General features: G+C 37.2%; 1 protein-coding gene across 1 annotated transcript; it reads left to right on the plus strand.

The window, feature by feature from the left end:
* Positions 1-23,075: 23,075 nt before the first annotated feature.
* CDH10 (cadherin 10) lies at positions 23,076-158,497 on the plus strand. Its single transcript, XM_059694740.1, has 12 exons — positions 23,076-23,437; positions 85,644-85,998; positions 116,985-117,279; positions 118,490-118,609; positions 119,247-119,414; positions 135,876-136,063; positions 137,614-137,867; positions 143,011-143,147; positions 147,899-148,020; positions 153,189-153,297; positions 154,625-154,876; positions 157,452-158,497. The coding sequence occupies exons 2-12, from the start codon at positions 85,768-85,770 to the stop codon at positions 157,940-157,942; spliced, it is 2,367 nt and encodes a 788-aa protein (XP_059550723.1). The 5' UTR covers positions 23,076-23,437; positions 85,644-85,767; the 3' UTR covers positions 157,943-158,497.
* The last annotated feature ends 129,861 nt before the right edge of the window (positions 158,498-288,358 follow it).

Raw genomic sequence — 288,358 nt, forward strand, 5'->3', positions numbered from 1 at the left:
CTCCAAATTGAGTAGATAGAAGACTTTTTATGTTTAAAGGATGAATTTGCTTAGACTAGGTTCAACCAGTAGGAGATCTATATATATAATGAAGTGATTCCCATGATTATGGTTCAATTCTGTAGTGTGGGCTGGTAGTAGAGTCACATGGTTTCTATCTGAAAACTAGTAAGTACCTGGGGACTCAGGAGAGTCTATGGTACAGATGAAGTCTGAAGGCCGCTTGCTGGAGAGTTCTTCCTTCATCTGGAGGCCTGTCTTATCACTTTATTATTTATTTTAATATATTTTGTTGATTTTTTACAGAGAGGAAGGGAGAGGGATAGAGAGTTAGAAACATCAATGAGAGAGAAACATTGATCAGCTGCCTCCTGCACACCTCCTACTAAGGATGTGCCCACAACCAAGGTACATGCCCTTGACTGGAATCGAACCTGGGACCTTTCAGTCCGCAGGCCGATGCTCTATCCACTGAGCCAAACTGGTTAGGGCATGTCTTATCACTTTATTCAGTCCCTCACCTGATTGGGTGAGGCCTACCCACATTATGGAGGACAACCTGCTTTACTGAGTTCATGAATTTAAATGTTGATTTTATCCAAACACACCCGCCAAGTTGACACATAAAATTAAACACCATAAGTAGTAACCTTTATTTATATCTCTTTCATTTTTTCTGCCATGTTACATTTTGTGATATCTCACTATATTATGGTTCCAGGATTTCGGACAGAAAATTCAAGGGAGGGGGTTGTGGGGGGGGGGGGGTTAGGATTCTCCCAGCACATATTTTAAAGTTCTTGTCTGTTCATTTTAATACCCATCTCATCTCAGTTTGTACTTGCTTTTTCTCTTGATCTTTTAATCACATTTATTTCCTGTCCAGTTATTCTTTACTAGATAGTGAGTATGATGGTGTATAGTAACTCTGAAATCTGTTATCTTCTTCAAAAATGTGTTTGTGTTGTAGTAGGTAACTAAATCACTGTCATTTTGAATTTGTGGAAGTTTGGTATTGGCTTTTTTTTTTTTTAAGAAACACCTTAAATACTGCAATCCAATCTTAATTTTCAGGTATAGCAATTGTAACACTTAAATAATAAATCTATAGTATTTGTTATGTTCCTTATAATGTTTTGAGGCTTATACTCCATGCTCGATTTCTGCTATAGCTTAGCAATTACAGCCTTCCAATGGTTACTTTCTGATGGGCTTCTTGAAGTCACCCTTTTACATTTCTAGGTCAGGGTTTATTTATGGATATATAGGGACCAGAATGCAAATTGTGGAGTTGTCTCTCTTGGGTGGCTTCCTTCTTTACAGTATTTCCTTAATCAATTTCCAGCCAATCTGGCAGCTCAGACCTCTATTTTCTAACAACGTAAATTAATAAAGACTGCATCTTTCTGCTTGAGTTTTAGTTACCTTATGCTTCATGGACCCAGGATTTCAATCAGATTAAAGCATTATAAGAATTTAATTTAGTATACTTCCTTTTTTTTCAAAAGGATTGCATTTAGTTAAATTTCTATTTCATTTTTTTTTCCTTCTAGTGTTTTCCTTTCAGTATTTTTTAAAAAAATTTTGTTCCCTAAATTGTATTTGTTTATTTATATTTAGTTAAATAAATATACTTTTTCCTTAAAAATAAAGACAGAGTTTGTATATTTAGCAATTTCAAATTAAAACATGTCCTAACTCTATCAATTATCCCTTACATGTTTCTCAGCAATTAAAAATTCATTGATCAAAACCCTAATATATCTCAAAGTTTTCACTTAGTTATGTTCTGAATCCTTGTAAATTTCTGGTGTTTAATAATATTTTCACAGAATTAAAGACATGATCATTCAAAAAACATTTCATTATCCCATTATAATAAACACAAATATGAATATAAAAATCTGTTATTGCTCCATAATTTTCAAGATATGGCCAACAAATTTTTTCCATATTTGGCTGCAGTGAGCCTCTGCTAGAGAGCTATGGTAAAATATAGGAGGCTATTAAGACAACATGACTAAATCAATGGATGTTTTAAACTTCTCATCTAAATCATAGGCCAAATGTAATATGATGTTTGGGCCACGTAATTCACAGTTTTCAGATGCTGGGTAACTCAGTGTCTAGAAATAAAAACATATCATATATAAACTTATTATGGTAAGCTAAATTAAGTACCATCCCATTTTTCTCTGTTTTTAATCTAATCATGATAGAGATTTCATAATTTAAAAGGCTTGCCTAATAATTAATTATTTTTAAAATTAAAAATATATATATTGATTTCAGAGAGAGGAAGGGAGAGGAAGAAAGAGATAGAAACATCAATGATGAGAGAAAATCATTGATTGGCTGCTCCTACATGCCCCCTTCTCGGGATCTAGCCTGCAACCTGGGTATATGCCCTAACTGGAAATCAAACTGTGACCTCCTGGTTCATAGGTTGATGCTCAACCACTGAGCCATGCCAGCTGGCTAATTATTTTTTATTTAAAAAAATAGTCTTTTTTTTCTTCCTTCCTCCTGACCCCCAAGGAATATTTCTAAATTTTCCAATGCTAATTACTAAGAGATATGAATTTTATCCAGAGAGCTGAGGCAAAGTAAAAAAATGGATAAAACTGGGATCATTTCAAATCACATTTAAAGTTTCAGAAATTCTGTTTCTCACTATCTTACTTATTTCAGGTTGAAATTTTTCAGCCATGGTGCTGTATCCTATTTGGTGTCCTATGAAAGTCTTAAAATAGCTACATAATCCTTATTGTTGATATCAGAGATATACATTTGGGAATATTATTCAAAAAGTGTTAAATTTGTTTGTTGAAAGTATTTCAATAAATCGAAGCACACAGAACTAATTAGTTTTGGTACTCAGAACACAGAAAAAGACAAGCCCTAACCGGTTTGGCTGAGTGGATAAAGCGTCAGCCTGAGGACTGAAGGGTCCCAAGTTCGATTCCGGTCAAGGGCATGTACCTTGGTTGTGGGCACATCTCCAATAGGGGGCATGCAGGAGGCAGCCAATCGATGTTTCTAACTCTCTATTCCTCTCCCTTCCTCTCTGTAAAAAATTAATAAAAATATATATTTTTTAAAAAGACAATAGAATCATCACTCAATCAGTAAAGATTACTGAAAATTGAGTGTTTCCAACATTAATATGTGGTTCTAGAAAAATAGTAACATAGACTGATATACAATCTACAGAACACAAGTACATTTTTTAGAGGGGAAACTGAGGCCAGGAAATATTTCAAAGTCACTCAGCCAAGTGTGAGGTCAAACTGCAACTCACATTTATTTGAGTATAGATTGTAAACTCTTTCAATTCCACTATGAACCATTTAAAAAATAGCCTTTAACTTTGTACTTGTCTCAAAAGAATTTTGCTCTCAAGTTGAGGTGGCATGAGTAATGTATATGAATGACTAAAAGAGTGAGAAAGCCAAGTCTGTATGCAAAGTAGTGCTAAATCATGTTTTAAATATCAGTGAGTGTTAACAGTCTTTGAAGAATTCTCTATTTGGCAGATAGAAATTGAATTAGATCTTAAAGGAATAAACAATTTGAATAGTTTAAGGATGCATGATTAGGCAAAGACCAGCTGTACTTACTTTGAATAGAGAAGATTAAATGGCATATAATGATTTCAGTACTTCCTCCAAGTGAAGTTATATGAAATTTCATTTCTAAAGATGAGTACGTGTGTGTATATATGAATACATATATAAGTTTGTGTGTATAATTTGCATAAAAATTTAATAATTTAAAATGAATTTCCAAATTTAAGGACCCACTACAATTAAAGAGTCATCATTATTATCATAATCTAAATATTTGTTAGTATTTTAAATATGATGTCAATAGGAGGCTCTAATTCAGTAATAGAACACAACACAGTTTAGTATCAGCTGGTATCAAACAAATCCTCTCACAGTGAGGAATTATAACCTGTGGACAAATATAAAGTTAAGTAAATGGATAAATACTTAGCATGTAGGGGGGTGAGGGCATGTGGTGGGGGGTGGGAGCAGTTGGGAAGAGGGCAATGGGGAAAAAATGAGACATATGTAATACTTTAAACAATAAAGAATTTAAATTAAAAAATACTTAGCATGAGATTTATCCTCTTAACAAATTCTTAAGTGTATAATAGATTGTTGTTGACAGTATATACAATATTGTACAGCATATCCATAGAGCTCATCCATCTTGCATTACTGAAACTTCATGCTTGTTGATTGGAAACTCCCTATTTTCCCTTCCCCTGTCCCTGGCATCCACCAATCTACATGTGAGTCCCTGGATTTGACTAACCGAGGCATCTCACAGAAGTACTTCTTTTTTTCTGACTGGCTTATTTCACTTACCATAATGTCCTCCTGGTTCATCTGTGGTGTTTTATATTTCAAAGTTTTCTGCTTTTTTTTTAAGGCAGAATACTATTCCATTGTGTGTATATCCATTTTTATAATCCATTCATCTGTGATGGCATTTAGGACATCTTGGCTACTGTGTATATTGCTGTAATGAATATGGGAATGCTGATATCACTTCAATATCCTGATTTTAATTCTTTCGAATATATACCCCAAAGTGGAATTGTTGAATCATACGATAGTTCTTATTTTAAGTTTCTGAAAAAACACCAAACTGTTTTCCGTAGCATCTAATGTATTTTTAGAGTATTAACAATAGTAAAAGTAATACATAAAGAGATAGTGCTTTTTTCTATTTTTTTTATTAAATCTTTATTGTTCAGATTATTACATTTGTTCCTCTTCCCCCCCCCCCATAACTCCCCTCCTCCCAGCTCCCGCCCCACCCTCCGCCCTCACTCCCCACCCACTGTCCTCTTCCATAGATGAAGAAACATGTGGAGAGAGAGTTTAAGTCAGTTGCACAGTGTTGCGTGGCCACTGAGTGATCGAACCATAACATAAGCACACATATTCGAATGGAAAGTAATATGATGAAATTTTTCACTTGTTTTCTCATTGACAAGATAAATTCTAACCACCACCATTACATTATTATCACTCATCCCAAGATGAGAGAAGACAAGAAACATGAAAAAATAATATAAAAGTCTCTACATAGCATACTTAGTTCTATGAATACACTGAGATTAATCTCTTACCTCCCAAACAAATGTATCACAGTTTAGACATTATCGATTAAGCACCAAAGAAACATAAATGCTTCATTTAGAATAGATTTTTCTAAATGAAACCATGACTATTCCTCTGGATAGACCTAGTCAATGCCTGCATTAAATAAAAATTAGGTTAACTCAGGACAAAAAATCAGTAGGGTTTTCTAAGTGCTGTCAAAAATATTATTTGACATGTTGAAAAAAATTTGACTACATTTTTAAAAAACTTCAAGTAGTTGTACTGTTTTGTTGATACAGCCACAAGTGCAAAAGCTAATATATTTTAAAGCAGCAGAACATGGCTTCATATCACACAATATTTTATACATACTGTGTTATTTTATATAGTTTCTTCAGTCCCCCAGAAGTGTCATTACATGAGTGAGTGATTGTTTGGCAGTTTTACATTTATAATTGACCAGTAATGAAAATGCATGTGAGGGGAAAAAATATAAGATGTCAGATGGTGATAAATTTATAGCACAATTTTTTCCTGTAATGTTCTATAATTGAAACAATATTTGGAGGAAATTATCTTAGAAGAAATTTTTCCTGAAGGCATGCATATGGAGCACTTTCCAAATTGCCTTTATTAAAATTTTATTGAAAACAAATTATTTAAGTTTTATTAATATTAACCCTTCAGTATAATGGGTAGTACTTTTATTATAATATTGAGTGCACAAGCATCAGAAATAACTCTATTCTTGAAAATGGTTCTGCTATAAGACTATGGTACTGAGTAATAGCTTCATGTAAGTCTTTTTTTTAAAATATATTTTATTGATTTTTTTACAGAGTGGAAGGGAGAGGGATAGAGAGTTAGAAACATTGATGAGAGAGAAACATCGATCAGCTGCCTCTTGCATGCCTCCTACTGGGGATGTGCCCGCAACCAAGGTACATGCCCTTGACCGGAGTCGAACCTGGGACTCTTCAGTCTGCAGGCCAACGCTCTATCCACTGAGCCAAACCGGTTAGGGCTCATGTAAGTCTTTTTAATTCTTAACTCTGTGTGGACTTTTAAAAAACTGAAACATAGGGAAAACAAACAAACAAACAAACAAACAAACAAACATACCCAAACCTCTAAAGCTTGAGCTAATCATCTCCCACAGGTCTTCATTATAGTTCTGACCTCTTTCAGTAACACAAATTAGACATTTTCAGAACCTAGATTTGGATGAGATTTTTTGGGGAAGCCATGAAAGCAAAGGAACTGGAATCTAAAATCCTCAGCTGCTTTTCACTTTAACATGAAAAATATAGGTCGCTAGCCTCTCAAACTCTTCATTTGCTATTGTTGTTTGTGTGTTCATTTTTTTCAGAAATCACCTTAAGCTAAACGCTATAATTATTTCTGTTTCTTTATGGACTTATTATTCTATGCTCTACTGTACTTTTTGTAGACAAGGATATAAAAATTTCTTCGGGGAACTAAAACATACCCTGTACCAAAAATAACATTTTGAAACTCTATTTCAGGAAAGAATTATCATGATAAAATCTTTTTCCTAGTCTATAGCTATATTGACCTATGTGCCTTAATCTTTGTCAAATAAGTTATAGCCTACAAGGCAGCAATAATTCTGCATAGGGAATTAAAAACTACGTTTTCAATAGGTGAGGATGCAGAATATCAAAACAAAACAACTGAGGTCATTGGTTTGTTTTCCACTGCCCTATTAATTCCATCCTTCAGCCGTAGGTTGGTACCCTAACCTTGGGGAGTGACCTTGGAATGTGAATATTTACTTTCTTAAATTTAATACTGTGACAGGATGCACAAGAGTAAATAAATACTTAAGTATCCAGTTATTTGATAGGCCCCAAATTTGCTAAAAATGAGCATTTTAATATCAAGCAAGGATGGATATTTTTCTTTTTTTAATATGTTTTTACTGAATTTTAGAGAGAGAGAGAGAGAGAGAGAAACATCAATTTATGAGAGAGACTCATTGATCGGCTGCCTCCTGCACACCCCCTACAGGGAATAAAGCCATAAACCTCACATGTTCCCTCACCAGGAATTGAACCTCTTGGTTCCTGAGTCGAACTTCAACTGCTGAGCCACACCGGCCAGGCAAGAATTAATATTGTTCTGACTCAGCTTACTCAACTGTCAAGCAATGATTTTGGAGAGGCTTACTCACAAGCTTCCAACCACACCTAAGATTTCATGATTAAGTGAGTTAGTTAACACTCAATATGCTACAAAGGTCACATAATGTAGTCATCAACTAAAAGATAGAAGAAAAGTTAATCATGCAGGAATCAGAGAACACTGTTAAATATCACAATTAGTCCTTTCTCAAATGTTGGCTATGAGACATCAGAAATATAATATTTTGTTGAGTTCAAATGATAAACAAATATGAAGATATGAAAAGTGGTGATTTAACTTATAACTAAAGGCCTTATAACAAAAGCACAGAATAAATTAGGAACTTTGTAATTTAATTTGGTGAGAGGAAAAAAAAGACCTATACTGAACTTCATTAATTAAATATTTGGAAAGCAAAACTGAACATTTTTATTTTGACATTGCCCAACTATTTGTGCAGGGGGAAAAAATGCTGATTCTTGATGATCTTAACAGGAATAAAACTGTGGTCTACACTGCATGGAATTGATCACATTTTACATTAATTTTTTAAAATAATGAGGTTAACAGAAGCTATCCTGCATAAATAAATTTTAGATGATTTTAATTAATTACCAGAATAGTAATTTAGCACTATTATTTTCAAAATTCTGAATTTTTTAGTAGAATATCCATTTTATTGTGAGATATAATGAGGAATTTTGGTATAAATGACATTTTATATTTAGCAATAAATTAGTCAGCATATTTTATTATATTATTAATTCAGTAACCAGGTTATGGCTGAGCTTGTACTAATATTTATTATTAACTATTTATTACTTATTAGAATATCCTTTTTTAAAAAAAAAAAATATCTATGTTGTGCTCTTCACACTGTGTATTTATAAGATTTCACCCAGATGTGTATGCCTGCATGTCAGTATCAAAGGTCAGCATTAACACAATGAATCTTGCAGGAAAATAAAGTAGCCACAGAAAGTTCACATGCTCAGGCAGAGAAGAAGGCTATATATTTTTTAAAATTTAAGAATTTCTAAATTCTTACTATTGTTACCAGAGAAAAATATGCCTTGTCTTCCCCGTTGCTAGTGGGAGTGGGGTCCTGGTGCTATCCTGAGAAAAGGAATTTTCAGAGGCTCACCAGGGAGGATGTGATATGGTAGAAAACTTTCCTTCCGTGGAATTACACCCCTGGGTTTCCGAAGTCCCATTTCCCTTGGTCTAGTCTAGTCATTGAAGAAGTGTAGCTGGGGTTTAAATAGAGCTAAAATCAGAGCCAGTGTCCAGAGTTTCCATTCCTTGTTGGAACTGGGTCAGGTCCAGCATCAGGCTAGCAGGTGCACTCCATTCGTCCATGGTGCGTGGAGGTCCTTATGACCCTGGGCCACGCAGGAGAATGCCAGGAAGCCAAGCCTGAGCCACGAGCCAAGAGGGACCAAGAAACACCTCGAGAGTAAGCTTCTTTGTTCAGGCAATTATATTTCGCGAATCTCCGCACACTTGCCGTTGCCATGCCTACTCTGGTCAACAGCCTCTGTGCCCAGGTGTGATTGGCAGGTACCTTCCTATGTCATCCCAACTTTCCTGCGCATGCATCCATTTTCCCTTTGTTGGATCCCTCCCCCTCAGGGAACATGCCTATAATGTCTGGCCTTTCCTTTGCTCCTTTCCTAATATTAATAACTAGCTAATTACAGTGTTATCAGAATTACTTTAGATTCTAGATGGTCATTCCCAAATATTTAATCAACATAATTGTATAGCCATTATTAAAACACACATTTCAACTAAGTAAATTTGAATATCTAATGGCTTTACTAAACAATTTATGATTGGACAGCACCTCATCTAGCAACTAGAAGGTTAAGGTTTTTATAGAAAGAAGGGTGGGGTAAGGGAGGTATTACCAAAAAAAAGAGAAAGTATTATTCTTGGATCCAGACATGTTTTTTAGGGGTGAAGCATATGAGGAGGGTTTTTACACTGCAGATTGCCTCTTGTTTCTCTGAGGGATGGTGAGGTCCCATGGGACAAATTATTTTATTGGTGCTTGACCAGAAAATTCCCAAACTGATTATGTTTCTGGGAAAAGTTGAAACTGCAATTAGATCAGGCATTAAACCAGGTTTGGTATCAGGTGCTTTTAGTACGAGTGACACTATTTTGGGCCTGAGGGGGTGTGTTTTTTTTAATATATTTTATTGATTTTTTACAGAGAGGAAGGGAGAGAGATAGAGAGTTAGAAACATCGATGAGAGAGAAACATCGATCAGCCGCCTCCTGCACACTCCCTACTGGGGATGTGCCCACAACCCAGGTACATGCCCTTGACCGGAATCGAACCTGGGACCCTTCAGTCCGCAGGCCGACGCTCTATCCACTGAGCCAAACCGGTTTCGGCCTGAGGGTGTTTTTTGTTTTTTGGTTTTTTTTACTTTAACACCATCAAAATTATTTTCTCAGTAATTTTGAGTTTATGTTGATCAGTACATGTTTAAATATACTACTTTGTGCCCTGCTGGGTGGCTCAGTTGATTAGAATGTCATCCTGTACACCTTTGTGAGTTCCTTTCCTGGTCAGAGCATATACCTAGGTTGTGGGTTTGATCCCCAGTCAGGGCACACAGGGGAGGCAACCAATAGATCTTTCTCTCTCATATTGATGCCTCTCTCTCTCTCTTCCTTCCTCTCCCTTCCTCTCTCTCTAAAAATCAATGAAAACATATCCTCATGTATTTTAAAAAATACTATTTTGCTATAGTAAGAGATCTACACATTTAAGTTACATTAAACTAGATATTACTTTATGTACAATTTATAAATTTATATCTATATGTTTATATCTATATATTTCATAGGATTTAGAGAGAACTAATGATTCTGATGTACTTTTAAACAAGATGGCAGGTTTTTTTTCACATGAAAGTTTCTAGTTTATTAATCCACTCATGAAAAGTCTGCACAATCACAACAGATAAGGTTGCTGATGAATCTTTACTCTCTTTTGGACAGCATCAACAATGGCCTTTGCAGTAACCCTGACTTTCTTCATTCTGCTCTTGTATTGGGGTCTTCTTCTCATACTGGCCATGTTCTTGCTAGTCTATGTTTGGGTTCATTTTTCTTTGCACAATCCAAGGAATCATCAATCTTGTCAAAAGCAGTTGTCAGGCCACCACCAAAATGAGTTCTGAATCCAAATACAAAGATGACACCTGATGTGGTCTTACACATTTTGGCTAGTTTTCCCCATATTTCTGTCTTGGGTACTGTTGCTTTCCCAGGGTGAAGGGATTCAATGACCATTTGTTTCTGCTGAAGTAGTCTGTTGATCATAAACTTCCTGGTCTGACTAATCACTGCATTGTCGATGATGGCAGCTGATCTTCAAGCAGCCAGGGAGGAAAAGCAAGATGGCAATTTTTTAAAATGTTTTAATTACATGCAAATTATCTTTTACTTTATTATAACTCACTTTTCAATTTAATAAGTGTGTAAACTTAGGCCTCATTCCTAGTACAGTGTTTTTCACTTATCTAATGCTGACATTTTCTAATTAATGAAAACCACAGTCATTATGTTTAATGTTTGATACCTATCACCTAATAGGCTGGAAGTGCTCCTTCTCACACCTGGGAAGCAATTGCCAGTACTAGGAAAATCCAAGAGCAGAACTTTTATAATACTGAAATCTCATCTCAATAAATTTGCATATCCATTCAAAATATCACTCTTATTTAGATTTTCATATTAGGTTTTATCTAAAAAAGCATTGACTAGAAACTACTCAAGTGAAAAATGTATATTTTACAGGGCGGTTAGGAAGATGGGGAAGCAGAAAAACACTGAAGATACGAACTTCCTGTGAGCAGCACAGAAGCGGTGCATCACGCGCGGATATACCAATAGTCTCTTCTGCAGCAATATTCTTAAAACTCTTAGTTAATGCAAACAATAATAGTAATGTGTGTTGTTGAAGGTAGGCTAAAAGACAGATACATTCAACTCATGTGAGGTGTGAAAATGTAAGAAACGCTTTTAGAATTACAAAATCAGTATTTGTCATTATTTTGGTTGGCCCCAAACCTGTTTTTCTCCTCGTCTCAGTATGGCAACCTCATTTTGCTGATGGAATCATCCGCCTTTCCTTTTTCCTAACACTAATATTTAATCTATCAGCAAACACTATTGTATTTATCTTGAAAATATATCAAAAATATGTTTCTTTCCAATCCCTACATAATATCATCTTTTATTTGAACAAGATTTTTTGTTTGTCTCCCAGCTTGTCCACTCCTACTCTTGACATTCCTACAGTCTGTTCTCCATAGGGTATCAAAGTGACCCATTTAAAATCAAAATCAGATATTTTTCCTCTATCCCTACTGTGCAAGAGCCCCCTATCTCAGTCAGAATGAAATGCTAGGATGTAACCAGTCCCAGTGTGTCTGGCTCATTGAAGCCAATACTCACCACATTACATAATCCTCTGTTCTTGATTTACTGTTTTTCAGCCCTGATGGTTTCCTTGCTTTTCCTCAAACAATTGAGCACGTCTCTGCCTCAGGGCATTTGCTTGCTGTTTCCTCTACCTGGAGCGTATTTTTCCCCCTTGTAGGCAGATGGCTGGTTTTGTAGCTTCATCCAACTCTACTCAAGCATCACATCTTCAAAAAGAGTCTTTCTCCAACAGTGTGTGCAGAAAGGCACATACTGACCAGTGTCTCTTGATCTCCTGTATTAGTTTTCTTTTCACTGCTACAACAAATTACTTCAAATTTGGTGACTTAAACCACACAAATTCATTATCTTACAGTTCTGCAGATCAGAATTCGGACACCCCTGGGGTCTTCCAAGAATAGAATCAAGGTGATGGAAAGGCTGCATTCCTGGGGGGTGGGAGGGAGAATCCGTTCCCTTGTGTTTTCTTACCTTTTATAGACTGATCACACCCTTTGTCTCATCCATGTTCAAAGTCATAACCGTGGGTCGAGTCCTTCTTATGCTGTCATCTCACTGGTGCAGTTTTCACATTTCTTTTTGAGCTGAAATATTTTCTGCTTTTAAAGACTCATGTGATAATAATGAGTCTGCCAGACTGTGCAGGATAAACTCTTCATCTCAAGATCCTTAACTTAATCACATCTGCAAAGTGCTTCTTGCTATGTAAGGTGATATATTCACAGATTTCAAGGATTGAGGTGTGGACATCTTTGGATGCCATTCTTCTGCCCACCACACCTCCTCACTCTGCTTTATTTTTACCGATAGCACTCATCACCATCTGCAGTATCATCTGCTTGCTTATTTACTTCTATCTTTTCCCCCTTCACTGTATGCAAATTTCTTGAGAACAAAGACTTTGTATATTTTTAAGGATTTTTAGAGAGAGGAAGGGAGAGACAGAGAGAGAGGAATTGATGTGAAAGTGAAACATTGATCAGCTGCCTCCTGAATACCACATCGAGACTGTGACCTGGGCATGTGCCCCGCCTGGGAATCGAACCACCAACCTCTCCGTGTATATGGCTAACCAACTGAGCCACACAGGTCAGGGCTGTATATTTTCTTTACTGCTATATCCCTGAGGCCAGAAATAGTCCCTGGAATATAGAAGGCATTAAAGAAATATTTATACAATAAATAAATAAGTCAGGTGTACCTAATAAGTAAATAAATATGAATGACTAGGAATAGTAGATTCAATATTGAAATGAAGAGCTATTACTCAAGAAATTTGAATTCATTTGAATATAAGAATAGAATTTACAGGTGTAGTTAAATAATATATCATATATTTTCCTTATAGCAATTTGTTTGCAAACCATCACATCTCCTTGGCCCAAGCAAGGAATGGTAGGTTAAGTAAAGGAAAATGAGAAAATACTGTATTAAAAAGCTTGTAACTAGATGAAACTTTTATTCTCAAAAAAACAAAACAAAAAAAAACCCCAACAAACCAAAATACACAACAGCATATTGGCTATTAAACTAGATCACCCTCCAAGGATTCTGAAGTACATATGGGTGGGTGGTAGGGGTCACTGGAAAAAATAAAGTCCAAATATTTCACAGCAAGAGCATTGTACATCAAGGTCTTCTAATTGGAAAGCATTAACACTCATTAAAAAATTATCATCTGAATTCATTTCTTTTGCCATTGGTCATAAATTTATCCTGACTATTTTTATTTAACTTGATTATTTTATTCTTGAGGGATTGCATATAAACAACATTATATTTTTGAGGGATTGCATGTAAATAAAAAATTATTTATTTATATTGGCTTCAGTAATGGGCACAATCATACCTGCACTATGGACTGCAAGCTAATAAGAATACAAAGAATAAAAGATAATAATATCATGATAAAGATTTTCAAATTTCTAGTAATTAATATACTTCTCTTTATGATATCCATAGCCATTTATCTATGACTGTATACTGTGCTTAATTTAAATGCATCCACACATTGCATATGGGTTCACATAACTTCATCAATATTGTTAATTTAAAAATTTTATATTTTCTGATCTGTATGTGGTTATCAACTCTATAAATTTTTCAATGACTTCTATTCATGTATAATTTTCTCCATTAAAAAATATATGAAAATTATTGATAGTAGGCTAATCAGAGACAAAGACACCAGAATGAATATAGAACTTCATGAAAAATGTTAAACAGTGAATTATAAACTCATATTTTAACCTAGTCCACTTTATCCTCCATCTCAGTTTTACGGTGGGAAAGAGTTCATTGTTGTGGTGACAACTACCTGTCCCAAACCCGGACCAGAAGTCTCCAGTGATGTGGCCAATCTTGGAGACCTCTCTATCCTGTGACTTTGATTCAAAGTCAGTTTTGTGCCCATTTCTTATAGGCCCCTGCATGTCTTCCTCAATTCAGACCTTCTCTCCTTGATACTAGTTTCTCCAAACCTCAGTGCAAGATATAAGGAGCTGAAAACATCTAGACCAGTGGTTCTCAACCTTCCTAATGCCGCAACCCTTTAATATAGTTCCTCATGTTGTGGTGACCCCCAATTTCATTGTTACAAATTGAACATAATTAAAGCATAGTGATTAATCACAAAAACAATATGTAATTATATATGTGTTTTCCGATGGTCTTAGGCCACCCCGTGAAAGGGTTGTTCGACCCCCAAAGGGGTCGCGACCCACAGGTTGAGAACCACTGAATTCTAGACTGATTCATATTGGAGTGAGAATGAACTTATTAAAAAATGTCAAATAGGTCTGGAAGATTTACAAAGGGATGTGTAAGAGAGAAGGCAAACTCAGGCTTAAGATAGAAAAGGGAATTCTTTCTTAAAAAGTAATAAAAATGTTTAAACATACTTGGATGAATAAGATACTCTAAATATCGTGTCTATATAAACACATTTAAAAGTTTTAGTATTATTATAATGTTATTGGCTATGAGATAACATTGAAAGTCACTGATAATTCTGCATCTTAAATCTTTCCCACTGTTTGGAATTTTACATTTAGTTTATTTATTTTGTTAAATGATGTTTTCTTAAATATTGATCACTTCTTTTGTTAGGGAAATATTATTTTACTATACTAGGTAATGCTAAAAATAAAGTTGATAATGGATACACTTAAAAAATTTCTACTTCTGAAGCCATATTTATAGAAACCAACTCAGAATTCCACAAATGATCATTCTCATGATTTTATTTATTTTGCTTCTTAAATATACATTTAATATATTAAACTAGACAGTAATTGAACTGCTAATTATCTAAACAAATTACTTAAATTTGCTTTTGATTGTGTATTTTTGGCAAATACTTTTAGTTGAGTTAGGATAAGAAATGCAAAAATGTTAAGCAACTATACTTAGCTTGAGATCTTGTATATAGTTGAATAGTTACTATATCAATTAAACAATGAAATTCATGAAGTATAAATCTTTATCTAAAAATAAGACTCTTCTAATCAGAGTGCATTTATTTTGATTCTTGGTTTAAATGACTACTGAATCAAATTATGTTTAAAAATTCTAAGTACTTGATAAATCTTGTTGACTTTTAAACCAAATGGTATTTTGATACAGAGACCTTGGTGTGTGTGTGTGTGTGTGTGTGTGTGTGTGTGTGTGTGTATATATATATATATATATATATATAACAATGGCATAGCTTACTATATTAAGGAATTAATTACTCCAAATTTTCCCCCCAGGATTTTCCTAAAAGTGGTCTGATAACAAAAAATTAACAAGTAATTCAATAATAGTTGCCGTTTTACTAGTGCTGAGAAGTTTAAGAAAAAAACTGGCAAGGAAAAGAATTAAAATAAATTCACAGGAACTAGATAGCTGTAATATTTGATATTTTGTGGTGGTCAAAGTATGTTTTGCTTTATTTCAGTGACCTAGAACATGAGCAATATGTTCTTAGTACAACAAAATACATTTATACATAAATGTACAATATGTCTGATATATTAGGGGTCTATTGTGGTAGTACAGATATCAGAAATAATGGAAATGCTTGGCCAATTAGGTGCTAGGAGGGCATGATTTAAGTCACCAGACAACACACAAAATTATTTCCTGTAAAAGTCACTGGAGTAAAGAGCATTTCATCATTTTTTCCTAATTTCACCTCAAGCCTCACCTCATCTAGGAAATTTCTCGGACGCCCTTCCAAACCCTGTTCCTACTTGCCCCTCTCCTAGTTGTTAGGTCAAGACCCTTATATAACTACAACAGAATCAAGTTCCTTTCTTCAGAGAACTTATCATGGTGAATAATAATACAATCATTTGTGACATTCAATAATTATTCTTTTCTCCTATTAGAGAGTGAGCTCTGGGCAGTTAAGAACTGAATGAGCTATTGATTACCATCACATCCCCAGTGCAAAGCAAAATGTATGGTACATTAGCAGCTCAATAAGTAGCTGGAGAATAAGTAACTGAATATATGAATGAATGAAATTATACCTAATAAGTTCATTGAGGCCTTATGCCAGTGCCTTGAGACTACAGATCAAAAGTTACAGTGTCAAGCCCAGCTTAACGTAAGTCAAGTACACTTTATTGTCCTTGTTTACGAATGACAAATACATTTATTGATGCCTTTGTCTGCTAAATGTCAACATTGATTATTGTCCAAACATTCACCTACGATAGGACCTTTCTAGTCCATGGGTGACATCATACTGAATCAGCATTATCAGCCAGTTACTAAGCAGATCAGCTACCAAGTCATGTGCCCCAATGCAAAATGAAGTGTGGGGCTCCTTGCTCCAAAATCATTTAAAAATTCAAAAGGGCATTAAACTAAGAATGGGCCGTTTCTAAGCACCGGGTCCCGTGTTACTACACAGGATGCACATCCATAAAGCAAGCCTGTCATTAAGGAAAAACAAAACAAAAACATCTTTGTTTTCCTTTAGCTTTGGAATCTGATTCGATAAAACTTCTCCTCTTCCTTTCCCCTCTCCTTTCCTTTCTTCCTGATTCTCTTCTGTAATGTCACCTAAGGAATTACACAGGGAGGTCTAGGGTAAAGGTAGACATTTGTAAGCAAGGTAAAGAACCATCATCATGGAGACTGTAAGAAAGGAGTTCAGAACTCCCTCCTGGTCTGTTCTCTAGTGGAGCTTTGTGTAATCAGCATGCTGCTGGAATGGAGCGTCATGGCCAGGCCTTTCCACTGCCCTTCCCCCAGCAGGGTGACTGCTGAAATGAAAAACCGAAGCTGACATTCATCAGAGTTGTAATTCTCTATTTTGAAACCTCCAGAGTAACTCCTTCTACATTCATCACACACTTGGCAAACTTCCCTTCTTTCTTCCCCTTCATTTACTTTTGTGTATCACTTGTCTTCATTACTCTCTCTCTCTCTCATTAGATGGTTAAATCCTTATTTAGCCAGGACCACGGTTAGAACTCTCTCCCACAATCGTGTAAATAGCAGAATGTTTTGCAGTGATTCTGCTTATAATCTATATGTGCTAAAAATAATAAGTGATTGCATAAACAAATCTCTCATTTGTAAACCATGAGCTTTAAGCTGGGGTTTCTTTCTTTTCTAAATTGCTATAAAGCAACTGTAGGCCAGTGATTCTCAAATTGTAGCTCTCAGAATCACCCTCAGACATTTGAAAACACAGACTGCTGACCACTCCCATAGTTTCTGATTCTGCACGTCTGAAACAGGACCTGGGAATCTGCATTTATAACAAGGCCCTCAGTGATGCTAATGTTGTTTGTTCATAGACTGCAATTTGAGAACTGTTCCAGACATTAAAGAAAAACAAAACAAAACAAAAAACCCTAAATAACATCTGCTAAAGCACTTGGTAAAGAAGACTTTATTCAAAAGGTTCACTCTGCTGGGTGTAGGAACCCTGCAATGGCATTTTATAATGGGGAAGAGAGATTGGCCAAGTGGGACTTTATAGCCAAGGAACAGGGTGGAAATCAGTAGTTGGGAGCTGGGTGAAAAAAGGTGAAGGAATTAAGCAAAACACAAACAAACAAATAAAAAACACAAACAAACAAAACCCGACAACTCATTGACACAGACAACAGTATAGTGATTCCTGGAGGAAAAGGGGCTTGGGGGAGGTAGAAGAGGGTAAAGGGGTTATAAATGGTGATGGAAGAAGATCTGACTTGGGGTGATGAACACACAATATACAGGTGATGTGCTATAGAATTGTATACATGAAAACTGCAATTTTATTAACCAATGTCACCCCTTTTTTAAAAATAAGCAATTAAAAAAAAGAAACATTATTAAGAAGAAGCATCAGGAGTAAGAGGGGATTCTGGTTAAACTGACCTAACACAATTCTGGCTGAAGGTGGGACAGGATGATCAGACATCACCTAGGACATCTCGGGGCACAGAAACCTGGTCAAAAATTGAGGGTGATCAGATACTGAAAGCTGGGATTCTGATTAAACTGATTTAGCAAGGTTCTTGCTAAAATTGGACAATTCGGGGACAAATATGGAAGTCCAAAAGTCAGGCCTAGTTGAAAAACAGTTCAGGTGTTCTAGCTGGTTTGACTCAGTGGATAGAGCGTTGGCCAGTAAACTGAAGGTCCCTGGGTTTGATTCCAGTCAAGAGCATGTACCTTGGTTGCAGGCTCCTCCTCGGCCCAGCCCTGGTCAAGGCGTGTGCAGGAGGCAACCAATCCATGTGTTTCTCTCACATCAATTTTTCTCTCTGTCTTTCTCTCGCTCTTCCACTCTCTCTGAAAATCAATGGAAAACATATCCTTGGGTGAAGATTGAAAAAGAAAGAGTTCAAGGGAGTTTGAATAAAGTTGGATCAATGAGAAAGTCTTTGTCACATGGGTAGAACAGTTAGTCATTTGCAGACTTTTCCTAAGGGTGACCATGTGCTGGGTTTAGATAAGTTTTCCAGCTGACATATTTCATTGGATCAATAAATAATAATCACGGATGACAATTATCCATATGTCTCTCCCATTTCCGCACTAACCTCCCTTTTCCTTAAAGTATCTTTTCAAGGACGTTTGTATAGGGACATCTTTGTATGATGAGTTATTGTCCTCACCAGAGTAGAAGGATGTACGTACTGTACAATAAAATAAAGATAATGTCTCCCTCTGGAGTAGAGTTCAGGCAGTTTTGTTCACAGTTCATCTTATAACAAGCAGGGTTCCCTCAGCTTGGTGTCCCTCAGCTCTGCTGCAAGCCCACTGCAAGTGCAGGAACCACTTGAGCCCGTCTCAGGCATTGCCCAGATGAAATAGAGGGGGAGGGGCATAAATGATGGTCATACCACACTGTGCCCAGTGCCTCTGTCTCTGGCTTAGAAATGGCATATATATTCTGACAGTATTCACAAAGCTAAGAAGCTAATTTGATAGTTTACAAGTAGGATAAAATACCATAAAATTAACAGTTGTTGATAAATAATAGAGGAAGGAAAGTAGGAGGAAGAATGAAATGATATTATAAGAGAGAAGTAGAATAATAATTATGGTTTGTCTAGTTTTTAAAATGTATTTAATTTATTTCAAATTATTGCCTTTTCTTTAACAGATTCTAAGAATTCTTAGAATGGCTTTTGGTGATGATATTAATTAAAATTAGGCTTTTATCACTCAGACCTAATTTCTGCATTAACAACTTAAAAAATAAAAATAAAATATTATATTTTTGTCCACTAAATGCAACTGCAAACACATTAGACTCATGATTTAATGTTTTCCACCATATTTATATTTGAAAAGATTTTTCTTTCTTTCACTTTCTCAGGCATAAACTTAAATAACCACCAGACAATGGAAAATTCATTCCTGATGATTTTCACTTCACCAATGTTTCAAAATTTAAAATAGGCCACTAACCTTACTCAGATATGGATGGAAGCAGTCAGATTGAGTGAGAATTTACTTTTCAATCAACATGAGAATTATTCAATCTATTTTTTTCTGCCTCACTAAGAAGATGGGATTCAATTTACTTGTAAATCTTTTCATATGTGACCAAACTTTTTTTACATTAAAAATTGTAGGGAAAAAAATCAAGCAGTTTGATTCAGATTTGATCAGAAAAAGTTAAGAAAAGCAGCCCTGACCTTTACCCCTTTATGCGTTCATTAACTCTGACTGGGTGAATATCAGCACTTCAGCCCTTTGAATCACACACACATCCAAAGCTGTGGTCCAAACAGCTGCCCACACTGCCCCAGGTAAGGGTGTGTGCAAGCCAGGCTTCCTCAGCTATGGTGGCCAAGCCAGTGTCTTCCACCTACCTTCCTCCTTATTTTATCCAGTTTCTAATTCAAGAATGATGAGAACATCATAAAAATTGGAATATGGCCTGGCTGTGTAGCTCAGTGGTTGAGTGTCGACCCAGAAGGTTCCAGTTCAATTCCTGGTGGGGGCACATACCTGGGTTGCAGGCTCCATCTCCAATGGGGGTGTGCAGGAAGCATCTGATCAATGATTCTCTCTCATCATTGATGTCTCTCTCTCTCTCTCTCTCTCTCTCTCTCTCTCTCTCTCTCTCTCTCTCTTCCTTCCTCTCTGAAATCAATAAAAATATGTATTTTTAAAAAATGGAATATGAATCCCTCCCACCCCCACCCTGAACACTCACTGCCCGGGGAATGTAATTTTTAATTTTCCAGTCTCTACAGTCCAGACTGGAGGAAGATTAGAAAAAATGTTGCATTGAACAAACTGTGTCAAATTATTTTTCTACCAATGTATTTGTGGAGAGTGAAGCATTGTAGATTTCCTCTACTCTCCTTCTATAACAATAGAGCAAGAACTGGGTTTACCTTCTTATTATAGTGGAAATTGATAGGACCTCTAATATTAAAAAACCCAGGAAAGGGTGGCTAGGAAGCTATTGTTTTAAAAAACAAGTATATAGAGATTTAGCAAGTGACACCTTGAGGCTTGATGTGTACTGTTTAGCAACAGCATGCTGTTTTTAGGCATATAATTCCACCTGGAATGGAAGGTTGTTTTATTTAATTGGTTTTCACCAAATTGGGTCTTTTACATTATCAATGAAGGGCATCATCCTTCAGAGGGCCCCATTGTTAATACTGATAGAATGCTCTTTGGTTTCTTGAGGCTTTTATGATTATAGTAAGGCATTTTCTGTGTAATGTCACATTTCCTTTCAAAAGTCTAGAAATTTGTCAAGTTTTCATCCATTTTATTGGCTTATAATGTACACATAGCCTCGCCTCACACTGAGGGACACTTTTGTGAGTCACTCAACCCACTCATCCCAGGCCTACAGAGCATACGGTCCCTTTTTCTGACTTTTCATGGTGATGATTTCCTAACATTGGTGACAATGGGGAAGCTTTATCTAATTCACAAGACTACATGAAATTTCCAGAGAACACCCGAAAGAAACAGAGAACTTTGCAGAATCCCAAGTTTACCCATTTATAGAGTAAAATGAGGAAGAAATTGAAAAATGATATTTTTTAATTAAACAAAACTCATCATGAGGTTTTAATTTTTAGCCAATGTTCTGTTTGTTCTTTATTTTAATTTTTGTTACTAAAGATTATATTCAGTAAGAAAACAGATGAGTCTCTTTTACAAGGAGCACATTAAGGAAAATGGAATGTTTTAAAGCACACATGTACATCCTTTCTCTCTCTCTCCTTATATCTATATGTATAGCTCTTGAACTTTGGAATACATGAAAATATATATATTTTACCATGTAATAATTATATTATGTGATCAAAACAGAAAATGCAATAACTGGCAATACCATTGTTTCATACTTCAAAGTTTTAAAATATTATCAAAATTATTTGCATGGACACCATTCTCTAAAATAATGACAAAATTTTAATTTTAGATAAGAACACGTTTTTGTTTTGTGTGTTTTTTTCTCTAAAAAGACTTAAAATATACTATAGGTATGACAGCACTGCCGCTCTTTGTATCCAATTCTGTCATCTCCTTCTCTAACAGTACCAATGATTTTAGCTTGGCAAATAGATTTCCAGACTAAGTCCTACATTTCCAAGCCTCACTTTCAACAATTTGTGGCCAACTGTCTCATTTCCAGCCAATGAAATCTTAGCAGGTTTCAATGGAAGCGAGTATTATTTCCTTCTGCATTTTACTCCTCTTTCTAGAAAGCAGATGTAAGGGTGATCTCTCTTGGATTATCTAAATGAGTTCTTACTCTCTAAGTATTGAGATTCTTCCCTTTCCCATTATGCTGACTGTCTAAGGGGCCTACTGATGTTAAAATAATCAAATATGTAACTAGGGGGTAGTATGCATCTCAGGAACAGTACTAAACTGTAATTATAAATATATATTATGTCATTATAGTTTTAACTCTGTCACTAGCTCCATTGTTTAAGCAAGTTATTTGATTCTGAGCAGTATTATCTATTTTTTTAAGTTATAGCTGAACAAGATCATCTTCATAATTCATGGCCCAGCTTTAAAATTATATGTTTTTGTGATATGTTTATATAATTTATTTACTTAAAAAGGGTATCTACATGTAGCCAGAAAAATATAAAGGTATGTATTTTTTCGTGGAGCTATACTGACATCCTTTGGTAAGGTTTTGGTTGGTTCCCACTTGATGTAGAGATAGAGAAATAGAGATGGACAGTTAGATGGCTGATAAGTAAATAGAAGCACACACGCATTTGGGCATGACACTCAATTTTTTTAGAAAAAAATTTTAAAAGAAAAAAAAAGAAGGTGATTGTGTCAAGTTGAAAGCCTAAATATGGCAATAGCATTAATTGCATATTCAAATTATGAATAAACTAATTTTATCTATGCAATATAAAAATGCAAAGCAGACAAGACAGGCTCACAGGGCTTCCAGAAACAAGGTAGCATGTTCTCGTATGACAATAAGCGGCAACAAAAATAAGGCATTTGGCGCATCAAGAAAGGAAAGTTCACTGAAAGCAAACATACAAATGTTAAAGCGACACAAAAATCACTTTGGTAACGTCTGAGGGCTGCTTGCAATTTGGCTTGGCGCCCCGTTAGTACTTGTATCTCCGTCGCCTGGCGTAAGGTTGGTGCAGGAATATATATGTCAGAAGAAGAAGAAGAAGCATCTATTTAAAAAAGAATCGCCAGAAGCAGTCGGGTTCCTGAGCCTGCGTGACGGGCGCAGCCGGATTAGATGGGCTGATTACCTTCGCCTGGAACAGAGGGGCTTTCTGCCCCGCGGGGGAGGGGACGCCTTTCACCCGAGCCCTCCTCTCGGATGCGCCCTCCCCTCGCATTCACTTGCAAATCGCCTTGTGCTCGCGAAAGCCAGCACTTCCCGGTCTCCAGCCTCCCTGCGAGCCAGCGAGCGCCGCAGCTCCCGCAGCAGAACCTCTCTCCTCTCCCTCTCCGCGGAGGAAGGGCTTCCCCCACCCCTTCCCATTTTCCCTTCCTTAATCAGGAGCCCTGAATGAAAGCCAATCAGCGCCAGCTCGCCCCCTCCCCACCCCGCTGTCCTCGCTTCCCAGCCGTCCAGAGTTAAAAGTGATGCTGAGAGAAAGCTTGAGTTAGATTGAAGTAGCGTCAGGGATAGGAAATAACGGCCGAAAACAGGCAAAAAGGGGACAGAGGGACAATTTCTCCAGGGTTTATTTTGGCTGGAACCAACTTCCGTTATCCAGAAGCTGATAAAAAAGGTAGGAAGACTTCATCTCTCTTCTATTTTTTTTTTTTTAAACTCCCTTAAGGTCTTTCATTTCCTATCCCTGGGGGCAAATGTTTGTTTTTAAGTTGCATCAGGTAATTATTTTCAAATGATCATCTTTAGCATATACATAAATTAATATGGACAGTATACCTATATTGGATTCTGGAAACAACTGCTCTGAATATCTGTAGAGGTAATGTGAAACTGGACGCATTATATATTCTGCTCAACGGTGGGTCATGATATTAGGGTTTGTGACTTTATTCACTCTGAACCAGTGCTAAAAATATATTCTGGAGTGAAATTTGGCATGCTCATCATACTTGGTCTTTATTTTGAAAATCAGTTGAAGAGCTAACATCGTTGCTGTGAACTCTAGCATCTTCTAACATGACTTTACATTCCATATGAATGGATTCACTCTGCACTTATTCATAATCATAGTTCATTGTACGTTTCATATAAAGAGAAATGACAGGCAGAAGACAGATTCCTTGAAACAGTCAATGGCCACTAAGCATCTACATAAATAAAATAGATTGGCATTTATCAGAAATGGAATAGGCATCATTCGCATATTCACATTTTTATGTCTGAGCCAGAAGTATGAGGGGGGCGAGATGAAGAGGGGAGATTAAAGGCATGTAGTCAGCAGTTGCAGCATTTATTGTCTCTGCTGCAATAAAATCCATATTTTATGTGGTGTTAAATTAATGCAGCACGTTGCAAGTCTAAATGTATGTTCCCAACAAGTAACTATTGATAGCACTGTAAGTATGGGCAAAAGCACTAGTCTGAAAGTGGTTTTATGCCCCTGCAATGAAAACCTATCGTCTCCTTAGCATTAAAACAGGGGGGGTCTACAGGTGCAGTCAAAGACAAGCATCACTTAAACACTGACCTTTCATCTTTTGCTTCCAAAAAAACAGATCTATTTCCTTTAATTGTGGTTCTTCATTCCAGTAAAAGCTTCTGTTATCCCAAACTGCACATCCATTACTCTCAGCTGTTTGGAGCTGCATTATTTTTTGTCCCTTTCTTTTTTTCTTCAAGGGCCTATATTAAAAATAATCTGTCCCTCCGATGCCAATGACTGTTATACTTCCATGCATATGTTAGTAGACTTTTTTCCCCTCTACCCCATCCCCCTCTCTCTTTCCTTAAAATGTAGCTACAAGAGCGTCTCTGTGGTGAATAACACTTGGCAAGAGTGTGTTCATTTTTTAGGTCTGGTATGGTGAGGATTTTTAATTAGTAGAACTTTCGTGAAAACATTATGTCATTGACAACAGCTCCTGGTTCATTTTTAGTTCAAGTGATGAAGGAAAAGGTTGTGTCACAGAGAAAGAGGTAAAGGATAAGTTACACAGATCATCTGCCTTGCTCCCCTTCTCTGCAGTGTAGTATTGAGGCACATATGTATTCAGTGTGTAATGTAGAAGGAAATAGTGGCTTATTGCTGTGGGGAGGGTGAAGGGGTTGGAGCATTGCACAAATATAAGCAGAGTGTCTCTGTGGTTTAGGAACGCATCAAATACAAATCTATCTGGATGATAAAAACATAAAGACATGCTTCTTTCATTTGCTTTTATTTATTTATTTCTGGCTGTGTTTTTTAAAGTATGAGTCAATGTCTGCTTTCATTAAATCAGATAGTTCTTTAATTTCAACTACTTTCTGCTAACAAATTGACTTCCCTGGTGAATGCATATGCTTTCCCTGACTCCAATAAAAGAATCAAATTCCGTATACTTAGATGTGTTGGGGGGGAAAAAAAGGAACCCAGGAAAATAGCAAAGCAGCATATAATCTGTATGACGTTCACATGCATATGTGCATATGTGAGGTCTGTGGTTAAATTCCCTGGCACCCAATCAATGCTTCAGGTGATATCCTTAGATGTTTATAAAAATTAGCTGTGTATTGATAAGGACAATAACATATAGGCATTCAATTTAATATTTCAGTGAAAAAGTCTTTTCCTACATTAAGATTTCTTTAAAAAAAGAAAGAAAAAAGAATAGAACAATGATTTTCTGTCTGCAGAGATATACATTTCTGGCACATTATTAAGAAAGTTAGTGTCATCTGAAGGAGGTATGATTTTTTGTTGTTGTTGAAAAAGAATATTTGCAACTGAAAAGGCTCAATCTAAAATATGTGATCCATGTTCAGAGGCTAGGGGCATTTCTCGATCTTCATTTAAGTTTCCATATAAACAAGTAACTGGGGCAGAGTATATAGTGTCTGTGGGATTTCTGAACATATGACTTATTTCCTCTGTTTCTTAGCCTACTTTGTAGCAAGTGATAACACCGCGTCCTGGAATATGTCATTTTTATGCCAAATCTCTCCGCTAGGCTGCAGCACAGGAGCTGCATTAGCTGCGAGGATGCTGATTCAGCAGCAAAGTGAACCCTTTTTATTAAGTGTTATGATCAGTAATAGTGCTGCATAGTAAGCAATTAGTACAAATCACAATGTGAACCCAACTACCTCTGGTCTAGCCCTTGGGGTTGCAAGAGCATTAGCCACAATATATTCTTATTTTTACTATGCAAATTCCATTCTAATACTGTTGCACATTAGAAGTGCTCGTAAAACAATGAAACAAAGTAACACGGTATAAGCAGAGAAATAAAAAGCATTTATGCCAATCATAAGTAATTTTATGCACACAGTTGTCTTCCAAATATCAAGTCTGTATTTGAAAACTCTGCTTTTGATTAAACTAAAACATTATCTGGATAGGGTTTCAGAAAAGTCACTTTGCTAACCATATTATATTGAACAGTTATGTCTGGAATAGACTAGAGCTAAAAATCAAGTAGCAAGAAAGGTGCTGTCATCCTTGTTAGGTATATACTGAGCTATGGTGACACTGATGAAGCACTGGGCTGTGTATATGGTCCCCGTTATGAATATTTTTAAAAAAGAATCAGGGTCCAATGAATAGCATTATAAACACATATTTGAGAAATGAAAGTTAACATAGGAAAACCTGTGTGTGTGTGTGTGTGTGTGTGTGTGTGTGTTTTGACACTTTATTCAGACCAATGAGTTCATGGAGAAATTTTTATTTTGCCATAATTATAATAACCTGAAATATGCATATAGAAAAAATGTCCTATACATAAACATTTAAAAAGGTGTCTTCTCTTTTTTTTTTTTTTCTTCTAAAGCATTTAGATTAGGTTCACAGAGCACTGATATAACATTTCCTGCTTTTACCTCCAGTAAGTTCAAAACCCAAAATTACAGACTTTTTTTTTTATGCATAAAAACGAGAAAATTTCAGACAGTCGACAAGGAGTGCCTGTTTTCTGAGATAACAATATCAGCTCAGAGTCACCTCTGTCCTTTTCTTCCTGCCTGCCCTACAAACAGCAACCTCACCTCACTTGACATTTTAGTATGAGACCTTGAGCCCTTTTAAGATCTATTTGTGTTGTCTTCTGTAAGGGTATCTAAAGCACATGAGGCCATTTTTGCCTTAGCCATACCTTCTTTGTCACTACTCAATCCAATCCATGCAAGAGGCAAACATTGTCAAAAAAAAAAAAAAAATCACATCAGTCACATTAAAGTTGTAGATTTCTGGGAATGCATCATCCTTAATGTATTGTTAACATTGATCCACTACAATAACCAGATAGTTTTCAAATAAATGTTTTGATATAACTTTTGCTTAACTCTTTATTATCAATGGAACTTCTCACAAAAATGTAACCTGATTTTTTAAAAAATATATTTTATTGATTTTTTACAGAGAGGAAGGGAGAGGGATAGAGAGTTAGAAACATCAATGAGAGAGAAACATCATCGATCAGCTGCCTCCTGCACACTCCCCACTGGGGATGTGCCCGCAACCAAGGTACATGGCCCTGACTGGAATCGAGCCTGGGACCCTTCAGTCCGCAGGCCGACGCTCTATCCAGAGCCAAACCGGTTAGGGCTATAACCTGATTTTTTTAAAAGAATAAATGTGCTTTGTTTTCACCAAAGTCATTATATTTCTATACTCTCTTGAAATGTGTATGATGCTCTCCATATAAAAATTACCATATTGGTGGTGAGCTTAAAGACAGGGAAAGCTGAAAATTAAGAATGAATGAAATAAAATTACATTTCACCTCATTTTAGGAAATAAAGGTAGCATTCTTTGAAAATAAGGACAGCCTGTGGTAGGTTGAAATGCCTTCATATAAGCCAGTGGTTCTCAACCTTCCTAATGCTGCGAGCCATTAATACAGTTCCTCATGCGTGGTGACCCCCAACCATAAAATTATTTTCGTTGCTACTTCATAACTGTAATTTTGCTACTGTTATGAATCGTAATGTAAATATGTGATATGCAGGATGTATTTTCATTGTTATAAATTGAACATGATTAAAGCATAGTGTTTAATCACAAAAACAATATGTAATTATATATGTGTTTTCTGATGGTCTTAGGCGACCCCTGTGAAAGGGTCGTTCGACCCCCAAAGGGGTCACGACCCACAGGTTGAGAACCGCTGAATAAGCAATCCCCTGTAGTAGAGGGATACATGTTCTTAGAGAGTTTGTTAGTAACATTATAAAGCAAGTTACCAAACCATGTGATATCAATTTCAAATCCCCTGCCCCCTTTTGAGAAAGCAGACTTGATTCTAAATATTCTGCATGAGTCAGAAATATAAATTAAAGTAAAATCAGATTTCGAATTTTAGAACAGAATTAAGCATAAGGTATATTACAACATTACTTCACACTAGGACATTCATCATTAAATAACATGTCTAAATACTTCAAGGCCCTGCTGATCTCCTCTCCCCCCCCCCCCCCGCTTCCTCCCTGTCCTCCCCCTCTCTCTTTCCCCCCTCTCTCTTTTTCTACCCATCTCCCATTCTCTACCCCCTCTCATTTATGACAATTACAAAGGTGCTTGAATGAGTTTTTCATGCACTTTTTTGTATTACCCTATGTAAAATAATATTTCTGTAAATCTTGTGATTTTTATGGCCAGTATTTTATCATCTGCTATGCTATATACTAGATACATTACATTATCCTTTGCATTATAGCATAAAGTATATGCTTGTTCAGTTGGCTAGAGCATGTCCTTTAAAATGAAAGCAATTCTTGTAGCTATTATAACACCTAGGCTTCTAAGGATTTGAAATTGGCACCAATGTAATTTATTGCACTACCAAGCAATATTGGGAAATTCAGCATTTGCAATGAAATGACTTCTCCAAAGTATGAGGATGTAGAATGCATAGATATAAGTTATTAACTCAGCACATCAGTTGTTTATTGGGGATCTTTGTTGATTTACTGTAACAGAATATTTAAATAGTTTGACACAGCCTTGATTTTAAAAGTGAATTGATCATAAGTTGTATGTTCCCAAAAATAAGAAGTGATTCTTCTTTGTTGAAAGATATAAATATAACCAGTTTATAATCGAAAAATATAAATTGATATATAATGAGAAAATGTCTATTTTAGATATTGTAGAGTAAAAACACTAGCATTTCTCTCTCATTTCAAGTTGAAAAATTGGGAAAAATATACTGTAACTGTAATCAAGTTAAGCATAATGTGTGGAAAATTAAAATGAACTGAATAACATTAATGTTTTAACTTGGGCTATTCTGGTAATCTCTGCAATATTCACATAGTACTAATAAGTACAAAAATTTGTCATCCTATATCATGAAAGGGTAACATGCAAATTGACGCTAGGTGGAACGACTGGTCGCTATGACATGCACTGACCACCAGGGGGCAGATGCTTGATGCAGGAGCTGCCCCTGATGGTCAGTGTGCTTCTACTGTGGAAGCGCTGCTCAGCCAGAAGCTGGCTCATGGCTGGCCAGTCCAGTGGCAGTGGCAGGAGCTTCTTCCACCTTCGTGGCAGTCAGACATCCTCTGAGGGCTCCTGAACTGCCAGAGGGATGTCTGACTGACAGCTTAGTCCTGATCCCCCAAAGAGTGGGCCTAAGCCATCAGTTGGACATCCCCCAAGGAGTCCCAGGTGCAGGCCGGGCTGAGGGACCCCCTGAGTGCATGAATTTTCATGCACCAGGCCTCTAGTAGTGATATAAAAAAGATCAAAGGCAATCAACATATTTTCCTGATTACTAAGTACATTTTCACATATGCTAATGTCATCCATTTTTTAAATGGGACTGATATTTTTTTTTTATATATGACTCTACTCCCAATAAAATCAAGGTAAACCTACTCCATTTGAAAACTATGATAACTTCTGGGAATTTTAAAAAGCCATGAATATTTCTATAATTCTTGAATCAGACTTAAAATTTAGGTGAAGTTCTATAATGTTCCTGGATTATCTCACCTCTTAAGAACAGCTTTAAATTAATAACATCATATTTAGGTAGATTTGAACATATTTGAACTGAGGGAATTTAATGGTTTACCATGCAAAGCTTCCACATATAAGTATATTCATTAATCATTTTATTTAAAATATTCACTATCTATACACTAAAAATAAAATTTTACTGCCTCTAATTCATTGGTTTAAATATATTAATAATAATATAAAGAATATGAATTGTATATTCTTTTAACAACAATGTGGTGTTTTTTGTCTCCTCCTTCTCCTTCTCCTCCTTCCTCTTCTCCTTCTTCTTTTTCTTCATCTCCTCCTCCTCTTCCTCCTCCTCCTGCTCTTCTTCCTCCTCCTTCTTCTTCTACTTCTTCTTCTTCCTCTCTTCCTCCTCCTCCTCCTCTTCCTTTTCCTCTTCTTTCCTTCTTTCCCCCTTCCTTCCTTTATTTTTATTTTTATTTTTGAGTTCTTGATAAAGAATTATAAGTTAGGGGTCATTCCTGCTCTCTAGTCTTGTCTATATTTTGGCACGAGAATGACTTTTATATATGTAGTCTGTAGACCAACATGAACACCAACATGAACATTTATTCTGTCTGCATCTAGCTTCCTTAACTTGAATAAAAGTCTTTCCTCTTGAATAGGAACCTATGGAAAGTCTTTCTGTATTTCTCTACTCCCTTCACTAAGGTTAAGGTTACTATTTTGGAGATTTATTCAAAATTGAATGCTAAGTACAGACATGTACTTGGAAGCACTTGTCCCTCTTTATGCCCCTCCTCCTCCTCTCCTCCTCCTCCTCCTCCTCCTCCTCCTCCTCCTCCTCCTCCTCCTCCTCCTCCTCCTCCTCCTCCTCCTCCTCCTCCTCCTCCTCCTTCTTCTTCTTCTTCTTCTTCTTCTTCTTCTTCTTCTTCTTCTTCTTCTTCTTCTTCTTCTTCTTCTTCTTCTTCTTCTTCTTCCCTCTTGCTGAAATGAAGAGTGGTGATTGTCCATAGAATTTCTATACTAAATAAATAAGGGTCTTTTTATTTTTTTGTTTGTTTGTTTTTCCTAATGACATAGACTTTTTGGATTCATGCAATAAAAAGAAAATGAGAACTCTACATTTTTCTAAAAATCTCTTTTAGCTACTATATCTTTTAAAAAAATACATGAACTAGTTTTTCAACATTTAAAAACTAGGTTATTCTACGTTTGTTTTTTTTTCTCTTGGGTGTGTAGTAACTCTAACCTTTCTTTTTTTAATTTTATTTCTTAAAGTATTACAAAGAGTGTTACATATGTTTCCTTTTTTTCTCCCCCTTGACATTCCCCCAGCTTCCCCCCCCCAGTGTTATTCTACATATTTTTAATTAATTTATAAAATATCACTATCTAGGAAATAGATATAAGTATTTATTTTCAACAGTAAAAAATACTGGGTAAATTAAATATCCCTAAAATCTAAGTTAAGAGAAATAATTTCTCTACTCAACTTTTTTCTTGGGGTAGGATTCTCCATTACTATGTATTAAATCTGAACAAATTGAGGGAAAAACATGTTTTCTTTTTTAGCCCAAATACATGTCAGTATTAGGTGTACAACTTCTAGTTAGTATCCAGCCTAGTGAAGATTTGAAGTTAAAGAAATGGTAACTATAATCTTGACTTCAGAGTAAAGGCATTAATTTACGTTACTTTATTAGTAGGGGCTGGATCAAATTCACTTCTAAGTAGATCCAAGATGAAAAGTGGTGATGAGAAGAGTCTTAATCTTTCTAGAAGCAAACTAAGATGCTGCATATTAACCACTATCCTCAGAACATCCTTATGGACAATTTCAAGTTTTAATAATGCTAATATGCTAACTACAGTGATTAGCCAAAATTTGCAATTATTAATTTAACTATCTTATGATTTTTTTGCTATCATGTGTAGCTATTTGTTCTTTTGCATGTGTCATATTTTCTTTTGCACTTTTCTTTATAAATTTAAAGGATTTCCTAAAATCTAAATAGTAACTTGTTCATTTTTTTCTCAGCCTCTAATTTCTTTCATTTATTTTGGGAAAAGTTTATATGAACCATTCTCTTAGTGCCACACTCAGAGATATAACATTGAATCCAATACAAATTTTGTATTTGAGAAGAGCTTGTTCTAATGTGAGATAATCACAATAAAATATTATATGATACTAGAGGCCTGGTGCACAGAATTTGTGCACTCGGGGGGGTGGAGAGGAGGGGAGGTTCCTTCAGCCTGGTCTGTACCCTCTCACAGCCCGGGAGACCTGCAATCGACCGCCCCAAAGAGGTAGGCCCTGCTCACCTGTCCGGGGCTCCTTGATGGATTTCCCCCTCAGAGGGAGCAATATTAGGCTTTTACTATATAGGATATTCATTCCCTAATGGTGTGAAAATGTCAGTGGGAAAAGAGAGAATGTAACTTGAAAACTTAAATTATATTCTCAGATTTACACATAGTAATTGCATGAGCTAGGGAATTAGGAGATATGAATTTTGAAAATTATGTGAAGGACCCAAAAAAGAGGTAAAGGACTGAGAAAGTGTTAAAAAGATGGAGACTAACTGTTGTGAGTTCCATGAGCCACATAAACTCATTCAGGTGAAACATGAGCCATCTGAATATACTGCAGTAATGGTTCCTTTCACAGATTCTCCTTCTTGAGGTCAGAGTAATGAGAATTAGAACAAGAATGATGAAGAGAGGCAATGCATTACAGAAATAATCTCATTAAAGTGTGGATACCTATAAATCTCAGGAATAATTCTGCAGTCTATTGCAAGCTAAAAGGTCAGTGGGATACCACTTTCTTAGACTAGTTCCCGGAAACTGTCTGATGAAGACATATTATCTGCTGCAAAATGTGAACATTTTAAAAGGTTTTATTTAGATAGTTCATTCTTTTTATTCTTCACATTCAAGGTGATATGAAGATCAATTTAAAATCACTGTTTCTTTTTTTTTCTCTCTCTCTTTTTTTGGTGCTATTTATATAGTAATTTAAAAAGCATCTGGGGTGAATTCTATAGATTATATAAACAAACAAACCAAAACATTAAGATAATCAAATAGACATTTCTGTGAGTCCATAATACCTTTCTTTTTAAAATTTTATTTTTTAAATTATATCACATTTTTAAGTTTTTAGTTTTATTTATAATTCAGAACTAATTAATATATTTATTTTAGAAGTTCACATATTTAAAGAATATACTTAGTACTTTTTCTTTTCCACTCAAATGTAAAAGTGAGGTAAGTCATAATAGAGACAGATCTAGAGATCACAGGTATAATTATTGAACATAGTAACAATAATTCTCATTTTCTTATTGCTGTATATTTATGTTTATAATCCATTTGTCTGTTATTAATTTAATCAAAGTAACAGCATTCTTCATATCATCTTTATTAAATGCTGCAAGCATTTAAAAACATTTATTTTGTTTTCATGGCTTCACTATAATTTTTGTTAAATGAGTTAACTAGAGTTGGTTGATTAGGATGGCTAACTTAAAAGGTTCTATTAGCCCTAGCCAGTTTGTCCCAGTGGATAGAGTTTTGGCCTATAGACTGAAGGGTCCCTGGTTCACTTCTGGTTAGGCCACATTCCCAGGTTGCAGGCTCCATCTCCAGTAGGAGGCCTGCAGGAGGCAGCAGATCAATGATTCACTCTCATCATTGATGTTTATCTCTGTCTCTCTCCCTCTCCCTTCCTCTCTGAAATGAATAACAATATATTTAAAAAATAAGTAAATAAAATGTTCTATTAATATTACATACCTTAGTTTGGTTGACTTTCTAAAAGTATGTAATTTTAGAATTAGATCTTCCAAGGGTTAAAATTTATTCATGTTTTTTCTTTAGTTTTAAAATTCTTTAATTATGTGAGAAATAATTTTATTAACTTGCAGACATTTTCTTTTCATTAGTCAGAAATCAAGTGAGAATGGTATTGTGCAAAAAGAAGAAATTAATTTTAAAAACCTACAAAAGAAATATTGACTAATTAATTATGTAGACTTCGTAAAATCCATCAAATTCTCAAGACAGTCAAGCATTTGCTATTGTTTTAAATGTTTGAATTTTTAAATAATATAAATTATTCTCAAAGCTTAATCAGATGGTTAAAATACATCTATATATTTTGTAATATGGACCCATTTATAGAGTAAATTGCTGTTAATATTTCTGGTAAAATTCTATTCAGTTATCAAGAGGTAAAATAACATACTTAGGTGTTTGGAGCCACCCTGTGGCCATAACACAGTATATTAGAGAATGTTCTCTGGCTTCAGTTTATTTTCCAACTAAACATTGCACTTGGAAGCATTGAAACCAATGTAAACTTACATCAAGGGTTATAAAATTGCATTAAAATATTAAATTCATATTAATTATATTTTACATGTTTATATGAATTATAAAAATATTTATTTGCAAAAGTATAAGCAAAATAATTAAACAGAATTGAGATAAGATATGTTTTAAGCTAAAATATAATTTTACTGTGCAAGTGCAAATCCACTGTAATTACCCCTTAAATGTTTAACTTTCTGAAGGCATAATTCTTTTCAGCATCCTCTGGGGTGCAGGACAAAGAAACCAGGGGCTTCCTTGTTATTTTTGCATTTTTGAAAACTTCAACATAAAAATGCAGCCTGCATGAAAAACAAAGGACTGATGCCAGCAACCCTGGATAATTGAATGTGGTTTTCAGTGGAAACTCAGAGACAAATTTGGTTGCTCTCATTTTTCCATGAATACTAGAAAATGTATAATTCACATGGTGTCATGCACATATTTACCCAACATCAAACCTCTCTTACTAGGTTTTTTGTGTACTAATGACAAACTTGCATGAATGCAGGACCCGTAGATACTGATTCTCTAATAATTTACAAGGAAGTAAATTTAAACAAGAAATACAATTATTTCTAAGGAACCAGAAATAAGCACTTGCCCATTTTTGAAGCTGAAAACAGTCATTGATTGCTTATATGGTCTTAGCTTTCATTGTTCACTTTATTATCTGAAGGTAATACATTGCCCATAGCAAAAGATGTGCGAGACATATTTTCTCTAATTTATTTCTGTATGTATAGCTATATCAATAACTATCTCTTATCTATTTATGTATCTATCTGTCTAGCAATCTAGACAAATCATGCTAACATCCTAAAGTATTACTATTCTTTGTCTTCATCATCATCATCACCATCATCATCATCATGAAAACCTGAGTAATACTTTCATTCCAAGTTTGGACATGGGATCACTTAGTCACATGTATAGGCCACAATGTGAACAGCTCCTGTACTACCTCTTTTGGGCACTGGGTGATTAACTTTATATTAAAAGAATAGAGGTAACTGGGAACTGTAAATAAATTTATAAAATCACAAATACTCTTATGACATTTATCTCTATGTTTGTTACATATTAAAGCAAGAAGTTGTCCATCTTTATAAAGCAAATAATTTTATCCATCTGTTTTTTTTTGCTTTTTTTTAAATTAATTTTTTCCTTTATTGATTAAGGTATTATATATGTGTCCTTGTCTGTTTTTTACACATCAGGCTGTCTCTTAATATAAAACAAGTGATCAGAGCATGTCATTTCTCATACACAGCCCAGAGTCTGACAAAAACAAAGATTACTTTGCTTCCCATTAAACCATTTTCCCTCTGTCAACAAAAGTGCTCCTATTCTAAGAGATATTACTATTGATTTGCTTTTATGCTCAAAAGACTGCTAAGATTTTTTTCTATAAAATGCTGCACACTGTATATATATATATATATATATATATATATATATATATATATATTATTTAATTCAACTCCAAAAGGGAGACAAATTAAAATGGTATATTTAGACATGTTTAAAATATAGATGAAACCTTTTGATGTTGTCATATTCACATTTAGTACTATTGCTTAGGGCAAAGTTATTTTGCAAATTGAATAGTAAATGGATAATCATAAATATAGAAAGACACATATGAAACCACCACCTTTGGTGAGAAAAACAACAACCCAAGACACTTTTAGCTAGACATTTCTAGTTACTTCTGAATTTTAATCTAAAACATAGCATGCCTGTTTACCCAAGGTAATTTAGCCTCAGATGATAAGGGACATTTCCATCATTAAGTATCATCCGGTAAACATTTTTAAACTTCTTACTATTTTTTAAAGGACCTAGGACTAAAAACACATTGTCTATAAATCTTAACACTTTCCCCCTCACATATGATTATTTGGCAAATCCTTTAAATTCTAACTCAATGAACACTATAAAATTGATTCTTCAGTACAACTCAATACTACAGAAGAGGATGGGGTACTTTGAGGTTAAAAATAAGGACATAAGCCAATGTTAAAGACTAAGACAGATTTCCTTCAGGGATGAGATTAAAGCTAAACCCTTAAAGCTGTGACTCCTGTTCTTTCACTCACTAGCTCAAAGATTTTCCTGCACAATTCCGTTTTGAGAGATACTTCTACATGGTAAATTGTTGTCACTCTGGAGTTGGCATATGTACATAGAACATTATTACCTCTGCCACTCAGGAGATTCCTTGTCCAGAAGATGGGGTAATGTGACTACTTCCTAAGCCTGCTGAAAGGATTAGTGAAGCTGTAAGTGTAAAATCCTTGGATCTGATTAAAAATCTATAGCCCTGACTGGGTTGGCTCAATGGATAGAGCATCGGCCTGTGGACTGAAGGTTCCCAGGTTTGATTCTGGTCAAGGGAATGTACCTTGGTTGCGGGCACATTCCCAGTGGGGAGTGTGCAGGAGGCAGCTGATAGATGTTTCTCTCTCATTGATGTATCTAACTCTCTATCCCTCTCCCTTCCTCTCTGTAAAAAATCAATAAAATATATTTTTTAAAAATTCTATAATTGAAAAATTCCTAGTAAATCTTACCGGCATTATTACTACTTACTAGGTAAAATCCAAAATTTTAAATCTAGCTTTAAAAAAATATCTTTTTATTGACTTCAGAAAGGAAAGGAGAGAGAGATAGAAACATCAATGATAAGGGAGAATCATTGATCAGCTGCCTCCTGCATGCCCCACACTGGGGATTGAGCCTGCAAACTAGGGATATTGAATCATGACCTCCTGGTTCATAGCTGGATGCTCAATCGCTGAGCCACACAGGTTGGGCTAACTTAGCTTTGTTTATATTGGTTACTGCTCTGAAGCTCCAACTGCTAAAACTCATAACCATTTAGACAGGCTTCATGTGTTACTTTTTTCTTAAGATGTTTTTTGAGTTTGCCAGAGGGCTCTCTACCTTTGAAAAGCTCTTAACTTTTTATTTATAACTTTTAAAAAAATATATAGATTTTTATTGATTTTAGAGAGGAAGGGAGAGGGAGAAAAAGATAGAAAAATCAATGGTGTGAGAGAATCATTGATTGGCCGCCTCCTGCATGCCTCCTACTGGGCATCTAGCCCACAACCCTGGCATGTGCCCTTGACCGGAATCAAACCAGGGATCCTTCAGTCTGCAAGCTGACACTCTATCCACTGAGCAAAACGGCTAGGGCTTAAGCTATTTTTTTGTATATGCCTTTTATATATATAATTTTATGTAATTATTTTCTTAAAACCAGGATAATTTTGATTTTTATCTACAACCACAACACTTAAGTCAGTAACCCCTGCATTGTAGCGGATGTATATTAAAGAAATCTATGCATTATATAAATAGAATATATTTTATAGTTTACATTTTACAGATAAATATACTATATGAAAAGATTAAATAACTCATTAAAAAGTGTTTTTCTCCATCAGACATTTTCTATCTGTCCTTAAAGTATTTTTATCTTTTATTTTATTTATTTATTTTTTTAATATATTTTATTGATTTTTTACAGAGAGAGGAAGGGAGATAGATAGAGAGTTAGAAACATCGATGAGAGAGAAACATCAATCAGCTGCCTCCTGCACATCCCCTACTGGGGATGTGTCCTCAACCCAGGTACATGCCCTTGACCAGAATCGAACCCGGGACCCTTCAGTCCGCAGGCCGACGCTCTATCCACTGAGCCAAACCAGTTTTGGCAGTATTTTTATCTTTTAGATGTACAAACTCTAAAGCATTTTTTTTGTTTGTTTTTATTGATAGAGGTGTTTAATTGAAATACCAGAGTTAAATTCCATATCTTCTCCAGCAAAAATTTTACCATTATGTTGAATTTTAAAATAAAATCAGATTTGTGTGCATTTATTTGTGCTTGCTCAAAAAGCACTGCATTTTGTAATTGTAGTTTTTAATTCAATTGAATTTGATTTTGTATTGAAATTATTTGGGTGACACAGATAATAAAATCGTATAGGTTTCTGGTGTACCATTCCATAGGTTTTTATTTCAACCTGTTTGATTGATTATCTTACTTATTTACTATGCATAGCTGGCCCTAACATAGGCCTACTGCAAGTTTTGGAGTTATGGTATAGTTACATGTTTTTTAAAATTCTTGCTGGGAACTTGAATGTGCACACCAGATATATAATTGTAACTAAAAAATATTGTGATGTTTTTATGTCTGAGCCCATAAACTAATTCTAAATCAATTTTAAAAGGGAAATAAATACATTACTAGTGAAAATAACAAGTATTTATTTTTGAAAGTGGGAGCATTTAAGGGGATAGTACTCATTTTGAAATACACAAATTCTTATTTTATTCTTTTTTAATTGACTCTTGCTTTATAGCCATTTATTGTTTTATACACATATTATATACAAATCTTTGTGTTATACACTGAGAAGAATACAATAGAAAAAGTAAGAGACACATTATAATACTGAGAAACAAAATAGCATAGGAAGTCCTTGGCAGTATGTAATTAAGTGCTAACATGTCTCTAAACAGGTATGTGCTGGTGTCCATTAATGTAAGGCAGAAAGCTGAGGTAATGGGGCAGATGAAATTCTTACTTGACTTTGGTTTGGAGGATGTAGAGAACATATGTAAGGGCAGGTATTCCAGAATTTGTATCTCTGAGCAAAGACAGGAATGGACACTGAGTTTTAGTCAATCACTTAGAAACCATGCTGAGGAAACTTTATTTATGAAGAAACTTACATACTGGCTTAGGGGGTTCAGATATGATTAAAAAGTTTTTTTTAAAAAAATGTACTATTTTGAAAACTTATTAAAAACTAGAGGCCCGGTGCATGAAATTCATGCACTGGGGGGTGAGGGGGGGGGATCCCTTAGCCTGGCCTGTGCCCTCTTGCAGTCCAGGAGCTCCCAGGGGATATCTGATATGGGGAGCAGGCTAAGTAGGCAGTCAGACTTCCTTAGTGCTGCCGTGGAGGCAGGAGAGGCTCCTGCCACTGTGTCTGCACTTGCCAGCCATGAGCCCAGCTCAGTGCTTCTGGCTGAGCAGTACTCCCCCTGTGGGAGCACACTGACCACCAGGAGGCAGCTTCTGCATTGAGCGTCTGCCCTCTGGTGTTCAGTGTGCGTCACCTCTGGTGGTCAGTGCATGTCATAGTGACCGGTCATTCTGCAGTTCGGTCGATTTGCATGTTAACCTTTTATTATATAGGATATTGGAATACAGGATGTGAGGGGGGTGTTTTTGCAAATAAAATATACAGGAATGATTCTATGTGGTGGATAAAGTTGAACATAAATCATCTTGTTGCTAAGAAGGTATAAAAATGGTGAAATTAATGAATTTAGTGTGGTAGTAAACATATTTCAACCATATGATTCACTGGTACAGACTAACAAAAATTCACTGGTAATAGGAGGGGACAGAGAGGGATGGGAAAATTCTTCATCAATGATAGGTACTTGTTCTTTATCTCATGTTCCTTTAAAGAAAATGTGAATATGGCTTCCACCTTCTCCTTCTTAAGAACTTTAAGCTAAAATCTAGAAGGATAAATGAGATTTAATATGTGGAGAGTGGCTACAGTGTTTGGACAGGTTCAAACGTTGGGCTAATGAGAGGGCACAGTCCTCTCGTGGCCACGTGCAAGTCCCAGCTTGGAGGGCAGAGCCCTCCCAGAACAATTAAGGCCAGCAGCTATAGTTGTCAGCTTGAACGTATGGTCCAAACACATGGCCCCACGTGTCTGAGCAGTATGGGCTTGATAGAGTTCAGGTGTATGTAACTGAGTAGGAATCGAAACCCATGAGGATGTTGTAAACATCTTGACCACGCCCTTACTTTGCCTCATGGAATCTGGCTATAAAATACACAGCTTGTAGTCTGTGGCACTGTCTCTCTCCATCAGAGAGGGCAGCGTCCCGTCGAGACCCAGCTTTCATTCTCTTGTCTGTCTTTTCTCAATCCTTCACCGCCCCCACTTGGGCTCACCAAACCTGGCTGAGCTGGCACGGCACATAAGGCACCCAATGTGGGGCTTAGTATGCTATAGCTGTGCCAGCCCGTCACATAATAAATGTCTGGAATTCTTTAAAAGAACCAAGCAATGTAAATCAATGGCATTAAAATGAGTATCCTAAGAGTACCTTGTCTTTGGAAATGTCCTCAAAATGCCCTAAAGGTTTTCGAGGGCAGGCAAAATGTCATAGGTAGAGGTAGCCATTATGAAAAGACATTTTGCATGGTCACAGACTATATTCAGTGAAGGCCTGAGGAGGGGCATGGAGTGGGGTAGAGAAGGGCTAAGGGGGGAAGACATTTTGAAAAACATTAAGTAGGAAAAATGTTAATGGGGATAATGGAGAAACTTCAGATTGAGTATATTATTGTGTTAAAGAAATCAGTCAGTTTCAGAGTTCCTACTATCTGTCCAGCCTATTGTTAAATGTTGTACATAAAAAGGAAAATTGGACAGATTCTATTTCTTTCAAATGGGTGACAGATGATTATATAAATAATTATCACACTGTGAAATTGGCATTAGGTTGGGGGCTTGCACAAATTCCCCTGACAGCCCCTATGGAAATGGGACAAAGAAGGGTCAGGTGAGGCATTTAAATTCATGCAAAGTTATTGACGGATTTATATGTCAACAAACCAATAGCAACTGGAGGCAGGGGGCTGGTGGCAGGGAGCTGGAGGGTGGCAGCAATTGCCAGACATGCATCACATTAGAAAGACAAAAATAAGCCAGGAAATTCTCTTCCAAGACATAGTGGGGGAAAATATCCATAACTTCCTTCTGGTACAACGTGCTTGCTAGGAATTTATTTTTTCCCTCGTCATTAAAATCACAAACATTCAAAAACCCTTGTGAGCATATTATATATTCAAGACATCAACTGAGCATGGTATTGCCAAGTGTGTGATTATGAAGAAAGGGTTAAACGGAAGGGGGTGTTTCAGACATGGGAAGGCTGAATAGAAGGTTGAAAAACACCATTTTCCTACTTGTAAAAACTCTGAACTTTTAAGCTCTGCAAAATACACGTGCGTGTGTCTGTGAGCGCAGGCAGATCTATTCCGGTAGGATTCAAAAACAATGTTTTAAAATCATACTCTCTCTGTATTGCTGTGTTGCAAACACGGAGCAGCCCCCTTAGGATCGTGTGGCAAAAGCTGCAGCAGAAGCATCGACTGGCAGCACTGTTTACGCTGCTTTCCAAGCCGCCCTCTCCCCATTCCCCCACTGGGAGCCACCATCTCAGAGCCTGGGTCACCTCTGGGGACCTGGAACTGGGGGTGGGGCCCGGGAACCTGGTTCCTCCAGAAAACTTTGCTGCACGTGGGAGCCAGGGATCTAGTCCTGGTGCATGGGAACACACCACCAGCCAGCGGCCTCTCCTGGTGCTTGGCCGTGGCCCTACCTCTCTGGGCAAGGTGCAAGCTCAGGCCAGCAGTCTGGGGCAGGGCTGAGGGTGGGGGCTCGGCTGGGTATATAAGGCCGGTCGAGCTGGTTTAACTTCTGACTTGGGGTTATTTATTTGGGGAGTGCACAAACCGCACAGGCTGGTGGAGGTGGTGGTGGTGGTGGTGGTGGTGGCCACAGAGGCTGCCACAGACGGTGATTTTTTAAAAAAGGCAGCAGTGAGTGATGGGATCATCATGGCTCCCGAGCGCAGGCTGGAGCTGCAGAGTTTTTGGGGTGCAGCAGGAGTGCTGAGCGGAAGGGGAACATCTAGGACCCACAGCCGCTCTGGAGGCACTGGCTGGGTTTTTGTTCAGCTGTGCTCAGCGCCAGGCAGCCCAAGTGCACAACTCCAGTCACAACAGCAATCCACCTTCCCGGAGCCAAAGGAGACGGGACTGCCGCATCCTTCCTATTGTTTAGAGTAGACACTTGCCAGGAGCTCCAGAGTCAGTGGAGCTACCAAGTCCTCGTTCCTGGTTTCCGTTCCCCGCAGCAGGGCTGACAGGGCTGGACACTCCAGCGGCGGGGCTGATGGGACTGCGCGCCACCATCTTTGCCGCAGAGTGATGGTTAATTTGCATATTACTCTTTTATTAGATAGGGTATATGTTACTTTATCCTAAACATGTTTGAACAAATGAAGTTAACAAAGAATCAAGCATTACTCTTTGCATTTTATATGCCTCAAAGGCATAGAAATCCAAATGCTTCAGTCAACCAAGAACTATTGTTTCCCCAAGGTAATTCAATGTAAGTGTCAGTGGAATTATGCTAATAAGTAATTTGTCTAATTCTGCCCATTCTCCATCTCTGGGAATTTTCTTTTTATAATCTTTACCAGAAGATATGTTTCTTGATTTTAGATAGAGATAAATGAGGAGACAGAGAAAGGGAAAGACCGATGTGAGAGAGAAACATTGATTGGTTGCCTCCTGTAAGCAACCCACTGAGCATTGAACTCGCATCCTGGATATGTGCCCTGACTGGGATTTGAACTGCACCTGCAACCTTTTGCTGTACAGAATGACACTCCAACCAACTGAGCCACCTGGCCAGAGACCTAGCAATTTTCTCATGTGCTCTGAGTTTTCATTTGATGTCTGATTTTCCTCCTTTCTATGTGTTTCATCATGATTTGTTTGTTGTCCAGCATCTTCTTCCACTGATGGAAGTGTAATTTTATCTAGTCTATGTTTGTTGATGGGTTCTGGTGTTCAAAACTATTAAAGCTAATGGTGGTCACACTAATGAGTAGCATGTTTGATGTGTCAGATAATTATATTTAAATTTTACTTCAGTTTCAGCTAATTTGTATAACCAGGGGTTAGTTATTTGAAACTCTTGTATTATTTTTCCCGAGAAAACAATTTGTCCTTTGTCTCATAACCAGTTATTGGCAAAATACAAGGTAGAACTTGTCTTAACATCCCCATTCCTGTGTTATTACTACTATGCTATAGAGTAGTCAAATATTGTTCACTGTAAAATGAAAACTCAATTATCAACTTCATGAGTTCATTTATTTTTATAATTAACTAGAGGCCCGGTGCATGAAATTTGTGCAGGGGGATGGTGTGTCCCTCAGCCCAGCCTGCACCCTCTCCAATCTGGGATCCCTCTCACAATCCAGGACTGCTGGCTCCCAACTGCTTGCCTGTCTGCCTGTCTGATTGCCCCTGACCACTCCCTTGCCAGCCTGATCATCCCCTAACCACTCCCCTGCCAGCCTAATTGATGCCTAACTGCTCCCCTGCAGGCCTGGTCTCCCCTAACTGCCCTCCCCTGCTGGCCTGGTCGCCCCCAACTGCCCTCCCTTTCAGGCCTGGTCCCTCCCAACTGCTCTCCCCTGCTGGCCTGATTGCCCACAACTGCCCTCCTCTGCCGGCCATCTTTTGTCCACATGGGGGTGGCCATCTTTGACCACATGGGTGCGGCCATCTTGTGTGTTGGAGTGATGGTCAATTTGCATATTACTCTTTTATTAGATAGGATAATACATATAATATACTAATATTATCTGGTGTATAGTACATACTCTAATATTATAGCTGAAGTTATCATTGTGCTCTCACTAATAATGATTATTTATATGTGTAAATCTTGTTATTAAAACACTTTAAAGCCAATTATTAAATGTTGATAATACCTATAATAAAGATAACTCATTTATGGAGAATTTCCTAAGTACTACATTTGTACGGAGTGATTTACATCTGGTATTTCTTTTAATCATCATGTTAAAGGAAATGGGTGATATTATTATCTTCCTTTTACAAATGAGAGAACTGAGGCACAGAAAGGTTCGATGATTTGCACACATCATAAAGCTAGAAAATGAGAGAGCCAGAATGCAAATTCATAATATGGTATCTGCTTTCTATTCTGCACCGCATAGCAAGTACTCAATAACTGTTGAGTTGATGAATTTTCTGTAGTCAAGGTAAAATAATGATATATATGCATTGCTGATAGAAAAAAAATGTACAATTTATTTTTTTCTATTCTTATTTTCTGTTTTATTTGATTTCTGTTTATCATTGTCTGATTTTTATTTTTTTAATTTTTTTTCAATGAGAGAAAATTGTCCTAAAAATAAGTAGGGTATATCATGTAAAAGTACAACAGTGCCATATTTTAAGCACTGCTTTAATAATATTTACAGTTGAGTTATCAAAATATCTACATGATTTGGGAAGATTTGCATTGTGGGTTGGAAAAAAAATCACTAAAACAGCTAACATAAAAAGTTGCCATAAATTCTTCAGTAGACTATGTCATTCTTTCAGCATTATTTACTAACATTATTTTTAATGATTCTATTTGGGGAAATAAGGCATATATGATTTTTTTGAAAGTATGTAGAATATTTTTAAAGTACACATAGGAAAATAGTCACAATAGTTGCCTCTGGTTACAGGGCTAAGGAGTTCATGTGTCTACAGTTAGAGAACCATTTTCATTGTATATACATAATTTTGTTAGAAAATGTTATAAATATGGATTAGCTTAAAAAATGAAATAAAAGGCTTCATAATTATTATAAAGCCTATTGACCATATGCCACACAGAAGATTCTAAAATCTTATACTCATCTGTATAACGTAAGTTAACCCACTCATATGTCAAGTGCATGAACACACAAATACACTACTAGTTATGACCCGGAAAACATTCAATAACATTTCTTCCTATGTGGCTCTAACCATCATGGGATTTTATATTTCCCTAAAAATTCACTATTAGAAAGCCTTATTGAGGTTATGCCATAAACTTGGGTTTCTGAAACCTGATTCAGGTTATATTAATTTTGAAATATATGAGCTTTCATATGATAATATTAATATATTTAATATATTTAAGGTGAATAAATATATCCTGAAACAATTAATCTCAGTATTTTAGGACCCACTTTTTCATTGTGATCATTGTCACTTTCATGCTTCCACAAGGTTTTGGAAAAAGAGCAGAAGGTGGAATTATATCACTTATGGGTGTTTGCTAAGTGAGCTTCAAATAATGTCACAATGAAGTATGTGAATTATTTGAAAGTTTTGACACATAGAGAAGAGAGTTTGCTTTGCTTCGGATGTATTAATCTCAAGCATTTCCATTTTAATTAATTCTCGGGCCATGTTCACATTCATCCACTACTTGGTTTTTGTGACCCCAAAAAATCTGTATATAAAATTAGTATTAATTTGAGTGCTATTAGTTATGTGATTTTTGTTTGCAATTATTACTTTTTGTCTTTAATTGTAAGCACAAATGTTTATTATTTTAGAAAAAAAATGTGTATAAGCCCATATGCTTATTTCATATGTTTTTAGTACTATTATTATGCAAATGATTCACATCAATGTAGCAGAAGGTATCATGATATGAGAGCATAATTCAACATAAACACCCATGATGTATCTGAAGTGACCTCAATATTTAGTAAAAAATGTTGCAAACCATAATTATTGGGTGTGAATAATAGATAGTGATATTTTCCAGCTAAGGTTAACATTTTAAAATGTGATGGACCTTATGATATGAGAAAACTCTATAGATTCCTAACATCAAGAGAGTGGGGCCTTCAAAAATAAAGCTCTCCATGTACCAAAACCTAGAGTACATATGTAGTAGAAAAATAGCCTTAGCCTTAGCCTTTGGTATTTTTTAATTTTTGTGAATTTGCATATATATATATATATATATATATATATATATATATATATATATATATATATATATATAATGTGTGTGTGTGTGTAATCTTCCAGAATCTTATAGATATTACAGTTAAATGCAAAGATTTCATGAAAACACTCGAAAAGAATGCACCCTCAGAGAGAGTTAAGTAAATTGAATCACACTTTCATAAATGGAAGACTTATCTTGGTTACAGGAAATTCATTCATTCAGCAGTTATTGAGTACTTGCTGTGTTCGAGTACTGCACCACATCAGCTCTTGCTATTGAGCCGATGTTACTAAGACACCTGGTTCTTTAATTTTAGTGTGAAAATGTTCAAGCTTGATCATTTCAAATATAACTAAAGAGTAAAGGGAGTCCTGTACTTTCAAAAAGATAAAAGCAGTATTAATGGTATATTGAGCCACTTTTTTTAATAGTCTAGAATTGATTTATTTTATGTTTTTTTTTAATCTAAATCTTTTATGAACCTATTATATTTCCCACTGGTGTTACTTCTATGAGCACTCTACCTAATAAATCAAGTAGTATGGCATTTACCATTATTTATCCTAAATTTATCTCTTTTAAACTTCAAAGGATGCCCTTAAACCTTGTATAATTGAAGTCTGTGGATAGCTTGGCTTTCACACTATCCACCTTCTTCATGATTTAATAGGTGTCAGAGTTTCCAGATTGAAGATTCTAATCTTTAAGGTCTTCCTATACAAAGCTCTTCTGTTTCTTTAATGAGAGTTTAGTTGTCTTTCTGTGAACAGTGTCTAGCTGTATTGTATTTCTTTGAGGTAATGCAGTCTGCATTGTGTGAGAACATTGAGCGCATGCTTCATAGACTTTCATAATAGAAAGACTGAGCATTTCGGAATATGGGTCCAACCAAGGGATCTTAATACATGCCTAATGCATCTTGAGTTTATTATTTTTTTCATAAAAAATTAGACATTTAAGAGGGTTGAATTTCAAGTTCCTTTCTGAATCTAGGATCTCAGGAATGAAATTACAAAATTATTATTTAAAAAAAGAATACTTTTTGGTGTGGTTAATGAGATAAGAAATATAATGAAACGATTTAGAAAAATAAAAACTTTGTATGGTGATTAATATGGAAATAACCACGCAGTTTATATACTAACATAGAAACTTTCTCATACCTTATTGACCACCAAACCCTGTCGGTGTCACCTCATTATAGCTTTCTTTAAATGCCTCAGAGAGAGTTAAGTTTTCCTTCCTCTTTGTTTATGTTGTTTACTCACAATTTGATTAAACAATTTTCAGCGGTATTTGGTAATTGTTTTATTGATGCATTTAAGTATTGATTGAGGTAGTGGGGAAAATCCACATATAAAATAGACTGACATGTACGACCTCGTGGATTTACATTCCAGAGTGGGGATCAGACAACACAAATATAAATAACAACAATATTGACTATGGCTGATTGTAATACTGCTGTAGAGGAAACAATGCAGAGGAGAGAGTGTTTTTAGTCTAAAAGTGGTTCCTTTCTCAAAACAGGAGACTCCTTCCTGATGGCCAGGCTTTTGTCCCCTACTATACCTTGGAGCACCTAGTGAGTTCTCAAAAAATTGGGTGCCTTCTGTGTATCTGGTTGTGCCTGGTTTTTCCCTTCAACTTGCTGTTTGTTACACTTTGATAGTGGAGAGACGTTACAGAAATGTATTTCTTAGGGAAAAAAGAGAGAGAGAACTTTCATTTCTCACTAGATAAGGTGCAGTTCAGAAAGTGAAAAAAAAAAAACTAGCTTTGAGTGATACATTTTTCATTTTCTTCACTGATATAGTTGACAGTTATGTAAAAAAAAAGAAAAAAAGACACATGCGGTGAGACAAATCCCTAAAAACACATATGCATCTATTTCAAAGCACAGCTCATCCTGCAATTGCATTTGAAATTCAGCATTGCTCTCGCTTGCTTTGTTTCTGATAGCTTTCCTTTTCTGCAACATAAGAGACACTCTGACCAGAGGATCGTTTCATTTCATAAATATTTTTGTTCAGATAATCCTTAGATGCTATTGAAAAGCTCCCGCCCCATCTGAAAATCAGTGTTTGAAGTTTTCCTAGTCTCTATGGCGAACTTTGTATCGTTTTTCCTTCATGGAGCTTTGAGATGATTGAAAGGAGATCATTTTTCTTATTGTTTAAATTATTCGTGATTTGAAAGAAATACTCTACAAGAATGCACATGACAATGACAGTTCTCCTTTAAAATCTGTTATGGAACTTACACGTTGGGGTCTGTCACTGCACATGTGTTCTGTTGTATATTGTTATCACCTTTATCCTCGTTGGGTGTCGTATTTTATCTGCAATCATCAGACACTTTCATGCTCAAGTGGTCGTTAGCTGTGTGCTCTGCAGCTGTTCAGGACTGTTAAATAAAACCAGTATGCCCATTGGGAGTGCGCCTGCCTGGTTGCCTGCATCTTCAGGAACCGCTGGCTTAGAATTGCCTGCAAATGAGCACCATGAGGCTGCCTGATCCAGTAGCTCTGTTTACGTGGCCTGTATCTTTTTCCTGAATGGCGCACAGGACAGGTGAGAGAATACACGCTTCTGGTGGAGGCATACCTTTCTTGCTACTTCTTTCCATACACTTAGCATGATAAGCACAGCACTCTTTGAAGCTGTCTTACATTTTTATGTCTTAGAAAGTGCCAGCACTAAGGTCGAATTTGCAAGTTACATAACTTTATTTTATTATTATTAATTTTTTAACCCTCACCCAAGGATATTTTTTCATTGATTTTTAGAGAGAGTGGAAGAGAGAGGGAAAGACAGACAGAAATATCGATGTGAGAGAAACACACCGATTGCCTCCTGCACTACCTCTGACCAGGACCCGGGCCAGGGAGAAGCCTGAAACTGAGGTATGTGCCCTTGACCAGAATCCAACCCTGGACCCTTCAGTCTGCAGTCTGACTATCTACTGAGCCAAACTGGCTAGTACAAGTCACATAACTTTATTTTGTCTCAGAATCCTCTCTATGAAATGAAGAATTGAGCTGGAGGATTCCTATCATTTCTGAGTTTTACAAAATAGAATGATTCTAAAGAATAGGTTTTATTTAATTTGAATTTAATTTAATTTTGGTTTTATTTTAAATATGTGGGTACAATATAAATCTGACATCAGAGCATTGTTTTTTTCCCTAATGAACTGTATGTATATCTTTGCGATTAAAATATATGAAGCAATGTCTGGTGTTTCATGAATTCTGAGAGCTGCCATACTACCACCACCAATAAATGCTTCTTCCTGTCCTGTTAGAATTTTAAGTGCTGGGTACCTGGAAAGGAGTCATCTAGAGTCTGTATCCGAAGTTTATATTAGCAGATTCAATATCAAATAATGTCAAAACTAAAAGTGGTTTAGAACAGTGTCCCGTTCTCTACTCAGAAGCTGGAGTGCTTTGGCTAAAGCACATCTCTGATCCTGCACATGCTCATCCATCCTGATGCTTTTAAAATTCTGCAGCCTTCTACTACAGAGTCTTTAGCATCAACAGAGCTCTAGCACCTTACATGGCTAGGTATGAGAATGCCCCTTCTTCCCTCATGCCCATGTCTTCTCCCTCCTGGCACGGTCTTGGATATAATTTTGATCAGCCACGTGCACTCAGAAGCTAAGAAGTTTTGGTTATCAATCATTCACCACATCAAATGCATATCTTTTGGCAAAGGTCAGCTGAAACTCATGAGATTGAGTGTGTACTGACATTTTCCAGAGTCTTCATGCTGGCTGAAGCTTCAAATGGGTCTCCTTGTTTTCCTGCCTGCCCTACCTCAACCTATTCTCACCAAGTAAGTGAGATTAAGTCTCTCTGCTGTGCACACATCTCACTTGGTGTAAAAGCCAAAGTCTTTGCAAGAACTGACAAGACCTCTTTATTGTCTGTTCCCCATTCCCTCTGTAAACTCATCTCTTTCCCAGGACTCACAACCCTTCAGCCATTCTGATTTCTAACTGATCATATAACATCCTGCCATACCCCTGCTTTGGGTGAGGCCTTTGCATTTCAATGTCCCTTCTGCATGGATAGATTTATTTTCATATGTATATATAGATATAGATATAGATATAGATATAGATATAGATATAGATATAGATATAGATATATAGATATATAGATATATAGATATATAGATATATAGATATATAGATATATAGATATATAGATATATAGATATATAGATATATAGATATAGATATAGATATAGATATATATAGATATATAGATATATAGATATATAGATATTGTACATATATATCTGCAAGGGCAGGATCACCCTCGTTTTCTTCAGGTTTTTACTCAAACATGACCCCTTCTGGAAGACTTTTCCTGACATCCCTCTTTAAAATGAAAATTCTTTAACATTCCCTTTGCCATTTTCCAGTTTTGGTGTTTCCTAAACACTTCTCTAGATATTTTGCTTATTCCATCTGTTTATTATTGGTATCCTCCCAAGGAAATCAAGCTTCTTGAATACTGAATTTTCTTGTTTTGTTTCTGCTGTGTTACTTTTTTATTGGGTTTACTAGAGTCCCAGTGCACAAAATTGTGCACAGGTAGGGTCCCCAGCAGCTGCTGGCAGCTGGCCAGGGCCTCCTTCCCCAGCTGCCAGCTGCCGGCTGCTAATCAAGGCCTTCCTTCATTCCACGCCAACCCCTGGTGGTCAGCGCACATCATAAAAAGGCGATCAAACTCCGGGTCGAACGCCTGGGGGGAAATTTTGCATATTAGGTTTTTATATATATATAGATAGATAGATTGTTTGAACCATCCAATGTAAGCTCTGTGCCGGTGAGAACACTGATTTGTTTAGCTTTTTGTCCTCTCAATTCATATGTATTGGTTGAATACTTGAATAAATGTGGGGATTCTGTTAGTTTCTAGATGGTGACCAGTCCTGGAGATTTCAAGGTGACTTGATCACTTTTTTGGTTTTCTTTCCCCCTCGGTATTGTGGGCCAGGGATGAGGGGCAAGAGCACTTACAGACACACTCTAGGGAGCAGCTCCCCTGAATTGCAGTTCTGCCTGTCCTTGAGTAGACAGCTGATGAAGGAGGCTCCTTCCTGAATTAAACTACTTTGCTGCATGCTGGCAGACATATCCACTTTCAGCCTCAAAATATTAAGTCAAATGCTGATAGTTCCAAATGTCTTGTATATTTGCTGGCAGCTAGACCTTGATGATAAGATGAACCTAAAAAGAGTTTTCCATAAACCTTCAAAAGTTGAAACAAACTGTCCAGAGCTAGTCACTTAGCTAAATTGATTGCTGCTTTATAGGATTTGTATATTTGCCTGGGCCTTTTCTGTCAACATTCTTTATGTCTGATATGAATACTGACTGGCACAGGCCCCACTTACAAAATTGGCAATGAAAGGAGAAAAAAACACACAAAAAAACCTGCTTTTCCTCATAAATGTGGTAATTTATAACTGGCATATTCAGAGTTGGTTGCTTCAAGAAACCCTAAACAATAAATAAAGGTCAGAAAAGTACAACTTTGACAAGAATATGTCCTGTTCTTACCATGCACCTAGAGTAATAGTTGGATTTATATGACCATTAAATCAAACGCAGTGTTAACGTGCTTTTTCATTGTTAGAAAACTTCCTTTATTCAAAGGGCAGATTTTGAGAAGAAACAGCTTATGATCACATTTTATGTCTTATGCAAAGTTTTTTTTTCTTATTTTAATTGATTCATAAATAAGGCTTGTTCATTTTAGACAAAAATGAAAATTTTGATTTTTAATGCTGTATTGAAGTTGCCATCAAGATATGTGAAAACTGTCCCAAGTTGCAACATGCTGCAATATGTTTGTTTTCTTTTCTTTTTTGAAGAAAGTATTTTCTAATGTTCAGTGAGGAGTCAATCAATCCCTAATCATTTACTGAGTTTATATTTTGTCTTAGATGTGGGGTGGGATGTAGAGGTGGATAAAAACATAGAATTACAATGATTATAGTACTTTATGCACAAATGATCAGTGAGCAAGCATGAAACCTTTTTCTTTGTTAAACTTTATATTTTTATTAAAGTTATAAATTTATACTAGCTGTATCTTTTAAATTCTGGCCTTGATTTTATTCTGATTATATTGATTTATAGTGATTGCAAGGAAGTACTAGGTCTATCTTACTGACAGAGGACTTTGAAGTTTGCAATTAATTCAAAATTAAGTAACCAAGTAATTATTCTTTTAAAAAACATATTGAGGATAATTAAGAAAAAAAGGACATTTGTTACTGACACTATGAAATGCCTCTATATACTTAATATGTTATTTAATTTTAGTATAAAATAACCTCTACAAAGGAAAGTCCAGTTAAAGGAAATGAAGTGTTTCTGCAGATATTGAGTTTTGTGATTATGAATAAACATTTGATTAAACCAGGGGTGGGCAAACTTTTTGACTCGAGGGCCACAATGGGTTCTTAAACTGGACTGGAGGGCCAGAACAAAAGCATGGATGGAGTGTTTGTGTGAACTAATATAAATTCAAAGTAAACATCATTACATCATTACGGTCTTTTTTTTTTTTTAGTTTTATTCATTGCAAACGGGCCGGTTCCGGCCCACGGGCCGTAGTTTGCCCATGGCTGGATTAAACTGTTGTAGTGTTCAGTCATTACTTAGATAATTATCCTATATAAAAAAGGCTACTATGCAAATTGACCAAATGGCAGAACAACCGGTTCCTATGATGAGCACTGACCACCAGGGGGCAGATGCTCAATGCAGGAGCTGCCCCCTGGTGGTCCATGTGCTCCCACAGTGGGAGTGCTGCTCAGCCAGAAGCCCTGAGCCAGGCTCATGGCTGGCAAGTGCAGTGATGGTGGCGGGATCCTCTCCTGCCTCCACAGTAGCGCTAAGGATGTTCGACTGCCAGCTTAGGCCCACTCCCTGCAGGGAATGGGCCTAAGCCATCAGTTGGACATCTCACTGATGGCTTCTGGACTGCTAGAGGGTGCAGGGCGGGCTGAGGGACTCCCCCCATCCTCCCAAGTGCATGAATGTCATGCACCGGGCCTCTCTAGTATAGTATAACCTTTTTATCTCCTCTATGATTCAATAAAATGGCCAGTACTAGTTAATGGACCATTTGTTTAATAAGTTAGATGATAGTCAGTTATTGTTTTAGTGTGTTCTATAGGATTGTTCAATAATATATTAAAACAGTCAAATTTAAAAATAACTCAAAATATGAAAATTGGTAAGATTATCTATATATATAAAAGTCTAAGTGACTGGCCAACCATGTGACCATCCAACCAGTAGCTATGACATGCACTGATAACCAGGGACAGACGCTCAATACAGGAGTGGAAACCACAGGCATGGAAACATGGAACAGACTGATGAATCTCAGAGGAAAGGGAGGAGGGCAGGAAGAGATTAACCAAAAATCTTATATGCATACTAGAGGCCCCTCGGTTTGGCCTGTGCACTCTTGCAATCTGGGACCCATTGGGGGATGTCAGAGAGCCCATTTCAACCTGATCCCTGCAGGCCAGGCTGGGGACCCCACTGCTGCACCAATCCATGCACTGGGCCTCTAGTATACAATAATGATATGAATTTCCTAATATTTAAATATTTATACATGTTATTATTTTTAATTTGAAAAGGCAGAAGCACAGAAAGGGTAACTCTAAGCACCTTCTTGCACACTTTAGCAAGATGTAAATTAGACCTCTTCTCTGAAAGAATATAAATTATCTGTGAGCATCCTAAATTTTGGAAAAAAATGTAATCATAAATTATTTAACTTAAAATATCTAGCATTATATACCAGATACATGAACTATATTAATGAAGTTACAGATTTTAAACTATTCACTGGATTAAATTAGTGGTTTAGACTTAAGATTCAAATAGTCAAAGGTTTAAATCCTTATTTATGCCTATTAAAATGATTTTTAAAATCTTCAAGTAACAGATAAAAACTATGACATTAATATTATTACATAAGCCCATTAGTAAATTTAAAAACCCTCGCAAATGTCCTAGTGGTTCCAATGTGCAAGATCTGACTTGTACGAAAACACACCTTTAGGGATTCAAATGGCAAATTTCTAGAAAGTATAAATTATATTGAAGTGACCATTAAAAGTCTTCATAACTGGCCTGGTTGTTGTGGTTCAGTGGTTGAGTGTTGACCCATGAAACATGACATCACGGGTTCAATTCCTGGTCAGGGCACATGCCTGGGTTGTGTGTGTGTCTCTCTCTCTCCCTCTCCCTTCCTCTCTCTAAAATCAATTTAAACATTTAAGAAAAAAAAAGATGGGTTTTTGAGGTCTGGGAAAAGTCCCCATCTTGTCAATATGCTGGCATCTGAATAAATGTCTGTTTTTTTCATCATCACCTGTCTCACAAGTTTGGCTTTTGTTGTAGCAGGTAGCCAAACCTGGGTTCAGTTACAAAATTAGATTAGGCACCTATTTTAATATTCATTAATCACCATCTAGTCAGTGAATCAGAAAATATTTTGGGTCTTCCTAGGTATTTTCCTTAGCTTGAAATTTATCCAAGTTCTCAAAATATGTAGTTATTTCTGTCCTCCTAGTTAACAGTTACCCCAGAAAATATCCAAACTCTTATTCAGAAATACTAGAGAGAAGATATTTATCCCATTATCATGGTTATCACTCAGATGTACCCAAATATTTAATTATGAACTGGACTACTGAGTCTTTGAAGTAACTGAGATCTGAGTAATTCAACTAACTTTGGCTGAAGAGCCAGATCTCTTTGTTGTTGGAGCATCATTTTTTTCTTCCAGACCAACCAAAAGGTTTTTCATTTACATAATTATTGTAGACCTTAGGGTGCTGTACATCTATGTAAGTCCTAGATACTCTATGATCAAGTAGGGACTGAAAAACACTCTCTTGCACCACCACTATTAATTACAGAAATTGCATCTTGCATCTGATGGTTCATTAATATTATTTGGTCTTACCACCCAAGGATCTCATTGTGCCCATGGAAATAAGAGACCCTATTTTAACTGCAAAATCTCTTAGTAGCAAAATTCCTAGGTAACAGAGAACAATTTCTACAATATTTTTGAAAGATACTGCTGTGCCATTATCCATGTATTTCACAATACCCAGATTAGAAAGCATTTTTTTTCCCATCTCTTAGCCATATTAGGGATAGTTTGAATGAATTACTGATAAAACCACTTTAATTTCCTTAATTAAATGAATATTTTTATAGACAAAATATTAAAGAGTTTTAGGCATCTCAGAATCTTCATTAAGTCCAGATTTTAATTAAGTAACCAAGCAACAAAGCAAACCCATTATCATGCACAGAGGTTCATACAGCAATTCTAAACTTTATGAGAAGGATGATCATGTTAATACATGTTGTATTATAAAATTATGTTCTGCTATCCTTAGTTTCGTACTTTCAAAATTTATTTCCACGTATATTTTCTGATTTTGCTGATAGAAATCCCAAAATCGTTGCACTCTTTTCCTGCTTAATCATCTCTTCTAGAATTTGAGTTTGTAATTGTCTCCCTGGGGCATGTTGAGCTCTGCTTCTAATTTAGATCAGGAGATAATTAGAAGTGGTGGAGGATGGGCATAATAAGAATAGTTTTCCCTTATAAGGTAAGCCTCAGATGAATTTGTTATTGGATTTTAAACAAAAGCAAAAAGGGCCTTCTTGGACTTGGAAGGAAGGGGGGCTTTTGCAAACAATAGAGATGTTTGGGAGTTGGTGGGGCACTCATCCATCTGGATCCTCTCTCATTTCCCAGCACCAATGTTCAGAATCTTACTTGTTCTCAATCAGTTCACTAGCTTTCATACTGTGGTAGTAATGAGCCCGGGTATACAACCAACTTTTACATTTTATAATTGTCAGGATCAAACTTTTAAGTTTAGTCCTCTGCCTCAGGTCTACCGTTGTAGATGATACAAAATTATTTCATCAGTCATAAAACCCTCGTGGTTTCCTCTCTGGGCCTTGAGCCAGAATTTAAGGCTTTGAGCTTGTTACTCATTTTCTTCAAGCTGTCAGTACAGTTTGATACAACCAATTTACCTTCACAGTTCACACATTCGTCATGCCATTTAGATTGTTCTCTCAGAACAACCACCTGATCCCACAACGCTTTGTGCTCAGTGGGCATTTTACTCTAGGTTACCATACGTCATAATTTAATGAGCTGTTTTGCTACTACAAACCATGTTATGATAAAATTTTATTTTTAATTTCAGTTGGATTTTTGTGAGCCATCAGCTCTACCAGGACTGATAATGAAGTCAACATTTCTTCTATTGTCCTAAGGATTCCAGTGCTTGCCTACAACCACTTCTACCAATTTCTATCATTTCAGATTTTGATGCATCAGGTGTGTGAGGCCAAATTCACTAGTGGGTTTCCTAACTGCAAAGAAGGCTAAGAAATCTGTACTTTGGAATTATTCCTTGGGATTCAGGAATTATAAAGTAGGTCATTCAATAAATTGGAAAGATATTTAAAACAAAACATGTTAGCAAAAATAATGACAAATATGCAATTCAGTGATTCTTATCTTTCTTTTGGGCATTCATTTTTTTTTTTATTCTTTTGGTTCTCATTGCATGGTTTTTTTCTTATTAATTTGTGAAAGTACTCTGTCCCTTAGAGGTTTTAAATCCTTTATTATATATTTTGCATATATTTTTTTCGAATATCTATAGTAACCTTTAAAAGTCTTTATAGACTTTTGAAAACGTCATTATCTATCATTGTGGTATGAGATTTTTATAATTACTTTTAGATTTATTTTGATTTATATTTCATTAGAATCCTAAGTTGCTGTATTTTGTTTTATCCAAATGTAGCTCTAATAGTACCAAAATCATCTTTTTCTGGTATGAAATTAATGTATATTTGGAAATGAAGTTGAAGCTTATACTTATTAACTATTTTTTAATGTTTTTGTGTAAACAAAACAAAATCTTAGTAATTCTCTTGCTCCAGAGTCTCCCAGTCTGTGGCCTAAACAAGTTATGTGACCAAGATGAATGTTAATGGGTGATGATGTGGGGGTGTCATTACTTCCACCAGGAGGATTTTCTCCTTAGAGGTACCTGGTAGGGTACTGACATGTGATTCTAACAGAAAAAGCAAATGATGACTTAAAAATGGTTATTTAATTGTTTGAAATCTCTTCCATCAATTTATGATTAGCTATTTTTTATTCTTTTGTCTGTTTTCATTTTACATTTTAGGATCTGAAAATCTCTCTCTATATATAAAAGGCTAATTAATATGCTAAGTGTCCCTCCTACCAGTCACTATGATGCACACTGACGGGGGGGGGGGGGGGGCGGGGGGCAGACGTTCAATGTAGGAGCTGCTATGACATGCAGTGGCCATCTGAACCTATGACCTGGCGTCAACAAAGCAACACTTGGCTTCCCCCAAGTGGGACATAGGCCCCACCACCACCCTAGAGTGACACCCTACCATATCGCAGCCAATGCTGCCAAGACCTCATGGCGCCAAATGCGAACTACAGCCCAGCCCACAAAAGGTAGCTGTGAGCACTGGGTAATGACATCACATAGCAACACCTGGCTTCCTCACCCTAAGGACTAGCCTCCTTGGAGTTTCTTCAGCCCAGGGACACAATTTTCTTTATAGCCAGGTGCAAACATTTTACACTTTAACCAAATGTCTGTGAAGCATTTTCCTGTGTCTCATCTCATTTGATCCTCACAGAAGTTCTGGAGTAGGTAGATAGGAGACTCAGTAGAATCCTATTTTCTTTTCATTAGCTGGAAAATGGAAATTTAGAAAGCTTAGAAACTTGACCCCACTGAAAAGAAGTAAGCAATGGTGGACCTTGAAAATGACTTCAGGTTTTCTCACTGTGCAGAATATAGTCAAATACTGCTGCAGTTAAATATTTTCTCCTTTGTTCTCCCTGCGTGATCTATAATAATAATCTGCTTCGTATTGATTTTTATTGCTGTGTTGCTGAAAATTACCTGAAAGAGAAGTTGGGGTACTTCACTGGGCTGGAAAAAGTTTAGCTAAATCAGAAAGCAGGTCTAATTAAGCAATTTTATTCTATATATATATAAAAGGCTAAGTTGACTCACGCATGTGCGATATATAGAAAGCTCTCACTGGTGCCAATCACACATGTGTGTTTTGATCTGTCATTATTGATCATGACTTTGGTTAACACTTGTATTATAAAGGGCAAATAGTGATATTAAAATATTTATTCTAATTAATTTCCTTTTAATATGCACAAATCTGTGCACCCACTAGTTAAACAATAATTTCTCTTTTACATTGACTCTATTAGTCATTTGGAATTTATATTGACATCCCTAGACTATGAGGATCTAATTTTATCTCAAATACTCAACTCATTCCATAAGCAAATTTGGCTGAATATATTCATTTTTCCATGTTTTAAATTATGTTGACTGTTTTTTTAATTTGGGGAAGAGCTATAAGTATTGAGAAAAAGATCACATAAGCCAAGATCACTAAAGCATCAAAAATACCAGAAATAATAATTTATTTTCATTATTGTCTTCAAACCAAATGAAGACATTTTTTCAAAAAATACTTTGAGTTAGTGCATTCCATTGAAACCCAAGGTGAAAATAACAATAGATGCTTAGGGAGACTCAGGATAAATACTATAAAAATTATATATGACATTACTGTTTTTTATAAAAGGTGATTCTTTTTAAAATATTTTTATTGATTTGAGAGAAAGGGGAAGGGAGAAGGATAGAGAGATAGAAACATCGATAAGAGAGGACCGTTGGTTGGCTTCCTCCTGCACACTGCCTACTGGGGATTGAGCCCTGGCCCTGGTTCATGGCTCGACACTATTGGTTCGTAGATTGACACAACCACTGAACAACACCAGCCAAGCAGTGGAACATTATATTCACCAGAAGAAGCACCATCCATGATAAATATAAAAGGTTTTAAGGAAGCTCCCTAGTCTTAGAAAGTTTTGTTTCATTTGATTTGTTGCTAACAGAACATTGTTCTCCAATGTGCTAAACATTTTTCTGTTATCGTGACCGCAACAAAGAGCAATAAACATTTGTATCTTGGATATGTATAGAATATTCAGGGATAGATGGTGAACAGTTAAACAATAGATAAAAATAACAAAATCTGTGTGAAATAAATGAATGATGTGAAATGAGTGAGAATGTCTTTGAGGGCTAGTTTTAGGTAAGACAGTCAGAAATATCTGAGTTGAGAGTTGACAATGTGAAATGTGAAATATGTGAAATGTGAGCAGAGATTTCTATGCAGGAAGTACTTTTGTGCCCCCCACCCCCCATACACACACAAAAGCAAGGGGAAGGCAGAAATCTTTTGGACATGATGTATATGTTATCATCTTTTTTGTTGTGATCATATCATGAGTATTTGCATATGTCCAAACTCATCAAAACGTATACTTTAAACATGTGCATTTTCAAAAATATATTTAGTATATATCAATCAAGTCAATTAAAAATGAAAGAAAGCATCATTGTAAGTGAATGTTAATGGATTGGGAATGTGGCCACCCTCATCAGGACATATGAATGCCTCCTCTAGACTTCTGCAGTTGAAATGGCATGATGTTTGAAGCCAAAGCCTGCACATCTTCAACAGCTACTGCTCTAGGCATTAGAAAAGCAGAGGGGGACTACATTAAAAAAAATCCCTATTCTCACCCCTAACTGGTTTGGATCTGTACAGTGTTGGGCCATGGACTGAGGGTCCCTAGTTCGATTCCAGTTAGGGGCATGTATTGGTTGTGGGCTCAGTTCCTAGTAGTGGGCTTGCAGCTGATAGATGTTTCTCTCTCATTTATGTTTTTAACTCTCATCCCTCTCCTTTTCTCCCTGATATATATATCACATTTTAGACTAGTTAGGAGAGAAAATTATTGTAGAGACTACTAGCCTAATAGTTGTGTCTAGTTCTCTGTTTACCTTATCTGGAAAATAAAATGAATGGTGTCCCTGATAATGAGAAGATTCTGAAAGACAGTGGCAAAGAAAGTATGGTGGGATTGACCCTTGTCCCATTTAATAGTTTCTAACATGTCATATTGGTTTTTTTGCCAAATACTTGTCAATCATTTATTATTTTAAATTTAAAATCTGGATATACACATCTTCAACTAAAATCAGACCAGGAAATACAGTTTGATGATTCTTACTTTTCTGTTCCAAATTAATATTGTCTACATTTTGTTACCATATGACCAGAAGGAAGTGTGGTTACCATTTAAAGGGTTCAAGCTCTAATTTTTATTTGACAACTAGTGGCCCGGTGAAATGGATTCATGCACATTGAAAGGAAATTAATTAGAAGAAATATTTTAATATCACTATTTGCCTTTTCTCTATAATAGAAGTGTCAACCAAATTCACGATCAACAATGACAGATTGACACACATGCGTGTAATTGGCACCAGCGAGAGCTTTCTATGTATTGCATATGCACAAGTCAACTTAACCTTTTATATACATAGAATAAACTTGCTTAATTAGACCTGCTTTCTGATTTAGCTAAACTTTTTCCAGCCCAGTGAAGTACCCCAACTTCTCTTTCAGGTAATTGTCAGTAACACAGCAGAAAATAAAAACATGAAGCAGATTATTATTGTAAATCATGCAGGGAGAACAAAGGGTAAAATATTTAATTGCAGCAATATTTGACTATATTCTGCACAGTGAGAAAACCTGAAGTCATTTTTAAGTCCCCCATTTCTTGCTTATTTTCAGTCAGGTCAAGTTTCTAAACTTTCTAAATCTCTGTTTTCTGGCTAATGAAAAGAAAATAGGATTCCACTGAGTCTCCTATCTACCTACTCCAGGACTTCTGTGACGATCAAATGAGATGAGGCACAAGAAAACACTTCACAGACATTTGGTTAAAGTGTAAAATGTTTGCACCTGGCTATACAGAAAATTGTGTTCCTGGGCTGTAGAAACTCCAAGGAGGCTAGTCCTTAGGGTGAGGAAGCTGGGCGTTGCTATGTGATGTCATTACCCAGTGCCCACAGCCACCTTCTCTGGGCTGGGCTGGGCTGTGGGCCGCATTTTGCATCATGGGGTCTTGGCAGTGTTGGCTGTGATTTGGTGGGGTGTCGCTCTGGGGTGGTGGTGGGGCTTGTGTCCCACTTGGGGGAAGCTGAGTGTTGCTTTGTGGGTGCCAGGTCCAGAGTGCCCTTTCTCTGTAAATGACCAGTGTACATCATGGCAGCTCCTGCTTTGAGCATCTTCTCCCTGGTGGTCAGAGCACATCATAGTGACTGGTCGGATGGACTCTTAGCATATTAGCTATATATATATATATATATATATATATATATATATATATATATATATATATGCAGTATTTTTCTATTTCTCTGTGGTTTTAGAAGGGGAATATATTGCATGTTGTGTTATGCAAGGTACAATTATTTAAACATGCATTTCATCTATAGTTACTTACATTTTCCTATTCCATCTTGCATTTTTATTGCAGTGATGTGCTCTATCCCTAGTACTCACAGAATTTGTTCTATCAATAGCAAGAAATTATTTTTTAACACTTTCGGATCCACCATATTTGTGTTGTAGATGTATAGCAACACTGACCTTACAATAGAAGCAGAAAACACCCTTTTTAAAAGTATTATAAGACTATCTTTCTTAGCTGTCTGATCTGACTTTAGTCATATCTTCTTGATTCCGTATTTTTACTTACAATACAGTGTTAGCTTTGCTATTTATGTATCTCTCCAAACAGATAATTCCTCAGATTCAAAGTTATATTTGCCATTTTTCTATTACACAAATGCTTTACTCAACAAACATCCGTTTACTGAATACTTTAGTCCAGGTGTTTTCAGTAGAGGTGGGAGAACAACAGAAAACCAGTTCAACAAGTCTTTCTTCTAGAAGTCTTTCTACTCAAAACACAGTGAAAATATGTCAAGTCTACTGTGTACTGTGTCATCTTCATAAGAAACTAGTTCTTTAATGGTCCAATAAGTTATTGGACTATTAATAGTTTATCTAAAGCTTAAGATAATACACAGGATGTTCTATGTAGCCACACTGTTTCAGTCAAAGTGAGAATGTCTTCACCAGCTGCCAAGGACATTCTTTTATTTTTATTGTAAGTAAAAAAATATAATTTTTTTAATTTCTGGGTTTTTTTGTCGTCAGTAAAGAGAATGCTTGCAAGCCAAACAATGGAGAAAAGAACAAAATGAAAATGATGAACAAAATTTTGGAAGCTACTATACAGAAAAGAAAGAGAACGCATAGAAAATAAAGATGATTTAATCTTTTTTTGCCAGGAAGCCTATAAAAAGTGAATCATACTGCTGTGAAAATGAGTCTTATTTGACCACCCAGTTATTTATACTTGCTTACAGACATATTACCAGCAGAAAGTACAAACACATTTTCTCCTGAGTTTGTTTTTTAAGGTATTTTACGAACTCCAGCTGTAGTCAAACAAAACATGAAATAATAACAGTTCAATGATGATATCGCTCATCTCTATTGTCTCCTGCTGATTTGCATTTCAATTACCTTTCAGTTTTAAGAAACAAATTTCTCCAGTAAGGGTAGAATAGAAACCATTACACTGCACTGTTTTAACATTTTGTTCTGTATGGAAGTGCTCTAGGAGTATCCTAGATGATGACTGTGATACCCACAACCAGTTATTTGCAGTTTGTCTCAGGAACAGAAGATGTGAGTTACATCTCTTGAAGGGGCATGTCCTCATGCTTTGCAAATAGGGTACTGCACACTCCTGATAAAGAAATCCAATTATCCTTTAAAAAGGATTCAAAAGCATAATAGCAACATTCCATCAAAGGCTGTCATTATCACATACATTGCTTGATGGATTAAAAAACAACCCTACATTCCCAGAGTTCAATTTGTGTCATATCAATTTCACTATATTGATTACCTAGGGCCACACCAATAAATTTGAACAAGTGAAAAAATAACTTTTTAAATTGCTGTAAGAAATATGTGTGTAAATTTACGAGCTATATATTTTCTTTGTTGACTTCAGAATTCCTAAGTACCACTATGTTCAGAAACCTGTTTTTTATTCCAATATCATAGAACAAAAAACATAACAAAATGTATATCATTAACACAATTATAAATTATTTTGGTTCATAAGTTGTATGAGCACTACTTTGTGTTAATAAAATAACAAGCTTTATTTTATTCAACTGTCATTAATTGAAAAACATTTTCTACATTAAAAGATGGCAAAATGTAAAAAAAAATGCATTTTTGAATTGATGAGATAAGATTAAAGAAAAGGGGTTTATAACAAAAAAAGTTAAAACTTTTTAAAAGTTTTCCTTTTGGAAAACCTTATTGCAATTGGAACCACATTAATTATGGCATTTATTATAATTCAAGGAGCTATTCTTCCAGTGGACCTCTAAGACACTTTGTTCCTTTTCTATATACACTCATATGCTCATAAGAAACTGATAGTTTTTTTCCTAGACTATCCTTTTTATAAAATTAACTTGTTTGCATATTATTGTATTAGTTATATATTAACGTTTAAAGTTATTACAAAATTTAGCTGCTTAAAACGTGTAGCCCTAGCTGGTTTGTCTCAGTAGATAGAGTGTTGCCCTGCGGACTGAAGGGTCCTAGGTTCAATTCTGGTCAAGGGCATATGCCTGGGTTGCAGGCTCAATTCCCAATGCAGGAGGCAGCCAATCAATGATTTTCTCTCATCATTGATGTTTCTATCTCTCTCTCCCTCTCCCTTCTTCTCTCTGAAATCAGTAAAAACAAACAAAAACATATGTATTTACTGTCATACAGTGGCTGTGGGTTATGAATCCAGACATGACTTATCTGGGCCCCACTACTTTAGAATCTTTCACAGGTTACACTCAAGATATCACAAGTGGAACTGAACAAATGTTTGTTGGCAGAATTCAGTTTCTTGTGGATTATTGGACTGAGAGCCTCAATTTCTTGATTGCTCTTGGCCATGGGCCAGGGTCAGTCCCTTTCCACGTGACCCTTTTCAGCATGGCAACTTGTTCAGGTAATTCTTCAAACAGAGAAGACAAGCATCTCTAGTAAGATGTCATTCACAATCTTTCCAGTCCTCCTATCTAATAAAGAGGAAATATGCTAATTGACCCTCATGCTGTCACAAAATGGCGGCACCCACAGCCAATAAGGAGGGAATATGCTAACTGACTGCCCCATCCTCAAATATGGTGGTGCCCACAGCCACAAGATGGCAGAACCTAGTCCCCTCAGCCCCTCCAGGGTGGCAGGTGCGGCAAGGCCGGGCCCGACCCCAGGCGGGCCCAGCTGCTCTGCGCGCCTGCCTCCAGAGTCCCTCAGTCCCCTCAGACCCCCAGCCACCCAGAGCCGGCCCGAGGCGCAGGTAACCAGGTCCAGCCGAGGCTTGCGCTGCCAGCAGTGGCAGGAGCAGAGGTGTGATGGGGCATCGCCTTCCCTTGATCGCTGGGTCGCCCCCCGCCCCTGAGGGCTCCCAGACTGTGAGGGGGGGCAGGTTGGGCTGAGGGACCCCCACTCCAGTGCATGAGCACTGGGCCTCTAGTTAATGAATAAATCTTACCCTTAACCTTTTCTGTATTCTGTTGGTTAGAAACGAGTCACTAGTCCAGCCCACAGTCAAGAGGAATGATTAATGTGGGAGTAAATGCCGGAAAAAGGGATCATTGGGACCATTTAGATGTATACCTACCACAATTATTAATAAAAGTCTACTCTGAAAAATAGGGGACAGGAATTTAAAAAAAATAATTTCTAGTGATCTTGTTTTATTTTCTCCCCTATAACTATGTGTTTTTGCTGTTTTATTAAGTTATGAAGAGTCTATTGTTAGAAGAGCATATGCTAAAGAGGAAAGAGAAAGACCTAGAATTCTAGTTTAATCGCTTACTAGAGCTATATTGCATTGAAAATATTACTTAACTCCTCAGCCTTTAATGGTTTATCAAATAAATGGGATTAATACTTAATATCATCTACTTGTGGGTATCTAGTGAGGGAAAAATGTGTTACTTTCCAAGAATTTATTGAATGACAACACATACCAGAATCCATTCTAGTTCCTAGGGATAAAAAAACTAAGCAATAAATAATCCTTTCCCAGAACAGTAACTAATCTAAGATGAGAAACAGTATTTAAGCTATATAGAAATATATCTGGCTTATAGGTACTCAGCTAATGTTGGCCCTACCTCTAGAGGTCTTTTTGTTTCTATTTTCTTTTACTATATATTGATTGTTCATCCTTCAGTGACAACAAAGGAACAATTGTTATACTCTTAGAAGATCAATTAAAGGGCATCATCCCTTTTATTTTTAGCACTCTCACCTGTTAGTTTGCATTTCTTTACCTCATCATCATTTCCCATCACCACCCTCCCTCTCCAAAAGTGAAGAAGAACAAGGCACTTAAAATATTCTTGAGGATTTGAACTGAGGAAAATAAAATGCTAAGGATGAGAATATTGCAGGAAATATTTATTAATGTTAGTATGAAAATTTCACCAGAAATAAATTAAATCACTATATAATCTCCATATTCAGGGATCATAATTCCATTTGGTAGAGCTACTTAACATTGCCATTCAGAGGAAATGTAATGTTTTATTCATAGGTGTTTTTTTGAAATAGAGGCCAAACATTCATATTTATAATATGAAAAACACATTAATATTTAAACATCTATCTCTAAATTTAATCAAATACAATTAGCATAATGGAAGTAAAAATACAGATGACCCTACTCAATACAAATTTTAAATGGGCTATAAAACTACTGTTTATTGAAATTAAGATTAAAGAATTTAATTTATATTTAAGAACCAATTTAACATGATATCACATTCTATAGCTAATGCATGCATCTTAAGGATTCTCTGCCTGATTTTTCCATTTATATAATTAGAAATCTAATTCACAGTATTTGAAGAATTAGCATTTATGAAAGTACCTTGCTCAGTGTTTGGCATATTATAATTAGTCATATATGAAAGTTAATTTTTCAGAACTGTCTCAAGATAAAATTAGGCTCTGCAGGCAAGGATTAACTAGCTAAAAATGTCAAGTGTGTGTGTGTTAATCTGGCATATTTCTAGATCCAGAACCCCATAAAGTATGCTGAAAACGTTTTCTGTGTCCCCCTCCATACTCCTCTGCTCTGCACTCCTGTGTTGCATTATAATCATTACCAGATGTTATTGTTTGAATTCTGGGACTTATATAGTAAGAAGTGAACAGATATCTGAGAGGCAGGGAATAGCTTGATCTGATGGGCACCTGACCATGGAGGCAAAGCAGACTGACCTGAGAAATTAGTAGATAGTCAGCAGTAGTGAGGATGACTCAAGCCAAGTTGGAGAATGTGTTTACAGGGAGAGATCCAGTAGGGAAAAGGAGAGACCAAAACATTGCAGGGAAGCTCACATGTCTTAGTGGTGGTGGCACCTGGTCTCTTAGATTCCTGCTGGTCTCTGTTGCAAGTCTCTAGTACCTAAAAACCTACATCATGTGCTTTTGAAGGGTGATCATTTCGGTAGATACCCTCAAAGTTGTGCTAGCCTCTGATGTTGTGCTTAAGACTTTCAGAACTGGACTAAAGAGGTCTGTTTGCCTGAACACATTGAAGTCCAATCAAAAGGGAACAGGAGTTGGAAGCCAAGGAAATAAGGTTTATAATTTAAGGAAATAGCACCAAGCCTAGAGTTCCCAGGTAAGCTAGTGTCCAAGACCTGGCTTCCCAGTGGCTTCCAGGGGATGGGTTATATAGGGGAGAAATCATTAATCATGTAATTAAAGGAGTTGGGGTTGTGGGCTGATTGGTTGGGGTGAGGGTAGGGTGTAGTTAATCATTGTATCAGGTCCTGATAACAGCCATGTCTTTGTTCTGTCTGGTTTCTTGAGGGTGTGGTGTATAGAGTCCTTCAGCTTTCATAGGCCTGGTGCTGAAACACAGCTGTAGTCAAGATTTTATCTTTGGTTTGACCAAAACTCTGTTTCCGTGGTCAACAGATCTGAGGCTTTGTTCTTAAGACATTTTTATACTGACCAGAATCTGATGTCCTAAGGGCTTGATGGTTAAGGTAGGGACTGGATGAACAGTAAGAAGGACGGTTCATGGTAAAGAATTGGAGTTTCTGTGTGTTTATGTTATAGGATAGGTGAGGGGTTCATCTCCCCTGTTTGCTAGTGGGAGTAGGATTCTTGTGGTACTGCTGCAATAAGAATTTCCAGAGGCCTTCATAGGAGGATGAGATATAGTAGAAATATTTATTTATGTGGAATTACACCCCTAGGTTTCTGAAGAAGGCCCCTTTCTTTAGTCTAGTCATAGAAGAAATGTTGCTATAGGTTCAGCAGAGCTAAAATCAGAGCCAATGTCTAGAGTTTTATTTCCATGTTGGAGCTGGGTCTGGTCCAGCATCAGGCTACCTTAGCTTGTGTTTCCCTGCTGCAGTCCATCAGTCCACTGCCTATGGGGTCTGCCTGGCCATGGGTCATATGGACAGACTCAAGAGAGCCGAGAGCCAAGAACCAAGAGCCACTTGAGCAACAAGAGAAAAAATTCCTTTGTTTAGGAAATTATGTATTTCCAAATCTTTGATCCTTTGCAGTGGCCACACTCGTTCTGGTTAATGACCTCTGTCCCCAGGTATGATTGGCAGGAACCTTCCCTAGTCACCTCAGCTTTACTGGGCATGTGTCTATCTTCCCTTGTTGGATCCCTGAGGTATGCAAAGTTGCAGCTTCCTGGTGAAGCTGACAAAATGACATGCCTATAATGGCTGGCCTTCCCTTTTTGCTCCTTTCCTATTATTAATAACTAGCTGTTTACAGTGACATCAGTTACATTTTCTAGAAGTGGCCTGTGGTAATCTGCTGCTGCAGTCTGTGTCCCTCTTTCTTGTCTTTTCTCTCCTTCTTCTAATGTTTGTTCTGGTTCATGAGTGGCTTTCTCAGACATGCTCAAATGGATGGGACCATGTGAGGCTATCCTCAACAACTCACTCACCGAGACACATTCATCAGCCATTTCTGTCCACCATTCCGTTTGTGCCTCTAACTTTTCCTCCCCACCCTTCAGCCAAGCCTCAAGGATGTTGACTAGAGACATAGAAGGGAAAAAAAGTGCCAGAAGCCATTTTCATTCTATTTTTTTTCCTCTGAGAGCCCTTTTTCAGAACTCACAGCAGTTTCTACCTTTCCAGTGGGGTTGGAGTTCCACATTTTATTCTTAGTTCTCTTCATTCTGAAATTCTTCTTAAAACTTTACAAATTCAACAGTCACTGATGCTTAAGGCAGTTATTCTACAAATATGTATAATAATAAAAGTGTAATATACTAATTAGGCCACGCATCCTTCTGGATGTCCTTCCAGATGTCCTTCTGGACGACCTTCTGGACGAAGCTAGGGCTGTGAGGGAAGCCTGGGTCCCGGGTGCTTGCTGGCGGCCAGAGGGAAGCCCAGGTCCCAGGTGCCAGAGGGAAACTGGTGCTGGCAGCTGGGGGAAGGAAGGCCTACTCGTGTACAAATTTCATGCATAGGGCCTCTAGTATTAAATAAAATACAATTGGAAACTCAGTGCCAAGTAATCACAGCTTTATTCTATCTACACTCTTGGATCCTAACACCCAAATCTTCCAACCCAAACAATGATGTAAAATCAATCGAGGTATAACAATGAGCAAAATGTATTAAGGAAAGTTTTTTTAAATACACAGATTTTAATACCTTTAAAATTCTACTTCTTCAGTTTATAATGTTAACTAGGGGCCCAGTGCACGAAATTCGTGCACTGGGTGTGGGGCGGGGAGGAGTGTCCCTCAGCCCAGCCTGCCCCATCTCACATACTGGGAGCCCTCAGGCATTCACTCCCATCACCCTCCAATCGCAGGATCGGCCCCTTGCCCAGGCCTGACGCCTCTGTCAGAGGCATCAGGCCTGGGCAGGGGACCCTCTTTTCCCCCCTCACTGGTTCTGCCCCCAGCCCAGGCCTGATGCCTCTGGCCCAGGCGTCAGGCCTGGGCAGGGGACCCCCAGACCCCTCCGATTGCTGGCTCTCCCCCTTGCCCAGGCCTGATGCCTCGGCCAGAGGCGTAGACCCCCCATCACCCTCCGATCGCCTCATCGGCCCCTTGCCCAGGCCTGACCCATCTGCCAGAGGAGTCAGGCTTGGACAGGGGACCCCCATCTCCCCCCAATCACTGGCTCTGACCCCCGCCCAGGCCTGAGGCCTCTGGCCCAGGAATCATGCCTGGGCAGGGGACCCCCATCTCCCTCTGATCGCTTGCTCCACCCCCCACCCAGGCCTGATGCCTCTGGCCCAGGCATCAGGCCTGGGCAGGGGACCCCCAACCCCCCGCCCAGGCCTGATGCCTCAGCCAGAGGAGTTGACCCTCATCACCCTCCAATCACCAATCACCGGATTGGTCCCTTGACCAGGCCTGAGGCCTCTGGCAGAGGTGTCAGGCCTGGGCAGGGGACTCCCAGCTCCCCGCAATCTCCTGCTCTGCACCTGCCCAGGCCTAACACCTCTGGCCGAAGCATTAGGCCTGGGCAGGGGACCCCCAGCTCCCCGTGGTTTCAGGCTCTGCCCCTGCCCAGGCCTAACACCTCTGGCCGAAGCATTAGGCCTGGGCAGGGGACTCCCAGCTCCCCGTGGTTTCAGGCTCTGCCCCTGCCCAGGCCTAACGCCTCTGGCCTAGGCGTCCGGCCCGGGCAGCGGGGACCCGCAGCGGCAGCAGCACCATGATCTCCCGCTCTGCCCCTGCCCAGGCCTAACACCTCTGGCCGAAGCATTAGGCCTGGGCAGGGGACCCCCAGCTCCCCGTGGTTTCAGGCTCCGCCCCTACCCAGGCCTAACGCCTCTGGCCTAGGCATCCGGCCCGGGCAGCGGGGACCCGCAGTGGCAGCGGGGGACGCCGCGATCGCACGGGCTCTGCCCCTGTCCCTGCAGGACGCCTCTGGTTGAGGCATCCGGCTCGGGCAGCGGGGACCCACAGCTGCAGCGGCCCCGCGATCGTGGGCTCTGCTTTAGGCCCAGGCAAGGGACCCCTAGCTTCCGGGACTGCCAGCTTCGACCGTGCCCAGCTCCCATCGCTGGCTCCACCCCTACTTCCTGTTATCACTGGCCAGGGCGGCAAAGGCACCTGATTCTCCGATCATGGCTGGGGGGCAGGGCAAAGGCGGCCCCAGGACTGCCTTTGCCCTCCCCTCCAGCTCTTAGCTCCCCCCTGGGTTTCCGATCACTGTCAGTGGCAGGGGGCTTCTTCCTGCTTTCCCTTTTGCCTCCATGCATTGTGCCTACATATGCAAATTAGCCGCCATCTTTGTTGGCAGTTAACTGCCATCTCAATTGGCAGTTAATTTGCATATAGCCCTGATTAGCCAATGAAAAGGGTAGCGCCGTATGCCAATTACCATTTTTCTCTTTTATTAGTGTGGATATTTCTCCCTGTTGAATTTTTAAGCTTATTTAGAAGTGTTGTTGTACCTTTATGTTTCAAATTATATACTGTAGAAGCTGCTTTTTGCTAAGTATTAAATAGTTGTTCATTGAATGGATTAAGTGATGAGATAGTAAACTTTTAATTTTATTTTTATTTATTTTTTTAAATATATTTTATTGATTTTTTACAGAGAGGAAGAGAGAGGGATAGAGAGTTAGAAACATCGATGAGAGAGAAACATCGATCAGCTGCCTCCTGCACACCCCCTACTGGGGATCTGCCCACAACCAACGTACATGCCCTTGACAGGAATTGAACCTGGGACCCTTCAGTCTGGAGGCCTATGCTCTATCCACTGAGCCAAATCAGTTAGAGCTATGTTATTTTTTAAAATAGATTTTTATTGCTCTCAGAGAGGATGGGAGAGGGAGAGTGAAATAGAAACATCAATGATGAAAGAATTATTGATTGGCTGCCTCCTGCATACCCCACACTGGGGATCGAGCTCACAATCCAGGCATGTGACATGACTGGGAACTGAACTGGGAACTCCTGGTTCATAGGTTGATGCTCAACCACTGAGCAACTCCAGCCAGGTGAGATGATAAACATTTTAATGATTTATTTTCACTGAAATATTGTGACAATGCAATTTGCATCATTATGTTCTATTATGAAATATTTTGCTAAATATTCAAAACTTAAGTGCAGTCATGCTCCTCTTAACCACAGGGATACATCTGAGAAATGTGTCCTTAGGTGATTCCCTGTATAACCTACCACACACGTGTGCTGTAGGGGTTATAGCCTGTTGTTCTTAAACTACAAGCCTGTGCAGCATTTGCTATGCAGAACAACTTGAGATTAAAATCAAGCTTACGAGAAAATGGTACATTCAAAAGATGCAGTAACACCAGATGTATGAACTTGCTGCTGGTATAACAAGGCTTACTGTGTACAGTAAACATATTTTAATAGTTAGAAAGAGTTCATTCTAAAATAATAAATTAAAAAATTAAAAATAAATAAGCTAACAAAAAATATAGTGTAGTAAATACATAAACCAGTAACATAGTCACTTATTATCGAGTATTATGTTCTGAACATACTTCTATGTGCTCTATTTTTATACAACTACTTGCACAATAGGTTTGTTTACACCACCATCACCATAAACATGTGAGTAATACATTGCTCTATGACATCATAATGGCTCTGACATCACCAAATGATAGGAATTTTTCAGCTTCATTCTAATCTTATGGGACATTGTCATATATAAGGTCTATCATTGTCCGAAATGTTGTTGTGGAGCACGTAATTGTAAATCAAGCAATTAAAGAGTAACACTTATTGTGTTGACATGTAGAGGAAGAAATTCAAGAAGATGACTCAGTTTTGACAGAATGTATTACTGCTCCATACCTTTTATCATTACCAATGGTTTAAAATGTGACTGTTCTGTTTTCAGCCTGTTTAATTTTGTAGGAGTATAACTATGTTATTTTTCAAAAATACAAAACCTTGTCTCAGATACACTGTTTAGTGTCCTTTCTCTTTTTAATTTTTTTAAAAATTTTATTGATTGATTAAGGTATTACATATGTGTTCTTTTCAAGGATGTTTCAGTAGCAAACTAAGGATTCAAACCATTGTCAGGTAGCTAAAATGTCTGGGTTGATTTTACACTGCCCCCCCTCCAAAAAAAATAATAATAATAACAGTAAAAACGAAAAGCTTGCTTTAGAATATAAAATTCCTTTAGGACAATATCCCGTTAATATATTATCACCAGATAATCTTTAATATTTAAGTCAGGCAAGGTGATAAAATATTTAAAGTTTTAATAAAACACTTCAGTGAAAATCACAGAATATTTGCTTTCACTTAAATATGAACAAAACTTTCATTTTGTATGATCTCATGAAAAATTCTTCATAGCTCTGTGAATGATACATAATTCAACTCCTTTTGCGAAATCATTCACTTGACTTTTTAGATATCATTTTAAAAAGTGTAACTAATGGAATTCCTAGACACTAAAATGTAAAATACAATATTTGGAATTAACTCATAGCTCTAATTTCTCAGTAATTCTACAAAGGACTATCAGAGACCTTAGCAGATAAGTCAGAAAAATATTATTTCTTCTTTTTACATTTTCTGTTCAAAATCTGTGTTAACAGAGTGGGAACAAGCGAAGCCTGCTGGTGTCTTTCATAGCTCTTGTTCTTAGAAACAATAGAACTCTGTTGAGTTTGTTTCCCTAGTTGGCTTTCCCTAAAGTGCGCCCTTCCCTATTTTTGTTCTCTTCCATCAGATACTTATATGTCTAAACCCCTTTGAGAATATCTTTCACACCTTTGTGTCTCTCTAAGGGAAAATGTAATCTTACTTCCGTCATCTAATTAGCAGAGTCTCTGCGCTTCAGGCTTCCACATCAACAGGAGTGTGATGAGCCAGCGTGCTGACATCAATGAACACTTGATTAAATTGCACACTCCCCCAAGCAGGCACGGGCGTTCTGGGCCCAAACATTTCTGGGCCCCATTCCACTGAGGCCCTGTTTTCTGCACTGCAAGTGTCCAGGCCAAGCTGAGGATATAAAGTTCTGATGAGAGTTTGTATTTGTTTTTTCGAATAAGGTATTTGGCACACTGTTAGGTGTTAGGTTTAGTCTGTTGTTTTGACAACTAGAAGGAGCTAAAATAACAGAATAACAGGAAACAATACTGGGCATATAACTTAGGGCATGTTTTCCTTTGGAACACCATTGTCTCAGAGTAGAATAAAGGATCCATTGGTGTGCATAAAATTTCAAAATGATAAACCTTTTCTGGATATGGTATATTTAGATTTATGAATAGTATGTGGTAGATTTATTCCTCAATAATTTATAGAAATACACATTTTTAGTCTTTAGTTACTCAATAATTTATAAAAGCACACTTTAAAATGCTTTTAATTATTCAAATATTTAATATTTGATAAAGGAAAGTGCAAGGAAGGTAAATATCCTTTTTTAAAAATGGCATTCATCCTTCTTTAATAGGTAGCCTGACAGGTGTGAGGGGATATCTCATTGTGGTTTTGTTTTGCATTTCTTTGATGATTAGTGATAAGTTTATTTTCATGTACCTGTTGGCCATTTGTATGACGGTATAATTTACATAGAGTAAGTTCGTCTTTTCTAGTGTAAAATTCTATGAATTTTGACAAGTGTATAGTCTCCTAACCACAATAACATATAAAGTAGAAAACATTTCCCTCTCCCCCAAGGGTTCCCTCACATCATTTTGTGGTGAATAAGCCCTGGTAACCACTAATCTGTTATGTTTTGTATCCCTAGATTTTTACCTTTTAAAGAATGTCATATAAATGGATACATACACTATTTATGATTGTTGAGTAGGGTTCCTTCTACTGAACATAATGCACTTGCGATTCATCCATGTTGTTGCATATATCAATAGAATAGTTCTTAGTTTTTATAGATAAAGGGCATGCCACTGTATGAATGTATCAAAGCTTCTTGGTCCATGTACTCAGTTGAGGACATTTGGGTCATTTCCAATTTTTGATGATAATGAATAATGTGGGTATAACCATGTACAAATGGTTTTATGTGAATAAATATTTTTATTTCTCCTGGACAAATATCCAAGATGGGAATGTAATATCAAATAAGGGCATGCTTAACATTTTAAGTAATTTCAGTTTGATTTCTAAAGTGGCAATACTGTTTTGCATTCGCACCAGCAAGGTGTAGAAGATTCATTAGCTCTCATCCTTCCCAAAACTTGGTAATGTGAAAGCTGTATTTGAATTCCAGGAGGCGTAGTGAGGGATTGACAATGGTAGGGAGAGGATCGGGTATGAAGTTAGTGAAGCTAGGGGGCAGAAACCAGTAAATGTAGTCACATCTTCTAAGGGGATTGTTCAAATCCATTTTTATTAACTAATTTACAACCTTAAACACTTCAGACTTTGCCTCCAATGACACAATTCTTAAAACGGAAAAATTAGCTACAAGATCTTTGTTCTCAATAGGATCTGAATAACAAATTTATACTTAAAATTCAGTATGTTTCAAGTCCAAAGCTATCTGTGGCATTTACATGTCTAAACACATTTTCATTAATGTTTTATATAGAAACATTTTTGTTTGAATATATATATTCAAAACCTTACTATAGGTGTCCAAACACGCTTGGCCTCCAGTCCGGACACTTCCTGCATGTGAGAAATCTCCTAATTCCAGTGGTTCATCTCTGTGCTCAGAAAGCTGGAAGTTAGCCAGAAAGCCTTCTAGATAAGAGCATTAACGTGTAAGTTTTAACCATTATAACATTGATTCATTATTAAATTATGCAAGACATTTCAGAACAGTGACCTGAGTTATATTTCTGGTTATGACACAGTTTGAGACTAAGCACATCACCTAAATTACTCTTGACACTGTTTTCTTAACTGTTGGATTAAGTTATAGGATAAAATGTTTATTTCTGAAGCTCAGTTCAAAAGTACTTGAACATGTGTTTGCTGCTAAGGTCAGGGCTAATTTCTCCATTAGGCAGAGTAGGCCCCAAGCTTAGGGCCCTCGATGCTTTAAGGGAGGGGCCCATGAAAATGTTTTATTTTCTTTAAAAATCAGAGGAAATAAATGAGCTTTGAGGTAAAAGACAGTGCTTTAATATATAATATTAATATGTGTCGTTATATAAATGCAGTTACAAGGTACATTTTCTGTTGTGTTTATCAAGGGGAAAAGTCACAAAGACAAACTGCCCAGGGCCCGTGAAAGTCATAACACAGCGCTGGCTAAGACAGAAGATTGTGGCCGAAGGGTTAGATGATTTGGCTTCTGCACTGTAACAAGCCTGGGCCTAAATTTGGGTTTGAGCTTAGTTATCTTAGACTGTGTCATACGATCAAAGAGAAATTATTTCCATTTGTGAAAACATATGCTCCTTGTAGTCCCCTTGAGCTTTGCACATTTCCCCCCTGTTTATGGCCCGTTACATACTCATGATCTAGTATTCCAATTCATGGACCACAATCCCATTCTACTGCCATACCTCACTTTACCTCCTTCATGCATTTGCAGCCTGCTTTCTCTCACCTGCATGTTATCTAGGGCATGGTTTCCTCCAAAAAGATTTTGCAGGCCACCCATGTTTTCATCCACACTGTTTAATTGCTAGATATCAATAATAATTTCAGTTTTGTTCACATTTGAAAAATTCTGTCGGGCAAAATGTGTGGCATGAGACTGTTCCGCACTCATTGCTGAGAGAACAATGGTGAGCCCCAGTGACCCCGTCTATAGAATGGAAACTCTAAATTCACTCCACTGAGAAAATCTCACACAATGTACAAGTAGTTCATATTATAATATAGCCTATCCTCCTAGTATTTACAATAAAAGTACGTTTAGAGTCTAGAGTCTATACTTAGCTATTGATAACCTTTAAGAATTTTAAAAAAATAAATATTAGAGAAATAAAGAAATAAACCTGTATTGTGTTTTTAGTGCTGGTGAAAACTGATGAAGGTGCTATTTAGCATTGAGCCAAGCATTATGGGAAAATAAGTTAAGTCTAGTCCCTTTCTGCCCTTTAAAAAAATGAAATTTAACTAACACAATGCTATTCCAATTTTCTATCTCAGCTGCAGATACATAGTTTAGGAGTTAATCCTTTTTTAGGTGATGGGTTTCACATAGAGATAATACAGGCTATCTAAAAATGAGCTTCTTAGAATTGTGCGAATATTGGAGCATAATTAGAATAAAAGTTACTGCTGATAAATATTTTTTTATTTAAGTCTGACCATCTCATAAATGCATGTGACAAAGATGTTTAATGATTACTGTGCTTATACTCATGTAATAAGTATATTTATACTTTTAAGTAGGTTTTTAATGGTCAATAATATATCCATGTTTGTACCTTTGGTATTTTTCACAATTGAATGTTGTGTATATTTTTGCCCTTTCAGGTATAATAGCAACAATACATTTTGCAATGCAATTAATTCCAGTTTAGTCCATTTTCTACACATTCACATGGTGGACACTCTAGAGCAGTGGTTCTCAACCTGTGGGTCGCGACCCCTTTTGCAGTCAAATGACCCTTTCATAGGGGTTGCCTAAGACTATCCTGCATATCAGATATTTACATTACGATTCATAACAGTAGCAACATTACAGTTATGAAGTAGCAACGAAAATAATTTTATGGTTGGGTCACAACATGAGGAACTGTATTTAAAGGGCCATAAGGTTGAGAAACACTGCTCTAGAGTGTATTGTTAACATAGCATTTATTACTATATACCCAGAATTTCTTTCTAGAAGTAACTCTGAATATACTAATAATACATTAAATGAGAACTGACACCCCAGCCTTGGTAGGAATAAGTAATAAACTCCCAAGCACTCTCTCCCCATCTTTTCATTCACTGATTTTTCAGAAGTAGTTCAATTCCTGGATGAAAGGAAATAGGGTACTAGATGGCTTTCATTCTAGCATCTTTAAGTTAGGAGAGCATTCTTGTTGAGAGTATTTTTTCTACCAATTTCCACGTAATGAAATAAATCTGAGCTAGAGTAGAATGAGACTTCCAGGAACAGCAGGTATAATGTCACAGCTATATTAGCACTGCTAACTTGATCGTGGATCAAGTTACATCTGGGACTGTCACACTCACTGCTGATGTTGAAAAAGGCTGCTGAGAGAGTCAGAAGAACACTCGGGTGCCATTCCTGAGCCCATTAGCAGAATCTTACAGAAAATGGTAACACCAAGCTATGTGTCTCTCTCACTAATGCTTTGCTTTCACGCTGCCATATGCTTTATCCACCCACCACCCCACATTTATATGGGTTATATTTGGTTTTTGCAAATTATCTCGTTAAGATGTTAGCACATGGTATATCTGCAGAATACATTACTGCTTGTTGTACAGGTCACAGTCCTGGAGAATAAAATTAATTTCAAATGATTTTGCTTGAAGGGAAATTTTAATCTGAGACGAACAGCCAGGATCACATTCTTCTTGCAGTTCTCTCTACATTTGTAATGACCTTAGCAATAATATGTAATAACTTATATCTGTAACTAGCAAACCTCTATTTTTTTTTGTATTTTAGTCAACAATGCTTTATAGATTGCCAGTTTGACTAATGCCTTGTGTGAGTTCTGTGATGTTATATATAAATAGGATATAAGCATCTAATGGGGTAAATGTTCCTTGGCATGTTTGTTGTGCTTTCCTAGGGAAAGGAATCAAACATCCTTCCAAGTGAAATATTTAGAAGAAATAACAATATTCAATCCAGTTCAAAATATATTCACTGAATTCAATGAGCAAATCCCAATCCCAATATTAGTAACTTTGGATGCAATATGTAAGACCCTTATTCAAGTTTAGAGTCTAAATACTAATTCATATGCAAATGCATACTTAACATAGAGTGATAAATATTAAGTGTGGAATTATATATTTTCTATGAGATTAGAGCACAGTAGGTAGTGTGTAATGAACTCTTGGAAAATATAATCAAGCATATGGACTCACATTATCTGAGTCCTTAGTGGAATGCTTTGATTCAATTATGTCACATAGTGCTTTATACAAGATGCATAAAATGCTATCAGCGCATAAAAGAAAGTATTTAGTATGCACTGGCTCATTTTAATTGTATAAACACACCTGAAAAATGTACCTTTATTTCTCACTGTTGAAATTTCATTAGACTGTATTGGTGCTATGAAACTCTAAAAGGATTAAAATTGTTCATCCATTGAGGCTTGGATTGGGTTGCAATAATCATTAGTATTTTCTATTATGATTATAAATGATAAAATTAAAGAAAAAAAGCAGGTACATTAAGATCTTAATCAACATAATCAACTGACTAAAGAATGACTAATTCCTTTTATTAGCCAAGGATGGATTGTAGCTTAATTGATCACCTGTGATGTGTGGAGACTTAATTAATAATTGAGATATGTCAACATGCCTATTATATTATATTCTGTGATTTACTCTCTTTAGCTTCCTATATAATAAAATTAGTATGTTATGGAAAAAAGCAATTGTGATAAGTATTTCAGAAGAATAATGAAATCTCTATGACTGCAAAAATAAAATAAGATTAAATGAGATAAATGCTTTAAATTGTGCATATAAAGGAAAATACAGTTTATAGTATAAGCAGTAGAATAATTGTGGGCTGACTTGACTTAGAAATATTCTTCTGGTTAAAAACAAAATCCTGGAAAAAGCCTGATTATTCAAAAATTAAATGTTTTGTTTTTCCACAGTAGTCAACTTATATCATATTTTCCCATCAGTGTAATAAGCTACATACCTGAGCTGTGAGGCACTAAACAGGAAAATGGTGTAAACATATTCTGAAGATGTTTTAGGATTAGAGAGGTTTACAGCTTTGCTATTCAAAGTTTATGGTTCCAGCCTCATGGGAATTTACAGGAGAACTAGTTAGAAATGCAGAATTTGGACCCCACCCCAGGCTTAGGGAATGAGAACATAGATATTTAACAAGAGCCCCAGGAGATGTGAATATATAATAAAGTTCAAAAGCACTGGTTTAAAGAGAATACAGGAATGTAGAATGTTGAGGTATGATGTAATAATTCTTAAACTTTATGTAGTTTTCATGCTAAATTACTTTTAAGCCTAAAATAAGAAAATGTGGCTTTGAAAGGATTTCTTGAAAATGAAATTTATTAACTGGAAATAACATTGTAGAATATTATTAACTTTTTGTATTTTTATTCCAGGAATGTTTTAATTGTAATCTCAACTCACTTGATTCTTTCTCATTATAACTCTGTTTACAATTTCAAAGAACTAATCTCCCTTAAATAATATTTGTCATACTCTACCAGTAAAATTTAGGTTTGATTTTTCACTCTAAGTAAGCAAACCTATTCATAAGGATTTTTTTGTAAATATACTAATTACTTAAAGAAATGTTTACTCGCAGCTATATATATGTACATAACAATGTGCTATCCACTAGTGAGGGAAATTCAATGAAGTATAATCACCTAGACATGATTTGGAGATATTAATGAGAAAGTAGTTTATACACATAAGAAATGGTATGCCACGCGTGAAATTAAATTAAAAATTGGAAATAATATAGAATAATTCAAATAATATCTGGTTTTAGATGCTGGAATAAAATAAAAGTTCCGATGTTATCTTCCCAGTAGTAGACATGTTTAAAATTTTTAATTGATTTGGGTTTTAATGAAGTGGGTTTTAGAAAATTAATTTAGCCAATACCCTGTAGAATATATTTTAAATAAGAAAGATTAAGGTTACAAAAACCAGTTGGTAGATACTTTACACCCTTTTGCATGAAACGATGATGATTTAAAAGATTGTGGTGACACATGTACTAAGAAAAAAAGAGCTGAGAGCCAAGAAGGAAAAAAAAAATAAGCAAGGGAATATATTGACTGACAATGTAAGAGGTACTTGGTTAAATGGAAGTATCAAAGATGATTTGTATTTCGAGTCAGGTTACTGGAAGAGTTATTATTTGTGGTATTTATAATATAGGAACCATGTTTAGAAAAGGCTAATTAATAGTCTAGCTACAAACCATTACCAGAGAGAAGCAGTCACATAGGAAAAATTAATTATTGGTTTGTTTAACATAATTTCTTATTTTTATTTCTTCATTTTGTGTGTGTTGATCAACTGTTCCTTATGTAGAGCACTTTTAGGTTTCTAAGAAAATGAGAAAGTACAGAGCTCTCCTGTACACCCACTGCCTACACATGCATAGTCTCTTTATCAACATTACTTATCAGAATGATACTGAAAAAAAATACAAACAAACAAAAAAACACAAGATGAACCTACATCGACACATCATAACCACCCAAAGTCCATAGTTGTTAACCTGAGGGTTCAGTCTCCAAGTTGTACATTCTATGGGTTTGGACTCATGTATGAGGATGAATGTATAGGCTTTATAGGGTTCTACTGATATATCCTCTCACCCAGAGATTCCTTCCTCAGCCATGTCCACTCACTTGCTAATGAGCCTATCACAGGCATTTCTCACTTCCTCTATATTGTTTTCTCACTGGCATTTCTTTTTAGTTCGGCATTTCCATTTCTCTGCTTACAGTGCCCATCTGTTCTTGCATGCTGTCTACTTTATTCATTAGAATCCTTAGCATATTGGTTTCTTTAAATTCCCAGTGTGATAATTCCCACATCCCTATTATGTCTGGTTCTGATGCTTACTCCGCCTCCTCAGTTGTGCATTTTGCCTTTTGGTATGCCTTATAATTTATTTTTTTAATCTCCAGACACGATCTACCGGGAAATGGAACTGCTGTTATAGTCCTTAGTAATGTGAGAGTTAGGTGTGGGGCAGGGGAAGCGTTACAACCTATGGTTAATACAGCTGTCTTTTAACAATCCTTTGTCTCTGGACTGTGAAACTAACAAGTGTTTCTCAGTCTTTCCCCTCCTTACTAGGGACTGGCTGGCCACAGGGGGCTGGCTGAAGTGGATATCTCCTTTGGCCCAGGTCAGTTGGGCTATGGTAATACTCCAGCATGTTAGGCTCTGGTTAACTGGTTTCTTTTGAGGCGGGTCGGTTAAGATCAGAGTGATCTGAAGTGTTAAAAATGTTTTCTTTTCCTCTCCCCTTGTTGAAAGAAGCACAAGGGGATTTTTCTCAGATACTTGCTGTGGAAACTAGGTCAAGCTCCTGCAGGTAAATCACATAATATTGAGCCGACCCTGATCTTGGGAGCAGTAGTTTGTCCTGAGTCTTCCCATCTCTTCTGGATCCAAAATAGTTCAACAAGATCTGTATACTAAAATCTATACACCATTACGGTGAACTCAATAATACATACATTCCCAATCAAAATCCCCACAGGCCTTTATATATAAATTGCAAGGTGATTATAAAAATTAAATTGAAAATTCAAAAGAACTACAATAAACAACATTAGTCAACAGAGCCAAATATCAACAGTACAACGATTGAAATTCCTTTTGAGAGCCAAATTTTTAAAACTTAAACTATATAGGTAGGTACATTGTTATTAACTTAACTAGGGTACTCCTAAACTGGCCTTTGCTAAAAACGTACCTCAATCAGATTGAGTTGCTGAGGCCGACCCCTTCCAACTCTCCCATCCACACTCATCTTGTATACTTGTTTCAGATAGACAGTGTGGATGGGAGAGTTGGAAGGGGTCGACCTCAGAGAACATACCTCAAAACAATGTACCTCCCCCACGCTACATATCCCGTGGCCCGCCTGCGCCATGTCTCCCGTTGCCCAACCGACCGACACCCCCCACTTCTTCTAACGCCACTTCTTCAAAATAGACTCGCCCAGGCCAAAAACCGACTTCTGCGCATGGACCACGAAGTTTCAATCACACTGTACGTGCGCGCCCACACGTGGTATTTTGTGGAAGAGCCACACTCAAGGGGTCAAAGAGCAGCATGTGGCTCGCGAGCCGCGGTTTGCCGACCACTGGAATGGACAAATAGATGGATATAAGAAAGTCCGAAAATAGACCCATGCATATGTAGACAACTGGTTTTTAACAAAGGCACAAAGACAATTCAGTGAAGAAAGGATAGGCTTTCAACGAATGGTGCTGGAGCAATTGGTTATTCATAAGTAAGACAAGAGCTTTCTGTTCATACATAGTAACATATGCTGAACTTGATTCACAAAGGACCATAAACCTAAATGTAGATCTCACTCATATGTGGATTCTAATGAACAAAATAAACTAACAAAATAGAACCAGAGGCATGGATACATGGAACAGACTGACACATGGCACAGGAGAAGGGTTGTGGGAGCTGAATGAAAGAAGGTGAGATTAGCCAAAGGACATACATGCATAGCCCACAGACATAGACAACAGTGTGGTGAAGCTAGAGTGGAGAGGGGTGGGGACAGGGTAGAGGTGGGCAAAGGGGTAGAAAATGGGGGACATCTGTAATAGCGTCAACAATTTAAAAAATAACTTATCAAAAACATTTCTAAACGGAAACCTATGAGAAAATCTTATTGACCTTGTTAGGCCCAATATATATATATATATATATATATATATATATATATATATATATATATATATATATATAAAAACTTCATAAATCAATTTAATCAAAATTAAAAACAGTTTACTTTTTTCACATTTATTTAATCTTGCCATTGTTTGAAATTATGTTATCAAATAATATTTATTTCAAATATATTTTAAGGATATTTTGATTATCGTAAGTATTAAGAATGTATTTCACTATAGACCCTTCAGGAACTTAATTATAAATAATAGAAACAAGAACAATAATGGAGAAGAGATTCCATGCATATGTGGAGTGCCAATTATTTACTAACAACTTTTATTAATACAATTCCCAACTACTAATTCCCCAAATATCGGGCTTAAGCTTCTAAAATAATAGGAAATGTTATAATTGTACTGGAAATGATCACAGGTATAATAGTTTCTAGCAAATATTTTAAAATACAAAATAAAAGGTGAAATAAAGGTGACTTTTGCTTCAACAACTTTTAAAGTTTACAAAGGAGAAGTTACCATAAATTATGCAAACTCTCCTCTAACTCTTAGGGAACAGTATATGTTTATAGAAAATAAGATCTAACATGTCCTGAAAAGGCATGTTAAAAGACAAACATCATTTTGATAAATGTTCCTATTATTTAGAATCCAATCAATTTGAATTTCTGTAGAGTCAGTGCTTTGTGATATAAAACCGTTTTATGCAGCAGAAAATTTCTATGCCCCGAGTAGGGCATTACAGGATGTGTTTTAATACAGTTTACATCTGTCATGTTGTAATCTCCACATGCTGTGGAGAGCTTCACTGCCTTTTAATGCACTCAAGAGAAATACTGCTTTACCATGAATCTTATTTCTAAGCATGTTTGCATTAACCTCTAAATCTTCTTAATAATAAAACAATAGAAGTAAACAGATTGCTTACAAATTATTGTGGATCAAAGCGTAAATGTCAATGCTGGACCACTGAGAACACATTGTTATATTAGAGAAGTAGAATGCAATCCTTTTGGTCCCCAAACCACTTTATATAGCATATTTTATTCTATCCTGAAATAGAATTCATGACAAACATAAAACAAAACAACAAATTGAAAATTTTAAAATAAAAAGTAATATTCAAATAATAATATAAATAAAGAATAAAATTAAATAATTAGAATTTTAAAATATGTATTTCAAGTCATAAATGTTGAGACATAACTACATAGAGGAAGTATAGTACTTGGATGTTTGAATCAACTTATAATTCATTCATTCATTCATTCATTCATTCAATTTATTGATAATGTACTAGGCACAATATTCTGTTCTAGGCACAGTGAAAAGAGTAGCAAAGAAAAGAGTCAATTCCCTTCCTTCCTTTGGTTATAGCAGAAAGACAGTATCTATACTAATAAAAGACAAAGATGCTAATTGACCATACTTTCGCTATGCTCATCAGCCAATCAGAAAATGTGTGCAAATTAATGCAACAAAGATGGCCGTTAAATTTGCATACTGCAGGCAGATCCTGCTGCGCTGCCCTGCCCAGGGCTGGTGGCAGCGTTATCCCGAGCTGCCGCCCGCCCCAGCTCGGGATCCTGGCCTGTGGTATGCAGCCCAGGGCGGGGGGGTGGGGTGGAGCGGGCTACAGCGCGATCCCCAGCCGCCGCTCCCCCCAGCACGGGATCTGGGCCTGCTGTGTGTGGGGCGGATGGCAGCATGATCCAAGCTGCTGCCCAACCTAGCGCGAGATCCAGGCCTGCCATCTGCAACCAGGGGAGATGGGGCAGGCACTGCGGGACCAGGCGTGCCATCTGCCACCAGGGGAGTGGGCCTAAGCCAGCAGGTGGTTATCTCCTGAGGGGTCCCAGACTGTGAGAGAGCACAGGTTGGGCTGAGGGACCCCACCCTCCTGCTAGTGCACAAATTTTTGTGCACTGGGCTTCTAGTATATACATAATAAGTAAATAAAGCACATGTATTATATTGGTATATATGACATGTTAGTGGTGGTTTGAGAAATTTCTTCACAAAACAATTTTTCTACAGAAAAAAAGCATTCTAGGAAGAGGGAACAAGAGGAAAGGTCCTGGTTAAGGAGAGCAGCATATGATATGAGTTGCAAGGTGAAGTGAAAAGAACATTGTGGCTGGAAAGGCCAAATTTGGGGAACTAGTGCAGGGGATTAGAGTAGAACATGAGGTCAGAGAAGTGACCAGATGTCATGAAATAAGGTACAGAATTGTAGGTCCTTGTCAGATGTTGGGTTTTAATCAAAGTGAGATGAAAAGCCATTGGAGTATTTTGTGCAGAGATGTGACATGGCTGGACTGACATTGTAACAGGAGTACTGGGATTTTTAGTTGAGAAAATAAATGCAGGAAGGGAGGTGGAGAGCAGTCAGGGGCATCATGGAGTTGGAGACCTGCAGAGTGGCAGTGGGTGTGGTTCGAAGTGGACAAGCTTTCCAAACATAGCAACATGATTGAATTCTTCCAGACAATAGTGTTCATTATGTTACAAACTGATTTGCTGTAGTAGTGATTTCTTTTTCTATTTTAGTTAACGCTAGGTGTTCCACAGACCAATCTATGCGGAGCAGAGGAGAGGTCTTCAGCCAAAGGCACTCCTACTTTGTTTTTGTTTTGGTTTTTAACCTTACTTTAACATTTGAGCAGGATTAAATTAGAAGAAAGGGTGACGCTGTTTAAAAACCATTTACATACCATTGCATTACAGAACAGTTGCATGTTTTCTGTAGTTTATTTATATCACCATTTTGTTTTTAATGTTTTAATTTATGTTAAATTACTCTGGAAATATTGACATGCAAAATTAACTACATCTCTACTCTCTATAGAGATTATAATCCCTGAAAACAGTTAAAGTGCCAAAACAGAAAAAGCCATAAAAGCTTAATGTGTCCCATCTTTAGAATGTGTTTGAAAGAAATCACTTACTATTTTATTTTCTTAAATCGTAGACATGTTACTAGACAAGCAATATTTCTCAAATTAATCATTCTTTTATGCAAAAAAGGGAAATAAATATTTTGGTTGCTATTATCCATTAATCTTTGTCATATTAAGTTTAAACTGACAGGTAACATTCATAATATTGTCAGCTGACTTTTTTGTTTGTTTGTTTATTTGAAGCTTTTGGAAACATGTACAAAACATTGATGAAATGTTGGAAGCGAGTTGAAACACAGTAAAATTCAACCCAATAAAGTAAGACTGCTTTTCTTCATCCACGCTGGGAATTTTCGAGAAGTGAACTATGACAATAGATCGATTTTTGCTACTGTTTCTCCTCTGGGTATGCTTGCCACACTTCTGCTCTCCGGAGATAATGTTCAGAAGGACTCCTGTGCCTCAGCAACGAATTTTAGGTACACGCATACCCAGAAGTGATGGCAAAATTCTGCATCGTCAAAAACGTGGTTGGATGTGGAATCAGTTTTTCTTACTGGAAGAATATACAGGATCTGATTATCAATATGTGGGAAAGGTAAGTTTCTATTGAAATCTCAAATATTGACATTCTTTCCTTATGTGTCTTATTAAAGAAAATTTGAAGGTCATCAAGAGCATCATTCTTATAAATTTAATTCTCTAAATATTTGTAAAGCAAAATTCGTTTATAGGATATAAATTGTAATTTAAACTACTATGGAAAGAATGAATATAACATGATAAAGGAATTCATTTCCTAGAAATCTGTCCACTAACTTATGGATTAAAGCAGTACTAAAAATTGCAATTTTAGAATTCGTAGCTAGAAATCAATAATAGTGACAAAACTGTGTCAGTATAGTCATTGAAGTGACAGTGCATATAAATAATATAAAACATATATAGCTTGTATTCCTGTTGAATTCAATAAGGAAGAAAGGACACGTTTAAAAGTTGATTAACATTCTACAGAATGAGAAAGCAACTGTCATTAAAAATATAACCTAAGGCCAGAAAATTTCATATTTATAAGAAAACTTATTTCAGATATGTGCTATTTATTTTTCTTAAGTCTCAAAATAGATACAATTCTATAAATGAAAATAAATAAGGGGCAATACTAGTTTAGTTATTGCAATATATTGTAGACAAAAATGATTGTCATTCTGTTTAATTAAAAAAGTTAGCAAGGAAAATTAGATGTGGTTGGGAATGGAATGAGAAATGTGTCATACAAGCACTGCAATAATAACTGCTTTTATACACTAGATTGTATTAATTTACCATCTTTTTCTTGGAACTATCTAAATCTAATCAAAGTTAGATAATGTCTTCAGACAGAATTCACTTTAATAGTTAGGGTTATTATTTTTATGGAGAGTCTATGAAAATATGTCTAAGAAAAATAAGCAGTTAAACACACCAACAAAAGGAAAACAGATATAATCACATGTTAATACATCACAAGTGAACACTATAAAATTATGATAGATACATGTGTTGGTGACTTTTGCATTAACCCAAACATTAATAGCTTCATTCAAATAATTAAAAGTGTGTTAAAAGTTTTTATAGGAAGAAAAACTATTTTTAGAGAATACATGTTCATTGATTTTACAACATTTTGATACATTTATTTCATGTTTCAATTATTTTAGTCTTTTTTTAAGTGTCTGGCAATATGGGAATGATGATATTAAAGGTTAAATGTCAAACTGAGTATTAGGAGGAATAAAAGAAACAGCAACCTAAGCAATATTGCCAGAAATCATATAGAAGTGACTTGTCACAGTCTTCATCTGGTTGAATGCCCAAGATCAGAGGGCTAAGGTAAAGTTTAGGATTGCTACAATAGGCAAGTTTTAGTTTATGAAACTAACCACATTAAAATATAATAGAAACCTGAACCATATAAACTATAAATAGTTTTCTTTGATTCTTTGTAGGCATAGCAGGTATTTGCTTATTCACATCTATTTTTCTTCATCTAGTCCTTAATGAGGATTTAATAAATGTTGATAAATTGAATTATCCTTATCTTATGTACTCTCATGATATTCAAGCTACTTCATATGTAGTTTTATTTATTCTCTCCCCCAAGAATATGAATACAATGAAATCAAGAACTTTCTATTGCTCTTTGTTTCCTGCTGTTATAGTAGAGCTTATTATTAATTGATTGAATTGACCTGATTTCTATTGAATTAAATTCCCAGAGTCATCTGATACCACTTGGCTCTTGGTAGGGAAAACTAATCTAGAATTTTACATCACTATGTGCAATTAAAGCTGGTGTATACTTCAGATTTTTCCATTTTGATATCTTCTGTACTCTGCTTTATAAAAGCAAATCAGAAAACTCTTTAATGACAATAGAACTAAGGAATTCATAAAATGTGTGTTTGCCACTTCTTTTCTATACAGTATATGCAGAACTACTAGATTAACAGAAATATTAGATGTTGTAGCTCTGAGTTTGCCTCTAATGTACATAGTGTCATTTTTAATCCCTTTTGTCTTTTATGTCATGACCTTTGAAATAGCTATTTAAAAATTTTCTTATCTATACTGTAATATATACGTATATTAACTACTTATTAATTATTTATATAGCATTAATAACTTACATAATTAAAATTTTATTTTAGATGTAAACATAAATTAATATAAGCCAAAAAGGCAATATGCAATGTAGATTATTTCAATAAACATATGTCATAATGATTATAAGTTGAGGCTAAGACATATTTTCTTCATGAAGTATAAAAAATTAAAAGTTGCCCAGATATTCTTTCCAACATCACTTCTAATGAACTTATTACATTCATCCTCCTTTCAGATTAGTTTAGACATAGGAGTAATATGTGTCCCAATTACTAGACATAGGAAGATGGTGATAGACACACATTGTAGTGAGATATGTATATTGAGTTCAGAATAGGGACAGTGGAGAGAATTACACTGGTGGAGTAAGAACAATACTAAAAAGCATATGCATGAAGAGAGGAAAAAATAAGAATTAGCCAATAAATTAGTCAATCTAATCCTATAAAGCAGGGGTTCTCAACCTGTGGGTTGCAACCCCTTTGGCGGTCGAACGGCCATTTCACAAGGGTCACCTAAGACCATCCTGCATATCAGATATTTACATTATGATTCATAACAGTAGCAACATTACAGTTATGAAGTAGCAACAAAAATAATTTTATGGTTGGGTCACAACATGAGGAACTGTATTTAAAGCACCAGAAGGTTGAGAACCGCTACTATAAAGAATGAATGGCATATAATCTAATCTAATAAAAAGAGAAACATGCATATTGACCATACCTTCGCTATGCCCCAAGCCACGCCCTCCAGCCAATCAGAGCGATTATATGCAAATTAACCCAACCAGGATGGTGGCTGGCAGCCATGGAGCTGGAGCAAGCAGGAGGCTTGGTTGCCCCGGAGATGGAGGAAGCCAAGCTTACCGCCTGCCCTGGCCAGCTGTAGCCTCCGCTCAAGGCAACAAAGTTTCAATTATAGAAGCTAAATAAATCCCAGATACCTGCTTCCAGCCAGCCTCCACTGGGAGCTTGAGTGGCTGAGGGCCAGCCTGCAAACAGCCATCAGGCCCTCACCCAGGATGGCCACATGCTCATGGGGTGAGGGTCCCTGCTGGGGGGCTTGGCCAGTCAGCAAACAGCCATCAGCCACTCACCCAGACTGGCCAGGAACCCCAGCAGGACCCTCCACCCTGAAAGGGGTGGCAAGCCTGCAAACAGCCATCAGCCCCTTACCCAGGCTGGCCAGGCACCCCAGTGGGACTCCCCCACTCCAAGGGGGCTGTGGGCAGCCTGAAAACAGCCCTCAGCCCCTCACCCAGGCTGGCCACACCCCCATGGGGTGAGGGTCCCTGCTGGGGGGCTTGGCCAAACTGAAAACAGCCATCAGCCCCTCACCCAGGCTGGCCAGGCATCCTAGCAGGACCCCCACCCTGATCCAGGACACCCTTCAGGACAAACCAGCCAGACCCCACCCATGCACCAGGCCTCTATTCTATATAATAAAAGGGTAATATGCAAATTGACCCTAATAGTAGAACGACTGGGAATGACTGGTCACTATGACACACACTGACCACCGTGGGGCAGATGCTCAATGCAGGAGCTTCCCCCTCATGGTCAGTGAGCTCCCACAAGGGGAGCTCTGCTCAGCCACAAGCCAGTCTGACGGCTGCCAGCACAGTGGTGGTGGCGGGAGCCTCTCCCGCCTCCTCAGCAGGGCTAAGGATGTCCGACTGCAGCTTAGGCCTGCTCCCCACTGGCAATTGGACACCTCCTGAGGGCTTCCAGGCTGCCAGAGAGATGTCTGATTGCCAACTTAGGTCCAATCCCCTGGGGATTGTGCCTAAGCCAGCATGTGGACATGTGCCAAGTGGTCCCAGTCTGTGAGAGGACACAGGCCTGGCTGAGTGACCCCCCTGAGTGCACAAATTTTTGTGCACCAGGCCTCTAGTTTATCAGATAAAAACCAATTTCTGCTTAAGATGTTAAAGCAAAGGAAAATTAAAACACCTTACTTCTCATTCGGTTAAAGCAGAGGGAAAGTTAGAAGAATAATATAACTACTAATCAGAAGACCTTATTTCTGCCAATAATTTTCTGTCAGTGGTTAAATCAAGTATCTTCTTGCCTTCATTTCTCACCTATTAAATCAAAGTGTTTTCATATATATTTTTAATGTGAATATGTTGAGTGTATGATTGCACCTATTTATCCGCTCATTGAATACAAGTTTTGTCTGAGTCCAGTTTTGTCCCGTCCAGGCAATACGTAAAGGAGAGAGAAGAGTGGAAGACAAGAACCCACTCTATGTGTGAATGTGTTGTGATCTAGATGTGAATATTGTATGAATACAGGCAAGAGCTTTGATTTTAATTCTTTGTGGCTGACTCAAATTAGAAGCTCTAGGACAGTTCAAAATGTAGATTTCTCATCTCTTGTAGTCTCATGCCAACATAGCTTCCTGCAAATACGACTCTTCTGTGTGACTCATTTTACCCTGCCATGTGTGTACTAAAACCGGTGCTCTTTACTTCTGCCACCAGCCCATATAACCATTTCCTTTTTTCTAAATAAGATGGTGTTGATTTTTTCTTTCTATGTAATGCCAAGTATTTTGTCACATTGAACTCGGCCAACTTTTTTTTTTAGATCCTCAACTCCAGATATCCTCTCTTAGTGTATTTTCCTCCTGCTCTTTTTAAATTCACTGCATATAGGTAGCCTTAAGTCATCACTTGTTTTTTTTTTTCTTCTAAAACTGGGCTGTTGTTTTTCTTTCTTAATCTCCTAAAATCCTTTGTTTTAAAAAAGAGGAAGAAGGATATCTTCTCTATAGGTCTGTTGTTATTTTTAAACTGAGAGTTGAAAGACAAGTTTCAAAGTTGTAAGGCTCTTTTCTGGATGTCCGTAGTATGGTGGCCTTCATTCCTCTAGCTCTGCTATTGGGTTTCTTAGATCCTTTTAAGCTCCAAATAAATGTTGTCAGCTGGCCAGAGCTCTAGGATAACATTTGCAATAGCCATGCAGACAACTTTTTGTGTTGTTTTGTTTTCAGAACTGGCTTCGTAAAAGTCTGAGTTTTTGAAAAACATAAATTTGAGTCTACCCTTTCCTGTATTTAGGATTTTTATTAGTCTTTATTTTATTTTATTTTAATATATTTTATTGATTTTTTACAGAGAGGAAGGGAGAGAGATAGAGAGTTAGAAACATCGATCAGCTGCCTCCTGCACATCTCCTGGGGATGTGCCCGCAACCCAGGTACATGCCCTTGATCGGAATCAAACCTGGGACCTTTCAGTCCACAGGCCGACACTCTATCCACTGAGCCAAACCGGTTTCGGCAAGTCTTTATTTTTAAACTAGATATGGCAGTATTGGTATACTGTAGCCTGCTGGGCTTATAAATTTCATTGTTAGTTTTTCATGATGTTTTCATTCCAGTTGATTCCATGGTGACAGTTTTAAAATTGAGTATGGTGTAATAGTTACACCACAGGAATTGGCAGACACACAAATTAGGAAACCTGCCTCTGGACAGCTAGTTGTTAATAACTTGCCAACTTACCACTGTAAATTAGCATTTCTTTGATGAATATATTGCTGAAATTTAATATAATATTTTATGGATACACTAGGGGCCCGGTGCACAAAATTCGTGCACTGGGTGTGTGTTTGTGGGGGGGGAGGAGTGTCCCTCAGCCTAGCCTGCCCCCTCTCACATACTGGGAAGCCCTCAGGCGTTGACCCCCATCACCCTCCAATCGCAGGATCAGCCCCTTGCCCAGGCCTGACGCCTCTGGCCTAGGCGTCTGGCCCGGGCAGCGGGGACCTGCAGTGGCAGCAGGGGGTGCCGCGATCGCGCGGGCTCCGCCCCTGCCCCTGCAGGAAGCCTCTGGTTGAGGCGTCCGGCCCGGGCAGCGGGGACCCACAGCTGCAGCGGCCCCGCGATCGTGGGCTTCGCTTTAGGCCCAGGCAAGGGACCCCTAGCTCCCGGGACTGCCAGCTTCGACCGTGCCCAGCTCCCATCGCTGGCTCCACCCCTACTTCCTGCTATCACTGGCCAGGGCGGCAAAGGCACCTGATTCTCCGATCATGGCTGGGGGGCAGGGCAAAGGCGGCCCCAGGGCCGCCTTTGCCCTGCCCCCCAGCTCTTAGCTCCCCCCTGGGTTTCTGATCACTGTCAGTGGCAGGGGGCTTCTTCCTGCTTTCCCTTTCGCCTCCCTGCATTGTGCCTACATATGCAAATTAGCCGCCATCTTGTTGGCAGTTAACTGTCAATCTTAGTTGGCAGTTAACTGCCAATCTTAGTTGGCAGTTAACTGCCAATCATAGTTGGCAGTTAATTTGCATATAGCCCTGATTAGCCAATGAAAAGGGTATCGTCGTATGCCAATTACCATTTTTCTCTTTTATTAGTATAGATAAGTATATTTTCTGGCATATTGTATGTAAATACTCAATAAAATTTTGTAATCTATCCCCCTTCTATCTTAACTACAGTTCTCATGGAATTTTTTAACTATTTTATTATTCTTATACTGACTCAGTACTGAATAATAATGTTTTTTGACCTGAGACTTAAATTAATTTATTTTCCTGTCACAGTTTTCTCATTTATATTTTTCCTTTGAGGCATTTTATGATGGCTGATCTCTGTGGCTTTTTAATATTAATCAATCTCTTCTTAATTTAATTGAAGCTCTTTCTTTTTCATCTTACCTCCTATTAAGAAGCTAGCTTAAAACCTTTCCCATTGTCTATACCAGTGGTCGGCAAACTGCGGCTCGCAAACCACGTGTGGCTCTTTGGCCCCTTGAGTGTGGTTCTTCCACAAAATACTGACTTCTGCACGTGGGCCAGGAAGTTTCAATCGCACTGCACGTGAGCGCCTGCATGTGGTATTTTGTGGAAGAGCCACACTCAACGGGCCAAAGAGCCGCATGTGGCTCGCGAGCCGCGTTTGCCGACCACTGGGCTAAACCCTTACACCTTTAACTCCATCAGATTTCTGATATGGGTTTCCCTCAGAATTGCTGACCTGGTGTGAGGCATCTCCGGAAGTTGAGGCAATCCATGGAGGGGATTTCCACTGGAGCAACATTCCGGGCCAAACTGGAGCTGGTAATTCTATACACAAACCACAGATAATTATGTTAACCTGATTGTTTTCATTTCAGACAAGATTGAATAGAAATATTTTATCACTTTTAAAGTCATCTGAAAAAGTTCTTACAAAAATAATATCTCTAAGAAAATAATAATTACCAATTGAATAGAAAAATTATAACATTTTTGGAAAAAATAAATCTCAAGGAAAACACACTTGCTCAAACAGACACACACATAGACAATAGTATCTCACCAGAAAAATGTAACAATTCAAAAAAATAGATATATATTTGAAATAAATTTACCAAGTCTACTAAAAGTTTGTAAAAATTGAACTATTTAAATTAAGAAAACATATGAAAATATTTGAAATAACATAAATTTGCACAAATTATTTTAGAAATTACATTAATGGTTCTGAGGGAAATCTGTTGACAATAGAAATTATTTTTAAAATATCTCATTGGGTCTCTAGAGGCATGCATTTATTGCATTTATTTTAGCATATGTAAAAAAGGCTTTCACATCATATATGTGTAAATTAGTATTCTAATGAAGTTCCTAAAATTATTTTTTCATTATTGTAATTATATATATAAAACATAAAATTTACCAATTTAACTATTTTTTAGTACATACTCAATGGCATTAAGTACATGGATTTTATGGTGCAACCAGTAACACCATCTCTAGAGCATTTTCATCCCAAACTGAAACTGTACCCACAGAGCAAAAACTTCCTTTTACTCCCTCCCCTGAGCTCCTAGAAATTACCATTCTATTTTCTGCTTCTAAGAATTTGCCCATTCTAGGTATTTTATATTGGTGAAAACACATAATACTTGTTTCTTTTTGCTCTGGCTTATTTAACTTAACATAATCTTTTAAAAGTTCATTCATGTTGCAGTATATATCAGAAATCTATTCCCATTTTTGGCTGAATAATACTGTATGGTACATGGATGCTATTACTAGTATTTTGTTTATGCATTCATCTGTCAATGGACATTTGTTTTATGATTACTTTTTGGCTATTGTAAATAATGGTGCTGTGGCTATTGTTGTACAAATGTATGTTCAAGTCCTAGCTTTCAGTTCTCTTGTGTGTATATCCATATATGGAATTTCTGTGTTATAATAATTCCATATTTATTCTTTTGAGGAACCACCATACTGTTTTTCAGAGTGGCTGAACCATTTTACATTTCACCGGCAATACAAAAGGGTTCTGAGTTCTCCACATCCTTGCCAACACTTTTTTTTTTTTGGTTTTGTTTTGTTGATACTAGACATCCTAATGGTGATGGAGCCCGCAACCAGGGCATATGCTCTGACTGGAATCGAACTGTGACCTCCTGGTTTATAGGTCAACGCTCAATCGCAGAGCCACATTTTTTAAATTAGAATGTTTGTTTTAAATTATTTTATTTTGAATGATTTTGAAATGCAAATTAAGATTACATTTTCTATGTCCAATATTGCTTTATGGAGGTAACACATTCAATACATGAATGTTTTTCTGTATGATTTCTATTTTACATATTTTTATTTTATAACAAGCCTAATTTTAAAAGAAGTATTTTAAAGTTGCTTATAATAAAAACTAAAACTAGAAATGCACCATGAAGGCAAACATAGCACAAAACTACTCATCTGTAATTATTGAATTTATTTAAAACATCAGGTTAAGGAAAGACTGTTATAACCACAAAGATACTCAAATGAACTAATACCTAAATGCAACATATGATTTGTCTGGGTACTTTTACTATATAGGCTATTATTGGAAAAATTGGTGAAATTTAAATGGAACCTAAGAATTATATTGTAATATCAATAATAAATAATACATTAATAATTTTGATAGATGATTTGAGATTATGTAAAACAATCCACTTGTTGGTAGGAAATACAGGCTAATGAACTCAGGAATGGTAGTTCATCAAGGTGACAACTTACTCTCAAATGGTTAAGTTGTTTCAATTTTTTATGTTTGTGTTTACATTGTTTAAAAGAGCTTATTTTGCCCTTTAAATTAGTATACCTGTTATTGTATTTTCATTTAATAATTGCAACAATTAGAATCTTCAGTATTATTTTAAATGGAAATAATGAGAATGGGAACTTTTGTTTTGACCTTACAGAGAAATCATTATGTCTTTTTACACCATATATGATATTAACCACAAATTATCTATCTATCTATATATATATATGGCTAATATGCAAAGTCCCCCCGTGGGAGTTCCACCACCAGCAGAGGAAGGGAGGCCCCAACCGACAGCCATCAGTCAGGGAAGGGAGGCCCCGGCCAGCAGCCAGAAGGCCCCTATCGTCCCTGATCGCCGGCCAGGCCTAGGGACCCTATCTGTGCACGAATTTCATGCACTGGGCCTCTAGTGTAGACGAAGTGACAAATAATGTTTGCAGTAGTTTATAATAAAAATAAAAATTAATGCTAAGACTCTTGTAGATTTTTTCACTGAACAGTATGTTACGAGATGTGTTGAATCCCATGATCTGCCATAATCATCATTATGATTATGGGCAAATCACTTAATCTCTTGGGTTTCTGGTTTCAACACACCTATAAACAGAGCAGCAGGTGAGATTAAATTTGCAACACCTTTACATTCTTTACATTTAATACTTCTATACTGACATAGCTAATAAAATAAAAAGATAAACAAAAAAAGCACTATACAGAAAAAAAGGAAGATTTCACTTGACTTATTTAACCTTTCTCTATAAATCTCTTCAAGAAAAGTATTTTTAAATTATTGAGGTATTATTTACATAAAGTGTGTTTTCTTATAAAATTTTGAATATAGTTATGTAATTACTACAGGCCCGGTGCATGAAAATTCATGCACTGGAAGGGGGCTCCTCAGCCCGACCTGCCCCCTCTCACAGTCTAGGAGCCCCCAGGGGCAGAAGGCGACCTAGTGATCAGGGGAAGGCGATGCCCCATCACACCTCTGCTGCTGCCACTGCCAGCAGCACAAGCCTTGCCCGGCCCTGTTTACCTGCGCCTCGGGTGGCTCTGGGCGGCTGGGTGGCTGAGGGGACTGGGGGTCTCTGGAGGCAGGCATGCAGAGCCTTGCCGCATGCCTGCCGCCCCAGTGGGGCTGGGGGGATTGGGCGCCACCATCTTGTGGCTGTGGGCGCCGCCATCTTTGAGGGCATGGCAGTCAATTAGCATATCCCTTCCTTATTGGCTGTGGGTGCACCATCTTTGAGGGTGTATCAGACAATTAGCATATTCCCTCCTTATTGGCTGTGGGTGCTGCCATCTTTGCTATAGCGTGAGTGTTAATTAGCATATTCCCTCTTTATTAGATAGTATATATACTTAAACTCATGAATGGTGTTTTGCTAAAGTAATTCCATTTATCTTTTTTTCTTATTAATACCATGTTCAGTTTGAAGATTTATAATATTATTTCTACACTATAGTGTTGAATTTAACTGTTACACAGTATTTCATTATATGCATCTACCAAATTAGAAACAAAAATAACAACCATTTAGCTACCCTACTCAAAAAGACTTTGATTCTATTGGTCAACAATAAGAGCCAACATTTTGCTTGTTTATTTTGGTTGTTGCATTTTAAATTCCTATACATGGTGCACAGTAGGATCCGATTTATGACCCTGGCCTTCCCTAAAGTTCTGAATCCTGGTTTTTAATTAATTACTATAGTCATTGTCCCTTGGCTTCTTTATAATATAAATTACCCCGAGTGAGATAAAGGAAAAGAAGAGTGCAATAAGGTTAGTACTGATGGATTGTTTGAATGTGGTCACCAATTAACCTTAAATTAAGTTCAGAGTAAACTCTCTGTAACACTGCTAGAAGTATATATAGTATTGTCTTTTTTATCTCTTCCCACTGAACTTTATCTTAATTTTCTCATGGAATTATTTATTGCTTATTTATTTACTTATTTGATTTAAGACTTTATTTTTTTAAAATATATTTTATTGATTTTTTTACAGAGAGGAAGGGAGAGAGATAGAGAGCTAGAAACATCGATGAGAGAGAAACATCGATCAGCTGCCTCCTGCACATCTCCTACTGGGGATGTGCCCGCAACCCAGGTACATGCCCTTGACCGGAATCGAACCTGGGACCTTTCAGTCCGCAGGCCGACGCTCTATCCACTGAGCCAAACCGGTTTCGGCAAGACTTTATTTTTTAAAGCAGTTTTAGTTTCACAGTAATATTGAAGGAAAGGTAAAGGTATTTTCTGCATACTCCCTACTCTGGGGCATGTATATTATCAACATCACTGAATAACATGGTAAAATTGTTAGAACTCATGAACCTACATTGACACATTATAATCACCCAGAGTCCATGCTTACATTAGGGTTAACATTGGTATTATATAGTCTATAGTTTCAAACAAAGGTATACTGATAGGTACCCATCATTATGTTATCTACAGAGTGTTTTCACTGCCCTGAAATCCTCTGTGGTCCATCTATTAATCTCTTCCCTCCAACCCCCAATCCCTGCCAATCACAGTCTTTTTACTTTTACCAATAGCTTTGCCTTTTCCAAAGTGTTACATAGTTAGAATTGAATATTTTGTAGCCTTTTTCAGATTGGCTTCTTTCACTTGGTGATATGTATTTAAGACTATTTCATGGCTTCCTGGTTCATTTTTCTTAGCAAAAAATAGTATTTTATTGTCCGAGTGCACCATTTATTTATACATTCACCTATGGAAGGACATCTTAGTTGCTTCCAAGCTTTAGCAATTATACAGGGTGGGCAAAAATAGCTTTATAATTGTAATACAAATAAATAATACAATAATTAATAAACAATAATACAAGAACAAACTGTTTCACATACACACACCTGTAAAACTCATTTGCCCACCTCTGTAATACAGCTGCTATAAACACCCAAGTGTAGGTTACTGAGTGGACACAAGTGCTTTCAACTCCTTTGGGTAAATTCCAAGGAGCAGTATTGGTAAAAGTATGTTTAGTTTTGTAAGAAATCTCCAAATTGTCTTTCAAGTGACTGCACTATTTGCATTCCCACTAGCAGTGAATGAGAGTTCTTATTGTTCCACATTTTTGCCAGCAGGAGTGTTGTCCATGTTCTGGATTTGGGGAATTTAAATAGGTGTGTGGTGGTAACTCATAGTTATTTTAATTTGAATTTTCCTGATGCCGATTGATGTAGAGCGGCGGTTCTCAACCTGTGGGTCGCGACCCCTTTAGGGGTCGAACAACCCTTTCACAGGGGTCACCTAAGACCATTGGAAAACACATATATAATTACATATTGTTTTTGTGTTTTTAATGAAGTCTAGTTTATCAATTCTTTCTTTCATGGATTATGCCTGTGATTTTGTACCTAAAATGCAATTTGCATACCCAAGGTTTACTCTAGGTTATTTCCTATGCTATCTTCCATTAGGTTTTAGTTTTGTATTTTATATTTAGGTCTGTGATCCATTTTGATCAAATGCAAATCTGTACCAAGCACATATTTCTGAAGTAACTAATGTGTAGTAAGAAATGTATGTTAACCCCCTGAAATGCCTATTTTCAAATTCCATAAGTCTTATGTCATTTATATTATTTTTACTACTAATATATGTAAGCATAATATTAGCACTAAATAAAAGTGGAATATACATAATCCTTTTACATGTTAAGTAATAAAAGTAAATTAGTTGAGGGTATAGTGTATGCCAGTTATTGCTAGGCAATATAGATGCTGTAATTTACACAACAATATTGCAATACAAAGATTGCTATTCCTACTTTACCAAAAGGAAACTGAAGCTTAGAGAAGCTAGCTATTATATCGAGTTGCATAGCTCTTAAATTATTATACAGCTAGGATTCAAACTCAGTACTATATTATCAGAAAACTTGAATTATTTCACTATAGTATTCTAGCATATTAGTAAATAGATGTAAAACATCACAGAGAAGGCACAACTTTTCTTTATTACATTTTATTTTTGTCGGTAGTACTCTTATTGAATGCATAAATCTACCAGCAGTACATTTCAACCTGAAATTCCTTTACTCTTAAGATGCTGACAATCGTTTATAAAGAACCCTGAAGTTTCAACTTAGCAGCCAAATTCTTTGAAACTATGACCTAATCCAGTGGTTGGCAAGCTCATTAGTCAACAGAGCCAAATATCAACAGTACAACTATTGAAATTTCTTTTGAGAGCCAAATTTTTTAAACCTAAACTATATAGGTAGGTACATTATTATTAGCTTAATTAGGGTACTCCTAAGCTGGCCTTTGCTAAAAATATCCTCAATCTGATTGTGGTACGTTCGCTGAGTTTGACCCCTTCCAACTCTCCCATCCACGCTTGTCTTGTATACTTATTTTGTCTATCTCCTTTCAGGAAACCACCTTCTGTGCATGGGCCACGAAGTTTCAATCGCACTGTACGTGTGCGCCCGCACATGGTATTTTGTGGAAGAGCCACACTCAAGGGGCCAAAGAGCCGCATGTGGCTTGCGAGCCGTGGTTTGCTGACCACTGACCTAATCTATCAGTCTTAGTTTCCATATTTTTAAAGAAAATAATGGCATCTATTCGTGAAAGTTGTAATTTCGGAAATCAAAAGTAGATGATGAATGGGCAAAATTTTAAAACTCTTATCAAGCCCCATCTAAATGCACAGCATTGTTACAATTTAGGGTGCATATCAATTGAAAAACACAATAGCTTCTGCAAAAAGCTCATTTATTTCAATGCAGTTTTAACTATATAAATGCAAAGAGGAATCTAAAGGAAACACTCAGAAATGGAAGTGGACATATAGATAAGAATTACATGTTGATTATATGCTTATGTTGGTGGTTGGATTTCTTTCTCAACCTATTTTCCTACTGGCCTGTTTCTTATGCCAAAACGTGTAAGCCAATGGAAATTCATAGAATATTGAAACACACACACACACTTACACTCACATAACACACATAGAATTTTAAATATTTCCAAATGAAACACCATATCCTTATTTTTAATTTAATCAACAGAAAGTAAGAACATCTGCCTTTTAAAAGGGTAAACAGCTGGGATCATGTATTACCTAAGTAAAATCATCCAAAAAATGTTAAGTTAAAGGCAAAAGGTAAATAGCAGATGTTCACAAATTTAAAGATAAAAATAAATCAACAATGACATGAAAATACCAAAATATTAAGAAGTCACACTTTAAAACATGGGAAGTATGCTATACATTTAATTCATCTCTGGCCCAAAGCTGTATACTAACTGAAATCTGGCCTATAAAATGTAGATTATTTAATCCCTTTCGGGATTCGATAGAGTTTTCCATATAAACTCAAGATTTTAAATATGAAAAATCTTGTGGTCACCTAAAATAAAAATATAGTTTTCCAGACTAATTATGGTTTTAAACACTTCCATTCCAATAGATTATTACTTTACTTAACTTCTTATAATCATTTTGTCATAGTGTCATTGCTTGCTAACTATAAATAATAGTTTATAAGAATATTTGAAATTCTAAATGTTCTATAAAATTCAGAATCCAAATAATAACTTATAATAATGAACAGCTAAACAAATTTAGTGATGTAATTTATATATGTAATTTCTGTATAGCCAAATATTCTGAAATGATAAAATGTAAGAGCTTTGTATTAAACATCTTCAGTTACAGAAATTTGCCTCAAATCTTAAGTAATTTTCAACATTACTTTCTGATAGTCTTACAGATTTTCAACACTTAAGTGATATTTGGTTTATAACATAACTATTTAAAAAAAAACATTATCTTTTTTTCCCCTATGCTTATTTTGCTTAATATCACATAAAATTATAATAGGCTTAAAGTAATTTACTTTTATATGTTGTGCCTTTTTAAAAAAAACTTGAATTTGGGGAATAGTTAGAAGTTTTAAGCAAATATATACAATTTCTGTAATGATTTCTCAAAGGAGTTAACAATTGCATTCAATTTTTGCCTGAGAAAACTGATATGTATCATTAGTCGTATCTTCCGTCCATTTTATTCATCTCATTTTGTTTAGGGATTATAACACATTTTAAGTAATCGTTAAATTCAGCAGGGAGGGTTTAGTTGGACTATCATCAGTGGCTGCAGAAGCTGAAGTAGTTATTTATTCTTATAGGCAGAGAAAGTTATTGACGACCTCACTTTTTTTCTTGTTTTAACTGAATGAAAATTCATCTCATTTTCTTCTCCCTTGACTAATGACTAAAGAATGCAAGAAACAACTTAGCTGCAAAATGAAATTAAGCTATTGAATTTTAATGGTGTGTTGTCTTTATTTTTATGTTAAGAGGATCATGAATGAAATTAAGTGTGAAATTATATGGAAATATATTGAACTATTTTTTTTCAACTAGCAATTGGTTTTATTTTATTAAAAACAGAATGAATATAATTTGAAAATGAGAAAAAAGGACAATGAGAATAATTTTAAGGGGATTAAAAGAGAATAATTATATCAAGCCTTTTGTACTTAGCAATAAAGTCAAAGTACAAACAATGCAGAAAACTCCAGAAAATTACAATTTAGGAATTTGTCAAGATGATAACAGTGGTACATAGGAAGTATCTAAATTGAAGTGTAAAAAGTAAATACAAAATTAATATAGGAATTGATTTTAATAACCCCACTTTTATATGTTTTCAAATTGTAGAATATAGTACTAACAACACTGAAAACCATCTATCCCCCTTGTCATATGACCACCAGTTATCCACATCAATATTTTTTCATAGAATTTAGACAAAGGAAATGAGGTGGCCTAGGCATACCAGAAAACAGTAACTTTAAATATAGTTTAGAGTTATGATATTTAAAAGGAAATATGACAAATCTTGAGATTAAAATTAAATTTTAAATCATTTCCAATATTTCAGAGTATATGTAAAATATTTTTGTGAACAAGCTGATGAGAATTCAGATAAACAAAAATTATGAAGACTTTATGGGCAACCTAAAGTGGAATGGGTCACTGTGATAGGTACACCAACTACCAGAACTGCAGTAGACCAGTAGACGATGAGCGTAGTATAGGAGAAAGCTGAGATGGAAGTTAGTGTTGATTTCAACTTCATTTTCCACTCATTGGATATTTTGTTCGATTTCTCCTCCACAATCAGCTGTGTAGATTGGCTTCTCTTACCTACCTCCCCACTTACATCTCTATTAATAGCACAAGCTATTCAATCACATATCTTCCTGGAAAAGATTATGGCTCTCAAATTGAGTATTAGTAATACCAGTATCTGTGCATTATTGTGGACATGGGACCACATTACCTTCCCATTTCCCACATGTGTGCAACTTATTTTGAAGTTCTCGATTCCAATAGACATATTCTATTCTTGCTGGAAGACAACTTTTCATAAACTTCTCACTTTTTTTTTTCACTTCTAGGTATTAACACACCCAATTTGCTTAGATTAATTTACATTCCAGGATAGTACAAATAGAAACTAGCCAGCTACCCAGGGGCATTCCAGGATGGTAGAATCCCCATGCAGGTTTCCTTAGATTCCAGAGAATAAAGGTAAAGCTAGGAATTCCCATGTGGTTTCCTGAGCTCAGTGCCTCTCAGCTGCGACACCAACTCACATGCACAGTTGATCTGTGAGGCTACATCACTCCCCTTGGGACTTGGGAACAAGGGAAACTGATACAAACCTGAAGCTTTAGACGTCTTCTCTGCTTCACCTAGTAAACCGTCTCAATCTATTTGTGTTCATTGTGTCTTTAGTGGCCAAATCTATGAAATGTGGCAAGCCCACCTAGCAGCTGCCATAACACACTACTTTGGGTCTGTTTGACAATCCTCTTTGAAAAGCATGCAGTCCTCATGCTCACTTATTGGTCAGGCTTGTAAGGAAGGAGAAAAGTCATGTAAGCCTCTAATGAACCTTTTACGCAAATGTAAAAGAATTGCAAAATGTCACTAACACTTTAGAAAATCCCACAGCACTAAAAAAGAAGAACCTCATTTAATAAATAGAGCATCCCTCTCTGGGGTACCAAGAAATAAGTCACAGAGAGTAAAGAACTTTAGAATAATTAAATTAAAATTTCTAAGGAAGTGGAAAAATGTAGGACATTTTTATAAAAAGAATCATTTGAAACATGCATTTTATTTCACATGATAAATAGTCAAAGTCAATGTTAAAAGGGGATGATATGAATGAAACAGTGAAGGATAAATCCAGAAGGCCTAATACACTTCTAATAGAAAACCTATTGGCAAAATTGCAGGTGAGCTCTTTTCCCCCCACCCTTTGCCTACCTCCACCCACCTCCATTTCTTCTTATGCCACAACCATCTTCTTCTTGGACAATCACAGATCATTAGCTCCAAGTCCAGGCCCAGAAAGGCAAATTCCCCTGAGGAAAAAAACAGCTGGCAATCCACAGTTCTCCATTGTACAATTCCCTCCTCTCAGGTTTTAGTCCATGCAATTCTCCTGGTTTGCATACTGATTTGTCCTTGGCAATATGTGTAATTTTTTGTTTGTTTGTTTGTTTGTTGGGTAATCTATTTGGCTGCTCTATATTTTGTCAGTGGGAATGTTGTCCTGTTTATTATTAACTACTAGGGGCCCGGTGCACGAAATTCGTGCACTGGGTGTGTGTGGGGAGGGGAGTGTCCCTCAGCCCAGCCTGTCCCCTCTCACATACTGGGAGCCCTCAGGCGTTGACCCCCATCACCCTCCAATCGCAGGATCGGCCCCTTGCCCAGGCCTGACGCCTCCGCCAGAGGAGTAGACCCCCATCACCCTCCGATCGCCTGATCGGCCCCTTACCCAGGCCTGACGCCTCTGCCAGAGGTGTCAGGCTTGGACAGGGGACCCCCATCTCCCCCCGATCACTGGCTCTGGCCCCCGCCCAGGCCTGAGGCCTCTGGCCCAGGAATCATGCCTGGGCAGGGGACCCCCATCTCCCTCTGATCACTTGCTCCACCCCCCTCCCAAGCCTGACGCCTCTGACCCAGGCTTCAGGCCTGGGCAAGGGGACCATCATATCCCCCCAATCCCCGGCTCCGCCCCCCACCCAGGCCTGATGCCTCGGCCAGAGGAGTTGACCCTCATCACCCTCCGATCACCAATCACCGGATCGGCCCCTTGACCAGGCCTGAGGCCTCTGGCAGAGGTGTCAGGCCTGGGCAGGGGACCCCCAGCTCCCCGCGGTTGCAGGCTCCGCCCCTGCCCAGGCCTAATGCCTCTGGCTGAGGCGTCCGGCCCGGGCAGCGGGGACCCGCAGCTGCAGCGGCCCCGCGATCATGGGCTCCGCTTTAGGCCCAGGCAAGGGACCCCTAGCTCCCGGAACTGCCAGCTTCGACCGTGCCCAGCTCCCATTGCTGGCTCCACCCCTACTTCCTGCTATCACTGGCCAGGGAGGCAAAGGCGCCTGATTCTCCGATCATGGCTGGGGGGCAGGGCAAAGGCAGCCCCAGGGCCGCCTTTGCCCTGCCCCCCAGCTCTTAGCTCCCCCCTGGGTTTCCAATCACTGTCAGTGGCAGGGGGCTTCTTCCTGCTTTCCCTTTCACCTCCCTGCATTGTGCCTACATATGCAAATTAACCGCCATCTTGTTGGCAGTTAACTGCCAATCTTAGTTGGCAGTTAACTGCCAATCATAGTTGGCAGTTAATTTGCATATAGCTCTGATTAGCCAATGAAAAGGGTAGCGTCGTACGCCAATTACCATTTTTCTCTTTTATTAGATAGGACTAGGGGCCCGGTGCACGAAATTCGTGCACTGGGTGTGTGTGTGGAGGGGGACTGTCCCTCAGCCCAGCCTGCCCCCTCTCACATACTGGGAGCCCTCAGGCATTGACCCCCATCACCCTCCAATCGCAGGATCGGCCCCTTACCAAGGCCTGACAGAGGTGTCAGGCCTGGGCAGGGGACCCTCATTTCCCCCCATCACTGGTTCTGCCCCCAGCCCAGGCCTGATGCCTCGGCCAGAGGCGTAGACCCCCATCACCCTCCGATCGCCTGATCGGCCCCTTGCCCAGGCCTGACGCCTCTGCCAGAGGTGTCAGGCTTGGACAGGGGACCCCCATCTCCCCCCAATCACTGGCTCTGGCCCCCGCCCAGGCCTGAGGCCTCTGGCCCAGGAATCATGCCTGGGCAGGGGACCCCCATCTCCCTCTGATCGCTTGCTCCACCCCCCGCCCAATCCTGACGCCTCTGACCCAGCCTTCAGGCCTGGGCAAGGGGACCATCATATCCCCCCAATTCCCGGCTCTGCCCCCCACCCAGGCCTGATGCCTCGGCCAGAGGAGTTGACCTTCATCACCCTCCGATCACAATCACCGGATCGGCCCCTTGACCAGGCCTGAGGCCTCTGGCAGAGGTGTCAGGCCTGGGCAGGGGACCCCCAGCTCCCCGCGGTTGCAGGCTCCGCCCCTGCCCAGGCCTAACGCCTCTGGCTGAGGCGTCCGGCTCGGGCAGCGGGGACCCGCAGCTGCAGTGGCCCCGCGATCGTGGGCTCCGCTTTAGGCCCAAGCAAGGGAGCCCTAGCTCCCGGAACTGCCAGCTTCGACCGTGCCCAGCTCCCATTGCTGGCTCCACACCTACTTCCTGCTATCACTGGCCAGGGAGGCAAAGGCACCTGATTCTCCGATCATGGCTGGGGGGCAGGGCAAAGGCGGCCCCAGGGCCGCCTTTGCCCTGCCCCCCAGCTCTTAGCTCCCCCCTGGGTTTCCGATCACTGTCAGTGGCAGGGGACTTCTTCCTGCTTTCCCTTTCACCTCCCTGCATTGTGCCTACATATGCAAATTAACCACCATCTTGTTGGCAGTTAACCGCCAATCTTAGTTGGCAGTTAATTTGCATATAGCCCTGATTAGCCAATGAAAAGTGTATCGTCGTATGCCAATTACCATTTTTCTCTTTTATTAGATAGGATGATAAAATGCAGATGTCTATAATGACTTATCATATAGTTTCAGAGACAAATTTAGATTCACATTTCTATCCCTAGCTATTACTAAAAAAAAATTAAATTTGTATCCCAGTAATTCATGTAGATGTCATATTTCACTGATTCAATCTCAAAGTTTACTGAAATTCCTATCTAACTTGCAGCACAGTCTTTTTCAATATGAAGAATGATTTTATGTACATTTATACTTATAATATAGGGTGATCAATCCCCACTTTTTATTATGGGCTTCTAATTCAATTTTACTCCATCCAGAATGTTCAGCCTTTTCAAATCAGTAGCACAAAATGAACTCGTTAGTTCTCATGTCTGTGGCATTTGACTTTTTTATGTCCATCCCTCCTACAAATAAATAATTCTGTGTGTGTGTACAGTGAAATGTTCGGAGTCCAAAAGAATAGAATATTTATTATCCTCAAAATAAATATATTTGTAGCTCCATAAAGACATAAAAATAATAGTTTAAAATTTGTCTAGGTGTTATAAAATTAGGTGCATATATGCATATGCATACAAACACACAAGTTAGAATTCTGTTTTTAAACACAAATTAGGAAGGGAAGAGAGGTCAAGTTAGCCTTTCAAAAGAGCTTGAAAATGGGCTTCATGTAGGATATAAGGCATAAATGGGAACTTGATAGAAGAGTAAGAATTTATAGGGTGGGTACATCAACTTAATGTGGAAGGATACAAGTTATAGAGGCATGCTATTTTCTGGTAAGTTTGTGGAATAGGTTTTATAATTTGATGAAGATATGAATGTCTCAGCCAAAAGAACAATGTCCTTTTTTGTTAATACATTTTTATTGATTTCAGAGAAGAAAGGAGAGAGAGAGAGAGAGAGAGAGAGAGAGAGAGAGAGAGAGAGAGAGAGAGAGAGAGAGAACATCAATGATGAGAGAGAATCGTTGATTGGCTGCCTCCTGCACGCCCCTACTGGGGATTGAGCCCACAACCTGAGCATGTGCCCTTGACCAGAATTGAACAGGGGACCCTGCTGTCTTCAGGCTGACATTCTATACACCAAGCCCAACCAGCTAAGGCAGCAACCTCAACAATCTCCTCTCTTGACTAGGACATTTACTTGATTTATTTAGTTATTTATTTCTGACCAAACTGTAAAACATAGAAAGTCGAACTAGACTAAGCATTCTTTTTTAAATTTAGTGGTCTATGGCTATATTTTAGAGGATAATTGAGCCCCCTGATATCACATAAACATTGTATTTTACACACAGACACACAAACGTGCAATTTTTTTCCTAGGGTAGGGGCTCCTATCCCTTTTTAGATTATCATTTCATTCAGTGCCTTAAAAATAACAATAAATGTAAAGTTCCAAACTTGTTTTAATTTTTCTCCTCCTTGACCATAACCCCTAGAAAGAACATGCAGCTGCCTGGTCCTTCTCTTTTGAACATCCAATTAGGTACTTGTTACTCTATAGATTTCAAGATAAAAGCACCTTTACAAGCCTTAGAAACCCAAGAGATTTTGCCTCTAGCAAAAGTCTTTAAAACCTCTAACTCCTAAAATAGCACAATTTAGTTTATCTTCAATTTAGTTTATCTTAGTTCAATCTAGTTCAAGAAATACTTATTTAAGTAAACTCCTTCAATAAATACCTATCCCTAGCCTTCTCCCCTCTTACATTATTTATCATTGAGCCTTTATGGGCACAAAGGAAGGAGGAAATATTCTCAGCTGCCACTGTAGCCCAGAGGAAAGGGGTGATCATTTGTTATTTTTTATCTAATTTCTTTTATCTTATTAATCAAAATAAATATCATGGTTTTAATATTTTGCATTTACTTACATTTTTAGACATGTAATGATAGATACATTCCTATATTTTAAATCCAAAATGCTTAAGAAGACTCCTTGAAGTTGTGAGGGGAAAATAGGTATACAATGTTCAATGTCATTTGCACACCTCAAGATTTTTTTTTAATTCATTGATTTTCAAAACTGTAAGAAGGAAGATGCCATGCTTCTAGAAGAATATAAACCTTATCTAAAATATTTTCCAATAACTCTCTCTAAAAAGGATAAATTAATTATTAGAAAGAATATTTTTACGGTATATTATACATGACATTTAAGGTCTTGAGGCAGATGATGTCCTGTAAAATATATGTCTATGCAAAACTTAAATAAATGTCTTCAATTTAATCTCGATATCTTTACAATACTAGCAAAGAAATATATCCTTCTTAAGACACTTTAAGGTGTAAGTCAGCAGTAGTTTAGCAGGAGATGTCTTGGATTTTATAGACAAAGAAAAGAAATCTGACCTGTTGTAGGGTCCTGAGTAATCCCTCATTTCTTTAAGGAGAGCCCCCAGTACTTTAGGACCAGCCCAGATTAGACTCACCAGTCAGGGTGGCCCATGAAACAAGGCCAATTTTCAGTTGGTTGCACTCTTGGGAGACCAGATGGGAAGAGGAATCTCCAGTTATTGAACCCAGACCTCACTAAGGTTCTTTTTTTCTCTTGGAGGAGATCTTTAGAGAACCCTCTCAAATGTGGAAAATAACTCACTTATTTTTTATGCCAGACACCAAGCCATATAGACATCATTGTCCATCGATTGTTTCATCCTCTGTGCTTTTCTCTGGCCCCAGAAAGAAAGTGTTCAGGAAAGTATTTATCAATCTAAATGATATATTTGTTGATGGCCAGAGGGAAGGAGGATAGGGACTGGGTGGAGGTGGGAAAAGGAGGGGAAAACGGGGACATCTATAATAGTGTCAAAAATAAAAATAAAGTTAAAAATAAAAATAATAAATTATATATGTGGGTTATTTTTAAATGACCATAAATATTTTTACAATCCATTCCATTGTTAAGCTTTATTTCTCATTTCTATTTTTGATGGAAAGTAATGGTTTCATTTGGATTCATAACACTTCATTTACATTTTTCTATATAATCAATCCTATATAATAAAAGGCTAATATGCACATTGACCGAACTGTGGAAGCAGTGGTGCAATGATGGGTTACTATGATGTGCACTGACCACCAGGGGGCAGACGCTCAACAGAGGAGCTGCCCCCGCCCACAGGCCCCAGGCCAGCCAAGGCGGATGACAGTGGGGGCCCCCCAATCGCCCCTCCGGTCACCCCACAGATTGGTGATGATCGCGCACCAGGTGTAGGGACCCTACCTGTGCATGAATTTTATGCACCGGGCCTCTAGGATTAAAATAATGTTCAGTCTTCTCTGTAACTTCCGTATACTCCATTTCAAGAGTTCCCACCTTTTTTCCCTTTTCCCTCCAGGCTCAACAAAATGAGTAACCACTTATTTATTTCTGACCAGACTGTGTTTACATGCTTTAACATGTCTTCAGCTGCTTCCTGATGCTGGGTTGTCTTCTCTAAAATGTCTTATTGGTTGTAAATTTAAAGCTATTTCATTGAATTCCTTCTTTTACATCTGATATTATCTTACTCACTAGAGCAGAAAGAGCAAAATGCTAATGAGGATGCTACCAGAATAGCATAGCATATTTGCCACAATCTGGATTTTTTTAAAAAAACAAATATAGAATTTATTGGCTATTTGGAAGAACACCAGGCATAAAATTATAACTGTGCATTAGCAAATCTATTTAACAATTTCTCGATTTTTTTAAAGTTAATGAACACACACAAAAATAGAAGTTGTTAAATTGGAGAATGAATGTTACAGTCATTGTGATGCATTTCATCAAAATTTATCCTTCAAAGAGCTAGCCCAACCATGTAATCGCAATGTAATCTTACTAATATAATTCTAATTTTTCAGAATTTTCCCAGTTTTTCTCATTTTGTTGTTACTGTTGACACTATTTCAGATGTCCCCGTTTTCCTGTTCTTTGCCCACCTCCACCCAGCACCATGCCCCTCTTCCCTCTGGCCACCATCGCACTGTTGTCTGTGCCCAAGGACTTTGCATATGTATTCTTTGACCAATCATGTCAGCTTCTTTTATCCAGTCCTCCGCTATCCCCTCCCCTCTGACAGCTGTCACCTGTTTCATGTATCAATGCCTGTCTCTATTTTGTTTGTCAGTTTATTTTGTTCATTAGCTTCCACATATAAGGCAGATCATATGATATTTGTTTTTCTCTGACTGGCTTATCACTCAGCATAGTAATATCCAGGTCCATCCATTTTTGAAATCTAACCAAATACCAACAATTACCAATATCCAAAAGGCATCAGTATTTCTGAGTGAAAAAGAATCTCGCACAATATAAGTTTTTCTGAACTAGTGATCAAACTTTTACAGACAGAATTGATAGATATTTATTCACTTTTTAAGACTTGCCCTTTTTTCTTTAAATGAAGAGTGAAAATATCACATTTTTTATAGATTATGCTTTTGGTAACAAATTACATATTTTTCCTGTACTTCGTAAGTATATCATCGTAATTTCTCATTTAATGTGAGGAACTGAAAAATAAAAGTGAACTGATATTAAGTGGTAAAGTTTCCATCAACATAGTACCTATCCTGAAGTGTAATCTTACTTTAATTCTGTGAGATAAAAAATCAATTGGATCTCAGTTTCTTCTTTTAGTCTAAAAATCTATATATATAAAAGGCTAATATACAAAGTGTCCCCTCGTGAGTTCGACTGGGAGAATGGGAGTTCGCTCACTCGCTATGATGTGTGCTGACCACCAGGGGTTGGCGTGGAACATGGCGGGTGACCAGCAGTGGCAGCAGGGTGCTGAGGGAGCTAGGGAAGGAGGAGGCGGGGAGGCAGGTAGGTGGGGAGGTGGGGAACCTGATCGGCCCTGATCATGGGCCAGACCTAGGGACCATACCCTTGCATGAATTTTGTGCACCAGGCCTCTAGTAGAAAATAAAATAAAGACAGCCTTAAACTATTGCTGGGGTCCAACCCCAGCAGGTCCAGGGGTCCCCAAAGGTGTGGACGGAGTCGACGAAGAAGGAATGACATGGAGGCAGCATTCAGTTGATGAGCAGCCTAGTCAGGTTCTCCAGCCAGGTTCTCTAGCCAAGTTCTGGTCTGGATCTCCAGCGAAGTTCTGGTCTGGATCTCCAGTGAAGTTCTGGTTAGGATCTCCAGCCACGTTCTGTCCAGGTTCTCCAGCCAAGTTCAGTCACCAGGTTCTAGTCAGGTTCTCTTGCCATGTTCTATAGTCAGGTTCAGTCCAGGATCTTTTGCCATGTTCTCTCGCTAGGTTCTGTCTCTAGGTTCTGTTGCCAGTTTCTGTCCAGGATCTTTTGCCATGTTCTCTCCAGCGAAGTTCTTCTGTCTGTAGGTTCTGTGTAGGTTCTGTCTTCTAAGTTCTGTCTTGTTACATCTGTATTTATACCAGTTGATCCCAATACTATCAATCTCTATTCCAAAGGTTAGGGCGTTTCTTATCTCCATTCCAGGGAGTAAAGATTATGTAGCTTAAGCATGATTGTTCGTAGTTAAAGTGATTAATTACCCACCTGGCACTTAGTTAAGAGGTTTTATTCCCTCCCTAACTTCAGGGGAAAATCCCTATCTGGGGAAACAACCTTTCTCAGAGAGGAGACCTTGGTTAAAACACATAGTGCCAAGAAGGTGAGCAAACATATTAAGAACAGTATGCCATATATGCCAGGTCCCTTGAAACAGCAAGCATGGACTGGCTCCCTGCAAATTCCCCCTTTTTTATTTTTTAAAAGCAGGCATTAAAAAGAAAAACCCCAAATCCTCTCTTGTATCCATTTTAAGGGTAGGATTGGCGCTTTCTGCTATTACCTGAGTCCTGATCTATCACCCCAGGGAGAACTTGCCAATCCTGCACTTTCCCAGGGTGGAAAGGCTGCAGTGGGGTTAAGGATAAGGCTCCTTGGGCCTACCTTCTCCCATGCCTCTACATTTACCTTTCCAGCACCTTTCCTTCCTCAGAAAAGCATGGACGTATTTCTTGTATAAAATGTTCCATCTGACTGGGAGTAACCTTAACTCCTCTGCTAGCAAGCATATGTGTTAAAAGATCAATACAGAGCCTTTTTTCTTTAGACTCAGTATGGCACATCTTCTTAATCTAAAGATCAATACAGAGTCTTCTTTCTTTGGACTCAGTATGGCACATCTTCTCAATCTAAGTTCTGTACTATCTACCTTCTTACCCTACTTATCCTCTATAGAGGGGTCTGCAGTACCCTGGTGGAGTCCTATCCGTCCCGAGTGTGGGGTTCTCAATGGGGGGGGGGGGCTTACCTAAGGGAATCCTGTTCCAGGGGTTCCCAAAGGTGTGGACGGAGTCAGCGAAGACTATCCACCCTCTTCCTATGGTGGAGTCCTATCCATCCCGAGTGCGGGCGCTTACCTAGGGGTCCCTGTTTGGGCGCCAGATGCTGGGGTCCAACCCCAGCAGGTCCAGGGGTCCCCAAAGGTGTGGACGGAGTTGGCGAAGAAGGAATGACACGGAGATAGCGTTCAGTTGATCAGCAGCCTAGCCAGGATCTCTAGCCAGGATTTCCAGCCAAGTTCTGGTTAAAACACATAGTGCCAAGAAGGTGAGCAAACATATTAAGAACAGTATGCCATATATGCCAGGTCCCTTGAAACAGCAAGCATGGACTGGCTCCGGGCAAACTCTATATTGCCACAAGACCACTTTTACCTTATAAAATTGTAGACAAATTAGCTTAAGATGAATGTTATGCATGAAATGTAAAATTATCAGAAACACGCCACATTTTAAATGATCAGATTTCATTAAATGATCTGCACTTAAAATATGACTTTAAATTCAATGGATTGTTCAGCTTTAATTATGAAACTGCTCAGTATAAGCAGTGAGTTATAATTAACCACATCTAAATAAAAAAGTTAAATCAGGAAAATGACTTTTAAATGTGCAGCACAGCACCAGTTGTTCTATTTTCATTAATTGTCATGTATCTTGCCATGTCCTTTATCTGCTTGTGAATTTACAAGGAACATAGCAGGTTGTGAATTTTTAATAGGTTTTCCTCAAGGAAAGAAAAGGTCAGCATTAACATAAAATTCTTCTTAAAGATTTGTGGCACAAATGTTTCACACTGAAGAACAGGTGTTACTGAGGAACTAAAGCCTCAATAATCTGACATTTTTTCTCCATTTAAAGAAAACTTAATGTCTCACATAATAAAATAGCACAAGGTCAAATCAATATAAAAGTTATTTCAAAGTAGATGCTGTAAGGTATTTGACACATAATTCATAATCCCACCTCTCAGTAATAGAAACAACTGATTTTATTCAGTTAAATGTTTAATAAATTCAAGTATTGATAACTAACATCCTATATAATAAAAGGCTAGTATGCAAATAAACTGAACGGCGGAATGACCGGTTGCTATGATGCACACTGACCACCAGGGAGAAGACGCTCAATGAAAGAGATGCCCCCTGGTGGTCAGTGCGCTTTCACAGGGGGAGCACCGCTCAGCCAAAAGCCAGGCTCACAGCTGGCGAGTGCAATGGTGGTGGCAGGAGCCTCTCCCGCCTCTGCTGCACGTGGGCGGTAAGGAGCGAGGGGTCCCAGACTGCAAGAGCCCTGGACTGCAAGAGGGATGTATGACTGCACGCTTAAGTTGGCAGGTGGACATCCCCAAGGGTTCCTGGACTGCAAGAGGGTGCAGGCCGGGCTGAGGGACCCCACTTCCCAGTACACGAATCTCATGCACCAGGCCTCTAGTTCAAATATAAAAGTGAAGAGCAACAAGAAAGCTACAGTTTTTAGTATTAACATTCATCTGATATTACTTAGTACAGTGGTTGGCAAACTCATTAGTCAACAGAGCCAAATATCAACAGTACAATGATTGAAATTTCTTTTGAGAGCCAAATTTTTTAAACATAAACTATATAGGTAGGTACATTGTTATTAACTTAATTAGGGTACTCCTAAGGCTTAGGAAGAGCCACACTCAAGGGGCCAAAGAGCCGCATGTGGCTCACGAGCCGCAGTTTGCCAACCATGGACTTAGTAAATGAGTTGTAATGTGAAATAAACACACATGAGGGAGAGAGACAATACCAGGGAAGAAGTAATTAAAGTAATAAAAAGCAACTTAGAAAGAAGAGGGGAGCTTAGGCAGGGGACTGTGATTAAAGAACTTTCTGCATTGCTTTTTTTCTTTAACTGTTAGGAAATCATCAATATCAACATCAATGTTACTGTTAGTTCTTGTCTCCCTACTGTTCACCTAAAGGAGGGAGCAACTCCCCAAATCTCAGGTCTAGAAATGCATCTCTTGGCATTATAATAGTATCTGTTGCTTCTTTACTGTCCAGTTCCCAAACATGTTTATTTAAAGAAGATTCTGATAAACATATGTTAATAGCAAGCCCCCAAACATGGTTACTTTGGCCCTTTAATCTAGTGTTAGTGATCAGCTGTTTCCCTTTTTAAGAAAATTTACTTTTTAGCCGGCTGGCGTGGTTCAGTGGTTAAGCAGTAACCTATGAACCAGGAGGTCATGGTTAGATACCTGGTTAGGCCATATGCCCTTGATTGAGGGCTAGATCCCCAGTGTGGGGTGTGCATGAGGCAGCCAATCAATGATTCTCTCTCATCATTGATGTTTCTATCTCTCCTTCTCCCTTCCTTTCTGAAATCAATAAAAATATATTTACAAAAAAGAAAATTTACTTTTCTTTTATGTACGCTCTAATGGTTCAAGAAAATTTTACTCTAAGTCTAGCTCTTTAGGCCAAAAGGTATAAATTCACAGGTTTAATTTATTTCTCTTAATTATGAGGAGGTTGAAATCCTCTTATTTCTCAAAACCACAGTCCAACTTCCAATCCTCATCTTTTTGATTCCCTAATACCATGTTCAATTTTCTAATCCAAAAGGAACTCCCAGGATGTGAAATTTAATTTCCACTCTCTGTAGTATATAAGTGAAAGCAAAAATCCTGCTGTGATTCATAGTCCAAAATGGAGCATTATTAAAATTAAAATCTCACCAATACTAGCAACTTTTTTTCATGACTAACTGAATAAAATAGAACTGGTATTAATGATTCCCATCTTGCCTTATACCCTCTCTACTCCAAATCTATGTTCTATATCCATCCGGTATTTCCCCAGGAGGTGTAAAATGCAAGAAAATTTCCAAGTTTAAACCTCTTCTCATGCTTTATCAAGTAACTTATGTCTTATATACTTAAGGAAACACTCCCTCATTTCTGTGGGCTAGTTTATGGGTTGTTCAGTGAATTTCCATTACATACAGTGTTTGAATCTTCCATAGAACTAATATGGAATTGCTGTTTTACATTTAGAAATACCTGATTCTTCTGAGAGTAAATAAACATTTCTCAATTAAAAATGTTGAAAGATTAAAAATGTTGAAAGATTAGACAGTAAACATTATAACTGTCTTCTACAAACCACAAATTTATCTGATCAAATCATCGATAATATCAACAATCTTTTCTTGAATTATGGTGATTCTCAGACCGAGTAAGAAATATGCAATGCTTATGCCTGCCATTTGGAAAATTACCCAGTGTTTCACATCCATATAATTGGAAAGTTGCCCGGCAACTACGTGCAATTTCAGTTACTAAAAAGCATCAATCTTTTGACTTTTTGAGAGTGTTTCTCTGGACAACACAGTCATTAGTTACTTCTAAGAGCTTTTTATTTAAAAGCAGGTGTTTGTTTCTTGAGTTTTCTCAACCTTGCTTTGTTGTTTATGAATAGTAAAATATGCCATGAAAATTGTCACCTGACGTCTTTTCCTCCAAAGTATATATCAATTTGGGGTTTACTTTATCCATTAGGCCTGTAATAATGACTGATTTTCCAGAAATAAAAAAATGGAGTCTGATCCAAATATGATGGCTAAGTGCTAATTACTGCAAACTATTAGGCAAAAAGCAGACTGCTTTTGTAGACCCAACAATACTAGTAATACAATATATTCGGCATATTTGTGCCTCAAAATATTTATGTAAGGTAAACAGTTTTGATATTCATATAAAATGTTTTCACAGTTGCGTTCATTTACAAGCTCCCATTAATGAAACTTTCAAATAAAGAAACAAAATTCTATTTTAAAGAGAAAATAATCAGTTTATATTTTCACATGTAATTAGATCAAAATGTGTGTTGATATGTCATCTAAAGAGCAAAAATCAAACCTATTTAGGTAAATTTGTCTCAATAATTTTTTTGCATAATTGAAAAATATAGTCTCCAATTTTTAATTCTCTAAGCTACATGTCAGTGTGCCTATACTGAATTATTACTACATTTTATATGAATATTAAAAAACACTTTCACAATATCTAAATTATTACAAATGCTTTATAGTTTTTATCTGATAAAAAATAAAAATAAATTTTAAAAGCATACTCGTTTATTGCAAATAATCAAACTGTGATCTTAGCATAGAAAATGTTTATTGATTGGATGGTACAATTAAAGAGATATTTATAATTCTCGTGTTTTACAAAGACATGCTCTGTTCCTTCCACGGCGAACCCATCCCCTCGGGGTAAGAATTCCATGGGAGCAAATGGATATTTACAACTGGAACCTGTATGTCCTTTTTTAGACTGTACTTGAGATTCTTGGGACCCATTTTCCCTACTCAAACATCCCTGCACTTGCTTCTTGGTGCAAGGAGGGTCTCTTTTCCAGGTCTGCCACCTTAAGGCCAGATTCACCCACTGTTATATTCACCTCTAACCCAGGCATGTGCCCTGACCAGGAAACAACCAGTGACCTCTTGGTTCTTAGGTTGACGCTCAACGAAGGAGCCACACTAGCTGGGCTCAACTCTCATTAAAAAAACTAAAATAACTGACCCCATTATTCTGTGATGGGATATAAGAAACTCTTTGAATTCTTTCAACATTACGTGCCTTTAGACAGTATACTCTTTTTTTATTCTTCCTAGCTTCATTCAGACCAAGATAAAGGAGATGGATCACTCAAATATATTTTATCTGGAGATGGAGCTGGCACACTTTTTATTATTGACGAAAAAACAGGTGACATTCATGCCACAAGAAGAATTGATCGAGAAGAAAAGGCCTTTTATACTCTACGTGCACAAGCTATTAACAGAAGAACTCTGAGGCCAGTAGAACCGGAGTCTGAGTTTGTGATCAAAATCCATGATATCAATGACAATGAGCCAACATTCCCAGAGGAAATTTATACAGCTAGTGTTCCTGAAATGTCTGTCGTAGGTAAGTTTATTTAAAACATTTATGGTGTTTTTCAAAAAGTATTAAAAAATCAAGAAATTCTCAAAATATTATGACCACTTAATTGAAATCACCATTGACTCCTACAAAAATCATACATAATATCCTCACTTAGGACAGGAGTTTTTGTATTTTTAAGTCTTACAATAAAAATAAGTGGACACTTTCCTCAAAAATCCAAGAAAATACCATTTAACTTAGTAGAAAACTATGAAAATATAAATTTTTGTCACATGAATTTGGGTAATAGCTGTGTAATATTTTGACACCAAATATAAGCACATTTAGAACATAGGTATAAAAAGAGTGTCTGCATATATAGTCTAGTCATTTGCCTTGAGTGTGTCTGGATTATCTTGACAATGTAAATGATGGTGTTAATGAGATCATCCAATTATTTTACATAGACCACATTCATTTTTTATGAATAGAGGATTATAAAAAATTCAACATATGAAAACAGTTTTAGAGATATATGTTTGGATTTAGTAAAATAGATTCATTTCTCAAATGTAGGACAAGTTATATAAACTGATAACACAATTGGAAAAAAATTTGTAAAAGTTGTTATAGCAAAGTTTGAACTCTTCATTTCTCAAAAGCATTGTTCTGGGATTACTATTTAATATTTACTTCACTAAATCCCAAGGACTTGTGCCCATTGCCTTATTATAAAGCCCTTTTAAATGCCTTGAACTTTATGAGATAGCTTTTCATAATTCGTGGAACTTGGGATCATCTTGGATTGCTTCTAAATTTAAATTTTAATCTATTCATAAAATTGTATTCTAGAGCAGATGTTAATTATTTTTATAGTTAATTAGTGGAGAGGGGGAAAGGAGCATACTTACTCCTTTGTGATTAGATGTGCCCTTTACATCAAACAAATCTATTATGAGAAAATTAATTTAAGTATCAAACCTGAGCATTTGTAAAGTGACTGCATTTTTAAAAAATCTGATACACTCTATCAGTATCTATATGCATGCATAAAAATAAACTTGTTGGCTACATAAATATGTACTTGAACTCAGAGTTAACTCTCGGTATGATTTTCATCTAAATTATCAATACATGTTTTTTTAAGAGGTCATGATTAAAGCCAAAAATCATTCAAGTCTTCCATGAAAACCAGTGCTTTTGCTCCTCCTTCTGGTACTGTGCAGAACTAAGCTGAATTTGGATACTTCAGGTACTTCTGTGGTGCAAGTCACAGCTACCGATGCCGATGACCCTTCCTATGGAAACAGCGCCAGAGTCATTTACAGCATTCTCCAAGGGCAGCCGTACTTCTCTGTGGAGCCTGAAACAGGTCAGGAACCATGAATTGGTTTGTTAATTTAATATTCTTTACGATCTTTACAAGTAGAAAAAAGGTGTGAAAATAAGAACAAACATTACTATTGATACTCCCAGCAGAGTGGTGACGCCACATGTAGAGATTTACAAACTCCAAGTTGAATGATTGAGCAAGCTAAAGGCCAGGTAGAGTTGGGGTGGGGGTGGAGGGTAAGAGATCAACCGAAGGACTTGTATGCATGCATATAAGCATTACCAATGGTCACAAGACACTGGGGTGTAGGGGAGGCCAGAGGAATGTCAAGGGGGGGGGGGAAAGAGACATATGTAATACTCTTTGTAATACTTTAGGCAATACAACAAAATTTTTTAAAAAAGAAAAGATGCCCGTTTTTATGTATGGGTTTGCATCACATGAGTTTAGGTAATTATCCAGTACCCATGGTATTCTTTAAGAATTAGGAAAATGGCCCAAATTGTAAAATATCTGCATTGGATCACTTTTACAATTTTTAGACAATAAACATTAATAGCAAAAAACATATCTTGTCTTTTAAAAGTCTCTAGTTTGGACATATACTTTGTGAGCTTAATCAACAGATAATTGAGATTTCAGTGAAGATAACAAATGTTTTTATATTTTCTTCAAGGTATCATCAGGACTGCTTTGCCAAACATGAACAGAGAAAACAGGGAGCAATATCAAGTGGTTATCCAGGCCAAGGACATGGGCGGCCAGATGGGAGGCTTATCGGGGACTACCACCGTCAACATCACGCTGACAGATGTCAATGACAATCCACCTCGCTTCCCCCAGAGTAAGCTGCCTTTAATGGTCTTTCTGCAGGGTAGAAGCTTTAGAGTAAAAAAATATCAGAAAAAAAAATTCTACATATATATATACACACATATACACACACATACACACACACACCACACTCTTCATCTATAATTGTAATCTAAAACTATTTCTTCCAGTTAGCAGAAGAAAATAATGTTTTACTGGACAACAAAGTAAGAGCTAATTCTACAACAAGTCTGTTTATTTCCACTTAGAATTTAATAAGGAGGATACTAACTTGAGGGTACACTTTTTTCAATAAAAAAATCTAATTGGACAGATTAGAAAGGGCTACCGTAGGGAGCACTAATCAGATTTGCATCTGGATATCAGTGTCAGATTTGCATTTAATCTCTCTGCCTTTGGAATGGCAATCATAAATAAAACATTTTGTATTCTTATCTATTTATAGGTCTATTTTGTGTTATAGAATTAACCTTCAAATTCTCAAACTAGGTCATGAATGGCTTAAGAATCATTAGCTTCTGACATTAAAACACAGGTTTTATTCTCTTTTCTTATACAAATTTAGTAGACCTGCAAGTAGAGAGGATGTTTATTAGGCTTCAGTGGACACTCCAAGACTTAGCCAATTTCCTGCCAGTCTAAAAGATCCTATGCTCAAGATGAGATTCTACATTGTTACGAATGTGGCATAAAAATGGAGGCTTTAGTGAGGTCTGTGTACTTAATTTTTAGCATTTACTGTGTATTAACTTCTGAATTGATCCCCTAATTTTAAGTGAACCTTTGTGATAAAGTTTTAAAGTACAGCTTCTTGTGATATTTATATTTTTACAGTAAAGTCCATTGCACAGAAAGAATTATAGTCTAAGGATTCACTGTATTATTTTGGCTCTTTAAAAGCATTTTTCCTCTTTTCTGTGTTATTTTTGTCTAATGTTGATAATTGAAAGTGCATGACTGGAATTGAGTTTTTTTAAATCATGTTTGTGGAAATATGAAATTCAAGTAGAATTGTGTTGAGTAGACTAATCATATGCTTATGTATTTGTGACGATTCTTTTGTTAGATATTTCAGGGACATGACAGTCATGTCTGCTATTGTGGTGTCTGGCCCAAAATACAGGGAGGAGGGTGTTTACTTATACTGTTTTTAAATAATCAGGTTTCAGCTCCAAGTTACATTTAACATTGGCAGGGAATAGGAAACCAATTATAATCCTGTATAGTTCTTTCAGAACAGGTCTAAAGAGGTGCCTCTTTACATAAAACTTAAATTTCACATTCTATATTTATTTCTGATTGTCCTTTAGTGCAAGCCTGTCACCAGGATAATGAATGGCCAGACAAGTTCAGGAGGAAAAAAAAATTGTCAAATTGTGTATTCTGCAATGATCAAAAATATTTCTGAAAAATATTTTCTTAATAATAACTGAACAGCCTGGCCAGTGTTCCTCAGTGGTTTAGTATAAACCCATGAACCAAGAGTTCACCAGTTCAATTCCAGGTCAGGGAATATGCCAGGGTTGCGAGCTCGATCCCCAGTAGGGGGCGTGCAAGAGGCAGTTGTCTCTCATCGATATTTTTATCTCTCTCCTTTCCTTTTTCTCTCTAAAATCAATTGAAAAATATTTAAAAATAATAATAACTAACCATTAAAAGGAGTACTATATTTTAAGTGAAAAAGAACATGTATACACATGTGTCTTTATGGCAGTCCATTAAAAAATGGTGCATTCGATAAGCAAATTAAGATTCTAATTAAATAAAAATGGACATTTGAAAGTTAATAATGCCTGAAGAAAATATTTTTATCTGTTATAATATCTTTATTAATTCAATAATTGTTTTCTTTTAAGTCAGAATTTGTAATTGGTATCTGGTAGGCATATCATACAAGCCCTGAAATAATAATAATAATGTTAATAATAATAAAGCATAACACATTTTATCAATACCATTTTTATTAGATCCCATACCAAGTTACTTACTGGCCTACTTTATGTAATCACCCAAGTGAGTATTATGACCTCCATTTTACAAATGAGACAATAAGAGCCACATTGCAGCTAATGGCAGAGGTGGGTAGACATCCATGTGCAACTCCAGATGTACAAACCAATTCATTTACAGAAATTTTAGAGTATACTGTATCTTGTCTCATTATTTTGTAATCATAGATGGAAAAATAATTTTTGAACTTTTATTTTCTCAATTGTCTTTTCTTCAATGAATATCTTACTATTGGGAACACTGAGTAATGGCAATCAAAATGTTACTTGATAATTTAAGTCATCTAACACCCAAAACATTAGTTTTTAACTTCTTTTTTAAAAAATATTTTTATTGAATTCAGAGAAGAAGGGAGAGGGAGAGAGAGAGAGAAATATCAATGATGAGAAAGAATCATTGATTGGCTGCCTCTTGCACACCTCCTACTGGGGATCGAGCCCATAACCAGGGCATGTGCCTTTGACTGGAACTAAACTGGGGACCCTTCAGTCTGTAGGCTGACACTCAATTCACTGAGCCAAACCAGCTAGGGCTAGTTTTTAACTTCTAACGTCATTACATTAAATAGCCAAAGTTTGGAGAGGCTTCTACAGTTTATGAAGCCTTTCAAATGGGACATCACTAAAATCTCACAACTAACTTGTATAGACCCATTGATATTTTTCTTAGACCCAATGTACAAAAGAAGTAAAGGAGGTTCCTGGTGGAGATGATAAAGAAAACAAATCGGTATTGCTTCATAGAAATATATTGCAAACCAATTATGTGTGCTACATATGTCATTTTACATTTTCTGTCAGCCATATTTTAAAAATGAAAGGAGAGGACATTTATTTAATCACTAGAGGCCTGGTGCACAAAAATTCGTGCACTTGGGGAGGGGAGGGGGGTCCCTAGCCTGTCCTGTACCTTCTCGCAGTCCGGGACCCCTTGGGGGATGTCTACTTGCTGGCTTAGGCCCACTCCCTGGGGGATTGGGCTTAAGCTGGCAATCAGATATCCCTCTGGCAGCCCGGGAGCCCTTGGGGATGTCCACCTGCCGGCTTAGTTCTGCTCCCTGGGAGAGCGGGCCTAAGCCACAGTCGGACATCTTTAGCGCTGCTGAGGAGGTGGGAGAGGCTCCTGCCACTGCCGCTGCGCTCGCAGCCATCTGCCTGGCTTGTGGATGAGAGGAGCTCCCTCTGTGGGAGTGCACTGACCACCAGGGGGCAGCTCCTGCATTGAGCATCTGCCCCCTGGTGGTCAATGCGCATCATAACAACTGGTCATTCCCGGTCATTCCACCATTAGGGCCAATTTGCATTTTACCCTTTTATTATATAGGATATATTTTATTAACCCAATGTTATCCTTTAAACATATCATCGATGTACCAGGTAAAACCTATTTGGATATTTTACATTATTTTCTCCCATGTGTCTTTGAAACCCTTACATCTAGTATTTTCTAGTTACATCAAGTCTCATTTCAGACTTAGCATATTTCCAGCCAATTGCTGCCTGAGGGCTGGTGGCTTCGCTAGTGGCTGTGAACTGGGACAGCTTAGGAGCAGACTGTGGAGTCATCCTATATGAGTCCCAATGCTGTCTTCTCCACCCAGTACCTTTTTCACCTTGGTCAGTTAAGGAAAATGAAATAGCAATGCATATTCCACGAAGTGGTATAAAATGAAATAATTGAGTGTCTCTGAAGCCCTGGACTCAGTGACTGCCACTAGTGTATTCACGTGCTCAATAATGTTGATTTGTGCAAGTACTGATCTATTACTATTATTATCCAATGTTATAAGAGTGGTGTCAGAACTTAAACTTCCACGTACATTGTTTGATCCAAATTCAACATTTCCCAATATGCCACATCTGTGGAGGATAAAAATCTGTCATTTGGAAGGCAAAGGGGCAGAAGAAAACTCAGAAAATCTACTGCTTACCTTCCAGGAGCAAACACTGTGTTTCCTCCTTCATTGTTTAGCTAATTTTATTGCATGGATCTATAACAATCCTTCTCTTGTTTGCTTCCAGAGAACATTTCACCATGTCTTGAGACATTTTTGCTTCTCTGAATTGGTGGGTACTGCTGGCATCTAGTGGGTGTAAGCCAGAAATACTATGGATGTCCTTAGGATTCACAAAACAAAGAATTACTGGGCCTCAAATGTCAACAGTGCCAAGAGGGAGAAACTTTGATATGTTATATGAGGAGCTGTTCAAGTGAAATCAACTTTTACCTAAAAATACTTATTGAGAATGCTATTTTAGAAGTTAGATGTATGCATTTTGCTTAAAAAACCACGGTTGTTTTTTTTTTTTTTTTTTTGTCCCTATGATATGTTTCATTAAAGCATGGGAGGCAGGTCATACATAAATAGAGACATTGTATACATACAAGGTATTGGCTCAGTTCTGGATAAAGGAAGAATATGTGTGTGATAGTAGGAGGGTAAGATAAGGAAATGTCTTATTTAAGAGGTACTATTTCATCAAAATACTTTAAGATAAAATAGATCTAGCCATACAAAGAGATGGGAACTTTCTCCAAGCAGAGGGACTAGTATGGGAGAAACTCACAGGAACATTGACAATAGTAAAATTTCATTAGTGTTAACAAACATAACTGTGTGCCCGAGCTAATTTATCATTAGGATTTTGTGGTTTTAGAGGTGAACTTTAATATGACACGTGCACCATAGTATGGTTCTAAAATAAAGGCAATGGAACTGAAAACTGAGTTCCAAAAGTGTTTTCTGCCTTTTCGCTAGGTATAAATTTTTCACTCTCAAAAAAAGATCTCTCTGTTGAAATTATTTCAGAATCATGAGTTATTTCAAGTGCTATAATTTAATTTTAAAAACAATAAGTAAAGAAAAAAAATCTATTGCTTACCTTCCAGGAGCAGGCACTTTATTTCCAATTAATCATCTGAAGATAAATAAGTCTTGATTTCTGATTACGGGTGGGTCACTGTCTAGCACAGCGGTTCCCAACCTGTGGGTCGCGACCCCTTTGGCGGTCGAACAACCCTTTCACAGGGGTCGCCTTAGACCATTCTGCATATCAGATATTTACATTACGATTCATAACAGTAGCAACATTACAGTTATGAAGTAGCAACGAAAATAATTTTATGGTTGGGTCACAACATGAGGAACTATATTTAAAGGGCCAGAAGGTTGAGAACCACTGGTCTGGCATGATGTTTTAATATGAAATGACAAGCATGAGGAAGGAACAATGCACAGTGTAATGGGCGTACAGAGGAGCGGCACTGGTCCAAATATCGGGGATGGGGGTTGGGGGACTCAGTGCCTTTTATAGTGGAAGCTATTTTTGTAGAACCTATTACCTGACCTAAATCCTTTCTTAAAACTATACTTATACCTACTATAAGCCATAAGAATAGGACGAGAAGGAGAGGTCATCAAGTTGGAAATTAGCAAAGTTGCCTATTTATGAGTGGGTATATTCTGCACAGGAAAAAGAGGAACATGCTTCAAAGTAACCATAATGATCACCTTTGGTGATGAAATAGTAAATGACTTTAATGATTTCTTTTCTGTAGTTTCTATTTTTATATATTTTCGTAATTTGATAATTCTAACAAAAAGAGAGTAACGGAATGGAAAGGACAAAAGAGACAATAAAATGAGCACTGGAAAGCAGCCATTGGAATTGACATAATGCAGGCAATTGTGGATGATCTTTCCCCGTTAATTTTAATTGAAATCATTTTGGAAGAAGCTGGAGGATAACAAGTTGAGGAATAAAATAAAGTCACAAAGAGGACTGAACAAATAATCTCTACCCGTTAAGTACACGAAAATAAAATAGAAAAGGAGTAGAGGAAGTTCTGAATTAGAGATGGGTCACTAGATAATTGTTTTAAATTTAAATTCTTTATCACTTAAAGTATTACATGAGTCTCCTTTTTCCCCCCTTAACCTCTCCCCAGCCACTCCCACCCCCCAGCACATGCCCTCACCCCCCTACTGTCTGTGTCCATTGGTAATGCTCATATGCATGCATACAAGTCCTTTGGTTGATCTCTTACCCCTTCACCCACCGCCTTCCCTCATAGGTTGGTTGGACAGTCTGTTTGATGCTTCTATGTCTCTAGTTCTATTTTTATTCATCAGTTTATGTTGTTCATTATATTCCACAAATGAGTGAGATCATGTGATATTTATCTTTCTCTGACTGGCTTATTTCGCTTAGCATAATGCTCTCTAGTTCCATCCATGCAGTTGAAAATGGTAAGAATTCCTTCTTTTTTAGAGCAGCATAATATTCCATTGTGTATATGTACCACAGTTTTCTAATCCACTCATCTGGATAATTTTGAGAGTCTCCTATATCCCAGGCTTTAAGCAGGAATTAGGCTACAGTGGCCAGCAAGGACCTGAGCTACCCATTGAAGGCGTAGACAAAAAGTGATAACCACGTTGTATTTATGAGATCTAGCAGGGTGGTAGGTGCTGTGAAGAACATAAAGCAGGGAACATGACTAGAGAATTTCAGGGGTGTTATTTTAAAAAGAATTAATAGAGGAGAATACTCTAAGGAAGCCTGAATAATTACAGAAACTGAAAATGTGTAAAACTAGGCAATTTATCTTCTCTAGACCTCAGTTGCTACATATGCAGTTCTTATCTCATAGGGTTACAAATAAGAGACATGATTTCATCTATAAAATGTATTCAGCTCATCCAGCATGGCTCAGTGGTTGAGTGTCGACCTATGAACCTGGAGGTCACAGATTCTATTTCTGGTCAGGCCACATGCCTGGGTTGTGGGTTCAATCCCCAGTAGGGAGCATGCAGAAGGCAGCAGATCAATTATTCTCTCTCATCATTGGAGTTTCTCTCTCTCTCTCTCTCTCTCTCTCTCTCTCTCTCTCTCTCCCTCCCTCCCTCCCTCTTACTTTCTCTCTGTAATCAATAAAAATATATTATATTTAAACATAATAATAAAATGTATTCATTAGCAATTATAATATATCATAGGTTCTCCATACATGGATTTCCTCCCCTTCCCCTTTCCTTTTGAAGGAATGTGTGTCATGTTTCCAAGGTTATTCTTTCCCTTGCTATGATACCATGCTGTTATTCTTGTATGGCCAACCAAAGATTAAATAAAAGTGCCATAAGTCTGGAGAGACCTATAAACTTGGAAGCCAAAAAAATGAATGCACTTACCATGTTTAAACAAATGAGTGCTTCTATGCATGAGGAGTCCAAGGCAAATTTCCCTGCTCTCCAACCAGTCGAACATCCAATGGTCCTTGAATTTTGATGTATTTCATTGTCCTAAAATAGAAAAACTTTCTAGTCCCTTACCTTAAATCTAACCACATGGTACTCCTTCTTGGATATTTGTCTCATTCACCTCATTTTCATTTCATTCCTTCTTTCTCTAAAATAAGAGAAACAAAAATAATCTCCATGACAGAAGTCTATAAAATGTTAAATTACTGGAACCTAATCATTGTAGGGTTTGGCAAAATCAATTGGATAACAGGATTTGTGCCCAAATGGCTTTTATTAAGCGTTTCTGGAAAAAAGTAAGGTACTGATTTTCATCCAGATCAGATGCAGTGATTAAGGTCATTTGGTCTGCAGAAGCCAGGCTAGCAGGCTGGTCCCAGCATCTTTGCCTTAATAGACCAGATAATGCTGTGATAAGACTCGCAAATCTATTAAACAAACAAACCCACATACAAACAAACAATAGATGTCAGAAAGGAAGTCCAGGTCTAGAGATAAAGAGTTTACAAAAGTACTTGAGCAGATGGTCAGGGTCCCAGCCAGCCAGCTGGTGCCTAGGATTTGGCTCTAGTTCTTGGATAGGGCAATATTTTACTAGGACTCAAGAAGAAGGAAGAAGAGTTAGCAGCTTACACCCAGGCCAAAAGTCCCAACCCACAAATGAGACAATTCTAGAACATTGTTCAAGGAGATCACAGCTCTTTATTCACATTTAGCTGCTTTCCAACATATTCTATCACAGAGACAAATGACAAAGAGACTCGATTGATTTTCTCATTCTTTTTAACAGATGGTATGGGCTCCTGAGAAACAGCTCTCAGAATCATGTCCCTGATCTATTAACATCATCACAGACATGTTCAGATCCAGCTTAGGTGGACAAGTGGTAGTCAGGATCAAGTAACAAGTACACTTACATAATGTCAGCTGAGCTGAGCCTTTATGAGGGGGGGAATATATGAATTGCAGACAAAATATATGATTGATTGACAATCATATTTGTATTTATTTATCTTTGGCCATCTCAAAATATGTTTTAGGATATATTTTGTTAGGTAATATCAAATTTATAAGAATTTATATCCTATATAATAAAAGCCTCATATGCTAAGTGTCTGGTTGACTAGTCAGCCATTCAACCAATCAAAGTGTAATATGCTAATGAATGCTAAGGCTGCTCAACCACTGTCTATGACGTGCACCGACCACCAGGGGGCAGACAGTTGACTGTTTGACCAGTCGCCATGACATACACTGACCACCAGGGTGCAGACGTTCTGACTGGTAGGTTAGCTTGCTGCTGGGGTCCAGCGCATCAGGACTGAGTGAGATGGGCCGGACACGCCCCAGGGCCCTCCCGTGGTCCCTCCCTGGCTGACCAACCTCCCACATCCCTCCCTGGCCCTGATTGTGCACCAGTGGGGTCCCTTGGCCTGGCCTGTGCCCTCTCAGAATCCGGGACCCCTCATGGGATGCACGCTGGCCAGGGCTGTCTGTGCATTTTGATACTAACACAGGAAAATCATACCTTGGCTGGTTGGTGCTTTTACCAAACACAACTACCTTCTTTGCTGGGATCATTTAAGTAAACCAGTTTGGGCAGATAAATAAACAAGTTTGCATGAGAAAAGGTTTTTCAAGAAAAAATCTATATGATATACATAGGGATTTAAGACACGTTCATTCAGTGGGTTGTGAGACTACCTTAATCCCTACCTGGTACAAGAGAGATTTGATTTAATAAGTCCCGATTTTCACTCTGTAAATAGAGTCAACCTCTCTTCACCTGGGGATTCCGAGGTAATGTGAGCCCCAGGCTTATCTGCATGTTTCAAAATCATCAAGCACATTTCAGCTAGGGCAACAGTCAGGTATTTCCCAAGGAAGATGCTTTAGCATGAGAAAGCAGGAACTTAAATTAAAAATGTCTCCTTTTCCCTTTTTTATTATCTAGGAAAAAAATCAGTGTATTCAAAAGTACTGTTCTATAATTCATATTGTTTCATATAACTATGATTTTTACTGTAGCCATCAAAATACCCTCAAATATCAGGAGGATTTCTTTGCCATGGTTTCAATGCCTATAATTTGTTAAAGTGAGAAATAAGATACAGGATACATCAATAAATGGTTTGGATTTTGAAAGGTTATGCAGACACAACCTCTCTCTTCCCCCCTCTCTCTCTCTCTCTCTCTCTCCTCTCTCTCTCTCTCTCTCTCTCTCTCTCTCTCTCTCTCTCTCTCTCTCTCCCAAACACACACATACACCTTTAATTTGTTACATTGTAGCTGTTAGTTTCTCTCACATACATTGTCTCTCATTTTATTTGTGTGTGTTTTTTTATATTTAGATATAGGTTGTATGTATAGTATGCATAAATATAAGTATATGTGTGCATATTTGTGGTTATCTATACTAATAAAAGGGTAATATTCTAATTAAACTGAGAGACCTTCCGGGAGACCTTCCAGACAAAGCCATGGTGGTGGGGCCGAGGCAGAGGCAGTTAGGGGTGATCAGGCCAGGAGGGGAGGGCAGTCGGGAGTGATCAGGCCGGCAGGGCAGGGAGTAGTTGGGGGTGAGCAAGCTGGCAGTGGTGCCAGTTAGGGATGAGAAGGCCAGGAGTGGGGGACAGTTGGGGGCAATCAGGCCGTCAGGAGGGGCATTTGGGGGTGAACAGGCTGGTGGGGAGCAGTTGGGGTTGATCAGGTTGGCAGGGGAGGAAGTTGGGGGCGAGCAGGCTGCAGGGTGGGAGCAGTTGGGAGCGATCAGGCCAGCGGGGGGGTGGAGGGGGTGGGAAATTGGGGGCAATCTGGCCAGCAGGGAAGGCAGTTGGGGGCAAGCAGGCCAGCAAGGGGGGGGGCAGTTGGGGGTGAGAAGGCTGGCAGGCAGAGTGGTTAGGTGCAATCAGGCAGGCAGACAGGTGAGTGGCAGTTAGGAGCCAGCAGTCCCAGATTGCAAGAGCGATGTCCGACTGCTGGTTTAGGCCCATTCCCTATGGGATCGCTCAAGGGGTCACAGATTGGAGAGGGTGCAGGTCGGGCTGAGGGATACCCCCCCCCCCCACACCCTGTGCACGAATTTCATGCACCGGGCCACTAGTATGTATATAAACGTATGTACACACATATAAATGGAGACTGATGCAATAACATTATGTGCTAAAATTATCAATTAAAACCCAAACCATAAAATGATAAGCTTTTCAGGTCAGGGAAATCAGGACAAAAAGAAAATTATTTGAGAGTTTTCCAGGGAGGACAGCAAGGGGCATGGAGGGAGAGCATTCTTGTTGGGAGGAGAGGATGAACAAAGGTGGCATTCGGGGAAATGTGTGCAACTTGGTATGGCTGGTCCCCAGGGTTAGAAGCAGGGGCTGGGAGTGATGAGGATGGAAATGTAGGCAGTGCTGGCATCATGAAGTGCGTGGGATACAAACATAAAGTGCCACATATATTATCTAAGGAACCATTTTTAAGAGAGACAAGGCACGGTTCTTTGTTTTGACCGAGTATTCTGGCAGCAGCTAATTATTCTGACCCGCACACTGCTTGGATCGGGAGAGCAGGAGTTGAGAGTCTGCACTAATGCTGAGGAGAGCAGAGATTTGAGAAATATTTAAGTGGGTGATACACAAGGCATTGTAATCAGGTCAACAAAAGGTTTGAGGGAGAGAGGAGAGCAAAAGATACTTTCTAGCTTTCTACCAGGAATGCTTGTATGGAGAGAGAGACAGGATTTCAGTTTGACTTGAACATTTTGAATGGAGACACCTGCGGAAAGGTAGTGGGGCTTAGATGTCTAGTCGATCGTGAAATGAGGTGCACACATGACATGTAAGTGAAAACAGACGTGTACGATATCATGCTAAATGCTTAGAGTGATGCAACTGGGGAAATATAGGATCTCACCAGGGTGATGAAATATACAGGGTGGGGCAAAGTAGGTTTACAGCTGTTTGTATGGAGAATAATCCAACAATCAATAAACTAAAATAAAATGATAAGCTCTGTTTGGAATACTCACAACTGTTGACCTACTTTATTCCCCACCTTGTAAAATTCCCTAAGAGAAATAGAGTTGCATGGAAATTATACAAAAATCCACTTGGGACTGTCCAGTTACTCTAGCGGGAAGCTGCCTTAGACTGGACTACTGGGCATTTTCCATAATGGGATTCAAAGTTTCTATGTATATGGTTTCCTCTGGAACAAACTTTGGAAATAAACAAACCCTGGGTAGATAGAGATATATAGATATAAAAGCTAGCTGTGCAAATATGTTTAGACTCAATTAGACTGCTTTTACAGTCTTCACTATGCCTGCTTGGAGACACATTGCAAACAGATTGAGCACCTGATACATCGTAATATGTTTATGAAGAACTAATTTAAGGTTATGTTAACCTCCCCCAAGTCTATGCGCTTGTTATGTTTCTACACATTGCAATTGTGTGCATCTATCGATGCCAATCAACGTGGAGACAATTTCAAAGAAATATACTGGGATGGATCCCCTAGGCTCTGGGGATCAATGGTAGCTTCTCTCAAAGCTTTGGTGTGTCACTTTCCTCAGTGGCACGAACAGGAAACTGAGACATCTCAGTTTGCTCTAATTTAAATTAAACGCCCAAAGCTAAGTTGGTGATCACGTCTCTAGCGCTCACAAATTGAGGTTTCTGTCTTCTCCGGTGAGAGCCTTCAGTTCCAGAGCCTCCTCCGCTGTCAGTCTCCGGCGTGACTTTGAGCTCTCCTCTCCTTTCTCCTAAATGCCCATTTAGTGTTGCATAATTTCCTTAACTACCCGCAGTTCCCTCCAAGGAGCTTTATCTTGTTTTTAATGTCTTCCTGTTAAGCTCATTAAAAAACATATTTTAAACATTATACAATGGAATGGTTTATAAACGTGCATAATTGTGTCATTTTTCTTAAAGCAAGTGTTGTTTGAGATTATTATGCAACATAGCGATGTTACAATAAGATTACACATAAAACAAATTAAAAAATTAAACTAATGTTAAATTATTGTGTTGATTCATATATGTGTGGGTTTTTTTGTTTGGTTATTTTTTTTTTTAACTCAACTCTGGAAAAGCAGACTTCTTATGCAAATGTGGGTAGAAACAAGGGCCGGAACGAAGGAAAAAGACAAATGATCTCCCTTTGAACCTCATTGTTGTTGTTTTTTATCAGTAAAACAAAACAGCAGTTATCTGTAGCCAACCTCAAAACCTGGCTTTGCCCTGTTTGCCCTCTCTGATGTTTCCTGGCATCTCTGTTGTCTTTCCTGAGGAACTCACCCTCTCCCATCTCTCTCTAAGCCTGTCATGTTTTTCCTCCGAAGCCTCTTACATTGAGCAATCCATTACTTCTAGTTCTGGTACTAAATCTGCAGTGCTTTTAACATTCATGTGCAAAGGCCCTATGGATAAAATTTTGGCTAGAACAGGTGATCTGGAATACTTAGTCTTGACTACCAAAAGGCCTAAAAGATAGCAACATTGTTTGAAATTTTTTATTCAAAAAAAAAATTTAATAATGGAAAGCCCAATGCGTGAGGTCGTCAGCAGCGGTCTCCAAGTGCACTTATCTAAAGAGCCATGCATTTTGTCCAGGCCCTAGAAGCTGTTGTAATATTACTTTTTTTTTTAGACATTTACTTCTAAATATAACTTTCACCACATTTCACAGAAACGTCAGTTACCTCTCTCCTCCTCATATTTATGCCTTTGTACTTATGTTGATAACCAAACTAAAGACATAGTCATCAGGAAGAAATATTTATCTGCCCTCAGCATTACAAGAGAAGCAGATGATTCATTCTGACACCTGGGAATGAATTTAAAATAACTGTAAATTGGAGTGGATAGGAAAACGGAAAGCACACCACATAATTAAAGCTCCATCAACTGTAAGATAAAAACTAAGGTGGGTGACAGGCACTACTTTCCCTTTGTCAGTGTGTGCATAGCAATCCGTCTCCTTTCTGGATACCCCCCTGCTGCTTGCCCTACATGGTAAACACCCTTGCAGGCTCTTAATTAAAGTAATTGCATTTTGCTTGACAAACTAGGATGGTTGTCTTCAACAGACTAGTCTTGGAAATAAATAAAAGTAGCTCTTTCATCCATTTAAAATATAGAAATGTACTTTTTAACTTTCAAATAGATAGACCCAATAAATCTTGTCACCAAATTGGTCTATGAGCATAAACATAATTCCAGAGAAAGCATTCTTGAATTATTTATCTTGGGCACTGAGTAAATATGTGTAGAATAGATTAATTACTAAAGTTACCATACAATCAAAATAATCATGAATGTGTGTATTGTATGTGTGTATGCGACATATATATTTATAATACAGCTTTTTGAAATACTTAACAAAAGAACTAAATCTATACTATTTTGATGAATGGATCAATCATGGCTTTTCTGGAAATTATGGATACTTTGAAAACACATTTTATAATGTTTCTGGGGAAATTAAATATATGAATGTACATATATTAATACACACAGCTCAACTGCTGTGTGTGTGTGTGTGTGTGTGTGTGTGTGTGTCCCTTCCAACAAATTACTGAGGAAGGGAACTGTTGTACACTTTAGGCTTATAAAGTACATATGAACCAATGCAGCATAATCACTTCCCTGGTAAAGTCTCAGAAGGTACTGAAAATTAACATGGATAAAACTTACTCCAAGGAAAATGAAATAAACCTGGGATGAAGGAAGTCTGAAGTGATAAATAAGTTTGGATCCTTGACCAAAACTATAATAAGCAGGCAGATTTTAGAATTTAAGCATGTGCCTGAAAATACAAGCGGTTTCCAAAAAAAGTCCAAGCTAAAAATAAAAAGTGGGAGAACAAATTCTCAGAGACAATAGAGTGAAATCTAAGTGACAATAAAGTTAATTAAACGATGAAATGTTTCCTTTTTTCTTTTGTTCTCTCTCTTCTGTCTGTGTCTCTGGGTTCTCCTTCCTTTTTAATTTGGAGTTTGTACTTATTTTTAATACCTTGTATTTCTGTCTCTATCTATGATCCAAAAACTGTTTTTAAGCTACAAAGTTGAACTGAATTATCTAGCTTGCACCGCCAGAAACCAAGTCTAACTTAATGTATTCTAATCAACTAAATGACCTTATAAATGATCAGATTTCAAACTGCTGACCAGTAGAGGCAAGAAAATTGGTTTCTTTGTACTTTTCTATGATCCAATTAATCCCTGGTAGAGCACCTAATTTCTCTCTCAAAAAATCCTGATCTCAATTTCCTTTTCATTCCTCAAATTTAGAAAGAACAAATCTCTAAGAAGACTTGGTTTATGTTATAGAAAAACACTGTAATAATTACAAGTGCTTGGGCGTCAGGGTTTTGATTCATGCTATTGAAGTGGGATTCTAAGCCTTTCTGAGTGACAACAATTAAAACAAAATGTGCAGCTGATTTACAAGAACAGGTTGTAATCGGTTCTAGTATCATAGTCTTCCTACTGAAATACTTTTATTCTATTACAGTATAAGATTTTCTCTTATGCTGAAAAGTTTTAAATGCTATTATTGTAAATCATAGCACTCTAAATTCCTTTTGAATGATACCGATATTTTAATTCTAAACCAAAGATCAATTAACATATTAATAGAAAATAACTTACTGTTATTTAGTTTTTTATATCAAAGACATAATTAGATTTCTTATTTCTAATACAAATAGTTACCTTCCTTCTTGGCTTTTTGACATATTTGCATATATGAAACAAGATTTACTCCCTTTACTACAATTTTTTCATATAATCACTGTTCAAAAATTCTTTGATTTTGTAAGACAACAAATTGAGACCTGACCAGAAATTTTGCCATCAGTATCTAGTAAAATCTGGTTTCTGTTAAAATCTGCAGTACCATGATTCTCTAGTCTCAAATCTAGAGTATATGTGAAATACAGCCACACCAATGTTTTATTTTCTAAGAAATGATCAACCACAAACCACACCAAATGCATCATAAATAAATGGAAAGTGTAGCAAAATAAATAAACATAATACAGAAGGTGTGAATGATGTGTATAAAAACCCTGCATGCACAATCTAGGGAATAAAGGTTCAATATATAAATTTTGAGGGGCACAGCCCCCCAAACACTCAGCCAATAACGGTGCCATTTTATCAGGTTTGTTTAATTGCATTATGCAGGCAATGGGGGGAGGGTGATTTTACATGAAGGAAGTAAATGTAAAAAAAATGTAAAGGGGGATGTAGGAAATCAAGTTTTGACAAGAACACTTAGAAAAGTCCAGTTTGAAGAAAAGCTTTCATGGACGTGATTGAAGGAAAAATTCATTAGGAAAGATATACTCAGGCAAGTGTTTCAGCATTCTGGACTTCATTATGTATATTAAGGAGAATTGCTTAAGGCTTATGAGCAAGAAGCTGCTATAATCAGAGGTGCTTCAGGTCTATTAATCTGTCAGTAGCATAGTTCAAGATCAAAAGCTAAAACATAAATCTCATTAGCAGTAGAGGTTGTTCAAGCTGGAAACAGATCTATATGCAAGAGGGGATTGGATAAATTCTTGTTTTGCTCTGGAATGTAGGGGAGTTTGTCACAATTTAGTGTTTTGATATTGATACTGTGAAGGGCACTTTGCATTTCTCCCAAAGACTAACCTTTTGTTTCTTCTGTCACAAATAGAAATAATAAAGAACCAGGATCCTTCCTGATTATGGCTTATTTCTTGGCATTTTGTAATGTTCTGCGGCCAGCAAGCTAAGTAGTATGTAACTAAATACAACATAGGAACAGCAATTAACAAACATTCACTGCTTATTCTGTAGTTCGTTATAACTACATAAACACACATATGTATATATCTTCACTCAAAGCTGATGTCTAGTTATTTGTGCAAATGCAAAAAAAGACAAATTGCTAATATGATTTGAGGTTGGTACTCGCTATTCATAATATGAACAAATACACCAAAGTTCTACTTTTCTCTCCTTAGACTTTAATTTAATATGATTTTATTATGTGTATTCAACTTATTAATCAGTTATCATCATGCTGTGTTTAAGATTTATAATGTTTTCTCATAACACATTTACCTTTGAATATTCTATTGAGAAATCTCTCTCTCTCTCTCTCTCTCTCTCTCTCTCTCTCTCTCTCTCTCTCTCTCTCTCATTTTATTCATTCTTTGCAGACACCATCCATCTTCGAGTACTTGAATCCTCCCCAGTTGGCACAGCTGTTGGAAGTGTAAAAGCAACTGATGCTGACACTGGGAAAAATGCTGAAGTTGAATATCGAATTATTGATGGTGATGGGACTGACATGTTTGACATCATAACTGAGAAGGACACACAGGAAGGCATCATAACTGTGAAAAAGGTGCACACCATCAGCATATGTAAACACCCGACTGTAGAAAAGAGACATTTCAATATGTAGTCTCCACTCATGCATTATCCATTCAGAAATCTCACCATCGTGTTCAAATGTAATTTATACTGTGCATACTCTGAGAAACATAAAGCCAAAGATCTTGGACATTTTGACCAAATGTTTTCTTTAATGAAACAAGAAACCTGAGATTTCACAAAATTTGCAAGGCAAGTTAATATACAAGGTGGGGCAAAAGTAGGTTTACAGTTATTCATATGGGGAAATAACACAATAATTAATACATAATAATACAAGAATAAACTCTGAGTTTCACATACTCACAACTGTAATCTTATTTCTGCTCCATCCTGTATATGTGATTATATTTCTGAGCCACATTAATAAAAACCTTCCATAATAATATTTTCTTAAATAAACAGTCAATAGCTAGTAATGTCAATATATTATCACAGTTGGAGGCACAACAAGTAGCATACCTTCTATCCAGATGTATGAAATAATAATTAAGCTGCTGATAAAAATAAATAGCATGGATTGGGGGATAATTTAGTTGTTCACCTTTTCCCTTCTGCTACATAAATTAAACTTTTCTGCCAAGATATGTTTATTAATATGGTTTAAAGGTAACTATTTGTTCTTTTATTACAGAGTCAGTGCCATCATTATAAGAAAAAATAAGACACAATAAAATTTAGATCCAATGAAATATCCTAAGCTCTCTATGCGTGAAGTGACCACTTAGCACTGGTTAATCACCAACTACCCTGACATTCTATTGCACAGACCAAGGTACACAAGCACTTTTAAATGGACAGTAACAGCAAAGGGGAAAGCAGCTTTCTCGTTACTTTTCATGACTGGGAAGTAATAGTCATGCAGGTGGAATCTCATATAGCTGTTGAAAGTTTTATATTAGCCTTCACAATTTCTTAAAGTACGAGGAGCCCATTAAACTGAATAGAAATATCACAACATAAATTTAAAAAGATAACTGAATTTTTTCTTAGAAAAAATTAGCAATGGCCAACACCTCACCTCCCCCCCTACACATACACACAATCTATCAGCCTAATTTTGTCACCACCTTAGGTTTTAATCCTTTCTAATTTTTCCAAGATTTAAAACTTCATTTTCCTATGCGGTCGCGACCCCTTTGGCGTCAAACGACCCTTTCACAGGGGTCGCCAAAGACCATCCTGCATATCAGATATTTACATTATGATTCATAACAGTAGCAACATTACACTTATGAAGTAGCAACGAAAATAATTTTATAGTTGGGTCACAACATGAGGAACTGTATTTAAAGGGCCAGAAGGTTGAGAACCACTGCTAAAGTATCACACATTGAATATATTAAAAAGTAAATTTGAATCCTATTGATATGTTAACATACTTTAAATTACTTTTATTTATTTACAGTTAATGGACAACTTAGAACTCAATCATGCTTTAAAAATCATACTGTAACTTGGAAGAAGCATCTACTCCATTTTCCCTCACTCGAATTTCATGGTATATTTTTTATTAAACAGCCACTTGACTATGAGAGCCGAAGACTTTACACTCTGAAGGTGGAAGCAGAAAATACCCACGTGGATCCACGATTTTATTACCTAGGACCATTTAAAGATACAACAATTGTCAAAATCTCTATAGAAGATGTGGACGAGCCTCCCGTGTTTAGCAGATCCTCCTATCTGTTTGAGGTTCATGAAGATATTGAAGTGGGAACAATCATTGGGACTGTAATGGCAAGGGACCCCGATGCGACTTCTAGCACCATTAGGTAATTATGCATAGGTTTAAGATGAACAGAAACAGAATTGAAGTAAATATAGATGTCATGAAATTCTATTGAAAGCATTTAATGCACTGAAAGATAAGAGGGCCTCTCAATAAGTTGTACATACGTTGTCTCTGTTTTGGGGCAGGTCGTGCACAAGTTTCATAGTTCCCTGCAGTTCTAATCATGCTCCTGAGACCAAAATGTATCTTGTATTGTCTGCTTGTCTCTGTAAGGCATTTGTTGCTCTGATCCTTGGTATAGATAAAGGGCACAATTTTACTATTACATCTGTACATTTACAATGCAACTAAATCACGTTATTTGTGCTTTCAAGTTCTTAAAGAATATGTGAAATTTAGAGGAGCGGTAACAGTTAAAATATAATTATAGCAGTGTTTCAATACAGTTACATTGTGGTGTTAGAAATTCCCCCATACTCCTGCCATCAAAGCAGAAGTGTTTTTTGGTTGTTGTTTGGCTTGATCGACAAATATTAGAACATTCCAGGAAGACAAGAGTAAATGGCACAGTTTTCTAATCCACTCATCTGCTGATGGGCATTTAGGCTGTTTCCAAATCTTAGCTATGGTAAATTGTGCTTCTATGAACATAGGGGTGCATATGTCCTTTCTGATTGGAGTTTCTGTTTTTTGGGGATATATTCCTAGAAGTGGTATTACTGGGTCAAATGGCAGTTCCAGTTTTAGTTTTTTTAGGAAACGCTATACTTTTTTCCACAGTGGCTGCACCAATCTGCATTCCCACCAGCAGTGAAGGAGAGTTCCTTTTTCTCCGCATCCTCTCCAGCACTTGTCGTTTGTTGATGATAGCCATTCTTACAGGTGTGAGGTGGTATCTCATTGTTGGTACTGGGGAAAAAGGAGACATATGTACTACTATTTGTAATACTTTAAATAATAAAGAATAAAAATAAATAAATAATAAAAGAGTAAATGGCAGCCGGAAAACATATGAGATGTGATAAATGCAGAAAAATATGAAAGACTCCAACTTTTCACTATGTCTTGTATCATTTTTAAAAAGTATAGATGTCTATATATAACACTCAGCATCAAAATGACTGCTCACTGTAAACTGTTAATCTGTAATGTGTTTTGAACTTCCTGTGCTTCCCTAATTCCCAGCAGGCAGATTTTGCTTGCCCCTTGTTCCATGTGGACCCATCACGCAGGAGTTCACATGGCTGGTGGTTTCCACATGCCCTGTCCTCTGCCTTCTATGTTTGCAGCAGTGGAATCGAGAGAGCCTCTGATTTTATGTGCCCTCTGACTCTGCAAATCTTAAGTGAAGTCATACTTTATATATTAACATTACTATTTGATTTATATAATTTACCCTAATATTTTCTTCTATTCACATACAGCATCACAGGTTACATATTGTCAGAAGAAATGTGTACATAGTAATCACGTAGAACTCCCATCTGCCAGCATCACCTTCCCATAAATGCCTCTTCTCCAATCCATTTATCTTCATTGAAATTGCTGCATTTTTAAATTTTTTTTCCCTTTGAAGCTTTTAAATAACCAATATACACATTTAATCTTCCTCTTTAAATACTTACCCAGCATTTTCTTGGCATAGCTCCCAACTGACTTTAACAGGCTGTGCTTTATGTTCCTGATTTTAAAATGACCTTTAAAAAGAGAAGAAATATAATATTTTAAAAGAGTTCAATTTAAATCTAGTTGCATTAACTGGCAAACATAAAGATATTTCTCCACACAATGAAATGGATTTATCATCCTCTTGTTGACTGATAATTATTTTATGTCAAAATATGGCTGTGGATTTTTGAAACAAAAAATAAAATATTTAACCTGGATGCAAGTATTAGGACCAGGAGAAAAGAATCCATTTATGTATCCTATGTGCAATAGAATTAATAACTGCATGGATTATTGACAGAGTCTATACCATGAAGGTTGTTGTGTACTTGAATTTATGCCACCATGATTTAGAAAATGGAAGTAAACATTCTTGAAAGATCATTGAGGTTAAAATTATTTTTAAAGAAATAAAGTAGCTTTATGAATGCAATGTAATTACAGGATGGATAATATGGATACACTAGAGGCCCAGTGCACAAAAATTTGTGCACTCAGGGGTAAGGGGTCCCTCAGCCTGGCCTGTGCCCTCTCGCAGTCTGGGACACCTCGGGGGTGACCACTTGCTAGCTTAGGCCTGCTCCCCAGGGGATTGGGCCTAAGATGGCAATCAGACATCCCTCTGGCAGCCTGGCAGCCCTCGGGGGATGTCCATTTGCCAGTGGGGAGCAGACCTAAGCTGCAGTCACACATCCTTAGCGGTGCTGAGGAGACGGGAGAGGCTCCCACCACCACCGCTGTACTGGCAGCCATCAGCCTGGCTTGTGGCTGAGCAGAGCTCCCCGATGTGGGAGCACACTGACCACCAGAGGGCAGCTCCTGCATTGAGTGTCTGCCCCCTGGTGGTCAGTATGCGTCATAGTGACCAGTCATTCCCAGTCTTTCTGCTGTTAGGGTCAGTTTGCATATTAACCTTTTACTATATAGGATAGAGGCCTGGTGCACGGGTAGGGGCCAACTGGTTTGCCCTGAAGGGTGATCCGGATCAGGGTGGGGGTCCTGCTTGGGTGCCTGGCCATCCTGGTGAGGGGCTGATGGCTGTTTGCAGCTGGTCACACCCCCTTCAGGGTGGGGGTCCCCACTGGGGTGCCTGGCCAGTCTGGGTGAGGGGCTGAGGGCCATTTTCAGGCTGGCGGGTGACTGACGCTCCCAGCCTCTTTTATTTTCTTTTTTTTTTATTCTGGGATTTGTTTACCTTCTATAGCTGTCATTGGAGCTGAGAACTGGCTCCAGCTCTGAGGCCGAGGCTGGCTGAAAGCAGGTATCTGGGTTTGTTTAGCTCCTATAATTGAAACATTGTTGCTTCAGGAGCTCAGAGCCAGGCCGCGGCAAGCGGGGAACCTTGGCTTCCTCCATCACTGGAGCAAGCAAACCTCCTGCTCGCTTCAGCTGCGTGGCTGCCAGCTGCCATCTTTGTTGGCAGTTAATTTACATATCGCCCTGATTAACCAATGGGAAGCGTAGTGAAGGTATGGTCAATTACCATGTTTGTCTATTATTAGATATGATTATAAATTGTCATATATTATGGATCTTGAAGTAATAATCAAAGGGATTTAGTTAAAATGTGTTTTGAAAATGATTTTAAAGAGGAAAAGGAAAATTAACACACAATTTGCCAATAGATAATTGAAAAATTTAATTATATCAAGTTTGAACATGAACCAGGGTCTCTGTATCTTCAAGATAATTTTACATAGCCCTCTAAATTTTGTCATTATTCCTTTAAACTAAACTACAACAAATAATTAAAACAAAATATGCATTCATAGATTTGGTGAACAGAATGGTGTTTTATATTGATTTACATATTGCAACTTCATGTCATATTTCTATAGAAATAAGGAACCCTATAATTTGCCATTTATGCCAAAGAATGCAATGAATATTTGTGGATCACCATATCATATATTAATGTCTTTCTCAAGGAGTTCTTAGTCTGTTAAGGAAGATGATTCAGTATGAGAAATAATATTCACTGAGTGCCTACTAGACACCAAGTAAGATGCTTGGTGTTTTCATGTTTGATTTCCTGTATGAGATGTGAGATGAAGTGAATTCCTACTGCAGTGTGTTAAATGACAGAGATGAGTGGTGAAGGGTACTTTATGATAGGTGGGGGCAAATAGATTCTACTTCAGGTAATAATGGAACACTCCAAGGAGGAAGTAATGTATGTTGTCTTTCAGAAGTAAAAGAATTTTGTCAACTTGGGATAGAATTTGTGAATTATTCCAGATAAAATGATACAGTGTTTTGCTTTATTTGTAAGTGGTAAGATGTTTAGTTTGAATATGAAACTGAATTCATATTATGTTAATAGAAAAAATGCTAGAATTTACTAAGGAGATTTATAAATTACTGGTATGTTCGATTTAGAACTGATTTAAATAAATTTTCATTGATTTTGGTAAATATTATACAATTTTGAGACACTACAAGGGAAGAGTTTTATGGCACCATTTATTTATTTGTATTATTACTTACGGAACACACTTTAAAACAATATTTCATTAATTTTTCCTTAAAATAAATGAGTTATGGCTTAGGAAAAGATATACCATAACTCAATATTACTCCTCATCTTGTCGTATTTGTTTTGTTTTGCCTTTTTAAAATATACAGTAATAAATATAACTGGGGGATCATGCTTGTTAATTTAAGAACTTTGAAACATTTGTAAGCCCCTACATTTGTGAAGTGGCAGCAACCGATGAGGGGTAAAGCTGTTTTCAACCTTGACCTACAAACCAAAAAAAAAATAATGCAATTATCCAAAGTACATCAACCTGATTGATAAACCTGCTGTTTGGCTCCAGAATGATATCCAACACAACACCTTTAATCAATTTGCAGAATACATATACTAAGGCTTCATTTGATATAAATGTATAAAAACTTCTATCCCAAACTTTTCTGTTTTTAAAACATCTCTGGTTAATATGTATACATCTTTCAATGATACGTTCGGTAAAGAAACTGAAGCTACATAGGTAATCAGTCCATGAACTAGAAGGAAAAAAGCATAAATTGTTGAACTACTACTGTGAGGAAACTAATATTGTCTCCAATTTTCTGACTAAGAAAATGATTTTGCTTCTGGGAAAGGTCTGTTGCATTGGCTCCTTATGATAATTCATCAATAGAATTCTCAATAACTAGGTAAAGTCAGTTGTTAATGTTACCATATGCAACACCAGCAGCTGTTTTGTCAGGAAATACATCAAGGTCAGTTGAATATGGAAATAGATAATGATAATAACAAAATTTAGAAGAATAGAATTAGTATGCAGAACAATTTGCCAATGCATGCATTGGGAAGAGGTGTGTGTGTGTGTGTGTGTGTGTGTGTGTGTGTGTGTGTGTGTGAAATTGATAAAATAATCTGTGTTCTAGATCAATACTATTCCTGAAATTATTATATATCCCTACATGTGTGTCTTTGCATTTTACCATTTTACCCTACAAACCATCAGTGACACTGCAACCTATTTTTCTTGGCCCTCTATGTTCAGATTTTCCTTGGATCGTCATACTGACCTTGACAGGATCTTCAATATACATTCTGGAAATGGATCCCTTTATATATCAAAGCCACTTGACCGTGAACTATCTCAATGGCACAATCTTACCGTTATAGCTGCTGAAATCAGTAAGATAAATTTTATGAGTACAATATTTAATATATATTTTTAGTTTTAATTTCATATTGAACATAGTTTATTTTGTTACAAACATGATTTACACTTTAATCTAAGTTTTTAAAAAGTTTCTGAATGCCTATAATTTCATCAGTCGTTTTTATATGTACTAAGTAATAGCTGTGGGTCTAGATAAATTGGCATTTCATATTAATTAAATAAAAATCTATGATTGGGAATTAAAGATAGTCTCTGTTGGGGGAATAATATGTATTAGATGTGTTTCATGGACACTATGAATTAGAATCTGTGCTAGCTATTGGATGTATATCATTTAATTTTAACAACAAACATGCAGGTAGATACTTTCTTTTTACAAATAAGGACACCAAAGTAATTGCAATAATACTAACAAACACTCTGTGCCAGGTATTAGTCTAAGAATTTTAAATTAATTCTCTCTTAATATTTTTATTTACCTTATTCAACAGAGAAGGAAATATGTTTCCAAGGGTTTTAGGGACTTGCCTAATGCCAGAAGTGTGCGGGGGCCTCCACAGTGTTAACTAGACATGGAAACAGCAAAGCATTAAAATAAGTTTGTGGCCCTCTGAGTGGGAGACACTGAACAATTGTGCGTGCCCATGAAACCAGCTCTGTCCACACATGTAAACCTGCTCATGGTTTCTGATTCCTGTACTATGATGTACATGAAGTAGAGCAACACCTTAACTTCTTTAAAAGCCACACTAATGAGGGTCCTAATCATTGTAAAAAAATGAGCCTATAAATTCCATGTCTGAAATACCATGCTGAATCCACAAACATATACCAAGGTCAAGGTATTTTAAATATCCATTCCAGGATTTGGAAGGCAGAACCTTGGGGCTGAATACCAAGTGTCTCAGAAATGTGGAACTAGGCCAGATAGATCATCAGCAATGAGTGCAAAGCATCAAGATAATAGATTCAGCTCCCTCCTTGAATCTGGCTCAGATATATAGGTTAACATAATGATCCATTGTTTCCATATAGTGAGTTATAAATGGCTGTTCCTTTTAAGGGTAACAGAAGGTTTTTTTTTTTTTTTTTTTTTTTTAGTATTTCTTTAAAGAAAGCTTTTATTCCTATATTTGTCTCCATGTCACCATGGTTAGAAGCACCTGATAGGATCCAATCTGGTCATTCCAGATCCATGTTTGTTTGTCTCTCTGTTGCTTCAAGATCCTTCTTCAAGCCAGTGAGCTAGAAATTGCATTTTCCATTTCAGATACTGTGAGAAATATAACTTCCAAAGCTAGTTGAAGTAATTATGATTCTGTAAAAGGCTAAGCCAATTACATTCTTCTTTTTAAAAACTAAACTTATTTCTTTCCCTTAAATGAATCAATCTATGGAGAAACTGCTGGGAATGTCTACCTGCCAAACCACAAGTAGTCAAAGGCCCATTATGCTGTTCCGGTTATTAATGGGAATGAGGGTAAGAGGGAAACAGCACACAGGAAATTGTTTTCACTAGATTTTAAACACTGGGTTTATGATAACCATGTCATACACCAAGCCCTAAGCAGGGCAGAATGACATATAAATGTACTTCTTACCAATGTGTTTCCAGGCCCTTCCTCTAACCATTTAATTCTACAGTCCACAGCAGTATATCCCATCATATGGCAAGTGCTACTTCAGGTAATTATTTAGTGCAGTATACCATGAATAACTTATCTGCTTCTTCTTTAGAAACTCATTTTAGATACCATGTGAAGAATAAAAATCCTAAAATTAAGGTCACAATCAGGGATCGTAGGACACACCACTGTAGAGACCCATGAGTTCCTCCACCACATCTGAAATTTTAACTATAATCATTGCAATTCATTCTGAGGACAGTGGAGTAAAGTTTATGCTGAAGGACTGACTTCTTACCTATACCTAGTTCCTTATTAGTGTAAAGTCTTGCCCTAAGCAGATAGAAAAGATGCATCTCTCTAAAGCCTGAGATTTCTCGATAATAATAATGATTTGATTTCCTCTTCTGAGAGATGTGGAAAAGCCTGTGGATACATAGGCACAGATTCCTCTTTGGACAGTATTTTAAGATTCTTGACTGCTGATACATTCTTTCTACAACAGACTGCCTTGATGACTGAGAGAGACTCAGGTGGTAAATGCATGCCTCTCCTCTTCAGTGGGCTGCTTCCTCGGAATGCTTAATACTTTTACTTATAGAGAGGCTGCAGCATACCATTCGCCAGTAAAAAGGATCAGTGCAAGCACTTTTTAGAATAGGCGACTCCAGGCTTGATGCTTTACAAAGCACATTTCCCCTGTGGATTTAGCTTTTCATTGGAAGAGCCTTGAGTTATTTGTAAAGAGCCCAGAGAGTCTCTACCTACAGGGGGTGGGAAAAGTCGGCTCACAGCTGTGAGCACGGAGTTTACCAAGTTTATTCTTGTATTTTTTTATGAATTAATTATTGTGTGACTTGTTTGTATTGCAACTGTAAAGGTACCTTTGTCCACACCTGCATTGTTAGAGAGGAAGCTGACATAATAGTGCAGTTTTTTAGATATGAGACTGTCTCTTTCTCTTGACTCTGTGGCATAGTTAGAAAGTGAATTGCTACTCACAAAAGATTTATTTTTAGGTCAAGACTTTGAAAGAAAAATATTGCTATGTCCACTAACTATGTAAGTAGTTTAATGAGCATGTTCTAGAAAACATGGAAGAATCACCCCTTCCTGCTCTTCTCCAAGTAACTTTAGAGAGTTGAGGGTTCATATGCAGGTGACCACTGTGCCTCTGGGTGTTAACAAATGGTGTAGAAGCAGGAGAGGTGGAGAGTAGTTGAAAAACATTTTTCTCCTCTCTTCACTTTTCCCCACAGGTGCCCTCTTCAGACCCACATGAATTGTAGGAAAGCTAGTTAACAGGTTTTATTGTGTGGATGCTTTGTATGGAGAAAGAACATAAGCTCTTAAGTAATGTAAGGAAATGAAGAAGATGGGACTGTGATAACAGGGACAATCTTAATACTAATAGTCAATACCAACAAACTGAAACTCTGCTCAGAAGTTTTGTGCATTAACACATCTAATTTTTCAAAAAGCTCTACAAGAAGTTCTATTTTGATTCCTGTTGACTAAACTGAGGCATTAGAGACATGGAATAAATTGACCAGAGTCACACAGGACATGGTGGTGGACATGGGAATCAAAGCAACCCTCTGTTGGGCCCCAGGATCTGAACTCTTTAATCACCAGACACAGTGAGAAGTAAAATATATACCAGTAGATTAGATGAAACTAGATTCTGAGAACTGAACACATGTGGGTTAAGAAGACTGAGGTAAGACTGAGTGTTAAAGAAGGCAGGCCTTTGAAAAGTTCTCTTGAAATAAGAAGGAAAGGTAAATAAACTTCAACATGGATTTAGCATTCAGCCTGCCTGCCTTCATACTATTTCAGCCTTGTAAATGTCCCTGCTGAGTAATCAGTTCTTACCCAATATTTTTAAAAAGTGCTAATCTCTTTATTTTAGCAACATTATAATTACATGGAGAGAAGGGAGAAGAAATACATTCTTTTGAATAGTGACACACTCCCTATTTGCCCATGACAATATATTTACCCTTGTATCTAAAAAAATATTTAGATAAAATTAGAAAGTCAGATAATCTAATTTCACTCATAACGCATGTTGATAGAGTCCATTAAATAAGATTGCTGTTGTCCCTCAGCTCATCTGCTCTTTGTATGTTTGTTTTGCTTTGTTTTTAGCTAATTATCTCTTTCTCCTTTTATATTGATCTTCAGCTTGAGTTCACCAAAGTTCACACAGAATTTGAACCATATCCAAAGACTGAGATTTTGATATCACAAAGGTTGATGAATATAACCTGAATTTAAAATGTCAAAACGCTCTCAGATATCAGTACCTAGAATAAATCTATAGTGAAGATAATGTAATTATGATTGATATTAGGTTATTAACCAAGGCTAAGCTTAATAAACATTTTTATTGTAAAATTCCATTTTTTGGAACAATTTTCAAATGCATGTTTTTTATATGAAAATGTTGATGGTCTTGATTTTAGCATTTGTAGCAAAATAATAATAATTACAATACTGTATGTTACTACTGAGCTAATTTTGTTACACAGAATTGTGCCTAGATTGTTGAAACAGTTCTAGTAATAATTGTACTGATAAAATAAATTTCATTTTAACTTTCTATCTAATTTGTAAAATTAGTAGCTATATATCAAAATTTCCAAAAAGAGAGTTGAGAGTAGCTATTGGAATACATCTTAGTAATAAAAGTAGACAGGTAAGTTGTAATATAATAGCTACCACTTAGGAGCTAATAACTTTGAGGGCATTACTAATTTATTAAAAAACTACTTCAACTAAAAAAATCAGGAAAGATTAAGTAATATAATGATGTCTAATAAAGCTTTATTAAATATTTGTTTTATATATCTATATTTGGATGGCAAACCATATATATATATGAACTCAATTACACTGCATTGTGCTTTTAAAAAATATTTTCCAAAATAATAGTACACTTGAGCCCAATAATAACTGAATACATGACTATATAATTAGGCTCTTAGTAATTGTCTTTATTGCATTTGCTCATTATGTTAGTAGAATTGCCCCGATGCTTATTTGTGTGTGAGCACTTAATCCACAGATGCTTATATAAATAAATATAGTGCAAACTGTGTCTTTCTAAACAAATGTTTCTTTCCCTTTTCTAGATAATCCCAAAGAGATGACCCGTGTGGCTGTTTTTGTGAGAATCTTGGATGTTAATGACAATGCCCCACAATTTGCTGTCTTCTATGACACTTTTGTGTGTGAAAATGCCAGACCAGGACAGGTGAGTACTCCTAGGGTTTAAGCATAGGAAGATTTTTAACGGCATGATTAAATGTTTTCTTTTCCCAATCTTGAGAGGAATGAGAAAGTGGAGATAAAAAAAACACACACACACACTCATTTAAAGTGCCAGTAATATAATTAAAAACAAACAAATGCTGATGTTTTTAAGGTTGAAGATGTTATAAGTAAGAGTAAATTTCTAATGTATACAGGATGTTATCATTGCCACAAAAGTTAAATTGTAAGAGTAAATAACTTTAGATTCTTAAAAGTTCAATAACAAAAACAGATTAAAAAGCAAACAAAGGAAAACCTCTGATATTCCATTAGATAAATATTGGAAACTGATAGAGAGATGGGAAATAAAAGTTGGGAAAAACACAGACAAATGCATGGGATTGGCAAAACATTTCATCAACTTTTCAATGTCTGCAAACACGGTTTTGAAGTGGGGCTGCGGAATTTTCTCCTTACCTTTGCACTTGCATTTCATCATGATAACAACACATAAACTGCTTAATGACTTAGTGTTCACCCTTTAAAACATTCTTCCTGCATCAGCTTTGTTTATAACTCTTTATGCCTTGTCCTCAGTGGACTCATTTTGTTCTCTGAAAAGCTCCAGCATATATGGCTGGAAGAAATGCTCTTAATTGGTTTAAGTGCTATCTTCACAGAAGGAAGCTGCATGTTATAAATAATAATTGGGCATCAAATTTGTTTCACTAAAGAAAGAGGAACCATCATAGAACTATATGGTGTTTTGACATCATTTGATGCTTTTTATAGACATCAATGCCATGGTTATATTTTTATGTAAATTATTTTGTGGAATAACTGAGATACTTCCTTCTGAAGATTGTAATAGGGATGGATTCAATAGCCTGTGCATTGTTTGAAATGGTAAATTGTTCAGTATGATTTCTTTTTTTAATTTGAAAGTATTATGGAAATGTGTAATTTGAAATATTTAAGTGACTTAGCTACTTCCGACCTACTTCTTAATGAAACAGTGTGTGCCCTAAAAATACCATTCCAAAGAGTCCTCTGCTTGCGAGGCTCAGCATGATATAAGTTGAAGCTTTTTCTATAATAGATAAAATACCCACTTAGCAATTGCTGCAGACATTGCTTCCTCTATGGTTATTTTATTTGATTTGCAAGAGATATCTTTTCAGAATATTTGAGTCATTATAAATACTTATTTACAAATGTATTCAAAGTATACCAATCAACTGTATACCAATTGCTTTCTTTCTTTTTTAAAAAATATATTGTATTGATTTTTTACAGAGAGGAAGGGAGAGGGATAGAAAGATAGAAACATTGATCAGCTGCCTCCTGCACACTCCCTACTGGGGATGTCCCTGCAACCAAGGTACATGCCCTTGACCAGAATTGAATGTGGAACCCTTGAGTCCGCAGGCTGATGCTCTATCCACTGAGCCAAACCAGTTAGGGCTCAATTGCTTTCTTTTTCCATTTTTTGACTTTATCTAGCTCAGTGACCTTATATTTTTGGACTTTAAATAGCAATTGGTATACAGAAGGAAAATATAATCAAATCAAAAATGATTTTAATAAAAAGTAAGTTAGCCAATTTTTATGAACATGATAGGAACAACATGATTGATAAATTTTGTCTAATTGGCTGCATGTGTAATAATCTCTCATGGCAGTTATTTATATTTTTTTATTTTTAAGATTTTTTACAATTGATCTTTAGAGAGAGAGATAGAAAGGGACACAGAGAGAGAAACATCGATGTGAGAGTGAAACATCAGTCAACTGCCTCCTACACACGCCCTACTGGGGATCGAACCCACAACCCTGATATGTGCCCCAACCAGAAATTGAACTGGTAGCCTGTTGGTGCATGGAATGACACCCAACCAACTGAGCCACACCGACCAGGGCTCATGGCATTTATTTTTAATAAGACCAGTTTAGTAGATGTCATTTTGGTCTCATAGACTTAAACACTGTTGCTTAAACTAAACTGTTAGATATTCTATGATGGAATTCTAGGTTATGACATCCCAGCAGGAAAAAAATCAAAAGGTTATTTGGTCAAGTCCTTCTTCACTGATCCTTCCTTGAAATTCATTTGTTAACTTTGTCTTTTATCTTCCAAAGAAGTAAGAGCTATGTTAGGACTTCTGTATTTATGGAGTATTTCAATCCACTCAATACTCCTCTGAAGTAAGTGTTCTTTAAGAGGAGCATTTAGAACAACAACATGGGAAATAATTTCATTCATTTGGTGTTTGGACAAAATGAGGAGACAAAAATAAAGCTAATTGCCACCTGCAACCACTTTCTTGCCTATTCCTTGCTGTAAGGGTAGAAACCTATCCGGCGACCTCCAGCCTGGGAAATGAGATAGCTTAGAATTGACGTAGCATTAATATTTAATATTCCCTTCTTTTTTCTGAGCGAGGCCACTTGATTTTCCCTTTTTTTTTCCATCTCCAAAACAGGGTAGGAACCTTAGGAGAGAGGAGAAGAGAGGACACGCTGTTTTTCTTTTTATATATTTTTTCCTCACACTTTCAGTCAATTAACATATTTTAACAATTTTTAATCTCTATGGGAAGGAAATAGCATTTCAATCTCATAGGAGAATTCCCAGGGAGTCTCCCCAGGGAGGAGTGCTGCTTACATTACCCATCAGTAGTATCTAAACTCCAGGCCCTCTCAAACCCAAAATATCGTGCATGTGTAGTTTAAACAATGTTTAGTTCCTTCCCTAACAACTGAAAAGGTATCCGTATACTAGAACAAAGGAGTTTTTTCATCAACAGAAATTGATACCGTTATAATTATCTTGTTATTAACAATAACAAAGGGGCAAAAGGAGGCCAGTCATTATAAGTGTGGCCATTTGGGCAGCTTCACCAGGAAGCTGCAGTTTCACTCCTCGGGGAATCACCTGCCCATTCTTTGCAGATCACTGTGGGAAGGGACTGGACAGAGGGGAAGATAGATGCATGTACAGTAAAGTTGGGATGCAGCGAAGATGATGCCTGTCAGAGATCATTGGCTAGAGGGGGCAGGGCCAATGAAAGCCCCCCAAATAATCCCCTAGTCTCTGTGTGGCTCTTGGCCATTGGTGCTCTTATGGCTCTCTTGCACTTGCCCATGACCCACGGCCATGCAGACCCCCAGAAGCAATGGGCTGATGGACTGCAGTGGGGAACACAAACTAACCTAGTCTGATGCTGGACTAGACCTGTGCTCCAACATGGAGTGGAAACTCAAGGCACTGGTTTTGATCTAGTTCTGTGGAAGCCACAGCTATACTTCTATGGTGAACTGAGGGAAATGAAACTTTGGAAACTCAGGGTGTAATTCCTCAGAAATAAAGCTTTCTCCATGGGGGTGTCAAGAGCTTCTCATTCCAGTGGCACCCCAAGAACCGCAGTTCCACAGACAACAAAACTATCAGTCTTTCCAAATGAAAATGTAGTCACCAGTTTTCTAACTTTAAACATCTTAAAATCCATTCATCATCCTACACTCCATTACAGTTTGATCACTACAATACCTTGCAAGTTGATTTAAGGTTATTTTAGAACAGTGAAAATGTAAACAAGTTATATAACTGGTAAGGAGATAAAATATAAGTGACATATCTGTGTCTGTTTTTCAAGTGCTTAAAATGAATACTAGACATCATTAGAATATTTCCCCTAATTGTGGCAACCTCCTTTTTCGAAAGTGGGTCAAAATGAATTTATCATCAGTAGAAATAAAATAGTGAGTGTTAGATAGAGAAAGAGAAAATAGTTTTATCTGCTTCTTGTTGCCAATTTCTGATTTCTATCAAAAATACTTTATGGTAATATACCAAAACAAAATATTGTGATTTTTTTAATGTATGACTGGAAAAGTAAAGGAAGACTAGATTTAAAAGTAAATGCTGGATAAGGAGAAGTTGGACACTAGAAGCCAAGTTGTGTTTCAAAGAAAAAAAAATGTGAAAAGGAAGTACGTGCTTCCATCTGCAATAGAGTATTGGGGTCATAAAGATATATTGTAATTTGATATAGATTTCTGACATGTGATTCTATCTTATTTGTGTTGTTAATATGAGCTTCACTTATTTCCTTCATAGCATTTAATGAAGATGTACCAGTAAACCACTGATTTTAAAATCTACAATGCTACTATGTTTTATTACAATAATACATTTTAATTTAGAATTCTTAAGTAAATGTTTGTAATTTCTTACAGATACATGTAAAAAATGTGGCTGTTTTTTTTTTCTCTGAAATATATTATTTTGGTCCATAAATGTGAGACATCATAGTTTTTATTTTAAAAGATCATTAGCTCTACTTTCACATTCTCTGTGTGTTAACCTATTAATCTTAGTGACTTTTTATTAGTCTATATTTCTTGATATGTTATTTCATTTATGTCAATTTTTCCTAACCTAATTTTTAGTATAAATCATGTTCAAAGCAATGACATGATTATAATTTAAGGTGGAAATTTTTCTACTTTGTTAGCAGGTAGATTCTTCTGTTGTCTCTTATTGCAGAAAAACCAGAGTTGGCCCTTATAATATAACCATTCCCCATAGTATGTATATGTTGAATTTTAAAAACATACAATTTTATAGACAGTACAAATGTAGTGAACTGTTACTATTAAAGTAGCTAATAAAATATTTGTGCTTCTTTTTTAAAAAAGTATGTATCATTTTGTCTATAAAATCTCTACATTTTTAATAGCTTTTGATTTATTTTGATGAGGAGGAAAGTCATAATCAAAATAAATTAAAAAATATTTTCCTACATTAGATAGATCTCTCCAGATCAATGTTTAAATATATATATGAAATAACCTACTTACATCAAATCCTATGTCTAAATGATAACATTGCCAAGAGTGTAATATTACCATGTGTTATTTTTAAGAAATGGATAATATTTAAGAAAATTTGAGAGGGAGAGAGAAAAAAAGATAGAGACTTTGTTAAAAATAAAAGTAATAATAAAAATGATGAAATAATTCAAATAAAGATAAATGCATGAGAAAGAAAGTCAATTGTCTTTAAAATATTTTAGACAAAACTGGATGTCAAAAAATTACGTAGTATAAGGCGTATAATACCCATGGAAGTTTGAGAAATATGCATTTTTCTCTCTTTTTTTGCAGCTCATACAGACTATTAGTGCAGTAGACAAAGATGACCCTTTAGGTGGACAAAAATTTTTCTTCAGTTTAGCTGCTGTCAATCCAAACTTCACAGTACAGGACAATGAAGGTAAATTGTAGAATCTATTCATTGTGATTTTGGGTGACATTAACAAAGAATTTCACCCAAAGTACCAGTAACCATATACATGATGTATTAGCTTATTTGATCTGGATTACAAAATTTTGTTTTTTATCAAATATTTAATGAAATGCTATGGTAATTTCTTTACTCTCTTAAATTTTATAATAATTAAATATGTGAAAAAGTTTCTATATGAGTCTTAATTAAAAAATTGAATCTTGAAAACAATAGCAAGACTGGAAATAATCAGTTCCCCTAATAAAAAGGACAGGACACAACAAAAGGAGTGAGAAGAAAGAGAAATAACCTTAACTTGTCATTGATCAGCTTCCTCCTGCAAACATCATATGGGAATAGAGCCCTAAACAAGAATTGAACCATAACCTGGTTTATAGGACAATGCTCAACCACTGAGCCACACCAGCCTGGCGTTGTGAAGGGATTGAATGCAAAAGTGTAATTGCAAGAGCAAGATACACTGTTCTCCTGCATAACACATGAATTTTATAATGTCTCTGTGGTCAAAAATACTGTGGTACTATTTTTACAAAAAAGGTATACAGCTTTTTTTGAGAATATGTATGGTAATTAGTCTAGTCTAAACACAAGTATGTAGTTAGAACTTTTCTTTCCTTCATAAATCTGTTAAACTAATTATAGGAAGAGGGAGGGGTTTAAGAAAGGCCAGCATCCCACTACCTGCTTTTTCCTGTATGTCTATTAGACACTAGACATTGTCTTTGAGCTACACCAATACTTGAGTTATGCAGTATATTCATTTTAATGGGTGGAAATCAAAATTCAAAAATATTGATTGGGACTCATAAACTTATTGACTACATTGTTGATTTTAAAAGTGCAACTGTTCTGAAATTTTATCCAATCTTATTTCTGCATGAATATTGAATTAATGTATTGTGTGTGTGTGTGCGTAGACACACATGCTCATTTGTAAATAAGAAATCTTTACTAAGATTTTTGTTTGCTTGGTATGCATATTTGTTTCTGAAAACTATGCTTTCATCTATGTAGTCTTGACAAATGATTCACTTACAAAAATTCACCGTTTTGAAAACATCTAAGAATTAGTTGAAAATCTAATATATAAACAATCGTAGTATTGGATCCTCAAACTATCTATTTTATCTTATATTTTTATTTTAATTTCATTGCATACAATTTATAGGAAAATTGATGTTAAATTTTATATTTCCCATAAACATTGGTCTATTTATATGTTAAAACCATGCTGATAAGGATGATCTGCCTTTACTGTTCCAAGTCTTTTGTAATATTTTAACATTTACTTTAGATAATACTGCCAGAATTCTAACCAGAAAAAATGGATTCAATAGACATGAAATAAGCACCTATCTCTTGCCGGTGGTGATATCAGACAATGATTACCCAATCCAGAGCAGCACGGGCACGCTGACCATCCGCGTGTGCGCATGCGACGGCCAGGGCAACATGCAGTCCTGCAGCGCTGAGGCCCTGCTGCTCCCCGCCGGCCTCAGCACTGGCGCCCTGATCGCCATCCTCCTCTGCATCATCATCTTGCTGGGTAAGAGGCTGCGGAGAAATTCGATGGCTTACTTTAATATACTTGCAAGCAAGAAATGTTGCTATTAAAATACATTCCCCAAACCAACCCCAATGTTTTAGATATGAATTATCCAGGGAATATTGCTTATATTAATATATTTTATCTGATCAGAGTTATTACCGTCCTTTGTTTTTGTTTTAGTAATGAAACTGAAAATCAGAGATGTTCAAAACGTTTTCTAAGGTTACACCGTTTCTGAGTGGCTGAACCAAGGCAAGGCTATGGGTTAGTCACTGTATGTATAATTTTTCAGTACGTCTAAAGTTTATTTCCACCCTTTTTATGGCTGGATGGAGGTCTCACTATCTTACCTCTTCACTGAAATAATGTTGAAATAGTTCTTTTTACCTGGTTCACTTGTTCATAAAAATATAAATAAATACTGGATTTTATAACCTAGAGCAAATTGATTTTTAACTGCTTTTGAATTAAGAATCAGGTTTAAATTACTCTGTAATTGCATTATCTTAAAACTATGTGAGTATTTCTGTGTCCCTAATCAAAAACACTGTGCCTGATATTTTAAGAAGCAGTGAAATGAAGTTGGATTTTTGGAGCCAATCTTAGTAAGTTTCATTATCCTCATTATTAGAAACCCCCCCCCTTTTTTTTTTTGCTGGGTAAGATTATTTGGTTGATAAACAACCTGAAGTTTAAATTTTTTAAGTCAAAATTCATATGTGTGTATGAATACATAAATTTGGGCAAAACTGATGTCATATTTTCTCCCAAACTTGAAGAATAAATATATTTGTTCTCTAGGAAGTGTCCTAATTTTTTAATCACTTTGAAGGTCAAAAATGTTTATCAATGGATTAAGTTTTTCTTTTTTGTTGCATTAAAAAAAGTCTCCTGTTTGCCCTCTTACATAAGCTTAAAGGCAAGTAGTCTGACATACTATGTCAATAAGAGAAAACATAACTTAATACTATAATTGTCTTTGTCAGTTTGGACTGCTATAACAAAACACCGTGACTGATAGCTTAAATCACAGAAATTTAATCCTCATAGTTCTGAAGGCTGAAATCCAAGTTCAAGGCACTGGCAGGTTCTGTGTTTGGTTGAGGGCATACTTCCTACTTTGCAGATGACTATCTTTTGTGTCTTCACGTGGCAGAAAGCAATGATCTCACCTGTGTCTAATCCCACTCATGGGCGCTTCACTCCTGTGACTCAGTTACCTCCCAAACACCCGACCTCCAAATCCCATCACATTGGGGATTTAGGCTTTAAAATGCATTCGGAGAGGACACATTCAGTTCATAACTAATAAATTCCATATTCTTTAAATCTTTGTTATAAGAAGCTAAATACAAAGATATTTCTTCATACATATGCCTGACAACATATTTATCCTCCCTTTCCTTATCTAATTGAATTTACCTCTGTTTCTTCAAATCTTCATTTTAAAGGATCATGACCAAATTGAGGATGGGAAACTTATACAACCAGACAGAATTTGATATTATCTATATTCTACTTTTATGCCATTATTACTTGTATGATTTAAATTATTATTATTCATACCTTGTTCTGGAACTAGGGATACACATTGAGTGATACACATTTCTACTTATGGACTACACTTAAGATGCATCTAGCCAAGGTTTTTGTAGTTAATTCAATGTATTAATTCTTTCTTTGCCATCATGTGATCCAACAATTATTTTTGATCTCATGTGTGATATATATTTCCATGGAAAACTTCATAATTTCTAAACTAATGATGTCTAAGTAATGTGGCCATTTTTCTCCCCATAGCATTTAAGGTCTTTTTTTACAATGTAAGAAAAAAAAAAATCTGTGCAAATCCACCAGTAAAGCTATTTAACAGAAACCGGTTATCCATATCTTGTGAAAAATGCTGCCTTAAAAAAAAATGCTTTTATTGGTTTCAGAGAGAGGAAAGGAGAGGGAGAGAGAGAAACATCAATGATGAGGGAGAATCATCAATTGGCTGCCTCCTGCATGCCCCCTACTGGGGATCAAGCCCACAAGCCCCTCACATGTGCCCTGACTGGGATTCAAACTTCTGGTTCATGGATTGATGCTCAACTACTGAGCCACACTGGCCGGGCAATGCTGCCTTTTTAAAATAATGTATAAGTATGTGAAAAACGTAGACATATTTTTGCCCTTCTTAATTGTTTCAATTTAAGCTGAATTTAATGTGTCAATTTTAAAAATATAACACCTATGTCACTTTTTAATGCAAAGTATAAATAATGTCTCTACATTCAACAACTCTCTTTAAACACTTTTTAGCAAGATAAAATAAGCCACTGGATTTGGGAAATTGTTTTAAAAATAAGTTAGACACTTAAACTCTACCCATCCTAGCTAAATCCGTTAATACCCTCCCCCCACCCCCCACCCCCGCAAAAAAAAAAAATGATCAAAAAGTACAAAATTAATCCTAAATTCTAACCTGTCCTGGAAAACCCATCACTTAAACTCCTTTGTATTCCTACCACTCGGTCTGTATATGGTGTTGTAGCTGGATCTTTAATGTATCTTTTTTTTTCTCTCCAAGTGATAGTAGTACTGTTTGCAGCTCTGAAAAGACAGCGGAAAAAAGAACCTCTGATCTTGTCTAAAGAAGACATCAGAGACAACATCGTGAGCTACAACGACGAGGGGGGCGGAGAGGAGGACACCCAGGCCTTTGATATCGGCACCCTGAGGAACCCCGCAGCCATCGAGGAGAAGAAGCTGCGGCGAGATATTATTCCGGAGACTTTATTCATACCCCGAAGGACTCCCACGGTGCCAGACAACACGGATGTGCGGGATTTCATCAATGAACGGCTGAAGGAGCATGATCTCGACCCCACCGCGCCTCCCTACGACTCGCTGGCAACCTACGCCTACGAAGGGAATGACTCCGTGGCGGAATCTCTGAGTTCCTTGGAATCAGGTACCACTGATGGAGACCAGAACTATGATTTCCTCCGGGAATGGGGCCCTCGGTTCAACAAGCTGGCGGAGATGTATGGTGGCGGGGAAAGCGACAAAGACTCCTAACCTAGGGTATATATTCTGTTCAAACAAGAGGAAGGCACTTGGCCAACACCGTCTCCACTTCACAGTATTCGACATCCAGGAGAATTTTCCTGCCACTCAGCACAATTTTTTCCCCATTTGCTTTTTAAATTTGTTCGTTAATCACATTAATTCTTTCCTGTAGGATGTCTCATGGAATATATACGGCATTTTATTTAATCACTTCCAAGAGCCAAAGCTATGGAAATTCAGTGGTGTCCATTTTAGAAATAAAAGATAATTTCAGAACCGTGAACAGGAATAGTTCTCCCTTAAGCAACCTCACAAACAAGCCGCTTCTGTTAGATACATGCCCTGCCCTTGCAAATGAAGCTTTTAAAAAAAGGTGAAGACAAATTTTAAGGTATATCCTGTTCTGTACATTAAATTAAATGTACATGTGGTGTTAGTAGGTGTGATATGCAACCTGGTATACAAAACGTTTGTGCAATTTCATTTCATCAAATTCTATCTGCTAATGTTTTATATTTATATTTTTGTATTTATTTTTAAAAAATAAACCAGTTTTTACAACTACATTGTCTCCAGCTTCTTTTTTTCCCTAGGAAGAAAAGGTTTCCCATGGGCTAAATATCTTGGTACAAAATTACAGGAACACAGGTAAGAACACAAAGTCATTACCATTGCTGTTTAGAGCTCTGACCAAATTAATATGATGTAGGGAAGGATCCTTTTTCCATTGAGTTTTGTTATGCTGAGATATGTGAATGAAAAGTAATAATCATTTTTAGACCATTTGAAAAATTCCCATGTAAGCAAATTTAGAACATGGACATCCTTATGCTGAATATTCCAAAATGCCAGCAATGCACTTACTTCGTTTTGTACATATCCACTAAAATAATGTCTGAAAGATTAAAACATTTATTTTTGTAAGACATTTTTGCTATTGAGGATCATAGGCAATAGAGTTCAGATAGATTTCAGGCTGAAATAATCCTTTAATGGAAAATATATTCACCTCCCATGGTGACTTGGAAATGCCTAGTGATGAGAGTAGTAATGCTGAATATTCTAGTAAGAGAGGGCATTGTAATTATATCAAATTTTCAAAAATACATTGCATATTTATTTATTTGAAAAAAGTCCATTTTTTGGTCAATGAACGATTTAATACAAAGCAAACAATAACAACAACAAAAGTCAAACTGGCAGTTAATTATTCAGAGATCCTGAGATCTTAAGGCCAACTGATTCTAACTTATCCCTTCTTTCACAAGCTCCAATCGTGTTCATTTATACATCATTTGGGAACACTTTGCTGGACCTACACTAAGAAGTTGCATTAAGAAGTCTCATTCCCTGATAAGTTTATCGTAAACAATACCAAGGAATCGTGTTCTCTCTAATTAGTGAGACTGCTATGCTTCTGGAGTGAGTCAGAGTGCAATATTGACATATCCTTAATGCAGAATTAATTATTTCCATCTCCTTGAATGATTTTCTTTCTCCTAACTTCCAGGCTGAAAAGATACACATCCCTCTGACTACAGACATGTGAGTTTGCATAGTAATCTAATTATGAAAGAAAACCTATGTGGTCTTAGTTAAAATTACAGTCACATTTTAAGTCTAAGCGGCACTTTAGATCATAGTAAAGCCTAAGTTGGTTTATTTCCTCTATTCCAAGAACCTGTTTATGTACCCAGAAGGCTAGCTATAAAAAGTTCAGAGTTTAAGGAAAAATAAAGGTTTGATCATATATACTGAACTGAAGGAAGATAAACCCTCATTCTCCTAGTAGGATTATCCATTGAAATAAAGTCAGAAAAAAAAAAAGAAAAAGATAAACGAGGGTATATATTATGAGCATTTCACATTAGTTATAATTCAAAATATCATACTCATTTGATTGAAAATTAGTTTATAAGTTTCCAGCATTAGCTATTTTTATTGATATTAGATGTCAGTAAGTAAAGTTCTTATTTGAATATTTTAATTATCATCATATAATTCACACTGACATTAGCTTACTCTGTTATTTATTTCATTTGTCATCCATTTTTAGAAATTTCAAGAATTATAGCAGTTATCTCTGTCATCGTCCAAACCATGTTTCCAAAAATTCTCTTTAAGAAGATTGATTAGCAGACTTATTTCATAGTATAACAATTATATTGTATAGAAATCATTAAAACTTTCCTTGGTAACAAATACCTAATATATTTTTAATGAAGGTGATATTAATTTTGTAGAGATACTGAAATTAAAAAAATGTATGCCTATAATGCATGACCTGCTCTAACTTCCCCAATAGTCTTTCTTGAATGATGCTCTCCCAAAGAAATGTCCAATATATAGATTATTCTATGTCCAAATTTCTTTCATATGGGAAGTGGGGAAAATATCTCTCAGTGTCATGTTATTGATTTATTAGACCACTATGGACCTTTTTATTTATTCATCCATTTATTCCTTTCATCAGATATTTTGAACATCTATCATAAAAATCAAAGGGCTTTCTAAGCCCTATAGATAAATAATAAATTATATGTAAGTATGTAATTCCTCTATTAGTAAAAATGAAAAAAGGCAAAATTGTTATCAAAACACTCAGAATTTATAACAATTCATCTAACTTTTATTATTATTACTTTTTAAACAGAAAAATTATTCTCATCCTTTTGTATGTTTTAAATATTCAGATAAGTGAATAAAATGTTTATAAACCGTTGGTCAGTAGAAATGGTGATTAAGTTACTCAATCTTCAATGGTTCTAGTTTCAACATAATATTAAGGAAATTTTATGTAATTATAAATTTGTCCTTTTAGGCTGAGATTTCTCTAAATATGTCAAGTGGATACTGTCACACAAATGCAAGAGTTCCAGACATTTTTTGTTAGACTTCAACATATACACTATGAGTAATTAGATATATAGAATAGTCTAAAATAAACTTACTATTTAGGATTGAGAATTAGGTATATCTACCATCTGGGTTCACTTACCAATACATTTACCTAAGTGTCTATATGTAATGCCTTCACCAACTACAACACACCCTGATGCCCGTCTGTTTGTTGCCTGGCACTGCTTCACCTACTGGCTTGCATGTGGACTTGCAAGGGCACCACTGGGCGGCGCTGCAGGACGGCTTGGGCAATCTGCAGCTATTGGTGGCCATAAAGAGAACCTCCCTGACTCACATCTCCAGATCAGCTAGAATTGCAGCCTGTCCCTAAGCTTGAAATAAAGTAGACCCTTGATCTCCTTTTACCCCCTGGCCAGCCTGCTGGACCGGTCAGTGCTTTGAAAGAGTGCAGTATTGGCCCACAGAGAGGGCTCAGGCTTACACTTTAGTCACCAGGTCAGCCTGCAGCTTGTCAATAGTATAGAATAGTAGCATCTAGTCGTTTATTCTGATCAAAGCATACTAGAGAGCCCAGTATTTCCCCTTTTCAAGTCCAAGACTTTGTGGTTGTTCTGGATCCTCATCTTCAAGCAAATCCTACATCCAAGAAGTTAGATTTATTTCATTTAAAAATTATACACAGAATCTCAGTACTTCTCACCATTTTCATTCCCTGGCCCAAGACACTGATACAGTACTTCATTTCTCCGTAATTAGGAGCAATTGACTTCCTTAACTGGTCTCTCTCCTGTCGCCTTGCCCCACTTACCCTCCACTATCAACATTGAGGTCAAATAAATATTTTCAAAATGAATTTCCCATTTGGTTGTCCCCTGTTTTTAAATGCTATTCCTTCCTCATTTTCCTCAAGATAGAAGACAAAATCCTTAGAATGTCCTTAAAGTCTTTCCATACTCATTCGACCTCTTCTGTGAGTTATTTACTGGGCTCCAGGCCAGCTCATTATTGTTCCTTTCTGCCCTCATTTGTTTACACTGACCATCCCTTTCTCCAACTTGTGTCCTTACTTCCTTCAAGTTCTTTATCAAATGCTATTTTTAATAGAAGTCTACCCTGTCCACCCTACTTATAGTATTTCCCTAGACTTCCCCATTCTCTTAGACTGCATTTTGCTCCCTAATAGTACCACTTTTTCAACATGTTTTTGACTTACAATTATTACTTTCCGTCTCCATCAAATAGGCTGTAAATTTCATGAGAGCATATATTTTGTCAATTTTGTTCACTGAATGCCCAATAAACAGAATTAAGTCTATCTGTTTAGGTACTCAATAGACATTTGTTAGAAACTTCAATTAATATTATATCTTTGGATTTATCATATAGTATGCTTAATTTTAAATATATATGTATATATACATATTATATGCATATGGTATTTCTACTTCCTTTTGATGGTAAACTACTCAAAATTATAGGATATATCCTAGTGATTTTCTTATTGTTGTTCAATTTCTGGGAAACCTTTTTCTTCAGGGCTGGTACAGGATAAATGAAAATTTATCTAGTTGTTATTTAGCTAACAGTTATTTTGGTCCATTGTTTTAGAAGAGTAGAGATAAATCTTTAAAAACACACAAATCTGAGAAAGTCAAAATATTATTTTAAATGAAGTTATATTGAAAATGTGTTTGAGTTATTTGCAATGTGCCAGAGATTATGACAGTTGAAAATGACATAAAATAAAATAAATGCTGTAGGCAGAGAATGACTACCTTTTTGAGTTCTGTTCTGGTGTGGTTGAGTTCTGGGTCATGATTTTGGGACCTCAATAATGCTATAAAAGTGTCAGATAAAGGGAAAGTTTTGAGGAAGATTATGATTAAAGGGTATATTGAAGTGGAAGAGAAGAACAGAGAGCCCCAAGGAAAACTCTGGTGTTCAGTTTTTCAATTTATTTATTGATTATATTATTTTTGCTTGTTTTCTACATGCCATAATTACTGTGTATAAAGAGTTAGATTTTTATTTTACTGATTACCTTAAAGGAATCTGATTTGTTGAGATCATTATTAACTAGAGGCCCAGTGCACAAATTTATGCATGGGTGGACTCCAGCTTGCCCAGGCTGGGCCAGCTGGGGGGAGGAGCCACTGGCTGTTGGCAAACCAGCCTCACCCCCAATGAAGGGTGGCAACCAGGGGTGGGGCCAGCCAGGGGGAGGGGCTGTGGGTAGGTGGCTGGCCTGCCCTGCCCCCTGGTCAAACTCCCAGTCAAACTCCTGGTTGAGGGGACAATTTGCATTTTAGCCTTTTATTATACAGGATTTGCAAAGAGGACAGCCTTCAAATTTACCTAAGGATGGACTGTAGACAAATTTTGAACCAAGCCCTAGCTGGTTTGGCTTGGTGGATAGAGTGTTGGCCTGTGGACTGAAGGGTCCCAGGTTCAATTCCATTTCAGGACCCATGCTCAGGTTGTGGGCTCGATCCCCATGGGAGGCATCCAGGAGGCAGCCGGTCAATGATTCTCTCTCATCATTCTCTCTCATGATGTTTATATCTCTCTCTCCATCTTCCTTCCTCTCTGAAATCAATAAAAATATATTTTTTAAAAAAAAATCTTGAAGCAAGATCCCACATCAAAACCAATAAAAGGAGCTGAGAGAATTGATGTGAATGAGCTAAGGTACGTACTAGAGCCAAAGGTAAATTTTTATGGTTAAAAAATTAAAAATTACATATATATATACCAAAGCACTTTCATTATTTCTTTAAGGCGACAAATATAGTATTTTTGTCAAAAAAAAAGCCAGCAAAACTACATATATTATTTAGTTCACTGAAACATTTATTATACATATTACAATTTGCATTCAATTTTCCTGATGTTCTCATTATTTCTTTAAGGTTTTAAGAACAGTATTTACCTCCATGCTTAACTCTTTATTTCAATTTTAGATGTGGAAATTAACTAAGCACAAGAAGAGGGGAGAAGGGTCTTTTCACAATTTTAATTAGTAAGAGCAAAAACAAAACAAAAAAGCAAAATAAAGATACCCTTGTACAACCTTATTACCTACTATTACTATAAATGGGATATTGGTAGCATATGTATAAAGTAGCACAATGGACATTCTTTATTAAAGGATGTCTATAGGGAAGGATTAATGATCAACAAGAGCATAATAGAAAACTAGTAGTCAGCATGTGAAAAGTCTTTTCCAGCTGTGAAATTTTCCTGAATTTGGAACATGGCATTTACAACGCCACAGGAAGGACAGCACAGCTTCATTCCCAGATTCATCTGAGCAAACCTCCAACACAGTGTGAAATATTTAGCAGCATTTCTAAGACTCTTGCCATGATCTTTCCCTCTCTTCTTTTACATTCAAAAGGATTTTAAATGAATTTCTTTTTATCAATGTATAAAATCCATGCCACTGTTCTACAGTTTATGTTTATTTCCATTATCTCCACTAAGAATATAGCTTAAAATAAATTTTTCCTAAATGATTTTACTCATGTCAAGGTATCTTTGTTAAACAGCCGAACAGTGATGGACTCTGGCATACTCTGTTTTTCTTTTTTTTAAGAGATGATGCTAACATTAGAAAGTTATTATTTGTTTGAAAATATATTTATATATTTTTATAATTTTATTAAGATATCTGACCTAAAACATTTCACAAGCTTAAAATATACAACATAATGATTTGATATATGTATATGTCTTAATTATATAACTAGTAAGTTTCTGTTTTCTTTAAAGAGTTAAATTTTATTATAAGCAGAATATGAGTCTACATTTGTAATAACTGAGTCTAGGTAATATTCATTCAAAAGGGCATATGTACTTTAGTAGTTCCAGCATGTGGAACATTCTCTTGGCAGATTTGTGCAATTTATATTAAAGCAACTCTTTGAATTTTAGGTTACATTTTGTTAAACACTTAGACCTAATAAAATTCTAGTTCTAAACAACATATTGGACACCTAAGTAGGTATTACATAAATACTTGTTGAGTGATTGATTAATCTTGGCATTCTAATACTTTGTTTTCTAATTTTGGCACTGTGGAAAATGTCAGAATTTTCCCTACCCTCAACCAAAAAGGCAACATGTTTCATTCATATTTGAAAAAGCATATTCTAGAAATGTCACACTAACCTTTTAAGATGACGGTGTCTGCCTAGGAATTCTTGACAGCAGCTATGCGCAATTATGCCAGCTATATATTGAAACTTTCTTACATCATCTTCCCAAAAGTGATAGCCTGAGCAGACAGCATTGAGGTGACAAAAGGAAATGCACATTGATGCACTCTTTTATAAATCTTATTTTTGAGCCAAAAATAGAAAAAGTAAAATCCAGTTTCTGGTTTATTTATTGTCAAAGTGAATACTTTAAGTTACTTAAAGATAGCCATATTATCTCAATTTTTCTATCTGTGAAGCTAAAATCTCAGTGCATTTCAAATGTAGAATATTGCACACAATTAATGTTGTGCTTGATAATTCATTGGTATAAATATTTCAATGATATTGAAAAGTAAGAATAAAACAGACACAAAGGTTATTCTCCAAGTTATTCAGAAAAGAATAATGCATCTTTTAAATGGTAAACATAAGGACAGAAAATGTCATAATTAACAATATCTTTAATATGAGTTCTTGGAAAACTTACACATGGAATTGTAAGGTTGTAGCTAATTTATGATAGTAGTAATGATTAATATGATAGAGATGATGATGATGATAGTAATTAAAATGTATGTGCCCACCCTAGCCGACCTGGCTCAATGGATAGAGTGTCAGCCTGTGGACTGAGGGATCCCGGGTTTGATTCTGGCCAAGGGCACATGCCTGGGTTGCGGACTTGATCCCCAGTGGGAGGCATGCAGGAGGCAGCCGATCAGTGATTCGCTCTCAACATTGATGTTTCCATCTCTCTCCTTCTCCCTTTTATTGATTTTATTGAAATCAATAAAAAAATATATTTTAAAAAATAAAATAAAATGAAATGTACGTGCCCATTTTATGCCAGGGATTGCTCAGTGTCTTACATATACTAACACATTTAATTGTCACAAAAACTCTGTGAGGTGAGTACTTTTATTATCTCCATATTAAATATTAATAAAATACCACTAAGAATTACATACAATTGCCCAAGTTTCTCTTCTTTTGACATAAATGACACAGCTCTAAGGTTAGTGCTCTTAAAGCCAAACCTACTATTGATAAAGATAAAATAAGAAATCTTGATATCTTTGGGAGTAATGACAGTGAGGAGATTTCTACTAACAGAGTTACTATGTAGAATGAACCTTTTAATTTGTCCTTAGCTTTACAACTGGTCTGGGCCAATACAATCTGTTTAATTCTTATCTCTAAGCAATTTGGTAGCGTCTTGTCTCCTTGAACTCTCTAACGTACGTGGGTCACATTGCATAATCCACCCTCTATCTGGTTGTGAGTGTGGAAGATGGCAAGATGATTTAAAAACTATCAAAATGGTAAAGGAAGCATTTACTGGGGAGAGGATGTGAATTCTGTTCTCTCTAATGTCAAAGGAGTGTGGGATCCCTTTTGGGTGCATTTGGGTATCCTAGCAAGGGTGTCCTTGGAGGAGACTGGTAGTTGGTGTGGGGGATTTGAAGACCCAAGGACCAGCAATTAAGCAATATTAAAGCTTGGGGTAAAATATCTATCCATTTGTGGTGACAACTTATTGTTTAAAAGTTTGAGGACAATATCTTTGAGTAGACCATTGTGTCTGGCTGCTTGGAGCTGATCATAAGGAGTAAATTCCACAAGGTTCCATGTTCTGGAGCCCATGAATGAAAAGTTTGGGAGGTGAAATGGGTAGCTTGATTTAAATATTTAAATCTGGTCGGAGCACACACTTGGTTAAGAAGGCAGCTACAAGGTAGCATCCAGCCTTTCTGGAGGGAGCAGTCAACAGGACTCCAGAGAAAGTATCACTAATGGTGGTTGTGTACCTACCAGCTCCAGCAGAGGGCAGCAGCGGTCCAATAAAACCAATTTGCCTTCTGAATAGGGTCTGTCATCCAGGGCACTTGTTCCTACCTGGGGGCCTTCCAGGGACCTTGTTTGGAAGCAAAGAGGGCAACTATTTGCCACCACTCTGACTAGAGCTGTGGTGTCCCCATGCCTGTATTCCCAATCAGTGAGCGCTGTCGCTCCCCTAAGGTATGATGTAATATGGGCCCATTCTGCTAGTAGGTTTGGCATCTCTAGGAGGTAGAGTTCCCACCTGGGAGAGAATGAGTAAGCAATTTCCAGCTTAAGGCCATTCCCTTGTGGTCCACTACAAGCAAGACTCAACCCATTCTGGTCCACGGTGGACAATTTCAATAGATTTATTTAAGGTTTTAAAAATAATTTCTAAAATATTTTTTTTGCATTATAGCTTTATATATATATATATCAACTCTAATAAAAGAGAAAAATGGTAATTGGCGTACGAGCTACCCTTTTCATTGGCTGATCAGGGCTATATGCAAATTACCTGCCAACTAAGATTGGCAGTTAACTGCCAACAAGATGGTGGTTAATTTGCATATGTAGACACAATGCAGGGAGGCGAAAGGGAAAGCAGGAAGAAGCCCCCTGCCACTGACAGTGATCGGAAACCCAGGGGGCCGCCTTTGCCCTGCCCCCCAGCCATGTTCAGAGAATCAGGGGCCTTTTCCGCCCTGGCCAGTGATAGCAGGAAGTAGGGGTGGAGCCAGCGATGGGAGCTGGGCACGGTCGAAGCTGGTAGTCCCAGGAGCTAGGGGTCCCTTGCCTGGGCCTAAAGCAGAGCCCACGATCGCGGGGCCGCTGCAGCTGCGGGTCCCCGCTGCCCGGGCCGGACGCCTCAGCCAGAGGCGTCAGGCCTGGGCAAGGGGCCTATCCTGCGATTGAAGGGTGATGGGGGTCAACGCCTGAGGGCTCCCAGTATGTGAGAGGGGGCAGGCTGGGCTGAGGGACACTCCCCCCCCCCCCCCCCACACACACACCCAGTGCACGAATTTCGTGCACCAGGCCCCTAGTATATATATATTCATTCTGTTTGTTTTGTTTTCTTTAAGAACTACAACTATATCTCTAATTACAGGTAATAACATTTTTGTAGCATCCTGTTTCTTAGAACACTAGAAGGAATGGATATGTGTGTGTGTGTGTGTGTGTGTTTCATTACTCATTGCTCTTATACTTTTGGGGGGAGAATTTGGGGAGAGAATCAGATGCAAGCAAACACTATTTCCTTCAGAGCCAAAGTTCTCTTGTGTATCATTCTTTACCACTAAAAGGCTAACATTTTCCTATTGCTCCATAATGCACAGTGCTAGGAAAGATGGATTTTAGCAGGGACTTTAATGTGATAAAACCTACTGTACTGTCACTTTAAAAGTTTTTTTAATATATTTTATTGATTTTTTTATAGAGAGGAAGGGAGAGGGATAGAGAGTTAGAAACATCGATGAAAGAGAAACATGGATCAGCTGCCTCCTGCACACTCCCCACTGGGGATGTGCCCGTAATCAAGATACATGCCCTTGACCGGAATCAAACCTGGGACCCTTGAGTCCATAGGCTGATGCTCTATGCACTGAGCCAAACTGGCTAGGGCTATCTAAGTTTTTTATTGCTTTTTTAGAGAGAAAGGAAGGGAGAGGGATAGAGAGATAGAAAGATCGATGAGAGAGAAACACCATCAATAGGCTGCCTCCTACACACCTCCTAGTGGGAACTGAGCCCACAACCCAGTCATGTGGCATATGCCCTAACCAGGAATCAAACTGGTGGCCTCCTGGTTTCTGGGTTGATGCTTAACCAGTGAGCTATACTGGCTGGGTTTCTGTCACCTTTTATTTAATTAACTTCTAAGTACTTGTTGAGACTGGCTAAAGTAAAACTAAAATGATTTAGGAGAGCAAATATGTTTCTTTAGAACTAAATAGAGTTGCTATCGTTAAAATATATCAGAAGTAGCAAAAGGCAAAACAAAATGCCATATGCAAATTCCTATTGTCATATGTTAATCAAAAGATCAGGCCACAATTATTTCCTCTCTCAGTTCCAGTCGCAATTTCCTCTTTGAATAAGAAGGCTTTGAACTAGATGATCACTCAACAACTGTACTTTCAGGCTTAATACCTTTAATTGCTTTTTATTTCTAAATTGCTTCTTGTTTCATGTTTTGAATATTCTCTTTTTACTTTTTCTAATATTATACACACAAAGACACGCACACACCCGCACACATAGACATGCACACATCCGCACACATAGATAAGCACACACGTTACTTTGTGTTTGTTTGTTTTTATTGGTGGCTTACTTTCTTCAGCATCTTTCACTGTGACTGTCTTTCCTATTCATTTCTAATGTTCATGGATTTTTCTTTAGCCAATAATAGCTAATGAGCTAGAAGAGGGATATAAGTGTAAGCCCTGTCTTCTGTTCTTTTAATTAAAATTACAGCACTCTTTTGAAACTCTTGTTTTATTGCAATACCCTATGGAAAACATATTTTCATAAAATATGTTAATAAAGTAGCAATACTTGTATTTACTAAAAAAAAAAAATGTTTATTGAGTGCCTATAAAATACCAGGTATTGATGCAATCTGACTTTCTAGGTCTCAAGATTGGGCAAAACAGACCAACATCTGTGGTCTTATGGGGTAAGCATTTTACACAAGTCAAATTAGCATACACACACACACATTTGAAAAGTAAAACATAGGTATTTCATGAAAAAAATACTCATGGTCACTCATGTGATACACTTGCTGCTTCAATTCACTTTTATTTTACTTAAGCACACTCATTGTGGCCCACTAAATGGTTTTGTGAACTACAAATAAGATGTCTAACAGACTGCAAAACACCCTTTCAGTGAGGAATGATAATGTATCACCACTGCTCTTTCAGGTACTACACAACCCATAGACTGCAATTGTCTGTTGTAATTGACAAGCTGTGTGAAAATGGTGCATGCTGGGAGGCAAATTGGGAATAACTGGAGGGAGCACAGACATACTTACTTTACTCATTGCTGGTACCTACTTATCCAAACGGGCTCCAGAGATGTCCTATTCTTTGTTATATGGCATTGGCTATGCTTTCTTGTGTTCAGTGAGCCAACAAATAGGCTAAGTTTACTCTTGGTCAATTTGCAAAGGAACAAAGACACAAATAATATAATTTCCCAGAGCCTGTCCTCTATCGTGATTGGGTGGCTTCTTGTCCACTCCCATATTTTGGGTTTTACCAAATATGTGTGTAAGCAGATTTAAAAAATCATGATCTGGGAGAGGTCAGGAGAGGCAGCTGGGGCCTGGAGGAAGTGAGTGTGAGACACGACAAACTGAAAATAGACAATGGAGGTGGAAGGCCCCTAGGTGAGCAGGACAGAGTCAGAGCCCTCCAGGACGTGGTCCACCCCATGGCATAAGATCTAGATGAAGGAGCCTTATAACAAAGATATATATTTTTTTGAGACATGAAGAGGGGATTGACTTGCTCCTTGCCTAGAGGCGCTTCAGCCCGGGGGTATACATCCTCTCCGCTCCCAAATATTGAGGCACTCGGTTTGGTCTCAGCCATCTGAGCTGCCAGCTCAGGGCACTCGGTTCGGTTTTGCCGGGCCTGCTCAGGTCCTCTCTGCGTGTATCTCTTTCCTACAAATAAATCCTTGCCTGCTTTTGCTGCCATTTGTAGTCTCTTGTTTGAATTCATTCACTCTGCATGGGGGCGCAGAGTGCTGTCTCTGGCCAGAGGTTCTCTCCACAGAGACCACCCTCACCATTGCCGACATATGGAAGTATAACCCCCACACTGATTAACCCATAGTGCATTTTCAGTGCTGCCGTGTTCCTCAGTTTCGTTGCATCCACTAAGTATTATGTGGGCTAGTGGTTTTTCATGGATATCATTTATCATACTAAAGTGTTACCTTGTAGACCTAGGTCACTGAAGGTGTTTATCGTGACTAGGTTTTGAATTTGGCAAATGCTTTTCCCACCTTCATTAAGATGATAATATTGATTTTATTCTTTGTTCTGTTAATGCAGTAAATTACACCATTGATTTTGAATTTTGAACACATTATCTAAATCATTTATATATGTGAACTCATTTAATTCCCATAACATCTCAGTGAGGGAAGTACCCAAGGCCAGACAGATAATTGTACCATAAGATTTGACACTGTAGATTTAACACCCAAATCTATGCTCTTAACCACTCCTGTACTTAACAATAATTTTTCTTTGTCAGTCATAAGCACACAACATCTATATTACAAATTAAGTTATGTAAGTGCTTTGAAATTTTCAAATATACAACAACATAGCAAAGGCCAAACTCTTTCTAAAATCGCCTCTAAGTCTGAGTATTTGGGGAATTGAGGCATCCAATCTCCATGGGGGTGGGGGGGGTGCAGGAGGCAGCCAATTTATGTCCTCTCTCAATAGATAATGTTCTCCCTTCCTCTCTCTTTAAAATAAATCAATGCAGAAATCTTAAAAAAGAAAGAAACTAAGATAAAGACAACTAGTTTATAAAGGAACATATACATTTTCTCCTTTAAAAGCAGACCATTATTTTAACTGGTACAATATGCTACATATAATGGATATTTAGATTATTTTGAAAATAAAATTTCAATCTCCATAATGTTGTTGGTTGATTCTTTTTATACATGCAATTCTAGAGACATCTTTCTGAAGATTTTTAAATTATATTTATTCTAAAATCTTCTATCTTCGTTTTGTTTGATTCTCCTGGTTTAGTTTGTTGCTTTTGTCTCGACGTAAAAGTGTTTTCCAATATTTGGGTGAGTTGTTTAAACTATTATTATCATCATCATCATTACTATTAAATCCTATTCCAGTTCTAATTTCCTGTGGCCTGTTCCCCGATGTGGTATAAAATGGACAGAATGTGCCGCCGGTACTGAGAGGTACATAACAGGGTCGTTTCTTGGGGATATGAGCTGTTTCCTCGCTCCTGGTTATAATTAGCTCCCAAGAACATTTCTCTGTCTTCATTCTCAGGCTGACACTCCCTGCTCCAGCTCAAGAATAAGTGCCACTAGTGCTGATTCTGAGCAGAAATTGGAGGAACTCAAGTGGTCTAACTGTTTCAAATCTATGCTCCCCATTAGTCTCCTTGACAACAAATGTTTCCAAGTCCAATGCTGCCTCTTGCGTGCATGGACTCGACCTGGCAGGCTCAATCTCCTGCCCACTTTTGCAGCAATTACCTGTTGTCTGTGTTCCAGAAGTGGTTTCTTCACATTTGATATCGGCACAACCCAAGCATGTTTCCTGACCTGGAATCAAACCGCAACCTCCTGATTCATAGGAGGATGCTCAACCATTTACCCACATCAGCCAGGCACCTTTTAGTTTCTTGAGGCGTCTTTTCAGTTAGGAGCATGCCTAAATATTGTCAAAATAATACTGATTGAATAACAGAAAGAAATGAACTTTCTTTGCAATACAATATTAACTCACTCAACAAAATTTTCTTGAATCTGAGCTTTCATTTTAAGACCACATATGCTTAATTAAAATTAATAAAATCTTGTTCATGCCATTGATTTTTATGTGAAAATTAACACAAAGTACAATAGAGTATTAAGTTTTATACTGTCACCTAAATTCTGTCTGTGCCTATTGAGTATGTGGAATTCATATCCCAACTTGCATTTCTGAATATGATTTTGATATTAATTTACCTCTTGCTAAGTATAGATTCCTTGAAGATAGGCACAATTTTCATTTGTGTTTTCTTCACAGAAATTGTGCATGAGATCCACCATGTAGTATATATTTCAACAATGTTTTATGAATAAATGAATAAAAAATATTATTTACAAACTTCTTTAAAATAGTTTATTGTGTGGGAACAATGCAACTTTGAAAAATGAATCTTTAAAGAGAGCAATTACCTTACTGTGCTAATTTGTTTCTCAAACTATTAGGGAAAAAAGTGTTAAAATAAAATCAATTATAAAATCTGCTTCAATTGGGAAGTGTTCAGGAAGTAGACTATTTCAACATGATTTTCAAAGAGCAAAGAGAAAATTACTTCTTTTTTTGTCCCTGTGTTCTTTCTTGCCTCAGTTCTTCCACATACATGACATTACCAGGGAAGAATGTTCTTTTGAAATTATTAGGAGATTGTCTGACATCTAGTGGGCACTCACTAAATGCTTGTTGAATGATGTTATGCAAATACAAGAGAGAAAGAAGGCAATGTCAACAAAGTATGTAAAGCATGTTAAAATGCCCAAGACTGGAGCTGAGATAGGGAGAAGGGGCTGGATCTGGGACACTCCTGGGAAACACTTTTTGAGATAATTCTCCTAGATGCTAATACTAATCTCCTGATGTTTTAAAACTAACAGGGGATTCAGAATATGTCATGTTAATCCAAATACCCACATGCATATTAAAAAATAAGATAAATTAATAAAAGAAACATATTTAGGATTAAGTGGGTAAAATAAATTTTAAATTGTAATTTATCCAGGCAACTTGATATAATAGAGAAAATGTGAGTTGTGATCTGAATAGATTATAATTGGTATTTCACAGACTGTTATTGGATTAGCAATTCTGTGCTTACTTAAAGGCTTAAAATCAATAATACTCATGCTACACAATGGATCAATGAAGGAATAGGAGAATAACGAAACATTTTACCTAGAACAACAGATTAGGTCAAATGTAACTAGTTTAAGAAATGCATGTCTGTGCATTGTTATTATTTACAATTCAATTTTTTATGAAAGTTAGTGAGCTTCTATTACTCTTTCTTAGATTTTATTTATTTTATTTTTAAAGCATGTTTTTATTAATTTCAGAGAGAATAAGGGAGATGGAGAGAGAGATAGAAACATCAATGATGAGAGAGAATCATTGATCCACTGCCTCCTGCACACCCCCTACCGGGGATAGAGCCCACAACCTGGGCATGTTCCCGGATGGGGAATCAAACCATTGACTCTTTGTTCTTGGGTCAAAGCTCAACTGCTGAGCCACACCTGGTTGGGCTCTCTTTTGCATTTTTATATGCCAACATTATTCAAATTTAAGGCCTTTATAGGAGATAATCCTATGCATAGGATAATCCTATCCAATGTGTCTTCATTGCTCAAAAGCACTGCTTATCCATTCATTTTTGGCCTGAAACCATATTCTATATAATAAAGAGCTAATATGCAAATAGCCGTCATGCCCTCATGCCATCATGCTGTAATGGCTCAGACACCCAACACTGGGGAGAGAGAAATGGGGACCAGCCAGGCACAAATGAGCTCACTAGAGAGGAATGGGGACCAGTCAGGCTGCAGCCCAGAAGAGAGACAAGCCACACACCCCACGGTCCCAGGCGCCAGTGGTTGCGGCCCGGGCGAAGCCGCACCAGGTCCTGGGTGCCTGCAGCGGGCCAGAGGGAATGAAGCCCGGGTCCCTGCCACTGGCCAGAGGAGGGAATCCTGGGTCCTGGGTGTGGGGCGAGGCAGAGGCAGTTAGGGGCAATCAGGCCAGCATGGGAGCAGTTAGGGGCATCAGGCAGGCAGGCAGAGTGGTTAGGGGTGATGATTCAGGTAGGCGACTGGTTAGGGGTGATCAGGAAAGCAGGCAGGTGAGCAGTTAGGAGCCAGCAGTCCAGGATTAGGAGAGGGATGTCCAACTGCTGGTTTATCCAGGACCCAAGGGATCCTGGATTGTGAGAGGGTGCAGCCTGGGCTGAGAGACACGTCCCTCCCCCCCGCCCCCCCGTGCACAAATTTCATGTACCGAGCCTGTAGTTTGATCATAAAATTTTGAATTATAAAGCAATATTAGATAACTACATGAAAATATTAGAGAGTCACCTGATTTTTCAATTAAATAAGTCAAATGAAAAAAACACATGGGTTAGATGTCCCCCAAATACCAAAGGCTAATTTGTTTTTCTATTTCAGTATAAGGTAATTTAGTAATGTAATACATACTGAGTCTTTCCCCCCTTTAATTATTTTTAGACTTAATTCAAATTACATAATAATCAACATTGGCATGTATTAATAGCATTTTTCTAGCCTATCTAACCATATGAATATATAGGCTTAAGAATGCTATGTAATTTGGAGTCAATGAGTAAAGGGACAACATTTTACAAAGTCAGCTCTGTTTTACAAAGTAGTCCACCTATCGTTCCATACTTACGCTGGCTAGTTAAAAAGATCCATAAATCTTTCATAATAATTTATACTCCTGACCACCCATGTGTATATTTACATTAATAAAATGAGGAAGACTGATCTTCATTTACTCAGCAAAAATATACTGCCCAGTGCTGGGAACCAGGCACGTGGTTAGCTATGCCCTCATCTCAAGGAGGTCATTGTGGAGTGTGACAGCTTTAAAAAAGTGTGTCCTGGAAACTCACAGAGGCTTCAAAAGTAAGACACTATACCATCTCAACTTGAGGGAGAAGTTGAGTGTTACGAGTGGATAAATGTGGACAGACTTTTCACACTGCAGGGGTGACATTTGAAAAGGAAGGAGGCAGGAAACAATGATTATTATTTCATCAAAGATTTTCACTCAGGGGGTAGGTAGCATGTTGATCTTTGCTTAATGTCTTGCAGGATTAAATTTATCTGATCCAAAATATACCATTTATTCATCCTCCACAATCATTCTTTTTTAGAATTTCTCTACCAGCCACTCATTCATTCAAAATAGACTATAGGGAACACGTTCACTTACACTCTTCTTTCTCATTCACCACCAATAGACATAGCTCTCACAGGGGCCCTCTCTTCTCCATATCTACTTCTATTAGGAGATGGTGTGGCATATCAGTGAGTATGGAGTCAGATATCCAGGGGCTAGAATGCCAACCTCACCTTCCACTGGCTCTAGGACATTTCACAGATTATCATTGATCCAAACTAAATCTAGATTGCATGAGCCCTATTGTGATGGTAATTATAGTGTCAACTTGTCTAGGCTATGGCACCTAGCTGCTTGCTCAAATACCAGTCTAGATGTTGCTGCAAAGTCCTTTTGTTCTAAATGTGATTAACATTTACAATCAGTAAAGTTTGAGTAAAGCAGACTATCCTCTTTCATGTGAAGGCCAATCAGTTAAAGGCTTTAAGAGGAGAAACTGAGCCTGGGTGGTTCAGTGATTGAGCTTTGACCTATGAACCAGGAGGTCAAGGTTTGATTCCCTGTCAGGGCACATGCCCAGGTTGCAGGCTCCATCCCCCAGTGTGGGAGCATGCAAGAGGCAGCCAATCAATGATTCTTTCTTATCATTGATGTTTCTCTCTCTTTCTCTTCCTTTCCCTTCCTCTCTGAAATTATATATATATCTCCTATATAATAAGAGCTTAATATGCAAATTGACTAAATGGCAGAACAACTGGTTGGCAGGGGACAGGGCTGGCGAGCAGGCGGCACCAGGCCAGCCAAGGCGGGTGCCAGCAAGCAGAGGGAGGGGACGGAGATCAGAAGGGGCAGTGGTAACTGGCAGTGGTGGCGGTGGGGCAATGGAGGGTGGGGCTGGTCACTCCCTGGTGGAACTGGCCTTCAATCGGCCTGCCAGTCACCTCCCATACACAGAGGCCAGACTGTGGCTTAAGCCCGCTCCCTGCCTAAGCTATCAGTCGGACATCCCCCGAAGTCTCCCTGACTGCGAGAGGGCACAGGCCGAGCTGAGAGACCCCCGCCAACCCAAGTGCACGAATTTTCATGCATCGGGCCTCTAGTGTGTGTGTGTGTGTGTGTGTGTGTGTGTGTGTGTGTGTGTATGCCAGGGTCATAAGGACCAAAATCTCGACCAGACCGGAAGTCAGTGCTGGGTTACCATGGAGACCCAGCACTGACTGGGGCCACTGCAGAGCCCCAACCCAGCACTGCCTGCCTGCCTAGGGGGCTGCTGATCAGGCCTGGAGAGAGGCCTGCAGAGAGAGAGGCAGGGCCTGATCTGTAGCCTCTGTGGCAGCCATTGATCAGAACTTGCCTCTCTTTCTCTCCCAGCCTGCCCAACAGCCACGCCTCCATTTCTCTCCAGGCCTCCACTGGTGCTGCTGATCAGCCTCACCTTTCTGATCAGGCCCCGCTGATAGGCATGGAAACTGACCAATCAGAACCAAATCTGGGTCAATTGTGAGGAGCCAATGGCTGCCTAGGAGGCGGAGCTTTTGATGCTGACTGGCATAGATACTGACCAATCAGAACCAAATTGGCGGGCAGAGGAGGGAAGTTGGGGACGAGATCAGGCCTGCAGGGGAGGGCAGTTAGGGGCAATCAGGCAGGCAGGCAGAGGCAGTTAAGGGTGATCAATCAGGCCAGCAGGGGAGGGCAGTTAGGGGCGATCAGGCAGGCAGGCCGAGGGGTTAGGGCAGCCGTGTGCAAACTACTGCCCGCGGGCCGGATCTGGCCTGTTCGGCTGTTCTATCCGGCCGCGGAGCCGAAAGAGCGGAGGGTTCTCTTGCTCTCCCCTCTGCTCCTTCACCTGCAGCAGTGTTAACATGTATTAGTTCACACAAACACTCCATCCATGCTTTTGTTCCGGCCCTCGGTCCAGTTTAAGAACCCATTGTGGCCTTCAAGTCAAAAAGTTTGCCCACCCCTGGGTTAGGGGCAATCAGGCAGTCAGGCAGGTGAGTGGTTAGGAGCCAGAGGTCCCAGATTGTGAGAGGGGTTCCGACCGCCAGTTTAGGCCCAATCCCTATAGGATCGGGCCTAAACAGGCAGTCAGATATCCCCTGAGGGGTCCCCGATTGGAGTGTTGGAGTGGGTGCAGGCTGGGCTGAGGGAACCTCCCACTCCGTGCATGAATTTCGTGTGCTGGGCCTCTAGTGTGTGTATATATATATATATATATATATATATATATATATATATATATATAAAATTTCCTGAGGGAAAAGGAATTCTTCCAGAAGACTAATGTAGAAATTCTGCCTGTGTTTCTTGCCTGCCAGCTACCCTACAGATTTCAGACATCCTAGCCCCCACAATCATGGGAGCCAATTCCTTAAAATCTCTTTCTCTCTCTTTCTGAGGCACTAAATAAATTTAGATAATGTTCTTGTTTTTATGTTCTATACACTGGATAGATGTAATATGCTAGGGAAAGGTTCCCCAGCCAGCAGTGTCTTCCTCTTCCAATGAGTCCTCTACCCAGATTTTGGAATGATCTTCCAATGGAATAAAGCCATAATAATAATAATAATAATAATAATAATAATAATAACAGCAAAAACATTGATAACTGAAATTTGATTAGAATTAGGCACTATGTTTACTACCTAATTTTTATTATTTTACTTAAACTTGACAAACCCATCAAAGATATATTTATGTATCCCCATATTTCAAATATGAAAATCAAGCCTTATAGAGGTCAAGTAATTTGTCCAAGGTGAAACAGTCATTACTGTAGAAGCTGGATACAAGCCAAGTTCTTCCGTCACAAGGTTAACATTTAAAAGTTTTTCTCCAGCTAAGGCATCTGGCTCACATCTTTCACCTTCCTTTTCCTCAGTAACACTTTGTTCATTCTGCCTGAAAAATCCGTGCACTTTAAGATTGTTTGTATCTTTCCCCTATTTCCTACCTGGTACATCTGGCAAACTCTTTCAAACACTGTAGGATCCTGTAAAAGCAGCTTTCTCTGGGAAAGCTCCCCTGCCAACCAATCGACCTGGAGACAGCGTGTGTCCTGCTCCTGTGTCAGGGAAGCAACACGCGCACACACACACACACTCACCTCTATTATAGCAGTTGTTATATTCTGCCTTGGCTCTTTTGCCTGCTTCTTAGGAATCTATAATATATAAAGTCAAAAGAAGGGCATGCCCTATTTTCTATTTAGTTATCTAGCTGACACATGGAATGAATATTTGAGAAATGAATGCATGAATGAAGTGAGTTTGGGTACAAAATCTTTTTTAAAAAAGTTTTTGTTTTTAAAATGCCAGCAATATAGTGATTAATAAATTATTAATTGATTTTTAGCATATTGGCTAAGAATGTTGATAATAAGAACTAGGTTAAAGTGAGATAAAATATATGCTCTTGATTAAATTACATATTTCTTGAATTTACAGATTTTGAAAAAAAAAGAGAAAGAAGCTAGCTAACTCATGACTTAAATTGATTAGACATTCTAGAACTTTTGAAATCCACAAGATAATTATACAAATTTCTACATAGCTTTATATCTCTGACCCAAGGGTCAAAAAGAAAGAAAAATAAAACTTTCTAACTTCAGGCAAAACTAAGCATCCCACTAATTGCTAGGAGTCATTTATATTATATAAGCATAAAATTCTGCTACTAATGAACTACTTTATGTATGCCTAATTATTGTAAAAAATGTAAATGGCTTTATGCAAATGCAAGGACTTGTGAGAAGTTATAAAAGAAAGTATGAAACACAGGTTATCAAATAGAACATCAGACTATAAAGTATGATGATTTTGCTTATTTCTTCATGTGATACAAATTAAAACAATCTTGCATGTGAAAAACAGGATTTTTTTTATTATGAACGTGCATAGTAATTTGAGATTCTGCAGACAAATAAATTTAAATTTCCTTTTAACTCCAATCCATTAGTCAAAGCACAAGTCCATAGAACAGCTAACAATAAAAGAAAGTCCTATGGGGCATTATCAATAATATGCTTTTTTAAAAAGTTTTAATTTTAAAAATCCCAGGGTTAGTCTCTGACCTTTTTTTAGTATTTCTGGGCTTAAAGACACACTACGTCCTTAATATACCCCTGTTTTAAAATAGGTAATATGAGGATGAGAATAATTTATTTTTTTCAAATCTCACAAGGCTGACAGAAATGTCAAATATAATTATCCTTATGAGTTTTAAAAATAATAAAACATTACATTTATATTGCTAATATAATATTATTAATTCTGTGATTTTTTTGACAAAAATGGAAGATTACTTCAGAACACAAAGTGAAGAATAAGAATGGAAAAATCATGAAGAAAGAACATTTAATGAATGTTTGAATGTTTCTGGGAAATGTGGGTTGCTTTTTTTTAAACTCTGGTTTAGAAGTTCATACTATGCTAGATTTTTAGAACAGTAGTGTGAAATACATGCTTCGAGGAAAGACATTTTTGGAAGGAGACAAGTTATACATTCCTCAGATTGGCTGCTTCAATCCAAATATCGATGACTTGGCAGAAGGCTGAGGCTGAAGCAGTACATTTTAAAGGAGTCCTGATCAAGTAACAAGACTCAGAGTGTGCAAACCATTTGTGTTGGAGAAAGACAAGGTCTCAACGGAGTCTTTCTGTCAACTTCAGAGACAAGAGGTGGCATTGAGTTAAGTTGTCTCAGATGATTCTTGAATAGAGCTGAAGAGGGAATCTTTTCATTCTGGCTCTTAAAGCAGAGACTTGATTATTTAAAAAAAAAATGTATATATATATATATATATATATATATATATATATATATATATATATATATATATATATATATAAAGCATAATATGTTAATTAGATCAGACAGCTAAACGACCTTCCAGACATCAGTTTGGATGTTCTTCTGGACTAAGCTGTGGTGGTGGGGGTGAGACAGAGGTGGTTAGGGGTGATCAGGCAGGCAGGCGAGTGGTTAGGGGCAATGAAACAGGCAGGTGAGTGGTTAGGGTAGATCGGGCAGGCAGGCAGAGTGGTTAGGGGCAATTAGGCCAGCAGGAAAGCAGTTAGGAACCAGCAGTCCTGGATTGCAAGAGGGATGTCCAGTGCCTGTTTAGGCCCGATCCCCCTGGCAGTTGGACATCTGCTGAGGGGTCCCAGATTGTAAGAGGGTGCAGGCCGGGCTGAGGGACCCCCATCCCTGTGCATGAATTTCATGCACTGGGCCTCCAGTGTGAATATATATATATACAATTTTTTTTGTTAATCCTCACTCAATAATATTTTTCTATTGATTTTTTTTTTAAAAGAGAGAGTGAAAGAGAAAGGGAGAGATAGAGATAAACATTGATGTGAGAGAGACACATTGATTGGTTGCCTCCTACACACACCTTGACCGGGGCCGGGAAACCTGCAACCAAGGTATGTGTCCTTGACTGGAATCTAATCTGGGGCCCTTCAGTCCATATGCCGACACTCTATCCACTGAGCCAAACTGGCTAGGGCTAGAATATCCTATCTAATAAAGATGTAATAAGCAAATTGACCGTTACTTTGCAACAAAGATGGCAGTCCCCATAGCCACAAGATGCGGCGCCCAGTCCCCTCAGCACCACCAAAGTCCCCCAGTCTTTTAAGCCCTCACTGCAGGGGCAAGGGGCAAGCAGCAACCCAGTCCCCTGAGGCAAGCACATAGAAGGGTGCTGCTTGCCCCTTTTCATGGTGCTGAGGGGCAGGCAGGACCCTGCATAGATCAGACAGCAGGGCCCTGCTTGCCCCTGGCCACAGCAGTGAGGGACAAGCAGGCCCCTGCAGAAAGCAGATACCAGGGCCTGTGGTGGCATCAAACAGGCAGGTCCACAGAGAGCAGAGGACCATGAGGAGCGGGCCTAAGCCATCAGTAGGACACCCCTGAGGGCTCCCAGACTGGAGAGGGTGCAGGTCTGGCCGAGGGACCCGTGCCCCTGTGCACTGGTCCTCTAGTATTTTAATTAATTTCAGAGAAGAAGGGAGAGGGAGAAGGAGAGAGAGAGAGAGAGAGAGAGAGAGAGAGAGAGAGAGAGAGAGAGAGAGACATCAATGATGAGAGAATCATTGATCGGCTGCCTCCTGCATGTCCCACATAGGGGATTGGTCCCGCAACCTGAGCATATGCCCTTGACAGGAAACAAATCCAGGACCCTTCAGTCCACAGGCTAACCCTCTATCACTAAGCCAGACCAACTAGGGCAAACTCCCTCTGATTTCAATATCTTTGCAATAAGCACTAGCACTTGCCTAATAAAAAAGGTATTTTTATAATTGAATTTATGTGGAGAGAGGCACTATATGACAATGAGGTATTATCAAAAGGAAAGCCAGTTTCTCTCGATGTTTATGGCAAAGAATTTCTCCATTACATAAATTGTGAAACACTATACATTGCTCGTATGGTTATATGTATTTAGTATATGCATTTAAATGAAATTATGTTGTAGTATTCTTAACAAATGTCCCTATAGTAAAAATTAAGTTATTTTTATTACTAATTTTAAAACAAATCACATTTAAGAATTTTATAGTAGTGTGGTGTTTGAGGGGATAGAGAGGTTGGGTGATATGAAGGAAGGTATAGGGAGATAAATGGTGATAAATGGAGACTTACTTGGGGTGGTGAATACATTATAAGGTGTACTGATAATGTGTCGTAAAATTGTGCACTGTATAATTTTGTTAACCAGTGTCACCCTAATAAATTCAATGAAAAATTATTTTAATAATTTTATAATATATATTTTGCCAAAAATCTCAGGAGTTTAATGATTATAAAGTGATACATGAACAGATATAGGATTTAAATATAATTCAAAATAAGACTAAGCTCTGAACTGTATTATAGAGGCTCAGATGTACACATTATGTTAATAGTAATAAATATTAAGAAGAGAAGATTATCTACACTAATAAAAGAGAAACATGCAAATTGGTGTCACTTCACTATGCCCATCAGCCAATCAGAGCAACTATGCAAATTAACCCAACAAAGATGGAGGTTAATTTGCATACACAGGCATAGAGTGAAGGCTCAAGGCTCTGACAGGAGTGAAGATTAAAAATTGAAGAGGCTTGGCTTCTCCGCTGTGGCTGGACCAAAAGCCTGGGTCCCGGGAGCCAGAGGAAAACCGGTGCCAGCAGCCAAGGGAAGGAAGGCCTATTGCACGAATCTTCGTGCAACGGGCTTCTAGTATGATGATAAAGAAGAAAAAGGGGATGAGGATGAAAGTGAACTCCAGTCTTCAGGACTCAGCCTAGACTTCTCTTCCCTGATCTTTTACACATTTGGTACATGCTACTATCTACCCACTAGCACATGTTTCACTGCACTGTATTTATTTATTTCATTGCCTATTTTCCCCATTGCAGTTTTAGCTGGAAGAAGCAAATGCTCCTTCTTGATGGCCCAGGTTGCATGCTCATGATGCAACACGTGGTTTGAAACACTGGAAGTAATTAATCAAGATTTTAAAATTAATTACTGAGGAAGAATGAGCAATCAAGCAAAAGTGGAGTGGGATAGGCTGGGGGATAAGAGAAAAAGAAAAAAATCAAGATGGTTGATATTATCCTAAATAATAAAGAGGCAATATGCAAATTGACTGTCACACCCTCGCACAAGATGGCCACCTCCATGTGATCACAAGATGACCACCACAAAATGGCTGGCAGGGGAGGACAGTTGGGGGCAACCAGACCTGCCGGTGAGGGCAGTTGGGGGCAACCAGGCTGGCGTGTTGGGGGGGTGGTAATTGGGCCTATACTGGCTGTCGGACATCCCCTGAGGGGTCCCAGGTTGGAGAGGGTGCAGGCTGGGCTGAGAGACACCCTCCACCCCCTCAGTGCGCAAATTTCATGCACCGGGCCTCTAGTCAATAATAAGAGAGAATCACTGATGGGCTGCCTCCTATACAACCCACACTAGGGATTGAGCCCACAGCACAGGCATGTGCCTGAAATAGAATGGAACCATGACTTCCTGTTTCATAGATTGACATTCAACCACTGAGCCACACCATTTAGGCATTATTCAGCTCTCCAAATAAGAAACAAGAGGATCTGCCAAAACTGGTTTGGCTCAGTGGATAGAGCGTCGGTCTGTGGACTGAAAGGTCCCAGGTTCGATTCCAGTCAAGGGCATGTACCTGGGTTGCAGGCACATCCCCAGTGGGAGATGTGCAGGAGGCAGCTGATCGATGTTTCTCTCTCATCGATGTTTCTGACTCTCTATCTCTCTCCCTTCCTCTCTGTAAAAAATCAATAAAATATATTTAAAAAAAAAGAAACAAGAGGATCAATGAACTACTAATAGAAAAATACACACCAAGTGAGCACACTTGGAGTAATGAGTGGTGAGTGGAAGTCAGTGAATGTGATAGATTGTTATGTAAGGGCAAAAATAGTTGTGCCAAATGTTAAAATAAATGAAGTGCCATAAATTTTCCCTGAGAACCTATTAAGAAATGCAAAACAAATATTTTATTTTTTCTGATTGTATAGTCAGAAAAAGTTTGTTGATTATGGTGGGGAGAAACATTGAAGCAAGAGAAACTTTCAATTAGTCATGAGTTGCCTGAGAGGTTTTGCTTGATTGGGACAATGGATTTGTTTCACTTTAGGTCTGTACTGGTAGGAATGGGAAATTACTGTTTGAGATATGTACTCTGTGCCAATTCCAATTCACCAAGAGCAGAGCGGCTGTAAATTTCAGAAAAAAATCTATTCTGGGGCACCATGGGAAAAGTTACAATAAGGCTGATGAAGGTTAAACAGACCATATCTTTTAGATGATGCTACAAATCTATAGCAAGTTCAAGCCAATAAAAACAAGCTATGTCTCTGATTGAAAGGGAATGAAAAAAAAGCCTGTTTAGGATTATTGCAAATGATAAAATCTTTTTAAAAAGTGATTAAGTCTGTGACTTAATGAGAACTTACTTTCTGTGGCATTTATTGTATCTGAATGTGTTTTATTCTGTGTGTGTTTTTATGCTTATGTTTAACTACCTGTAACTGTATGTGTTTTTTTTTAATAAAGTTCTTAAAAAGTGATTGAGCTTAGTATTCCCTTGGCTTACAACATCTATATCATAACCTTCCATGTAGGAGTCACAAAATATTTCAATTGTAATAGTGTCTGTTAAAAAATATTATTAATAAAGTAAACAGAAGGTCAACTGGGCAGAAGAAACTTCCCCAGATATTCCAGCAATAGAGAAAAAGCAAGAGCACATTTTTTAAAAGGCATGTAATAGGAAGAAATCTAACTCAGGGAAGATATTGGTTACCATTATGTGTTAATTGGATCACGTAATGCTAAAGTGGGATTCGTTTTCCTATTTCATTTGATTCCGTGTTTTTCTTTGAAATGTACCGTTACTTCTGCTTTCTTTCTCCTACCTGACTCTCAAATAGTTTTTATAATGTTTTTTTAAAGTAACCCTCTACAGTGTTTTTACATGTCTTGTGATAACTTTTGTTCCCAATTCTATTTTCAAGGATGTTTGTGTAGCAAAGAGCCTTAGAGGATAGAAATAGTGTTCCCCTTTGGGGACAGAGGACAGATGATGAGTCTGAGAAGGATAATGTCTCCATCTGGGGCAACGTTGATCAGGTTTGTTAGTAACCAACTCATAAAATGTTGTTTTTTATAGACTTAGAGCTCCTCACCTGTTGCACAGATCCCCTGTCAGTGCACTCTGTAGTCGAGCTTACTTCCAAAGCCAATGCAAATATAAATTCATGCTGCCGGTGTAGCTCAGTGGTTGAGTGTCGACCCTGGAACCAAGAGATCACAGGTTCAATTCCTGCTCAGGACACATGTCCAGGTTGCGGGCTCGATCCCAGTTGGAGGCAGTCAATTGATGATGTTTCTCATCTCAACGATATTTCTATCTCTCTATCCCTCTCCCTTCCTCTATCTTTAAAAGTCAATAATAACATTAAAAAAAAAACAAACACTACCTGAGTATTGGTCATTGTCATCTCTTGTGTCCCCAGCCACAGTCATCATCAAGGTGAATGTTCAGATTGTGAGGATTGTGAGAGTTTCCTGAGAAGCTGTTGACCAATTAGTTGGTTGTCACCTGTAATTCCTTCCTCAGTCACTGAACATATTCATGTGCCCCAAAATGGGGGTTGATGAGAGTCCTCAGGATTATTCAATGGCCAACTAAAACATTTCACCAATATTTCTGATTTCTTCTGTCTCGTCAACCTATGTTTTCTGATTTACCTCTGAAAATACATTGGGGACATTTTATACTGAAAGGGCCATACCATAATTAAAAAATATAAATTCTTTTGAAAATATAAATTCACAGTGATTTATGATGAAAAGCAGCTTATATTTTGTTGTTTAATATAGTCAGTGGGCTTCTGTGACTATTTTATGGATCACAGCATTCTGTCTGCTCTGTGTGTGATATAATTCATTGAATGAACCTAGAATATTACATATATTTTTAATGATCCTGGTCTTTTTTCTTGATTTTCTCTTATAATTAAACAATCAAATGATTGCCCTCTAATTTGTCATCACACATTAATCTTATTTCAGTACATAATCAAAGAAGTCTTCTATTTATGTAAATACAAATATATGAGGTAGTCATCAACTAATTTTTCTGCAGTGAATCTAAGTGAAGATTCTATTACAGAATTTCCAACTCTCTTTAACTCATCCTGAGCATTTAAATTTGTTTCTCAACTTTAAATATATTCCTTTCCTCTCCAACCAAAATGAGGTAAATGTCAGACTTTGGATTCGATTTAAATTTACACCAAGCTCTTTCATCTCAAATGCACACATCTCATCGGTGGCTGCTTATCATTGAGATGACTGAAAGCAATTGCTTTAAGTGCCTAACTCAATATATCTACATCCATCTGTAGAACTTTGGTGCCACACTCATATATATCACCTTGCTCCCTGCCTCTGCGATTTTCTCTATGGAGAATATAAGTCTCATAAGACATACTCTTGGCATTTGTCTTGAATTACTGTATTAACCTAACCCTGCTGCCTTTCCCTCACAAGATTGAATAAAGAAATTACAGTCAAGTGTCAAAAATTGAAGAGTTGGGAAAAGAATAATGACATACTGAGTATTTGTTATACAAATGAAAGCTAATACATACTTCTGAAGAAAAGATGCTTGAGTAGACTTTATTCCCTTAAGTACAAAAATGTTTTTCTTGTCCACTAATCAACTTTCCTGGTCAAGTGCAGATGACCCAAGATAATTTATATGGTTAATTTTTATCTATGAGAATATAAGACAGAGAATGAACAAAATAAGTAATGATCAAAATTCTCCTAGAATAATGAATCAATGTATATATATGAAGTGTAAATATGAATGTCAAAAATAGTTTTCACCTTAACAATATTATGGGTTGATATTGTCACAGTAGTCTGGCCATGTTCTTGACAAGGTAATCATAGCAAATTTAAATATGTCAAATTCCTCCCTAGACACAGGCTCTTTCACCATGTAACACTCTCTCAGTGGTCTGTGAAAGAATCATAGATTCTGGTTCAAAATAGATAGAAGTGAAACAAATTACTTTTCAAATTGTCTAATTTTTTTCAATACATTCCAGTACTCTGCTATGAAAAGGTTTCCCAAAAGTCTGTAAAATTATCCAAAATGTTGTTGTGCTTATAGAATATCATTATTTGTTGTTTTTAATAAAAATTGGATTAGCTTAATATTTTTATGGCAAACCAAATACTAATTAATTTCTCATAAGTTTCATCCTTGAAAATTATTTTTATGAGTGACTTAGGTATAAACAGATGTCACTAAGTCTTCCTGTAAATCAGTTCCAAATAAGGTGGCATTTACTGTGATGTTACATGTTGAACTATTTCCAAACATCATCTATTAACACACTACCATTAAGCCATATCCTGGCATGTTAGGTAATATAACATTGCTTACCCTCAAGGTAAGGAGATCAAGACCCACCTGCAGTGGGACCAGGGCAGGCCTCTGTGGGCTTAGGAGCTATTCTGCCTTGTGCTCCTAGGAAAGGTCAAGAAACCTCACTTTCTGAGGGAGCACCTTGTCTTCTGTCCTGCACCCAGCTCCTTGAGTTTGGGAAAGGCCCATCATGTACAAGTCTTTAGCTGCATTTGAGGTTATGGTGGAGCTGCAAGCACCCCTCAGAGTTGTATGGTGCAGCTTCATTCATAGCAGTGAACTTGCTTCTCTGCTTCTTTCTTCCAACTATACAGTGTTTTCATCAGCAAAATGCAGAGAAGTTATTCTGTCAGTTGTTGTGTGAAGACTCTGCTTCTTCCACATGATGTTGTGCTCAGTGGTTGAGCAGACACTTATGAACCAGGAAGTCACACTTCAGTTCCCAGTCAGGGGAACATCCAATGTGGGGCCTGCAGGAGTCAGCAATCAATGATTCTCTCTCATCATTGATGTTTCTCTCTCTCTCTCCCTCTCTATTCCTCTCAGAAATCAATAAAAACATTGGCAGGGGGCGGGGAGGATACTCTGCTTCTTCACCTTCAGTTACCGTACTTGCAACAGCCCTAAAGAAATGAAGATTCTTGAGACAATATGTTTAGAATCCAGTGGAGCCTCCCGGTAGCTCTTTGTCCTGCTGTAATCAGGAAGGGACTTGTGCAGCAACCCTGGCCTGACGAGGGTATGATTGCTGAAGGTTCATGTCCATCAGGAGTGGAAACTTGGGTTATTCCATCAGGTAAGCCATCAAAACCAGAGGGGGTGTTAGCTGCAGACGTGGGGGTTTGAATGAATAGTAGAAGAGGTAAGGGTAAGAATTGGTTACAGTACTGAGGCCAACTATAGGAAGTTCCCTAGTATTCCAAACACCCCTCCCTGAAGAAAGGCCCACCGGAACTATGAAGGAGCTGCTCCCTGAACCTGTAGAGAAAAGAATGCAATATGGACAAGAGAGGACATGGAGATGCACTGCTCAGCTCTCCTGCTGTGGGATCCTAAATGACTGCTGACTTCCTGTCTCCACAACTATGTTTGTGCAATTGCCACACCCTGTTAACTGCCATGGCCATGAATGGCAAGGGTGCTGGGATCAGTCTATTACCAAGAGAAGCAGGATACCTCTCATGGCAACCTTGGTTGGGGAATTAGAAGTCTGTCTGCATTTGCCAATTGGTCTTACCCAAAGACAGTAAACTTTCTTCTATCTCCATGACAGCAGGGAGTTTTACAACTTGGGGCAAGGTGCCCATGGGAGTGAGGTCCTATCCTCCCCCAGAGCCTGAGAGAATAGGGGCATTACCTTCCTTTGTGACTACATTTCAAAGGGGGGCCTGCTCAGCCCTTAAGAAAGACAGTCCTGGCTTGTCAAATTGGCAAAAAAAAAAACTTATTTAAAAGATTGACACCTCATAAAAGCAAAGACATCACAATGCCATGTTTTCTAAAGTGAATGCTCTAAGAAACAGGAAGGGAGGGGCCTCTAATGCTAGGCCATTTGGATTCTGTAAAGGCCAGGATTCATCAGAGGTAAAGGCAGGAAGTGAACTGTCTAATGTTTAGGCTACCCTGGTCACCTCCCAGGACCCTTCTCCCCTTCATTGCTCCACGCCTTACCTTCTCCCCATCAGCAAATATCTTGCATGTACGTCTCTCTTCCTCTTCATCGTCTCTTCTTCTCAGAGGACAAAAACTAACACAACACAATATTATAGGCATCTATTTTACGAATAAACCACATAGTTCACTTAAGATGTGGTTTGCCATGCAGTGCCTGAAAATATAGGCGAGCTTGTTGGCACATAAATACCTTGCTCAAATAAAAACTCGATCCTGATTGATGCAGTTACTGTTCTGAGCAAGTTATGAGCTTGGTGAACACAGGGTACTGGATTCAGTTCCCACGGGCCACCCATCCTGGATCCCAACTTGAACAAAAGTCAGTTTTGGCTATTGTTATCCTTATTACCACTGTTCCATACTTCTATCTTTCTTTGTCAATTATAGTGGTCTTCTTGTCTTCCAGCTTTATTCTTCTTATCTTCTGAATGGAAACGTGCATGTGCATGCACACACACACACCACACAAATACACTCACACACACACAAACACATACACAAATGGACTCAGACATCCTCATTTAAGAATCACAGTGTGAATTCCCTTAACATTTTTGTGGTATTTAAATGAAGGTGATTCTAAAGATAAATGTTATTTACCATAAAAAAGCAGATGTAAGGAAAGATTGGATATGTACTTTATTGATTATATGTTACCATGTGAGTAATATAGGCATGACAAATGATAACTTCTCTCACCATTTGTATCATTTTGCAGACTTTATTTTTAGGAACTTCATTTAACCCACCATGATATTAATGATGACTTATAATAATTGCTAAAATTTTTAGTCAATCATTGGCACGCTTTCAATTATTTGAATATATGGGGCATAAAAAATTAATTTTCAGTTCTCATTTTAATATTTTTCATTATTAAGCCTGCAGAAGTTCTCCATCTCCACCCGCGACACACACACACACACACACACACACACACACACACACACATTCAGAAGCAGAGCCATTTCTATGCTACTTTCTTTTTCCTCTTATTGTATTATGTAGAGTTAAGGGAATCTTGAAAGAAACTCGTATTATTTGGGGCTATAATATGCTTGTAACTGGGCTAGAAATCACATATATCATTTAATATTCTCAACACACTGTGTGATTGCCATTACCATCCATGTTTGTAAAGAGATTACAAATTTAATCTGAGAAAAAAAAACTCCTTCAGGTTCCTAATGAGAAAATTGTTGAGCCAAGAATGAAACTCAGGCCTATCTGACTCCAAAGGCCATGCCTTCCCACTCTAGGACTTATCTCCTTTTCCATTATACTATTAAAGTCAACAACCAATGAATGAGTATGAACTTAGCAGTATGTATTACAGTGACATGTTTACATATGTTATTAGCATTAAAATAAACTAATGGTTATTGCTATATTACTAAGATATATGTTGTATAGTCTTAATGGTTATTTCAATATTAATAAGACATGAAGAGAATTATGTTGTGGTGATTGCCACTTTAAGAAGATGTATGAAGAGGTTTATTGGCTCCAAAAAAATACGCTGAAGGAAAACACTGTCATAATGCATATTCTAAGAGTAGCACTGCTTGGATGGTTATGGATTACAAAAGTAATTTCACTGGAAAGTTTTAATTTTTGTTAAATGTAAAGTTAAAATGATATGCTTAAAGAGATGATATGCTTAAATGGTGTCCTTGTCTTCAGACTCTCCCTGCTCTAGTCCATATACTAGAATCCTCTGTTTTCTCAAATACATCTTTGATTGTATTAAATTAGCTTTCCCAGTTTCATTAGTTCCATTTCCTTCAGCACTGACAGGAGAATAAAGAGCAAGTCCTGTAATCTGATACAATAAGCCATTCATGATCTGACTCTCATCTAAATTTCCACTTTCCAACCCTGTATTTTTTCCTTTTTTGAATAAATTTGATTTACTCTCTCTACACAAACCCTAGTTACATATTATCTCTTCTACTAAATTGCCCTTGTCTGCCTTATACATAAAAAAGTCCTACCTGCTTTTAATCAGATTATACAACTTGTTAACACCTAGTTCCCAGGTTATCTCATGAATATGCATATGTTAGAACTATTTCTATATAGTATGTGAAGCAGTATTTTTTCAACACACATTGTAAGTGTGTATTGCTTAGATACAGGAATACAAATAACTTTCTTATAATCAATGTATGATGGGGCTCTTTGGTTAGGGAACTGATTGTCTAGGCGTTTGGTAGATTCATCCCTTTGGATGGGGAAGTTACTAAGCATGATAGCAGGGTTGGGGGCAGAGAAGAAGGCTGTTTCATGGGAAGTTTCTAATTGTTTTCCTAGATCATTCTCAAAATATGTCTGTTTCACAGACGTCAAATTAAATCTTATAAATATTATATTTCTGCATCATTCTATTTACATAAAATCTGAATTTCTTAGGGCTAATTGTGTTGAAAAATCATCACCGTCATTATCATAATTATATACTTGGAGTTCTTAATAAAAATACTTCTACTCTAACCTATTCATTGGTCCTCCTCTACTCCAATGTTCTTTTTTTGTAAATAAAGTTTTATTGGAACACCTTCTCCATTCATTATTTGTTTTCTACAATTACTTTTCCACTATAACAGTAGATTCAAGAAAACAAAGGCTTTATAGCTGGCAAACCTAAAATATTTACTACATAGTCATTTAAGAAAAAGGTTGCCAACCATACTCTAGAACATCTCTTCACTTCCCATGATCCTACTTTCCTCAAACTGCCTCTCTCTGTTCCTAATATATCACTAGCACTTTATTTTTTAAATGATTTTTATATTTCAATTACAGTTTTAATACAATATTAGATTAGTTTCAGGTGTACACCCCAGTGATTAGACCTTATATATAACTTATTAGGTGATCATCCCGATAAATCTTGAAACCATCTGACACCATAAATAGTTATTAGAATATTATTATTGACTATATCCCCTAGGAAGTACTTTACTTCCCCATGATTATTCTGTAACTACTATTTTTTTTACTTCTTAATCTCTTTACCTTTTCCACCCATCACCCCAATACTCCTCCCATCTGGCACCTGTCAAAATATTCTCTGTAACTATGAGTCTGTTTCTGTTCTGCTTGTTTGTGTTATTTATGGCACAATTATATTAATATACATGTTTATAAGTACATATATAAACACTTGAGGACATAAATATGCATATGTACACATATGTGAGATACATTACATATATATATATATATATATATACTAGAGGCCTGATGCAGAAAGTTTGTGCAAGGGGCTCGGCCCTTGTAGCCCCAGCTGCCTCGGCCCTCACAGCCCCGGCTTCATCTGGAAGGTCGTCCGGATGGTCATTCTGCTGTCCGGTCTAATTAGCATATTAGCTCTTTATTATACAGGATAATTAATACAAACCTATGTTTCTTAATCTGTTTTGGCAACTAATGTTAATTCTCAAGTAAGATGACAGGTCAATTATGAAACAGTCTCTAACATAATACCAAAATTCACCAAATTGATTGCTGCTCAATTAAAAGAGCCAGACTTTGAGCACTTTATTTCACTAAATTGTCTAATTTGTTTATTCAATGTGCTCACTTGAATAGCCAGATGAATGTTTTCTAAAATACAGAAAAATTAGAAGCCAAGGTTGAATTACCATTATGATAACTATAAGACAGTGATGGTGAACCTTTTGAGCTCGGCGTGTCAGCATTTTGAAAAACCCTAACTTAACTCTGGTGCCGTGTCACATATATAAATTTTTTGATATTTGAAACCATAGTAAAACAAATATTTACATTTTTGATATTTATTTTATATATTTAAATGCCATTTAACAAAGAAAAATCAACCAAAATAATGAGTTCGCATGTCACCTCTGACACGCGTGTCATAGGTTCGCCATCACTACTATAAGACATTAGTTTTGTAACTAGACAAATATTTTTTGCACTATCCTAAAATAAGGCACTATATTATAAATTCTGAATTATGCCATTTGTAAATTATTATTTTAAAAATATGTTTATTGATTTCTGAGAGGAAGGGAGAGAAAGATAGAAACATCAATGATGAGAGAGGATCATTGATTGGCTGCCTCCTGCAAGCCCCCTATTAGGGATAGAGCCCTCAACCCAAGCATGTACCCTTGACCATAATTGAACCTGGGACCCTTCAGTCTGCAGGCTTACACTCTATCCATTGAGCCAAACTGGCCAGGGCTGGAAATTATTAAAAAATAACACAACACTAAGAATCAAATTACAAGAATGCTAAATCATATCAACAAGTGAAAACTGTATCTGTATCAGTGAAATGGTTTAGAGTGATGTCAATATATTTAATTTTAAATATTTCTGGTTCATGTATAAAATAATGAAAGTAAAATTATATAGAGTATATAAGTATAGAGCATATCTTTGATAATTTATAGAAAATGTTTTCCATATTTTTCTTTCAAAATAATAACACAAACTAAAGAGAGCATCATTCAGAATTAAATGAGGATAAACAACATTTTTCTTCTCTTTTACACAGCATCTGTTTATCCTACATTTGTCTCAAATAAAAGATTCAGGAATCCAAGAACTGTCCCCTGATTTTGGCTCAGAAACATAGACTGTCAGGATGAAAGAGGATTCGGGTTTTAGCAAAACTGGCACTGTGTTTGAAGATTAGCCATTAGTTTCAACTGCATGCCAACAGCAGCAGCTGGCCTTTAAAAGTCTCACATGTTCATATCATTTCTGCTCATTGACTTATCGAAAATGAGTGAGGAAGAGTAAATAATAAGAAAAAGAGGACACAAGTATCTTTATGTTGTTTTCACAGTAGTGGAGTCAACAAATTTAATTGTTTTTGTCATTGAAGGATCTCTTAAACATGATAGTGAACATTTTGAACCATATCTCAGAAATGTTCTCAGAAAACAGACTACATGTAAAGATGATAGCATCATCTTTAGTTTGGAAATGTAAGTAAATATATATATATATATATATATATATATATATATATATATATATATATATATATATATATATATATATATGTGTGTGTGTGTGTGTGTGTGTGTGTGTGTGTGTGTATAATTAGTGTGGAAAGTAGAGATATAGTATTAAATGCATAACTTACAACCCCTTTTGAATATATATGAAGAGCATATAGTTTAACTAAATGCTCAGATGCTGATATATAACTATGATAGCTGGCTGTCAATGTGGTTTTAATACCCTATGTGTTTTTTTTTGAAAGGCCCTGAAGAATTAAATGCTTCCATTAGGGTTATTTCTCCATACCCTGTATGCCTTATTCATTATAAGATTCTTCATTCACTCAGATGGTCAGCAGAAATGGCTTGTAGTGGGTAAAGATCTATTGATTTCATACAGTGTGACAATTATTCAACATATTATTAAAATAAAAGGTAACAATCACCAGAATGTTAAAGAGTTTAAAACTTTCTTGTCATGTCCTAGCCAGTTTGGCTCAGTGGATAGAGCATCTGCCTACGGATTGAAGGCTCCCAGGTTCAATTCTGGTCAAGGGCACATGCCAGGGTTGCGGGCTTGATTCCCAGTTGATGTTTCTATCTCTCTCTTTCTCTCTGAAATCAATCAAATATATATATATATATATATATATATATATATATATATATATATATATATATATATATATCCAACAAGACTTTCTTGTCATATCAGGAGTTGTGAAGAGTTAGAGATGTTTAGATTAGGAAATGGACTTGTGTTCACAGAGTTGAGGTACTGTGAGGTGAAGGAGGGCTTGCTTTGGGATGTGTCCCTCAAGAGTTTATCATTTCAAAATAGAGAATGGGAGTTGGGTAAGACCTCTTGATTCACTATCAAGTCAGATCATTCTAGCAAAGATAACTTATCAAAAACAGATTGGAGGTCTTGGGACATAGGCTCTAGAGATATTCACGGGCAGGGCTGGTGGTTGTGTTGTGGCTTTAAGCAGCAGCTAAGTGGCTGAAAGTGTTTAGATGACAATCTATTAAAAACAAGTTAGTATGTTGTTCCTAAAGAGGAGAAGATTTTATGAGTGAGAGTTCACACTTAATTTTCTTTTAATAACCTAACCACTTTATTTCCATCTCCCTTTTACTTAGTGATGTTTGACAATATACTTCCAAATGATACAGCTTAATTTGCCCTAAAACTTAATCCAAATGGCAATGTGTTGTCTTTAAGAATTAGAAAATATGGAAATCAAGAAGATATCTGCAGTGTGTTTAACAAATCTGTGAGTTGAATAAATTTTGAAATCATTAAAAATAAAGTGAGAAGTGTTCCTCCTCTCATAGGATTTATCATTGTGGGACCATCTGGCATTTGGAATGCAGATATTAGAATAAAATTCATGCAATTTTACATTACTATTCAGAATGTATGATTGATCTTTTTAGCAGTTTTTTTTCAAATTAGCCATTCTTGTTTTCCCTTTAATACACATATTTTATATGACCAAACCTTTTTATATTGTATTAAAAACATACTAACAAGATAGTTACTATATTATGTGCTTATAAAGAAAATGAAAAGTAACTTCATGGTATATGGAAATTATTTGATGAAAATTAAAAGAAAAAGTATTATATGTCCAGGAAGAAAATATAAAGATAATTAGAAAATTTTTTTCCTTTTTTTTTGGAAAAGCAACTGTGTGGTTGTCATGTAACTGTCCCTTTTGAAAATCAAATGCATAATTAATGGTCATTAAGACAGGAAGGTTATTCCATGCACAGGCCAGTCCTCTCCAGACCACCATGCAAGGGAATGATTTTGAGAGCCATAAAAATAAAACACTAAAAACTGTGTCCAATCATAATTTAGATTGAATTTTCTTCAAAATTCTTAATTGTAGGTCACTTCAGTGGTGTGACAGATGGTAGAATGGTAAAGTGGATAACAAGACATGAAGGCAGGTGGCAGAGAGGCAGAGGGAATTTTTTTCTAAAATAATGTCAGTCTTAGCACTTTGATGACATTGGCACCCCCTGGGGCAAGTTCCTGGGTGGGGTAAGTGCTGAGCTTCTTAAGTCATTTAGGAATTAATAATTGCCTTAAGTGAAATATCAATCCTGTTAATTATCACCTTGAAACAACATGCTAAAAATACATTGAGTTGTCTTTTGTAAACAAAAGAATATTCCTCATGGCCTTTAAAAGTTGTTTTATTTTGTTTTTGAACAAACAACTTAAGTGATTGGTCTGATGAATCAAAAAACAAAAAAACAAACAAACCAAAAAAAAAAAAAACCCCACAAAATATTTAGAGGAATCAATTTGTATTAGCCAGGAAGTTTTTAAACACATTAACATATGCCAACATATTTTTATAAAATCATATAGAAACATATCTCATGCTCTCTTGTAAATCTATCTCTATTGTCATGACTTTCTCAGAGATAAAGGAAGGAAGATAGGAGCTAGGATGTCCTACTAACCTTGAGCAGAAAGACCCAAGCACCCCCTGTGACCTGGCTACAGCTCATTTTAAAGGGCCTGAATTGGGAGTAAAAGCAGTACCAGCAGCACCCAGAGCAGAAACATGGCCAAACACTCCCATAGGGATTATTCAATAACTCTTTATCCTATAAATATTTACATAAATCGCATTTGTCTTCCCTGCTGCAGTGGATTAAAGTAGAAATACATGTACTGACCATGTCTAAACGTTGAGGACACACCACTGTGTGGCATGGTTTAGGAATTTTGTAATGTTCCCAGTTCCTCTAGAATAGAACTAAACACTTCAGCACAGCAGTGGTGTATAAATACAAACCTAGAAAATACATGGGAGCCACTGTTTACCTCATGTTTACAAGAAGAAATGAGTAAAAGTTGTCTATTTTGAAGTTTAGAATGAGAAAGCAGTACTTTCTTCCAGTTGAACCTCCAAAGAAAAGTCCTAGCACTAATAGAGCTCACCTGTGTTTTTTGTTTGTTTGTTGTGTGTGCGTGTGTGTGTGTGTGTGTGTGTGTTTCCAAACTGTAGCTTATGCATACCTTAAAACTTGGGATAACTTTTGATTGAGATACCACAATTGCAAATCATTGCCCATGGCAACATGTTTTAATTTACAAAATATTCAAAGCATTCATCTCTCTGCCCTTATAACATTTCAGTAATATCCATGGGTGGCAGAGATGCTCAGTCGATTCCCCAGCAAAAAAAAAAAAAAGTATGCAGGCAAATGCATCCAAATTTCCTTGATAAACTGAGTTGGGTTATGTCGGCTTTGGAAATAATAAAAATATCAGGTGTTATGGGTTGGACTTTATTTCCTCAAAAAGGAAATATTGAAGTCCTAAACTCAAGTACTTCTTAGAACATGGTCTTATTTTGAAATGTTGTAGTTACTAATGTACTTGGTTAAGATGAGGTCATACTAGAGTCGAATGGTCTCTTAATAAATATGCCCAGCGTCTTATAAAATGTTGGCCATGTGAAGACAGACAGACGCTGGGAGGATGCCTTGTGATGATAAACACAGAGGCAGGAGTTACAAAGCATCAAGCCAAGGATCACCAGATATTAGTACTAACAAACCACAAGGAGCCCAGAGAGGCAAAGAAGGAGCTGAAAGATTTCAGAAGCAGCATGGCCCTGCCCACTCTTCATTTCAGGCTTCCAGCCTCCAAAAATGTGAGGCAATAAATTTGCTTGTTTTAAGCCACTAAGTTTGAGGTGCTTCGTTATGGAATCCTTAGGAAACTAATATACGTGGCTAAGCAAAGTTTCACTTCATTGAAATCAATATTAAACTATATTATTTTATGAGTTACATTCCTAGAAAAAATGTTTTTGTTATTGGCTTCTGTTTAATAATAAACTCACATATGTAGAATATAGGATGCCTGTCTCCCTTTTTCTATGATGTTTTATGTTTAAACAGTATTTTAAATGCCCGAATTCATGGTCTTACATGAAATTACAAAAACAAAAACAAAACACAACCCTCTTTAAAATATTTTAGATTGTTACTTACTTTGTCAAAAAGCTGTTTCTCCTACCTTAATCTTAGACCGATACAAAGAGCAGATGAATTTGTCATATCTGAAATGGTCTGTCTACCTATAAATTATCTCTGTTATCAATGACCAGTATTAGTTCAATGTAGTTTATTTCTTGATTTTTTTAAAATAAAATTGTGTTAGCAATTAGGCCTTTGTTAAATTTGTGTTTAGTATAAGATTTAATTAAAATATGAATAGGGGTAAAACAAAGAATAACAATAATAAGTCATAATGAAATTCTGCTCAATAGGTTTGCTTTTATAAAGTACAGAAGGGAAAGATTCAGATAAAGGCATTATCTGTTTTTTGGTGAAAGATTATTGATCAGAATGTATAGATAATTTTGGCTTGCCTCTGATTTTGCCATGTATTTATACAAACAAATATGCTAGGAGAGACAAACAGTGCTTATCATTAAATCATTCTAGTGTTTTCATGTCAAGAATGCCTACAGGCTGGGACACACCAAATGTTAAGTCAATGATAGCATCATCTTTAGTTTGGAAATGTAAGGAAATTTATCTCTAAGTTTGATCTATAAGTATGATCATAAATAGTTTTCCAAGAAGTATTAAAGTAGTGCCCATAGTGGCATGATCATGTTAATTTGGGTTATATATGAATGGAGCTCTGGAAAAGCCAGGTACATCTAAGGTTCTGTTGCTAATCTGTCAGTGGTTGGGTATATAGGTCCTACAGATACTGACAGATTTCCAATGTCACGTCAGGCAACTGAAATGATTCAACACATTTTGAGGGAACTATGAATGTTAGAACATGTTGATCTCTATTTCATTAGAAAATGTATCCAAAATTTTGAGAATATAAGCTTACATTAGTTTATGAACAACCTCAGTGATTTGTGATGTTTTGTAGAACAATATTAAATGTAAGTTACAGATAAATCTTTTACTCCTACAACACATTATTAAAAGCTTTTATTAAAAAAAAATTGTCCCACCCAAGAAGTTGGTTAAAATTGTATGACATTTTACATAGAATAGGTATCCCTGAATTATGGAGCCAGGAGGCTTGATTTTAGGTACAATTAAGATCTAACATTGCTTTAGTCTAAAGCAATTATAATTTAATAGGCTGGCTGGCTGAAAAATAACCCACATGAAATCATCTTTATTTCCTTTTATAGTGCAAAAATTACTGTTCTTGTTCAGAGCCTATTTTAATAAGGTAGAGGGGGAAGCTAACAGTTACTGTTTTATTTTGTAAATATATATGTATTATATATTCTACATATTATTATTTTAAAAGGTAAATATATAAAGTATTTACAATATTTTTAATCCAACATATTTTTTCAGTTAGCTCAGTTAACCTATAATTATGTAACAAAAATGCCTGAGATGAGATAAATTACTATCAAATGCAAATTAACCGACATTGCAAGCTAACATTTTACTTTACAAATTATGTGTTTGTTTGTTTTTTATTTTTTTACAGAGAGGAAGGGAGAGGGATAGAGAGCTAGAAACATCGATGGGAGAGAAACATCGATCAGCGGCTTCCTGCACACCCCCCACTGGGGATGTGCCTGCAACTAAGGTACATGCCCTTGACCAGAATCAAACCCAAGACCCTTCAGGCCACAGGCCGACACTCTATCCACTGAGCCAAACCAGCCAAGGCTATGTGGGTTTTTTGATGTGCAAGTTTGTATTAAAATTACTTCACCACATGTTCAATTTTTATCTTCATTATTTTAACAGGAAGACGTATGTTATCATGCCTTTAGAAAGTTAGGTATTTCAAAATTTAATTAAGCATTTCCCCTATTTACCCTCCTATTATGGTCAAATTAAGTTTGTTTATAAAATCTATACTCATTCAATAAATGCCAATGGTTTTAAATATATTTTTATTGATTTCAGAAAGGAAGGGAGATGGAAAGAGAGATAGAAGCATCAATGATGACAGAAAATCATTGATAGGCTGCCTCCTGTAAGCCCCACACTGGGGAGCCCACAAACCCGACAGGCATCGAACCTTGACTTTCTGGTTCAAAGTTCCATGCTCAACCACTGAGCAGCACTGGCCAGGCTAAATGCCAATGACTTTAGTTTATCCTTTGCATAGGTAGGTTAATTAAAGAAATGGTTCTTTTTCTTTTTGTTTTCTTTCTACCAATCTGAAAAATGTATTCTGATACAAGGTACATAATTAGAATAAAATAGATTTCAGGCTGAAATGGATTGTAAATCAACTTCTGTAACTTCTGTACTGTGAATATTTTATAGCAGGCATTTACAGACTAAAAATCTGACATTTATGTGGAAACGCATGAATAATTTTCCTCTATGTCATTTCTCTGAGATGAAGGTAATTTTAAAATGCAAGGTCAAAGAAATGATTACCTCAAACAAATAATAAGAGAAGTTAGGGACAGGTATGAGAAAGCAATTTGGCATGTTCCTATTCTGTAGAGCATTTAATGTCTAATGTACACGTTTAGAAAAGAGCAGAAAAGGTAAGGTAGGGAATCCTGGCTGTAATATGAAGATAACTGAAAGGTAGATAAATCGTTCCATTGATTTAATGACTGTTACTATTCCCTGGCCAAAACACAGTTGGAGCTGTTCATGTGGGATCGTAGTATCTCCCATATCTGATAAATGGTATGACCAGGGCAACCTCAGTCTCAGCAGGAAAGACACTGAACAAATTGTCAGCATGATTTACATACAAGTTGTCAACAGCATCTGGGTTGCTCTGTGAAAGAATGATGGGTAACAGATGTTCTGGGAAATGCTACCATCTGCCCTTTCTCAAAATACATCCCCTGTGAAACAATGAATTTGAATGGATGCCGCAGAGATACCTTTCTTTTGAAGAACTTAACCAACCCCAATATCTCAATGTTTCTTGTGGTCATCACAAAAGCAAACCATCTTAAGTATAAAAACAGTCAGGGTCAGCAAGCAGACAGGTCCTTGAAAAACTTTTTAAGTTTAGTCACATATTTTGGAAAGATGACTCGCCAGTGGGTATGCTGGGAGAAAGTCCATCAGGAGGTCAGGGATTCCACTTGTACAATCTAGAGGGGATGTAATGCTAGTGCATTATCTGGGTGGTGATTTGTTTAAATTTTGCAGTGTTTTCAGAAACAGGTAAAATTACTTATCCTGCACCTATCATTTTGCAAGAATATAAATATAACAAGAAAATATGATTCAATAAACTAACACCTGCATTCACCTGTTGTATAGATATCAGCACTCTCAGTGACAAAGTGTCAATGTGTTGAAGGTCAAGTGTGCAATGGGTGATCAGAATTAGTAATAGTAACAAGTCAAGTCTCTCAGCAGAGAGCGAATTTAGCCACTCTCTTAATCCTTTTCTCCCCAGTATAAATTATTTATTTAAGCAAAGCATTTTTTTCATATGTAGAGATGGTTATAGATTTGAGCTTGCTGGATCTGGAACCCTATATAAAATGAAAAATTACTCAGCATTTAAACATATTTTAAAACCTACCAAATATTTTTATGTACTGAATTATTAATAAGAATATTATTCTTAAACATACAATTAGTACAAAGAGATATTTTTGGTTTTTTCTCCCTTTGTGAATGTCATATTTCAAATCTTAATGTGATAATAATATTTTTATTAAAAATAGGATAATAGTGGTTCATCTTGACAGGCATTTAACAACACATATGACAGTAGGAATATAGACTTGCTTAGTTTATTATGCCTTATTAACATAGAATTTTTATGATGGATCTTAAGGAATTTTAACATCTGAATATTTTTTTAATATATTTTATTGATTTTTTACAGAGAGGAAGGGAGAAGGATAGAGAGTTAGAAACATCGATGAGAGAGAAACATCGGTCAGCTGCCTCCTGCACACTCCCCACTGGGGACGCGCCCACAACCCAAGGTACATGCCCCTGACTGGAATCGAACCTGGGACCCTTCAGTCCGCAGGCCGACTCTCTATCCACTGAGCCAAACCGGCCAGGGCACATCTGAATATCTTTCAAATGACAAATACCTTATTAATGTTGCACATTTTGTCATATTATCTATTTAAAATTTATCCTACATGTTTTTTACAGATGACAATATTATGGTAAATAGAATATTAAATTCATAAAATAATATAATTTCAATAGTCATTCTGAATAAGAGGAAATATATCTTTGGGGTTGAATATACCTGGTATATTTAAGAGAAGGCTAGACTAGCCTGAGAGTAGAATTGCCTACCCTCAGATTTACACAGAACCCTCAGATGGCAGTCAAAATTCTGATTTTAAAAAATTGTACACACCCACATGAGCAATAGCCAGCCTGCCTGTAGGATCGTGCACTTGAACCCCTGAAACCTAGACCTAGTCAATTATCTTTCTCATTGGAAGCCAAAAAGAAATTATCATCTTAATTTTGTCTCTTAATCTTATTTTATCTTCACTATCATCTTTGATAAAATCTGGGAAGAAATTTGCCAAATTGAATCATAGCAGAATAAATGAAAAGGATTAGGCATGCTGTCCTCTCCTCTCAGCTAATGCTTTAGAAAAATATAAAGCACCAGAAAATTACTGACTGACTATGTTGTCATAATTTCACCCAATTCAGTTCAGCAAACACATTGAAAAACTAATGGATTCTGCTCTGTGTTAAGGAGCATAGAAGTATAAAAATGCAATTCTTGTTCACAGAAGGTAAGGCAGTGAGACATCTTATCTAGAAATCCATTGTGGGTGCCCTAAAAATTAATATTAGATGGTCAAACTACCTTCACAATTTTTGATTGTTTGTTTTCTGGTTTACTTTTATCAGCAGCAGAGCTAGGTATTCATAATCATTCATCTATGAAAAAGAAACAAATTTGGCTAATTTTCCTGTTTTCCCCCAGCCCTAAGATGAAATGAGACTTATTTTTAAGGATAAAATGCCTCATGTGAACTCTATGTACTAATGCCAAAGATTTAAAAAATTAGGAACATGAATCATTATATATAGAATATGGTTCATAAGTAAAGGGAACAGACTCCAGTGTAACTCATGTCTTTACAATCTTTATAATTTGATCAGCAACAGCTTATGTGGTAGTAGTAGCCTTTCAAGTGGCCTTGACTACACAGCACTGATCACAGATAGAAATGATTATTCAATGTATGAAATTATAGTCTGCAATAGAGGCCAGGGATGGACGCCCTTTATTATTAGCAATATCATGCAAGGTAAAGGAGATGTATTGGGATCAGGGCCTTCTCATATCCATGTTTCCTGCCACATGACTTTGCAGTTTATCTCATGAAGAGGCTGAGTCTATTTCCTTAGTCTTGAATTCTGAGTTCAGTCATGTAACTCACTTAGGCCAATGGGATGGATATGAGATACATGCAGAGAATCAAAAAAAAAAAAAAAAGTGCTCATGTGCTTTCATCTTCTCTCTTGTTTCTCTTTACATGACATAAAGATACACACTTGCCTCTTAGAGCAAGCCATCTAATCCATAAACATGTGAGTTACCCTACTCAAATCAGCATGCCAAAGATACATGTGTTAGTCCAATTGAATTAATGAGATCCCCCAGATTTGTGAGTTAAATACATATTTAAAGATACGTCACTGAGATTCTTGAGGTCATTTCTACAAAGATTGATTGTAGTAGTAGATAACAAATATAGAGGTTTACAATAATTTTGTTTATTGTTTTTTGAGCAGCATAACTTTTTCAAAGATGTCATTTGAGTGAATGTCCTTAGAAAAGCATGCATCTTTCAATTAAGTGAAGAATCAGTCATATATTATTGTGCACCTGACCCAAATCACACATTGATGTTATTTGCTTGAATATTGTAAGCTTTTCCTTTTACATCTTTGATATTTAAGGACTTTTATAAAGTACTAGAGGCCCGATGCACGAAATTCTTGCACGGGGCAGGGGGTGTGTCTCTCTGCCCAGCCTGCACCCTCTCCAATCTGGGACCCCTCAAGGGATGTCCGATTGCCCGTTTAGGCCTGATCTCACTGGGCAGTCGGACAGCCCTCTCACAATCCAGGACTGCTGGCTCCCAACCGCTTGCCTGCCTGCCTGATTGTCCCTAACCACTTCCCTGCCAGCCTAATTGACACCTAACTGCTCCCCTGCTGGCCTGATTGCCCTTAACTGCACTCCCCTGTAGGACTTGTCCACCCCAACTGCCTTCCCCTGCCAGCTTGGTCTCCCCGAACTGCCCACCCCTGCCAGCCTGGTCACCCCAAACTCCCCTCCCCTGCAGGCCTGGTCGCCCCCAACTGCCCTCCCCTGCTTGCCATCTTGTGGCGGCTGTCTTGTGCTCGCATGGGGGTGGCCATCTTGTGTGTTGGAGTGATGGTCAATTTGCATATTACTCTTTTATTAGATAGGATTTATTCTTAGAAAATAGTAAACCATTTTTCACAGACTTTAATTTATAAATCTAGTTGTCTATAAAGTCTCTGGATTAGCTGCCAAACAAAATATTCCAAGAATAGTAACTCAAATACAATTCATGATGTTAACCTTTATTATCAGATTTGCTAATTGTCAAGAATAATGTCACAGCCCTTAGTGGTTTGGCTCACTGGGTAGAGCATTTGCCTGTGGACTAAAGGATCCTGGGTTGATTCTGGTCAAAGGCACATGCCTGGGTTGTGGGCTTGATCCCCAATAGGGGGATGAAGGAGGCAGCTGACTATGATTCTCTGTAATCATTGATGTTTCTATCTCTCTCTCTCCCTCTTCCTTCCTCTAAAAAATCAATAAAAAAAATTAAAAAAAGAATAATGTCACAGAGAAAACCCAGAGAATGAACAATGTAACACTCTGAACAGTAGAAACTGGTCTGTGCAACATCTATGGCAGGGCTCTCAATCACTAGGGTATGCTAATTCCATTCATAGTATCTTAGTGATCGCAATAAATAGTTCTTAAAATGTATATATATATATATATATATATATATATATATATATATATATATATACAGTAACTTGTAATCATTTATTAGAAACAGCAAAATTCTGGCTCTAGTTTTGCCTCAGAATCATATAAACCAATGTTATATTGTTACAACATGTTTTGTGATCTAAAAGAAATACAATATCTTTTTAACTCTACACTATTTGAATGTTTTTTTCTGTGTTAGAACTAAAGGGAAGAACAATATTATTTTCACTGACATGGATAGAACCACATATCAATTTTTCATATTCGCAGAATACAGAAAACAAAAGATAATGCATTTTATTTATTATGTAAGCAATCAAAGAGACACAGAATTGATATTTGGCCTTCTGTGTATGCATATCAAGTATGTCAAATAGAACTACTGTTTAAAACTTTCTGAAGAATTTGTAGACAAAGGAAACAATTCTGGGTAGTCTTAAAAATCCTGAAGAGATAAAGCTCACTTTATAGGGGCTGTGGAGTAAGTCAACATTGAGTAGCCTTTAGACATATGCTCTGGGATACCATAAAAGCTTGCCTTTGTAAAAATAGTTAACAAATGCATGGTGACGTCTTTGCTCTTCTGCTGCATTCTACTTTCTACCTAGTAAGGGAACCAGTGATTAAAAAGAAAAATCCATAAAGAAAGTGAAAAGAATTAGAAAAAAAATGTAGTCACACAATAAGTATGTCAGTAAATACATATGTAGGCACCATCACACTCCACTCTGTTCTAACAGACACTTTCCTTTCTGTTGAGTCTGAATATGACATCAGAATAGTCCCTGTACTATTTTACACAGCCCTCTTAATTAATCAAGATTAGATCAATTCTACTTATCACTGTGAGTTTCAAGGTTCCCCCCACCTCTTTTAAAGAATGAATGTCTTGTTAAGTGACTCCCTTTCTCTGTCAAAGCTAAAGCAACATTTGAAATATTTGGGGAGAGGCTCTTTATATGTTTTTTTCTTTGCTTTGTTATATAGATACTAGAGCAGCCGTGGGCAAACTACGGCCCGCGGGCCGGATCTGGCCCATTTGAAACGAATAAAACTTAAAAAAAAAAGACCGTACCCTTTTATGTAATGATGTTTACTTTGAATTTATATTAGTTCACACAAACACTCCATCCATGCTTTTGTTCCGGCCCTCTGTCCAGTTTAAGAACCCATTGTGGCACTCGAGTCAAAAAGTTTGCCCACCCCTGTACTAGAGGCTGGGCGCACAAAGATTGTGCATGGTTAGTGTCCCTAGGCCTGGCTGGAGATCAGGGCGGATTGGGGCCTTCCAGCTGCCAGCCAGGGCCTTCCTTCCCTGGCTGCCGGCTGCTGGCTGGGGCCTTCCTTTGTTCTGCACCACCCCCTGGTGGTCAGTGCACGTCATTGGAAGCGATCAACTCCTAGTCTCCAGGTTGAACTCCCCAGGGACACTTTGCATATTAGCCTTTTATATATAGAGATAATAATATTCTTCTACTACCCCTGATAATTTATAGATATATATTTTCTAAATCACCTCCAGTAAGGCTAGCTTTCAAATGAAGAGGGTTTGACAGTTATTAAAGGAGTTTATGGGATGGCCCAACACAGTCAACAAGATGATATTCTTAGGCAAGACTACTTTCCTCTTGGTGTCTCTTCATTCAAAGGTAACATTTTAAAATTAATTTTATGTAGCTCTAAGAAAGTCCTTGGAGATCACTACTTTTTGAATGCTTGTTTTTGTTTTTGTTTGTTTAATTTCTTTTTCTAATTACTTCACTAGCCCATTTTAAGAATTCCTTAACAATCCCTTGTGCAAAATCTTGGGGCCACAAATGTATCAGAACACAGATTGCTTTTGGATTTTAACATATTAATAAGTATCTTATACACCATAAGCATGTTAAGATCCAGGAATGGCTGCACTCGGAAATCAAATTTATTTTATTGCTGATAACATATAAATAATTATACCATGTGGGCTAAATAATAACTAGAAGGAGTTTCCTGTTCATGTAGGAATAGTTTTGCTTCCAAATGAACTTGAACAAAATGTTCAACAATAGTCATAGCAACTACTTGGCCAGTTTGGCTCAGTGGTTGAGCATTGAACTATGAACCAGGAGGTCATGGTTTGATTCCTGGTCAGGGAACATGCCTGGGTTGCAGGCTCATCCCCAGTGGGGGTTGTGTAGGAGGTAACAGATTTTTTTCTCATCATTGATGTTTCTATATCTCTCCCTCTCCCTTATTCTCTGAAATCAATTAAAATATGTTAAAAAAAATAGTAACAGCAACAACATCAATAAAAACCTCTTGGTTTTTAAAGCTTTTAGGGTTTTGGAATTGCTATTATGATTTTGAGAAATGTATTATTAAAAAGAAGATATAAGCTTTATTAAATTCCCTCTTTTCTTATTATTTAAAATGGTATTTGATTAATCAAACAAGCATTCTTCGTAATCCAAATATATAGCAAATTTAAATTCCTTTATACTTTTGTTTTATACATTAAAAAATTAGAATCTAGACAAAGGTGTCAGGTTATTTTACTCATCCTCACTGATTGTAATAAATCAAATTTTACTATTGTTTATTGTTTTCTTTTACAGTATAGTGTATCTGAAATAAATTTTTACTTAAATTTTGTGTAAAGTAATGCAGTTTAACAAGACCTGAGTATTTTGTCTTATGCCAAATTATATCCTGTTTTTTTTAAACATAAGTTGAAAAAAAAATAAATGTATTGCCAAGAATAAAGGTGATATTGAAATGAAGAACCAATATTTTGGCAAAGCATCATTACCCATAGGAGTCTCATTAATGCTTTGGCACAAAAATTAGGTAAACAACATGTGGTTTAGCAAATCTATTTAGCCCCCAGGGGAGGACTTGAGCATAGGGAGAACAATATGGAACATCAGCTTTTACTGTGTTTCCCAAATGCTCATTGCTATTTTATGGAGATGAGGGCACAGGTAGTATTACAAAGTTTCCCAAGTAATATAATCTCAAGTGTACAGGCATTTGATGCTATCAGACACTTTAATATCATCACCGTAGCATTACCTACTCCACACACTTACACACAAATAATTTTTCACATTTTAAAATCTTTTTTAATATTTTATTTTTATAAGTTTGCTCTTAAAACACTAGTTTCTGATTAACTTCTAATTTTTCTTCTGGTGGCAATGCAGTCTTGTGGGGGCACTTGCAGTATATACTTTTTCTTGTTAGAAATAGATAAAGGCAGCCTTTGGCTAACTGAATTAGAAGGCTTCACATTAGAGGACAGGGATATTTCCCTCAGTCACTTGCCTGCTTGGCTGAAAACTGCTGTGGGAGCTGTGCAAAAGTGATCGTTCTAAATATAATCTCTACTTATGCTTATACAAGTGATGTTCTAAGTCTAATCTTTATGCTTGAGCAGTGTGTACAAATAATAGGCGAGTCAATCGAACCATATCATTCATGATCAATTTTTCAAACCAAGTTAAAATAAGTTGAAAACGGCCTAACTACAATGTTCTGTTATATTTCCCTTAATATATAATATTTTTGTTTTTTTTATTCTACTCCAGTACACCTTCGTGTTGAAAGAAATGAAGTCCACCTCAGTGAGAGCAGAGCTACTGACAGAGCTTGCTAGAGCCGCGTTTGAGTTTGGGAGAGATTCAAAGGCAGGCAGGGGCATGGGAAAACTTTACAGGGAAAAAGGGGAAGAGTTCTACCATGTACTGAGTGAAAGGTGTTGTCACAAGGATTAACTAGAAGCAGGGCATCCTTCATAACAAGTTTGAATTTCTCTTATTGATCATGACTTGAGAATGAATCAAGCATGAGAAAGTGGGGGGAGGAGCTGGCAGTCTGAATGTGTACTGATGATTCTGGATGGACTGAGTGCTTCAGAGGTGTGGTTTGGCTTCCTGGGCTGTTCAGGGCAGAGATTGTGGGTCAAAGTTCTATTGTCACATATGGTCTGGCCATGGCCCACTTGTTTATATTGTCTCGTATTAGGTATTTACTACACACACATGGCTGCCTGTAGCAAAATTCTCAAAGGTGTATAGAGTTTTAGGAGTACACCTTCATCCTAATCTGTTTTGAGAATCGCTGTTTCAGTTATTTTCAGTTTTAAATTCTAATAAATAATAAATTAGAAAAAAATTACTTGTTTTAAATTTAGCTTCTGGTATTCTAGATTAAGTTTTGTTTCGCCAAGAATCCAAGAATGTTAATAGAAGGCTTATTCTTTAACTATCAATGTTTTCTGAAAAGGGATGGCTTAATTATCTAGGCAGAGAGACTACAATGGCTTAACCTGAGGTGCCCTGAAAATTCCACTCATCAGAAAAATGTGCCTCCATTTTAATGATCACTTTATAAACCAAGAATCTGAGAAACAGAGAATGTAAGTAGTTTGTCTAGAGACATTTAAAAAACAAACACAAAACTTCTCATATTGTTATGCCCAGATTTCAAGATCCCCAAAAGACCACCAGGGAGCCAGCCAAGTCTGATGCAAAAGCAAAGAGTCTTTATTCAAGCTAGCTCGGCTCCCCGACCACACTCACCGAAACAGCGGCAGGAGGCAGAGAGAGGCTGAGCTCGGTGGGGAGAGGGGTTTTATAGGGGGGTTGGAGTAAGGGGAGGAGAAAGGACTGTGGGTCCTGCCAATTCGGCCAGGCGCAAGTCGGTGTCTTGTTACACAGGATGTGGTCATATCTATGGCGTGCACTTCCCTTGATTGTCATTGGTTAATCTAAAGAAATCCTGGGTGTGGTTAGCAGAGGCTTGGGCTTCCGGGAAGAAGTTCCTTGCTGAGCACATGGCTGCCCAAAAATGGAGGATCCAGGGTAAGATGGAGGGCATAGCCCTTACCCTGGGGCAAGATGGAGGGCGTAGCCCTAGCCCTTTCAATGTACCCACAGAATTCCAAGTTTTCTCACAGGTTTTGGAGCAAATTTTATCCTGAAAATGTGTGGGTATTTTATTTACTATTTTATTTTTGCCTATTTATTAACAATGAAAACTTGAAGAAACAAAAATAATTTCAACAATTACAATCATCACTTGCCATCAGAAAAATTGGGTTACAAAGGTTTCAGTCACAGAAATATATTTCAAGGTGAAGAGTACAAGATGCCAATAAAAATTCCCCTAAAATATTCCACCAAAAACATTTCTTAATTACAGTGGTGGTTTTAACATATTTTCAAAAATTCTTTGCTACTCTTTCCTCCAGGAAGTAGGCTTAAGTGTCCCCCCTTTGAGTGAAAATTGGATTTAGTAAATCCCTTCTAATGAACAGAGTAGGGAAACCCTTTTAAATGTAATTTTACAGTAGATAAATCTGGCAGACACCACTGTAACCAAGTGACCAAGTTAATAACACCAGTGATAAAAATGTGAATATCATCTGCCTCCTGACAGGATGCAATGAGAAGTGAACTGCACCAAAATGCCATGGTCTCTGAAATTCATAGCATCAGTCTCATCATGAGAAAATATAAGACACACCCTAATTGAAAGACATTCTAGGAAATACCTGATGATACTTTAAAAAGTTTCAAGAGGATGAAAGAGAAAAAAAAGGGGAATGATAGAGGAATGCTACAGATATAAGGTTTCTAAGGATATATGTACCATGATATTCTGGACCTCATCCTGGAAGAGAAGAAAAGGACATTCGTGTAAAACTGGTGAAATATGAATAAACTTTCTAGTTTAGTAAATCCTACCCTATCAAAGTTAATTCCTTAGTTTTGACAAGTGTGCCATGGAGCAGCAAAAAGCTAAGTATAGGGGAAACAGAATGAAGCATGCATGTGAAATCTGCCAATTCTTAATAACTCTTCTGTGAACTCACATTTATTTCAAACATAAGAGTTTTAGAAATAATAGAGTCTGTATCACTTTATTGAACACTGAAAAATTCCCCATAGATAATTTTTTTTTTTAAATCAACCACTCTTCAACTTGCCTCTTTTCTCCAAAGCTGAGGCCAAATTTTACTTTTAAGTTATCTGATTTCTGTTTTGGTAAAACAACAATATTGGAAAACATAAGGATCACTCTAACATCTTACAAAAGCAAGTTCTCTGGCATTTGTGATAGGCTGATATTTTTGATTTTGTCTTTCTATGGATGAAAGAGCAGTTATCGGGGTATCTGAAGACTGGCAATCTGTACGCAGCTGAACTAACACCAAACATGTGATACTGTTTGAACCTTTTTAGAATTCAAATTCCTTATCTGAATGTGCAGTTACGCTTATTTAATTGTAAGGGGTAGAAATTCTGCCAAAAGCATTTTAACAAGACCTACAACAACCATGATAATATATCGTATAGGGACAAATGAATATGTGAAACAATTATAAAAATCAAGGAAAGGGTAAAAAATAAGAATAGTGACTACATTAGGTGAGAAATAGAATGTTTTATATTCAAATTTATGTTATTAGGTCAGGATATTTACTTTTTACACATAATTCTAACATAACTTACATTTAGATTTCACACTTTCTCTTGTATGGATGAAAAGTTTTATAAGAAAAATAAGAAATAGGCATAATGTGAACAATATTAATTTCTTGAGAAATATACTTTCTTTCATTAGAAGAAATATACAAGGAAGGTACTTAGGCCACATTAAGGCATGAAATGACTCTTCAGTGAAAACCTATAAATTTCTCCTGTGTTATAAATGTTTAATACCTTTTTTCTTGACTGAGTCTCTCCCTTCTTCTCCTGAGTTATTAAACATATTAAATAGCACAAAATTAAACTTTATGTTACCCCTAAGTAATGGCAAATCCGTTCTAAGATTGATTCTGATAATCCACAAAAGTTGAAATTTGAAATATTTTATTCATGCCTTAAAAATTAGCTGGACTGAGGCTACATACATAAAAGTGTCCAGAAACTCAAAGCTGCAGCCAAATCTGGCCTTTGGGAGAATCCGGAGAAAATTGCATTCTCAGAGGTTTCCCCATCTGAACCTCATTGCCGTGCCCCAGAGCACAAACCCGGCCTCATGACTTATCAATAACTTCCTTCTAAGCCATTCACTCCTTATCCTATAAACTATTTACAGATAATACACTGGTGTAGTCGATACCTGGTGACCTGCTCCTCAGGGAAGACAAGGGTTAGTTCGCAGTGCTACACTAAAGTCATATTTTGCCCAGCCAATATAATCTTTTCGACTTTTTCTGAGGCTTTGAAACTCACTGGAACCTGACTTGCATAATAACTAGCCTGCAAAATGGAGTGACAGGAAGGTACTTCATATTAGAACTCTTGTCAGAACATAAAGCATAAAATATGAATGGAGAGCAGGCTTCCACGCGAGCTTTTTCCTGCCAGCAGAGTTTTCTCATCTCTGCCACTCACCCCATGGTCCCGAGTGACACCATCTGTGCGAGGAGGGAAGACACCCAGTTCAGGGGAAGCAGAGAGGAGCCTCTGAGAGGATTTTATTCTCTGTCTTGTGGAATTGAGGGATCTTCAATGGGTTTTTTGAATGGGTTAGTGCAAGTTCCTTTCTGGTATCTGATAAACCATTGAAACACTTTTATAACAACAAAAGAGAAATAATTAATTTGGGGTAATCTTTCAATAAGGTGAAAAAAACACTGAAGTAATTTTAGGAAAGGCATAATGATCAAAAAATTGCTTCTAACACTGTGCCTCTAATTAAAGTAAGTAAACCTGCATTATCTATTTCTGTAAAAACAGGCACATCTCATGGATGCAGCTCTTTCTGGCATTTCAAAACATATGATCATTGAAGATATTGGTGAAAATATAATTATTTTAAAATTCATAAAATATATAAATAAAATATTAAACATTCTCTTTTTTTAATGATTATGGAAGATGTAACCGTGTTACACTAAAAAAATAATCACTTCCTTACAATTAATAAAAAACTGGTTTTGAGCAAGGCACGTTTTTCTTGGAGTATTGCATATAACACTCCAATATGCAATTGTTTACTGTTGGTGCAACTTGCATATTTGTTTACTGTTGGTGCAACTTGAATATTTTAAAAGCTCACTGGTTACTGGGCTATTAATCTACATTTCTTTAATGGAACATGTACTTTAAAAATTATCAGTCAATTTGTGTATAAAAGAAGAATCAATGTCAGAAGAGAAGAAGCAACTCGGGCTAAAAATTGAATGCTCCTATTAGATTTTTTAGTTTCTTGTTATTATATTTTTCTTCAATAATAGGAAAAAAGTTCTACCTAGTTTCTATATTAGAACATAAAAAGGGAAAATTTTAATTTTAAGGTTATATAACTATAATTTTTCTTGTATATGAATAAGAATTACAAGAAATAATTTCACTAGCTATAAAAAATAGTTTATATTTTTGACAAACCAAACCCATATTCATTATTTCTAATAAACAATCAATTTAGTTATCCACAGAATACCATAAATATTAAGACTAACTATGTTAATTCTAGATATATGTTTATATATGCTCAAGGAAAAATTTAATAAGAAGCTGGGAGTATATATATCTAACTTCTGTACCAGCAATACTTTTATTTATGACTTGAAATTTCAGTCAATAAAACTAATCTCAAATGCTTTAATGCCAGGTTGTAGGTCAGTCTGCCATAGTTGAGTAAACTAGAACATTTTAAAGAAAAATTAAAGAGTGCTAATATTGGCTTGGCTTTGTTCTAACACTGTGCTTGGCTTTGTTCTCCATCATCAGCTCTCACACACACATCAGCCCTACAAACACATAATTCTAAATTGTACTTTCTACAGCAATTACTGAACAGGAACCTTGGTACCTTCTGATCATGTGACAAATGCCTATGGGAAGACACTGATTGCTACTAATTATAAATTTAATTATTGATTTGGGCCTCTGGAAGTTTTTTTTGTTTGTTTGTTTGTTTTTGGTCAAAATTAGTAAACTTTATTTAAATTTCAAAAAATAATACACAGAAAGGCAGCTTTAGCTTTGTTCTTGAGGATCAGATGTAACGACCCAGAGCAGGCACTACCCCTAAGAAGTCAAAATACCCTTTGCCCCCAATCAAGCCACAGGCAAGGAGGGATCCTCAATTTGGGGACAGACTTGGGTGGGAGGGGTAGGAAGAGCACCAGTCAGGCGAGTGGGTTCGGAGACAGCACAAGTGGAGAACAAGACCAAAGCCCCACTGGAAACAGGACCAAAACTTCAATGGGGAACACAAGGAGCTATGTACAAAGGAGCCAGGCTGGCGGCTTGCACCCCACGAGGGAGGTGAGAGGACGCCCTTCGCCCTAGCCAGCCGCTGCGCCCTGCTCAGCCTCAGTTCTCCTCATCACTGTCATCTGGGCTGATGGCTGGGCTGGTGAGACTATAGGTGGGGCTGGTGGGCGAGTAGCCAGGGGAAGTGGGTGAGTAGGTAGAGCCTTTCGGGGAGGTGGGCGAATAGGTGGGGCTGGTAGGCGAGTACTTGGGGGAGGTGGGGGAGTAGGTGGGGCTAGTAGGTGAGTACTTGGGGGAGGTTGGGGTGTAGACTGGAGAGGTTGGTGAGTAAGTAGGAGACGTTGGTGAGTATTTTGGGGTGGTGGGCGAATAGGTGGGGCTGGTAGGAGAATACTTGGGAGAGGTGGGCGAATACTTCGGGCTGGTAGGCGAGTACTTGGGAGAGGTTGGGGTGTACTCTGATGAGCTGGGACTGTAGGAAGGGCTGGTTGGGGTATACTTCGGTGAGGTAGGGCTGTAGCTGGGAGAACTGGGACTGTAGCTGGGCGAGCTTGGGGTATAGGTTGGAGACTGTGGTGTGTACCGTGGACTTGAAGGGGAGTAACTTGGTGAGGTCGGGGAGTAGCTGGGTGAAGTTGGAGAGTAGCTCGGAGAGGTTGGGCTGTAGTTAGGGCTTGTTGGTGTGTAGTTGGGACTAGTAGGTGAGTAGCTGGGTGATGTTGGGCTATAGCTGGGTGATGTCGGGGTGTAATTGGGACTGGTTGGAGAATAGTTAGGGCTGGTGGGTGAATAACTTGGGGAAGTGGGTGAGTAACTTGGTGATGTTGGAGAATAACTCGGAGAAGTCGGCGAGTAGCTAGGAGAGGTGGGAGAATAGCTGGGTGATGTTGGCGAGTAACTGGGAGAAGTTGGCGAGTAGCTGGGAGAGGTTGGCGAGTAGCTGGGAGAGGTTGGCGAGTAGCTGGGAGAGGTTGGCGAGTAGCTAGGTGATGTAGGCGAGTAGCTTGGGGAAGTTGGAGAATAGCTGGGAGAGGTGGGAGAATAACTGGGAGAGGTTGGGGAGTAGCTGGGAGAAGTCGGGGAGTAGCTGGGAGAGGTCGGAGAGTAGCTGGGTGATGTGGGACTGTAGTTGGGACTGGTTGGAGAATAGGATGGAGAGGTAGGAGAGTAGGAGGCTGAAGTGGGAGAGTAAGAGGGACTCTGGGGTGTGTAGCCCCCAGGGAAGCGGGGCTCGTAGGCAGGCGACGTTGGTGAGTAGCTGGGAGACATGGCACCACCTGGTGACGGGATGTACGGGCTTGAAGGGCCTGGGGAGCCTGGGGAGCCGGGGGTGGGAGACCAGGCAGGGGAGTAACCCGGGCTGAAGCCACTGGTATCTGAAGCAGCGCTGGGAGAGAAGCCGGCTGCCCCTGGAGTCATTCCACTCCCAACACTGGGGGACCAGGCGCCGTAGGCTGGTCCTGTTTCTGAAAGGCACTGGATTTTTTAATTCCAATTTATAACTATTGCTCATGAATTCTATCATTAGAGTCCACACTCGCTATCAATTGTAGAATTTATTTTTTCTTTAAATCACAATTAACTTGTCTATAATTTTATTAATGCCAAACTACCTATCATTTCAGTCTTTCGATTTTGGTAAATATGCGATATTGAACTAAACTATAGGGTGCTCCATTCAACGTTGTTGTTTTGTGTGTTTTTTTTCTTGTGGATAAGAATCAAATCCGCTGAAACCAGTTTGGCTCAGTGGATAGAGCGTCAGCCTGCCGACTGAGAGGTCCCAGGTTCGATTCCAGTCAAGGGCATGTACCTGAGTTGCGGGCACATCCCCAGTGGAAGATGTGCAGGAGGCGGCTGATCGATGTTTCTAACTCTCTGTCTCTCTCTCCCTTCCTCTCTGTGGAAAATCAATAAAAATATATTTTTAAAAAAATCAAATCCTACAAGTCTGGTGCCACATTGAAAACTGCTGCTATAAACTATACAGAGCTACTGAATAGTCTTTCTAATTTTGTTTGAAATGATTAATGTGCCATGTTTACCAGGATGACTTTTAAATTACCAGACATTCTAGAATAAATATATCATAGTACTTATTTTTGGAAATGCATGTATTTGTATATTGTTCTCCAACAGAATATATATTATTCTAAAAAATACCCAAAATGCTAACTAATACTTTGTTAGTTTGGGGAAAGAAATATTTTATGAGATCCATTAGAAATTAGTACATATATAAATAATATATATCAGAAAATATACATATATTATCAACAGATATTTTCATAAGGAGTGCCTGTGAAGAATTTTATGAAAGGATTATGTTTGAAGATAAAAGGTGACTTTTACTCTTATATACTACAGGTAATATAAGAATCTCAAATATTTTGGTCACTATATTATTTTGAAAACTTTCAATAGTTTTTTGTTTTTTTTTTGGTAGATTAATTCCCAGTGAAGAGTAATTGAGGGGCAAGTTGAATATCTACTTAAAAGAACCCTTATGTTTTTTGTGTTTTACAATTTTTTTTACAGGTATTGCATTTTAAAATAGTAGGTAAAATTTTAAAAGAAATTTTAGTTAAGATATTGGTTTTGTTTTGGGAAGGAAGCAAAATGTACTCAGCAACTGAGTTTGTATTTGCTGCCGATTTATTTAGCACAGATTCCCTGTGGGAATTATACTTATTTCACAGGCCAATAGCATTTAGCGTAATAATATCTTAATAAACTAAGTAAAGAAATCACTCTAAACAAGTGACAGATTAATCACATTATTGTTCCAGGCAAGGGGAGATAGAGGAATCAAGCCCAAATTTGAGGAATGATTCCCAGCTGTCAGCAAAACATCCCTGGTTGCTAGAACACCGTTGCTAGGGAATGAAGATGCTGGTGTTGGTGGGCAGGGCGATCTCTTCACAGGGCACTCCGCAGCTTTTTGCCAATGCCAACCACAGTCACCTTGGCCTCACAGGAGCTAAATGTCCCAAAAGTCTTTCATAGAGCTTTTAGTTAGCGAAGGATCTTCTTTCCCAAACTGAATCTCTCAAATACTCCACGAACTGTCAGTATTTATAGTCTCAATGTCCTCCTTGTCCTAGTTGCTTCTCCACATGTCTGGATAAGCCCCCAGCAGGGCCCCTCAGCAGCTGGGCCGCTGACTTCTTGTCAAGGACAATAGATGTGGACTGATGACATCCAGGCACACTTGACTTCATTCTTATATCAAAGCACATTGTTTTTGTCTTTGTTGTAAACAACGGGATTAAAACAATTTACTTAAGACATAAGCAAATGGATTTCAATCATATTAAACCAATACGTAACACATATATTACATATATTAAGTAGATTTCTGAATGACCTTTGGAAGGCAAAGAAATGCAGTCTATCTCAGAGAGAAGGCAAACTTAAAATTGCTTATCTAAACTCTAATTTAGGAGAAAATGTTAAATATTTTATTTTTCATGACTGAAAACGCACTTCAGTCTTTTTGCTGTTTTCTAAATCCAGTTGAGTCTGATAGAAAAATCAAATGTCATATCTTTAAAACAACAAAATAGAAACAGAGGCATGGATACTTGGAACAAACAGACAGTTGTCAGTGGGGAGGGGCTTGGGGAACATGATGAAAGAAGGTGAAGAGATTAGCCATCTATACCTATCACACTGACACAAACAGAGTGGCGTCAGAGAGAAAGGGAAGGGTAGGTGAAGGTGGGAAAAGTGGGGGAGGGTTGTTAAAATTTGGAGAGATGGGGATGGAAAGACTTTGCTTGGGGCAATGAGTACACAATGCCACGGGCAGTTGATGTTGCATTGCATTGTGCACTTGAAACCTGTATGGTTTTGTGAACCAATGCCACCCCAATAAATACAAAATAAATAAATAAATAAAATAAACTAAAATCAATAGTATTTATCTGAAATTTTTACAAATTAGTACGCTTCTACTGCAAAGAATAACGACATATTTTCTTAAATTTTAAGGTTGTGTGTACAATCCGTTAACATTTAAAAATGTAAACTAGTAGAAGATATTTGCATTTCCTTAACATTAAAATTGACTGCTGTAATAGCTTCCAGGTTACTATCTAACTCTTGTGATGTAAACAACTTCATGGATAGTATTGAGGCTAAACAGTTTCAATTTTCTCCCAGCTGGACAACAACTTGCCTAAACAGCTGCTCCAGCCTCCGTCTTTGCCTCGGGCCCAAGACCTGGATTTCAAACGAGAAAAAGTAGCTAAGGGCAATGGATTGATGATTATGTTAGTTTGGATAGTTATTTACTTAATTTAAACAAACAGATTTTAACTCATGCTTTATCATGAAAAGTTTACTTATTTATATTTTTGCTTTAAAAGCATGAATCGCATAGAAAAATAAGACTGTGATTTAATATGGGGTAGCTAGGAATCTATGTACTGGAAATTTTTACATATGAATTACGAGCTAGCTTGGCTTTTTAGAAGATCAAAAATGCACACAAGCACTAGAGATATTTTTAAGATGCTTCACTCTCTTTCTGGAATGTACCTTTCCAAACATCCCAATATTAACAGGATATGGTATCAAACTTTTAGAGCTTTGGCCTGGACAAAGGTAAGGGTTAGGGCCAATGAGATTTGGAGAATTACAGTGAGATTAGGGCAGCCCAATTGGCAGGATAGATAAAAGGTCTTTGTGAAACCTGAAAACAATGCAAGGATCTTTGTATCTGAGTCTAGCGCCCTCCCAATTTAGCTATTTCACAATAATATGATGAAATAAAATATATATATATCTTTCTGCCCCCTGCCTATTTCCTCCTGATGATGTCACAGGCCTAAGACAATAACTATTCATTTAGTCTTGCTATACTGTAAAAAGAGATGAGATTCCACCCAGACATGGAGATGTGGTCAGAAGAGCTAGTTTTGCAATGCCTATATTTGTAAAATGGGGATATTCTAAGTGAATCTATGGTTAAAAGTCAGAAAATTGGTTACCCTTATGGAAGGGAAGGTCAGATTCTGTTTCTTAGCCTGGGTCTTATTACAAGTTTGTGACACTTTTGTAATTACAAGTCAATATCAATAAAGGAAAAAAAAAACATATATTGAACATATATTACCAATCAAGTAATGCTATATAGATAAAGGTTCTCTTCATTCAAGGCAGATGAAAGAAGGAAGAAAGAAAATAAGTAAATGAGTGAAAACATTTATTTTTAATTGGACTTAAATTCACTTATGAAAAATTTAGATTTTTTATTGTAATTAAATTAAAAATTTAAATAAACTTGAAAAGCCCATTATAACACTATTTACCAGACACAACCTTATTTTTCAGCATGTGACCCCTTTGTTTTGGTATACATATACATGGGCATCTAGATAGAACTGGAAAAGAGATAATAGAAGCGAAATAAGAGTTAGGGACACAGGTTTTGTTTGAAAGGAAAACTTTGGATGGAGCAGGAGCCTTTGCGAATTGTGAGTGTGAGTCACAAGTTTGTGACCATCAGTGGAACCTCAGGACACCTGATAAACTGGACTGCTCCAGTGGAATTTGTAGTTATGATGGCTGCCTGAGAAAAATCACTCTTCAACATAGAAAAGGCTAACAGGGAGATTATCGAGCAATGGAGCAAAGGAGTTTGGTCCATGGTAGAGGCCATGAAGACAGGCTAGATGAGGGTTTTTTAATGGAAATCACATAGAATGAACTAGCTTTTGCCTGGGGGCCATACAAAAGTGGCAACTCTTATTGCAGCATCTGTGGCTGTTGCTTAGTGCTGATGTAAGCAGTGCCGAGCTCCTAAACACTTCTTTTCAAAATGCTGGCATCCGAGTCCTTCCTCCTGTTCTCCATGATACCAGAAACATAGATTAATTGTCATGGAAACCACGATGAAACCACATATTTAGATAGATAAATATTTAATTTGATAGTTAAACAGACTGGTAATGGATATTTGCATTTAGATATTTGGGGATGGATCCAAAAGTTTTGTGAACAACATCTCTGGCCCTGTATCTCCCGACCCTTTAATTTTAAAGGAGTTTTAGATTTTCCCTAACTCATTAGTTATTTTTTTTTATTTGGGGGGAAGGAGGAGGGGCAATACATTTGAGAAACTTCTGCTAAGTCAAAGAAGAACTTGTTAGTGCATCTGATTTGTACTCAGCACTTCAGAGGAAACTAGATAGAATAGGACGGTAGGAGTTCCCAGCGGCTGGTTGAACTACTTACATTTAAAGCCAGACAACTGTGGAGAGAACCAAAGTTCTTTTAGAAGAGCTATGGTGGTAGCTGAGAAGCAGAAGCATGCATGATGTGTTAGGACATGGCTCACAGCACTCACACACAGGAAGTGAGTTTAGAAGGTGGCATGTATCAGAAAGATCAGGAGTCATCACAAGGATGTCAGGCAAGGCCAGGTATAAAGATTATGATTGTGCTGGGGTTTCAATTGCATGTGTCACCAGGATGCTCAGCGTTTTAGCTCAAAGAAATCATTTCGGGCTCTGTAATATAGCATTAAAAATTGCTTTCAAAGGTAAGATTTATATAAAAGATCAAATTTCAAGGTTTGCCCTGGCCAGTGTGGCTCAGTTGGTTGGGTGTCATCCCATCCAGCAAATGGTTGCCGGTTCGATTCCCAGTCAGGGCATATGCCCAGGTTGCAGGCTCAATTCTAGGCAGGGGGCATGCAGGAGGTAGCTGATATTGATGTTTCTCTTTCTCTGTAAAAATAAACTAAAATATGTATATTTTTTAAGTTGCAAGGTTGGGTCCTGATCTTCTGTAAGGGAAGGCTTCCCTCAATGCATAGAGAGTAAATTCCTGAAATGAAAAGTCTTTCTATGACAGTTGGCACCTTGAGTTAAGCTAGGTGTGGTAGCAAAAGGAGTTGGAGAGGAGAATAATTGTGTGCATTCCATGGAGTGGTGGAAAAGGGAGGACACAAGAGGAATTCAACTTACTTTTGCCCTTGAATTCATGAGAGTATTAAATAAGATGACCAACTCCTTTAAACTAGTTATTTTGGGAGTGAAGAGAGATGCTATTAATATTTGGACAGTGGGTGTAAATTGGGATGTGTGGGCACACTATTATTAGGGAAATTTTTGCATGTATCAGCTGGAAAGTTCTGTGACATGGGAGGGCACAGGTAATCTTTTCAATTAAGACCAGAGTTGTGAGTCATTTGGACCTTGAGCACTGTCAAAGCTGTGGGTGATAGCTGCTTCTCCAGTATTCAATCATACTAAATTGTCTTCCTACTTTCATCTCCATAGGTCTTCACTTTAAGAAGATTATGAATTTCTTGTGAAAAGAGATTGTGCTTAGTGCTGTATATATGACATAGAAATCCATATATTAAAGGTAAAATCAGAACGAGGGGAAACAAAGATTACTCAATTTTGAAGTTGAAGTTAAATCTTAAATCTTTCTTTTACTTTTCCATCTTGTGGTCATAAAAAAGGAAGCATGGTGTAAGAGTAAAATGTCAAAACTACAGAAAAAAAATACCAGCTTAAATCACATGGTTTGCTAATTATTTGTAAAAATCTCTGATTTGCCTGTTTACAAAATTTCTTTATTGATATTTGAGTATTGGTTACAATAATTCAATAATTTAATTTTACCTGTATTTTTGTCAATGTAAAAAGAAAAATGAGAATTAGTAAATTATAAAAAGAGTTAAAATAAAATGTGCAAATAAAAATTTCTCACAAATATTTCAATCACATTTTGCAAGCACTTATTTTTTTTCTCAAACATAGCAAAGAAATATATGCCAAAATACAGGAGTGAAACTTACCAGATGCCCAACAGCCTCAAGCCACATAGATATTGGTCAAAACATGAAAATTCACAGATGTAAGACAGTCTGTTATTCTGCTTTAGGCACTATTTTCAGTCCCCAGTAAAGTCACTGAAGTGTATGACATCAGATAAATCTATTTATATTTTAATTTTGTAATTTTGATTAAATGAAGACTTTCAACTTATTATATATATATATATATATATATATATATATATATATAATATATATATATATATATATAAAAGCATCACTTCTCTAATTCTATTCATACCATATTTTTCATAGTCATATGAATAGAATAAAATATGTGATAAGCTAAGTCACATAAATATAAATATTCTCAGCTAAATAAAGTTGATTAATTCATTTCTTAGATCAGCTTTGTTTTAAATAATGTTTTACATAAAAAAAATACAACAAAAACCAGGCTAGTATGGCTTGGTGGTTGAGTGTCCACCTATGGACTAGGAGTCATAGTTCGATTCCCAGTCAGGGCACATGCCCAGGTTGTGGACTTGATCCACAGTAGGGGGCACGTAGGAGGCAGCTAATCAATGATTCTCTCTCATCAGTGATGTTTCTGTCTTTCTCTCCCTCTCTTCCTATCTGAAATCAATAAAAATATATTTAAAATATAATAATAAATAAAACCCCGTATTCTAAAAGAAAAAAACAAAACAAAACACATTGGTTTTGTCCCCAGTGCCATTGTTGCCAAGGTAACCAATAATTTTCACATTTCTAAATTAAATGATCAAGTTTTAGTTCTCATCTAGCTCATCAATATTTGGCACAGTTAATTACTACAGTATCTTTCAAAGTGTTCATTCACTAATGTTAAAGTAAAAACAGTCAAACCTGTAAAGAATTTTTGTGAGTTTATTTGAGCCAAACTATGGACATTTGCCAGAAAGCAGAATCTCAAAGGATTGAGATAATGCTTTGGAGAATGGGGGTTTTTCACCTTGTTTTATACATTACAATCAAAAGAGGAGACGTAAGTGGGTCACATGAAATCCATTGGTGATAGATTAGGGAAGTGGGAGAAAGCAAAGCTGGGAAACCTCTGGGATTGGTTAAAAAGCAAAATGATAGACACATACTTCTTTTACTTAAGTGAGTACAGGATAGTTAACAGTCAACAACTAAAAAGGATAACAATGAAGGAATTTTTGGTCTCTGTCCTGGTGCATTTGGTTGTGACCCAGGGGGCCAGAAAAAGGGAAATTACATGTTACCCAGACATTTCATAGGTATGTTATCTTAGATGCAAAAAAGACCATAGGCTCAGTTAAGGTATAGATGGACCTTGTCAGGGAAGATACTGGCTTAGAACATGACTACCCACCATAACTGCTTGTAGTTAAAGTTTTAATTTCAGACCATCCTTTTTGGTTACTTTAGGTCTTTGAGTTTGGAAGACTGCCATGAAAGCCTTCCCTGGGCTTGTCAGGTTAGTATGTGGCCCCTTTAGTCCACACTAAGTATATCCCCGGCTTCACCATCTACTTATTCTCAAACTCTCTTTCCATTTCTTCTTCATATTCCCAGGCTAACAACCTTGGCATGCCCAAGAAACCTCTTTCCTGCCTGTCATACTGCAATTGCTCCCTGGGTGATCATAGCTTCAAATCCTACCTGTATCCTTCTGACCCCCAGGTTTGCATGTTCGTCCTCTAAAATCTAACCACTTAGAAAACATTTTCATGTGGGTGTCTGCTCAACATTTTAGACTTACAATTCGCGTAACTGAACTCAGGACTTTTCCCTCTAAATATTCTCTTCTTTTAATGCCATCAAACCTGATAATTCTCTTATTACAATAGATAAAGCCAAAAACAAAAACTCAGATTGATGTTTGATTTTTCACAATTTAAACCAGAAAATTTCACACACTTGACCTTGAGCACTCATGCAGGGACATATGAATTATGGGGGCCTTGAAACAATTAGGCACTATGTTTTGAAAACTAGGCAATCACATGGTGAAACTTGATACAACTTTCAGAATAGCTTTTATTTTATTGCTTCCCAGTGAGGAAAGAAAAAAAGAAAAAGATGCGGAGATGAAAATATATCTGTTAACCTCCAATTCCTGTTACTACATGGAATTACCATAACCATAGTACAGGCTGACAGCTGTACAAATGAAATGTCTTAGGTTCTGGAGAGTAAGAAGCTCAAATGGATCTCAAGTGGCTAAAGTCAGTGTGTCAATTGGTATTTGACCCTCCAGGTTTCTTCTGGAAGTTTAAAGGAAGGATCCGTCCTCTTGAATTTTTAAGTTTCTAGAAGTTGTTCATAATCTTTGACCAGTGGCTCCATCTTATCTTGGAAGCCAACAACCACTTCATTCTGAACTCTCCTTTCATTGTCCCATATTTCTCTTTGATCATCCAGCTTCCCCCTTTCTCTTATAAGAACCCTTGTGCTTCTATTGGTTCCATCTGGATAATTCAGGATATATCCCATCTCAAGATCCTTAAGTTAATCCACCCAGCCTGCTGCAGGGGTCAGTGGTTGAGCATTGACCTATGCACCAGGAGGTCATGGTTCAATTCCAAATCAAGGCACATGCCTGGATTGTAGGCTTGATCCCCAGTTTGGGACTTGCAGGAAGCAGCCAATTGATAATTATCTTTCATGATTAATGTTTCAATCTCTTTCCCTCTCCATTCCTCTCTGAAATCAATATATTTTATAAGTATATATTGATCCTTAAGCTAGTCACATCTGCAAAATCTCTTTTGACCTATAAGGTAGCCTGTTCAGAAATTCCTGGGTTTAAGACATGGGCATCCTTGGGATTCTAACAAATGTTTATGCCTGCCACAATATAGAGAGCCATTGCATGTTTAGGACATAGACACTAGGTAGATTTTCATATCTAAATCACTGGCTACAAACACCAATGGAAGCCCTGATGATGCATGCATGCATACAAATATTAACTCATTTCAGAGAACATTTTTATATAGTGATGAAATAGTATAAATTTTTCAAACAAAATAAAGTTAGGTATTTCAATTACTTCCTATAAGAAGAATAAAATAAGTAATGACATAAGTAGAACTAAAATAGATATATATTTATATAATTGATATTCTCCATTGTAATGGATGAAACTCAAGGATTCAGAAGAATAAGTTGCCTGCCCTGGGTCACATAAGTGATCAATGACATAGCTGAGACAAGAACCAGAGCTCATTTCTACCTTTTACTTCTGAGACAGTGTCCTTAAATCTAACTAAACTCAGTAGCCTCCAAAGAATAAATGGAAAATATGTCCATACTCTCTGCTCCTGTTTTCTTTCATTTGTCTTGATGTTATTATAAATTTTCCTATAAGAATATCTTATATCTATATTTTCTTAAATAGGAGATAACTTTCAAGAAACTTGTGTGATCTTTATTACTTAATTTAATGTGATATCAATAATAATTATATTTAAAACAATCATTTCTCCCTCTTTGAAGGATTACATGGTTACTTGATGTCAGATGTTTTCCACTTAAGAAGTATTAACCTAAAAGAAAAAAGACAAAGTAAGAGGTAAGGATTTATAAGAACTTTAATGTTACAACTTGTGGCTCAATGTTTGAATTTGTGCAGCTTGAGTTCTGAAACATTTGCAGAGCAGAACTTTGCCTTTTTGGGTTCTGGATCTACTTGCGGAGCAAGCAGCCATCTCTGTGTTGATTGTACTGTTTGATAAATTGTGCTCCTCACATCGTTGTTAAGTAATACTACCTGTGCTTTAATAGTGGGATCAAAGACAGCCTTTGTTCTATAGGCCTAGGCTAAAACTCATATTTGACAAATGCTTAATCATATATTACCTATTGTTCTCACCTCACAACTCTACCTGCTCTACCACTGAATCCATAACCATTGAAAGTCCAGTTGCCCCCACTAAAAAAATGATGTAAGTTTATGTTCTTGTTACCCCTAGCAATCCACCTTTTTAATGATCAGCTCCTTGCAATTTTTGCCTTTCTAAACACTGCCCTATCCTCTTCATCTTGGAACTCATTCTCTGCTCATCTTGAGGGCTAAACTCCCAGATTACAAATCATTATCTTAATAAACTCGTTTGTAAATTTCTTTAAAAATGGTATCTCCAGACTTTTGTTTTCAGAGACGATGTGCATTTATTTGAAATGAAAAGAATTGCAATCCACAAGCACAGATTCAGGCAGAAACCCAAATGAAGTCCTGATTATGGGGTAAAGGCAAGGAGTGATTATGGGGAAATGAAGGGAAATAATTACATGAATAGAAGAAAGGAATTCTGATGCTAGCAATCTAGGTCATTCTTTGGCTAAACATGGCAGATTACTGATTCAAAGAATGCCCATTATCATAAGTCCTTATGATCAGGATGTCTGCTCTCCTGTTAGCCTTATAAGCAGTCATAAGGCAGTGTTGATTTGGCCCAGTCCAAAGGTAATTTTGCCCATTTCAAACTTTCCAAAGTTTCAGGAAGTAAAATGTATAAGGCAGTTGCTCAGAAATTGCTGCTTCAGCTCTATTTTAAAATGGCTCCACTTATGTCAACTTTTCACAGAAACTAATTTCAATTAATTATTTGGAAAGAGACAACTAAAGGGTTTATTCTTGAATTGCTATTGTGAAATGGTTATAATTTAAGTGGAATCTGGCCTGTTATTTTTAAATGAGGCAGAGCCCAAAGATAAACCATTTGGGGTATACAAAATTGACTTGTGACATTTTAGATGGCAAGATACTTTTAAGTCCTATTTTCATTCATGTTTATGATCTGTGAATGTGTTTGAAGTTCTGCTTTTATCGACAAAGACAAACTAATTATATAATTTAGGCAGTTGTGGTTATTGGATTAGTTCCTCCTCTGTGTGAAAGCATGACTGAAAGAACTCTGATGGCAAACACTTAGCAGAGAAAGTCAACCAGTTATTCTGTCACTTCATAATGGCAGCTTTTTATCCTCCGACCCAAGGTCAATTGCATTGTCTTTGGTGAAAGAGAACTATCACTAAGAAAGATTTTACTGGGCGGCAATTCTGAATCCATTTCCTCTGATGAAATGTCAATAGCATTCTAGGACAAAATGTAGTTTTTCTAGAAACAAAGGTGAAATTGGTTTGAAAATGTACTCTACAAATCAATCCCCTTCAATATAAAACATTTGAGAAAGAAAAATTAACCAGTAATCCAATATGCTGTTATGTTTCTATCTTTTATATTTTAATTCATCAAACATATTACATTTTCTCCAAAAAACCAATTTAGGGAAGCATTGATGTTCTTCTAATGGTTTTAGAGTCATAAAACTTGTAGTAAAAAATCAGCTGCTGTGAACCTGAAAATCCTTGAAAATCAACAAGGGATAAAATTCTCTGAAAGGACAGACTCATAGAATAATATATTTTATGTGGAACTATAGAAAAGAAATCAGAATATTAATAAAACATATTGTTATATATACTGAAAATAATATTTCACTAGATAGGATTTTGAGTTTATGGTAAAAGCATAGTTATAATTTATAGGAATATCAGATTCTGTCTTCTAAAATTTTTATCAACATTATTAAGCTTTACAAAAACATCTTTCTTTTTTTTTTAAATGGGAAGGAAGTGAGAAGTAGTAGAGGGTAAAGGGGCCCAAATATATGGTGATGGAAGATGACTTGACTTTGAGTAGTGGGTACACAATGCAATATACAGATCGTGTATCATAGTAATGCACACTTGAAACCTTTATGACACTGTGAGCCAATGTCACCCCAATAAATTTAATAATAATAAAAAATGCAATTCTTTTTTTCCAAACCAATAAAGGTATAACTTAACCTAACCAGAAAATATCAATCATAATTTTTCTTATAAAAAATGTTAAACTCCTTATAAACCTTTTCAGAATTAACATTAGTAGCTAGCCAATTTCCTTAAAGCTTTGCAGTGCTGATAGTCACATACTATAAAGAATTTGGGTATAAAATAGTAGGTTCCTAAATGCATAGTTTTACTCACACACATAAGTGAAAAGGGACTTGAAATGGAAATAGAGTTGGGAACAGAAGGAAGGGAGGCAAGTATAGGAAAAGGCATAAAAAAAAAAGCTACTAATTAGTGTAGATTATCCCTGTGCGGGAAGGCAGGTGTCAGGCACCAGAAATAGCTAAGAGGATCTCAATCCCTTGATCAGCACATGGTAAGGCTACTTTGGAGATGGCAACTGAAGCGTGAGCTGCACTTCCGCAGGACACAGCGTGCCACCAAGATGATCCTCCTGAAATAGCAAGAGGTTTTTGGAGGATTATTTCAAATTTCAAAAGCTGGTTAGGGCGATTCTGTGCTTCCTGAACTTCTGGACCTCCACGTGACAGGAGCCTTTTGAGGGCTCAGCTGCATCATACACTACCCTGCACAAGCTGTCCTGTGAAGACATTCAGATGTGACAAAGCTGTGGAGCATAGGACTGATATGAGCTAAAGGACTGCATCCATGGGAGCAATCCTTGGACTGGGGCAGGAAGAAGCTGAGTGTCTGTACAGCTTAAGTGCCACTTGGATTTTCAGTAATGTCAATACAGTTACGGAGCACATGGATGATGCTCTGCTCGGTACGTTGGCTAGAAGAAAAGGAACTGAATCCATACACAAAATACATCCTACCCTTGCTAGAAGGAAGAACAATCATTGAGGTTAACACCAAAGAGAATAACAATGTCATCAAGTGCTTAATAAGGTGGGAGGGCCAATGAAGATTGATTATTTCTGCTTCCTCATAACTCAGCTACTTCAGGCTTACAGAACAGACTCCAGTGAATGTGCAGCCCAATGATCCTTCAACCATATCTGTCTTAGAAAGTCTAATTTTATTGTTCCATTCTTTCTGCCGGGGCCAGCTGTGTTCTACTGTACAACGCATTGCTATGACTTCTTATTACCTTTAAGAAGCGCTGTTTCTAAATATCTGTTGAAATGAGAACCACACAACCTCTGGCAAAAGCCACAACCACCATAAATCTCATGTGGCTGATTCCTGTAACTCTAATTGCCTGAAATCTTTCCTGACCATGGTATAGCAAATATCTGGTTCCTGTTCTTCTGAACCAGGTAGCTGAAGAACTATGTTCAATCCCACCCATGTAGTGTGTACGTATGGCTCAAGTCTTGGACTGTGGAGTAACCACCAGGCTATATTTCAGCTGCAGAAGCTGAAGTGATATAGTATGTCCTCAAAAAGATTGCTGGCACCATCAAAGTTAACGTCTAAAACTGACAAGTTAGAGGTTAGCTGTCTAATTCTCAAACCTATTGTTGGGTGTGAGTTCCTGCCATAGCCTGTAAGGACTGCTTTTTGTTATCCTAAGAAAATATTTTCAACCACTATATTTATCCAAACTATACAGGTTGAGGAATAGATGTGCTCCTTAGTGAGTAACAAGAAAGATAAGAAAAGCTCAGCAACTATAATCATTCAAATGGCAAAATGTGTTATTTTTGTCTTTCGGAGAGACTGTCTGTTTTCCCTCTGGCAGGGTCCATATGTCTCAATTCATTTGATCCAAGGGAACAGGAAATAGTGATGTGAAAATGTATGCCCATGTAATATAATGGAAAACTTACTTACAGAAGTAGGAAAACACTACCCAGCTATTCTTGGGTACTGAAGTGGCTTTTCTCACTGTTATTCCTAGTGATTTACTTAATAAAATTTTTGCTTTTGCCCCCATTGTGTTAGGCTTGACTAGAAGTCTTTGTTCCAGGGAACAGAGAATGATTCCCTCGAGCTAGAAGTTAAAATTGCTATCTGGCTTCTTTGGGATTCTTATGCCATTGAATTAAAAGGCAAAGAAGGGGTCATGGTACTTGCTGGGGAGAGTGATCCTATTAAAGAGAAATTGGTTTGCTATTACACAATGGAAGTAAAAAGTACTATATCTGAAAAGTAGGAGATCCTCTAGGGTATTGCTTATATACTAAAATTATCCTCTAATTTAAAGTTTATTAAAAAAATCAATATAACCTATCAGGAACCTTTGAACTTGGTGATATCATAAGCAATATTTTGTTAATACTTGGTTAATGTTATATAGTAGATTTGCATCCCCACAGTGTAAAAAATATAAATTTCAATATTATATTTATTATTTGGTAAATGTTATTCTAATTTGTCACCTGAAATTTCTTTCAAGACATTTGGGATTTTGATAGTTTACACAAGACTTTATGAGATAAAAACATTCTATAGGATAACTGAAATTTATCATTGATAATGTTTACATGGTAGGGTAACACCAAAATTCTTGATTTTTGAATATTAAAGTGAGGACCATACAATTTATATCATATAAAGAAAGAATCCTAAAAGGACCGATTAAACACTCTAATGTCTATACTTTCTTATATGGGTCATTAAAGACTACACATTTGTGATTTATGAAATAAAATGTAAAGAATTGTCTGAAAAAGACCAGAGGTTATTGGTAATGGTTTCACATACATCTAAAAATAAAGTAAAAGAAGCAGAGACTAGCTACCATTTTTGTACTCAAGGATATAATCACTGAAGTAGCTTTTCTTTTCATCATGGTGAAATGTCTGTACATAGGCTGATGAGTAATGATGACAAGTGTTGCATCCTTTCTGAGGACCCTGCTAACTCAGTTTATTAAATGTATTCAACTAATGAAGCAGAAGTCACAAGATCAATTCCCCTGTGGTCTTTATATTTTCCTAACTGCCACCACACAAAATCATTTAGAGAATTTAGACTGGAAATATATAGGCATTCAGTCTAGTTAGGAATCTTAATTAGGTCAGTCCCCTGCCATCAGAACGAAGCATCTCTCTGAAAGCATTTTTTAGAGAAGCTTTTTAAAAACAGTTTGTTTCAATATACACCATTTAAGCAAATATTTTCTCCAAATTTATGTTTTCATATGCTAATCTAAATACCAAATGCTTTATTAATAGGAATGATAGGGTCACATAAACTTGTAATTGAAGGAACAAATGTATCACTTTTTTTTTTGTCTTTTGATTAGTTTTTCATTTGTCCTTCAGATAATAAAAATTAAGCAATAAAAATGATACTTAGAGTCCTAGATGGTTTGGCTCAGTGGGTTGAGCATTGGCCTGTCAACTGAAAGGTCCTGGGTTTGATTCCAGTCAAGGGCCCAGGTTTGCTGGCTCCAACCCCAGTAGGGGGAATGCAGAAGGCAGCTGATCAGTGGTTCTCTGTCATCATTGATGTTCATATCTCTCTCTCTCTCCCTCTCCCTTCCTCTCTAAAATCAATTTTTAAAAAAGTTAAAAAAAGCTTTAAAAATGTTACTTTAAAGATGAATTATGAAGACTTATTTCTCAGTTATTGATATCTGTACTTGTATTGATACAAGTTGATTTAGAATTGACATATGCTTAAAGACTGTAGATAATAGATAGGTGATAGATGTTGGATAGATAGAAATAAAGATAGATAAAAATGTAGTGAAAGTGTATTTTAAAAATCATGGATTTATGATAATGAGTAATCAACTAATGGAACAGATGCATAGTTTATTACTTATACTCAGAAAGTCCAATCCAAGCTTATCTGAAATAAAATTTTTCACTTAAAAATTACTTTTGATAATTAAAAACATGAATTAAATTAGTTTCACTAAAGTAATTAAACATAAGGTTGAAGTATGTAAGCATCCATTGATCAACAAATGGCACCCATTTCTATGGAAAATAATTACAAGTTTACTGTGAAAGTTAAAGTGATATTTGCATCATCCTACTTAATAAAAGCCTAATATGCCATGTGTCCGGTCATCTGGTCGGCTGTTCAACCAATCAAAGTGTAATATGCTAATGTATGCTCAACAACTTGCTATGATGTGCACTGACCACTAGGGGGTAGATGCTCCGACTGGTAGGTTAGCTTGCTGCTGGGGTCTGGCCAATCAGGACTGAGCGAGATAGACCGGACACATTCTGGAGCCCACCCACAGTCTCTCCCTGGCTGGCCAACCTCCTGAATCCCTTCCCGGCCCCGATTGTGCACCAGTGGGGTCCCTTGGCCTGGCCTGTGCCCTCTCACAATCCGGGATTCCTCGGGGTTGTCAGAGAGCTGGTTTTGGCCCTGTCTGGCAGGCCGGGCCAAGAGGCCCACTGGTGCACGAATTCATGCACCAGGACTCTAGTCCTATATACTAGTCCTATATGTCCTATATCCTATCTAATAAAAGAGAAACATGGTAATTGGCTACCCTTCCCATTGGCTAATCAGGGCGATATGCAAATTAACTGCCAGCCAAGATGGCGGCCGGCAGCCAGGCAGCTTGAAACTAACATGAGGCTTGCTTGCTTCAGTGACGGAGGACTCCAACGTTCCCCAACTGCCGCTACAGGCCTCTGAGCTGGTAGTTTGAAACATAGTTACAAAACTAGAAGCTAAACAAACCCCCAGAAACCAGCTTTCAGCTAGCCGGGATCTCAGACCTGGAGTTGATACAGAGTTTTGATTGTAGAACCGAAACAAACCAGATACCTGCTTTTAGGAGCTGAGGCCTAAGAGCTGGAGCCTCAGAGCTAAAGCTGGCTCAGAATAAAAAAAAAAAAAAAAGAAAAGAAAAAAAGGAGAAGTTGGGAGCTTCAGTCCCAGCCTGAAAACAGCCCTCAGCCCCTCACCCAGACTGGCCAGGCACCCCAGTGGGGACCCCAACCCTGAAGGGTGTGTGACCAGCTGCAAACAGCCATCATCCCCTCATCCAGGTTGGCCATGCCCCCCAGAGGAGACCCCCACCCTGATTCGGGACACCCTTCAGGGCAAAGTAGCCAGCCCCCACCCATGCACCAGGCCTCTATTCTATATAGTAAAAGGGTAATATGCCTCCCAGCACCGGGATCAGCGGAGCCGCGAGGTCTCCCGGCACTGGGATCAGCATGACAGGGGGCAGCGCCCAAACCCCCTGATCGCCCTGTGGCTCTGTGTGTGACAAGGGGTGGGTCCACAACCTCCCTATTGGCTCTGCTCTGTTCTTGACAGGGGAAGGTGCCCCAACGCCCTGATCGCCCTGCTCTGTGCCTGATACGGGGGAGCTCCCCAACCTCCTGATTGCCCTGTGGCTCTGTGTGTGATAGGGTGTGGCGCCCCAACCCCCCCACCCTACGGGCCCTGCTCTGTGTGTGACAGGGTAGAGCCATAACCTCCTCATCGGCCCTGCCCTGAGTGTGAGAGTGGCAGTGCCCCAACCCCCTGATCGGCCCTGCTCTGTGGGTGATAGAGGGCGACGCCCCAACTCCCTGATCTGCCCTGCTCTGTGCATGACAGGGGGGAGCTCCCCAACCCCCTGATGGGCCCTGCTCTGTGCGTGACAGAGGGGAGCTCCCCAACCTCCTGATGGGCCCTGCTCTGTGCATGACAGGGGGGAGTGCCCCAACCCCCTGATTTGCCCTGCTCTGTGTGTGACAGAGGGTGGCGCCACAACCTCCCCATCGACCCTGCCTTTAGTGTGACAGGGGACGGTGCCCCAACCCCCCAATCGGTCCTACCCTGAACATGACTGAGGGTGGCATCGCAACCTCCCGATCCGCCCTGCTCTGTGCATGACAGGGGGCGGTGCCCCAACTCTCCAATCGGCCCTGCTCTGAGCCCGACCAGGGGCTGCACCTAGGAATTGGGCCTGCCCTCTGCCACCCAGTAGTAGGCCTAAGCCAGCAGGTCGTTATCTCCCGAGGGGTCCCAGACTGCGAGAGGGCACAGGCTGGGCTGAGGGGCCGCCCCTCCCCTCCGAGTGCACAAATTTTTGTGCACCGGGCCTCTAGTACTAGTAATAAAAGGTTAATATGCAAATCGACTGAATGCTGGAACGATCGGTCGCTGTGACATGCACTGGCTACCAGGGGACAGATGCTCAATGCTGGAGCTGCTCCACAGGTGGAGCACCACTCAGCCAGAAGCCAGGCTCACGATTGGCGAGCACAGTGGCAGTGGTGGGAGCCTCTCCTGCCTCTGCGGCAGCACTAAGGGCCCCTCGGGGAATGTCCGCGTTCCTGCTTAGGCCCATTCCCTGTAGGAATCTGGAGAAGTCATCCCGCCCAGGGGAACACCATGTGTTCCAGTCCAAAAATTTCTGTATCAAATATATTGTCATTTCCTCAATATGGACAGAAATATATAGAAAATACTTATAAATTTACATTTTTATCCACTACTTCATGATATACTAAAGTGAACTTGTTTATAGTTATTTCACCCTTGTCTTAGAGACAAAACGCATAGACACATACTTGTATATTTATGTCCCGCTAAATTTTAGTAATAAAAATTCAAACTTAAAATATCTAAAATTTTGTTAGACATGGCATGTTAATTTATAAATAAAACATTGCTAGATGACTTAACATTTTTTCTTATTGCATGACAATGCATATGGAGGGACAGTATAGTATAGGAATTAATATCATGTAGTAATATATGGGATGTCCAAAAAATGTATCCACACTTAACAGCTGGTAGATCAAAAGAATCTTTCTTCTCAGATTTAACCCATTGGATTCAATAATTATTCAAACTGTGTATACATTTTTTGGGACACCCCGTATAATGAAGTGCAGAATAAATAGGGTTTAAGATCATGAGCAATGATGTAGGACTCCCTGGGCTTCAGTCCTGGTTCTGTCACTTACCAGCCATGTTTTATGTTTCAAGTATTTCAGTTTATGAGCAGTGTCTGGCACATGGTAGCATTAAGTGTATCTGTATTCACTTGCTATCATCATCATCATCATCATCATCATCATCATCATCATCATATTGATAACACCCTGCACATAAAAAACCCCCACACAAACACATATGTGCATATTTAACATTTTAACCCCATATATACTTACATGCATTCCAATGTAGCTTAATCCTCTGACCTCAATAAACCTTGTCTGCCTTTAATGAAACCCTCTGAATCCTCTTCCACTTGGTGGCCACCTGCCTTTTTTGGAGCTTAAGAGATAGAGAGAATAATTTGGTTACAATAAACTGTTTAAGCCCTTCAATCCTAATTAATGCTAATTTAATTTACAAGTTCCGGGATTGAAAGGATTTTCTATTTCTCAGAAGAGAGAGAGAGTTCACATAGCTTGCTGATAGAAGAGGTGGCAAAGAAACTGAACTATTTTAACAATATATTAATACCGACCTGAAAGAGCACAAGGTCTGAAGTACCATTAAATGTTTTAAAACATGCATTTTTGCAAAACACAATAGTTTCTATATTTTGTTTCCTCTGCTGAATTACAATAATTCCCTAGTGAGAATTTGCAACCCAGAACAATTCTACAAAACTGTTCCTTTCTGTGCTCAAATAAGGTTCTTAAATTCATCTTTTCTCATTACATTTCTATTCTATTATAAAGAATCTATAGGTGTAACTTAGCAACAGGGAATTCTTTCCTGGATGATAAGTTCTAAAACTACCTGATTTCCTTCTCAGTGTGGTACAACCATCTTAAGTTTCTCTGATGCAAATTTTGCAAAGAATCAGGCAATTACTTTCCATTACCTCTTATGTACATCAGTTAATGTGAAACTGACCCATCTGTTTGTTTATTGTTTTCCCTGCCCTTTGAAGTTGGTTCCATGTTAATTGTCATTTGTTTAGCATTATAGATAATTATGTAAATATTTTTAAAATATCATTAGAACTTGAGCAGATTAGTATGTTTTATACTCAATTTTACTCCTAAAATAATCTACAGACATTTTCTGAATAGATTTTAGCTCTACCACATGTGGTTACATTTCTAAGTGCTACTTACTTCATTTGCAAATAGCTTTTCTCTTTATATCGTCAATTCATGGGGTGCAAACCCATTATCAGGGCAAATGGAAGTAATATCTGCACAGTGTAGCCTTTTATAGAACTTCAAGTCTACTTGTTCAAATGCAAATTCTTCCTCCTTGGGATTTTTCTGACTTCTATGCATGTTGTGTAATTTATTAATTTTGTATAAACATTTGAATACATATATATTCTAGTATTTTACCAATATATTATCATCAGAATTCCCCACTGATTGATCCTGCTTACTTATCAAGCTTTGGACTAGGATATGAAAGATAAGTTTAAGTATCATTTTTAATGAGCCTTGGGTCAGCCCCAGTAACAACAAAAATTCAGGAAGAGATGTTGAACAAAAGAAAATTGATCCAGTCAGTAGGAAAAAAAAAGGACAATATGGTAATTTGAAACAAGCAACAAGGTGGTAGAAACAATTCCTAATTTATCAGTAATTGCAATATATGCAAAAGTATACAATAACTGGTTATAGGTAGAAAAACTATACTTTGATTTAAAAGTAATTCATTATTATGTTATTTTCATATATACATCCTATCTAATAATAGACAAAGATGCAAATTGACCGTACCTTCGCTATGCCCACCATTGGCTAACCAGAGCAATATGCAAAGTAACAAATATGGCAGCTAATTTGCATATACCGGCTGAGAGCAAAGACTGAAGACACCGTAGAAGCAAGCCAAGCAATGGAGCAGAGGTAGCAGAGACGGGCGGAGAGAAGCGACAGAGAAGGGTGGGGTAGGAGCAGCAGAGACTGGCGATGGGCGGGGTAGGAAAGGCAGAGATGTGAGCGAAGCCTTATTCTTGCAGGAATCTTCCTGCAAACAGGGTGTCTAGTTTAAAAATAAAAGACATGAAAAGATTAACAAACTGAAAAAATGTTTTCATGTGAACATTGTCCAAGTATAACATCTCTATAGAAAAAGTATAGATCAAAAGAATATGGCTTGATATAGCTCCATAAAAAAGAAGAAACAAACCCACAATTTCCCTTGTCAGAACTTCCAAGCACTCTTTTATCCCAGGAATATCCATTATTAGGTTTATAAAAGTTTTGAACTGTTTACAAATGGAGTTACATACTATGTACCATTTTGTGCCTGATTTTATTATTCCATTTTTTTTTCAAAATTTACACATTTTTTATGTAATTGTAGTTTGTTCATTCTCATAGCTCTTACTTGAATTTGTTTCTATTGCTTCAATATATATTACCCCTAAACACTAAGGCTTAAAGAAACAAACGTTTATTAGCTTCAAACTTTCTGTTGGCCAAGTATCTGGGCAGAAGGTAATTGAGTACCTGTGGCTCATAGTCTGCCCTAAGGCTGCAGTCAACATATAAGCCAGGGTGACAGTCATCTCAAACCTTTACAACAGGAAAAACTGCCTGGCCTCTGTGGCTTAGTCAACCCATGAACCAGGATATCACCATTTGATTTCCAGGCAGGGCACATGCCTGGGTTGTTGGATTGATCCCCAGTAGGGTGCATGCATGCATGCAGGAGGCAGTTGATGGATGATTCTCTCTCATCGTTGATATTTCTCTTTCCCTCTCCCTTCCTCTCTCTGAAAATCAATAAAAACATATTCAATACACACACACACACACTCCCAGCCGGTATTGCTCAGTGGTTGAGCATCAACCTATGAACCAGGAGGAGAGGGTGAGATTCTGGGACAGGGCACATGCTTGGGTTGCAGGCTCAGGATAATGCTGGAGGAAGCCAATCAATGATTCTCTTTCATCATTGATGTTGCTATCCCTCTCTCTCCCTTCCTCTCTGAAATCAATACACACACACTAGAGGCCTGGTGCACTCGGGAGGGTCCCTCAGCCCATCCTGTGCCATTTCGCAGTCTGGGACCCCTCAGGGCATGACCACCTGCTGGCTTAAGCCTGCTCCTCGAGGGATTGGGCCTAAGCTGGCAGTCAGACATCCATCTGACAGCCCAGGAGCCCTCTGGGGATGTCCATTTGCCAGCAGGAGGTGGCCTAAGCTGCAGTAGGACATCCTTAGAGTTGCTGAGGAGACAGGAGAGGCTCCCAACACCACCACTGCAGTGGCAGCCGGCAGCCTGGCTTGTGGCTGAGAATAGCTCCCCCTGTGGGAGTGCACTGACCACCAGGGGGCAGCTCCTGCATTGAGCGTCTGCCCCCTGGTGGTCAGTGTGCATCATAGTGACCAGTCATTCCCAGTCATTCTGCTCTTAGGGTCAATTTTCATATTACCCTTTTATTATATAGGGTAGAGGCCTGGTGCATGGCTGGGGCCCAGCTGGTTTGCCCTGAAGGGTGTCCTGGATCAGGGTGGGTGTCTTGCTGGGGTGCCTGGCCAGCCTAGGTGAGGGGCTGATGGCTGTTTTCAGTCTGGCCACAGCCCCTTCATGGTGGGGTTCCCCACTGGGGTGCCTGGCCAGCCTGGGTGAGTGGCTGATGGCTGTTTGCAGACTGCCCACAGCCCCCAGCCACCGAAGCTCCCAGTGGAGGCTGGCTGAAAGCAGGTGTCTGGGATTTATTTATCTTCTATAATTGAAACTTTGTTGCCTTGAGCGGAGGCCACAGCCAGCCAGGGAAGGCAGGAAACTTGTCTTCCTCCATCACCAGGCAACCAAGCCTCCTGTTTGCTCCAGCTCTGTGGCTGCCAGCCACCATCTTGGTTGGGTTAATTTGCATATTGTCACCAGATTGGCTGATGGGCGTGGCTTGGAGGCATAGTGGAGGTGCAGTCAATTTGCATGTTTCTCTTTTATTAGATTAGATACATATTAAAAACTACAACAAGAGGAAAAACTGATTTCAAATTAATTTGCATGTCCACACTGAATGTTGTGAAGAAGCATTGGTTCCTTGTCTTGTGAGCCTCTTTATATGTCAACTCAGGACATGGCAGCTGACTACTCTCAGTATGAGTGGAAAAGGGAGAGAGAACATCCAAGAAAAAAGCTCCAGTCCCTTTGTTACTGAATTTCAAAAGTGAAATCCTGTTACTTTCTTTGTACACTAATGCTTAGAAGTAAGTCAATAGTGCTAGTCCACACTCAAAGGGAAGTGATTGCACAGAATGTAAATACCAAGAATCAGGAAACATTGGGAACCCTAACAGAGACTGTCGACTAAATCCGCTGTATGAATACACCTAAGTGTACCTATCCATTCTAAAGTAAAGGCATGACTGGGTTGTTTGATTTTAGCTTTTGCAGAGGAGGATCCTGAGAATAGTCCTATACATTGTTTTGAAAAGATATGTAAAATGTATTTTCCAGTTTATACCTAAAAGTGGAATTACAGATGTACATGATGCATATACCCAGCTTCTTAGATACTTACAGTTATGTATTGTCATTGCAAAAATTCAAATTCCAAACAGCAGTGTATTAAAAAGTTAATAACTTTATTATATTTAAAGATCTCCATTATTTCCTTTATTTAGTGCCTTGTGTATCATCAAAAAGTATATAATCAAGATCCTAAAGATATTTTCCTATGTCATCTTCTATAATTTTTATTATTTAAATTGTATGCTTCGATCTAGATTATATTTGAAAGTTATGTTTGTACATATTGTGAGTTAGAAGTCAAGATACATATTTTCCATTGCCTTTCCAAGCGGTCTAGTAAACTTAGGAAATAGCCCTCCACACTGTATGACAGTGCAGCGTGTACATGGTGGGACTACTCCTGTAATCTATTCTGTTCTATTCTCGATTTTTTTCTGTCCTTGTTCCAGTATTACATCGTTTTAGTTATTGTAGCTTTATAATGATTATAATATCTACAAATATATGTTCTCTGGATTTTTTTTCAAGATTGATTTGTTTATTCCTGTTTCTTTGCATTTCCAAAGATATTAAACAGAACTTGTCAATTTACTTCAAATGCCACTCTGTCATTAATTTTCCTGATCATTATCTCAGTGTCTCTGATGTTGCCCTTCTTTTATTGTCATTCTCTGTGCTGTAGGTTTTCATTCCAGTGACTTCTAGTCTTTCTGTTTCTCAATCATCATTAGCACAGGTGATTCTTCACATTTTCTCACTCCGTATGCAACTTTTGCTGTCGATCATGATTGCTCTGGTCTTGACCATTTTAGTTAATATACATAGACTATAAATTTCTATACAAATAACTGTTAATCAGGTATACAGAAGAGAGGAACTGGTTCGTAAGCAGTATATTTCCTATTGGTATCAAAAGAGAGAAAAGCTGGCCTGGTAGTTTTAGCTAGGCATTGGCATTGCTACAAGCTGGTCTTTTACTCACAGTGGCTTTGTTGCTCTCCTGTTGAACATAAGCAATTTCACAGAACATCAACATCAGGAAAGGCAACTCTGACCATGATGGATGGAGACAAATATGGCACAGCTACCTAATCATGTCTGAATACAGACCAAACATGTCCATTGTTCAAGTTGAAAACACCATGTCCTCCTCTCCCATTTAATATGAGTGATTGTTGCTTCTTTACCATTTATAGTTGTGCCTGGGTCTTGTCTTCTTTCCTTCTAAATAAGACTCAGTAGAATATTCAGAGACTCACCCCCACTTTCTGACATCAGTCCAGTGTTCTCTGTTGATGCAACAAAAAGTAACTCAATTTTCTCAACTGCAGTTGTATTCCTTGATGTCTTTAGCTGGAAGGCATTGACATTAAGCAATATATAAAGTATTTATTGAAAATTACTTCATCTTGGATTTTTTCACAGATGTGAGACAAATTACAGAGAAAGTAATTTGCTTTATTATTGAGAATTTGTTTGCAGTTTTTTAGATTAATTCAACTAGGTGGACTGTTTATATTTTACACATTTAAAATAATACATCAAAATTTTATTGTTTCCAAATATTTAAATAAATCAATGCTTAATGAGAAGAATTCTGAACACTAGTGTTGGTGAAAATATCAACATACTAAATAAAGGAATAAACAATTCATCAGGGTTACTTTGTTTAATAAATCTTCTTGTTAAAATTTATAATCAGATGTAAATATTCCCCTTTGAATATCTGCTAGTTCATGACTCTGGAAAAGTTATTTTATAAGAAACTAGGAAAATTAAAACATTAAATGGAAAATAAAATACAATACTTTATAAAGCTGCCTTTATAGGCATTATCTAATATATGCATGTTCTCATGTTAATGTATTTTATTTTCTCAATACAAACAGTTTTCATGGGGTTTATGTGCATTATGCTATTTATGAGATATAATGTGATTCAGCATAATAAAGGCATTTGCATTTCAACTGGGTCCTTCTGTAGATTTTGTGCCAAGAAGCTTACATTGTTATGCAATTCATTTGTTTCTTAATAATTTCTGGACAGGACATTTCATGACCTGGTCTTACTGCTCAGTGGCACTTAACTCTCTCAAGATCCTACACACTTAAAGATTATAAAGCTAATTGTCTTTAAAATAGAAAGTATGTTTACATTACTCACTCTCTTCTGAATTAGCACAGTTTTTTGCAGTGTTTTATTATACAACTAGACCCCCAGTGCTTGAACTTCATGCACTTGGGGCGGGGGGGGAGTCCCTCAACCCAGCCTGTGTCCTCTCGCAGTCTGGGAGCCTTCGCGGGATGTCCAACTGATAGCTTCCAGGGGGAGTGGGCCTAAGTCATCAGTCGGACATCCTTAGTGCTGCCATGGAGGCAGGAGAGGCTCCTACTACCACCGCTGCGCTCACCAGCCGTGAGCCCGGCTTCTGCCTGAGTGGCGCTCTCCCTGTAGGAGCACACTGCCCACTAGGGGGAAGCTCCTGCATTGAGCATCTGCCCCCTAGTGGTCAAGCATGTCACAGCAACCAGTCATTCTGTCATTTGGTCAATTTGCATATTAGTCTTTTATTATATAGGATGAACACAAAATGCAGTCCTCCCCTTGTCCTTAGTATTCTCTCAAGTTGTGCTAAATACCCATAATTTTGTTTCATTGACAAAAATCTTAGAAATTGTTTTAAAACATATTTACTTTAATTGCTTATTTACTTTTTCATAAGCTATAAACTATGTATGTTGAAACTTTATATTTCAAGGTCACTAAGGGCATCATTATTCTTTTATCATATGACTCTCCTGGTTTTTGTAACTCAGATTTTGTCTTTCTCTTTCCCATGTTGGTGTTTTCCTTAATTCTCTGTCAGATAATCTCCATTCTCTTCTAGATGGAGAGAGAAAGTTGAAAAACATATAATGGTCTTCCCTGCCTTCCCTCTTCATTCTCTCCACCTAATATTATATGTTTTCCTTTTCTAACACACCAAAAATAAACTGTTGAGTTTCTCCCAAAATATGTTCTTTCCTAATGTTCTCTATCCATGTAGAAGGCACCATTTTCATGATTCATCTGTCTTTACACATCACATCTAAAGTAAATCAACAAGCCTTGCTGATCTTGCATTCAAAATATATCACAAATATATCCTTTCTCTATCTCCTTGGCTAAAACCTCAACAAATCTTAATGTATGAATGCAGCCAGACAGTTGTAACAGCTCCCCAACAACTCATCCTGCTTTCCTATTATTCCCCTCACAAACTGTAATGGATATTGCTGTTTCTATCTCAGAATCAATTTCTTCCTTACTTTTATCAAAGAAATTTTAAAATTTACAACTTTAGAGGGATTAATTCTTATCTCATTTAAAGGAGGAGGTCATCTTTGCTTAATAAAAATATCTGTGTTGCACTCCTATAAGGCAGGGTTTGTCTTAAGGATCAGTAAGTGAGAACAATTGGCAAATCAGAAGCAGTGAGATTCCATTCAGCGAATACATTCAAGCTCTAGAGGAAGTAGAATGTGTGAATTCCAACTTTTATAGCACTTACTCTGTCCACCCATAAAGCAGAGTGTTCTTCTACAAAATAGAAGAGAGATCACTTCTCTCTTCTATTATGACTCTTTAGTATCTTCCCAGTAGACTGAGAATAAAATATGAGTCTTTTACTTTGACTTAAAAAGCCCATGTGGGTTAGATGTAGAACAAGTCAGCACAAAAGAACTAACTGGAGCCAGAGTAATGAATGGGTTTTGCTAAGAGAAGCGTGACTTGTAAGTGATAAAATGTCTTAAAATATTAACATTAAAAATGTGGTCATAAGAAGAACTAGAAAAGGACCATCAATAAGAAAACCAGTAGCATTAGAAAGGAAACATGAAGACTAGTTTATAGAGAAGGAAGAGGATGAGGAGGAAGAAAACATGGAGGAAGGGAGGAGGAGGAAGAGTGGCAATTACATTTTAAGAAGGAAACAGTGGTTGAGAGTACAGAAATGATGTGTGACTTCTAGCTAAGATGACTGAGTAAACTATTTATTTATCTTTTGTGTCAGCTCAATCAAACTGCCATATCAAAATACCATAGACTGGGTGGCTTAAATCAACAAAAATTTATTTTCTCACTTCTCTGGAGATTAGAACAACCACAATCAGGGTTCTATCATGGTGGGTTCTGATAAAAACTCTCTTCTTGACTTGGCAATGACCCCATCTTTCTGTATCCTCACATGAACTCCGTTGTGTCTCTTTTTTTAAGGGTAGCCTTATAAGATAGAATAAGCAACAACAACACCACAAGTAATCTCATAGAAGCATGAGCTATATGCAAGGACTAAACGCATTTAAAAGTTCCAAAGTGTATGGCATTTGATTGATGACTGAGGGAATCCTACTCAGTATAGGTACATGAGCGAAAATCTGAGAAGTGTATTGTTTTTAGAAACAGAAATACTATCCAAAGATCAGAAAGAGAACGAGCTGTGGTTTGAGGTCAGCTAGTAGGAAAGTATTGAAATGATTAGCAGTAGGAATTCAGAATAATATCCAATCCCTAATTGTCAGTTGAATGGTTGCAGCATTTTTTTCCTAGAATGAAGTCCTATGAGAAGAAAGAAAAACGCTATCAATAAAAGCCACGGGGACATTTTACTGTAGGAAAATGCTACTTGGACATTTTGTTATCAGAGAAAATGAGAGCAATGCCACATATAATGTTATGTGATGCTGTGATGCGCAGAGGTCTTCTAAACCTGGAAGGAACCTCCGCAAACATAGAGAATAGACTGCTTGTCTGTGAATCCCCAAACACTCACTGTGACCAGGTTTCCTGTGATCATCATCTGTGCTCACTCAGGAGGAACTGTGATTTTTACATGAGTGGAGAAACCAATTCAAGCAATGAATACTGAGCAGACTTGAATATAATTTATAAATATAAACCAGCAGCTTAAATTCATCAAACATTTAAGAAGAATTGCCATATTAGATAGGCATTAACCTGGAACAAAATCCTAAAAACAAACAAATAAGCAAACAAACAATGGGGGTATCAATCTTTAAGAAATAGTGTCTAATATGGGAGGGAAGATATATACAGAGGAATAAAAATCTAATTTGCTTCCATAAACATATTTTGGAACAGTGTCACTTCTATGGAAAATTAATAGTCTACCATGTTATATAAGGAGATGAGAAACAAATAAATTTAGCAATTAAAAATAGGATTGCCAAAATATAAATATAAATCAATTGACCGTATAATGATATGACTGAAGATTAGTTTGGTGACATTCAAAACCAAGTTAAAGAATTCCTCTTTCCCTTTTTTAATGTATTCTGGTTGTGTTCTATTTCTACCCAGCTTCTTAGTCTGATATTCAGTCACAGTTTTTCTCTCTGTATTGATAAACACATATTTAATTTTGTTTTGGATTTTATTCTTTCTATTTTCACTTATAATTATTTCTGGATGACTTGTCTACCTAAATCCACTCTTCTAAGGGAGAACTTCTATGTAAACTCCAGAAGAAAATCTCTTATTTCATGGGCAAATGCCTGTAACTGCAAAAGGAGCTAATACATGCTTTCTTGAACTCAAGGTATCTCCACACAGCACTTGTAAACTTTTCAGAATAGCATTAACAGGGAAGAAGGTGGAAGAATATCTATTGTTTGATAAGCATAGCCAAAAGAGCTTAACAGCACAAGACCTTTGTTAGGGACTAATAAAACAATAAGGGCAGATAGAATAAATAGAATCTTCAAAAATCTTGGCTGTGAAGCAGAGGAATGCAGCATTGTGGTCCTGGAATGAGAGATGGCATGAAGGGAGTATGTGTATGCAGGTGACTACTCATATGAACTCATATGTACATACACACAGGTAGTAGCTGTTATTTTTTTTTGTTAATGGGTTAGCCTTGAGCATGGATGAGAACCTAAACTTAATCTCTTCCCTTAGCCTTCACATCTACAAACATACAATTTCTATTTCTCATTCACAAAATGACAACACACAGAATCTCAGTCCATAGAAAAATACATTCCCACAAAAGTATTAATAACGATTTCAAATTTCACAGATTTTGTAAGATATATATATATATATATATATATATATATATATATATATATATATATATATGATTTACTTTATAGATACACAATAAATAATTTAATAACTCTGTTAAGTTTTTCTTCTAATGTCCCTGAGTTAAGATTAAATTATGTTCTAATTTGCCAGAACCATCTCAATTTGCTCCAGTTTTTGGAAATAATTATTACCAATACCTTTTGAACTCTTCAAGTGTCCTAGTTTAGCCATCCTATCTAATAAAGAGGTAATATGCAAATTGGCCATACTCCAACACACAAGATGGCTGCCCCCATGTGGTCAAAGATGGCTGGCAAGGCGAGGGCAATTGTGGACGATGAGGCCAGCAGGAGAGTGCAGTTGGGAGGGACCAGTTCTGAAAGGGAGGGCAGTTGGGGGCGAACATGCCTGCAGAGGAGGACAGTTAGGGGAGACCCAAGCCTGTAGGGGAGGGCAGTTGGGGGGGACCAGCCCTGCAGGGGAGGACAGTTGCGGGGACCAGCCCTGCAGGGGAGGGCAGTTGGGGGGGACCAGGCCTGCAGGGGTGGGCATTTGGGGGAAACCAGGCCTGCAGGGGAGGGCAGTTAGGGATGAACAGGCCTGCATGGGAGGGCAGTTGGGGGAAACCAGGTCTACAGGGGAGGGCAGTTGGAGGCGACCATGCCAGCCGGGGAGCAATTAGGCATCAATCAGGCTGGCAGGGGAGTGGTTAGGGGCAATCAGGCAGGCAGGCAGGAGAGCGGTTTAGAGCCAACAGTCCTGGATTGTAAGAGGGGTCCTGGATTTGAGAGAGTGCAGGCCAGGCTGAGGGACACCTGTCCCTCCCCCCCCCCCCCCACGACCACCCCCGTGCACGAATTTCATGCACCAGGCCTCTAGTGAAATTATGTTTACTCTAGTAGACCTGGGTAAAATACCAACCAGGAGGGAGGGGATGGATGATTCTCTCACTGAATTTACCTTAGTAGGATTTCTTCCTCCACCCCCAATACTTCAAACTTGCCATATATTTTTTTGCAAGTGATCTTTCATCTTAACTAAGCCTTGAGTTTGGGTGACACCCAGTTCCTATGTACTATGTTCTACATAAGAAGACTTAATAAAACATACTTTTAACATAAGTACAGATTTCTTAGTAGGGATTTTTATACCTTTTACTAAAACATAAAATCTTCTCAAACATTAAAAGGAAGCACAGAGGGAGTGGGTAAGAGAGAGAGAAGAAAAAGGAAAATTTAGAAATAGATGTATTATTCATTTTTTACATTTTGGCTAGTTTCCCTGCATTTCCATTAGATGTAGCTCCCTCTTTAAATGTAAATTTTAAAGCTTTATTCACGTAAAAACAATGATTTTTCTACAAATAAGGCAATGTCACATATTTTGAAGTCACACCTTATATTTAGAACAGATCATGGCTCACATACTTATGATTATAATTGGCATACTTATTAGACATCATAATATTATTCATTCTTACTTTGCCTCAGAGATATTGAATCTTATTATGGATGGATGCTCTTTTCAAAATGTGAGATGACTTTTTCACCAATTACAAGCTCTAAAAATTAATAACAATAACATAATATTAATATACAAAATTCATCTAAAAATTAGACCTCTCTCCAAACCAAAAATAAATTCACATTAAATACTTTTCTAAGGATTTTAGAAAATATTATGTAAAATTAAAGTCATGGAAGTGAAAAATATATCATCAATCATACATTTGTTTTAAAATACATACACATATATACTTTATGCATATACAAAAAAAGGGAAAATAAACCTTTGAATTTTATTTTAAGATCTTTACCTACTTTCTTTAACTCAATTAGAAACATGAATAAGACTAATTAATTTGTTTTTTATGTTTTTATATAGCACATTTCATTTTTATTCTAATAATTTGAGAGTTGCTTGGTTGACAGCTTAAGAAAACATTTGAGGCAAAAACATATCTATAATTATAAGTGAAAATTGAAGGAATCAGTATTCAAAAACAAGATCTTTCACACAATTCTCTGTAAGGATTCTAATCAAGTGCAGTCCCGTACATATTCCATTTAAAGTATACTTTGCTATTATAAAACACTCATAAAGTAAGAAAAAGAATTCCAAGTACAGTTCATGACATTTTTTATTCATGATAATCCTATCATTTCGTCATGCTATTTTACATGCCATTACCATAAACCCTTAAATATTTTTTTGCTCTTAGCTTTACATAATATCTTGGTATACCAAGTGAGAAACATTTCAAACAAAAGGACATTTTCCACTTTATGATTAGATGAGAAATTGAATTTCAAATAGATCCTTCTGATGTATTCATATATATTTTCTAGTTTTAAATTATATAATGTATTAAATGTTCTTCTCTTTTACAAGTGAATTTTGAATGATACTATATTTATCGTATCTCAACATGAATTCTCTTCTAAACAAGCTGACATTATTATTCCTTTATTTCAAGCTTTGATTTCCCACTCTTTTACTTGCTAAATGGTCTTTATATGCTTTGATCCTGTTTTGCCTATTATATGAATAACTCAGTGTTGTAATTTATCATTTTTCATCTGAATCCACCACTTCATTATTATTCTATCTTCTCTAATCTCTTTATCTCTAAATAAACTGTTTTTTCCACTCTTACACTTTCAAAATGACATAAAAACACACATTTTTGTGGTGATGCCTAGCAATTGTATTTAGCTAATACAAATTCTTAGGGTGCAATTGCCTAGCTACCTGAAGACACAGGAACATGTGTTCCATAACAAAAGGAGACAATCCATAGATGGTGCTGCTGCAATTACAAAAAGAATGCTTTAAAACAAACATTTCGTAAAGAGGATACATGCAATGAATGTAGGGATTGAGAATCTCAGCAGACAAATGGGAAATAACACAATGGCAAGTCTATAACTAGAAGGGAGAGAGATTCTCGCAAGAGGTCCAGTGGGATGCAGATTTGTCAAAGCCCAGAGAGCCACACACATGTAGCCTCTTGAGAGGGTTTCTGATTTAGAGGAAAAAATGTGAAGAAAAATTTAAAAGGAAGATTTTAGGAGAAGTTATAAGAATTACCATGTGCAAAAGAAATGAATTGAGGGTGCATCCTTTGCTCCAATTCCAACTGATTATAAATATTTTTATACATATTATTTCATTGTTCCCCAGTTTGGTAGATGAGAAGTGATGTGTATTAATTACTTTAATTGTATGTATTTTAATCCTAGAAAGGTTGATCCTCTTTTCTTTTGTCCTCTTACCACTTAGGTTTGTCCTAAAGATTATTTTTTGAAATAATTTTATGTATCATTTTTATTGATCTTTTCACCATTTAAATGAACATTTACTGATTTTAGACAGATATTATGTCACAGGATTTCTTACTATTAATATAGCAGAAGCATTGTCCATAGGCCATGTTTTTCAATATAGTAGCATTTTCCAGATGTTTCTCAGTCACACTGTCAAAAGTGCTCAAAATATGGCTATTGGTTACAATATTGAACAGATCAAATATAGAACATTTATATCATCTTTGAAAGTTCTACTGGACAACATTGTGTCACATACAGTGAGCAATTGTTTTCAGAAGTCAATTATGACTATATTTAGATAACCTCCATTTTCCTGGATTATTTATAAAAACATATTCTAAAATATGTACATAATCATTTAAATCCTGTGTTAAGCATTATGTTATCTTATTTTGACACTCAAAATTTTAATCTCCTGGAATTTATGAGGTATGAATTAAAGGTCTAATAACATTTTAAATGTTTTCCTATAGGAGAAAATAAAATAGAATATTTATTTACAGTGAGTCTCTTATATACTGACTAGTATATATTTTTGAGTGTTCTATTATTTTCCATTGATCTATTTGTCTGAATTAGTACTGAATTCTTGTTTATTGTATTACAATATTTTCTTATGATTTGTTTTGGAATAAGACATTTTATTCCATTTTTTAAAAAATTATTCCGGTAATCTATAATAATAAAAGTGTAATATGCTAATTAGACCAGATGCCCTTCGAACAACCTTCTGGATGAAGCTGGAGCTGCAGGGGAAGCCTGGGTCCCGGGTGCCTGCCAGTGGCCAGAGGGAAGCCAGTGCTGGCAGCCGGGGGAAGGAAGGCCTACTCTTGCATGAATTTAGTGCATTGGGCCTCTACTACTTTTTTATAGGGACATTAAAATCATTGTATTCCATCCCCAAAGCAAATTTAATTGGAATTCCACTAAAAATATATTGCCTTAATATATTTAATATTGGAGGGTTGATTTTTTAATCATATTATATCTTTCCTCTTAGATTTTTGTTCTAATCTTGTTTTATATGTTAATTCTATTCTTCACTGATTTTACCTTATTCTTAAATCTGTTTTTAAAATTTATTCTTTCTTTCTTTTTCTTGTCTACCTTTCTTTCTTCTCTTCTCACCTTGATGCAGTTTCAACTAACTCTGCTACTATTTTATAGAGACACTTTGTTGTTCTTTGTTGAGGATGCTAAATATTTTGTAGATTTTTTTAAAAATATATTTTATTGATTTTTTACAGGGAGGAAGGGAGAGGGATAGAGAGTCAGAAACATCGATGAGAGAGAAACATCAACCAGCTGTCTCCTGCACACCTCTGACTGGGTATGTGCCCACAACCAAGGTACATGCCCCTGACCGGAATCAAACCCAGAACCCCTGAGTCTGCAGGCCAACGCTCTATCCACTGAGCCAAACTGGTCAGGGCTTTGTAGATCTTTTGTGTCTTACTCAACAATATGTGACTTTGAGACATACATCTTTGATCTGAATCTCCTAAATACTTATTACCTTGTCTGCTTCTAAAGTTATATTAATTTATCTCTGCTCATTCTGGAATTAGGAGGATGTTATCCATACAGTGCTTGTATGAGTAAAGCTAAGTTATTAGAGCATCTTGATTCTACTCTCTCTGTTTTTTTTTCATAATTATCATATTTTTAACCCTGCAATGAAAGAGCAGGATGATGCTCATTTCTCAAATATTAGATGGACTTCATCATACACTGAATGGATTACACAATATAAATTTATTTTCTCACAGTTCTGGGATCTGGGAATTATAAGTTAAGGTACCTAATGGTTTGATTTCTGGTGGGGGCCCTATGGCTTTCAGAAGGGTGTCTTCTCACTGTATTCTAACATGGTAAAGAGAGAGAAGTCTTTCTCTTCCTCTCTCTCTCTTTCTTTAAAAGGTAACTGTTCTCTGAGAGTAGGGCACCACCCTTATGAATCATTTAAAATTAATTACTGTCTAAGGATTCTATCTCTAACTGTAGTCAGCTTGGGGATTAGTAATGCAACACATGAAATTTGGAGGCACAATTCAGTCCATAACAGGGTCTCAGGATCTGAAAGTGACAAAGGACACAGCTGTATATCATTCGGATCAGGAAGCCCTCTACTGTGTACTACCCAGTCATAGAAAACTAGCACTATCTCCGAGAAAGGCTAGGTGGATGGAGGGCGGGTACAAATTGGAGAGACTATTATTTAAAAACTAGTGGCCTGGTGCACAAAATCCATGCACTCGGGGTGGGCAGGGGCGAGTTCCCACAACCAGGCTTGTGCCCTGTCACAGTGAGGGAGCCCTGCAATCCATTGAGCCAAAGAGGTGGGCCCCATCCACCCATCTGGGGCTCCTCGATGGATTGCACCAAACAGGTAGGCCAGAACCGGCAGAGGCCTGAAGACCCCCAGTTTAGGCACACAGAGACCCTCGCCATGGCCCTGCCCCTGGGCCAGGCCATGGCGGAGGCCTCAGACCTTTGCATGCCTCAGGACCTCTGGTGCACGCATGCAGAGGCCCCCACCACGGCCCCACCCCCGTCCCAGATGCTGCAAGTCCCCACCCACCCACACCTGTTGCACACATAGCCTGTTGATTGGTTGTTATTGTGATGGCATCCCAACCAACTTGCATATTACCCTATTATTAGATAGGTGACTACTTAAATCAGTGGTTCTCAACCTTCTGGCCCTTTAAATACAGTTCCTCATGTTGTGACCCAACCATAAAATTATTTTCGTTGCTACTTCATAACTGTAATGTTGCTACTGTTATGAATCGTAATGTAAATATCTGATATACAGGATGGTCTTAGGCGACCCCTGTGAAAGGGTTGTTTGACCGCCAAAAGGGTCACGACCCACAGGTTGAGAACCACTGACTTAAATCATCAAATACAGTTTTAAATTTGATAGGAATAAAATCAGTTGTTTTTTTTTATTACCCACTGGCCAGAGACTTATGATAATCCTATATAATAAAAGGATAATATGCAAATAGACCAAACAGTGGAAAAATCAAACAACCTTTTGCTATGACATGTGCTGACCACCAGGGGGTGCATATGGAACATGGCGGGCGTCGACAGCAGGTGGCAGAGTGTGGAACATGGCAGGCATTGACTATGGCAGGATGGTGGAGAAGGTGAGCAGGGGCGCCAGACCAAGGTGGGGCACTGGTTGCTGTCATCGGGATGAGCCTCTAGTGGTTACTGAAAATTCTTTGCTCCCACGCACTGCGGCCCTGCCTGGAGCTTGCACCTGCTACTGGAGCTGGCTCCACTTATACTGGCTGCCGGTGCTGGAGCTGCCTCTTACACCTGCTGCCAACAATGGCCCCACCCACACCTGCAGCCAGCACTGGAGTCAGCACTTGCACCTGCTGCTGGCACCCAGTGCCAGTCCTGATTGCTTGGCACCATCAGCAAGTGTGAGTGGCCGCAGCCAGCTCTGATTGCCCTTGACGGCTTCTCCACCTCCCCCTGCTCCTGAGGGGTGATCGGGGCAGCAGCAGCCGCTTGTACCCGCTGATGGCACTGGCTCCAATTGTTTTGTGCCATCAGTGGGTGCAAGTGAGGCCGGCGCCATTAGTGAGTGGGAGTGGCGGTAGTAGAGCAGAGCTGCCAGCAGATGGGAGACTAGGGGTCCTGGCAGGAGGGACCAGGCAGGGGCGTGGATGTTGGGCTGAGATCCAACCTGGTGCCCACTGCAGCCTCACGGCCCACAGTTCCGTTCAAGGTGCACGAATTTGTGTACTGAGCCCCTATTGTATATATGTACTAATAAAAGCGAAACATGCAAATTGACCGTACCCCTGCTATGCCCACCAGCCAATCAGAGTGATATGCAAATTAACCCAACAAAGATGGAGGTTAATTTGCATACACATGTGCAGAGCGAAGACTGAAGACAGCACAGAAGGGAGCGAAGCGGCGGAGAAGGGAGGGAGGGAGGCAGTGGAGAAGGGAGGGAGCGTGGCTTTGCTCCAGCCTCAGAAGCCCTATTCTTGCAGGAATCTTCCTGCAATGGGCCTCTAGTATATATATAAAACATTAAGTGACCTACTGCCCATCCATCTAACTGTCTGACCTACTGACCAGCTGGTACATATGACACACTCTGGTAATTTGAAAATAAATGGTGACTCTCGAATGTGTGATACATATAAAGCTCTGAAGTATTAATAGGATCTGTGGAAGGAGAGGTTGTTCTGATTCCAAGAATTGATTTGTCCTTGTCTGACACTGGCCTCCCATTTAAACTAATTTGAAGGCAGTTTCCCATGATGCCAGCATTTGTGATGTCTATTAATAAATCACAAGGACAAACTCTATACAGGGTAGGAATATTCCCACATGAAACCATTTTCTGACATTATCAATTGTATGTTGTTTTCTCTCAAGTTAAAAGAGTATGTGATGTTAAAGTTAAAGTTGTAAATACATCATCACAAGGCAAATTAGTCAAGCACTCTGAAATGTGGTATATAGGGAATAGTTAGAATTGATTAGAATAGTTTAATTAATTTATCAGTAATTGTTTTTATCAATGTTGTTTTTATATCATGTCTTCGTGGTTGTTATATTATGTTGTTATTGTTTATTTATTAATCAATTTATATATTATTTTCATATACATTTTACTAATTTTCTTTCATCTCTGACACTTCTACTATCAAGAAAGGGCAAATAACGATATTAAAATATTTCTTCTAATTAATTTCCTTTCAATGTGCACGAATCTGTGCACTGGGCCACTAGTAAATAATAAAAAAGAAAGAAATATTTCCTTTGCTCACTCTGAATGTACTATTTGTAACCCTGATGTATAGTCCTCAACATGGCAAAAATAATGTTAATGGAAAAATGTAGAAATAAAGAACACTTAAACAAATTGAAAAAAAAAATTTAAGATCAAGACAAAAGATATAAAAAATAAGAAAAGTTAATGTGATTGTAAGTTAGAATGAAAATTTTGGATGGTCCAGAATATTTCTGATTTATATCTCTTGCCCTGACTTAATTATTAATAATAAAACTTTAATATTAAAGTCTTCCAGATTGGTTAAATCCTTATAAATATCTTGTCATAGCAAAAAGCAAGCGTTGCCAAAGATCATCAGAGTTATTTATAAAGTGCTTAGGAGTCAGTTTGAAGATGTCCCAAAAAGTCAACAATGAAAATTCGAGTATCAGTAAAAATAATAATGAAATTAATTAAAATACATAAAATTTTAGGTCAATAAACATCTTCATGAGATTATTTAATATCAGAAATTATGCTTTTTGTTTCAGGTCAATGTTGGTTTAAAGATGTATTTTATGAGTCCTTATTTCTTACAGATGTACATTAACATGTTTATGAATGAAATTATATAATTCTGAAATTTGCTTCACAATAATCCATCAGGTCTCGTGAGAGGGGAAATACAGGGTGTGGCGAAAATAGGTTTATAGTTGTGAAGCAGATTTTTTCATGTATTATTATTTATTAATTATTTTATTATTTTCCACACAAACAATTGCAAACCTACTTTTATCCCACCTTGTATATAGAGTGCAAATAAAACAAATTAGTCATGGATTGATTATTGTAAAAAAAGGAAATTGCTGCAAGTGCAGACTACATTATTTTTCTTACTGTTTAAATATCTTTAAGATTTGTTATAATAAAAGCTTAAAAAAGTATATCTTGTCCTCTTTTCTTTCTAAACAGTTCTAGCATTGGGGATTTGCAGAAGTAATTATTTTGATTAACTAGAGGTAATTGTTAACTAAGTGAAAATTCATTGCTGAAAGGCAGCAATTGATGTCAGAACTAATATCAGTGTTTTGTCGTTAATTCTAAGATGAGACTCTCATTGACTTTTCTTTTTTTTTTTAATATATATTTTATTGAATTTTTACAGAGAGGAAGGGAGAGAGATAGAGAGTTAGAAACATCGATGAGAGAGAAACATCGATCAGCTGCCTCCTGCACACCGCCCACTGGGGATGTGCCCGCAACCAAGGTACATGCCCTTGACCGGAACCGAACCCGGGACCCTTTAGTCCGCAGGCCGACGCTCTATCCACCGAGCCAAACCGGCTTTGGCTCATTGACTTTTCTTGATATATGAATTGCAGCAGGATATTTTTATTATGCAGACCGGGTTTTACAGAAGGAAAGTAGGCAATCTTTGGCCAGGCTCTTAATATTTATTTGATGATTTGCTTATTTGCTATTTATTTAAACATAAACCAATAAATGAAAGACATTAAGATTCACATTTGTCGTTGCAACAGAAAGAGAAAAATGTAGAGAAAATGTAGGAGAGAATAAATCACAGTTTAGCTTAAGGTGAGTTATTTAAGTCTTGCATTGTTTCATTTTGAATGCTAAGTTATTTTATGTGCTTTACTTTGATGCTCCAAAAATAGAACATCCATAAATATGCATACTCAATGAATCTTGAATCATACTATTATAAATATTATGCTAATTTCTGAAATTTCCTGTGAGTTCACATGTAGTTCTTTTAAAAATATGTATCACTGAAAACATATCAATTTATTTGCAGGAGGATGGAATCAATGTGTCAATAATCTACCAGTATTAAATTTTGTTCATCCAAGAGGGGCAATTACATGCAAACTGAAATAGAGATGTCATTTGATAACATTTTTTTCAAAAGAGCTTTACAACAAGAGCACAGGAGATATATATGACCAGCACAATATATAAACATGAGTTTAAGAATATGTAAATAAGCATATAATGAGAAGAAGCAAGCTCCATTATAAAGAGTAAGACAAAGAATTCACAGAGCCAGGGTGCCTTAATCTGCATTTAGCGAATGTCTCTGTGTGGAAATTTAAATAAGCTGTTTTCTGGATACCGGATAACGTAAAATGAATAATTTGTGTGCAACTTATACTTAAATCCTGTTCTGCTCTACAATAAAATGAAAATTCAAGTATTAGTGGCAAGGAACTACTTTTTCTTTAAATGAATACAGTATACCATATTTAAGCATGAAATCCCGCTGTAACAGTGAATGTATTTTTGATTAAACTGTGGTTATTTTTTTAGACTTTTGTCAGAAAATATTATGTGATGTCTCTATATTATTTTAGAGTTGCAATATAAATATATATTGAAAGAATTGTGCTAGCATAAATATTTTAAGACTACATTCTTGCAGACTACCAGTTTTTTCAACATTAAAATCTTCTTCCTATGAATGTGCAGTGTATTTAAAATTTGCTCATTTTTTCACTCTAATTTATTCAGTGATGCAACAAAAACGAAAACTGTTCTCTAGTAATTGTTAAAGAAATGTGATTTTAAAATTTTCTGTGATTGAGGGGTCCTATTATGATGACTGTGTTCAAAACTATAAATTTCTCTTTGAGTTAATTCACTTTTTCCTAAAATAAAACCACTCTTAGAATGTATCAGTGTTATACATGAATTTATCTTACTTTGAGTGTAAATTAATGCATATATATGTATATATAAATAGGGTATCCTCAAAAATGTATACACACACTTTGAATAATTATAAAGTCAGTGTTTATTAAAATTCATTTCATTTTCAAAATTGAGCTATCAGCTATTAAATTTTTGAGATACCCTGCATATATAATTTACTTTTTTGTTTTTGTTTTTCTTTGTTAATCCTCTCCAGAGGGTTGGGGGAGAGACAGAGAGAGAGAGAAACGTAAATATGAGAGAGACACAATGAAAGAGACAGGTTGCCTCCTGCATGTGCCCTGACTGGGGCTGGAATTCAACCTGCAACCCAGGTATGTGCCCTTGAACCCACAACCAATCTATCTATAAGCCACACTCTAACCACTGAACAACACTGGCCAGGGCTACAATATTTTTAATGTAAAATCTGTGCATTGCTCTTGACTGTTTTCTGTTGTTCTGTTTTCTAGCTCTAGAATTGTCTTATATACTTGGAATATGCTTTGCAACTATTTTTTCAGTATGTGGTTTGCCATTTTACTCAGCTTTGGTTTTTTCTTTAATATAGAGGTTTTTTTTTCATTGTATTTGAATAAATGTGTTAATATTTTCTTCGTAAGCACCTGAGAGTATGAATAATAGCACACATTCCCCACTAGCTTGTGAAGTATTCACCTCTATATTCTTCTATCATTTGTCTGGCTTTATTTTCAAATGAAAATCTTTGATCCTCTTAAATTATATATCCTGATGTACAATATAAGGAATAGATCCAATTTTAACTCTCTCCACATGACTCTATAGTTATTTCTATGCAAAACACCATCCTTTCTTGCTAATATGAGATTGTAGCTGTATCATATTTGAAATTCCCATAAGCAAACTATTTTTAGCACTTTCAAGAAAGATTCCGTTGTAATGTACCCCGTGAATCACACAAAGACGCCTCAAGAAGTCAAATTAAGGAGTCACATTTATTGCAAATCCGGGACTAGGAGGGGGGCATTTTGCTCTCCAAACCTCGCAGTCCCTTACCCAGTCCCCACACCAGATTTATAGGCAAAAAATCACAAAGGTATCAATTACATCTTTGGGTTTGGAATGAGGACCCTGGTTTGCACAAAGCAGTTACAGAAGTCAAATTGAGCCGATTAGTTATCTACAAAGATTAATTATAGTTTTGGGTCTTGGGACCACTGAGTTGACAGAAGCACATTATCTGGAGCCCTCGGGTTTTGCGACCACTGAGTCAAGCGGAACGCATTATCTGGAGCCTCTGAGGCCATCTAGGATAATTGTGCTGTCCTGGTTCCCAGGTACAGAAGGATGTGTTTTCTAAAACCAGCATGACCACAACCAATGGGGTATTCACATGACAATCAATAGGGTATTCAATCGAATGGGATGATTTATATAATTCAGAAAATCAAAGTAACTTTTCTGTTGTTAAAGAAAGCAAATAAGTACAGAAGCCAAACAGCAGGGTTAAAGTTAAACTACAGTTTCTACCTGAGATGACTGCTACCATACTTCAATCCCTTAAGTGGTTATCACTGTGTAAATGACTATAAAAATGTCAATAAGATTGCCTATTCTGGTATGATTAGAATTAGTTTTTCTAAGGCAATATTTGGCATAGCAAACAAAACAAATGACAAAAAGCTATTTTTTTCCAACATTAAAAATATTGCTTTTTTCAGTGCTTAAAAAATCCTGCTTAGCTGTTCAGTGATGAAAGATATTTGTCTTTAATTTCAAATATTGAATCTTTGCTCTGTCATCTACTACTGTCTACAAGTTAACTATTTTGGGTCATGTCTTTAAAATAGCATATTTTTATTCCTAATAAGTGAGTTAAAACACTTTAATCAGAAACACTCCTTTTGGTAAGCCTGAGCCTAACCAAGCCCAGTGGCCACCTCGGATTTGTCACTCAGTCCATAAGCTAATCTCAGTTATTACAATGTGATTGGCTCAATGACAAGGAGAATCATCCTCCAAGTTAGGCACGTGAAGAGAAAATGAACATTTCTTCTTGTACTACAGTTCTTAGCCTATATTGTCCGTCTATGCATTTCTTTTTCCTCTCTGATTGATCTCTGATTTGTGCCCTGCGGGTGAGAGGGAAATGAATCACTTCACAGTAAGGTGAGAGAGCCTGGGCTACTCTTTCCTGACAAGCTACACAATAAAATGTCACCGCAGCAAATGCAAGAGAACTCATCAATCTCCATTTTCACAATGTTTAATATATTCTTTTTCACCTAACTGGAACTCCTCTTTTTAAAAATAAGGATATAAAGAAGGCACATTGATAAGATTAGAAATGAAATGAGCAAGAGTGATTTGTGTGAATTCACCAACTTATTTCCTCCGGACTCCTCCTGATATTTCCATTTCAAAACATTTCCCCTTTTTTTGGTATTCAGTTAGCGTCTCTATAATATTTACTGATCTAGTGCACCATAAGAAAACTGCTCTGATTACCTTGAAAATTAAACATTCTCTGCTCAATCAATAAGGCTATAAACAATAACCTTGCTAAAAACAATGCTATATTTAAATTAAAGCCCAAGCATGCATAAAAGTTATTTTAAAAATCCTAGTAGTATGGCTAAAAGTCTGAGCCATTTCAAGATTCTAAAAATCCTTACTCAAGTAAAATGACTAGCCTATGTGTACATTGAACTATTATTAAAATAATTAATTGCTCTTTTTTCATTCAGTCCAAAGCTAAACTATTACATCTTCCAAGTCAATATAACATGTGAAATTAAAGTATTAAAAATTAATTTCCCATAATTACTCTTTATTGAAATAAATTATTTAGAATTAATTCTAATACTAATTTTCTTTTTAGATCATTGGTAAGTTATTTAATCCCTTTAAATAGTCTGAAGATTCTACATGAGAAATTTGCCTTGGCAAGGGAATGAGCTACTTCAATCTAGGGAACACTGAGTAGAGAAAGGTTTATAATTTAGTAAAGGCGGTACAGATGGATTATCATTATTTATATATCTGTTTAACATGTTCTTTTCTACTCAAATGATTCCATTAGTCTCTCGATGCTTTAGTCTTTTATCCCCCTAAAAAATGTAAGATGTACTAGTATTACCTAAAATGAAAATAGATCTTGTTTCCCCTCAATTTTTATTAGCCGAAGACTGTGTGCAGTCTGACTTTTTTACATGAAACTGGTTAGCCAAAAGATTAGCTTATGGACTGAGTTTCAAAAAGAAATACAGTAGAAATATTTATCTTTCTATCCCAAAGATAGATCTAAGATAGACCATTCTTTAAAAAAAATGTATTTTAGAATAATTTTTTCCTTTCTGGGTGCAACCAGCACACGCATTCATTCTATCATTGATTTACCTCATCAACTGGTCATAGTTCTCTTCACAGAATCACACAATTTAAGATTATTGTTGACAAGAACAGACGGATTTCTAGATGTGGAGACAAGTAATAAATGGTTTTAGACCTGAAGCTGAATAAAACATTTGGATTTTCTTTAAAAAAAAAATGCTTGCACAGAAAGAAGGCCTAGTAAATATCAAACATTAATTTGAAACTTTCTGCTGCTCAATTCTATATGTGTTGGGTGTGAAGACATTGATAGTCATCAATTGGTAGCTTATAGCAATTTAGTATTTTATATACACCTGAACTCTTACCAAAGGGAGCGATTTAGGAAGAATGCCTTCTGTGACTACTCTAAAGAAATCTTATACTTTCTCCTCCATCTTTATTGAGGTAAAGATGATAAAAATAAAATTACATATATTTAAGGTGTACAATTATACAACTTGATGTTTTGATATATATATATGTTGTGAAATAAGTGCCCTTGTCACCTAATTAACATATCTATCACCAAGGCCAAGAGTAACCCCTACATTTCATTTAATTTTGCTTATCTAACTACAGGTCTAGCCACTATATTAGTGACTTATAGAAATCGAGTGGTCTTTGTACTAATATGCAAGATATAAATGAAAAGTATCTACTTCCCTTAGACAAAACATAGTTTTATAATATATTGTTAATATAAGAAAATGTGTCTGTATGCTTGAATAGTTAAAAAAAATCAAGTACATGTGTTTGCACTTAAATCATAATTGACTTTAAGTCCCAGACACAACAAAGATCTCAAGTATAAATATAAGTTTAGGAATTGTCATGTTTGATGCAATAAACAGGGTTTACTTTAAAAATGGATGTGAGGAGGAGAAACTAAGATGGTGGCATAGGGACACACCAAAATTGCTGCCTCCTACAACAACTTCAAAACGCAATAAAAAGACAAAACAGATATCATCCAAAACTTGCAGGAAGGGTGGCGGAGTGGAAATTCTACAACTAGAAGGAAAGAGAAAGACACATTGCTGGTCAGGAGCTGTGGTAGTAAAGTGCAGAGGTACGGAGGCTCGAGAGTGCCCTGAAAGGGGCTGGTACCTGAGGACACGGACACGGCTGTCTTTTTGAATCGGGAGGGAGTCACAGGCTCCTGACTGCTCTGAAATCCAGTTCCGGGAAGTCTCTGGGGACCCAGAACTCATACGGGGAGAAACTGGACTGTCTGGCAGCGGGCAGAGCTCAGAACTCGAGGGCGGCTTTTCCTCAGAGGTGCTTGCAGCAATTGGATTGTAGGGAAACTGAGACGCGTGAGGCCCCTTAGGGCAGGGCTGAGAATCCGCCATAGTTCCTTGCTCTGCCCTTTGATTCCCTGAGACCCTGCCCCACCCAGGCTGCAGCAGAGGCTTTTGCATATGAATGCCCTGGCCCTTTGCAACCTGAAAATTACCTAACAAACTGCAGCAGGGCCACAGACCCAGAACTTCCAAGAGAAGGCCCAAGGCCCCACAGCAGCTTGCATTGCTTCACAGCTAGGCCTCATCAGGGCACCTCCAAACTCCAAAAAAGGAAGGGGAATCTGCAGTTCTCTCCATAGCTCCTGCTGGGTAACCTCCAAGAGCCAGTGCACCCAGTGGTCAGAGGGGGACCATCCGGATTACAACTCCTCAGATCCATAAGGGACACACTCAGGGGGCAGACTCAGTGGGCACCAAAGCCCCACTGAAGCAAGTCTTGCCCCAGAGGGGTGTCTTCAGCACAGAAGTTCTCCCACTGCAGACACAGCTGATTCTCACTGCCAATTGGCCTGGAGGTCAATTCCTCCCAGTGATCCTACAACAATCAAGGCATAACTACAACAAGACTGTTCACAAAGCCGACAAGGGGGTGCATCAAGAGTGCCCACCCCAGGTAACGGGGGAGGCTGAGCCACTGGGCCCTACAGGACACCTAGCAAACAAAACCACTCTACCAACACAGGAAAGCATAAAAAATGCGGAGACAAAGAAACAGGTCACAAATGACAGAAATGGAGGGAAGCAAATGACTGGATTTTGAGTTCAAAACCACGTTTATAAGGTTTTTCAAGAATTTTATGGAAACCGCCGATAAATTTAGTGAGACCCTCAAGAAATCTAGTGAGACCCTTGAGGATATGAAAAAGGACCAACTAGAAATTAAGCATACACTGACTGAAATAAAGAATAATATACAGAGATCCAACAGCAGACAAGAAGATCCCAAGAATCAAGTCAAAGATTTGAAATACAAAGAAACAAAAAATACCCAACCAAAAAAGAAAATAGATTCCAAAAATATGAAGATTCCAAAAGAAAAAAGATTCCAAAAATAGTGTAAGGAGCCTCTGGGACAATTTCAAGCGTACCAACATCAGAATTATAGGGATACCAGAAGAAGAGAGAGGGCAAGATATTGAATACCTATTTGAAGAAATAATGACAGAAAACTTCCCCTACCTGGTCAAAGAAATAGACTTACAAGTCCAGGAAGCGCAGAGAACCCCAAACAAAAGGAACCCAAAGAGGACCACACCAAGACACATCATAATTAAAATGCCAAGAGCAAAAGACAAAGAGAGAATCTTAAAAGCAGCAAGAGAAAGAAAGTCAGTTACCTACAAGGGAGTACCCATACGACTGTCAGCTGATTTCTCAACAGAAACCATGCAGGCCAGAAGAGAGTGGCAAGAAATATTCAAAGTGATGAATACCAAGAACCTACAACCAAGATTACTTTATCCAGCAAAGCTATCATTCAGACTAGAAGGTCAGATAAAGAGCTTCACAGATAAGAAAAAGCTAAAGGAGTTCATCACCACCAAACCAGCATTATATGCAATGCTGAAAGGTATTCTTTAAGAAGAGGAAGAAAAAAAAGGAACTCTTACCATTTGCCACAGCATGGATGGAACTGGAGAGCAGATAAATACCACATGATCTCACTCATTTGTGGAATATAATGAACAACATAAACTGATGAACAAGGACTGATCCAGAGACGGAGAGGCATTGATTGGACTGGCGGGCCTTGGAGGGAAGGTAGGGGAGGGTGGGGGTTAGGGGGAAAGATCAACCAAAGGACTTATTTGCAAGCATATAGGCCTAACCAATGGACACGGACCATGGGGGGGGGTGAGGGCATGAGCGGGGGGGGGGGGGGGTAGGGGGTAACGTGGGGATAAGGACACATATGTAATATCTTAATCAATAAAAAATATATTAAAAATATAAATAAATTAAAAAAATAAAAATGGATGTGAAAGGATGCTTCAGCTATCGTTTGTGATTTTTTTTAGTGAATTGTGGTGCTTTAAAAAATAGTATTTTACATCTAATTATTACTGACGCAAATGATATATAATCGTGAAAATTCGAATACACATTTTACCCCTCACAGAGAACAGTGATGGGATTTCTAATGTAACAGAAAAGAAAGCAAAAAAGTATGTATTGTCTTCTTGTCTCAAATAAGGTGTCTTTGAAACCTTTGTGAACTTAAAATTTAGGAGGCAGTAATCAAATAAAAAGCATTTATTTGGGATAAAATAATTGCAATTTCGGGAGTATAGGTGCAGATAGAAGCCCCAAAACTATCACCCTCCTCCCCACCCCCACAGGAGAAGGGCTCAGTCTTTTTATGGGAAAAGGAAAAGAAGATGCATAAGTTGTATTAAAGAAGAATAGAAGAATTCATTGGTGTTAGATGAAGTAAAGTTAGATTTGTACTTTATAGATTGGCTTGAGATTTGATTATTAGTCAAAAGGCTAGATTCATTGATTAGTTAGCAGTTTGGTCATTGGCAAAGTGCTCCAATTTCTTCAGTCCTTTTATTTTATTAATTCAAAGCGGGTTACAAACAATTATTTATGGATGTGTTTATGGAGAAACATCTTTACCATCCATTTCTTGGTTTGCTCTTACTATAAAATCCCCAGCAGTTAAATTGTCACTCATAACTTAAAGTCCTAGTGACTAAACAATACGTTGCTGCTTCAATGTTGTTGTTTTTTTTTTGTATGAGGTAAGTATAATAAATAGGGGAAATAAACAAGTGGGAACAATTTAAAATTTCTGCCACATGTGATTTTGACTTATTCACACACCTGCATAAGAAATTCCTGGGTCATTTCAGCAACTGTTACATAGAGAAACTCCTCAAGAATAGCCTATCTACTGGGGTTTTCACTTCTGTCAGTAAAGGCTACTCACTTTTGAATTGTTTAAAAGTTTCCACCTGTGGTGTGTAAAATATAATAAATGTGTATTGTGAGTCTTACAGTGAAATCTACACATTCTTTCTTTCTTTCCTACCTTTGGAGATGAGCTGAGCCTACAAGGTGGTTACCAATTAGCGAGACAGCTGTGTGATGCCAGGATAAACATCAGTGTTGTCCAAGGATTGTAAAGTGTTTTATTTAAGATTTCGTAGTGAGACTTTCTAAGAATCACATTTACTCTGTGCCTGCCTCTACCAAGGTGGTACACTGCCCCTTTGCTGACAGTCTGACAAAATGTAGACCATCAATCACTTCTTCAGTGCTCTGAGTAGGAGATTCTTTGGTTCCAATCTAGTTCCCCAGAAAAATAAAGAAAATGCAAGAAATCAGGTTGTCGAGGAGATGATAAAGATGAACTGTAGATCAGACTGTCAAACCTCAGAGGGAAGGTAGGGGAGGGTGGGGGTAAGGGGGAGAGATCAACCAAAGGACTTGTATGCATGCATATAAGCCTAACCAATGGACACAGACAACAGGGGGGGGGGGGCGGTGAGCACATGAGTGAGGGGGGTTGGAGGAGTAATTGGGGGATGAGGACACATATGTAATACCTTAAACAATAAAGAAATTTTAAAAAAAAAGATGAACTGTAATTGCCTTGAGTACATTCATCTATTTGACTGAATCTATAACTATACTCCATGAATTCCTGACCATCTCTTCACATCTGTGATATTGTCTATCCAAAAGAAGGCTTCTATTTTTTAAATACATTTTTATTGATTTCAGAGAGGAAGGGAGAGGGAGAGAAAGAGATAGAAAAAGATCCATGATGAAAGAGAATCATTGATCAGCTGCCTCTTTCCTGCCTCCCATTGGAGATGGAGCCCATAACCTGACCTGGATATGTGCCCTGACGGAATAGAATGTGACTGCTTGGTTTATAGATAGATTCTCAACCACTGAGCAACTCTGGCTGGGCAGAGACTTCTAAATTTTGACAGTATGTTTCTATGGGGGAAGATAATTTTATCATGCAGATCTCTCTCTCTCTCTCTCTCTCTCTCTCTCTCTCTCTCTCTCTCTCTCAATTTTCACCCAAGGTTATGTCTTGATTGATTTTACAGAGAGAGAAAGAAAAAGAGGGAAACATCGGATTGTCTCCCCTAAGGCCCAGACCCCAGATTTAACATTTTGGTGTACGGGACTATGCTTCAGCCAACTAGACAGCAGGCCAGGGACAGATTGCCTTTTCTACGGGGGATAGAGAGGGTCCAAGCACCTTACTGGTGCTTGACCAAAAAATTCAAGCTGCTTGATTAAAACTGTGTTTCTGGGCCTAGCCAGTTTGGCTCAGTGGATAGAGCATCGGCCTCCAGACTGAAAGGTCCCAGGTTCGATTCTGGTCAAGGGCACATGCCTGGGTTTGGGGCTCCATTCCCAGTGGGGGGCTTGCAGGAGGCAGCCGATCAATGATTCCCTCTCATCATTGATGTTTCTATCTCTCCCTTCCTCTCTGAAATCAGTAAAAAAATATTTTTAAAAAAGACTATGTTACTGTAAGAGGTTGAAACTAAAATTAGATGAGGTAATATATCTACATTTGGTATCATGAGCTTTTGGCATGAGTGATCCATTTTGGGCCTGTGATTTTTTTTCTTTAACATTACAGTTTTACACAGGGAGGTTTTATTAGACCATGTGACTTAGTTTCTTCTCCCATGGAGTTTAAAATCAAGATATGGAAATTCCTTATTTCTCCTTACTCCACGCCAGAGTTTAGAGTAAAGAAAGGTTTATTGATTGAGAATTTGCCAATCAAGAAGATGAGAGTCTTGGCAGTCCCTCAATACATTCTAAGAAAGCATAAATTTCAGTTTTATTTTACATCAAGGAAAGGGAAGATCGGAGAGGCTGTTTCAGTAAGAACTCAAGCCCCAAGAAGAATTCCTCTAATAACTGCATGTTTAAAGTAGGAACTATTAGTGGTAAAGTCATGGGGACAATGGAGATTTAAACAAAGTGGGGTCAGAGAGATCTAGCATTTGACTTTGTTACATCCACACTTCAAATATTTTGCACTACTCTTTTTATTTGCACGGTTTCTATTAAGAAGTGCATTGTAATTCTTATCCTTGGTTCTCTATAGGCTATTAAACCCCCATCCACAAATCTCTCATTTTACTTTTATATCAGTGTTTGAATTGACTGATTGATGCTACTCTGAAATTTTAAGTCTTGGGTATTTGACTCTATTTACACTTATGAGTTTATATTAAATATTGGATTCACACACACACACAAATTCATAAATAAAACAATTGAAATCTTTGAGATGTCTTAAACCTTAAACAAATGCAGCCATCAAATTCAGTTTTATTATGTGTATGTAAATTAGATGGTTTGTATTATATCTATATCTATATCATCTATATCTATATCTATATCTATATCTAATCTATATCTATCTATTATGATCTGCTAAAACAACTTTTGGCAAAAGAACTATTTGAAGGCATCTTACACATTTGCAAATATGGAAAACAGATTTAACATATTGTCAGTTACATTATTTTGTTTTAAGTGTGCATATTCTATTTGCTTGCAGATTTACATGTGTTATGCTAAAACAGTGAATATGTGGGTTAATGGAGTTTTCATTAGGTAATTAACTATGGCTCTTATAGTCTAAAAGTCTTTTGATTGAAAAGATAAATATTATAGATCATCAGGGTCTCAACATAATAAATTTATAGAAATGTGCAGTATACATAAGTCAGGAAGTGATTATGTAAGTATATCAGAGCTTTAAATACATGTCTTTAAAATAATTTTATTGTACTAATAATAACCAATAGGTTGGCCAAGAAATGAAGTAATTTGTTTTAACATCCAATACTCATGACATTTTTCAACATATTTAAAAACTTCTATCAAGTAATTATTTGCTCAGTGTACATACTGCAGCAAAAACCATTTTGTCTGCATGATATGTCAAGTACATTCCCAATGTGTTTCATCATGTATTCATAAATTTACAAACTAATTAGAAATTCTTAAGATCAATTCCACGTATGTATTTGTAATTTTGTTCCAACCCTATAGAAATTATGAGAGACAATATTTAGACAAACTGCTGAACCTAATTTCAGATACTTTTAGAACTTGAATACATTAACACTAGTTATTTATTTTGAAATTATTTTCAAGAGAAAACATTTCCATAGTATTTGAACTCATATATATATAAAGTAGTAGAACCAATAATTTTAATAATTATTCAACTGATATGTTTTGCCTAAAGAAACACTGTGAGTTTATTTACTTACCTACTGTTATTGAATTAACAAAGGAGATATTGAGCATAACAGTAGGACAGACTCTGCACGCATTACAGGCAGAGGTTAAAACTAAATTTAAAAAGCAAAATTAAAAACCTGTAGTCTAGCTGCTTATTGATCATTAGGCAAAGGCAGACATTTAAATAAAGGGGGTAATGGACCATCATTGGTGCCTTGAGAGCAATACATATAAAGTATGGAAAATGTACGTAGTCTGAGTGGTTACTTATTGAAATTTCACTGCTGTTTATTTTTTACCACATAAGCTTCAGAAGCTCATTTCTGATGAGTGGGATCCATTAATTTTATTTTCAGATGCCCAAGAGAAGTGGCACCCCTGCCATGATTAGTACCAGTGAGTTGTGAGTAACCTGTGGGATGAAAATATAAAAGCACAGACAACTCCAAACATAGTCTTTTGCATTGAAAAGCATATATTTGACTGTCCAACTATTCTCAAAATACAGATTTTACTACAATAAGCTAATTAAATCAATTATAACTCCTCTGCATGCACACATTCTGTATCCTGATTGTACCTTATCCAATAAAATAAATTAAATTCTTATGTACAATTTTAGGTGTATGACATTCCAAATTAACAAGAACATATTGCCTTTAACTTTACATTTAAATATACAATGAACTTTTTGTTGCAGTTTATCTCTACATCCTAATCTGTTTAGAATATCTAAGTGGTGAATTAAAATTTATAACAATTCTTTAAGTTCCAAGTGATGCACTTATGTAGTTTATTTTTAATCCAGATTTTTTTCCTTTTTATTTAATTTGTTGGGGTGACACTGGTTATGAAAATCGTACAGGTTTTAGGTGCACAATTCCACAACACATCACCTATACACTGTATTGTGTGTTCACCACTCCAAGTCAAGTCTCTGTCCATCACCATTGTCACCCCTTTATCTTTTTCCACCTCTCCCCACCCCTCCTCACCCAGGCCATTACCAACCACACTGCTGTCCCTGTCCGTGAGTTTTGCTCTCTTTTTTTTTTTTCTGTTTTGCTCAATTCTTCCATCCACCCCACTCACCCCTGCCCCCCGACCAGCACCCTCTCACAGAAATATGGGTACTGCATATTTTTAATTTTATATAGAAAAATCAGACATATTGCTTACTTTTGTTTCTAAATCAGCTTCTAAATGTAATATATTGAATAGGCATCAAAGGGAAAACTAAGCATAGTTATATTCCTTTCTGCCTACATGTTGTCATTTAAGAATATATTTATAAAAACGATTAACATCTATCTGGGCCTAAATATGTATTCTCCTCCTTAATATTTAAATCTAACTTCAGAAACATTATACATTTAGGAACAAAAACAATAAACACTAAATAAAAATGTGTTTTTTAAACAAACAGTGACATATTTTTATTCTTTTGGTTTTTTGTTACCTGAAGATTTTTTTCCCATTGATTTTTAGAGAGAGTGGAAAGGAGGGGGAGAGATAGAGAGAGAGAAACATCAATGTGAGAGAGAGACATCTATTGGTTGCTTCTCGCATGCACCCCGACCAGGGCCAGGATAGAGCCTACAACCCAGGTACATGCCCTTGCCTGGAATTGAACCCGGGAGTCCACTGAGCCAAACCGGCTAGGGCAAAAAGTAAATACTTTTCATGATAAATTATAAATTGCCCTAAGAATCATTTAAATAGTAAACTTCTTTTCTTAATTTAATGTATTACTTAATAGTTTGTTCTAAAAATTAATAAGAAGAAACAAAGTAATAAGAATTATAATTATGATTTGACTAAACCTGTTCTGAAACAAATTTTCAATATAAAATAAAGATTATATTATAGGAATATTTTACATTAAAGGAACACTTATCCCAGGGATGTTAAAACTGACTATTGTCTCATCACTACTGGCATTAACCAGCTGAAACTCAAAAGGAGCCAAAGTCTATGATACTGACTAAAATCACCTCTAAACACCCTGAGATTCCAGGCCTTTATGAGAACTAATTTAACTCACTTTATTGACCAATGGAAAATAAAACTTTGTTTTCATAAATTGCCTATAGGCTCATCAAGTTTTTTTTTCTTTAATAAATATCTAGAAATATTTGCTGGGCCATAAGATATGTGTAGGTTTAACTTATAAGGAAGTGACACATTATGTTCCAAAGTGCCTGTAATATTTTACATTCCCATGAATTCTTTGTGGCTACTATTTTGCCAACATTTGGTATTGTCAGTCTTTTTCATTTTAGCCATTCTAGTGAATGTGAAGTGATATCTTAGTGTGGTTTCAAAGTGCATTTTCTAATGACTAATGAATTTGAATATATTTTTCTGTACCTACTGAGTTCCATCTATTTTGTGAATTATTTACTGAAATATTTTGTCATTTTTTTAAGTTTAGTTGGGTTGTCTTCTCATTTATATATTTTAAGATAAAGTTTTTGTAAAATATGTACTGCAATTATATTCTCCCAGTACTTAGTTGCCTTTCATTTTATCAATGGTTGTTTGTAAAGAGGAGAATGTTTAATGAACTACATTAGAGTCAATCAAAAAATTTTAATAGTTTGGCTTAGAATTGTCCTAAGCATTCTTTGGCTACCCCAAGGTATTGAAGATTTTTCTGTTTTATTTTTGAAATGCTATAGTTTTGGCATTTACATTTAGAACGTGGTCTGTCTTAGAATCTGATGCCAAAACTTTAAATCCACAGAAAAGGCAGTGAGAAAGGAAAGATCATGTGAAATACTGGAGAGCAAGAAAAAGCTAGAACCTATAAGCATGAGATAAAGTCTGTGATATTGACTAAAATCCACATCAGTTCTCACTGCCTCTGACCTTTGTGTCATGCACATCCTGCAGAATCTGGAGAACTCCATTATGGACACACACACACACACACAAACACACACACACACACACACACACACACACACACCTGATCCAAGATTGGGAGAGACTGAAGGAGGATCCTAGGGAAAGTGGATAGTTGCAGGCCTAGCCACTGCTTTAAGCCAATGAGGTGAGCCAGCAGATAAATGGCAATATGTGTTTTTGCTACAAAAATCACTGCTGTTTCTCTTTCATGCTGCAAATCTCTCTCTCTCTCTCTCTCTCTCTCTCTCTCTCTCTCTCTCACACACACACACACACACACACACACACACACACACACACACACAAGTTATGGTATCCCACTATAACCAGAAACATGAAAGAATGAAAGATAATTCTGGGAAAACTAATGCAGCCTAGCCACTGACATATTGCTGACACTGTATTCCACTCCTTGCCAACTTGGCACTGGCAACTAGATGCATCTTCTCAAACTATACTTAATATCCATATGAAGACAATAACAATGCCTTATTTCCACCTAACACGATATACAAATCCCATATATGCCATTCTTTTTTCCGAAAAGTGAATTCCTTTTAGTCATTGGGTGATATTCTTTGTTAGTAGCTATTTAATTTCGATTTCTTATGACATAAAGATTATGATAGAAAGTTAACTATAAAACATATTAAGATCTGAGCAGATATTGAAGAGGGGAAGAACAACACATTCAAATTTTACAAAAGGAAAAATTACTTATAACTGTTGCAGACCTAGTTTCTGAAACTGGTTACATAGTTCACGTTTATAAGTAATGTCCACGCTATTCATTTTATAGTTCTTATATACCCAGCAAGGGCCTCAGTTGATGGTGATTCAGAGCCTGCTAGAACTACTGAAACATTCATTCCTAAAGGTTCTGGGCCATTATTATTAGTCCTGCCTTTGTTGCTGGGTTGTCATACTTTTTCATCGACTTTAATCTCAGGCCATGAGAGTTGTAAGAGGTGCTTTAGAGGATGCCCTTAAAACTAAGAGGCTGAATCCATTGTTTTGTGTTTCACCACATCTGGGCAACCAAGGAAAGAAGCCCTACACAAGTCCTTTTGATTTTGCAGTTTTGTGGGAATTTCAACCTACTTGCAGTCTCCAGACTGTCATGCTAGTCGCCATGCTAGTCGCCCCTCGCCGCCATGCTAGTCGCCCCTCGCTGTCCCTTTTATCTGACTTCTACCTGAGACTTCCATCTCCTGGGAATCTCCAGTTTGTTGTGCGCACTACATACACTTTATTCATATACATAGGTGAGTGGATTGTGTGTCTGTTGACATCCAAATAAATTCCTAGAGGGCTGAGTATGCTCTTGCCTGTGGGTATTTAAATGGACACTCCTTCTTCTCGTGCACATTGCAGAGAAGCAATCCAATTCCCCTCGATATTCAGGATCAATCACCCAGACTCAGGATCTGAGGGAGAGTTTCTATTCCCAGACCCATAATTTCAGGCTATGAGAAAAATAACATTGTGCACCGGGATGCTAATTTAGAGCATATATTGCACTTGGCAGGTATTGCCCTCTCCCAGCAAGGTTTCGCCACCTGGCTGGCACTGTAACTGAATCTTCACAAGGCTATTCCACCATTCCATTAAGCTAACTGCTTCAAGATGATAGGGTGCATGGCAATGCCTGTGAATTCCAGGAGTGCGAGCCCATTGCCACCCTTCATTTGCTGTCAAATGAGTTCTCTGTTTTGGGAGTATTGCCCTATACAACACTATGAGAGTGAATAAGGTATCTGTAGTTTTGTCAGAAACATTTCAGCATGAACGACAAAAATATATATATATATATATATGCAGGGTGTCTGTAAGAAAAAGTGCTGCTACTTCCAGAATATTAGGGAGTCTAATACAATTGAGGCGCCTGCAGGAGCCTGGTCTATGCCGCTGGGAAATAGTGCCATATTCAGGGCTAAGGATTGGTCTCTGCTGTGTCAGATTAGATTCTTAGGAGTGGCTACCAAGAGATCAACAACATATATTCACCATTACTTTGGCTATTGCTTTACCATTACTTTACTAGGAATTTATTCACTCACTCATTCATTCATCCATTTATGATATATTGTGCTATGGGTTGTAGATATTTCCTCGTGTGTTAAGTAGGGGTGTTAGATTTTTGTTTCTTAGTTTGGTAATTTCTGAAGAAGAGAGTGTTTCAGTCTTTAGCATTTTTAAACTAAAGGTTAATCTGGAAGTGACCTTTGAAATTGAAGGATAACCAGAATAAGGAGTTCTGGTGATGGTCAATCCATTCATTAAAATGTTCAACTCAACTTTTTACCAAATGACCATTCTTTGGTTCCATTAATTTCTATCAAGGGTTATAAAATATTGTCTTTATAATTAATTTTCTTGAGTTCATTAGTTACACTTTTTAAAAATATAAAGCGCCATAAGCCGGTTTGGCTCAGTGGATAGAAGGTTGGCTGCAGATCAAAGGGTCCAGGATTGGATTCTGGGCAAAGGCATGTACCTTGGTTGCAGGCTCCTCCCCGACCTGGGTCCTGGCTGGGACTTCTGCAGAGGCAAGCAATCCATGTGTTTCTCTCACATCAATGTTTCTCTCTGTCTTTCCCTCTTCCTAAAAATCAATGAAAAAATATCCTCGGGTGAGGATTAACAACAAAATAAGTATGTAAATAAAGCAATTATTTCTCATCAAATACCTTCCTACCCTTAGGTACAGTCAGTAGAGAAAATACATGACACACATTCTTTCTCTTCATCAATGCTTATCCATTTGCAGAAAATGGGACCCTAGTAATCTTACAATATTTTTCATGTCATTGTGAAGTTATAAATTTGTATTCTTAATGCTTTCAATACATTGAAATTATATTATTATTATTATTATTATTATTATTATTATTATTATTATTTTGCTGCTAATGTCCCTTTTAAACTAGTGGAGGTTCTGTTCCAAAATAAAAATTAATGAGAGTAGGATTCTCAAAAAAAAATTCAAAGGGTTTTTGTTATCATATCAAGAAATTATACCTACATTCCTATCAAGTCAGAATAAGGAATAATTTTTTTCTGAGATTATTTTTAAACTAAATTTTTGAAATGTATCCAGTACAATTAATAAGCTATTTTAGATAATTTTGCTGGTTTTAATGTTTAGTAATTAGACTATATACAGTAATTATTTGCCCTATAATTTAAAATTTTATGTATTTAAATTTCCAATCACATGTGAAATTTGCCAAGTTACAATGAATTCTATCATTTTTGAAAGCTTGAATGTTTGATATTTTTCCTAGTGATCTAAAAGTAGGGTAATTTTCCTTTTGCTTAGGTGTCTGATACAGAAGGTATTTTTGATAAGCAACAGACAAAGAATGGAAAGGAAAATAGTATGATTATAGTCCAAATCTTCATCTAACATGTATATATTTTAACATTTCACACACACTTTTACACAGGCTATCTAAACCAAGAATTTGTTTCAGGCTGCTAAATAGTGCTTTGGAAGTAAATATTTGTAAGTAAATAATTCAGTACACTTCAGAGTCAGGTAAAAAAAATTTAAATATAATTACTTATTGGCAACCATAATAAACCTAGTATTTATGTATCCTTATTGGTGCACAAGAAAATCTACTCAAACTCAGCTTATTTGCATAAGCAATTCAGGGGAAAATAAGCTTTCTCAGAGAAAAAGATCTTAAGAGAAAATTTTTAAGTTTTGAGAAAATTCCATTTTCCCTTCTTAAGCATAAGTCATTATGAACAAGTATTTTTTTTTACTGCAACTTATAAAAATTTAATGATTTGTTCTCTTTTAAAAATAGATAATTTATACCCTCTGGTGGGTCACCAATTAAACACTTGACCTTAGAAAAGAAAAAAAAATCAGAATGTCTTTCCAATTTTTGTATAATAAATTTTAGAAAGTATTCAGAGAAAGCAATCTTGAGTCAGATAAAGTTGTCCCAAATCCAAGGCTGCTATTTATTATTTTTGTATTTATTGGTCAAATTGCAGGACTAAACCATTTTCTCCTCTTAAGAGAAAAAGAAAATAAAACCTCATTAAATACTTACTGTGAGATTTAAGCATGTTTGTTTGGTGTGCATGCATACACATATGTGTATATATGCATCATACCTGCTACATACATTATTAATAAACATTCTAATAATTGATACTATAATTATTACAATTACTAGTAAAAACAGACTTTCAATTTCCTGTATTTATTCTTAAGGATAATGTGTTTTAAAACCCTGGAGTGTAGATTCCATTAATTCAAAATCTCTTTTATCAGGTATTTTGTTTTAGACTATTGTATTTTTTTCTGTTTATGAATCACTCTCCATTAGAAAAATTAGAGTTTTAAAGGGTAGTTTGATTCTCTCATGGCATAAAGAAAACATTCCTGCAATTACACAGTTATTTTTAGTGGTGTTTTGTTAACTGAAATATTTTAAAGCAACTTGTAACCATATTTTTCTTTCAAGGAGTACTTCATATACTGGAAGGATATGAGTGATACTACATTTCTTTCATTCAATATTAGTATTTTCAGAAACCAAAGTAAACTTTAATAGAGCCAACTAATTATGATTCCAAGAAAATATACTCTTCTTAGAGATCTCTAAAGTGCTTAAACATAATGAGAAAATTTGGTGATAGTGGGAAAATTCACACATTTATCAATTCCTTCCAGTAGCCACTCTAATCATTTGATGTATTCATTTAAAGTATAATGAATATAATCTATAGCAGCAAATCCAATGGCAATGTGATTTCACTCTACACCAAGAAGCCTGTCATAATAAATATGCTATTCTGTTCCTGTACAAAGTAGTATTTAACATTGTTCCTGATTGTGTATCTTAACTGTTATTTTGAGTTATTAACCTAGTAATATATGATGAATAGAAGGATTATTAACCACATCAATCTGGATGTTTAATAAATTTTGAAATATAGTTTATTGTGATTAAATGTAATTGGTCTAACACTTAGTATACTCATATTTTAATACTGCAAATTACAGAAAATATAAAATGTGTAAAGAAGTCCTGGTGTGATCATATGAAGTATGATATTGTATTCTGTCTCATGTAAATGACTCCTATGAACCCACTTCACTTCAACCTGCCCTAAACCGATAGTCTAAGAGGTCTCCTTGCTTCTACCCTTGCTATCGGATACCTATGTCTCAGCACCTAGTTCCCTCTCAAGACATAAGAGAAATAAAGTCATTATGTTCTCAAAACCACCCAGTAGCTTTTGATCACATTTCAAAGTCAAATGCAAGACCTGCAAATAATTTTCATGTCCTAGCATGATCAAGATGGCCTCTCGCAAGTTCTCTGAGTCCATTCCTTGCCACTGTTCTTTGAATATTCCCTTCAGTCACACTGATCTCCTTGTTGTTCTTGAACCCAGATTTGCGTTGTTTCAATCTCTCACTTCCCTGAGATTCCTACTTTATGTCACTACTTCTGAGAAGTCTTCCCTGATCCTTTTACATAAAATAACAACACATTTGGCACAGTTTATCTTTCTTATACCCTGTGTTTAAGAACACATCATCTGATGTTTACCGTAGTACTTATATCATTCATTTCACTTGTCTCTACTCATGGAGTGTGGTGTACAGGGTTATCCATAAACAGAATTTTGTATAGACAGTGGATTTGATGAATGGGTGAATGAAGCTTTGGTCCTACTTTTAAATTTACTTTTAAAGAGTAAGTTATGCTACTTTAATATTCTACTTACAGATATATGTTTAAATGTTATACAAATCTCCTATTGATTTTAATTTCTTGCTTAAAAATATCCAATGTGCAAAACATAATGCAGAAAGAAGTATTAAAATCTTCATAATGCCTAAAGTCACTGTGGATATTGAAATGTCTTGTATATTCAAAGAAAAATTTAAATTAATCTCTCATGATGTGATTTATTTTAAATTGCAAGTCAAAAATCAACAAATATTTCTTAATAGTTTTTAATAAAAACATGAATACATTTTATCTTACTTAACTATAAATTATATCTATAAAGCATACAAGAAGAGACAGACTTACATTTTATATTAAACACTGATGAAATATTAATGTTATTAAATTCCCTAAGTATAAAAACATTTCAGCTGTTGAACTTTAGTGATAAAATAAGCTTATGGTATTGCAGGGAGAATACTGCACTTTTGCTATATTGTATTACTGCCTAAGTAGACCATGGCAAATATGATGTAAGAGGTTACATCACTGAGGGTATTTCCCATAATGTGACTTTGCATGGTGTTTGATTATTTTATTTATTTGACAAATATTTATTTTGAACCAACACTTGTCCAACATTGGAGATTTAACTAGGATAAAACATGTCAATGTTCTTATGATTATATTGTAGATCTTGGAGATATAGAGCTAGCATTTCTATATGTAAAATGTCAGGAAAATATTTATTTATTTATTTATTTATTTATTTATTTATTTTTAAATATATATTTTATTGATTTTTTACAGAGAGGAAGGGAGAGAGATAGAGAGTTAGAAACATCGATGAGAGAGAAACATCGATCAGCTGCCTCCTGCACATCTCCTACTGGGGATATGCCCGCAACCCAGGTACATGCCCTTGACCGGAATCGAACCTGGGACCTTTCAGTCCGCAGGCCGACGCTCTATCCACTGAGCCAAACCGGTTTCGGCAGGAAAATATTTATTTTAAAAATTAAAAAGTATGAGGTAAGAGATTATTATGTGGTGAAGAAAACATTTTAACATGATATAGTTCAGATTTAGCTCGTTTGGAACAAAGAGTGGCAGAAGTTCAGTTCAAAGGTCTTATTTGAGTAAAACAGGACACTCAGAGAGATTCTTGAGCCAAAAGGTAAAAGTCAATGGAAATAATTATAACAGTTGCTGAGCATAGTATAATCTATGAGAGCTGGTAGACCATTTATAAAGGCATAGAAATAATTTAAGAGAGCAATTATGGTGTCCTGGACTTGAGAGGTATTAATGGAGGTGCTGAGTAGTTGAACATCTCTGAATTATGTTCTGCTAATGAAAGATTTGTGATGTGAGAAAAAGACAAGTGTCAAGCATGATACATTTTTTTTATAGCCTAAGGAATAGAAAAATAGAGTTCTAAAACCTGAGATTGGGTAGACTTAATAATGAACAGATTGAGGGGTAATGTTATGCTTTCTTTGATGTGTTAATTGAGCTAGGTTATAGGCACAAACTATTCAGTTAAACACTACTCTAGGTGTTACTGTGAAGTTATTTTGAAGATGTGGTTAAAGTTCATCATTATTTGACTTTAAGGAAGTGACAATATCCTATATAATCTGGGTGAGCCTGACTCAATTAGTTGTAAATTCTTTTTTTTAATATATTTAATTTTTTACAGAGAGGAAGGGAGAGTGATAGAGAGATAGAAACATCGATGAGAGAGAAACACCGATCAGCTGCCTCCTGCACACCCCCTACTGGGGATGTGCCTACAACCAAGGTACATGCCCTTGACTGGAATTGAACCTGGGACCCCTCAGTCTGAAGGCCCACGCTCTATCCACTGAGCCAAACCAGTTAGGGCTAGTTGTAAGATCTTAATAGCAGAGCTAAGTCTTCCTGATGAAGAAATTCTACCTCTGAACAGCAGCTTCATCTTGTGCTCTGAAATTCCAGCCTGCCCCTTGAGCTTGCCACATAATTTGGAAAGTGCTTTTGTCACACCCCAAGATTGTATAATACAATTCCTTGCAATATGTCTCTTATTATATGTCTTCTGGTTTGCTTCTCTGAAGCAAACACTACCAGATAAAGCTAGATAGGAAGTTTTGTTTTTGTTTTTCCTTCAGATACCTCACACATAGAGATATCAGCCAAGTACTGTATCTGAAAACTATCTCTATATCTCATTGAAGATTCTGGGCTGGGAAATTCCATGTTGGAGTAAATCAACATACATCTATTTGTCTATAGACCATTAACATATGCCAAACAATGATCCTCAAAAATGTATGCACTGGGATCTCTGAAACATCTAGGATCAGTGAAAAATAGCTTATTTTTTATAAGGGTCTTTACAGAGGTACTCAGTTAAGGATCTTAAGATAAAGAGGCCATCCTGGATTATCAAAGTGGATCAGAAATCCAATGACAAGTGCACTTAGAAGAGACACACATAGAGCAAACATATAAAAAAAGAGGAGGGGTAACAATAGAGGCAGAGGTTGGGTCATGCAGCCACAAGTCATGGAATGGTGACAATTTCCAGGAGCTAGAAAAAAGTGTAATGCAGCCATGTCAACACCTTTATTTCAGACCTTGGCCTTTAGAACTATAAGAGAATAGATTTATATTGTTTTAAGCCACCCATTTTTTGATAATTTGTTGAAAACTACTATAATCATTATTATGCTAAAAATGATAAATTAGAAGATAAGTATAGATGGAAACAACACTTGTAAGAACTGACTGCTGGGATACTCTAAAATTAAAAAGTTGGAAAAATTAAGAAGATCTAAAAAAGGTATTTGAAAGAGTGCACCCAGAAAAGTAAAGAGAGTATTATTTCAGCATCCAGGAAAAATAAATGTGTAAAAAGTATGGGCAACTCCATAGGTTGATAGAGATGAATATTGAGAATTGCCAATTATCTTTGGTGAACTGAAGTCATTGATAAACTTTATAATAAAAGTATCAGCCTTGAGGTCTGATTCAGTGCTCAACAGAGAATGGCCAGAATGAAGGAAAATACATTGAGTAATGGTATCTCTTTTGTGGCATTTTTGTTTTAAAGGAAATCAGAAGAAGAAAGTGGCAGCAAGCCATAATAATCTGTAGGCATATGTGTATGTGTGTGCTTCATGGAAGACAATACATCATATTGGCTCATTGGTAAGCCACCACCCTTACAAAGAAGTTATAAAGTAATAAGCAACAAAAGCAAAAACTATGAAAACCTACCCTGAGTGTTTATCAGAATTTATTTATTTATATCCTTGTGAAAGAAAAAGCCTCTGATTTGAATGAGATAACTATTAGACATTAAAAACAGGGACTTCTGCAACTTCTCTCATTGATTAAGTTATGAAATGGTTTTCTTTCCTGAGCAGAGTAAGTGGACTTGCTACTTCGATTTTGCAATCAGACAAGCTCAGAGTTATTAGCCTCCATTTTCTACTTCAAATGTCCAATTTGTCCAGTTCCAGACAACAGGTGGATTAAAGACAAATGAATGGGATTATAACAATGGAGACTAGTACTGTCTGTTTTGTTTCTGTAATGGAGGATTTTAGTCTTGGTCATTGATCTGGTTGCACATACATTTCTCTCTCTCATATTATTTGCTAATTGAATTAAGGATATTTCAAAAAAAAATGTGACTCTACTTTTTGGTTTAGGTGTAATGTTTATTATAAAAAGAATAATGAGGCAAATTTTAAGACACCAAAACAGAGAGACTGGTACCATACCTTTTTAATGTCTCTTTATTCTTTAGTTAAAATGAGATTTTAAGATATTTTTCTTCTTTATTTCTCTCTCTGTTTCTTCCTCCCTCCCTCCCTCCCTCCCTCCCTTCCTTCCTTCCCTCCTTCCCTCCTTCTTTTTTTCTTTCTTCTCTCTCTCTCTCTCTCTCTCTCTCTCTCTCTCTCTCTCTCTCTCTCTCTCTCTCTCTCTCTCTCTCTCTCTCTCCTCTCTTGCTTCCTCTTCTCACTTCTAACCTCTCTTATTTTATTCCTTCTTCTCAACAGTTGTGGAGCAGAGGTAGGGAATACACAGGATCCTTTTTCCTTGATGCCATATTCCTTCAGAGAAATAGAAGTTTCAAATAAGATATATTGACTTCTGATTTTATGCCCTTTCTAGAAATGGTAATGATTAGCAATGTTAATATACTATTACACTTTTTCTTATCCTATTAAACAGTGAGATAAAAAAATGTTGCTTTGTTGTCAAAATAATAAAAGGCAAAAAGCATGTCTGTTTTGAGGGAAGGAATTTCATGAGGACCTCCACAGAACTGCCTGCACTTCTGTCCTTTCTTTGTTCCCACGTGCATCTCTTCCCCTGGTAACCGTGGTCAGTCTCTCCGTTCTAAGCTACAGAACTAGTAGTGACAGTTTATCAATCCTGGCTCCATGTAGACAAAGAAAGCCTTGAAATATGGCCTGTATTCAGGGAGATCTTTGGCCTGAAATCTAGATCATTCAAGTATTTCCCAGAATGGATTTAATGTATTGTTATGGTCTTGCCTTGGTCAAAAGCATGATACCAATCTTTTGGGCAGCTTTTTAATTAGATGATTATTGGGGTTTTTTTTGTATGTTTGTTTATTTTTGTTTTTGTTTTTGTTTTTTTGCCATATGGCACAAGAAAAGCAGGTAGGACACATAGAAACTCCCATGTCCCAACTTTCATCCTTTTATACATTATAAAAATGGATTTTTCTTACATTTATTTTATTTGTTAAATTCCCAGTGGTGTGAACATGGTGAGTGCACACCTTGACAAGATCATAGAAGAACAGAGGAGTCTCAGGCATAAAAGAGAGTGTGATCTCTTCTCCAAAACTTTGTATTTGGATAATATTTAAACTTTATTAAGGACTTTCAATATATTTTTCTTGACTCTTTATATTTTTTAACCCATTGAATAGCCATAACACATTTAGAAGGGAGGTCATTTTTAGAATGCTGAATAGTTTGCATACGGTTACACAGCTAGGCAGTTGCATACCTGGGGTTGCTTTGCAACTAGGACTGGGATTCCATGTTCTTATTCTATATCTGCAGGATAAGTATTGATCAGATAAATGTGTGTCTTAATTACATCCCAATTTTAGTTTTTATTTCAGCAATATTTTGACCCCTAGAAAGATTTCTACTTTTTCTTACACCCCTCTTAGGCATTGATTGGTATATATCAAAAGTTGCATCAAGATGTCTGCAAAAAGCCACACAACCATTTTTCTTTCAAGTAAAAGGCTTTGCTTTCCCATAATAAAGGGAAATATTTTAGGGGCAATGTCAGCACTGACCCTACCTTCATTGTATCATATGTTGCAAAAGCACCTCAGTGAGTTATAAGTCCTCATTAGGTTTCCTGATTTTTTCTCCTGAAATTCACAACACACATACTAGACAGATTAAAAAGGAAAACCAAGATGGCGGTATGGGTAAACACCGGAAATTGCTGCCTCCCACAACATATTCAAAAATACAGCTAAAAGACAAAACGGACATCATCCAGAACCACAGGAAGGCTGGCTGAGTGGAAATTCTACAACTAGAAGGAAAGAGAAAAGCACACTGAGACTCAGAGGAGGTGCGGAAGTAAAGTGCAGAGGTGCTGAGGTGCGGGCGGCAAGGGCTGGCAACTGAGGACGCAGCTGTCTTTTTGAATCAGGAGGGAGTCACAAGCCCCCGACTGCTCTGAACTCCAGTTCCGGGAAGTCTCTGGGGACCAAGACTCATACAGGGAGAAACTGGACTGTCTGGCAGTGGGCAGAACTCAGAAATCAAGGGCGGCTTTCTCTCAGAGGTGCTTGCAGCGATTACCGGGACACTGAGATGCGGGGCCTCTTAGGGCAGGACTGAGCGTCAGCCATAGCTGTTTGCTCTGCCCTGTTGATTCCCTGAGACCCCGCCCCACCCAAGCTGCAGCAGAGGTTTTTGCATATGAATGCCCTGGCCCTTTGCAATCTGAAAATTACCTAACAAACTGCAGCTGGACCAGACAGACCCAGAACTTCCAAGAGAAGGCCCATTCCCCACAGCAGCTTCCATTGCTTCACAGCTGGGCCTCATCTGGGGACCTCCAAACCCCAAACAAAGAAGAGGAATCTGCAGATCTCTCCATAGCTCCTGCTGGGTAGCCCCAGGCAGAGGCTAAATTAGCACTTACTTAGAGATCCAAGAGCCAGTGTACCCAGTGGTCAGAGTGGGAAAATCCAGATTACCACTCTTCAGATCCAGAAGGGATACACTCAGGGGGCAGACTCAGTGAGCACCAAAGCCCCATTGAAGCAAGTCTTACACCATAAGGGTGTCTCCAGCACAGAAGTTCTCCCACCATAGACACAGCTGATTCTTTCTCACAGCCAATTGGCCTGGAGGTCAATTCCTCTCAGTGATACCTACAACAATCAAGGCTTAATTACAAGATTGTGCACACAGCCCACAAAGCAGTTCACCAAGAGTGTCCACCTCAGGTAATTGGGGAGGCTGAGCCACTAGGCCATATAGGACACCTACCACACAAAGCCACTCAATCAACACAGGGAAGCCAAAATGAAGAGACAAAAAAACAGGTCACAAATAACAGAAATGGAGGAAAGCAAACTACTGGATATAGAGTTCAAAACCACGGTTATAAGGTTACTCAAGAATCTTCTAGAAACCGCCAATAAATTTAGTGAGACCCTCAAGAAATCTAGTGAGACCCTCGAGGATATGAAAAAGGACCAACTAGAAATTAAGCATACACTGACTGAAATAAAGAATAATATACAGAGATCCAACAGCAGACAAGAAGATCCCAAGAATCAAGTCAAAGATTTGAAATACAAAGAAGCAAAAATACCCAACCAGAAAAGCAAAATGAAAAAAGAATCCAAAAATATGAAGATAGTGTAAGGAGCCTCGGGGACAACTTCAAGCATACCAACATCCAAATTATAGGGGTGCCAGAAGAAGAGAGAGAGCAAGATATTGAAAACCTATTTGAAGAAATAATAACAGAAAACTCCCCCTACCTGGTGAAAGAGATAGAGTTACAAGTCCAGGATGCACAGAGAACCCCAAACAAAAGGAATCCAAAGAGGACCACACCAACACACATCATAATTAAAATGCAAAGGGCAAAAGACAAAGAGAGAATCTTAAAAGCAGCAAGAGAAAAAAAGTCAGTTACCTACAAGGAAGTACCCATACGACTGTCAGCTGATTTCTCAACAGAAACAACGCAGGCCAGAAAGGAGTGGCAAGAAATATTCAAGGTGATGAATACCAAGAACCTACAACCAAGATTACTTTATCCAGCAAAGCTATCATTCAGAATTGAAGGTCAGATAAAGAGCTTCACAGATAAGGAAAAGCTAAAGGAGTTCATCACCACCAAACCAGTATTATATGCAATGCTGAAAGGTATTCTTTAAGAAGAGGAAGAAGAAAAGGGTAAAGATAAAAATTATGAACAGCAAATACATATCTATCAACAAGTTAATCTAAAAATCAAGTGAATAAAAAATCTGATGAACAGAGTAAACTGGTGAATATAATAGAACCAGGGACATAGGAAGGGAGTGGACTGACAATTCTTGAGGGGAAAGGGGTGTGGGGGTGCAGGAAGAGACTGGACAAAAATTGTACACCTATGGATGAGGACAGTGGAAGGGGTAAGGGCAGAGGGTGGGGTGGGAACTGGGTGGAGGAGAGCTATGGGGAAAATAAGAGGAATAATGGTAATAATCTGAACAATAAAGATTTAATGAAAAAAAATAAAAAAATAATAGTCCTTTGTTTTCTCACATTTGTGTGATTTTCTAAATTGATCTGTTGATTATTTTGGGACAACATCCAGCCTCGGAAATGATGTAGTTCTGTGTAGTTATTCACATCATGAGTAAAGGTCCCACCTCTGGGTTAAAGAATGATGTTTGCTGAGATTCAGATTTTTCTCCCTTTAAAATAAGATGTTGAAATACACAAACTTTAAAAGTATTTTTTGTTCAAACCCTGCACATTTCATATTATTTAGAACTGCTTCATAGATATAGAAATAATCACTGCCATAGTATATAAGGCTTTGGGAAAAACAAAACAAAATGAATAGACAAGCAAAACATCCTGCATTTTCAGGTTACCTAGATTAGATTAATATTAGCCTTGTACAAGGCTATATTCGGTGAAAGCAAACTTGTAATATAGAGGCTATATGCATAATATTTACTATTGTTTTTTTTACAGAACTTTTAAAAAATAAATTTTCTTATAAGGAACTATTTGATTCCATAATACATTTTAAAAAACACTTTGCAGAAAAATTTATCTATAAAATTTGAATACTGAGATTGGGGGAAAGGTCAAATTATCTGTATAATAAAAGCAGTCTGGTATATGTCTAAACCGTAGTTTGAGTCTGGATATGTACATTTCTGTTATACTACTTTCTATATTTATATGTATGCTTAAAATGATTTACAAAGAAAGATCAACTTAAAACTTTGAAAAAGTTAATTATAAAAATATACATTAGGGGAGAATTTTATTTTCAGAATAACTGGGTAAAGAACTGTAAATATCCCAAAAGTATTTTTAAAGATTAGCAAGAAAGAGCAAGTAAGTAGCACATTTTTTAAATGGAAGGTCAAAAATGAATATGGGCTGAACATTGCTAAATAACTTCAGAATATTGCAAAATATAATAGAAAGAAGCAAATATATTAAGAAACAGAGGCATTCAACTTACACAATATAAAAAACGGGGGGAGGAGGGAGGAAGGAGATGAAGCACCCTTGCAAAAAGGCATCTCTGGTCAGCCTCGGTCTTGAAGAAAGTCTTGGTTTAACGGTCCTTTTCCAGAGAGCAGGTTGCATAACTTAGTGAAGAAGTTGCACCGTGTGTATGTTTTCCATCCCATTCCTCTGACCTCATCCTCTTAGATTTCTTCTCCACAAAGCCAATTTAACAGTTGTATCTCAGGCTCAGGCTCAAAAACCTCTCGGATGAGTTGTCACACCTGTATACTACTCTCACCTCACCCCAGCATAACCATGTGCATATGTTTATCTACATTAAAAGATGGTGAGCCGAAACCGGTTTGGCTCAGTGGATAGAGCGTTGGCCTGCGGACTAAATGGTCCCAGGTTCGATTCCGGTCAAGGGCATGTACCTGGGTTGCGGGCATATCTCCAGTAGGAGATGTGCAGGAGGCGGCTGATCGATGTTTCTCTCTCATCGATGTTTCTATCTCTCTCCCTTCCTCTCTGTAAAAAATCAATAAAATATATTTTAAAAAAAAGATGGTGAGAACATCAAGAGAGCATATTGGGAGACCTATGGGTATATTGACTACTTATTATCTCATCCTAATCTCTAATTTATTATTGCAGTTCTTCCAGAGGACACTTCTGGGAAAATTGGGGTCAGATTGTGTGGCAGCGGGAGCCGGCTACTGTGGACCAGCGCTGTCCATTCCGGAGGGCCTGGGCGGCCTCCCTCGGCTGGTGTCTGGGAAAACTGTGGTTGGTGCCAAGTGATAATCAGGCGACACCCACGCTAGTGTAGACTGGGTGCCAAGTTGGCTAAACTCTCCCAGAGAGACGGGTTCAATCCCAACTTGCAACCTCATCATCCATTCACCAGAATGTATTGACGTTGTAGTCTGTGTCCAGGTACAATGCTGGGCGGATACAATGGTGAGCCCTGTGCTAATGGTGAGCATCTCCTAAATGTCAGGGCCCAACACTGAAGACATAATACAATAAATACTCACTAGGCTGATAAAAAAAAGACATAAAAGGAAACACACACACACACACACACACATACACACATACACACACATACACACATACACACACACACACACACACACACACATATACACACACTCCTCCCAGAGAGAAAATGTGAAAGTTAAAACAGGCTATAACCAGAAAACTGTTGGGTACAAGAGTAATTGAATATGTGCATTTATCTTCCTCTATGTTGACCACATACATTTAAATTTCTGACTAGATCTTTCCCTATGATCCATTCAGAAATATATGTCTTGCTGTTTATACTATTTTATACTGAAAGTGGTCCTTAGGAGACTATGAATAATTGAAAATAAAAAATAAGGCTTAACATAAAGAAGAAAAAGCAGGCCAGTGTTAAGAAATGATTTTTTACAATGCAGAATAAGAAACACTTGAATGCACTTGTGATGTTGCATTTGTAATAATATCTTAGAGCACGAGTTTTCCATTTTTTATAGTCTTGAAACCATCTCTTTAAAGTCTGACCCCAAATCAAACACAAATAAAAATATAAAATCAGTACAATATTTGTTCAAAAGACTTTTTGTGGGATAGTAGTATAGGAGGTCCTGCCTATTTATAGACATACACAGGCACACACACAAACACCATGGATAGCATTGTGTGTGTGTTTATCATTGATATTACATTTTTGTATCTCAATGCTTAAAAACTGATGGACAAATACATATTTAATAGTCATATCGCAGTAAAAGTAAGTCAAATGTAAAATAGGAAGTGAAATTTTTGCAGATAGGAAGTAGTTATTAAGTTATACCTTATATGCAGGAAATTGAAATATCAATATACCAGAGATAAAAATCAATTATATGATTCTCAACTCCTTCCAAAAGGTCATATCAAAAGAAGTATGGCTCCTTAATAAGTATATGATGTAGAGAATTAAATCAAACCATTTTTCCAAAACAAGTTTATAAAGTTATAAATAAAATGTAAGAATAGAGCCAAAATCTAATTTTATCTCTTCTATAGATTATATCAAGTGCCTACAAAGAAATCCATTGATGCAGCATTTATATGCAAACTATCCAAAGTCTGGATAGGGTTATTATAGTAAGGAATTATATCATGAAATAGTGATGTAAGGACTGATTTAATTAGTACTTTAATTAATACAATTATTTCTGGCAACATTTCTATATTGTCAGCAATTGCTAGAATACCTTTGTGTTTGTTTGAAAACATGAGAGCTCTTGGTTACATAAAAAACATAGACAATAAAATAAAAGATATTTTGAAGAAGAAAATAGTTGACAGGATTAAGAATGTTTCTTTTTCCTCAAATTATTTCCTTTCTGCAAATACTTTTTAACCATTGGAAAAGAATATTATTATGCTCAAAAGAACTTTTTTTTAATATTCTAACATTCCAAAGTAATATATACATATCTCTAAGAAATTCTAATTTATAAATTCTAGAAAAGGCATAGCATCTGCAAATTCATTCAACAAAGACCTTATCAAAGAGTGGGAAGAAGCCCAATTATATTCCCAGAAGCACTTACTATGAACCTACATTACTGTCATCAGGAACACCAGCTGCGACTATATTGCTTAGATATTCACTCTAGTCTTAGAACTACTTTTTGGGAAAAGGATCTAGGAAAATTAAATGAGATAACAAATTATTGCATTAAGCTTTCTGTGATTCAGGAAAGAAAAAAAATAACGAAGTCATCTGGTAACAGGACGTGTCCCACTAAAAGCCTATATTATCTAAGTTTTAAAGGGATCATATCCATAAATAGTGTATGTAATTGGTTGTTTTATTCAATAACGTTGCTTGTTTTCATAATTTGTTGCCCCTTGTTTATTGAGACTGGTATCTCTCTCAATCTGTCACTGTAGGACTCCTCTTCTCCTCTTCAATTCAGACTTTGCGGGAGTCCACAAACCGCTATGGATCAAAGTTACTTGAAAAGGTTGTCAATGATTCAGACTCCCACTCTAGCCGGTTTTGCTCAGTGGGTAGAGCTTTGGCCTGAGGACCAAAGGATCCCAGGTTCAATTCCGGTCAAGGGCATTTACGTTGGTTTCAAGCTCCTCCCTGGCCCTGCCCAGGCCCTTGTCAGGGCTTATTCAGAAGGCAACCAATCCATGTGTTTCTCTCACATCAATGTTTCTCTCTCTTTCCCTCTCTCTTCCACTCCCCCTAAAAATCAATGGAAAAAATGGCCTCTGGTGAGGATTAACAACAAAAAGATCCAGATTCCCAAGGCCCAAACTTGAGTCTGATTCAGCAGCTCTTGGATGGAAAAAAGCCTGGGAAAGCTCTTTGAAAAATAACATACAACTACAAAACAAAACAAAAACAAAAACAAGCTCCCCTAATGATGGTGGTAAAGATCTTCTTCTGACCAATCTTTGAAGTCTGTTGTGATTTTCCCAGGAACACCTTTTACCTCTTATAAAATAAATATGTTGTGTTAAACCAACCAAACAAAAAACCCTCCAAAATCCAAAAGTAATTGATCATTCTCCACACCACATTTCTTGCACCTAAATTTCCTCTCCCCAGAAAGAGCCATTACTAACACTTCAGTTTTTTCCCCCAAATTTGATTTTCTGATGGGTTTAACAACAAAATAATGTGTCTATATTGATTTTTCTTTTCATCTACCTTAAACATCATCTATGTAAGTATCTTATAATTGATAAAGGGGTAGTTCACTCAAACCATGCAAACTTCCCCACTCTCAATAAAAACATTTCTAGCTTAGCCCGCTAGATCATAACATTTATTCTATAATAAAATGCTTGTTAAAATCTGGTCTGTGCTAGAAACATTGATGTATTTTTAGATCGCCTTTATCTAGCCCGTTGATGTTAACTTGCTGCT

This window comes from Myotis daubentonii, chromosome 4 (genome assembly GCF_963259705.1).
Source record: "Myotis daubentonii chromosome 4, mMyoDau2.1, whole genome shotgun sequence".
Lineage (NCBI taxonomy): Eukaryota > Metazoa > Chordata > Mammalia > Chiroptera > Vespertilionidae > Myotis > Myotis daubentonii.

Bases quoted from the DNA above. Each gene is read 5' to 3' on its own strand.
- CDH10 (XM_059694740.1), top strand. From the start codon at position 85,768: ATGACAATAGATCGATTTTTGCTACTGTTTCTCCTCTGGGTATGCTTG. The intron at 136,064-137,613 runs GTGCACACCATC...TTTATTAAACAG, and splicing joins GCATCATAACTGTGAAAAAG to CCACTTGACTATGAGAGCCG. The intron at 143,148-147,898 runs GTAAGATAAATT...TCCCTTTTCTAG, and splicing joins CGTTATAGCTGCTGAAATCA to ATAATCCCAAAGAGATGACC.